The 288,358-nt window shown below is 40.7% G+C and overlaps 1 protein-coding gene, 1 long non-coding RNA gene and 1 pseudogene across 3 annotated transcripts; 2 read left to right on the top strand and 1 right to left on the bottom strand.

Moving 5' to 3' along the window:
• The first annotated feature begins 89,780 nt into the window (after positions 1 to 89,780).
• Positions 89,781 to 95,198, top strand: LOC133497942 (uncharacterized). 2 transcript variants are annotated; one of them, XR_009794151.1, is made up of 5 exons: positions 89,785 to 89,872; positions 91,231 to 91,262; positions 91,364 to 91,452; positions 91,870 to 91,932; positions 92,463 to 95,198. It is a non-coding gene; the product is annotated as an uncharacterized LOC133497942 (long non-coding RNA). The 2 variants fall into 2 exon arrangements; XR_009794150.1 differs by lacking the exon at positions 91,231 to 91,262 and having other exon boundaries at positions 89,781 to 89,872; positions 92,463 to 95,197.
• Positions 95,199 to 103,637: 8,439 nt separating this feature from the next.
• luzp2 (leucine zipper protein 2) lies at positions 103,638 to 274,791 on the bottom strand. The gene is made up of 12 exons (XM_061813989.1): positions 274,730 to 274,791; positions 195,785 to 195,902; positions 190,071 to 190,141; positions 185,772 to 185,853; positions 177,513 to 177,575; positions 157,676 to 157,738; positions 140,977 to 141,039; positions 128,888 to 128,962; positions 127,130 to 127,297; positions 117,344 to 117,448; positions 107,617 to 107,691; positions 103,638 to 103,972 (listed from the first exon to the last, which is right to left on the bottom strand). The coding sequence occupies exons 1-12, from the start codon at positions 274,789 to 274,791 to the stop codon at positions 103,859 to 103,861; spliced, it is 1,059 nt and encodes a 352-aa protein (XP_061669973.1). The 3' UTR covers positions 103,638 to 103,858.
• Positions 138,234 to 138,352, top strand: LOC133498714 (5S ribosomal RNA; annotated as a pseudogene).
• Positions 274,792 to 288,358: the final 13,567 nt, after the last annotated feature.

Genomic DNA, 288,358 nt, shown 5'->3' with positions numbered 1-288,358 from the left:
AAAGTATGATGCATTTCAACTACTCTGACAAATCTAACTTATCCCAAATGCTACCTGAGTAAATGTAATGGAGTAAATGTAACTCATTACTACCCCCCCTCTGCTTGGTTGCAACTCCAGGCCCATGGGCAACACATTAGTGACCCCTAGAATACACCCTCCAATACGCTTCAACGCTCCCCCCTGTCTCTCTCTCTTTCCCTCTCTGCCTCTCTGTCTGTAATGCCGCACACAATTTATATTGGTTTTTTTTTTACGTTGTTTTATGAGGTGACAGTGGTGGCATTGAGATGCGGATTTGGACACTTTAGCCTCCGCTAAAGGCCCACATCCAAAATGCACCGCACGCCACTGCAGTAAGGTAAGGCGGTTATTTTTTGCAAAACTTGATTTATAGGGACAGGCACTCAAGGCTCAACATGATCAGAAGTCACCAGCAGAGCCAAACGTTGAAGCTCCTATTACCTTGGTAGTGACAAACTGACGGTGGTAATTTCACTCAATTTTTTCACTTACATGAAGAAAGGAAACCAAAATATCCTAGCAATTGTAAATGGACTAAATAAAACCAATCTCTATTATTATAAATGTTTCTACACTACACGTAATTAATCCAGAGACAACAATGTCCACAACAATACCATTAATTAATGCAGCCCAATTGGGTGGACTGATAATTTTCTTACAAAAAGAAATTTGTTTATGGATGAGTGCAAATATATTCCAATGATATGGTCCATTGTTTGTCTAATTTAAGAACACTATGTTCAGGAGTAATCTATTGAGATTTTATGTGAGTGTATCAATACTAGCATACCACATGTGCATGCACAAGTAGTTTGATATGTTTGTCAAGCACATGAAAAACACCAAAGCTTCACACAAGTTTGACAATGAAGACATAGATTGGTTGTATATACTATAAAAGTAACCTATCTCAGTAGGGAGTTTTTATAGAGTGAGAAATTAGGCCAATTATCAAGTTAACTTTCATCACTAAATGTCGCTTTCAGCAGTTTAAACAGAATCATTGAATGCTTTGAGGGACTATTGCAGTACAGTATGTCAGTGATCTTTCCCCACTGCTGCTGCTGTCAGGTCACAAGGGTGGATGTGAAAGGTCAGCATCCTCCTGGCTGCCCAAAAAGATAAACAGCATGGTACAAAAGGTTTCCAAATACTGTAAACATGACCAGGAGGGAGATTTGCATCGACGGCCATTGAATACTGAAAACGCATTTAGTAAATCGGGGTGCAGCTTTGAGCAAACAACATTGGCAGAGATATTTTAGGGGCTGGGGATATTGTGGATAAAATGCTGCATGAAATGAAAGATATTCTGTACACCAACAAGAAAACAAAACTATATTGTAAGAATGCAAATATAAATCCAAATATAAAGGTATTCTGTAAATATTCCAACCATTCCAGGTTGTAGTTCTAGCACTGTAGTTTATTCATTTCTTTATTTACTTTGATTGTCAAATTCCAATTAGTGAAATGAACAGCTCTGCCACTGAGAAGAAGATAAATGCATGGATTCGCAAACGACTGCAAATTAATTGTCATTGGGTACACCAGTGTGACGAAGCTGGCTCTTTTTATTTAAAAACATGCATTTATCAAAGTCTTTAACAATCTGGTCATTTATGTGTGTGTTGTTAGCAAATGTCCCATTGACAGCCTCGATGCTCATGCGAAATCATATTTTTGGTGGGAAAAAGAAATATCGTAAAACATCTTTAATTAGTAAGTCAGTATGCTTGTCACTGGAGCTTGATTATGTTCAATATTACCTTCAAATTTCAATTCCGCAATACAGTTTGGAATTAGAACATTTTCCAAAAGTTTAAAAAACCTGAAGTCAAACTGTCAATAAAACGATTGATAAGGTGAAGCCACTCGCCAACCTAGACTGGTATTTGTTGTCACTACAAGTTAACTTTTTTTATGAATTGCAGTCCAAATATTTGGCAACCCGTTGAGGGTGTACCCCGCCTCTCACCCAAAGACAGTTAGGATAGATTCCAGCATGCCCGCAACACTTGTGAGGATGAGCGGTGCAAAAGATGGACGGATGGATGGATGGATGGAGTAGATAAATGGCATTTTTGTGCAATTATATAATTCTGATGTCTAATGCATTTTGAACTGGCAACATTCAAAAGGTTTTTAAAGTAATATTTGTTAATCCTAGTATTTTGTTATCCAGGTCATTGTTGTTCATGCTTACCGGCAAAGCTCCAGCTCAATCTTTGTCTGCACTGGAGGGGTGAAGCCAAAGATACTCCTAGTTCAGTGCTAATTCTCACTTTTACTTGTTCTATATGAATGAGTGAACACAGACTTTGGTTGTGGTTTTTCTCCACAAATCCAGCTTCACTAAAGTGTATTGTTGACTTGCAACTTAAATGCACATGTAACTACACTTAGGATGAGGTGGTGATCATGAATTCTCCTCTGACTGCATCTGAGTGGAGTCACTCATTCGTCAAGAATTGACAATAACAACAGAAAAAGTTGAAAACAAACAAAATAAAATACAATAAGGTATCATTAGAGAGGTTGAAATACTTGCGAAATTCAAACCTGCACGATTCTCTTCGTCAATCACTCCTTTAAAGGGAGACAAATCGACACACAGAACACATACACATCCATATTGGCTTCTTTTTTGTGACCAGCGTAAATCTGATGGGTTCAGCCATGTTTTGTCAATTTTGCAGATCAGCACAAGCCATCTTATTCAAAAGAGGGAAGTCGGCGCTGCTGTTGAAGTAAACAAACGAGGTCTATCGTGTTAAATCAAAGCTGCTCCTCACTATCCTTTTAAATGCATTGCACAAACAGTTTTGCATAGAGACATCTGTGTATGGAAGAGGACAATGCGTACTTTCAATAATCTGTTTGTCAATAGCAGTGTCACTGCTCTTGTCCGGTCCGGTGACATACAATGTCACAGGGTCCCCTTATTAAATACAGAATGAACTGGTGATAACCACTGGCAACTCTTCCAAATCTTTGCAGACCTCATGCAAATAGTTCAGAATTTAAAGAAGGTAAAAATAAAAACATAAAGAAATTGGGGAAATATGATCATAAACATTCAACAGCAACACTGAAAAGAGGGATGGGTACATGATAAAACCATAAAATCATTGAGACAACTGGAGCATCCCCAGCTCCGATTTAAAAAATATATTAGTAAGACGACTAATAATAGGTGCTCGGCGATTTTCTGGCGATCAGTTCAGGGTGAACCACGCCTCCTGCCCGACAATAGCTGGGCATCCCTGTGACACTTGTGAGGATAAGTGGTCTGGAAAAATGAATGACTGAATAATATTAATGTGATAATTGAATTGATTTCTACCATGATTCATAGGGATTGATTACAGCTGTTCACATATTTATGAAAGGAATATATCTGATGTCCGCAACAGATCTGTGGACCTCAGACTGTGTCAACTTGTGGTCTGAGGAAATTTCCTCAAATCCCATTTGACCAGCTTCGCCAAGATTTAGATGTGATTTCAGTAGTCATAAGTTGAGAACAACTTTTTGCCATTCACTTGTCACTCTGCCAGGGCACATGTCGAAGTACACATCTTTGAATCGGAACAACACTTGTGCTTGCAAGATAATCAGGGTAAGCCTGTATTTCCGTCTCACCGTCGATGCACCATCTGCGAAAATACAGCTCTTAATATTGAACACCAAAGTAACAATAGTTAAAATTTGAAAAGGCAATACTAAGCCTTAAAAATCTTCAAATGTCAACCAGCATCCTGAAATGGAGTGCATTCAACTTTTCAGTCCACCATAGTTTCAGTTTCAAGTTGCCTTCCAAGTTTTTTGAAAGTGCTGGGTTATTCCTGAATGAATTTGTGCAACACAACTCTTTGTGAAAAGCAGCATCTGGAGTGTCAGGAGATTAAAACAGAATAGAGGGCTAAAATCTTGATTTATATTAGTCTCCGTTCAATTCATAGCTCGAAATGAAAGCAGAACATTGCCCATCAGGTTAATTTGAGCAGATAGAGCCGCATAAATCCAGACAGATGCTTACACTGTGGTTCTAAACGTGCAATATTTACACCATTATTGCTTGGATTACCCTTATCTCAGATCTGCAGCAAGCCAACTGTAGACAACATTCTTGAATAAATTTAAAGACTGTTTACAGAGGATTACGCGAGAGATTCAACGAAAACAGGTGGTTTATAGATAATCAGCATGAAGTACAGAGTGGCTGGTGGTGAAGCTTTATTTGGGCTTTTGTGATGTGAAAAAGCTGAATGTTGTTTTAATATACAGTACATGGAAGAGGCACAAATGTATTTGCACTATTTAATTATTTGTAATAGGATGAGCTATTAGCTTTTCCCTTTGGAAATATGCAAATCATCCAAATGGTCTTAAAATACCCGTCTTAACCTGACTCCTATGACACTAGATATTTAAAATGTATTTACATGTACGGGACACATTTAAAGATTATTTATTCATGTGTGATTTCCTTGGGCGATACGGTGGTGCAGCTGGTAAAGCGTTGGCCTCACAGTTCTGAGGTCCCGGGTTCAATCTCGGACCTGCCTGTGTGGAGTTTCCGTGTTCTCCCGGTGCCTGCATGACTTTCCTCGAGGCACTTCGGTTTCCTCCCACATCTCCAAAACATGCAACATTAATTGGACACTCTAAATTGCCCCAAGGTATGATTGTGAGTGTGACTGTTGTCTGTGTCCATGTTCCCTGTGATTGGCTGGCAACCAGTTCAGGGTGTACCCTGCCTCCTGCCGTTGATAGTTGGGATAGGCTCCAGCACTCTCCGTGACCCTTGTGAGGATAAGCGGCAAAGAAAATGTATGGATGATTTCCTTGTTCAAATCTTGCAATTTCACAGTGTGCTAGTCAAGTTAAAACGCCAATGGCGAGTGAGTGGAGTTCATTAATTTTATTGTCATTTTACTATTTACCATGTATCAGAATTTAAAGTGCTCCATCACCAACTCTTTGGTCTTTGTGGTGTTCAAGAGCAGGTGGATATATTCACACCAGTCCACAATATCCTTAATGACCCTGCTGTACTCCAGATCCCCCCCCCCACCCCATACACAGCTGAAAATGGCGGCGGTGTCTGAGAACTTCTGCAGGTGATAGAAAGTAGAGTTCTAATGGAAGTCCATGGTACACATTGTGAATAAGAACAGTGAGCACACTGTGTCTTGTGGGGAACGCTGTACTGCAGACTACCATATTTGACAGAAAAACAACTTGTCGTCATGTATGGTCTTTCAGTTAGTTTGCCAATGGTCCATGGCACAGTCAGATATTTCCCGACATCTGCATACTCCTTCTCTGGCAGCAGAGACAGTCTGATTGTGTTGAAAGCACTGGAGATGTACAAAAACATGATCCTTTCAGTGCCACCAGAGAACTCCAGGTGACACAGGAATTCCTGTAGCGGGAAGATGATGACATTACCAACACCAACGCCAAGTTGATAAACAAACTGCAGCTGATTCCGAGGTGCTTACCTGTGAGCGCAGTTGGCTAAGGAAGGTCTTCATTCAGTGGGAGGTCAGAGCAAGAGGTCTGCAGTGTACCAGTTCACTAGGATTGGCTGTTTTGGGAACTAGCACTACACAGGAAGTCTTCCACAGGGTTGGGTCCCTTTCCAGACTGATGCTCAGGTCAAACATGTACTGGACAACCTAATTAAGATGGCTTGCACACTCCCTTTACAGTCTTGCTAAAGGCTTTTTACCAGGGATCGCCAACCACCGTGCCCCTGACCAGTACCGGTCCGTAGATCATTTTGAACCGGGCCTCAGAGAATGAATGATTAATGATTAAATTGTTTTTTCTTCCGGCTGTCTTATTTTGAAAGACAACCACTTCTGCCCTCACCTCATTTCCACACCTAACTCTTTGGCAGTCTTTTTCTTGCATCAGCAATCCAAGCTAGCCCTCGTAAAATGAACCAGAAACAGTTCATTTGGAGGGTTTCTTTAGAAAGAGTAATCAAGACAACGATGAGACAAAAGACGGGTCACAGGCTGCCTGCAAAAAGAAAGCTGCATTTAAAAGAAAGTACCAAGATTCCCATCTGTGTTACAGATTCATCGCAACAGGTGATTTACAAGCCCCATGCCCACTCTTTGTAATATGCGGTGACCAACGTGGTAATGAAGCCATGAAACCGTGAAAACTGCGCCAGCACATGGAGACATAACACCCAGCATTGAAAGAAAAGCCCTTAGAATATGTCAAATGAAGAAAATGGAAACATGAAGGACAGAAACACTTATTGAAGGCCACTCCTTGAACAAATATGTCCACGTTAAAAGCATCATTCCTGGTCACGGGTCACATTGTTAAAGCTAAGAAGCCCTCTAGTATTGGGGAAGAACTGATTTTGCCTGAAACAAGGCAACCAGTTCAGACTGTACCCTACCTCCAGCCTGATAGCTGGGATAGGCTTCAGTGCTCCTATGATCCTTGTGAGGATAAGTGGCTCAGATAATGGATAGAGAATGGGATCCCAAATAGGCAAAAAAAACCACACTTTTTCCATGCTTTTGCTTTTTGTCAAAACAATTTTGTTTGATAAAATTAAGAACTTGCCCTCACTGTTCCAAGATTTTGTACGTACAGTACACATGAAATATGTACATTTTATCTTAGAATTTTAAGCATCTACAGATACTGCATGATTAATTTCTGCAAGCTCTTAACTAATAAAATACAATAAAAATCTTAATTACAGACACAAGTACTGTGACGGTTCATAGTGCCTAATTTGCATCATGAAATAAAGTAAGTTCATTCAAGTATGTCAGTTTTGTGTCTTAGTGTTCGCTTACAACATTTTTTTAATGCCTTGTCCTTCTAGGAATGTTTTTGATGCAAACATAAAGGAATTAGAAAAAAAAAGATCTTTTGTGGTCAAGGTGGCACTTCAAAAGTGAAATACTACTTCTCAGCTCTGCTTCCCATTTCTACTTCACTGGTGTAGATGCACATACAAAACATTCCCCACATGTGCACTATAGATAAAAAATGGCACCTGCATGAATAGCATATTATAAATCTCTGGTTGTATTCTTCCATTCTCCTTTTCATGGTAAAACAGCCGTGACTTGAATTCCATATTTGACTCTCACATTTGAAGCTCAAAATCAAAATCTTATGATATTTGTCAGCTGTTTCAAGCAGCACATTTAACATTCAGTAAAGTAGATGTATGCACAACGTTTTATGCCATAAGGCTCTACTATTCTTCTACACATATTCAGAGTAAGTGTATATATTTGCTTTGCTTCTTAAAAATAATCCTGCATTCAGAGACATTTTATCTGATTTCCCCTTTTATTTCCTTGGCTTTTAGTCGTTTAGGATTTGGGTTCATGTGGTCAAATGTTACAAATTCAGTAGACCCTCATTATATACCAATTTAACAAAAAACACTGATCTTTTTCTTTGTAAAGTTAGAGTTTATAAAGGTTTATAGATTAACACCACACTGCAAAGGAGAATACTATTGAGAAGATTTACAGTACTTGATCCAAATGGGACGGATGGAGGTTGCTCACGTCAGCATCCTGTGAAAAGGTTCAATGACAAATATGGGAGAGTTTTGTATAGACTGAATCCATCAGGGAGAATGTTGAGCAAAAGTAATCAATGATCACACTCACCAAAACATTCCGATTACTTGGGTCTCTTGATTAGTTAAGGGAATTAGCTATTGATCTGCAAAGATTCACCAGCCAACTAGGCTGTCACATTGACTGCATTGGGGGAGTGGTTGGTTGAAGAATAGTGCAAGTGGAAATGAGGGTCTAAGATATCAGAAAAGCATTGTAAATATCAATAGAATGATATGATGATTTAACTTGTATGACATAGTTTTGTTTTTTTAAGTCATATTTCAGTTTAACAAGAGCACCACTTTAAGGATGCAGAAATCTGTCAGCTGCAAACATTTGTTGACTTCATTACAGGGCCCTCCGTTCACCATAATCTGAACAATTTAGAACTTCCATTACACGTGTTGAGATTTCCTGATTTAAAAAAAAAAAGTAGCTTGCAACTTACATAACTGTAGGTCATGTCTTTTCTCGGTCCTTTGGCCTACTTTTTTACTTGATTGTGCCTCATGACAGTCGTATCTTCACACCAGTTAGTGTGTCTTTTGGTTTTGTTATGGAAAAAAATACAAGCATACCTAGTCACAATTTTCCAACATATAATACACGTTTGTATTCATGTATCTTGTTTGGGAACAGGGGTTTCCATAAGAGTAGCTCCTCACTAAAGAAAGATTTTCAGACAAATTAAAACTGGGACTAGTCCCGTCAGCATCCTGACAATTCTTGAGGTAACCTTGAATCTGTCCTCCAGACTCACTCAGCTCAGGGCAGAAGCATCATTTATCATGCCCACCACTCATTTAATCTCTAAATCTGTTTTTGAATTCCTGCATGTTTGTGATCTGTTTCTCTTTGTGGTATGCAGTAGCAACATACAGCAGAGTCCAAAATGAATTTCCCTTTGAGGAGGTGCAAATCAGTAACCAAAAAAAAAAAAATCACACCGGGCATCCTGCAGCTATATAGCAATATGTGGACGATATATTTACCCCACTCACCAGATTTTTAAGATTCTTTAATACAAGTTAAATGAATAATGTCTGCCCTTAAGATATCAATGCTCATTTTTATCTATTTGCAGAAGCTAGACCAGAAGATCCAAAGTACTGTTGATCATGCTGTCATGCTCGGGGCCAGTGAAGGCGAGGAGGACTCATGTGGAGGTAAGCAAGGCAGGAATCTAAAAAACTATTTAATTTTCATGAAAAGACAAAAAACAAGTAACAAAATACTCAACATCACAAAGTATATCTTAAATTAACCGAAGATAGAAATTAGACAAGACGTGGTCCAAAGTGATAATGGCATGGGGATGGACAGACATGACTTCAAGAACGCAAGTGACCGACAAGGACTAAAAGAAAAGAGGGAGTTGAATACACTGATTGAGGAGACGAGAAACACCTCAACAAGACACGAGTGGGTGAAGGGAACTGAAAAGTCAACACAAGGGAGGAGGTTAACAGGAACAGGTGGACACAGCTAACAAAATGAGCACACCGGACATGGAACACAGGAAACAAACAAAACCAACCCAACTAAAACTGAGACCATGACATAAAATACATAGATAAAGAATACACAAGCTAGTGTGTAGCATCCGAGAGCTACTTAAAGGTCTAATCCAGAGGAAATGTATTTTATTTGTCTGTCATTCAAATGTAGCTAACATTTCATTAAAAAACATTTAAAAAATTCTCAACACAACAGAAATGAAATAAATTAGAGTCAAAGTCAGTCTCAAGATTTAGTTCGAAATGTCACTTAGATTCGGCAAGTTCCGGTACTCTGCGGAATGTGACGTCAAGTCACGACAACATTTAGCCAGAGAGTGAGAAAGCTAGCAAAGATGGTGGGGAAGTGTGTTGTATACGGCTGTTCTGCGTCAAACGCTGACGCACTCATCTTACATGAATGGCCGAAAGATGAACAGATAGGCAGGTTATGGACCTGGTGTGTGAAGACAAAGCAGCACATTGGACTGAAGTACAATACCGATACAGATATATATGTCAGCTAATATCCGTATCCATGTGATGTTTAGGAGGTGACAAATTTTGGACACTGTATAGTATATACTGTAAGTGAGTCTACTGTTGACGCTGAGGTCTTCCTGAAATTTGACTATGGCAGTGTGTGCTCTCAAGCGTTAGGTCCATTATTTAAAATATGCGCTATAACTTTAAACGCAGAACTATACTTAAGGCTTCGATTTTTGTTTTACGCAGACTCAGTCGCAAGTACAACAACAAGAAACGACTCACTGTTGTGTGCAAGCAGCATCTGACGTTTAAACGTGTTTGAATTAGATTATTTCGTCAACGAGGTGTACATAGATTTCTCGAGGTACCTACCAGTCTGTGTTTTGGGCGCGAAGTTCCACATCAACTTCGTCAGGTCTCACCGAATCCTGTCCTTGTGTTGCATTCGTCAACTCAGATTCGAACATATATGTTTGAATTACACCTGCATAGGAAGATTTTCGAACACGGGAAGAATAAAAAAATTCCTCCTCTTCAGTTCCTATCTCTTCCACAGAGCATTCCATAAAAACATTTTTCATCACTGCTGTCTATCTCCTCTAGATCCCATTCGAGCGTGTATGATTGTCTATATAGAAAGCCATTGTGTTTACTGGGGTTGTCTTGGCGTGACGTCACATAGAAGCAGTTTCAACAGAGCCTCGGTTTGAAACAGACATCAGAGGCATTCGGATTACAAAGAAAATGTGCACTTTGGCACAAATTTATTTTATTTCTGTTGTGTTGAGAATTTTAAAAATATTTTTTAATGAAAAATTAACTACGTTTGTGTGATATATAAATAACATAGGTCCTCTGGATTAGACCTTGAACATGGCACAAGGAAGTGCTTGAAGGCGATGATGAGGTACAACGTAAAACACACAGCAATATATGTGAGAAGTAGTCAGCGTAAAAAAGGCGCTGGTGGGAATCCTGGTCCCTGCAGCAGGTGTGCAAGAGGAAGAAAAAAAAAAAAAAACAGGCCCATGGCATTTTCACAGTAAAAAAAAAACAAAACATTCTCTTAACTGTACCCATTATTAGGTAATAAGTTAGCTACATCAACACGTAGCAATTACTTACTGTGTAGTTTTAGCAACATTAAATCAGACAATTAGTGTAAACTTGAGATGCCCTTGTGGTTTACATGAATTTTAATTGTACAAAGCTTAAAGTTGTGACTGATTGCAATGTATGAAATCTATGGTTTTAAAATGTTTTTTTTTTTTTCAGTGTTGCCATCGGACATTTAATTATGTGGCTATTTAGGTTTATACTCTGTTTTTACTCCAACCAGATTTTGACTGTATTTTTTAGATAATTAAATGGAAGAGGATGATCATTTGGTCATGAAAAATAGCTTCATCCAATTTAGATCTTGTCAAGTCCACTTCTCGAGAATGAGAACAAAATAATGTTAATTCCAGTTGGGTCTGCCCTTATTGTTAAGAGGCCAATCATATTTTCTATACAGTAAAATGGAAGAGGATGATCATTTATTCATAAAAAAATAGCTTCCTTCAAATTAGATCTCGTCACCCCACTTCTTGGGAATGAGAACAAAATATTGTTAGTTCCAGTTGGGTTTGCCCTAATTGATAAGAGACCAATCACTGTATCTGAGTGCCGTACTTGCAATCCACCGAGGTACACCTTCAGCACTCTTCCTTCAAATCACTTCAAAGTTGATGATTATGGGAAGTAGAGGAGTCTACTCCCTTGCTCTTGAACTAATCCGTGATGATCAGAAGTTGCAATGAACTCCACAAAGTCTGTACTGTCTTCTCATTTTGGATGAGTTCACCGCTTGAGAAAAATCGGTCCCCTCCACCAGAGCTTCATCTGAAAGTCATTGAGATGCTTCTCTTTATGAATTGCGCTGGGTTTAATCTGAGCCCAGAAAGAGGATTGGGCATTTGCGACATTCATTTTCTATTCAATAAAAAATAAAGAATCACATCCTGAAAGGTACATTCATGTTTTCCATGAGTCGCTTTCATAATCGAATATGAACATTCTGTACATTCTGTCATACTGAAAAACCTTTTCAACAAAATTTACTTTTTAAAAAAACAAAATTCGTCCTTCTTCTATTGTAGTGCTGATATTTACTTTGAATACCCCAAATAAGTGTGATGTGAAACCAGAATAAAAATAAGAAAAAAGATTAATCAATTCACACACAAAAAAAAAAGGCCTGCATTGGCAATTGATCTCTTCATATCATCTTTCATTGAGTTTAAGTTAATATTTTACAGGTCTCGTTTAGACCATCACTGATCTTGAGGGTATTTGTAAGTTACACAAAACTCCAATAAAATGGAGTGTGTTATATTGTGTGGTCTCACATCTAGATTTATAGTTATTTCTATTCAGTTTTCAAATACGCAGGCAATGATAGATGAGACTATTGTTTCCTCACAAAACGCACAATTTAGCTGCCACGATACAAGAGTGTGATCTTGTTATTGCATTAGAAATGTCAGACTTTCCTTGGACTTTTGCTTCCTTGTAGTCACATTAAAGAAACAATAACATTCCCTTCACTGACAAACTGTGATTTTTCAACTAAATAAAATACTCACATCACCTCAGTGTCCCACAGGGCAGGTTTTTGAGACAGTTTTCCATCATCTGTGAGCTCAAGCATATAAATTACACATTAGTCTGCTTGTAGACTAAGAGCATTGTATTAATTCAACATCTTTTTAGGTCTCTTCAGTTTTAACTTATATACTATTCATGACTGTAGCACTATTATTCCTATTGAACCGTGTGCCATATTGTTGTTTTCCCCAACAGGTTTCCCATAAATCAAAATTTGACCACTACTATAATGTTTGTCTTCTTTTAGAGTTGCTAATTGGCAACTAATGTTATGGTGGGCATTTTAGTATTCTTCTTCTTTTCCTTTTGCCTTGTCCCGTTGGGGTCACCAGAGCGAGTCATCTCCACTCCATGTGCAACTATCTTCTACATCTTCATTTCTAACACCAACTGCCCTCATGTCTTCCTTCACAACATCCATCAACCTTCTCTTTGGTCTTCCTGTCGCTTTTTTGCCTTGCATCTCCATCCTCAGCACCCTTTGACCAGTATACTCACTCACATGCCTCTAGACATGTCAAAACCGTTGAAGTCTGCTCTCTTGAACCTTGTCCTTGTCTCCAAAACATTCAACTTTGGCTGTCCCTCTAATTAGCTCATTTCTAGTCCTATCCAACCTGGTCACTCCGAGCGAGAACCTCAACATCTTCATTTCTGGCACCTCCAGTTTTGCTTCCTGTTGTCTCTTCAGTGCCACTGTCTCTAATCCGTACATCATGGCCGACCTCACCACTGTTTTATAAACTTTGCCATTCATCCTAGCAGAGACTCTTCTGTCACATAACACACCAGACACCTTCCGCCATCTGTTCCACTCCACTTGGACCCGTTTCTTCACTTCCTTACCACAGTCTCCATTGCTCTGTATTGTTGACCCCAAGTATTTGAAGTCCTCCACTTTCCCTATCTCTTTTCTCTGGAGCTTCACTCTTCCTCCTCCGCCCTTCTCATTCTTGCACATATATTCTTTTTTACTATGGCCAATCTTCATTCCTCTCCTTTCCAGTGCATACCTCCATCTTTCTAACCGTTCCTCCTCCTGTTCCCTGCTTTCACAATAAGTCTCTGAATTCTTTTAAATAACATTGTTCTGATGTTGCTAACCAATGATGACAAAACAAAACAAAACAAAACAAAGTACGTCTTACCATTAATGCGACTTCTTGTACTTTCATACGTCATGCAGATGTTGAGACTTCCATACATTCATTGTGACCGTAATTCAATTTGATTTGCCATTATGATGGTACGATGGTGAACAGTTCTTGCCGACAAAAGCATGTCTTTTATTCATTTGATTATCTTGTCTAATGCAAAGCTGTGAAAATGTTGATTGGCAACGTCGAGTACAAATGCTTTGGCATACTCCCCATCTGATCACAACAGAACCCTCCCTCTCCACACAGGCTGTCCATTCTGTACTACTCATATTTTTTTCTCTGAGTGACCTTTGTCAAAGGTTTCCACAATTATTGTTCTGTGCCTGTGGTTAGTTAATGACTCAGACTCTGCCTCATTCCCATCCAATAATCCATCCAAATATTCACCAGTATTTACAGCCACAGGTTCAAATCTGTATGGACATATTCCCCCGTCTTCCCGATCAACCGACGCTGCTATTTCTTCAGCAGATGAGGATAAATCTGAAGAATCAGCGCTGTCTGTGATTGTGTTTGCACAGAGGAGGCGCAGATGAGACGTGACTTCTTGTTTTTTAAGTCATGTGACTTGCCAAAATGATGGCGCCCATGAAAATTCGTAATTGCTGATAAAAACACCATTAATTGGTTTTGGACTAACCTAAAATCTTCAAGGTACAGTAAATATGACATGACCTATCGGATTAAGGCTTTTCATTGTTCAGCAGACTATTCCTTTAAAAAATGGGAACGAGCACAGTTTTCCTCCATTCTTCAGGCATCTTCTGGTCCGCTAGTAGTCTATTGAATAGGTTGGTCAAAAACTCCACAGCCACCTCTCCAAATTGCTCCTATACCTCCACAGGTATGTCATCAGGACCAACTGCCTTTCCATTTTTCATCCTCTTGAGTGCCTTTCTAACTTCCCCCTTACTAATCATTGCCACTTCCTGGCCTTTCCCGCTTGCCTCTTCTACTCTTCTTCTCATTTTCTTCATTCATCAACTTCTCCTCTACTGGCACCAGTCAACACATTTCCATCTCTATCCTTAATCACCCTTACCTGCTGCACTTCCTTCCCATCTCTATCCCTCTTTTGGGTCAACCTATAGAGATCTTTTTCCCCTTCTTTCGTGTCCAACCCAGTGTACATGTCGTTATATGCCTCTTGTTTAGCCTTCGCCACCTCTACATTTGCCCTATCTGGCATTTCAATGTATTCCTTTCACCTCTCCTCAGTCCTCTCAGTGTCCCACTTCTTATTTGCTAGCCTCTTTCCTTGTATGATTTGATGATATGATATGTTCCACCACCAAGTCTGCTTCTCCCACTTCCCACCAGAAGACACACCAAGTACTTTCCTGCCTGTCTCTCTGATCACCTTGGCTGAAGTAGTCCAGTCTTCCGGGAGCTCCTCCTGTCCATTGAGAACCTGTCCCACCTCTTTCTGAAAGGTTACACAACATTCTTCCTTTCTCTGCTTCCACCACATGATTCTCTGCTCTACCTTTGTCTTCTTAATCTTCATACCCACCACCAGTCATCCTACACACCACCACCCTATACTGTCGAGCTACACTCTCCCCTATCATTACCTTACAGTCAGTAATCTCCTTCAAATTGCATCGTCTGAACAAAATATAATCCACCTGTGTGCTTCGACCTCCACTCTTGTAGGTCACTCTGTGTTCCTGCCTCTTCTGAAAAAAAGTGTTCGGTACTCTCATTTCCATCCTTTTTGCAAAGTCCACCACCATCTGTCCCTCAAAGTTCCTTTCCTGGATGCCTTACTTATCCATCACTCGTTCATCACCAGCATCTCCATTACAATCTGCTACAATCACAACTCTCTCTGCTTGGGATGCTCATCTAGTTCATTCCAGAATTTCTCTTTCAACTTTAGGTCACATCCTACCTGTTGGGCATAGCCACTAATCACAGTATTCATAACACCCTCAATTTTGACTTCCAAGACATTCATAGACAGCTCTTCTTTTAAAATAACCCCTGCTCCATTTTTCCTCCCATCTACTCCATGGTAAAATAATTTATACCCTCCTCCTGAACTTGTAGCCTAACTACCTTTCCACCTGCTCTCTTGGATGCCCAAAATATTAACCTTTCTTCTCAACTTCATTTCAATCAACTCCTGAGCTTAGTATTACAGTCTGTTATTATATTATTTTAAAATACTGGGACTGCACTGGTAAATCTGCCATGACTCAAACAAAGCAGAGGCCTGTGGTACCACTTGAAGAAGTTGCAAAACTTTGGCGAGGATTTTCGAGAACAGCCAAGTTTACATCAAGGTGGTGACAAGGGCTGATTGGAGACAGGTTCCTAGATTGAGGAAGGTGTTGAAAACAAGAGGGAGAAGAGAGAGAGGGCAAGAGGGCACAAAGTTTCATCCAGGCTCCAACAATGGTACTGCAGGGCATTTCATGACATATATCCAACCATTTATCCATCCATCTAATTTCTTCCGTTTCATTCAAGATCAGGTCGCATGGCAGGAGGTTTAGCAGTGATGTTCAATATATTTTCTAAATTCATATTTTCATCCAGAGCCAACAGAGTTTCATTTTCCCAACTAATTAATTTGACTGAGAATAGAAATTAATGCAGAACATAAGGTCGATCAGTCTGATGACACTCATCAACGATACTGACACTGTCGATAGATTCTTTTTCAGTGAGTGAATGGCTCAAAATAGTTCTCAAAGATACTATTATTCATAATTAGAGATGCAGAAAATTAGAAATAATCATGTCTTGTAAATACATATTAGTTGTGAAACTACACAAATCTGACTAAACAATCCATTTTCTGCACCACTTATTCTCACAAGAGTCACAGGTTTGTAGCTATCTGCAGGCTAGAGGGGGAGTTAGTACACCTTGAAATATTTGCCAACTATCGTAGATCACATTCAAAGAAACATCTATAAACACTCATTCATACTACAGTCTTAAATTAACTGACTACACATGTTTTTAGGATGTGGGAAGAAACCCACTTAGACACAGGAAGCACATGCAAATTTCACACAGGCGAGGCCGAATCTGAGCCTTGGTCCTCACAGATGTGAGGCGGACATGGTCACCAGGTGTTCACCTACTCCCTGACTATATATAAATATATCTAAAAAAAAAAAAAAAAAAGCAGATGAGACGGATTACTCAGTATCTTTGAAATGGTGTTATTTTTTAGGTTTCATCTTTGGATAGGAGTGACAAGAGGAGACTGCCTTTGCATTTGAAGGTAAAATACTGCTGCTGGCTATGAGTGTGCGTTTACATCACATGCTTCCTTAATTCTTTCCCCTCAGGTATGTTACTAATGATTGGGCTTTTAGACTACAAGCCTAAAGTTAAAAATGACAGGGAAAAGGGAAAGCAGTTTAGAATACAGCTAGGCATATACTACAACTTTGATAAGACCATCGGCAGGCTAAACACATTCATGGAGACATGCCAGGGAATTAAATAGCTTGTGGCATTTCATACCCCAAATGGTTTTTACAACACAAAAGCAGCTGAGACGACCTTGAAACATGGAGGGATAGTTGCATTTTCATTTTCATCCCTTTTTTTCCTGATTCTGACATAAAGAATGCCTTTTTAACTTCAATAAAATATAGGATGACCACTATCTCTGACCTCTTTGATTCCAGGTCTCCAGCTAGTGCCTTTAAGCAGTTTGCATTTATCTGAAACAGAATCCTGCAGGAGCAAGTCATTTCAAAAACACATTGTCCTGATTTATTGAAATGTATTATGTTCCCTGTTTTTGTGGGAGAGGCAGCCCTAGTTGCAGTTTCCTTGGCTACTGAAACTTTGTCTTGTTATTTCTAGCTATGTGTGGTTCAATGCTTAAATCATTACACATTATGCTACTCTGCTGTGCTGAGCCAGGACTGCACCCAAAGCAGGAAATGCCTGAACCTGCTGTGGGATTAAAAGGAAGCTTTGCATATCTAAACAGTGTAGCTTCCAGACATTTGAGACTACAGAGCTTATAAATCAATACCAACATCAAATGTGACAACTACGTAGATTTTACAGCTTTGTCTGGAGTTTAACGTTTTCCAGTAACATTTCTCCTGCTTTACACCAATATAACATTACTTCCTGTGTTGACCCAAAAAATTAGTTGAATTTCAGTTTTTCTCTGAAAAGTTATCTGATGGAGATCCCCACTTCCTAGCCTAGCCTTTCCCCATACTTAACTGTGTGTGTGTGTGAAAGTACAAAAATTAGCATGGGAGTGGAAATATATTACTAGATTATTTTACTAGCGCTCCATTAAAACTAAACTGCCTGGAATTAATAAGGACCGGCAGACACTGACGCTTAGCTATAAGCTTTATTTAGGAAGTCACCTAAATTATGCGATTTTCAAGTGAAAGTCTTTCTTTAGTTCCATGGATTGCAGCTCAGACTTTTTCTGTTCCATTGTCAGCACATGTGGGATGATAAAATAATGTTATAGTCACTGGTATAACATTTTTATTTCTTGTGTCATTGAAAGTTATTTCTATGGAGGCAAATTCTGTATCATACATTAACAAGCAGCATTGGTTTGGTAAACCAAGGGTCGTGAGTTCGTATCTCACTGGGGCTTCTACTCCCCAAGAGGGGTTGCGTCAGGAAGGGGATCCGGCGTAAAAACTGTGCCAAACAAATTTGAGCGTTCATCTGAGATGTTAGGCTGTGGCGACCCCTAACGGGACAAGCCGAAAGAAACTTACTGACATTCACAAGTAGTAACTTGTTATGGACTATCACATACGGTATATTTATACAGCAGCTAGCCTTTCCACGCACACATTTTGTTGTATATGTTTGAAACAGGTCTGCTAACCAGACACCAAAACTGTATTGAGTTTTATTTACACTGTTTCAAATACAAGTAGGGATCTTGCAAAAATACCTGACATTCAAAATTGCAAATAAAATGTATGTTTTCTCAAGTTAAGGCATGCAACAGAAATGAGCGAAGAAATAATTGACACAAAATATGCACTTCAAACACTATTTACGTACATTTTTGGCGCCGCACAGCATGCTGGGAGTGCCTACAGGCTCCAAGTGACCCTACAATACGCAAGCATAAAACACTCTGTAGCCTGCATTCATGCAATTCAGAATATCTGTGCTTTTTCCAGGTCCAGAATTTCTGCTCCTTCAACTTTTCTGTCCCCCAGGTTTTAATGCATACCATACACATTTATAATGCGCTATATACCTGTATATGCTGATTTTCACAGGAGCTGTGGTGCAGGACAGACGGGGGACTGGGGATGGGGCAGTGAGGGCAGCAATGCTAGGCAACCTTCCTATCCACTTGCCGTGGGTCATAGGCTTACCCTCCACCTGGGATGGGGGCCGACTACTGTGGCAAGCTCTATTGGTTGAATCATGGCGTCTTGCTCTCTTGGGTGTAGAGCGGTATGCTGGGGTGGTGGTTCCAGGGGCCGGTGGTGGGACTCCCAAAAACACCATGGGTGAGTTTTGGGGCAGTTTGGTGGGGCTGGTGGTGAGCCTTGGATCGCTCAGTGTGGGTGGGCTACTGACGGCCTGGGCCACTCTTGGGTGGGACCCAGGGCCCTCTTGGTTGTGTGGGGTGAGGTTATCCGTCCCCATCGTTCTGGCACAGATATTCCAGGACACCGTGGATGTTTATGGTGGTGTTTACCATTATATTACAGCAAAAACAATGCTTTACCTTGCCTTGTTTGGTGTCATTTTTTAACAGCACAACCTCATGTAACTATAAATGTTTATGTTTACTTTTTCGATCATGTGGTCATATTTTGTTATTGTTTGAATATCACTTAATACAAAGTCGAAAATAAGAAAAATATATTTTAAATTGTGAAATACAAACACACGTTGAGTCACCCATTTTTAAAACATTCAATTATAACTAGTAATTATCGAAATCTTATGTCAAATTTTGGAAACTAAATTATATACAAGTATTTCCAGTAAAATGCAGAAAATTCCTCTGGGGCTTTTTAAAAACGAATAATGTTTGGCAGTTCTAGTCGACCACAATGCTGAGGGGCACATCATGGATTGACTTTTCCATGCTGTGTCGCTTCTGTGTTTTTCCACCTGGAGGCAGCTCTTGCATTTTAGTCTGTCTGTGGTGGCTTTTTTTGTCCACTTCATCATCAAAATTCTAACTCTCTGATTCAGACCACACTCACGCTGTCGCTATCACTGTACCTCAAAAAGACACCCACTCCCTCATTCCCACAATGGTTTGATTCGCTTTTGTGCTGTAGCAACTAGTTTGGATTGGTTGATGTGATTTTTTTCCCCCACAAGTAGAAACAGGTTATCACAAGCTTTCCTTTTTTCTAATTAAGTTTTTTTTTAATTTGGGTGGCACGGTGGAGCAACTGGTTAGAGTGTTGGCCTCACAGTTCTGAGGGCCGGGGTTCAAATCCCAGCTCCGCCTTTGTGGAGTTTGCATGTTCACCCTTTGCCTGTGTGGGTTGGGCCTGGATTCCTCCCACATCCCAAAGACATGCATTAATTGGAGACTCTAAATTGCCCCTCGGTGTGATTGTGAGTGTGACTGTTGTCTGTCTCCATGTCAAGTACCGTATGTAACAACGCACAAGGAATTTATCTCCGGCAGTCAGTACGACATTCATGTTGAGTATGGAGAAGAAGAACAAATAAACTAACAAGAACAAAGAACAAAAAATATTGATCAAAATGGAACTATTTCCTATAAGAGTTCCAGTTGTGCAAAGATGCAGTCTTCTAGCATTTAGAGCAGTTGAAGTCCATCAATCCCCCACATTATGTTCATCTTATAGAGCGTGTTCTTAGAGTGTGTGTGTTTGCGGTTTACCTTTATAGATCAGTCCAATGACAATTGTGCAAAGGGTGCAGTTTAAAGTGACGAATCATGTAATAGTCTATAGTATACTGTATATTACCAATACTACTGATTAGACCGGCAGGGTGTGAGGGTGTGTCACAACAACAGCCCTAAGACAGAAAATAGTAGGTTCGTTGATCAATGATGGGCCCTGCAATTGGCTGGCAACCAGTTTAATATGTGCCTTGCCTCCTGCCTCAAGATAGCTGACCCTTGTGAGGATAACCAGCTCAGAAAATGGATGGATATCTAACTTAAATGAGGTTATTATTATTATTTTTTTTACATGCAATCGCTTTCTGCTCATAGTAATCGTGGGATAAATGTGGCACAATTTTTTTCATCACAGATGTTTTGACTTGGCATATTTACACAATTTAAAAAAACAAATGGTATATAGGTACAACCTTTGTCAGAGTTTGGTCCGCATTGCCGGCAATAAGTCAGACTCATTTCCAGTGAGAGTTGGACTGCGCCAGGCTGCCTTTTGACGATTTTGTTCATGACTTTTATGGACACAATATCTAGGTGCAGCCGAGGTGTAGAGGGTGTCCGGTTTGGTGGCCTCAGCAATCCATCTCTGCTGTGGTTATGTTGGCTTCATCAAGCTTTGATCTCCAACTCTCACTGGAGCGGTTCGCAGCTGAGTGAGAAGTGAGTGGAATGAGACTCAGCACCTCCAAATCTGAGACCATGGTCCTCAGTCGAAAAAGGGTGGTGCGTCGTCTCTGAGTATGGGATGAGATCCTGCCCCTAGTGGAGAAGTTCAAGTATCTGTAGGACTTGTTCACGAGTGAGAGAACAATGGAGAGGGAGCTCGACAGGCGGATCGGTGCAGCGTCTGCCTGTGTTGCAGACTTTGTATCGGTTCATTGTGATGAAGAGGGAGCTAAGTCGAAAGGCAAACCTCTCAATTTACCAGTCGATCTACGTTGCTACCCTCATCTATGGTCATGAGCTGTGGGTCATGACCAAAAGAGCAACATCCGGGATGCAAGTGCCCGAAAAGAGTTTCCTCCGCAGGGTGTCCGGGCTCTCCCTTAGAGATAGAGTGAGAAGCTCAACCATCCGGTAGGGGCTCAGTGTCAAGCCGCTACTCCTCCGCATTGGGAGGAGCCAGATGAAGTGGCTGGGGCATCTGATTCGGATGCCTCCTGGACTCCTCCCTGGTGAGGTGTTCCGGGCTTATCCGATCGGAAAGAGACCCCGAGGATGACCCAGGACATGCTGAAGAGATTATGTCTCTTGGCAGGCTTGGGAACACCTCGGGATCCCTTTGGAAAACCAAGTTAAATGCTTGGGGAAAGGGAAGTCTGGGTATCCCTGCTAAAGCTCCTGCCCCCACGACCCGACCCGGAAAAGCAGTAGGAGATGGATGGATGATGGATGGATGGATAGCATATGAAAGGCACCATGGTGGAAAACTGGTTAGCATATCTGTCTCACAGTTTGGAGGACCTGAGTTCAAATCAAGCTCTGCCTGTGTGGCGTTCACAAAATCTCCCCTGTCCCTGCATGGGTTTTCTCCAGATACTCCGGTGTTCTCCCACATCCCCAATGGAAGGTTCACGTAAAACTCAAAATTGCCACAGGTATGAATGCGATGCAAATGTTTGTTTCATTATCCAGTGGTACTAATTATGAAATTTATCCGTGAAGCAAATTATTTCATAACCTGAATTTTTTGTAAGTAGAAGAGTATTTTACATGTAAATAGCCTAATCTGTTCCAAGCCCCATCTGACCCCACCAAAAATAAGCATTCAAAGTAGATAATGTAAAGAATAACAAAAAATGCTCATTTTCCGTTGGTGTGGGGTGACCATGCGAAGAGAAGATTGAATGACAAGCAAAAGGAATCATGGAAGACAGAGAAGAAAGAAAATATTTTGACAGCTGGGAGAAACCATACCCATAAATCTCCTTGTCTTCTTTTGAACTGACAGAGTCATCAAAATGTTGGATCCTCTGAACCCCGATAAACATTACTAGAATACAGACAAGACCCTCTGGTGGTTGAGCATTACTGCAAACCCGTGGACACACATTTGAAGTTTCTATATCTGAAGATAAATTTCTGGTTTAATAATTTAGACACTCTCCAGAAATATTCCCAATATTCCTGTCTCTTCTAACTTTCGTCTGTCTTCTAGTTTCCTGCCCTTCATGCTGATGCTTACCTAGGAACAGCTCTGATGAGCTGCCACCCTAGGCAATAAGAGCAGCGACTACTAAAAGTACCAGTTGTGCTTAAGCCTAGCGCGAATGCTCAATTTGCTTGCAGTTCTCTGAAAAAGGCAGGAAGAGGAATGGTTGTATTCTTCCACAGAAAGTTGGATGACGAGCTTCCCTTCTTGTTTGATTTCTCTGCATCATCTTCAAACAAACCTGCCTCATTTCCTCAAGATTTGTGTGGAGAATGACCTTCCACAAAGATGTACTGATCTACAGTAGTGAGTAGCACAATCAGTGTCAGAATGTAAAAAAATTGTTCCACAATAATTTTAGGTAAAATGACACCTTCCCACAAATCCCAACTTTCTTGTCTTGCGTTTGACATTGTCATTTCACGCTCATATTTTAATTTTCACCCCAGCAACACATTGTGTTCTATTTCCCCATTTTCCTTCTTTTTACTAATATTTCCCTGCCCTTTGTTCCGAATAGTTTCTCTGTAGATAAACATCCATCCATCCATTTTATGAGCTGCTTATCCTCACAAGGGTCCTAGGAGTGCTGTAGCCTATCGCAGCTTGCAATGGGGTACACCCTGAAATGGTTGCCAGCCAATCGCAGGGGCACATAAAGACAGACATCAGTCGTACTTACAATCACACCTCGTGGCGATTCAGCGTCTCCGATTAATGCATGTTTTTGGGATGTGGGAGGAAACTGGAGTACCCGGAGAAAACCCACGCGGGCATGGGGAGAACATGCAAACTCTACAAAGGCGGGGCCGGGATTTGAACCCCGGTCCGGAGAAATGTGAGGCCAACACTCTAACCATTAACTTCAGAAATAGTTTTAATGCCTCATCAACCTTTGCAGAATTACAATTAGGCCTTAAATGATATGCCAACCGGTGGAGCTTTAGGCAATGATGGGTTTTCCACAGAGTTCTTTAAACATTGCTGGCGTTAAACCTTGACTTGCCAGGATGCCAGTCAGGAGCAGGAGCAATTTGTAGCGTAGGAGGAGGCGTCCGCTATTCTTTCAGCCAGAATATAAGAAATGTTGACAACATTCCGTGATATTTCTGAATTTATACAAGAGAATCTTCCGGAAAATATTTTAACTAGTCGGGCTGTCACTCACTTTGAGACTTTTGGCTTGCACATTTCCGCATTATTATTAAAAGTCAGGCAAATATCCTTTGATTGGTACTTCACAAAACATTGAAAGTTATTGTTATGTTTGTTTTGAATTCATAGTTTGTAGAATTTATTAATTCTGGTGGAATTGAGTTGTGTGCGTACCTCTCCTCTGATGATGCCATGATGCCTTTCAGCTCGCCATACACTCAATGGAAAAGGTCAAATGAACATCATATTTTTTATTATTATTTACATTATGTACACTTTGAATGCTTATTTTGGCGTCGGGGGCTTGAAACAGATTAGTCTAGTTCCATGTAAAATGCTTTACGAAATGATTTATTCAACGGATTCATCACGTAAGTAGAGCTAACACTTTGTCTACTAAAAACAAAGTTTATCAGTGTGAACATTAAATATCTATATATATCCAAATTGTATGTGATCCAGGTCAGCAATTTGTTACGATGCATTCAGTTTCCATTCAAAAGCAAGAGGCATGTTATTGTAAGACACATTACAAGTTTCCTTATAATTTAGTCAACCCTTTTCAGTACTCTATCTTATTGTCTTTTTTAAGAATTAGATGTATGATTTGAATGTTGTTAGAAATGTGGGGGGTTGTTTATTTTTCTGTTGTTTCTACCATTCCCATTTGGCTTTTCTGTTTTTCGTTTCATGCCAGGTGGCGTGTGACCATGCAGAGAATACGGCAGTCAGGCAATGATTCATCAGTGATCCACACACTGTTTGTCTGCTGAACGAATGGCATGAGGCCAGGATATTTTGTTCCGTCCTTTCCTAGTTGAATGAACTTTCATTTTGGAACAATAAAGAAAATGTGTTTCTTACGGCAGCCCTGAGCTATGCTTTGTCTTCCTACACACACGGACCCATGCAAACACACACACATGCACACATACACACATGCACACACACACACACACAATTACACACGCAGACTGAGCGGGTTCATCCTTCACTCTCACATGTCTGCTCAGGTTCCCTCCTGCTTAGCCATCATTCAGAATCAGTCTGGGGGGTGGGAAGTTGGAATCAGCAGGGGTCATGGATCCCTCTCACATGCCCACTCAGGGTGCCTCTTGTTCGGAAGGAACAGTGCCCCATTCTGCACAGGTGCTCCCCCACGTAAAATTACGGGGCCTATAAATGTACACAGTGTATTGCCAACCCATTTGAACCGCAAGACAAGGTAAAGTACACCCCTTGACAGGGAAGGGATATGCATTTGCTTACTAGAGCAACCCTTCTTCTTTCGGTTTGTGCAGTCAGGGGTCGCCACAGCGTGTTATCTTTTTCCATCTAAGCCTATCTCATGCATCCTCCATTCTAACACCCATTGTCCTCATGTCCTCCCTCACAAAATCCATCAACCTTTTCTTTTGTCTTCCTCTCGCTCTTTTGCCTGGTAGCTCCAACATCAGCACCTTTCTACCAATATACTCACTCGCTTGTCTCTGAACATGTCCAAACCATCTAAGTCTGCTCTCTCTAACCTTGTCTTCAAAACATCCAACTTTGGCTGTCTTTCTAATGAGCTCATTTCTAATCCTATCCTACCTGTTCACACCAAGCGTGAACCTCAACATCTTCATTTATGCTACCTCCAGTTCTGCTTCCTGTTGTTTCTTCAGAGCCACTGTCTTTAATCCTCACTGCTGTTTTATAAACTTTGCCCTTCCACAATAATTTTAGGCAAAATGACAGCTTCCCACAAATCCCAACTTTCCTCTCTTGCGTTTGACATTGTCATTTCACGCTCATATTTTAATTTTCACCCCAGCAACACATTGTGTTCTATTATATTCTATACTTTCTACCAATATACTCACTTGCTTGTCTCTGAACATGTCCAAACCATCTAAGTCTGCTCTCTCTAACCTTATCTCCAAAACATCCGACTTTGGCTGTCCCTCTAATGAGCTCATTTCTAATCCTATCCAACCTGTTCACACCAAGCATGAACCTCAACATCTTCATTTATGCTACCTCCAGTTCTGCTTCCTGTTGTTTCTTCAGAGCCACTGTCTTTAATCCTCACTGCTCTTTTATAAACTTTGCCCTTCCACAATAATTTTAGGCAAAATGACAGCTTCCCACAAATCCCAACTTTCCTCTCTTGCATTTGACATTGTCATTTCACGCTCATATTTTAATTTTCACCCCAGCAACACATTGTGTTCTATTATATTCTATACTTTCTACCAATATACTCACTTGCTTGTCTCTGAACATGTCCAAACCATCTAAGTCTGCTCACTCTAACCTTGTCTCCAAAACATCCGACTTTGGCTGTCCCTCTAATGAGCTCATTTCTAATCCTATCCAACCTGTTCACACTAAGCGTGAACCTCAACATCTTCATTTGTGCTATCTCCAGTTCTGCTTCCTGTTGTTTCTTCAGATCCACCGTCTTTAATCCTCACTGCTGTTTTATAAACTTTGCCCTTCATCCTGTCGGATACTCTTCTGTCACATAGAACCCCAGACACCTTCCCCTAACTGTTCCAACCCGCTTGGACCCATATCTTCACTTCCTTACCACACTCACCATTGCTCTGTATTGTTGACCCCAAGTATTTGAAGTTGTCCACCCTCGCTATCTCTTCTCCCTGTAGCCTCACTCTTCCCCCTCCACCTTTCTCATTCATGCACATATATTCTGTTTTACTTCGGCTAATCTTCATTCCTCTCCTTTCCAGTCCGTACCTCCATCTTTCTAATTGTTCCACCGCCTGCTCCCTGCTTTCACTGCAGATCACAATATCATCTACGAACATCATGGTCCAAGGGGATTCCAGTCTAACCATGTTTGTCAGCCTATCCATTACTACTGCAAACAGGAAGGGGGTCAGCGCGGAACCCTGATGCAGTCCCACCTACTACTAGAACCTAGTAGAGCAACCCCAATGACCAAAATATTCATTACACCAATATCATACCTTTGGTGAAATTTCCTTTTATTTCATTGGTAATAACAACTGATTGGTGATAACACTTGGGTCATTCTCAACGGGCCTTGGGGGGCTGCTTCTCGGCTGAAACTGGGACTTCATACAGTTATCGAGACATCCAGACTGGAGACAGGACATCCAGCCGAGGAAGGATGAGCTTTCACAACACCCTGCCTCTCCTCCTAAAACCATGCGCTGACGTGGATCCATAATGCCGCCGCAATTCCAGCTTTGAGCTGGGACTTCCAGGTTCGGGCTGGCATTCCCAGGCCTGGAACTGGACCTGCATCGCCGCGACTGCCGTGGAGAAAGCAAAAGTGAGACTGTAAATAGGAGTCCAGCTTGCTAGAACGCACCTTTGTGATTGACGTATCAGGCACCACTGAATCAATCAATGAGACGGATGATAGGCTGACATTTTTTTTTTTTTTTTTTTTGCCATGCTGTCACACGATCGACCAAAACTGCCCAGTCAATCGTGATCAACACAGTGAGCACACCTGATGTCAAGGTTCTCTCTTTGAGTGAGCAGTTTGGATAGGATTAGAAATGAGCTCATTAGAGGGACAGCCAAAGTTGGATGTTTTGGAGACAAGGTTCGAGAGAGCAGACTTCGATGGTTTGGACATGTTCAGAGGCGTGTATATTGGTAGAAGGGTGCTGAGGATGAAGCTGCCAGGCAAAAGAGCGAGAGGAAGACCAAAGAGAATGTTGATGGATGTTATGAGGGAAGACATGAGGACAGTGGGAGTTAGAGAGGAAGATGCAGGAGATAGGTGCACATGGAAAAAGTTGAGGCGCTTTGGCGACCCCTAATGGGACAAGCCTAAAGGAAAAGAAGATGAATACCAAGGAATTAAAAAGCTGCCAATTAATTTTATAATGCTGGAAGAAGAGAAACATATATTTTTAAAAAGTTGTAAAGTTGTGAGAGCAGTACTTTCTCAAGATTATTATTTCATTTTAATCATGACAAGAACAAAGACCGAATGTTGTAATGGAAAGTTGTAATTATATGAAAATGAAGTTGTAGTTTACCAAGATTGTCATAATTTGATATTGAAGTTCAGGTTTCATGAGAGAAGATAAATATCAATATTTTAATGACAATTTAAAAAAAAGTAGCTTTAGTCGGATAATGCATTATTCTAAAAAATACTTTAATCCAGATAAAACACAACAATGTCCTCAAAAAAATCTTTTTTCTTAAATAAAATAGGTCTCTATTCTCAAAATAATATGCCTTTTTTTCTAAAATAAAAAGCAGGAATGTATTTCTGTAATAGGAAACCATTAGTTCTATTAAAAAGACAACTTCATTGATGCAGGGATGTATGCTTTATGTGCTGATATGTCACATATAATATCAGAGCTTTTAATTGGCCCAATACCAAGGTATGGAGGAGTAATAGGTGACTGTTTGTTTTATGAGACAATTCACCTCACCCCCATCCCATATACATATTTTTTCACGTTTTGAAATATTGAAATTAATTCAATATCAATTGCAAATTATTTTGTGAAGTCAAAAGCTACAGTTTCCGGACCCCCAGAACTTCTCAGACCTTAGTTTGACACCCCCTGAGTAAAAGAACTGTGTATACTCTCTATTTGGAGACCAAAATGAATTTGAATTGATGAAACATAGCTTCGTGAGTATATTTCTTTATTAAATGTATTTAGTAGAACTATTAGTTTCAAAGGCTGTGATTAAAATCATTTTCACTCATCAATACACTTTTTTAAAGCGTACTTTTAAAGTAATTTCTGTCCATCTGTAACCCTGCACTTATGCTCTTTGCTCCTCAACATCTGCTTCTTTCCAAGCCATTTCATTTTCTCATTATTCACTGAAGCTGTCAATAAATTGTCCAATACAATACATGAGAATTGGAATTTGAAATGCATGACTATCAAGTTACTTCAAATTGTTTCAGAGTAGGCGGCACAGTAGCTCAGCTGGAAAGCGTTGGCCTCAAAGTTTTGAGTGCCCGGGTTCAATCCTGGATTGGCCTGTGTGGAGTTTGCATGTTCTCGCGTGCCTGTGTGGGTTTCGTCCAGGCATTCCGATTTCCGCCCACATCCCCAAAACGTGCAACATTAATTGGACACTCTAAATTGCCCGTATGTGTGTTTGTGAGTGCAGCTGTTTGTGTCGACGTGCCCTGCAATGGGCTGGCAACCAGTTCAGGGTGTAACCCGCCTCCTGCCCGTTGACAACTGGGATAGGCTCCAGCACTCCCCACGACCCTTGTGAGGATAAATGGCTAAGAAAATGGATGGATGGATGTTTCAGGGTAATTCGCACTTGGTTTGTGAAAAGCAAGTAATGGTGAGTCCTTGGCTTCTACATATAGGACATGTTGCTCCACCCATGTGTCTGTTGCATTTTAGCCACCACACCTGGACCGTGCTGTCTCTTCTTGGATGTGACTGCTACCGTGCAGAGCAGCTGCACCGTTGCCTGCAGTGATCACAAAGACAGATGCTGCTGCTTTATTTCTGATCATGCCGGTCCAATCTTTTGTTGTCAATAATACCATGAATAATTGATTACATATTATTAATTATTGAATCAATTCACTTCATTATTCTGCTGGGGGACTTCAGTGCTAATTGGCCATCTGTGCGCAATCTGGACTGATTGTGTATAATGACCACCATGTTCAAGCATAAGGATGTCAATGTGTGCATTGGCTCTCGGTCACACAAAGCTGCAGTTCGATGATCGACTTTGTGATCTTGCCACAGTGTTGGCTGTTAGTGTGTTGGTACAATGGTAAAGGAGGATGCCAGTTTGACTTGGCAGACCTGAACGTATCTTGACGGTCTGCTGGTAATGTCTGGGGAATTCCCAAACCAAAAGCTTCAGTCAGGAACTCCTGGCAGTTTCAACTCTCTCATTCAGAAAAACCATGACCTCCTCCCAGAAGAGGCAACGGACAAGAAGTCCAAGTGAGCCATTTTCCTACATGTTTGAGAGATTTAGCTATGTTCCCAAGAAATTATCCATCCATCCATCAATTTTCTTACCCGCGTATCATCACAAGGGTCGAGGGAGTGCTGAAACCTATCACAGTTGTCACCGTGCACGAGGCAGGGTACTCCTTGAATTGGTTACCAGCCAATCACAGGGCATGTCTTTCTTTTTTTCCTCGATCATCAGAGTTAAGGTTCTCATGTAAATCTGCAGCCTAAATAGCTAGGAATAGAAATGATGCAGATGTCTTGCCCGACAGCAGGTTTTGGCTCAACTCATCTTGAATAGCCATTCAGACCCTCTGTGTTTGACATCTAATAAAACTTGACTTCAATTAGAATCCCATTAATGCCACATAATGGCGCTTTGCTGCACTCCTTGCTCCAAGCCCCATCACACATCCTCCATGAGGAATTACACCATACTGCACGGGTAAGGCCTTACCTATAGGGCAAACTCTATTAAAAAGTTTCAGCAGTAGATGGAAGAGCCACAAGGGGAGGCTCAACCCTTTGGCTGCACAATTACTTGCTATCTAACGGTATAATTAAAGACAGTCTAGTAGTCATTATGGCATTGACCTTCTTTACACCTCGTGACTCTTTACTTTGTCATTTTGGTTGAGGAGAACACATTAATCCAAGTTACACTCTTTATTATGTTTATCTGTAGCACAACTGGTCAGATAATCTCACATTATTACACAATTTCTTCAAAAGCCCTTTGTTTTTCAGTATCTGTCTCACACTCTGCCAATGAAATAAGATCTTGATGACAGCAATGCTCATATTTCATATAACAGTTTTTCATCTTCTAGCATCTTGACTATGACAAGACATTGTTGTGGCTTCTTTAATTCTCCAGTTGACTCATTTTTGTAGATGCCAGCAATGAGCATTAACCAGAGCAAATGAAAACAAACATAGCGCAAAATTCTGTCAAGATGATTTAAGACGTGTGAGACTTTCCTTGTGGTGCCATGAACTGGTTTCTTGCAACTCTCAAAGAAATTTATACATCTGTTTTCACAAGAATGCTTCACTGTGGCAAGTGTTGATGCAGAGCTGCATACACTGTCAGGGAATGCTACGACAGTGTCCCTTTGCCTCAGGTTGCTGAACCTGTGTTGAACCAACAACTGTGAGAATTAATATGTTTGCATGGAACCCTATGTATTTTACCTGGATACTATATGAAGTCAGAGAAGTAGCACTAACAAGATTCAACATTGCTATTTTGTCTTCTCATATTTTAAACAAAATGTTACTGACATAGGAAAGGCAAGAGAGGTTGATGGGTTCATCTTTGTGCAAAAGACCATGTTTATCTTAAAAATTGAGGTAGACAATATTGCGGAGAATACAGGAGCGCATTAAGTGAAAAAAATAACCTAAATATGTTATCTCTAATACTAAATAAGTATATCTCCCATTCCATTTATCCCCAATAGGGTTGTGGGCATATTGGAGCATATCCCAGCCATCTTTGGGCGCGATGTGGGGTACACCCTGAACTGGTTGCCAGTTAATCGCAGGGCACATAGAGACAAGCAGTCGCATTCAGAATCACACCTTAGGGCAATTTAGTCTTCAATTAACCTATCATGCATGTTCTTTGGCTGTAGGAGGAAACTGGAGTGCTGAGAGAAAACCCACACAGGTACCGGAATAACATGCAAACTCCATAAACGAGGGTGGGAATTTAACCCCAGTCCTCAGAACTGTGAGGCAAACGTGCTAACCACTTGTCCACTGTGCCACCTTCAAGCAATCAAAGTGTCTTAAAAGGGACAAATAGCTGGCTTGCACAAAACTTGTCTGTTCTTTAAATGTGTTTGTGAGTGAGCTGTTGTAGATGCTCACCCCACTATATCATTAAATTAGTGAATGGTGGCCATTCATTTGGGCGGCACGGTGGATCAGCTGGCATCACAGTTCTAAGGTCCCTGGTTCAATCCCGGACCCACCTGTGTGGAGTTTGCATGTTCTCCCCGTGCCTGCGTGGGTTTCCTCCAGGCACTCCGGTTTCCTCCCACATCCCAAAAAACATGCAACATCAACTGGACACTCTAAATTGCCCCTAGGTGTGATTGTGAGTGCAGCTGTTTGTCTCAATGCGCCCTGCGATTGGATGACAACCAGTTCAGGGTGCACCCCGCCTCCTGCCCTTTGACTGCTTTGATAGGCTTCAGGCTTCAGCACTCCCTACGACCCTCGTGAGGATAAGGGGTGAAGAAAATCGATGGATCGATGGATGGCCATTCATTTCCAGTCAGGGTATGGAGAGAGGAAACCTTACATGACAGCCAAAGGGTAAGCAGAACTACAGTTAGTTTTGTGGATCCATTATTTTACAACATTATCTTAGATATTTACCAAGTGAAGTTTTGGCACCCAGGCAGTGGACAAATTCTATTTGCTGATGTGTCTGATGACACCGACGAATGTCGGCAAAACTAAGATTTTGTGGTTTGATGCTGCCTCTTTGAAGGAAATTAAATTTATTCTCTCTTTGCGGGGCCTTGTATGTGCTTTACTTGTTTAGATTTGGAGCAGCCAGGAGTATGCGACAGGGCTCGCTTGCATGGGGCAGAACCATCCTCTTGAAGGGCATCATTTTGGCAGGACAAGATATATTGTGTGAAGTGTAATTTAAGTAATTCTTTATCCTTGGGGCATTTTGCCCATACCATGTCACAAATGTAATGCAGACAGATCTTCTGTTGTCGAAAATGCATCATGTCTTCTTTAAAAAAAATTAGGACAGGGGTGCCGAAAACTTTTTTGGCCCAAGATCTACTTTTCAAGCAGCCAACCTCTCGCAATATACCTATTTTTGGCGGCGTGAGAGACGCAACCACCTCCTGACAGTATAAAGAACTAGCAGTGAGCGAAAATTTTGGGCTGCCGACACATCTGAGCATCAATGTATATTGATGTACCTTGGATCACCACATGAGCCAATCTTAAACAGCAATATATAATTAACACATTTTTTTCTCATTACCTGCGTTTATTTTGTTGCTTTGGTATTGGAAGGGCAGACTGGCAGGTGAGGCTTACGAATTTCTAAAATGTCATTGTATAAAAATACTCCTGAAGTTTTCCGCTTCCTACTTTGTCCAGCTCCCTCATTTTTAAAGACTTAAGTAGAAGTTTAGCCTCCTAAATTGGAGGCCAACGCGCTGGCTGGCTAAAAAGTGCTGTTATAGCCACATGCGCTGTGATACATGTCAGAAAAGGCCAGATTAGTCAAAGAGACTGTCAATCAAGTGACAAGTTTCAGACTGAGGATGATAGCCCAGAGTCTATGTTTTAAACCCATAAGATATAACCACACTAACTTTGTGATTGTGACCAGTAGATCAGATCAGATCCAGATGAGATCCTTCCCCAAGTGGATGAGTTAAAGTATCTTGGGGTCTTGTTCACGAATGAGGGACGAATGGAGCGGGAGATCGACAGACGGATTGGTGCAGAGTCTGCAGTGATGTGGACTTTGTTTCGGTCTGTTGTGGTAAAGAGGGAGCTAAGTCGAAAGGCGAAGCTCTCAATTTACCAGTCGATCTACATTCCCACCCTCACCTATGGGCATGAGCTGTGGGTTGTGACCGAAAGAACAAGATCGGCCGAAATTAATTTAATTTAATTTAAATTTCCTCCGCAGGGTCTCTGGGCTCTCCCATAGAGAGAGGGTGACAAGCTCGGTCATCAGGGAGGGGCTCAGTGTCGAGCTGCTACTCCTCCGTATTGAGAGGGGCCAGATGAGGTGGCTGGGCCATCTGATTCGTATGCCTCCTGTACGCCTCTCTGGTGAGGTGTTCCGGGCATGTCACACTGGAAAAAGACCCCGAGGAAGACCCGGGACACATTGGATAGACTATGTCTCTCGGCTGGCTTGGGAACGCCTCGGGATCCCCCCTGAAGAGATTTTTCCTTTTTTTTTCCCCAAGTCATGCGGTCATGCAATCAACTAATACCACCTAGGACCAGTCGATCACGAGCGACGTATTGAGCAGCCCTGATTTAGGACAGGATACAGTAAAATCTGACATATCCATGAGAACAACCTATTGATGATAACGCTACCACACCTCATAGCCTCCTTTCCCACTTTGAAATGAGATTTGACTTAATTATCAGTATTTTATGATATATAATTATTTTAAAGGATCTCACAAGCAACAAAAGACAATAAAATCTCCCAAGGGAGTTTTACTGCATTGAAACAACTCAGGCATCAATACAATGAAAGTGCCACCCCCACAACTCATGAATAAATGATCCATATCTCTTGTTATTAGTTAGCTGCTTTGAGAAACGAACTGGTTGGAGTTCATTTAAGAATCACTTTCAAAAATCTGAGGTAATCATCAAATAGACTATTAAACCATGTGATAAATATTCCTACAAGTGTTTCTTGATTTAACATTATTAAGGGTTGTTCATCCAATATTGTGGCTATTAAAAAGGTGTATTTATTTTAATCCAAGCACTCCCCAAGATGGGTTGCAACAGGAAGCACATCCGGTGTAAAAACTGTGCCAAACAAAATATGAGCGTTCATCTGAGATTACACGCTGTGGCGACCCCTGAAGGGACAAACGACAGAATGTTTTATTTATTTTAATCCAAGCTAAATAAACTGGCCACAATATGTGAAACACTATGTAATGCAGTCCTCACTGGTGTCACGTGTGTTGGAGCCTATGCCAAATGACTTTGGATGCGATGCAGAGATCCTGGACTGGTTAGGCCAGTCAATTGACCCCTCCGTACAGGGCACTTAACCACGCCTCCTGAAGTGACGTCACGTCACGTGCGCTGACGTAAGACAAACAATTCGTAAAAAAAGGCAAATACAATACAATACATTGTTAACTGAGACAGACGCCATGCTTCTGATTTCATTCAAATCAACGATATATTATAGATTCTAAATACAATACATTCTGAACTGAGAGACCCCATGCTTCTGATTTCATTTAATCATTCACACGTAGCAATGTTATGCTAGCGGAGAACGTCTCATTCATTTATACGAGACGTGTATTAAAAATCAAATTTAGGGCATATCTTCGTGCAAACACAGTCTGGTTAAGCTTCGGCCGCGAGCCAGCAAGAAATCGATACATTTGTGCAGTCCGATCATCGCTAAATATCGCTCAACAAAGAATAAGTGTGGCAATCGTTCACACGTAGCAGTGTTATGCCAGCGGAGAACGTCTCATTCATTTATACGAGACGTGTATTAAAAATCAAATTTAGGGCATATCTTCGTGCAAACACAGTCTGGTTAAGCTTCTGGCCACGAGCCAGCAAGAAATCAATACGTTTGTGCAGTCCGATCATCGCTAAATATCGCTCAACAAAGAATAAGTGTGTCAATCGTTCACACGCAGCAGTGTTATGCTAGCGAAGAACTTCAAATTCATTTATACGAGACATGTATTGAAAATCAAATATAGGGCATACCTTCGTGCAAACACAGTCTGGTTAAGCTTCTATGTGTTCCGGTTGATATTAGATGGATTTAGTTGATGATGCGGTCTTCCACAAAGTTTGATCCATCGAAGGCATTTTTCGTACTGGGTCTTCGGTTTTGGAAAGGGTACGAATCGAACTCCACCAACTAGCCTTTCAGGATACCTGTCGTCACTATTACAAAGTCCGTGACTACACCTCTTAACCATATTTTTTGTTAAATAACCCAAATACGCGATAAAACGCTATCAAAGCCTATACTGGACCATTCAATGTTGTCTGAGAAAATGGCGGGAGCAAAAACGGGCTTTGGTTTATGCAGATCTCTGGCCTCTGATTGGTCAGTGACGCGGATTGCGCAATATCCACAGAGGGTTCAGTTGACAGGGCACATAATAAAACAACAAACATTGAAACAACCATGCAAACTCAGGATCAATTTTGAGTCTTTAATTAAACCTAAAATGTATGTTTTTGAAATGTCTGTCTCTGCGTCTGTGCGTCTGTTTGTGTGTGTGTCGGCGGGGGATGTTGTTGTGGGATTTGAGTACCTGGCGAAAAAACATCCAGGAAAACCAAAGCCCAGATTTGAACCTTAACCAATGTTCCACCTCCATATGGGTCATCTTCATATAATCAATAATGAATTTCAACTGAATTTCATTTAGAAAATTTGCCATGTGAATTATTGCTAAGAAAAAATGTTCTTGTGATATTTTTCACACTTTAAATGCATAAATCCCTGTATGAAATAAACTTCATAATTTGCATAATTTTTTAGACATTTTTTTCCTATTGCTAGATATCGCTTTTCAATGAAAAGTAAAACCAATGCATCTTATGTTTTTTTTTCCTTTCACATTTGATGTCACTCAAGCTGTCTTGAACATTCATACTGGAGGAAGTCGAATAAATAATAATAATAATAATAATTTTGCATTGAGACAATTGGAGAAATAGTTATTTTTCAGATATGTACTGTATGAAGACAAAGACAAAGAAGAGGAGGAAACCAGATCCAGCGTCAGAAGAAAAAGAGGAATGCACAGAGCCTACAACTGAGTGTAGGGACTTTGAATGTTGGGACTATGACAGGAAAAGCTCAGGAGTTGGTTGACATGATGATTGGGAGAAAGGTTGATATTCTGTGCATCCAAGAGAGCAGTTGGAAAGGTAGTAAGGCTAGAAGTTTGGGAACAGGGTTTAAATTATTCTACCACGGAGTAGATGGGAAGAGAAATGGAGTAGGGGTTATTTTAAAGGAAGAGCTGGCTAAGAATGTCTTGGAGGTGAAAAGAGTATCAGATCGAGTGATGAGACTAAAATTCGAAATTGAGGGTGTTATGTATAATGTGGTTAGCGGCTATGCACCACAGGTAGGATGTGACCTAGAGTTGAAAGAGAAATTCTGGAAGGAACTAGATGAAGTAGTTCTGAGCATCCCAGACAGCGAGAGAGTTGTGATTGGTGCAGATTGTAATGGACATATTGGTAAAGGAAACAGGGGCGATGAAGAAGTGATGGGTAAGTACGGCATCCAGGAAAGGAACTTTGAAGGGCAGATGGTGGTGGACTTTGCAAAAAGGATGGAGATGGCTGTAGTGAACACTTATTTCCAGAAGAGGGAGGAACATGTAGTGACCTACAAGAGCGGAGGTAGAACCACGCAGGTAGATTATATTTTGTGCAGACGATGTAATCTGAAGGAGGTTACTGACTGTAAAGTAGGGGTAGGGGAGAGTGTAGCTCGAGAGCATAGGATGGTAGTATGTAGGATGATTCCGGTGTTGGGTAGGAAGATTAAGAAGACAAAGGTAGAGCAGAGAACCATGTGGTGGAAGCTGAGAAAGGAAGAATGTTGTGCGGCCTTCCGGAAAGAGGTGAGACAGGCTCTCGATGGACAACCGAAGCTCCCGGAAGACTGGACGACGACAGCCAAGGTGATCAGAGAGACAGGCAGGAGAGTACTTGGTGTGTCATCTGGTAGGAAAGGGGAGAAGGAGACTTGGTGGTGGAACCCAAAATACAGGGAGTCATACAAGGAAAGAGATTAGCGAAGAAGATGTGGGATACTGCGAGGACTGAGGAGAGGCGAAAGGAGTACATCGAGATGCGACGTAGGGCAAAGGTAGAGGTGGCAAAGGCTAAACAAGAGGGATATGAACACCAGGTTGGACACGAAAGAAGGAGAAAAGGATCTCTACAGGTTGGCCAGAGAGAAATTGATAGAGACGGGAAGGATGTGCAGCAGGTTAGGGTGATTAAGGATAGAGATGGAAATGTGCCGGTAGTGTGCTAAATAGATGGAAAGAATACTTTGAGAAGTTGATGAATGAAGAAAATGAGAGAGAAGGAAGAGTTGAAGAGGCAAGAGTGAAGGACCAGGAAGTGGAAATGATTACTAAGGGGGAAGTCAGAAAGGCACTACAAAGGATGAAAAATGGAAAGGCAGTTGGTCCTGATGACATACCGGTAGAGGTATGGAAGCAATTTGGAGAGATGGCTGTGGAGTTTTTGACCAACTTACTCAACAGAATACTAGCGGGCGAAAAGATGCCTGAAGAATGGAGGAAAAGTGTTCTAGTTCCCATTTTTAAGAACAAAGGGGATGTTCAGAGCTGTGGGAACTATAGAGGAATAAAGTTGATGAGCCACACAATGAAGTTATGGGAAAGAGTAGTGGAGGCTAGACTCAGGACAGAAGTAAGTATCTGCGAGCAACAGTATGGTTTCATGCCTAGAAAGAGTACCACAGATGCATTATTTGCCTTGAGGTTGCTCGTGGAAAAGTACAGAGAAGGTCAGAAGGAGCTACATTGTGTCTTTGTGGATCTAGAGAAAGCCTATGACAGAGTACCAAGAGAGGAACTGTGGTACTGCATGCGTAAGTCTGGTGTGGCAGAGAAGTATGTTAAAATAGTACAGGACATGTATGATGGCAGCAGAACAATGGTGAGGTGTGCCTTGGGTGTGACAGAGGAATTTAAGGTGGAGGTGGGACTGCATCAGGGATCAGCTCTGAGCCCCTTCCTGTTTGCAGTGAATATGGATAGGCTGACAGATGAGGTTAGACTGGAATCCCCTTGGACCATGATGTTCGCAGATGATATTGTGATATGCAGTGAAAGCAGGGAGCATGCAGAGGGACAATTAGAAAGATGGAGACATGCACTGGAAAGGAGAGGAATGAAGATTAGCCAAAGTAAAACAGAATATATTTGCGTGAATGAGAAAAGTGGAGGGGGAAGAGTGAGGCTCCAGGGAGAAGAAATAGCGAGGGTGGACGACTTCAAATACTTGGGGTCAACAATACAGAGCAATGGAGAGTGTGGTCAGGAAGTGAAGAAACGGGTCCAAGCAGGTTGGAACAGCTGGCGAAAGGTGTCTGGTGTGTTATGTGACAGAAGAGTCTCTGCTAGGATGAAGGGCAAAGTTTACAAAACAGTGGTGAGGGTGGCCATGATGTACGGATTAGAGACGGTGGCACTGATAATGGAACACAAATACACCAATGAACTACTTGCTTTATTTTAAAATATACACAGAAGCCACCTCCAAATGCCCAATAGGAACCATTCCTGCGACAGAGGTTTGAGAGTTACTGACTATAACATGTACTTCCATTCAGGGTTCCTTTAACTGAAGATAAAATGTTCATTTTGGTATTTCACAAGCTCTGCAGAAATATTCCAATTGTATACCTTGATGTCAGTGTGTCATCACTACAAATGCAGAAGTTAGATTTTAAGAACAACTGGTCTTGATTTGACGCCCAATAGCAATGAACCACAAAATGTTGATTTCCCAATGCTAATGTTCAATGAATCATTTTATATCCTATATCCAAAGGTGGGTTTTTAGATTCATATGTCAATCCATTTTCTGAACCGCTTATCCTCACATGGGTTGCAGGAGTGGCGGAATCTATCCCAGCTATTATTAGGCAGGCGGTAACTGGTTGCCAGCCAATTGTAGGGCACATGGAGACAAAGAACAGTCGCACTTAAAATCACACCTAAGGGCAATCTAGAGTCTCCAATTAATGCATGTTGTGGCGATGTGGGAGGAAACCAAAGTGCCCAGAGAGAACTCACGGAGGCACTGGGAGAACATGCAAACCCCACACGGGCGGGGCTGGGATTTGAATGCCGGTCCTCAGAACTGTGATGCCAATGCTCTAACCAGTTGCTCCACTGTGCCATCTAGATTAATATATTATTTTAAACACATTTTATGGGTAGCGCTGTGGTCTTCTTCCAGTCACTGTGTACCTGAGACAAACCCCCAGGGTGTTTAAACCTTGCCTTCCGCCTCATCTAGGTCTTTTTTTACTCTCGTTTTTCACTTTTCTGTAGTGTCCTGCTTTTCTGTCATCCTGGCTACACAGCGTGGCTTCTTTCAACCCTCTTCCTTTTTTGTTGTCCTCCTGTGTCACCAAGCGTCACAAAGTGCATGAGTGCCAGCCTCAATCTGAATGGTGGGATCAATCGAAGAAGCCAGCCAGGTGGATTCGATCTCTTTTCCTAGCTGCAATCTCTCTGAAAAGCCTCAGGAAGCAACTGCCGGCATTCCGTACCAGTCACACACAGCTGAGAGCAGGAGCTTGGCCCACCACCAGTTCAGTTGCTAGGAAGGTTATCCCTGAAAACCACCGACCCCACGGTAGTGAATACCATGACAGGTGACAAATAAATGTACAATATTAGTGCCTGTAAATTTTGGGGAAATTGCCATCTTCACACAAAATACTTCACACTTTCTGAGGTCGAGCAACTTTTTGACTCTGAGACTGATAAATGGTTTTTCACAATTTTCCCTGCATTTTATGCATTGAAAAAGAGACATTGTGCCCTTTACGAGACCGATTTAGTTTGATTCTGAAGTTAAAAGTCTCTTGAATTTAACTAGATTGAACGCAGATTTTCACCTCTTTTGTTTGCTTGATCTCATCTATCTTTTATGGCAATTGGATGAATGTGGCCATCCTACAGTATGTAACATTGTGTTCAAAACACTATGTCCTAAAAAACAGCCCTTAGAGAGGCGAGCGTTAATTTGTCACTGTGGGTTAGAGTTTAGGGTATGACTCAAGAGACATATTGAAGGAACACGGAGTTGAAAGGTGTTGTCGAAATCAATGTTTTGTCCGGGATTTCAACCGTTACTGGATGACCATCTACAAACTATTAGCAACGTATCTCCAACTATGACAATGCATCAAATTAGCTTGTACAACTCATAAAAATATTTAATAAACATGTCCAAAGTAACTGCATGCACATATGCACATTTAATTATTGTCTTTGCAAGTTTCTTAATATATACATGAATGAGAAGTGGTCTTTTTGCTCTCTCTTACCTAAATGCATTTATCATATGAGTCCCAATACTTCTATGGTACACATCTTGAAACAAAACAGGACTTTCAAAAATAAGTGCTTGTATGTATAAATGGATTTAAATTTTCTGAAAGGCAAAACAATCCCAAAGGGCCGGATTCCACTCACCTAACATTTGATATCCCTGTTATATCGTGTCCACTTAAGATCTTGCACTGTCTCACATGTATGTTGCAGTTGATTGAGTCACAGTAAGTGAACTTGACATGGCAGCGAGTCGCAGCTGTGATTCGGTGTGGGAGGTGGGCCTGATCACTGGTGACCCTTCTCCTTATGTGTCACGCTACTTTAGAGTAGTGGTGGATGAATGTCTTGCCTTGTATGTTGCCGGCATATGTGTGATTACCAAAACATTGTCGCAGGGCTCCCTCCATAGGCTCCCAGTCAAGATACTCTTCTGATTGGAGATTCATGAGGATTTACTGATCATTTCCTTGCAAGTGAGAGTGACTTGGACTAGTTTTTCTTTGGCTGAACCATGTGTGCTGTTATCTGCACTTAGATAAGGTTCTCCATCGTGGCGTTAGCATTATGTGCCATCTTTTCTTGCACGTGGCAGCAAGAAGGCACATGAGGGTTGGCTGGACCAATGCTACTGGTGGCTGGTATCTTCTGCCTGGAGCTGTCTGCTCTTCAACGATATTTCACTATTCGGTAAGAATGCGAGTGAAAAATCAGCTGGTAAATCGGACAATTTCGCTCTCGTCTTTTCTTCCTGCGACGTCATTTTGCTAAATGTTTGTCTGAGGTTAGCAACAGTGGGGTGACGTAACTTCAGGAGGCGTGGTTAAGTGCTCTGTACGGAGGGGTCAATTGCTAGTCACCTTTGATAATGCACTCTCAAACTCGGGGTTCACTCATTTCGTTGGGCCAATCCATCCTCTTCAGCTCCTTGGCCTGCTTTGAGCAAGCTTCAGCTTCTGCCATCTTCAAGCCTGTAATGATTTCCTTGAGGGTTGTTGCCATCCTGCAATCTAAAGTGACTATCTTGAGTCCAACAGGAAATAGTCAGAGCACTCAAGCTTGATGGAGAAGAACAATAATTACTGGAGCAATCAATATCCAACAACTAACCATCAAATTGAGTTTCACACACAATGGAAATGGAGAAAAGGTGAATGAACAGACCACAAACCACTCAAAGTACAAACAAACTGATAGCAGAACAAGTAACAAGTACAGTGCCTTGTGAAAGTATTCGGCCCCCTTGAACTTTTCACCTTTTCACCACATTTCAGGCTTCAAACATAAAGATATGAAATTAACAGTTTTTGTCAAGAATCAATAACAAATGGGACACAATTGTGAAGTGGAATGAAATGTATTGGATATTTTATACTTTTTTTTTTACAAATAAAAACCTGAAAAGTGGGGCGTGCAATATTATTCGGACCCCTTGTATTAATACTTGGTGGCGCCACCTTTTGCTGGAATTACAGCTGCAATTTGCTTGGGGTTTGTCTCTATGAGTTTGAAAGACTGAAATTCTTGCCCATTCTTCCTCGCAAAAGAGCTTAAGCTCAGTGAGGTTGGATGGAGAGCGTTTGTGAACAGCAGGCTTCAGCTCTGCCCACAGATTCTCGATTGGATTCAGGTCTGGACTTTGACTTAGCCATTCTAACACCTGGATACGTTTATTTGTGAACCATTCCACTGTAGATTTGTCTTTGTGTTTTGGATCAATGTCTTGTTGAAAGATTACTCTCCGTCCCAGTCTCAGGTCTCCTGCAGACTCCTACAGGTTTTCTTCCAGAATGGTCCTGTATTTGGCCCCATTCATCTTCCCATCAATTTGAACATTCTTCCCTGTACCTGCTGAAGAAAAGCAAGCCCAAAACATGAGGCTGCCACCACCATGTTTGGCAGTGGGGATGGCGTGTTCAGGGTGATGAGCTGTGTTGCTTTTACGTCAAACATTGTTTTGCATTGTGGCCAAAAAGTTTGATTTTGGTTTCATCTTCCACATGTTTGGTATGTCTCCCAGGTGGCTTGTGGCAAACTTTAAATGATACTTTTTATGGATATCTTTGAGAAATGGCTTTCTTCACGCCAGTCTTCCATAAAGGTCAGATTTGTGCAGTGTACGACTGATTGTTGTCCTATGGACAGACTCTCCCACCTCAGCTGTAGATCTCTGCAATTCATCCAGAGTGATTATGGGCCTCTTGGCTGCATCTCTGATCAGTATTCTCCTTGTTCGAGGGGAAAGTTTAGAGGGATGGCCGGGTCTTGGTAGATTTGCAGTGGTCTGATACTCCTTCCATTTCAATATGATTGCTTGCGCATTGCTCCTTGACATGTTTAAAGCTTGGGAAATCATTTTGTGATCAAATCGGCCTTGAAACTTTTCCACAACATCAATCTTGGACCTGCCTGGTGTGTGCCTTGGTCTTCATGATGTTCCCCGCACTTTAAACAGAACCCAGAGACTATCAAAGAGCAGGTGCGTTTATACCGAGACTTGATGACACACAGGTGGATTCTATTTATCATCGTCAGTTTACATTGGATCATTAAAAGATCCTAACTGAACTTCTGGAGTGAGATTGCTGTACTGAAAGTAAAGGGGGTAAATATTATTCCAGGCCCATCTTTTCAGGTTTTTATTTGTTAAAAAAGTATAAAATATCCAGTAAATTTCGTTCCACTTCAAGATAAGGTTTGAAGCCTGACATGTGGCGAAAGGTTGAAAAGTTCAAGGGGGCGGAATACTTTCACAAGGGACTGTAGGTAAAATGAGAGGGAACAATAACGATAAATGTATTTTTTGGCAAACATTTTCAAAATGCTGCTGAGCATGCTGGGATGGCCAGCATCAACTCCCTCTGACACTACACTATTCTGCTTTGGTGGAGGTCTATTCCTTACTGAGTGGGTGTTTATATTCATGTTATCTATCACATCTATCACATGAAAGTTGAATATTTTTCTTGGTTGTTGAAAGGTACATGAGAGGTGTTCATCACAAGCAAAAAAAAAAAAAAGTTCTGTCCATAATATTTTTCAAAAATGTACTTTGTGTCACGTCCCATCGGAAACGAGAGTAGGACCCAAATGCAGGAACTCGGAAGACGCAAGGTAGTTCAAGAAGAGACACGTTTATTATATGCAGAGGTCGGGGATCGAGCAGGCAGTCCGGTGCAGCAGCGGTAGTTGGGACGACGGGCGAAGAGAACAGATGAGCGGACAGGCAGGAGTCGGTACATGGGAGAACAATCCACGCAGGCAGAAGTATCGAAGGAGTCAGGCTTACGGGGTTGGTCGGAGAACGGACGAAGGTCGGTACACACAGGTTCAATCAGGGATACGAGAGTGCTGGAACGGGACATAAAGGTCAACGAACTGGCGCCGACCAGTCGTTATCGGGGTCATATAAATATGGCGGATAATCAGCCCGCATGAGGCGCAGGTGTGCGCCTCCCAATCAGCGCAATCGCACTGGCACCCGCACAGCCCGGGCTGGAGCGGCAGGATCATGACAGTACCCCCCCTCAAAAGCACGGCTCCCAGACGTGCCTAAACGAAAGAAACAGACAATAATTAACACAAGCAGGGGTGGGCGGAAGGGGGGTCCGGAGGAGGGCACGCCCCCGCCCCCCGAACCCAGTCTGGTGGCAATCCAGGCCACCAAACGCAAGGCGTTTGGGTGGACAGGTCAGGAGGACGACCCGGACGCCAAGCACCAGGGTTCTCACGGGGCGATTCGGGCGGACGACCTCTGTGAGGAACCAAACAGCGAAGCAGGAACCAGAACGAGGCAGGCCACTGCTCCGGACGAGAACCTCCCACGCCGTCGTTGCAAGACGACCAGGGATTGGTCGCCAACGAGGCCAGGTCATGAAGCGGCTGGGAGCCATCTGGAGCGAATAGGATGATGGAGAGAAGGACCAGAGCAATGACCACCACCATTCCGTAGTCTCTCCAGCTCCAGGGTGGCTCCACAGAACTCCCCAGCTCCTCCTGGACAGGAACGTGAGGCGGCGGCGCCAGTACCGCCCCCTCCTGGACAGCAACGTGAGAAGGCGGCGCCAGTACCGCCCCCTCCTGGACAGCAACGTGAGAAGGCGGCGCCAGTACCGCACCCTCCTGGACAGCAACGTGAGAAGGAGTGTGGAGCGTCCGCGGGCCGGTCGCTGACAGAGCAGGAGTGTGGAGCGTCCGCGGGCTGGTCGCCACTGCCACTCCAGAGCATGGACGAGAAGCGGCTGTGGAGACGTCGCCACCTCCTGGACAGCAACGTGAGGCGGCATCGGGTCGGTCCCCACTGCCACGTGAGCTTGCAGTGCATCCGTTGAAACGGCAACGTGGGCGTGGCGCGGTGGCGAATCCGTTTCCAGGGCAACGTGAACCTGAGTAGGCGGGGAGTCAGTCGAAACTGACACGTGGGCGTGTCTCGGCAGCGTGTCAGTTCCAACTGCCGCGTGAGCTCTGCTCGGAACCGCCAAAACCTCGACGTGGGCATGGCGAGGAGGCGGGCCAGTCTTCACAGCTACGTGCACTTGGCGAGGTGGCGAGTCTGTTCCCACTGCGGCGTGCACTTGGCAAGAGGGCGGGTCGGTTTCCACGGCAACGCGAACCTGAGTCAGCAGTGAGTCCGTCGCCGTTGCGACGTCAGCGTAGCTCGGCTGGTTCGCCAATCCTTGTCGGACCTGGGCCGTGAGAGCCGCCAATTCGGCGCTCTGCCTCTCTATCTCTGCCCGCATTTCGCGGCGGAACGCCTCGTGATTTGGCGGCTCCTCCTCCCTCCTGGCTGGAAGCTTCGCCACCAGCTGCAGGTCTGCGGATTTCGCCGTTGCCGGCGAGGAGTGGGAGGACGGTGTCTTAGTTGCCGCGCAGCGGGAGGCACAAGGGAGCGCCCGGCCGGGGCGTCTCCTCTGGCCGCCACGCGGAGGTCCCTGGTAGATGGCCAAGCGGGTTCCCTCAAACGGATTGATGTATTTGTATCCACCGGGCGAAGAAGTTCGGGTGCTGGGAACGCGGGGAGGTGGAGCGAACTGACTAGGATGAAAAGCCGGGCAAAGAGATTCAAAATCCAAGTCATCGGAGTCGTACTCAGGCAGCCGGTCAAACAAATCGTGGTCCTCCTCATATTCCGAAAAGTCAGAGTCCAGAAGAATATCAGGAGCCGGACGGGTTGTGTTCGGGACGTATTCATACCTCGCTGGCGGAGTGTAAGACACGGAAGTGGAGGACGTCAGGGAGCCTACCCGGATTGGACAGGCTTGGTCCTCTGGCAGACGGTCTACCTTGCGTCGGTCCCGGCGACGCCGGGTCTTTCCTGCTGAGTCCTGTATTGGCCAGTTCGTTCTGTCACGTCCCATCGGAAACGAGAGTAGGACCCAAATGCAGGAACTCGGAAGACGCAAGGTAGTTCAAGAAGAGACACGTTTATTATATGCAGAGGTCGGGGATCGAGCAGGCAGTCCGGTCCAGCAGCGGTAGTTGTGACGATGGGCGAAGAGAGCAGGTGAGCGGACAGGCAGGAGTCGGTACACGGGAGAATAATCCACGCAGGCAGAAGTATCGAAGGAGTCAGGCTTACGGGGTTGGTCGGAGAACGGACGAAGGTCGGTACACACAGGTTCATTCAGGGATATGAGAATGCTGGAATGGGAGATAAAGCTCAACGAACTGGTGCCGACCAGTCGTTATCGGGGTCATATAAATATGGCGGATAATCAGCCCGCATGAGGCGCAGGTGTGCGCCTCCCAATCAGCGCAATCGCACTAGCACCCGCACAGCCCGGGCTGGAGCGGCAGGATCATGACACTTTGTACAATATGTTAACCTCACTGAGAGTACAGAACACCGTTGCGTTCATGGCAATGACAGTGTAAATACATGTTTTTCTGTTCCAACTTTCACTGCAGTCTATTGCATTACTGAAATGTGAACTTGGAGAATTTGGCATTGCGAGTTTATCCAATATGTACAGCACCACTTCATGAATCTTTAATATTATATATATATATATATATGTATATATATATATATATATATACATTGTATTATTATACTACCTAGGAACAGATTTGAAAAAAGCAGTGTATCATATATCTGTACTCTTCAACGCAATAAAAGCAAACATTTTCCATCCATCCATTTTTGTGAGCCACTTATCCTCACAAGGGTCGCTGGAGTGAAGCGGTCATTTGGGAGGAGGGAGACTACACCCGAACTGGTTGCCAGCCAATCGCAGGGCACATGGAGACAGACAACAGTCGCACTCACAATCAGGGCAATTTAGAGTTTCCAATATGGGCATGTTTGTAGGATGTGGGATGAAACCGTAGTGCCAGGAGAAAACTCACACAGGCATGGGGAATACAGTAAATTACACACAGCGGGAGGCTGGTATTCACTGGTACTCAGAACTGTGAGGCCAACAGTCTAATCAGTTTCTCCACCGTGCCACCAGAAAACATTTTTTTAAGTATAAATTACGCTGATGAACGTATTCAATCGCTTCCATATAGGTCGATCAAAGTGTGGATGAAGGACAACCCTATCAAGACTTTGTCATGGTTCGTTCCTTCTCCAGACCTGAACTGCAGTGAAAATCTCTGGAATGAGATTAATAGATCGATGGATGGTCACACCCATCAAGTAACCTCCTTAATTCTTGTGGCAGGAATTACATAAAATCACCTCAGCGCAACGTATGTATATTTTCTGTTATTTCTGAACACAAATTCAGAATTCACAAGTCCTTAATCTAAAACACTTGTAATGTGTCATTTAAATAACTATGTACTTTATTATTTTTTTTTACTGGATACCTTTTTTGGTATTTTATTTTATTTTCGGTTTCTTTAATTAAATGCTCTAAACAAGAATATTGGAGATTGGGACTATTGTCAGTAGGGTATAGAATGAAAAAAAGAAAACAACCTTTAAGTTGCAAAATCAGAGAAAAGGATAATTTTGCAACAGTGTCTTATTTTCTTCCAAACCTCACCACAATATAATGTATGTCATGTATTTTGACATTTTTTTGTCAGTATAATCCAGCTCTATAAATGCAGTGCTTTCCTCCTTGTGAAGAAAGAGTCAGAGTGCTGTCATCCATAGGGATTAAATTGAACATCGATTTTGTAATTTATGGACAGTAGTAAAGAATTTTGCCATTGATTTTGTAATTCATTAACAGCAGCAAACACTGTTTTCTCCTTTCTCACAGTTTCCATGGATGAATTACCAGGGGACTGTCATACTTGTTTCACAAGTTCTCACCAGAAGTTCCCTCCGAATGAAAGCGTGTTATTTAAATACATTCTATATGATCAATCTATATGAAATCCACCCACAAAATACAGTATGGCTGTTGTTGCTGCAATAGAAATGATATTTTATCATAATCTGTATGTAGATAGGGTCAAGGTTTATTGATGTTTTGGCAAATTCATTTGAAAAAGTAGATTCCCTCCAAAATGTCTCATGCTGCACTCTCATCAGGTTATTAGAGAGCAAATTCTTGTAAGAAGAGGGTTGTCTCGGTCGCCTTCATATGTCAGTGGGTTTCAATGTGTCTTCATCTGATTCAAAAAACATCGACAGGTTGAAATCAATGATCATGCAAATAATTCAGTGACTAGTGAGCTGAACTGGGACATTAGCTTCAGGTAATTGACCACCGACCCACTGTGTCGACTTCTGCAAGCAGGGCAAGGAGCTTTTGATCGAGAAGCTTGTCGGGATTCTCCCCAGCATTTTCACAGCACATTGCACAACATCAGCGCTGCCTCGGGTCATTATAGTGAAAGCGGTAGGCTGATGTAACTCTAAGGAGGACAGAGTTGAAGCAGATACAGGTCAGGTGAATATAATGACTTGACATGCACCAGAAACTGGAGCACTTTGCTGCTTGGCAACATCAACATCCATGTGGGTTATTACTGCACGAGTAGTACAAATGCTGTACAAATATCCAATATCCAATATATTTTCTAGTGTGCTTTTTCTTAACCGGGTCACAGATTATTTGGATCTGATCCCAACTGACTTTGGCCAAGATATCAAGACCGGATGTTGTAATTGTGAGGCTGTAACTACAATTTCATTTTCATCTCAATAGACCATCCATCCATTTTCTGTGCCACTTATCCTCATGAGGGTCACGAGCATGCCAGAGTCTGTCGAAGCTATTTATGAGTACGAAGCGGGTTACACCCTGAACTAGTCGCCAGCCAATCGCAGCAAAGAGTATGACTTGTTTTGTATTTTAACCAACCATGTAGCTGTGCCTTTAAAATGGCCTGTTTACTTTACTGCGATGAAACAATTTGAAATAGTGTACCATTGACAGGCTGCCAGCTCACAGAGTTGCAGTTTTAGAAGCAATGGATATTTGAACACAAATGAGGCTGCAAAACATGTACAGAGGTCATATAATTTATTTTTTATCTTCTACCAAAAATGACAAATGCTGCAGCCTCTTATTGAGGCACTGACAGCTGTAGAAGAAGCAAATGTCTCATTTGTGTCTGCATGAATGTACTGTATTATTTTACAATGAGATGGATAGCAGCATTCAAATCACGGTGCACAAACTTTTTTTTTAATCACCTATTCAATTCTGGGTGTTTATAAAGTGCAATATTATGCAATACTAGTATTCCATATTTCAAAACACAAATGCAAAAATGTTTGTTTTTGAGGGGGAGGCTGGAATGTATTATTATCAATTTCAGTCATTTAAAGATTATTTGCGATACAAGCTTTTTGAGTTATGGGGCTCGTGAGAGAAGGAATAAACTTACTGTATATCTCAAGGCATCACTGTCCAGTAACAGTCACGACTGGACCAGCTCAATGTTCACAGGTCTCCTGTCTTGCTTTTATACCTTTCAAGCAGTACTGGTATTTGTTTCTACTTTTCTCTAGGCATTCTGTCTGTACAATACTCAGGGAAGTTGTATTACAATTATGTCTCAACATTAGCAAGGAAATTGATTACTGGCAGCTTACATTTACAAGTTGGCTCAGAGTCATGCTGAAATAAATAGCAGTGAAAGAGTCAAATGTTTTGGCCTGAGAACAAGTGACTGCAAATAACGGACCATTAAATGTTCTCTGTTTGATTTGTATATAAAGAAAAAAACATAGACAAAGACCATAATACCAACTAAATACATCCATCCTTTTTCCCAGCTGTCATTGGGCAGGAGGCGGGGTACACCCTGAAATGGCTGCCAGACAATCTCAGGGCACATATAGACAGACATCAGGCACACTAACAATCACAGCTAAGTGCAATTTAGAGTCCCCAATTAATGCACTTTTTTTGGGATGGGGGTCATGTGGGAGGAAACCGGAGAGCTTGAAGAAAACCCACGCTTGCAAACTCCACACAGGCCAGGCCAGGATTTGAACCTCGGTCCTCAGAACAGTGAGGCCAACGCTCTAATCAGCTCCACCACCGTGCTGCTGAGTTGATACAGTAGATAAAAATAAATACATAGATAAATAAAGATGTATCAAAGCCAGAAGCCCTAAATCAAGTGCTGTAGTTTGAACAAATCACTTCGTCCGGACCATTAACAATGGCAGTTTTAGTACTGAGCTGATGAATACCGAAAATTTCAATCTCCGGCATTGAAAAAAATATTGTATAGTACAGTGTAAGTCTTGCCAATAAACGTTTACAGTCTTCTTCATCTTCATCTTTTTTATTTGGTAGTGTGCTTTTGTGCTGTGTGCAGAACTGTGTGCCCAGCATTGCTAATTTGAAAATACTTTACTATCTCAACATGTGAAATTGTACTTATCATTTCTTTTTGTCTTCATCTGTTATTCATTGCCATACCCAATTAGTTGCTGCTGAGAGAACACTCAAATGCAAATTTGAACTCAAAGGAGCAATATTGATGATTTCTTGCACAGGTATGAAATTTGATGTGATGTATATGTTAATTCAAAGGAATTCCATCAATTGTCTTCCTCTTATCCGGAGTCAGGGTGACGGGGAATCATCTATCAGTATGATCGGGCACATTTCTTGATGTATAATTCAAATGATGTGAAATGTGAAAATATTATACATGCCCATTTCTGTTATTGTGAGTCCCAGAGCCAGCTATGTCATATATTACTTCAGTAAAAACGTTTTTGTCAAATGTTAACTAGTGTATTATGGTAAAAACAATATGAAACTCTAAACACTCTCATGACCTTAATGACAAATGAAGACAAGCAATGATCATTATTACAGTACACACATCTGTTTTTTAATGTTAAATAACTTTTGTGGGGTAGGGGAATAATCATACCCTTAAGACTGGTTAACTCTTAACACAGTCCCATAGGAGTTGGCTGTGCAACACTTGTGCAACCACATCGTTTTAGTTTGGTTTTACTTCCACTCTCCAAATGTTTTCCATTGAATTTAATTGAATTATGGTGGTTATAGATCACAAAAATGGTGGATAATGATGTGAGATGATTTTATTAGAAATATTATTTTACAGTATATATTTTTAAACATTGTATTTGAATATGGAGTCACTGATGGGTTAGTGGTACACACACACCTGACTTTGGTGCGGACAGCGTGGGATTGATTCCTGCTCAGTAATGGTGTCTATCTACCCTGTGACTGGCTGGCGATCAGTTCAGAGTGTAGTCTGACTTTCGCTCAAAGCTAGCTGGGATAGGCTCCAAATCTCCCGTGACCCCAGTGAGGATAAATGGTTTGGATAATGGATGGATGTTTTTGAATACAGGTGAAGTAGTATATTTCATTGTATATTTCATTGGCAAATTCTTCTCCTTGTCATTTTTTTTGTGTGTGTAGTTAATGACTTGGAGATCATATACATATACAAATACAACACAAGCAGTTGCACTTCCATTTGTGAACTCCAGGAACATCTTGAACATTTTTCTAATCATTTTCCATAGAAGATTGAGGTGGTAATATCACATGAGCCACACCACAGGATAATTGTTGGAGACATCTGATAATCAGATATTTACTGACCTTAATCAAAAGAGGGAATTAGGCTCAAAATTGGTCCAATTAACAGTGGGCCTATGAGTGTATTGACCCTAAATCACATCCACAACTCCAGCCACGATTACCATAAAGGACGCAGAATGGTTTTCTCAGTTTTAATGGACTACACGTACTGTATCAGGTAGACACCTGTAAGTATAATCAAGTTGCCTCGCTCTTCACTGTGGCCTCAGGTGGTTCAGTAATCTTCTGAATACGTCCATTGAGAATTATATTGTGAAACACAGGACGTAATTGATACCCCAATGGTTTCACAGCTCATAACCATCTACAATTAGTGCTGCAGAAGCACCTGTTACAAAAAGATCAGAGGAAATGATAAAAACCCAGAGAGGGCGAAACATGTAGCCCGATACGAGTCCAGATGATCTGATTGCTCATTGTTTTCAAAGATGGAGTTCGAAGGCACAGCTGGGTTCAGTCATTAACGGATCCATTGTATGGGAATGATGACCCATCTGCTCTCAAACTGACAATTCAGTAGGATGTTCATTAAAGATGTAAGCACGCGCGGTGCGGTGCTAATGCTTAATGACTGCTATAAAAGGTATGAAACAGCAAATCATCATTGCTGAAAGGGGAAATATAAGCTCCCCTTTAAAGTGTTTTGACATGGATAAAGCACATGAAACTTGGACTAGTTTTCTATAAAGAGCTTGCCATTAATGGAAGTATCCACTTTCTACAATAAACTACTGTACTTATGTATTGATCGAAATTTAGAGTATATTAGGGTGTGTTCATACTAGCCCACGAGAAAGCAGAAATGTACACGATTATCATTTGTTAAAACCAAACCAGCTATGTCAAATGTTCATCCATTTTTTTTATCTTTAGCTGAAAATCACATTTTAGGACGTGAACAGTAGGTGGCCCACACTACACTACACTACACTACAGAACAGACACAACCCAGGTTTTGGGGTTATGTAAACTTGCGTTTTCATGACATACTTGGCAAATAAAGATTGTTTATCTTCAGCCCTTGTTCCAATCCTTCAAACAATTATCTTGAAGTCATTTCTTTAATTAAAGGCTCGAGCTTGATGTCACGCTGGCTCCATGTTCTCCATGTAGGCCTGTTCACAATTTAAAGACGAGAATGATTTTGGTGTGTGAATGTGATAGTTTGTTGCGCATTTGTCATACACCCCGTTGTTCTGTTGTGACACACTACTTTGTCTCAAGAGTGCTTTGTGTTCTGCCTCAAGGAAAATTTGAGTTCATGGAGAAAAGCAAATCATGTGTACTATTTCAGCTCGCTCTATTTCCTGCCATTACGTTCGCGATTCAGTAAAGTGCGTGCACCTCTTACTTTAGTGGATACATCAACGGTGAACCTGCTGTATATCCGAGGTCAGGGGTGTCAAACAAAGGGCCTAAGGGCCAGAATCAGCCCATCGGGTCCTCCAATCTGGCCCAAAGCTGTTGTTCTACTTGTCTGTAGTCATGGGCATTATGGCCTATATTTTTTATCACAATTTTTTTCCTGCCCTTAATGTCGGTATTCGATATGACTTGAAACTTACTCTATTAAAGTTTCGAAATGTATAAAACAATACCAGACCAAAATGAGTTGCAGCCATTCATTTTCTGTACTGGTTATTATCACTAGGGTCGAGGATGTGCTGGAGCTGAGCCCACCTACGGCCACGGGGGAGAGGCGGGCAATGTACACCCTGAACTGGTCGGCAGTCGATTGCAGAGTACCTTTAAACAAAGAATTATAAAAAATAAATTTTATTTAACACAGATAAACATCAAGGAGAAAAAAATAAAAACAATGCCTTTCCCTTTAGATATTGTAAATTTAATGATCTCACAATTAGTAATGAAAATAAAATGCTTGACAAACAATAAAAAAAAGAGAAACCCAAGGCAGAAAAATGAAATGCTGGAAGAAATTATTATGCCAATTGTGAGTGAAACTGTATTTATGGCTATGACTGCAGAGCAGCCAACCTATTGAAATTCATTTTAGAACAATTTGTTGAAATTTCCATATTTTAGAAATTATATAAAAAGTATTGTCGCAGGACAGTAATTCCAGTGTATTATGTGACCGGGCAAAATAATTTTGCATACTGTTCAATTGGGCAACATTATCATTACCCTACAGTTGTAATCCATATTTTATGGCTTCAATATTTATTTGAATGATTCCCTCCTAGATACCCAAAACATGCATGCTGGGTTAATTGAAGGCTCTACATTGCCTGTACGTGAAAATGTGAGTGTGAATTGTTGTTTATATGTGCCATGAAATCAGCTGTTAACCAGTTCAGAATGTCAGAATCAGAATCAGCTTTATTTGGCCAAGTATGTAAAAAAACCCAGCAGGTTTTCCAGCAGTTTGGGGCTGCCCTGGTACAACATTCAGAACAAAGAACAAGGAACAACATAGCAACAACAACAAAGAACAACAGACATTTCTGTTTATTGGAACTATTCCTTATAAGCTATACAAGATGTAATATCTTCTTCATTCAGAACAGGTAAGAGATAAGTGTGTCAATGTCCCACATTGTGTTAAACTTGTACGGAGTGCCTTTACCCGTTCGCAGTTCTCGACCAGTCCAATGACAATTGTGCAAAGAGAGCAGTTCAAAGTGATGAATCGTGCGGTCTACAAAATATTTTAAAAATATTATATATATATAAACACTTATTTTCCACACTATAAGGTGCACCTGCAATAAATGGCCCATTTTAAAACTGTTTTCATTCATAAGGCGCACCGCATTATAAGGTGCATAGAATGGACGCTACAGTAGAGGCTGGGCTGGGGTTATGCTATGCATCCATTAGATGGAGCTGCACTAAAGGCTCAATATTGATCATTGATAAGGCGCACTGGATTATAAAGCGCATCATCGCCTTTTGAGAAAATTAAAGACATATCCCAGCTGTCACTGGGCAGGAGGCAAGGTACACCCTGAACTGGTTGCCAGCCAATCGCAGGGCACATTGAGACAAACAGTCTCACTCATAATTACACCTACGGGCAATTTAGAGTGTCCAATTAATGTTGCATGTTTTTGGGATGTTGGAGGAAACCGGTGTGCCCGGAGAAGACCCACCCAGGCACGGGGAGAACATGCAAACTCCACACAGGCGGAGCCGGGATTGAACTCGGGACCTCAAAACTGTGAGGCGTAAGGCAGAAAAATAGTAGGTTTGCTGATCAAGAATTTAATGATTGGCTCCAGGACTCCCACAACCCTTGTGAGGATAAGTGGCTCAGAAAATGGATGGATGGATTAACGCGGCTGAGACATCTGGTGTGTGATTAACATGTGTCTAACGCTCGACTTAACGTGTGTCTAACGCACGAAAAGCGTGTCTAACGCACGAAAAGCATGTAACAGCGACCAAATAAGATACACCTAAAAACCATTAGCGTGTGCAAACGCGTCATTGGGGCGCGACGAGTGATTTGTCCACATAAGACGAGCGTGTTGAGCGTGTGACCAATGGGTGAATAACGACAAAAAAGCGTTTTGCTGGCGTGGAATTTTTTACAGTGGAACCGACACTAAAACGTTGGAAAGTTCATAGTCACTTCAGCTGTTGTTGTGAGTTAGAACAGTGAGCATCATGCCTCCGAGAAGAAAAAAAGTTAGGGCGCGGACTTCAGCAACAAGCGCTGCTAGTGAGAGAGGTAAGCCTCTTTCATCACGACCAATGAGTTTGGAGGAAAAACAACAGCAGGAGGAAGAGCACGTCTGTGAAGTCATGCACCATGTAACACCCCCTGGGGACCCTAAACACCTTGCAAACCCCAGTGAGGACGGTCCGACAAAGAGACAAAAGAAGCGGAGAAAGGATTGCAGGATCCTGGACAGGGCTGTTGAGGATAGTCAGGTGGAGTTTTTCCGCGAAAACGAACTGCTGCTTTCTGGATCTTCCATAGTAGGGGCTCTCTACTGTAGCTTAATATTAAATGGACCTTGCTTACAAAGCATCGGTTTATATACCCATATGCATAGAAGTTTGGGAAACGCTCGAATGACGCTCAAGGGCCACCAAACGACGTTCGTTTCACTTTGGTTACAAGCTGTGTGCGCTAGGGGATTGTTCAGTGGTTGTTGAAAGGTCACCAGTGAGTCGTTCACTGCAAAGCAAACGATTAAGTAACAACCAAGTAAAGCTAGAGTTACGACTGACTAACGATAGCCAAATGCGTGCAACGCTCGGCGAACCTTAGTAAAACGTTCCACGAACGTTTTGAACATTCTGCAGCGTTTAAAATTAAACGTTGATGAACGCTGGTCTCCGTGAGAACTTTTGTGCATGTTCAAAACTTTTTTTCCGGACCGGCGTTCTCCGCCGATTCCCAGCGAGCATTGACGTTCACTAGCGTTCAAACAACGCTCTTCTGGAGCTATCCCGGCGACCATGAGCGACTACCAACGTTTCCTCAAACGCTATAGAATGCTGAACAGAACGTCATTGTGTGACGGGGCCATTACAATGACTGATATGCTGCTCTTTTTATTTATCCTTTTGTGCATGCGCGATCTATTTTTAGATTTCATCATAGACCCCGCAGTGGGTGTTGCTGGGCCAATCTAATGTCATAATTAATGTCATTTCATTGCAATACACCAATCAGATGTCACAAGGCAGTCAGGTAGCGCACACAAAGCTTCCGTGGGCCAATCAAAGTGACTCACTTTAAGGAAAAATTAGCCACGCAAGTGGTTTCTTTACAGGCTTTGAAAACAACAGCTTTGTCATGCAGCTTTTAAACTCTGAGTCCCCAAAACACCTTGAGGTAAATTGGAGATGTTTTTTTGATAGGTTTGCAACTCGCAAGAAACATCAATATGCAGCGAAAGCACTTACGAAGAAATATGGCTTCAAGGGTGGCTTACAGGACTGCAGATAGAATAAATACGCCCACCAATACCAGTAGGGCTAAAAGCTCAAACTTTTAGGGTCTCTGTAAAGAACTTGGAGGTCACCTTGAAAAGCAAAAACAAATAATCCATCAGTACTTCACGAAAAAAGCCAAATCCACTGCATTCAAGTATAACACACACCAAATCGCAATTGTGTGAAAAGGCCGCTTTCGGAGAGCATTTGAAAGTACACTGGCCATAGATAGACCTGTGTGGAGAACAATTTTGGCCTGGGGCAACTGACAAAAGGGAGTAGACAGGGCAGCTTGTCAAAGTGGACTGGAGAGTGTTTAAAGAAAAGTTATACATATATTAAACAAGATAGCGCAGTATCTGAAACAGTTGTCAAGTGGTTAAAGATGGCAGAAGTAACAGACTGCTAAAAAAAAAATAAAAAAAAGACAGAACAGCACCAAAATACAAATCAGAGTGAAAGTGTCAATACTTTGAGAGTAGTAAGGAATTTTTGAGACCTATAAAAAAAAAAAAAAAAGGGAGAGACGGAGCCTATCCCAGTTAACGTCGGGCAAAAAGCAGACTACACCCTGAACTGGTCACCAGAGGCCCCGCAGCTCAGTGGTTAGAGCACTGGTTTGGTAAACCAGGGGTTGTTGGTTCATATCCCACTGGGGCCTCCCCTCCTTGAGAAGGGTTGCGTCAGGAAGGGCATCGGGAATGTCTACAGAATAGACAGCTTTCAGTACGAGAATAACATCTATCTCAGGGTGGACTTGTACATATATATGCGTTCATCTGAGATGACACACTGTGGCGACCCCGAAAGGGACAAGCCGAAAGAAACAAACACACACACACACCCAGAACTGGTCACCAATCAATCGCAAGGCAGATATCAACACCATCACTGAGCAGGAATCGATCCCACGCTGCCCACGCCAAAGTCAGGCATGTGTATCACAACACCATCAGTGACTTAGTTTAGTACAAAAAAAAAAAAAAAGAGAATGAAGTATGTCTTATGCCCATATTTAGTCATGACTACATAATTTCCTCATGTCCTCAGCTCTAGCCAGATGTCTCCTTGAGCACGTAGGCTAACCTTGATGAACTGCATACTGGACACTTTGTAGTAATCCATTGCCAGCTAGAACCAGTTGAGACAGTAACCCTTTGTCTAAGTGGAAACTCACGATCTCATACCACAGGTTTGATACCACCCATAGTCCGCTCTTCTGACAAGATAAAGGATGTGTGTTTTCTCTGTATCTTTGCACTTCTGATCTTCTTTCTCCAGCCATTGTCTGGAACTCATAAGTGCCCAGAATTTTCTGTAAGTAAATTCTTCGAAGAAACTGTTCATCATCTCCAGCCTTTATTTGGATAACCAACATTCTCACTGTCCGAAATTAAACAAACACACGGAGGAAAAAAGCGTCCTCCAACAAGAACAAAAGCCTTTTTTTGTCAAAAGCAAAATCCTAAAATCAATATGAAGACACACTCTCACATCTTATATGCATTCAGCTTCTGAACATGATTGACGTGTTTCATTTTGATGAAGACACATCTAAAGTTGTTAAAACTACAGAATAGACAGCTTTCAGTACGAGAATAACATCTATCTCAGGGTGGACTTGTATTTGGTATCTCTTTCAGGCACCTACAACGTGTTCACTTTTGCTCATATATATATATATAATATATATATATATATATTATATATATATATATATATCCATCCATCCATCCATCCATCCATCCATCCATCCATATTCTTCACTGCTTATCCTCATGAGGGTCATGGGGAGTGCTGGAGCCTTTCCCAGCTGTCAGCGGGGAGGAGGCGGGGTACACCCTGAACTGGTTGCCAGCCAATCGCAGGGCACGTCGAGACAAACAGCTGCACTCACAATTGACACTCACAAAGATTGTCCACTTAATGTTGCATGTTTTTGGAATGCGGGAGGAAACCGGAGTGAGGAAACCCACATAGGCACAGGGAGATACATGCAAACTCGACACAGGCGGGTTCGGGATTGAACCCGGGATCTCAGAACTGTGAGGCCAACGCTTTCCAGCTCAAGAACCGTGCCACCTATATATATGTGACAACAGTCACACTCACACTCAGAGCGAGAGAGAGAGAGAGGGAGAGAGAGAGACTCACTAACATCTGCCTGCAATTGGTGACAGTTCTCAAAATGACATATGGGCCAATCGACAACTATCACATTTCCACTTCCATCTCGCACAGATGACATGCTTCAACAGTATTACAAACACAGTGTTGGTTGGCACTAAATGTAGATTGAGGTTGGCAAATCTTCAAAATAAATGTAATTGGATCAGTCTCTGAATTGGAAGAAATGCTAAGCACTGTGACGTTAGTACTCTTTTGTATGACTCACAGTGCATTTAATAATGACAGGTAGATTAGTGCTGCTTGATACTGCCAACACAGTCCGCAACTCATGCTGGACATTGGAAGCCACAAATGATTTTCAGCTTTTATGGAACTAAATGTATTAAATCTCGCCTGATGGCTACATATTGGTAACAACCCTAGCAGTTCCGAAAAACAAACACACACCACATGATGGATATGATTTACAGTTCACTACAAGACTTGCAAAGTGAGCATCCATCTATCCATTATCTTAGCTACTTATCCTTACAAGGATTTTGGGAGTTCTGGAGCCTATCCCATCTATCTTGGGCAGAAGGTTGGGTTCACCCTGAACTCGTTACCATCCATTCGCAAGGCACATAGAAAAAAACAACCAGTTGCACTCGTAATAAAACCCAAGTTAGACAAGTTAGGAGTTTCTAATTATTGTATGTTTTTTGGGATGTGGGAGGAAACTGGACTACTGGAGAAAACCGAGGCAGACATCGGGAGAACCTACAAACGCCACACAGATGGGACCGGGATTTGAGCCCCGGTCCTCAAACTGTATGGCCAATGCTCTAACCAGTTGTGCTACTGTGCCACCAGATGGAACATCATAATGGCTTTTTAGCCTAGAAAGATGTTCTGTTAGCCATATGTCAACATGCTTTCAGGTCATTTTTCTTTAGGAAATTTTGAAATGAGGGGATGATTGAACCAATTTGGGGTTCAATCAAACTTTTCTGGAGAAAACATGCATCAAAAATCAAACCAAACTTAAGAAGTCAATGATCATCATGCATAAAGCAATATGTGAATTAATCTTATGAGACTTTAGCTTGGTGAATATTTTGTATGTTTTTTAAAAACATTTTATAACTTAAAGTATAATGGCTAATGATGACCATGGGAGGCACCAGAAATGCTTGCCAACCAATAGTAGTGCAGTACAGCAAAAAAAAAAAAAAATACTTTTTTGTATTTCACAACAAAACTATGTGGAGTATCAATTCCTAAACAGTACGTACTGATGAAACAAACAAGCTCAACATGTTCTGATGCCAACAGAACCCTACAAAAAAAAAAAAAACAAACACATGGTAATTGTGTAATTCTGCAAATTCCTTCATGTACTTTTTACTTCAAAGAAAAGGTTATGTTTTAAATTACTGTGAACTGCTCGATCTGTTCCATCATTATCAGACTTAAAATAATATAAAAGTATTTTAGCTAGGAGTAAAACAAAATTAGTTCATATTACAACAAACTTAACATAAAATCTCTCACAACTGTCTAAACCAGTGAGTGACTAAAATAAATAAAATAACCCTCTCGCCGGACACGCTGTGGAGTCCCGTCTCATTTATTCATTGACGGACACACACACTGAGCTTGTTGTCACAATACCCCTCACAACCGTAATGAACGCAAGCAAACAGCACACACAAATACTGTAATAAATGCAAGCAACACTCGCTATGCAAGATAGCAACTATGGTAATGAACTCTATTAAAGTGTGCACACGCACAAAAACAGAACATCAATATGCTTTCCTGCCTTCACGAGAGTCGCATGAAAGGAGGCAAAGAGCCGCATGCGGCTTGAGAGCTGCAGGTTGGCCACCCTGTTAATAGACTCACTCACATCTGACAACAGTAATACTGGAACTCCCACCCTAAATCTTAACTACAGGAAATTCTAATTTGAAAAAAAAATCTGACCTTAAAGCAGTGGCTACTAAATAAGTGTAAGAATGTGATGGTTATCTTTTTTGAATCAATGGGCGCACTCCATTTAAGTCGAATGCAACATTTGATATTTGTATTATTTATCAATCATCGTTTACATCTGTGTTGCCACTACCTGATGTTGACACTCATGTAGTGATCCATAATTAGTCTGTCTGAACATGCTAGTTTTTTTTATGTGTTCCGTCTGTGTAAACACAGCCAAATCAGGTATGATTCCCCTAAAATACACATATACACATATACATACTCGTGTAAATCTATCTTAATTCATTTCTGGCAGACATTATCGCTAACATGTTAAAAGTTACACAATTATGAATATATATTCACAATTACGACTATATATTCACAGTAGCCCCCTGCAAAAGTACACGTTATTAAAAAAAAAACCCAAGTCATTTTAAAATTTTGCCATGCATTGTTAAGGTCAGGTTAATTATCCTTATGTCACTTGACCTTTCAGATAGTACTTTGCTGGGGGATGTAAAGAGCAAATCATTTGATTGCAATGGAGCATTAAAGTGAGTGGAGTGTGGAAATCTGGGTGACAGCGAAATGCACCAGATGTTACATTTTGGACAATGAATATGCAAAGCGATTGACTCTGTTTGCAGTTGGCGCAGGTTCATTCTCTGCATTCAAATGGTCCCTTTCTTGTCAGAGCCACAACGACACAATCTCTGTCCAGTTAGCTATAAATAGTGAAGATAACAAGGAACCTTGAGAATTGTACTCTCTTGCGGCATTACTGACTTGAAGTGGGTTTGAACCAGTTATTCAGTCATATGACCGCTGCTCTAAAATTCCTCTTTGGGAAAATGGTATCCTTTACCCTCTAAATTATTGTAATGCGAAACACCTACCTGTCCTGGATAAAAAAAAAATAAATTCCCTGAGCTTGAGTTGATTATGACCGAGCCTCGTGCTTTGTCCACAGCAAACCTCTGATCATTAAAATATTATGCAGTGTCAATTTTTCGATGGGTAGTAATATTTTATTAACTGAAGCGATGATCTTGCTCATCCCAAGTGGGTTTAAAGGTCTATTTTCTGTATCTCTAAAATATATGCCTGTGTCATTAGCTCGTTGACTCCATCATTGCGACCTTAAAAATATCTGAGCACATTCAAGGTAAATGGCTGGCAGGTCCAAGACTTATTGCTACATCGCTTTTGAGGGGTTTTGCACAGCTTATCTTAATTCAATTAGGGACTCAGATTTGGTATTCCTAACTGAAGCAGTTACTTCTTGCTATTGTTCTTGCTTTTTGCAGACATGTTGTTTCATCCTTAACTAACTGCTTGAAGAAAACTCCAGTCAATGTCAGGTTGACTTTTATCAACGTAATACAAGATACAGAAACATATCTGTTATGTTCCCCTGTCAAACCGGTCCCAGTCGAGTATGCTACAGTTGATGTTCAATACTACACCCATCATTTCTTGCCGTGCTCAACTTTGAGCAAAGAGTTCCTAGAGTTTATGCTAACTTTTATGCGTGGAACAAATTTGGCATGCAAAACTTGATAACATGTCCTGGCTGATGTTTATAATAACATTTGATTGGAAGATTGGGTACTAAATGGTGTCAGTTTTGTTTAATAGCTCATAGTGCAAGGAAAAGCTTACTGTAATGGTTTGTTGTGGGGGAGATCTAGGGGGTGGCCTTAGGTGACCACCTTGGACTGAAACCTGGCCATCCCAACGGCTACCCTCATTGTCTGCATTTTTTGGTCAAATTTATTTCTTGTTCAGAATTCTGTTTCTCAAAGAGCTGCAAAACATCAAGGAAGCATTTCACCCACACACATACGCAGGGCAGGAGTTTTCATTTTCGGCCGGAACTAGTGACAACTTGACAAGGACCATGTATGTAGAACTCGAAACACCCACCGGTAGATGAGGTGCTGATTATAAGTAGTCCATCTTCATCATGTTGAACTTTGTCATTTATGGCTGGATATATCTAATAATGTTAAGACAGCATAGTCTACAGAGAAAAAAAAAGAATATTAATCAGATGGGCTTCGGAAACAGTACCATTAAGATCTTCGCTAAATGAAAAATTATTGCTGGTCTTTTCGAAATGACTATTTTCTATTATTATTATTATTATTTTCTATTTATTTACACATATGTGAAAGCCAGCATTCTGTGTACCCTCAATGAATATTCTTTGTCTCTTCCTTTGTTTGTCAGGAACAAACTATACACTGGATAAACATAGTTTAAAAAAAAAAATAAACGAACAAAATAAACCCATATTCCATTCCTCATCATTCCAGTACAGAACATGTATTCAGAACTCGCATGCATAAAAGCATAAAATCATCAAAGAACAGCATGTGATAGTATCATTAAAAAAATACGTAGTCAAATTTAACTCTAAAAGGTACATCAGGAAGGTGAGGAATCAGCACAGGACTACACGACAGGACTTGGTCAATGACCTGAAAAGAGCTGGGACCACCGTTTCCAAGGTGACTGTTGGTAATACACTAAGACGTCATGGTTTGAAATCATGCATGGCACTGAAGGTTCCCTGCTTAAACCAGCACATGTCAAGGCCCATCTTAAGTTTGCCAATGAACATTTGGATGATACAGAGGAGTCATGGGAGAAGGTTTCGTGGTCAGATGAGACCAAAATTGAACTTTTTGGTCATAATTCCACTAACTGTGTTTAGAGGAAGATGAATGATGAGTTCCATCCCAAGAACACCATTGCTATTGTGAAGAACGGGAGTAGTAGCATCATACTTTGGGGGTGTTTTTCTACACATGGAACAGGACAGCTGCACTGTTTTTGGGAACAACCTCAGGGCATTGAAGATGGGTCGTGGCTGGGTGTTTCAACATGACAATGACCCGAAGCACACAACCAGGAAAACCAATGTGTGGCTACGTAAGAAGAATATCAAGCTTCTGGCGTGGCCTTGCCAGCTTCCAGACCTAAACCCAATAGAAAATCTTTGGAGGGAGCTGAAACTCCCTGTTTCTCAACGACAGCCTAGAAACCTGTCTGATCTAGAGAGGATCCATGTGGAGGAATGGGCCAAAATCGCTCCTGCAGTGTGTGCAAAACAGGTGAACAACTACAGGAAATGTTTGACCTCTGTAATTTTAAACATAGGCTACTCTACCAAATATTAACAATGGTTTTCTCAGCTGTGCAAGTTCTCCCCGTGCCTGCGTGAATTTTCTCCGAGGACTCGTGTATCTTCACACATCCCAAAAACATGCAACATTAATTGGACACTTTAAATTGGCCCTAGGTGTGATTGTGAGGGTGACTGTTTGTCTCTATGTGCCCTGCGATTGGCTGGCAACCAGTTCAGGGTGTACCCCGCCTCCTGCCTGTTGACAGCTGAGATAGGCTCCAGCAGTCCCCACGACCCTTATGAGGATAACCGGCTAAGATAATGGATGGATAGATATATTTAGTGTCAGTTGGTACCCATTGTTAAAATCTAAACTCTTAGCATTCCTGTTTTTTCACCCCCAACATATACCGGTACATAATGGAAATTGGACCATTTTTGTGAGCCCCAGTAAACACAAACCCTTCTTATTCAATCTATTACTTATTTTGCATATAGCATGCATAAGAAATCAATGATCTACTTGTGAATCTAAATTGTCTGTACAGATGTGACTTTTTTTTTTATCGGCAGCGCCAGCATTATTCTCCATCGCCACTCGTTCACCCGTTCTACTTCATCCTTCCTTCCCATTGGTAGGGTGATGGGGGGTGACAAGGGCATTAAAGAACTACTCTGAACAAAAAATCTCTAGTATGAAAGGGAATGGAATATTAGAAACCATGTGGGGATCGGGATGCCGCAGCAGTCCCTCCCTTGAAGTTGTCATATAATTAGATAAAGGTAGATGCTCCGCTGTGAGTTCATCCCTGTTGCGATTTTCCTGGGACCTGTAGGTCAGTCCATAAATAGAATGGCAGAAGAAATGCTGGATGTTTCTTCTTTCATGTCAAGGTTACATCATGTCATCGCAATGAAGAAAAGAAAAAAAAAGTGGCGCAGGAATATTAAATGATTACAATCTAATGGCAAAAAGAGGGGAAACAAAGCAGGTATATTTTTTGTGTGAAGCTTGGTGCTGTGTATATAAAAGAAAACAAGCACTCAGAGCCCAGAGCTCCGCTACTGATAGAAAAGTGATAAAAACAACAACAACTGCTTACTCTGGAATCAGTCCAAAATGTAATGGTTTATCCTATTGGTCTTCACACAGACACTCAAAAAATACCTCCTTGGCGGAAGTAATAACTTCATTTGCATGGAGATCAACATTCAAAAATACAGTCAGAATGTTCTTGAAAAGGCCATGGAGCGGGGATGCATTTTGTGTTTAATATGTAAGAACAACAATTAATGAAATGCTCTCTGAAACTGAACATACACCTTCCTTTCCCCTCTTTGTGGGCAATTTACAGGAATACAATTCCTGCATTAATCCTTGTTTGCATGCTTAAACATAAATAATATACAGAGTCCAGTGCAGACCTCTGACACAGCCTCTGTGGGTAATCTATGAATGGATGAGGAAATTTATTGGCAGCTGAGGCTGGCTTCAAACCATGGAACCAGATTTTTCCTCACACTCGCAAGTGTTGTTGATATTCATGAAAAATATAAACCACAGTTTCAATTTTAAAATGCCTTACACCAGGGGATGCATTGTGGAGCCAGCTAGTCATTACGGGCCAGTTGGGGTGTGCTCTGGCTACACTTCTACTTTAAAAGGAAGTGTTTTTTTATTTTTATACTATAATTTATTTTGTATGAAATAAATCCTATAAAATTAATTTCATCAGAATACTGTGCTAATGATAGAATGCATTTCATGTTTGGAGGTATAATAAAGATATTTATAAAAGCAAAAGTGTGGGGGCTTGCCTACCCCAATTTTTTTTTGTCATCCTGTTTTCCCATAGATGTATTTTTACAGACCAGCATACAAACAAAAAACAACAACAACAATTAAATATACAACTCAGTACGTAACCATTACCATTACAGTACAAACTCAATTCCATTGAAGTTGCGACATGTTCAACATAAATAAAACCAGAATACAATGACTAGCAATGTTCATGTTCGACTTATCTTATTCTTCTTTTTCTTTTGACTTGTCCCGTTAGGGTAGGGGTCGCCACAGTGTGTGATCTTTTTTCATCTAAGCCTATCTCGTGCATCCTCCTTTCTAACACCCACTGTCCTCATGTACTCACTCACAACATCCATCAACCTTTTCTTTGGTCTTCCTCTCGCTCTTTTGCCTGGCAGCTCCATCCACAGCACCCTTCTACCAATATACTCAGTCGCTTGTCTCTGAACATGTCCAAACCATCTAAGTCTGCTCTCTCTAACCTTGTCTCCAAAGCATCTAACTTTGGCTGTCCCTCTAATGAGCTCATTTCTAATCCTATCCAATCTGTTCACACCAAGAGAGAACCTCAGCATCTTCATTTCTGCTACCTCCAGTTCTGCTTCCTGTTGTTTCTTCAGAGCCACCGTCTCTAATCCGTACATCATAGCCGGCCTCACCATGGTTTTATAAACTTTGCCCTTCATCCTGCCGGATACTCTTCTGTCACAGAGAACACCAGATACCTTCTGCCAACTGTTCCATCCCACTTGGACCCATTTCTTCACTTCCATACCACGCTCACCATTGCTCTGCATTGTTGACCCCAAGTATTTGAAATCATTCACCCGCGCTATCTCTTCTCCCTGGAATTTCACTCTTCCTCCTCCACCCCTCTCATTCACGCACATATATTGTGTTTTACTTCGGCCAATCTTCATTCCTCTCCTTTCCAGTGCGTACCTCCATCTTTCTAACTGTTCCTCCGCCCGTTCCCTGCTTTCACTGCAGATCACAATATCATCTACGAACATCATGGTCCAAAGCGAATCCAGTCTAACCTCGTCTATCAGCCTGTACATTACTACCACAAACAGGAAGCGGCTCAGTGTTGAACTCTGATGCAGTCCCACCTCCACCTTAAATTCTTCTGACACACCAACGGCCACCTCACCACTGTTCTGCTGCCCTCATACATGTCCTGTACTATTTTAACATATTTCTCTGCCATTCCTGACTTGCGCATGCAGTACCACAGTTCCTCTCTTGGTACTCTGTCATAGTCTCTCTCTAGGTCTAAAAAGACACAATGTTGCTCCTTCTGACATTCTCTGTACTATTCCACGAACATCCTCAATGCAAATAATGCATCTGTGGTACTCTTTCTTGGCTTTAAACCATAGTGTTGCTCGCAGATACTTACTTCTGTCCTGAGTCTAGCCTCCACTACTCTTTCCCATAACTTCATTGTTTGCCTCATCATCTTTGTTCCTCTATAGTTTCCAGAGTTCTGAACATTGCCTTTGTTCTTAAAAATGGGGACTAGCACAGTTTTCCTCCATTCTTCTGGCATCTTCTCTCCGGCTTGTATTCTATTGAATAAGTTGGTCAAAAACTCCACAGCCACCTACCCAAATTGCTTCCATACCTCCACTGGTATGTCATCGGGACCACTGTCTTTCATTTTTCATTCTGTTCAGTGCCTTTCTAACTTCTCCCTTACTAATCAAACCCACTTCTCGGTCATTCACTCATTCATTCATTAACTTCTTAAAGTACTCTTTCCTTCCTAACCCTAACCCTAACCCTAACCCTTCAAAATATTTCCATCGCTATCCTTAATCACCTTTACTTGCTGCACATCCTTCCCATCTCTATCCCTCTGTCTGGCTAATCTGGAGACCTCCTTTTCTCGTTCTTTCGTATGTAACCTGGAGTAATGTCGTCATGTGCCACCTCGACCTTTGCGCTACAACACATCTCAATGTATTCCTTAAGCCTCTCCTCAGGCCTCTCCACGTCCCACTTCTTTTTTGCTAATCTCTTACCTTGGATGACTTCTTGAGTTTTGTCTCCTTTTCCCCTTTCCTACCAGAAGACACCCCAAGTACTCTCCTGCCTGCCTCTCTGAATACCTTGGCAATACGATTCCAGTCTTCTGAGAGCTCTTCCTGTTCATCTAGAGCCTGTCTCACCTCTTTCCGGAAGGCCACACAACACAACTTCTTCCTTTCTCAACTTTCACCACCTGATTCTCCTCCACCTTTGTCTTCTTAATCTTCCTGCCCACCTTCAGAGTTATCCTACACACCACCATCCTATGCTGTTGAGCTACACTCTCCCCCACCACAACCTTACAATCACTAACCTCCTTCAGATTACACCGTCTGCACAAAATATCATCCACCTGCGTGCTTTTACCTCTGCTCTCGTAGGTCACTCTATGCTCCACTCTCTTCTGGAAATAATTGTTCACCAATGCCAATTCCATCCTTTTTGCGAAGTTCACCACCATCTGACCCTCAAAGTTCCTTTGCTGAATGCTGTACTTACCCATCACTTCTTCATCACGCCTGTTTCCTTCGCCAACATATCTATTTAAATCTGCACCAATCACAACTCTCTCCCTGTCTGGGATGCTCAGAACTACTTCATCTAGTTCCTTCCAGAATTTCTCTTTCAACTCGAGGCCACATCCTATCTGTGGGGCATAGGCGCTAATCACATGATACCCAATACCCTCAATTTAAAATTTCAGCATCATCGTGCGATCTGATACTCTTTTCACCTCCAAGACATTCTTTGCCAGCTCTTCTTTTAAAACAACCCATACTCCATTTCTCTTCCCGTCTCCTCCGTGGTAGAATAATTTAAACCCTGCACCTAAACTTCTACCCTTACTCCCTTTACACTTGCTCTCTTGGATGCACAATATATCAACCTTTCTCCTAATCATCATGTCAACTAACTCCTGAGCTTTTCCTGTCATAGTGCCAACATTTAAAGTCTCTACGCAAAGCTGTAGAGTTTGTGCATTCCTTTTCTTCTTCTTCCGACTCAGCCTAAATCATGTTCAACCTATACTGTATGTAATTGACTCCACGACAAAGACAAGCTATTTAATAGTTAAACTTGTAAACTTTATAGTTCATTTTGAAATTTATGACTTCAACATGTTCCAAAAAATCTGGGACAGGGTCATGTTAACCACTGTGGTACATGATCATCAACTTTTAACAACATTCAATAAACATTTGGTAAGTGACGACAATAATTGCTGAACAGGATCCTTTCAAAGCCTCCACATCCTGGCAACCACCTCTTCCAGTTTCTTCCATCAGGGAGTGCTACAGATCAATGAAAGTCAAAAGTAGCAGGCATTTGAACAGTTTTTCCCTCTGGCAATTCAGTCATTAAATTCTTGATCAGTGAACCTGCTATTTTTCTGCCTTGTGCCATGTTAGGACACTCACTCACATCCTGCTGGTCCAATATTTATATAGAAATTCATGTTTTGTAGACTGCACGATTCACCACTTTAAATTGCTCCCTTTGCACAATTGTCATTGTTAACACACGTATTTATATAGATTTTACATCTTGCACGTCTTCTAAGCAACAGTTCCTATAAACAGGAATGTCTCTTCTTCTTTGTTCTTGTTGCTGTGTTGTACCTTGTTCTTCATGTCGTACCGGGGAAGGACCAACTGCCGGAGAAAAATTCCTTGTGTGTATTTTACACACTTGGCTATTAAAGCTGATTCTGATCTTTGGCGGTGGAATTCTTTCCCATTCTTGATTGATGTACAGCTTCACCTGTTCAACAATCTGGGGTCTCCCTTGTCATATTTTATGCTTCATAATGCCCATCACATTTTCAATTGGAGATGGGTTTGGAGTGCAGGCAAGCCAATCGAGAACCCGCACTCTTCTATTACAAAGGCACACTGTTGTCACACATGGACAATGTAGTTGGGAATAGTCTTGCTGTAATGATCAGGGGCCTCCATGAAAAAGACGTTGTTTGGATGGCAGCATATGTTTTCCCAAAACCTTTATGTACTTTTCATGGTTAATGGTGCCTTCCCAGATGTGTAAGTTAGCCATTCCATTGGCACTAATGCCCCGTACAATCACAGATGCTGTTTTTTTTAACTGACACAACATCCACAATTTCCCAAAACAATTTGAAATGTGGACTTGTCAGTTTTTCCATTTTGCATCAGTCCATTTTAGACAAGTTCGGGCCCAATGTTTCTGGGTGTTGTTGATCAATGGCTTTTTCTTTGCATCGTAGCGTTTTGAGTTGCATTTATGTATCTAGTGCCAAATTGTATTTATTGACTTTAGTTTTTTGAAGTGGCGGCATGGTGGTGCTGCTGTAAAGCGTTGGCTTCACAGTTCTGAATACCTGAGTGCAATCCCGGCCCGACCTGTGTGGACTTTGCATGTTCTCCCAGTGCCTGCGCGGGTTTCCTCCTACATCCCTAAAAAATGCATAAAATGGAGACTTAAATTGCCCTAGGTGTGATTGTGAGTGTCACTGTTGTCTGTCTCTAGGTTTCCTGCGATTGGCTGGTAACCAGTTCAGGGTGTACCTGCCTGCTGATAGCTGCGATAGACTCCAGCACTCCTTGTGAGGATAAGCAGCTAAGAAAATGGGTGGCTGGTTTTCTGAAGTGTTCCTGAGCCCATGTGTTGATATTCTTTACACATTGTTGCTTGATTTTTTGATGCAGCGACACCTGAGGATCTGAAGGTCACGGGCATTCAATGTTAGTTTTTGACATGGTCGCTCACATGCATTGATATCTGACCAATTCAGAGAAGCTCCTTTTAAACCCAATCATGGCACTCACCTTTTCCCAATTACCCTTTTCACCTGTGGGATGTTCCAAACAGGTGTTTGATGAGCATTCCTCAACTTTTTTCTCCTTGTTTTCCACCTTTTGCAGCTTTTCTGCAAAAGGTGATGCAGCCATAAAATTCCAAGATTATTTGATCATAACAATAAAGTTCCAGTTTAAACATTAAATATCTTGTCTGTGTCGTGTATTCAATTACCAGTAACTGAAGGTTGAACATAATTTGAAATCATTGTTTTCTGTTTTGTATTTATGTTCAACACAATGTCCCAACATCATTGGAATAGCGTCTTTTAGCATAGCGTAGTTAGTTATAATTATAATTCCTAGGACCTCTGTGCTTGTTCTGTTCACCAAGCCTGTTCTGACCAGTGTGAATTTTCCTCTTTCAAAAAACTCCAAAGGGTTGGTTTTAAATGCTGGGAGTATGTTTTCAGCGGAATGGTTCTATGGAGGTGTAGTTGACCATCATAAACAAATGGTGAAAAAAAAGGTCTACTTGTGCCAATAAACTCCTGACAGCGCCTTTTTTAATCAACTAAATCAAATGTTTTATCTTGAGTCTCAATGTGGGGGCACAATGGTTGATGACTCCTGCTCTAGATCATTAAAATATGCAGCATAATTAAATATATCATTTGGTCATTTAGGTCAATTTGTTCATGCAAACCCACATACACGGTCGCTACTGTTGTTGCTATGTTCCTTGTTACGGAAAGGAAAGTAAAAATGGCTCCCGGAAATGACCAAATTGTGCTGAGGAAACCCCATGCCCAAACGTCCTAGCCAGTACCAGCCGCAGCGACAGCTTTGACTTGAAGAGCTCCAGCACAGTATAAAGGCAAACTACATGCAGTCGCCGCAAGCGGGAGTATAAAGAAGCCTTGATGCATGGGGTGACTGGGATAGCTAAAGAGCTGAAGAAAATAAAAAGAACAGGGCTTGTTCCCGTTGAAATTGCACTCTTGTACAAAACTATTAGTACGCGTGGTATATATTGCAACTGCATCCAAACCACAAGTGCAAGCTGTTGTTTGACTTTCCCTAAAGTCTTTGACACACACAAGAGGAAAGGTTTTAAGGAGAATACATTGAAGGACAGGTTTGACAGGGAATGTCCACATTTTAGGATTGCTCCACCCTGAGTGTATCTGACAGGAAGGTGCATAAATGACAGACTTCAGTCAATAGATGAATGTGAGCAGCCAGAAAAGTGCACTGCTGTGGGGCTTTTTAATCTTACACACACAGGAGCATATTGTCCTGTGTCTCTCAGATATCAAATCAATCAAAGTGTTGTATATTGTATTTATTTTATTGTTTTTTTTTTATATTTTATTTTGTCTTTAATTGTACTTGTATGATGGAATGCATTTAAGGAGGACAACAGTCCAAGGAAAACTTTCATTGACATTCAATGTATGCCTAAAAAGCACAAAATATACACAGTAATACAGAATATATTCTTCACTTGGGCACAGTTAATCACAACCTGATGTGCATAACACTTGGATATTTTCCAAACATAAAGTACAATGACTTGGGTACTTGGGTTTTCAACTTGAGCTTCTTGTTGAAGGTGCACAAAGTCTTTTTAGGTCTTAGGAGAGTCCAGAGCATTTTCTTGAATATAGAAAAAGCGGGAGACACCTTTTTTGTAGTATGTGAAGTGTTCGTTTGAGACGACAGAAAAACACAGAGTTGACAGTTGAATGACTGTGAGCTTGGTGTGGATTTGAACGGTTGCTTCAGTTTGTACAAAACTTTCTGCAACCTTATTTCTAGCAGGATGATACGGTGCAGATTCAATGTACTAAATACCATTTTTAATGAATGTTCCAAACTCCTCTGACACTAGCTGTGGGGCATTATCACTAAATAGTGGTTGAGGTTGACCAAATCAGCTGAAGATAGAACTGAACTCTTGAATGGTTCTCTCTGCTGAGCTCCTCTTCAAGACAGCTACTTCTGACCATTTATTACTAGCATCAACAACCACTGAAAATATCAGATTTTCTAATGGTGCTGCAAAATCGATGTGAACTCTTTGCCACGGTTCCTCGGGTCAACTTTACGGATTTACAGTAACATTTTGGAAGTCAGTGCTTTCTCCTCTATAGCTGCAACAGACATAACTCCAGGCTGTTTCTTTCATTCGCAACATTCCAGAGTGTTATGCATGAAGCTCAGCATGCACTTTCTCTCTAAGTGGTGATGGAATGTTGACACAATTGCCATATAAAAGGCATCCATTTTGAACTGAAAGTTCATCTTGTTGCACCAGATACGGCTTGAAAGTGGGTGTCATCTCTCCTCTCCAACCCCAAGTAATGATATCAACTACCTCGGACAAAACAGGGTCAGTCCGGGTATAATTCTTCATGTGAGCTGAGGTGACTGGAGCAGCTGTCAGGTCCTTGAAGTATAATTAATCAGCCTGCGAAAGACTCAGCGTGTGTGGCAGGACAGGGAAGTCTAGAGTCCATCAACATTTTGATGCTGGTCAGACTTTCTGTTCTTGACATATTGATGGGCAAACAACAGCTGAGCTCATCGCTGCATATGGCTGGCTGCGAGAGATGGAATGTCCCCTATGGGACCCAAAAAATAGAGGTACCTGGTCAATGATCTCCCAGTAGTGTGAATTTCCTGCCCAAAAAAAATAATGATGAAATGTCTTAACTCCATCCACTAGAGAAAATGCCTGGCGCTCAATATGAGTGTAATTACTTTCGTCCTTACTCAGTGTTCTCTATGCATAGGCGATTGGTCTCCATTCTCCAGATGAATAAAACAATAATAACAAAAATAAAAATAATAAAATCATAAATTGAAGCATCACATGCCCACTGTAGTGGCATTTTGGGTCAAATTGGGCAAGGGCCCTGAGTTGATGAGACCTGTTTTTACGTCCTTGAGTGCAGCATCACATTTGTCGGTCCATTTTCATTTCGTTGTTTTGTTGTGCAGAAAGAAAATGTAACGGTTTTTACCTGTTAGCCAGGTTGTGCATAAATCTTGCATAGTATGTCAACAATCCAAGGAAGGACCTCACCTGACCTATTTTTGGGAGATGGAGCTTCCTCAATAACTTTCACATTGGACAGTCCATTGTGGAAACCTTTGCTGTCAATCACGACCTAAGTATTCGACAAAAGGCAGCAAAAACGCACATTTGTCTCATCAGACCTTTAATCCATATTCTCCCAGACCTCATGTTACATCCAGATCCCATAAATGGGACTGCTTATATTGCCCTGTAATGAACAAGTCTTCCAGGTAACACTGCTGAAAGGCCACTTAGGATCTGATCCATCGCCTGTTGAAATAGTACTGGAGCAGAGGTAATCCCAAAGTGGAGCCTGTTGTACCAGTATACTCCTTTGTGAGTCACAATTGTAAGCAATTCCTGTGACTCCAGTTCCGCGTGCGTTTGAAGACATGCTTGCGATAAATTAATCTTGCTAAACTTTTCACCTCCAGCTAAGCATGAAAAGAGGTCATCAATGAAAGGTAATGTGTTCTTCTCAGCTTCGAGGACGAGATTTACCATAACGTTAAAATCACCCTCAAATTCTTGAAGTTCCACCCTTTTGCATCAGAGGGACGATGGTTGTGGCCCATTCACTAGTGCTAACAGGCTCCATAATCCTGCTCTTCCCTAATCTGTCCAATTATGTCTCGATTTTTGGTTTGAAGGCATATGGAATGTGTCAGGCTTTAAAGACTTTTTATGTCCTCCCTGGTTTTACATTCAACTTAATGATGTTTTTCATGCTGGCTAGCTTCTCATTGAAAACTTTCGAATGCTTCTTCAAAATTTCCTCCAAGGGGATTCTTCCTCCATCTCTTATCATAAACACTTCTTGCCAGTTTAGTTTGATCTTCTTCAGCCACCGACGACCGATTTGAGTGGTAAAATTCCCCAAAATGATGTACAGTGTTTGTCATAATCGACTGCCACATCCACAACTCCTTACAGTGGTATAGATTGACCAGTGTATGTCCTTATCTTCAACTTAGTCTTTTGGAGAGAAAGGTGCTGTAGTTTATTATAAACAACATTAGTTAGAATGGATACACGTGTGCCAGTGTCTGTCACGGACGAGACTCGGGGGTGGACCCAAATGCACGACTCAGGTGAGAGGTAAGCAGTGCGGAATAAGCCTTTATTCGTTCCAATATCGGTTACCAGGGGGTCAGTCCAAACAAGCAGCAAGATCAGTAACGGCAGGCTTACGGGGTAGGTCGGGAGACAGGCGTTGGTCGGTACACGTCAGGAGTACGGTAGTGTGGGAACGAGGCATGAGAGGCAACGATCTAGCAGAGTCTCTGTCGTCCCCCGGGTCCTATATGTACTGGATCTTAATCAAAGGTCATGAGGCGCAGGTGTGCACCTTCAGATTAGCTGGCCACGCCCAGCCCTGGTTGGAATCCAGGAGCATGACAGAACCCCCCCCTCAACGGCCGGCACTGGACGGCCCAGGAGCATCAGAGTGACCCGCGTGAAAGTCCCTGATGAGGGAGCGGTCCACGACGAAGCGGGAGGGGATCCAAGAGCGCTCCTCCGGGCCATATCCCTCCCAGTCCACCAGGTACTGGAACCCCCTTCCTCTGCGACGGGAAGACAGCAACCGGCGCACAGTGTACACCAACCCACCGTCGACCATGCGGGGGGGCGGGGGGGATTTGAGCGGAGGAGCCAGCGACGATGTGCGATTCGGGCGAAGTCTGCTGACGTGGAACGTCGGGTGCACCCTCATCGACCTGGGCAGTTTCAACGAGACGGCGACCGGGTTAATAACTTTGGAAACCGGGAACGGGCCAACAAACCTGGGAGCAAGTTTGCGGGATTCCGTCCGCAGCGGGAGATCTTTGGTGGAGAGCCACACTCGCTGTCCCACTCTGAGCTCAGGTGCGGTTCTCCTCTTGCGGTCTGCTGCGGCCTTGTAGGCGCTGCTCATGCGCAGCAGTGTCCTCCGAGCTGCTTCCCAGGTCCGTTTGCAGCGTCGCACCACGGCCAGGGCCGACGGAACTGTGGATTCTGTGACCAGTGGAGGGAACAGGGACGGAGGATACCCATGCACGACATGGAGTGGAGCCATACCTGTTGAAGCGGAGGGTAGAGAATTGTGGGCATACTCCACCCACTTGATGTGCTGGCTCCACGTGCTCTGGTCCCTGGATGCCAGACATCGAAGCCAGACATCTAATTCCTGGTTAATCCTCTCAGTCTGGCCGTTAGACTCTGGGTGATGACCCGATGTCCGACTTGCTGAAGCGCCGATGAGGTTGCAGAACTCCTTCCAGAAACGGGCGCTGAATTGCGGACCCCTGTCCGAAACGATGTCCTGGGGTAGGCCGTGGTAACGGACGACCTCGTCTAATACCAACTGGGCTGTCTGCTTGGCCGACGGGATCTTCGGAAGCAGCACGAAGTGGACCATTTTGGAAAAACGGTCCACTATGGACAGCACCACTGTGTTCCCTTGAGAAGGCGGCAGGCCGGTGACGAAGTCCAGCGCGATGTGTGACCACGGACGAAAGGGGATGGACAGGGGTTGCAACTCACCAACAGGCCGTAGGCGGGAAGTCTTATTGGCAGCACACACCGGGCAGGCGTTGACGAACTCCCTTACGTCCTTGCTGAGGTTAGGCCACCAGAACCTTTGTTCGACCACTGAACGTGTCTTCGCCATACCCGGGTGGCAGACCGTCTTGTTGGTATGGGCCCAGTTGATGACCTCTCCCCGCAGAGATGGGATGACGAACAAGCGGCCCGACGGACAATCCGCGGGTGACGGTGTCTCTCCCAGAGCCTCCTTCACCCGCGACTCGATCGCCCAGGTGAAACCGGCCACGAAGCACCCCGCTGGCAGGATAGTAGCAGCGTCTGAATCCGTGCGCCCTCCCTCGTGGAACCGCGAGAGTGCATCCGGCTTGCCGTTTTTGGAGCCTGGGCGGAAACACACCTTAAAGTGGAAGCGGGTGAAAAATAGGGCCCACCTGGCCTGACGGGCGTTCAACCTCTTCGCCGACTTCAGGTATTCAAGGTTCTTATGGTCCGTGAAGACAACGAACGGTACTTGCGAGCCCTCCAGCCAGTGCCGCCACTCCTCCAACGCGCTCTTGACCGCCAGCAGTTCCCTATCTCCCACGTCGTAGTTCCTCTCTGCCGGGGTAAACTTTCTAGACAGGAACGCGCACGGGTGGATCCTTCCATCCCTGGGACTCCTCTGCGACAAGACTGCTCCGATTCCTGAATTCGATGCATCCACCTCCACCACAAACTGGTTATCTGGGTCCGGAATAATGAGAACGGGCGCAGTAGTGAAACTTGCCTTGAGCCTGCTGAAGGCCTCCTGGCAGGTCCCGGACCAGTCGAAGAGGGTATGTGGCGAGGTGAGCGAATGCAGAGGAGCGGCCACGGAGCTGAAGTTCCTTATGAATTTCCTATAGAAATTGGCAAATCCCAGAAACCTCTGTAAGTCCCTCCTGTTGGTGGGGGTAGGCCACCGCAGCACCGCGTCGACCTTCCCGGGATCCATCCGTATCTCTCCCTCAGCCAGGACGAAGCCCAGGAAGGACACGGATGCCCGATGGAACTCCCACTTCTCCATATTGACGTATAATTGGTGCTGCTGCAGACGCCGGAGCACCTCTCTGACTTGTTGAATGTGAAAGGTTAGGTCTGCTGAAAAGATGAAAATATCATCCAGATAAACAAAGACAGATCTGTTCAGGAACTCCCGAAGCACGTCGTTGATGAAGTTCTGAAAGACGGCCGGAGCGTTAGTCAGTCCGAAGGGCATCACCAGATACTCATAGTGCCCTGTGGGGGTGTTGAATGCCGTCTTCCACTCATCCCCTTCCCGAATCCGCACCAGGTGGTAAGCGCTGCGCAGGTCGAGCTTGGTGAAGATCCGGGCTCCCTGGAGGAGTTCGAATGCTGTAGAGATAAGCGGCAAAGGGTACCTGTTCTTGACTGTGATGTCGTTCAGGCCTCGGTAGTCGATGCAGGGTCGCAGCGTGGAGTCCTTCTTCTTGACAAAAAAAAAACCCGCACCGGCTGGTGAGGATGAGGGGCGAATGAGTCCGGCTGCCAGTGAGTCCTCGATGTAGTCCCTCATGGCTTGATGCTCTGGGCCGGTTAAAGAGAACAGTTTCCCTCTGGGAGGAGAGGTGCCTGGCAGGAGTTCAATCGCGCAGTCGTATGACCGATGTGGCGGCAGAGACTTTGCTTTAGATTCAGAGAAGACCTCCCGTAGGTCATGGTAGCAGGAGGGCACTGCGGTCAGGTCCAGGGCGGTACTAGGTTCTGTTAGCCGAACCGGCGCAACTTGAATACCCCTGTCTCTCCGGACAGCGACACAGCGACTGAGACAGTCCTCTCCCCAAGTCTTGATCTGACCCGTGGCCCAATCTATGTGCGGATTATGTTCTTTTAGCCATGGGCTGCCCAAGATGATGTCGCTACTACGTGCGTCGAAGACATGAAAGCTAATACGCTCCGAGTGAGCGTCCGGAAAGCTCATACGTAGTGTCTGAGTGCGATGTGTAACCCGACAAAGGAACTTGCCGTTGGCGGCATAGGCGTGACGAAAACGTTGCGTGGGAAAGGTTGCTGCCCCCAGCTCCTCGACCACGCGGGGATTTATCAGATTTGCTTCTGACCCAGAATCAATGAAAGCCGTCACAGAGCATGAACGGGAGTCCGTTCCCAAGGTGAGGTGAAGAAGGGACCTCCCTGACCCCGTCGCGGTGTACCGCACACTCACCGGAGTAGCGATCCTGATGTCAGAATGCCCTGGTCGAGTCGGGCAACGGGCGATCAAGTGTCCCAAACGCCCGCAGTAAAAACAGCGTCCCTCTCGTCGCCGACGTAAGCGCTCCTCCGCTGAGCTGCCAAGCCCCTCCACTTGCATGGCTTCCAGTGAAGCTGACAACACGGGTGGCCGGGAAGCGGAAACAACCGGACTGCGACTCTCCCTCTCCTCCTCCCTCAGGCCCTCCATCTGTCTCTGCACGGTGAGGCGCTGGTCCACCTTGAGGGCCAATGCGATGAGGGATTTAAGCGAAGGCGGAAGATCCATGGCCACGAGGTGACCACGGATCTGTGGGGACAGTCCCTCGTAAAACGTGTCATGGAGGGCTTCCTCATTCCAGCGGCTCTCGGCAGCCCGAATCCGGAACTCGATGGCGTAGTCGGACACGCGGCGACGCCCCTGGCGAATTGTCATGAGTGACGACGCCGCCTGGCGTTTCGGAGCCGCATACTGGAACACCTGGGTGAGCGCGCAGACGAAGCTCGCCCATGAGCGGCAGGTCTCCGAGTTACGGCTCCACTCGGCGGTGGCCCATGCCTCCGCCCTCCCTGTCATGTGGGAAATGACGAAGGCGATCCGGTAGCGGTCCGTGGGAAAAGCGGGAGCTTGCAGCTCAAAGTGGAGATCGCACTGCGCCAGGAAGTGCTTGACGTTACCGGAGTCGCCTGAGAACCGCTCTGGTCGAGAGAGCGGAGTGATGGTGGCACGGGGAGGCACAAGAGCGGCCGCGCTAGCTTGGGAGGCTAGCCACGGTTGCAGCTGGGTGCAGAGCTCCTGGATCTGGTGAGTCATACCCTGGAGAGCAGCCTCTTGCTCACCCAGGCGTTTGCCCTGCACTTGCAGCGCACGGCGAATGGCTTCAGAGTCGGCTGGGTCCATGTTCTTGGCTAGATCGTTCTGTCACGGACGAGACTCGGGGGTGGACCCAAATGCACGACTCAGGTGAGAGGTAAGCAGTGCGGAATAAGCCTTTATTCGTTCCAATATCGTTTACCAGGGGGTCAGTCCAAACAAGCAGCAAGATCAGTAACGGCAGGCTTACGGGGTAGGTCGGGAGACAGGCGTTGGTCGGTACACGTCAGGAGTACGGTAGTGCGGGAACGAGGCATGAGAGGCAACGATCTAGCAGAGTCTCTGTCGTCCCCCGGGTCCTATATGTACTGGATCTTAATCAAAGGTCATGAGGCGCAGGTGTGCACCTTCAGATTAGCTGGCCACGCCCAGCCCTGGCTGGAATCCAGGAGCATGACAGTGTCCACCTTCATCCTGAATGGATGGTTCTCCAGTAATGGTGTGACCCATCCTCATTTTTGTCGCTCGTCATTTCAGCCAATTTGCTTCTGAGGGCAAGCTGCCTATAGGTTTGTGGTAAAGTAAGGGTGATTGTCCGACAAATATTTACAGCAATATTTACCGTAACCTTGACTATCGAGGTGTCGTAGACCTCTATTAGTGTGCAAATTATCCTGTCAGGTTTTAGAGACATCACGGCAGTGACGGGTTGAACTAATAGCATTACCATGCATTAGTAAACATTGCAAGTCAAGATAGATGAAACAGAACAGGACACTAGTGCTGTTACGGCCATGTTCATTCTGCAAGAAATACACTAGCACATGACGAAAGGTTGAACATTTAGATCATTTAAAAACTACTGTATTGTGCATATCTAAAACTTTTATTTTGTCTTGATTGAACGATCAAAGGAAAGTTGTCAATCTTTTTATTTCAATGGCAAAGGTTGAGCACTTTGACAATGTGGTGAATACATTCATTGATGTCCCTCCTTTGTTCTTTACTGTCTGCTTACAACCAAAGGCTGAGATAAAAGTGTATGGCACCAGGAATTAGTGTGGCATGCGAGGCCGCAGCTCTGCAAGAAACTTCTTCTTGTGAAACTGAGAAAGAAATCTGACAGGAAGTTAGAAGGAAAAAAAGAAGTTAAACTTGAAAACGAACACTGTCAAAGCAGTCTTTGTCTGACAGTTGTTTAAATATTCCCAGAAAGACAAAAAATAGTAGGTTAGCTGCCACTATTAGAAATCAGAAAAGAAAGGAAATATCCATCCATTCATCCATTCTCTTAGCTGCTTATGCTCACGAGGGTCGCAGGGAGTGCTGGAGCCTATCCCAGCTGTCAACGGGCAAGAGGCGGGGTACACCCTGAACTGGTTGGCAGCCAATCGCAGGGCACATCGAGACAAACAGCCGTACTCACAATCACACCTCGGAGCAATCTAGAGTGTCCAATTAATGTTTGCTTTACTGCAACTGCTGTGGAGAATGCAAGAGACAGACAGTAAATAGAAAGGCAGCTTGCTAGAACATGCCATTATGTACACATGTGCAGTGACACATGTCAAAAGAGGCCAGCATTCAGTCAAACGATGCTCATGATCGATGAATTGGTTACACCTGAACCAAGGTACAAAATGCATAATAGGCTGAGGGTTTTTTTTGGCATGCAGTCTCACGATCAACCAAAAGTGCCTCGGAGATCGACTGGTAGATTGCGATCGACGCATTAAGCACCCCAAATTTAGAGTCTCACCCAACCTATTATCCATGTTTTGGGGATATGGGAGGAAACCGGAGTATCTGGAGAAAACCCATGGAAGCACGGGGAAAATGTGTAAACTCCACACAAGCGGGGTTGGGATTTTAAACCCAGTCCTCATAACTGTGAGGCAGATTTCCATATGTATATTCAAACAAACATTTCATAGCAGTGGGATGAACTGCAGTCTGGTTCACTAAATGTCGAAGGAGCTGTTTTAAAGCAGGAGGTGTTCTATTAGTTTCCAGTAAGGCTTCACTGGAAGTTGTTCACAAGATTGATGATGCATGTGGGAATTATTCCCCTTCGATTGTGTAAAGGCAGAGGGTAAACTGAGGTGATGTTGCAGTGCTGGTGTTGTTGGGTTTAGAATGGATTTTATCTGCCAGCTTATGCACTTTTTATTGTATCTTGTATGTTTTAACATTTAATAGGCCGCTATCCACCATATACATTACGCCTTTCCATAGTCAGCCACACAATCTTAATTTCACTCATGTATTTAAATTGCTTTAAATTCAATTAACTTTGGCGAGTTTCCAGGTCGAATGATGAATATGGCTTGAGTTATCTGACATTTTTAAATTTTAAACATTTGTGTGATACAGCTGCAAATAAGTATTTGAACACCTGTCTATCAGCTTGAATTGTTGCGGACCTGTTAGTCCGCCTTAAAAAGTCCACCTCGACTCCATGTATTCTCCTAAATCATATGCACCTGTGTGAGGTCATTAGCTGAATAAAGACACCTGTCCACCCCATACAAACAGTAAGACTCAAACTTGTAAAATGGCCAAGACCAAAGAGCTGTCCAAAGACACCAGAGACAAAATTGTACAACTCCACATGGCTAGAAAGAGCGACGGAGAAATTGCAAAGCAGCTTGTTGAAAAAAGGTCCACTGTTGGAGCAATCATTAGAAAATGGAAGAAGCTAAACATGACGGTCAATCTCAAACGGAGTGGAGCCCCATGCAAGATATCACCTCATGGGGTTTCAATGATCCATACAAAGGTTTCCAAGGTGACTGTTGGTTATACACTAAGACGTCATGGTTTGAAGTCATGCATGGCACTGAAGGTTCCCTGCTTAAACCAGCACATGTCAAGGCCCATCTTAAGTTTGCCAATGAACATTTGGATGATACAGAGGAGTCATGGGAGAAAGTTTCGGGGTCAGATGAGACCAAAATTGAACTTTTTGGTCATAATTCCACTAACCGTGTTTGGAGGAAGATGAATGATGATTTCCATCCCAAGAACACCACCCCTACTGTGAAGCATGAGGGTGGTACCATCATGCTTTGGGGTGTTTTTTGAGACATGGGACAGGACGATTGCACTGTATTAAGGAAAGGGTGACTGCGGCCATGTGTTGTGAGATTATGGGGAACAAACTCTTTTCCTCAGTCAGAGCATTGAAGATGGGTCGTAGCTGGGTCTTTCAACATGACAATGACTCGAAGCACACAGCCAGGAAAACCAAGGAGTGGCTCCGTAAGAAGCATATCAAGGTTCTGCCGTGGCCTTGCCAGTCTCCAGACCTAAACCCAATAGAAAATCTTTGGAGGGAGCTGAAACTCCGTGTTTCTCAGTGACAGCCCAGAAACCTGTCTGATCTCGAGAAGATCTATGTGGAGGAGTGGGCCAAAATCCCTCTCGCAGTATGTGCAAACCTGGTGAACAACTACAGGAAACATTTGACCTCTCTAATTAAAAAACAAAGGTACTAAGTACCCAATATTAACATTGGTTTTCTGAGGTATTCAAATACTTATTTCCAGCTGTATCACAACTAAATTGTTAAAAAATCCTACATTGTGATTTATGGAATTTTATTTTTGGATTATCTCTCTCACAGTGGACATGCACCTACGATGAAAATTTCAGACCCCTACATGATTTCTAAGTGGGAGAACTTCCAATATAACAGGGTGTTTAAATACTAATTTTCTTCACTGCATATTGCACTGTATATGAGTCCTGGTTTTAACAGGTTTTACAATTCACGATATATGTTTTTATGATTTTTTTTTTTTTTAGAGTTCTAAAGGTTAATACAGATATATTTTAGTGTGGGAGGTTTTTTATTCGGGGACTGTCAACAATTCCATGATGGATAAGGTTTTCTAGTTATTAGTTGCGTTTGTATCATTTAATTCATTACTTTGTTTGCCACAAAGATCACCGTGCAAACTGTAGGCAAATAAATGACTCTTATGGGAAAGTGGTGCATTCCTAGAAAAGTGTGGTAGGGGCTGGTTCAAACTGCTGTCAGGCTGCAGCACTTTGAAAGGAGGCAGAAGATGGAGACTCCTTGTTTCCATGGAAACCAAGGGAATGTGCAAGTGAGAAGGGGGTGGTTCGATGAAGAAGCAAAATGTGAGATCACCACGCATATTATTTGACCACACATTATTCTTCCCTAAATAATTGGACTCTTTGCTACATCTCATACTTTTGTGGCAAATCCATCCATAATCTGAGCCGCTTATCCTCACAAAGGTCACGGGACTTTTGTGGAAAATCTCGGATGAATTTATGTCGGCCTGTATATCAACATGTGATCCATATTTTCCACAACACAGCAGGTTGTACTTGTAACACAGGCTACACCGGATATTAAAAGATTGGCATGTCGTCTTAAAAAAAAAAAAAAAACGAATCCCCTCCTTCACACCTCATTATTTCCCATTTCAAAAGAAGGCACTTTGATCTGTAAGACAAACCTCAGAAGAGTTAATAAGTGTGCATACGATGCATAATGTCTAAACTCACATCATTTCCCAAATCTCCACAGACTTAGTTAAAAAGAAACTTTATCTCTTCAGATATAAGCAACTGTGGGAAAAGAGAGCTAAATACAGTTGCTCAGGTTTTGATGCTATGTACATTCACCCATTATCTGAGCTGATTACCCTCACAAGAGTTGCGGGAGTGAGGGAGCCTATCCCAGCCATCATCAGGCAGGAAGCGGGATACACCCCAAACTGGTTGCCAGACAATCATGGGGCACATAGAGACAGAAAACAGTCACAGTCCCAATCACACTTAAGAGTAGTAATGGGAGAAAATGTACTGACGCTCCGAGGCTTGTGTCACGTAATGGGAGAGGCATTTCCACAATGTGTGTGATGAGGCATGCTTCATTTAAGCCAAACCCGGAAAAGATGACATGTGAAGCTTCGCTGGCTGGGTGGACCACGTGACTGATTCAGGAAGTATTCCAATGGTTTGGCAGGTATCACAAATACAGTACAGACTGCAAAAGAAAATGGTGATTGTCTGTTATCTCCCATTTTGTGGAGTTCGGGCTGTTGTTACACTAGTCTTGTGTGCAACTGGAATGGAGCCTTGTCCGTTGTTGCAATTGAACCTGCACAAAAAAGGAGAATTTCCCATGTTTGGGAACATTTTGATTTGATTCCTTCTAATAAGAAAGGCTTAAAAAGATAAATATCAATGTGCAAGTTGTTCAAATTGTTTGCTTCAGATTTTATTAACTCCCTTGGGTCAACTTTTCTACTTTTGCTCCTAGTGCTTTTCAGTTCAATATATTGTTGGGATTTTGATAAATTTTTTTCCTGGGTTTTTTTGTTTAGACTGATTTCTTTTTGTCCTTTTTCAGCCCCACTGTGACGAGACCTCTGTCGCTGCCACATACGGTCCTCTATTATTTTGATACTTTGTTCCTACTTTAGGGTCAGTGGCAGCTATTGGGTCAAATTCTTCCTCTAACAATACAGAACACACCGGGTCTGTTATGGACCCACTTCAATGAGCTGGCAGGTCTCAGAGCTCGCTGCTTGGTAGATTCAAACAAGTTTTCAAAGAAATTATCGAATCGGTTCGGAACCTTACTGACAATTGCCACAAGCCTGAATCATGGAGCTTTCTTTCCAATCACTCCTGCCATATCCAACCCAACCACCGCCAACCAAGCAGAGAACACATCACCTGCAGCTGCTGCTACCACTTCGATATGGGAACCATCAACCGCACAACCTGAGCACTACACTGGGAGGGAAGAGCTCGTAGCCAGTTCCGCCCAAATTGCTCTTTAGTTTTTGACAAACAATCCAGTGTTTTTTGTTCTCACTGTAAACTAGCCTATGCAATGAATTTGTTCAAAGCCAAACCAGGGAAGAGGGCTGACTCTCTCTGGGAGTCCAAGTCATTGGTTTTAAAATCTTTTGTCTGTTTCAACTCAAAGATGTGCAAAGTTTTTGAAGAACCTTCTTCTCAGACATGCTTCTGGCAAAGACTTGAAGGTTTTATGTCAGGGCTCACAGTCTGCTGCCGATTATTCAATTACTCACTCATACTGTGTGTATTCTGCTTCCCAGTTCTCATGATTCTCCTTTTGAACTGTCCTTGGTACTCCTAGAATATCAAGATCTAGATGACGCTTTTAGACACGGGCCCTTTCACTTCAAAATGACTGCCACAGATTTACCTCCCGCTACTGTCCAGCAGGGTAAAATCTTTCACAACCTGGGAGGGAGGCCACGGAAAAGTACAGCAGGGACTTATTGGAAGCTGGACTCATCAGACCCTCCTCCTGTCCTCTGGGGGCAGGCTTCCTTTTTGTGAAAGTAAGATGAGACTCTTAAATGGTGGATAGGCTTTATGGTGTTAAACAACATAATATAGTGTGTATTAGCATTTGGATAAAATTGTATTTATTTAATATGTCGAAGCAATGCTATCCTTGCTTCCAGTTTAGCGTGATTTCATGCTTAACAATATAAATCAAGCTATTTTATTTTGTAAAGGGCCATACATCACTTTTTTATGTATAGAATTAAGGGAAAGTGATGAGAAACCTTTTTGTCAGTCTCATGACTAAAGATTGCTACATTACGAGTTTTAGATGACAGATGTGCACTTAAACTATAAAAAAAATATACAAAGCACAACCAAGAGTGGCATTTTATAGAATATTTATGCCATCTACAAAAGATCTAGAGGGAAATACAAAGTGGTCTTACTCAAGAAAGACAATAACACTCGCATTATCTAAAATAATGTGTGTGTGTGGGGGGGTAGCACATGCTGTGGAGTGCTCAAGTGCCATTGAGTCCCTGCGACCCCCGTCCCCCAGGTATCTTGGTGGGGCTGCAGTGTGGGACATGTCCCCTCCGTCATGGTTGCTCCTTGATGGATTCATTCGGTTCTCAGCCTCAACAGACCAGGCACAGCAATTACAGAACAATTATCCACTATGAACACTAGGACCAGACACGCTTCATTAAAGGTAGAAAATCCACAAATTTATCAAGCATGTCACGGTGTAAAAATTTAAAGACAATTGTTATGCCACTTGACTCTCAATAAAGTTTATTGGGCTTTCCTATTTGCAGTACTTAGCACATTTAGCCTTGGAGATTCATTTATACATTGGATAGCAGTGTTACACATATCGCCAAAAGCAATAATCACAAATCACTTCAGTTTTACTTTAGAAAGAGGAACTAGACAGAAATGTCCACTCTTCCCTATGCTATTTTAATTATTCATTGAACCTTAGAATGCTCATGTTAAAGGTTTCTCCTCACTAGTGACAGAATATAAAATAAATTTCTATGGTGATGATATTTTTCTATACTTACAGAAACCCAAGGCAATCTTCACTCTCATTAAAAAGGATTCACAAATATCGGACTACTCTATTATCTGGACAAAATCAACATTACTCCCAATGACAGCAAACTCATGGACTCCTGCAGATGAAATCCCAGACTACCCTGTCCCCATTGGAAACATTGAGTATTTAGGTATTCATATATTGCCGAAACTTACTCTATTGAACACTACTTCTGGAAAAAATGTTCATCTTATTTAAGAGGCTGGAATAACTTGCCACAGAGTAGCCACAATAAAAATGAAAACCTTATCTTAAATAAATATTTAACAGCACAATTCAATGGTTTCAAACTGTATACTCAGCGATAATAAATAAACAAATATAATAATAATAAATACATATTTATGTATTTTTTTTAAATTAGTCTGTTTATCCACTCTTCAGAAAAGCAAATAGGAGGGAGGCTTAAATGCCCACAACTTTGAACACAATAATTTAGGTCATCAATTACAATACCTCATCAAATGGTTGCAGCACAATGAGGAGTTTGATTGTTGGCTGGAATTGGAATAAATAGGCTGCAACACTGGGACCCTTGTTCGGATAAGCGACTGAGAAAATGGATGCAAGTCAGCAACAACAAAAAACTTCCAAAACTCACATTTATTTCTGCAAGTTCTGCATGTTGGTGGTAACATTTAGAATGTACAAGATCTCAATTAGCTCCCAGTATGCTCGCCCTAATCTGTCATAAACCAGATATTGAAATTAACAATATACCCCTTCATTTTAGTACATGGGACCAACATGGGAGCAGCAGAGTGGACCACTGATTAGCACATCTGAGACACAATTCTAAGGACTGGGGTTCAAATTCCAGGCCCACCTGTTTGGAGTTTGCACTGTATCTCTGTGTACTCCGGTTTCCTTCCACATCCGAAAATTCTGAAGGTTAGGGTAATTGAACACTCTAATTTGGTCATAGGTTTGAATTTGAGTGCATGTGGTTGTTTGTTTCCACAAGAGTGCTCTGATTGGCTGGCGACCAGTTCAGGGTGTACCCTCTTCTCACCCGAAGATAACTTGGATAGGCTCCAAGTTGCCCACAACCCTAGTGAAGATAAGAGTAATGGAAGATGGAACATTAAATTGACCACCTATTACAACTATTTAAAGTAATCTTTTCAAACATGTGATGAAGTGTTCCAAGAATACGAAAGAACAGGTGGAAACTTTCTTCAATATAATAAATCAAAAGCAGCAATTAAAAGAAGTAAAAAAAAAAAAAAAACACTTCAAAACCCTCCTGAGCTGCCAGTTTGTCAAGCAAATAGTGATGCTTCTCTTGCAACATAAAATAAATCTCTGAAAGTGTGTCAATTAATTTCATGCACTAAATCAATGCACTTACTAATAACCAAATCGGAAGAAGACCTTCACCTGTCTGCTGACCGTCGCAACTAGATAATGCTATGTAACAATACGTTGACAAATTTACACAAATCAACAGTTTATCCAATATAAAGTGCTCCATATAACACACGTTACTCAGTACACTATGCCTAAAATTGGATTCTCTTCATCTAATAGATGCCCTCAATGCACCAAAAATACCCCAGACATGACATATAGGAATGCATAGCAATTGAATATTTCTGGACTCCGGTTACGCGAAAACTAGCGCATATTTTGAAGTTTAGGGTTCCACTTTTCCCTCGATTGTGCACACTTGGTGATTTAGGCATAATAAACCTCACCCAATAAATATTCACAATCATTAGTGGTCACGTTAGCTACCACAAAGAAAACAGTTCTATTGAACTGGAAAAACAGACAAGCTATTAACATCAATAAGTGGTTAAATCTCATCTTACAATATTCAGAACAAAAAAAAAATCAATTACATACAGTATGTACGTAGATAGCTGGTCACCTTTCCTCAACATGCCAAATCTAGACTCTTGATTCCTTTGCCTGGGCAGTGTGCCATCTCACAATCACAAGACTATATGTATGTATTTCTTTCGGCTTGTCGGGTGTCATCTCAGATGAACGTTCATTTTTATTTTTGGCACAGTTTTCATGTCGGATGCCCTTCCTGATGCAATCCCTCTGTATTTATCCGGGGAGAGAGCTGTAGCCTATCCCAGCTAACTGCGGGTGAAGGTAGACTACACCCAGAACTGTTCGCAAGCCAGTCGCAGGGCAGATATCAACACCATCACTGTGTGGGAATAGATCCCCCGCTGCCTGCACCAAAGGCAGATGTGTGTACCACTACACCATCAGTGACTCCGAGTCACAAGACTACTTTCCTAAAATAAAGTTTTGACTTTTGTATTCTTTGTTGTTCCTGTTTTATTATTATTATATAACTGTAATTTCTCAAAAATTATGCGCAAATTTTTCCCAAAATATTTCAAAAATGAAATATCTGAAGCAGTATTTTGGTTTGACATAGGGAGTCAGCGGTTTAGTGAATTTAGCTTGAATGTTTGTATTTTCCTTTGAGGTATTGGGAAAATGGCTGAAGGTTTCAGAAAATATGTTTTAGCCACTGAGAAAAGCCATACTTTGCTTCTGTCTCTCAGATTGTCTCTATCAATAGCGGAAATTTACCCTCCTCTTATGGTACGGGTTAAAATGACTCATTTTAAAGTCTGAAGAGCTAGGAAAAATAGTTAAAAGCATTTTTGTTCAGTATGAAACATCTCTTGCTTGCCTTAATTAGTGTACTCCACATAAAATGAAAAGAGTTCATCTCTCATATTTGCAACCATCCCCTGCATGTTTATATCACATCGATACTCTTTGGGTCTTTTTGACCCAGTAGTCAAACTGGAGATAAACGGGTATCAGAAATGTCAGACTCTTTCGTTCCTTGCAATTCTGAGACACATTTCAGCCTAATCTCTTTCTCTCTCACACACACGGATCTGTGCAGGTGTTATGACTTTTGACAGGAACCATTGATGTTCTCCACCCACATTCTGTGGACACTCAACAGGGGAGCACAAAACATAAAAAAAATCTCTGCATGGGAGTCCTACCAAATTTATACTCTGCCAGGGAGACCAACAGCAAAAAGATGATCATCTTTGATCGTGAGAGTGAAATGGAGGAGGATGTGTCTGAAGATGAAGCAAGGCAAAGCAGACCAAATTTATTTATATGGTGCACTTATAACTCAATGTGCTTTACATGATTAAAAGGATTTGAATACAAAGAAACAAAACAGTTCAAACATGGAAAAAAAAAGATAAAAATGACAACAAAATATGTATATTAAAAATTGAAAAGTAAAATTACAATTTAAACAGCGTACAGTGCAAGAAATATCATTAAAAGTGGAATTTAAAAACATTCACACTTAGGGCTGTATGACTGTATGACTAGAGTCTGTTGATCTCAGAGCTCTAATGGGTTTGTATTCCGAGAGCATTCTGGGTTCCTGCCCAGGCTGGGCGTAGCTAGCCAATTAGTCAGCGCACACCTGCACCTTGTCCCAGCAGATGCCTCCCAGTATATATTGGACCCGGGGGACGACTTGTCCTCCGCCAGATCGTCGTCCTTGATGCCTCGTTCCCGCACTCCTGTTTGCCTGAGTTCTGCTCTGCGTGTACCGACCCACGCCTCTCCTCTGACCACCCTCGTAAGCCTGCCGTACTATTACTTCTGATTTTTTTGGACTGTCTGCCTGATCCCAGACCTTGGACCGAATAAAGGTTTCCTCTGCACTGTCTGCTTGTCTCTTGAGTCGTGCATTTGGGTCCACCCTTGTGCCCCACTCATGACACTAAAGCTGATTGGAAGCCAGTATAAGGACTAAAATTTGAGTTATATGCTCTGACCTCCTTGGTCTGGTCAGAACCCAAGATGCAGCATTCTGAATGAGCTGCAGGTGTTTAATGCTCTATTTGGGGAGTCCAGTCGGAAGACCTATACAGTAGTAAAGTGTACTTGAGATAAAACAATGGATGAGCTTTTCCTGATCTGTTTAACGTATACAAGCCTTTACTCTAGATATGTTCTTCACATGGTAAAGGGCAGTTTTTATGATTGATTTGATATGACTGTTGAAAGTCAGGTTGGAATCTATCAGAACACCAAGGTTTCGGACTTGGTCTTTGCTTTTTAAAGATAGTGAGTCCAGGTATTTGCTAACAACAATCCTTTCCTTTATTGCCAAAAACAATCATTTTTGTTGTGGTTGAGTTGAAGAAAAAATGTTAGGCGATCCAGTTATTTATCTGGCACACCTCATTTGAACTGTCATCTGGAGCATATGCTACATGTCTTCTACATAGCTATGATAGTCAAAACAAAAGTTCTGGAAAATTTGACCCAAAGATAGGATAAACAGGCTGAACTGGAGGGGTCCAAGAACTGACCCTTGAGGGACTCCATAGGTCATTGCCATTTGTTAAGATTTGCCACTTCCAATGGTTATAAAGCAGCTCCTTTCCTCCAGGTAGTACCTTAACCCTTTAAGGACCATTTCATTTAGTCCTACCCACATTTCCAACCGGTTCAGCAGTATATTATGATACTGTATCAAAAGCCAGAGATCTGAGATCTAACAAGACCAAAATTGACACCTTTCGTGAATCAGTATTCAACCTTACATCATTTAGCACTTTGATGAGAACCGATTCTTTACTGTGATGAGTTCGGAAACCTGATTGTGATTTCTCAAAAAGTCCATTTAAATTCCAGCGTTTGTTGCGTTTATTACATACTACTTTATCAACAATCTTTGCCACTACAGGAAGATTTGAAATGGGTCTGTAGGTTGGTTACACGGAAACATCCAGTGCTGTTTTTTTTTTAGAAGAGGCTTAACACAAGGTACTTTAAGAGCTTTAGGAAACTTGCCAGACTGAAGTGAGCAACTGGTTATCTGATGCAAATTAGCTAGCACTGACTTCACAATAGTTTTGAACTTGTCAGAGGGTATTGAGTCGAGACAGCCCCTTGATGGTTCCAATTGCTGCACCATTTTCTCTCCAGGTTTTTGGTCAACCATATCAAATTCTGACAAGGTAATAGTTTTCCCTGGATGCCTTCAGATGTAGAATCTTAATGATTTTTCTGATTTGTGCTGACATTTGACCTGATGGATTGTATTTTTTCACTAAAATAGGCAAACTCATTGTGTTTATCGGCTGTTACAAGTTCTGGAGCTATTTGATTTGAGGGGGGTGTGAGCTTGTCAACCACAGCAAACAGAGTGTGAGTATAGTTGAGGTTCTTACTGATTATTTCAGAAAAGTGTTGCTGTCGCGCCTTGACTAACTGAGTTGGACTGTTATGTTCTTTGGAATTTTTTTCCACGTTATTGTCAACAATAATGTTTATGTCTCCTGTTATGATAAAATAATTGTACTCAGTACAAATAACTGACACCAGTTCTGAAAAATCCTCTATTTTCTATTGTATCTTTGAAATCTATAAATTATCAAAACGATAACCTTTGAGTCACCTTTAACTAAAAACCACAGATATTCAAAAGAGCTAAAATCACCCAGAATAATTTCTTTCCACTGAAATAATGACTTGAAAATAATAGCAATAGCACCACCTTTTTTCCCTGTTCACTTGTTCATAAAATTAAAATTTGCTGGTGTTGCCTCATTTCAAATATTACAGGTGGATTCTATTTATCATCATCAGTCAACATTGGATCATTCAGAGATCCTCACTGAACTTCTGGTGAGTTTGTTCCACTGAAAGTAAAAGGGCCGAAAAATATTGACTTTTCAGTTTTTTACTTGTTAAAAAGTGTAAAATATCCAATATATTTCGTTCCACTTCACAATTGTGTCCCACTGGTTGTTGATTCTTGACAAAAAATATTTGAAGCTTGAAATGTGGTGAAAGGTTGAAAAGTTCTGTTATATTGATACAATATTGCTTTCAATTTTAATTTCATTTTACTTTCACCTGTGCTTCCTATTATGCAACACAAGTGCATCCAATTGCAAAATGTGTTTTAGTTGGTGAAAATATGGTAGAAAGCTGTGACTAACTGGGTCAATAGTGCTTAGAGTTATCCCAAAAGAGGGATCAAGAAAGTTGTGGGCACTGAGGATTTGATTCAGATAATATGGTTTTGTGTTTTATCGATCGAGAAATACTATAAAAGCTAGTACATGTACTCCATTTCTTTTTAAACCAAAGATTGGATGTTTCACCAGACTAGAATATAAAAATTAACATGATAAATTGTTTATATGTGGCAGGTGATTGGCTGGCAACCAGTTTGAGGTGTATGCACCTCTCGCCCAGAGTCACTTGAGATAGCTTTCAGCTTGCCCATAACTCCAGAGAGGACAAGCGGTGCAGAAAACGGATGGATGGAAAATAAAAACAGGACAACATCTTTGGAAAACAACTGGAGGAGAAGCAAGAGTATTTCCAAACTCAATACGAACTTGGGCCTATGACAAGAATTCTGAGTCAAACACTATGACTTTAGTTCACCAAAAATAAACCAAGAAATTTGTGTAAGGGAAAATAAATCATAAAACGGTAACAACAACCAACTGAAGGGTAAGTTTAACAGAAGAACACAAAAGTCACACAGCAGCATTTAAACATTTCAAAACGTTCCGAATCCCAATAAAGCTTTGTCTCTCTTCCACAACAGAGTGGAACAGCAGAGCAAAATGTAATTTCATAGAGACCAAAGTGATAATAAATATTCAAATCATACAGAAAGCATTATTAATGCAACATTTTATCTTTTTAAAATACAATCAATACCCTCCATAGAAGAAAATCCTATTAGTTAATGCAGCACATTGTTTAGGCAAGATCTAACTAACAGGATGACAGTAAAGTGACAATGCAATGTTATTGTTCCAGAGTGTGTAAAAAGGTCCAATGTACATTCGCTTCAGTGACAGTACAGATATTCTTTTCTCAAGTGGGAGTCATTTATGATGTTGATGCAAGGCAATTGTTGTCAGAGCTTTGATGTATTCATTGAAGAAATTGTTCCAAAAACTTGCAGTGCAGATGTTGGTTTTGCAAAGGCTGGTGTCTGATTGGGGGCAAGGCGAGTATGTATGGGATGGGGGGGGCTGTTTACAATACGGTAGGCATGTATTGATGTCCTGGATTGGAGCTTGGGGGACTTCAATTATTCTTTTCAGCTGTTTACACTATGCAATGTATGGATTTGAAGCTGGTGGACAGGACTTTCTACAGCTCCTGTCCAGAGACGGTGCTGATGATAGTCGGGGGTGGTGGGTAGTGGGGGACCGGCTCTCTTCTTTCTCTGAAGGAAAAGAAGGCCCTTTTTCAGGATATGAACACCAAGAAAATCTTTTAAAAGGAAGCCTTCAAAGCTCCAATTTTTATCAGTGGAAGTCCATGCACCTGACACCTTTATAAAGTGTTTCTTTTCTGCTGAAAATATATATATTTTTTTACCTCTCAAATCTGCAAGGTCATTTTGTAGTAAACCAAAGCCTTAGTGAGTTACTATTTATAATTCTCGCTGTAATGGGCACAAGTTTGGGAAAAAAGATTGCTTCCCTTTCAATTGTTTGGTTATTGACGTTTTCTTTTTCATTTTTGCGCTTTTAATTTCAATATTCCGTGTCAGAGTAAAAAAAATGAAAATGTTGTCAGTTCAACCATGTAAGTTATCATTATGTGTCTGTCAACATCATATTGATTTAAAATACTCCTGATGCAGATGATGGATACTGCCCAGGCCAGACCACCAAGCAAAAACTGTTGGCTTGGGAGGAGTCAAGTTATTTGAAACTTTTGAATAGCCTTGAAGAGTTTTGATCAACTTTTTCACACCTCAAAAGAGGCAAGGAGTGCACCGTCCACACAATATATATTGTGGGTAAATGTCTTTTGGGTTTGACTGAGCATGTAGTTGAATACTTTGAGGATCTCCTCAAGCTTCCTGGCACAACGAGGGTGTGGTGCCCACAAGGAGTGGGGCAAAATATTTGTTGAGAGGTGAAAAAGTCACATTTTAAGTCAGAGTTGAATTGAAATAATTTATTTCCAGAAAAGGTTGTGCAACAAAATAAGAAGTTGATGTTTTTAGTGTTCTTATTTTTGTTTGAAATATTTCTGTTAGGGCTGCACGGTGAAGCAGCTGGAAAGTGTTGGCCTCATAGTTCTTAGGTCCCGGGTTCAATCCCCGTCTGTGTGGAGTTTGCATGTTCTCCCCATGCCTGTGTGGATTTTCTTTGGGCACTCCAGTTTCCTCCCACATCCCAAAAACATACATTAATTGGACACTCCAATTTGCCCCTAGGTCTGATTGTGAGTGGCTCTATGTACCCTGCAATTGGCTGGCAACAAGTTCAGTGTTTACTCCGCCTCCTGCCCGTTGACAGCTGGGACCCTTGTGAGGATAAGCTTAGAAAATGGATGGATATTTCTATTGGAAAAACAACGCATGATTTTAATTTGATAATTTTCTTCTTGCAACAACAATGGACATGGACATTTTCTTGAGCTCAGATTGTATGGAAGAAAAGGGTTCACGGTTTAGATACATAATATTCGATGAACAGATGAAAAAACCCAACAGGCCAAACAACAATCAAGGGAGAGCTATAAAATGTGATCAATATGGTTTCTCCACAGGCACATGCTAGATGAATTGAAGTTACTCAAATGCACAAGTGAAACAAAGATTCAACAATCTCATATATTTTTTTTAAAAGATGGAAAAAAAAAATGAACAATGTTGTTCCCGTTAAGCAAATGTCATGCAGCTAAACTGATGGTTTTTTTTGTGTTTGAATAAATATCCCATTGGAATGATGCACACATTGGGCAACTTTACTGTACTTGAGGTTTCTTTAGATAATGCTGCTGGCTTGACCAAAGCTGATTTAGTTGAAAATGGAGACACATGAAATCTCATTATTGCAGGAACAGAGAAACCACTTGTCAGTGGGTGCACATTTAACAGTCAAGGAGGGATTAAAGATGATAAAGGACTGCTCAATAACCCTCTCATTTGCACCCTGATATAGTCACACTTGCCGTTTTCCGCACTTTCTTCCTCCACTGAAATGTGGCAAACTTTGTAGCGCTCTAAAAGAATGTTAATATCCATTAGAGCATTTGGAGGGCTTCAAGAAACTACTTCTTCAAGAAAATGGAACCATGGATCCATCTCTTATCAGTTGGACTTGTGTGCGGTCATGGGGTTGGAAGCCTCAAACCTGTCCCAGCTGACTTTCAACAAGAAGTGGGTGCACCCTGGACAGTCAATTGTAAGGTGGACACTTACTTTTTTCCAATCATCACTTGATGGGGAGAGCGTTATTTTCATAGATGAACATCATACTCACATCAAACAAACAAGAAGTTTTTTTTTAGTTACACTATAGCACAAACATTTTTGATATAGAAAGAAATGCTGAGAATCTAACCCCTTCAAATCAATCTTGATAGTAGTCTGCTTGCTCAAAGATGTGTCAGAGTGTCACTATAAAGAATTTTTTCAAGCGCTTCATCTACATAAAGTCAGAAAGAGATTAAATAGAAGTAATGCAAAACCATCACTGCTTTTCAACCATTGAAATGTTGAATATGGTAAGATTAAAGTGTTGGCATGTATTTTAAAATAATTATTGCAGTAGGTTTAGGTGCATACAAACTGACTGGCTTCTCTGTAATCCTTACATGATCTGGGACTTGGAAACATTCTTTCAACTGGTTTACTATCGCATGCAAATTGAACAAAGTCTCACTATGCTACATACTTCAAACAATAAAAAACAAATGAAACATATTGCAGTACAATGTCATGAAAAATGTTTTCTTAACTTCTGTGATTTCACTGGTCTAACTTTCATTCAGCCTTTTTCAATATGACTTGTCCCAGTTTTACTCATTAAACTTCCATTTAAAGTTTATGTTCAATGCTTCATGTCCGCCTATGTACTTGGAGCCATTATTTGATTAACAATGCAAATGTCAGGTTACGGATAGTTTACCATAAAATTGCCACGAACAAATTCCCAAATTCAATACTTTAGCTGGTGTTCTGATGGTGAACCGATATTTATGACAGCTAAAATGACATTTTTTGCTAACTATAACTTGTTTGTATAAAATAAAGTTCCCACAGTGTTTTACTAACTAATAGCACACTACAGTGTCATCCAACGAAAGCTCAGCCATCAGCCCCGGGAAATCCAGGAGTGATAACACACATTTGGATCTTCCCGGTTGTCTGCTTCAATATCTGAGGTGTCAGATTTCCTAAGGTGAGAATTCCTCAGCCTTCATTGACACCTCTGTGCAAAAAGTACTCTGAGGTTTCCTGTCCAGCCATATAGTTTATGAGCTTAAGTTATAGTAGGTGGTCATGTGAAAATATATCAGATCATCCATCCATTCATCCATCAGGTCACATTCCTTTTTATAAACTGAACCTATAAACGGAGTGACTAATATATGAAATGTTTGCATGTCCTGTCCCTGCTGCGAAGGTTTTCTTCAGGCACTCTGGTTTCCTTCCACATCTCAAAAACAAACATTAATTGGAGATGCTAAATTGCCCCTAGGTGTAATTGTGAGTGTGACGGTTGTCTGTCTTTTTGTGCCCTGCGATTGACTGGCAACCTGTTAGGGGTTGATCTCTCCTCCTACACGATGACAGCTAGGATTGGCTCCAGTGCTCCTGGGACCATTGTGAGGATAAGCAGCTCAGAAAAGGGATGGATGGATGGACGTTTTGTCATACAGTATACGCAAAAATGGTTTCTGTGACCTGAAAGTAGAATATTATTAAAATATTTTTGGGAAAAATAATCTCTCTCTGGCCCATCTAATGCATCCATCCATTTTATTTGCCACTTATCCTCACGAGGGTCGCAGGGAGTGCTGGAGCATCTCCAGCTGTTAACGGGCAGGAAGTGGCGTACACCCTGAACTGGTTGCCCGCCATTCGCAGGGCACATTGAGACAAACAGCCAGACTCACAATCACATCTAGGGGGAATTTACAGTCGCCAATGAATGCATGTTTTTGGGATGTGGGAGGAAACCGGAGTGCCCAGAGAAAACCCATACAGGCACGGGGAGAACATACAAATGCCACACAGATTGGTCCGGGATTGAACTTGGGACCTCAGAACTGTGAGGCCAACGCTTTCCATCTGCTCCACCGTGCCCCCATTTAATGCCTCAAATTAAATTTTATTTATTACTTTAAAACACAGCAGGACAAGCATAGCCAGTGAGAGAGTGTATAGATAGGTGTGACCGATGGCCTGTCACACATTTGCAAACGTCCACTGTGCACACAATGGCTCACAGAGACACATCCAGTGTCTCACTAGTGGAGACTAGCTTCTTGGCTGGATTAATTAATTCTGGTTAGCTACAAAGGTCAAAAAGAAAGAATTGGTCATATAAAAAAGTTCCCTCTAAATTTTGACATGGCTGAGCAAACACGCTAAGCCCGTGTGCGCTCCCTTTGACCACTTTGACCAACATCAGGTGGATGCACTGTGGTCAGATCGGTGTTATCCATTGAAGTTACATGCATCATTAAAAGATTCAGATTACAGCATTTACATTACCATCAGAAAATTTTAATTTTATTTGTGTTTTTGCAAGCTTGCAATGAAAATGTCAACAAACAAAAAAATACATTGCTAACCACACCAAGCCAACTATGAACTGTAAATCTGAAATGTCACCTCAAACTTTGTTTCATTTATTTGTTTTTAACCCACAATGAAATCGTCTGTTTTTCTTGGTGTAAAACTGAATTATTGCTTGCAGAATATCTTTAGCAATGCATGTTGAAACCTGAGTGATGCTACCAAACAGTTTTAGGATTAATGTTATGAGCTTTTTGTGCACTTTATTGTCTGTGCTTTCATCCTCTATCAGGCTGTGCCCAAATGGAATTTTAACATTATACATCATCACATCCTGTACTTTCTACTTTGGCTTCAGACCAGACCTTTTTTACTCAAAAAAGAGAAAATCCCATCCAATTTCACCACTTTTTCTTCATTAATATTATTATTATTATTATTATTCATATACTTTTGCCATTATTATCGAGAGTAAACATAAGCAGCATGTCGAACTCGTCATTGCCCAGAATGTGTTTCTAACTAAAGCACCGGTGGCGGGCAGTGTTTGTAGTTATGAGTGTACCCCTTTAAGAGTGGGAGGTGGGCAGTGTCAAGTAAATAAGGAAGTAGAATCTGTGGCATGGTGTGGCAGAGGAGCAGCTTGTTAGAGGTAGCGTGCTGCCATGTTAAAAAAAAAAAAAAAAAGAAAAGAAAAAAGTCAGGCTGTGGTCCAGTGCGCTGGATCAGTTTTCATGTGCACCGAGTGTTCGCTACAAGTGCGCAATTGCGCAGGTGCCCAGTTTAGAGGGAACATTGGGTCAGATCTCTCTCTCAAGAGACTATCATGTCTGAGCTGAGATGTCAACATGGCTGAGCTTGGAAAACATAGGTCACTTTACCGTTCTTACTGATTTTCGGGTAAAGGCCGTCAAACACCGAGTGCCACAGGAGAATGGCTGTTAGGTAGTGTGCGCGGTTTCTCAACATTTTCCTTAGTGTTGGATAAAACTGCCACTGCTTTTTTTGCCATCATATACGATTTGAATTGTCGTTCCACATGGTGACAACATCTCATATTAAAGCCAATCAAAATGCGTGGGAGCTTTCACTTACACTTACACTGGAAATACATTTCTGTTTTTTTAAGAAAGCGAGACACCAAACCGCCATGGTGCCTCCCCAAGACTAATAATTGTATACAAAGCATTACATATTTTAACTTTTGAGGATATTATTTATATCTACCTTAACAAGCTGTAGTGTGAGATGGTTTATATTTTTAATTGTATGGTTTGAAAATCCATTCATCCATATATTTTTTAGCTGCTTATCCTCACAAGGGTCGTGGGAGTGCTGGAGCCTATCCCAGCTGTCAATGGGCAGGAGGCAGGGTACACCCTGAAGTGGTTGCCAACCAATCGCAGGGCACATAGAGAGAAACAACCACACTTACAATCATACCTAGGAGCAATTTAGAGTTTCCAATTAATTTAGCATCTTTTTGGGATGTGGGAGGAAACTGGAGTACCCGAAGAAAACCCATGCAGGCACGGGGAGAACATGCAAACTCCACACAGGCGGGTCTGGGATTGAATCTGGGACCTTAGAACAATGAAGCCAACACTTTACAGCTGCCCCACCGTGCCGAAAATCAGATTGGAAAAAATCTTTAGAGCAATAATAGTTATCTATAGTATATAAAATATTTCATTTAAAATCACATCTGGCTCCTGAAATCCATTCTGAATCAAAATGATTGCTGGTGTCTTGAAATAATAATTTTTTTTTTCAACAACACAAATTGAGGATTTGAAGCATGTGATTGAATTCAATTTCAAAGCCTGTTTTTGGTTTTAACAACCCATTTTGAATTATTGATCCAATCCATTTTCCATAATATACTCAGATGACTTTTGAACAACAAACGTAAGAATGACAACAAAGGAAAATGTCTTTGATTAATGTTTAATACATATGAAGTAATTGTGCTAATGGTGTATTTTTTTCTGCAAGAGTGATTGTCCCCAAAATGTGCTTTTTAACCAGAAGGCAAGTGTAGGAAATTGAAATTGCAAAAACAGAGCAATCAAGATGGACTGAAAAGACCTCAAGCAGGATCACAAAAACAGGCTGGTCAGCAAAAGATACTTGATGGATGGATCTGAATTTGCCTTGTCCCCTTTATCATTGGTGAAAAATGAAACGTAAAAGATAATAAAATAAATAAAAGAAAATTATAAAATACAAAAATAAATCCGTAAAATACATTTATGGTGAGGCGGCATGGTGACGCAGCTGTAGAGTGTTGGCCTGTGTATTGTGTAGTTAAGATTAGTATTCATAGTCAAACACTTGCCGCAGTTCAATCATTTAAAAGGTTTTCAGTTTTTCAACATAAAAAATAAAATAAGGCCCATGTACGAGAGTAGAGATGAATACTTAAGGTCAAAGTTTCAATTAATGCATTAATTTCATTATTATTATTAGTAATGTTTTTTTTTTTTTTTTTCTTGTTAGGATCTCTTCTCAGCCTTGCCCAAACTAAAGTTAAAGTAAAATAATTCAAGATCCCCCATTGGTCGTCACTCAGGAACACACCTTGTTTGGAAAAATGTTTTTGCTATTCATGTTTGTTATTATTAACGCACTTCTGGTGGGTTCTTTATCATTAGTTTACACGTAATGAAAAAAGTCACCATAGCAACATCTCGTATCTGTGTCAGACACCATCCAGCATCATGAAAAAAGTGTAACCGCTTTTTATTGACTCTAGCTTAATAACTGGAAATAATTTTAAAATACTTTTTTATTCATTTACTATATACAGAAACAAGGTTCTTTATTGCTCTGTTTTTCATCATATTTGCTGTAGCATTCAGCTACCGGGGGACAAGGTTTCATCAATACAGTCAAGACCACTAAATAAAAGAAGCTAACACAGCTTCTATAAACAATGAAAAACACTTGTTTTCAAATAAATTGCAGATAACATCTCACTGCCCTGTGAAATCTGACATAGATTTCATCTTCAAATAAGGGCATAGCTACTGCATGATTTGTTGTGTGCTTAACTGTGGCAAAACAAAGATGACATACAAATAACACTTCATTGCTTTGATTAAATCCCCCTAAGTGTTTGCAATCATCTTTTTGCTTTCCTGTCAAAAGGATAATGTTGAAAGGCAGGATCTTTACTTGGCTTTCCAAATCCTGGCCGGAGGGTCTTTTTTTTTTTTTTTTTTTTTTTTTTTAAGTAAGATAAAGCAACAAGTTGACCTAACCTGTGGGAGCAATTCCTTTCTGCACAAAAATAATGATGGCCTTTTATAAATGGTGCTCCTGTCATCTGACATTATAAAAACGGCATTCTTAGATCCTGTAGCCAGAACAAATGTCACACGGAGGGGTTGCTGGAACTTACAGTAAACTCGATGGGGTTGACTTCCCAATTACTTTCCAAGTGCAGACAAACTTCAGGGTTTTCTCTATTAAATGTGGGCTTGACAGTTGATGATAAATTAAAGTAAGTCAATTACAGTGATTTAAAATCCCCCCAAATAGTTGGATAATGCAATGAAAACAATAAAATATATACCAGCTCAGCAACTCCGAATATCCGCTGACTAAAATGCACGTGATATGGTGTTCATTCACTAATAAGTTCCATAGACACGCTATAGGCTTGAATTGCTAAGGCTAGAACAACTAATAATAACACAGGGTTTTATAAAATTTCAAATCACAGGTTCTTCCAGGTTTGTTGACACTATAAAGGTATCCCACTGCACTACCCATGAGTGCTCATATCCCACCTCCTGTCCTGTCCTGGCCTGTCCTGCCCTTTTCTGTCATCTCTCATCTTGTCCTATTAGTTAACTGTTGCATGTCCTCACTGGGTGCCCCCCTTCCACAAATAAGAACACGGTTTGACTTTGTAAAGTTCTGTGGAGTCATATATCGAGACTGTCCAACTCCTATTATGCTGTTTTTTGCACCTCCATTTCCCTTGTCTGTTTTGTCCCTCAGTCTGTCCCCTAACAACCCATTTTTGCCTGGCTGGATTTTCAATACAAAATCTGTTTTATTAAAAAAAATGGTAATAATAAAAAGAGGAAGTGTTTCAAACTCCCCTGTTAAATTGCAAAACTGTTCCCTTGCAAAAGGCATACAGATCCATCTTTGTATACAGCCTTGGACCTGAATTGATAAAAAAACAGATTTAAAAAAAAAAAAAAGCCATAGCAAGCATATTGCCTCCATTTATTTTCATTTCTTAATCCCTTGATGGTATTTGTTGGTTCACTCAAATGGAGTCAAAATATAAGCAAATCTTTTTGTTTGTTTCACTTTAGTGCTCTTCTTTTTTCTGAATATGACAATACTTCTACCAGTTTGGATGTCACCATGGGCTTTTTAAATGTATATAAAATTATTTCAAACAAAATGCATATAAAGTAACTCCCTTATTGGATAATAAGTTACAGACATTTCTTGAGCACACTGTAGTTTTGGTGCCGGTATATTAAGTTAGAAAAGTAGTAAACTGACTGATGGCTATTGTTTAGTGTTTCAGAAGGTGTGTGGCAACTTAAACTGTAATGAAAGTGTTCATGATTTTGTAAAATAGCTCTGAATCAGCTCTAATGAATATCTATAGAAATGTGCAAGATGTACTAATTAAACAGTAGGGCACACTTCCACACAGCAACATTTATCTGTTGATCACAAACATACTGGCCCATGTTTTATTTTTCCCACAAATAACCATTTATTCTTCACAAATTTACTGAAAATTACAGTTCTTTGAAAGTACACATAAAGGTCAAAGAACACGGATACATGTAGCTAGGAGTTACTACTCAGTGCATGGCACATTCTCAGGGAGACGACCCATTGTGAGTCTTTGGCTCGTTGCCTCTGGAGTGGTAAAGGCAGAAAGAGTGCAGAAAGATTAAATGGTGAACAGTTGGCCAGCCAACTTGAGCCTTTATATTCCAAAATATTGAGGAGTAAATTAACCTGCTACTATGAGTGACGAACAAACAAACGGTCTAAGTTGGGTAGTAGTTATAGAAGCAGTGTTTTTATATTTTTTTATATATTTTTTTGTATAAAGCCCTGTATGCACTGTACAATTTTGACCATCTCTGATAGAAGATCCAGTCTTGCAACAAAATATGGACTGCTACAAACACGAAGCAGTGTCTAAAATTTTGAAACAAAAAAATCATTACACGGGGTCTCTGATACCACAACAACTGACAGAAAACCAACCATGAAATGACTCGGATATCATTGTCAAAGCCACTATCGTCAACAATAAACACATATGTAAACTTGTAACACTGGCCCTATTTTCCTAATCCTCCTTTTATTTATTTTTTTTTCAACATCAGACACCACTATGCGAGCACAAGGTTTTGGCTCAATGTCATGTCTACAACCTGGGGTGGACTCTTACTGATAGATGCAATGACACTGCCTTCAGACCTTGGAAATCACATCACTCGTAGCTATGATTCAACGTATGTTCCATCGCACAGTGCGAACGTTTGGAAAATGAATGACTGAAGACTGCAAAAAAATCATACAGTGTACAACAGGCATCTGAAAATTCATATACTTATCACACTATAGTGTCCAGACCTTAGCAGTGAAAAGGGATTATTCTAGAAAGATTACACATTAGTAAGTAGTATCCTCACTCAAAATAAAATTCAAATAATAAACATCAAATGAACGATTGTGGAACAGGTCACCTGTGCCACTGCTATCTTTGAAATCAAATTGTAAAATGCATGCCACGCTGTTGTGTTGACATTTGCAGTGTCTTATGCTGATACTGTGTGTCTCCGTGTGTGTGCATGTGTCCATGTTTTGTTGCGTGTGCATGTCTGTGTGGTGGTTGTATGCACATGTGCTCATGTTTGGTTGTGTGTGTGTGTGTGTTTGTGTCCATGCACTTTGTTGCACAGGCGCATCAGATGTGTGTGCTCTTTGAAATATCGTTACAGGAATGCAGGAGATTTGGATTTTTCATGATACGCTGTCCGCTCAGTTGTGTTTCTTAGGCTTTATCTGTCTGTTGTTGCTTTGCACTTCGTCCTTGCTGTCATCTGGGTGCGTTTCAGTGCTTTCAGAGTTAGCAGGCTGCCCTTGGCTTCTTTGCTGTGAGGTTCAAAAGATAAGCATGAATAATAAATGAGATAGCCATAGTCATATTTCACTGCAGGCACACAGTACAGTGGTCTAAAGTTTGACTGAGAGGTATGGGTAATGTTCATTACTATCTTTATAATGTCAAGAATTGTTGTGTTCATGGACTAGATTATAAAGGATCTATTGAAAAAGAAATGGTCAAATTTTATTCATCAGTGCTTACTATACTTTTATGCACCCTGTAGAAATCTAGCTTCAAAACTAATATGGACTTTAACATGCTCACACTTTCACTGGTGTATTCAGTGTCTACAGTGAATCTTATTTAAGGCTAAATTACCCAGACCCAACAGGGTAAGAATCCATCAGTTTATTATTATTACCATGACTATCATTCAAGACAAAGAGCGAATGAAGAATGCACAATGCATGCTGTTAACAACCGTGTGAGATGAAAATGCCATCCCTTCTTTCAGGCACAGCAGTCTGCTCACTTGTGTGCATTCTAAAGCATCGTGGTGCCTCTTTCAAATTATTTCTTTGCACACCACTCACCAGAGCAAAGGGTGACTTCAAGCAGAATACAATAAAACGGATGCACAAAACTCAAAGCGTACTTCAGGTCAAAGGCCAAACAGGATGGACATTTTTTTTTTTAAACAGACTGAAATGAAACATTTTTTAAGTTAAAAAATGAACCATATAATTGCAAAATAAACCTACTCAAACGTTAAATAAATATCTACCTGTATCTACTATACACATCTATAAAAATATATGTTAAAAATGGGTTAAAAAAACAACTTCATCAAAAGTTAAAATAATTATAGATCAAATTTAATCAGAACTGGATGAGTGAAAAAATGTTACGGATGTTTGGGATAAAGATCTCTGTTGTTACGAGATACTCAGGATGACATATTCATCACAAACAGCTGCTCACACAAATAAATGCTACCAAAGTTACGCAGTGTTTCGTCTGCTGTAGATGAGCAGCAAAATTATTGCGGGTCGTTTATTGTTCGTCAGGCATCTGATTTGGAGTCTGTCATCTGCACTTCACATCGCCCCTTGATTGAAAATAGATTCTGGTGTGTTATGGAATCATAGGAAGAGGTATTTCCGAGCATGCTTTGCTGGAGTTGAAATTGTTTGCAAAGATACATGATGTATCTTTTTTTATCCAGAAAATAATTTCACTTTTTAAATGACTAAAATACAAATACAGTGATGTTTTTTCCCCATTATTACATTAGTCTCCTAATACCAAAGGATGTCAGAAATGTGATCAGATAAAGCCAACAAATAATAATTGTATTTTCATTGTGCTGCATTAGAAACAAATTCACTTTTACTACAGCATTTAAATTATGAATGGTTTTAACACAATTTTTAGAGTTTGTAGATGCGAGTGTCATCCAGAGATCAATTTTCAGTCCCGCTTATTCTTCCGAGTGTCACTGATAATATGGCGGTGCATATCCTCTGGGCGGGAGGTGTGGCACACTCAAAACCGATCTCCAGGGCACATGTAAACAACCATTCTTGCTTACATTCACACCTCCAGACAATTGAGAAACTTTGATTAACCCAATTTTTCAAATGTGGGAGGAAGCCGTAGAGCCCAGAGAAAAGCCAAGCAACCTCAAGGAAACATGCAAACTCCCCAGAGGAACTGTCAACTCGAACCACCAACCTCAGAACTGTAAGGCCACTTGACGACCTGCGAGTTTCACTAAAGTACAAATGAAGCAGCAGTGGTGTCACTGTTGTTTTAAAATTAGTTTTTCTGTTAAACGTTTTGATGTTCAAGGCATAATGCGTGAGAACCAGCTCATGTAATCAACCTGCTGGAAGTCCTTTGTAAATAGAAGAGGAAATATAATACTGAACAGGCCAGCTGCTGCACTGTTTTGGTGACTTCGAGCATACTACTTTGTTCCATAAAACATTTGCACTTCAGGGAAGGCAAATTTGAAGTTCTGACTGAACATGACAACACATAATGAAGGTCGCGCTGTCACAAGAATATTGGACGATGTAATGCAGACTCACCCGCAGAGACCTGGATGCAAATCACCACTAATCAAACACTTCGCTAGAAAATTAATGTTGGAGTGATGCTGTGCAGATGAAACAAACAAAAACAAGGAAGGGAAGTGCTGGAAAGTATCTACTGTAACATTGCAAAAAAAAAAAACAAAAAAAAACAATCCTGTCTAAAATTACACACTGTGACACCTTCTTTTGTATAATACTGAATACAGTACATTGGACCATATGCATCACAATCCATTAAGCATTTCCGGTGGAAAGGTAAGATCAAAGTCGATCTCACTGAAAAATAACCATTATCATTACATGTGTGATAACCCGGTGTTGTGGGATACTGTAATTATGTGCAATTATTTGGTGCTTTTAAATTTCGGAGGTCAAAATGGCATCAATAGTTTTTACTTTTCAAAGACCAGGAATTCCAATTGGATTTTGAATTACAACATGTTTGCAATATGTTGTTTACATCCAATTGGAAGTAAATTAGCCATGATTGCTGCTAGCATTGTGTCCATTTATCAGTAATGTAGGTCAAAATTATTTTTAAAAAAATGTCATCATCATGTATCATATACAATATAACTGTATTTGCTGATGAGGTCACAATACAAATGATTGAATTGATGACATTATTGAAATTAAATAGTAAAACAGTCACTGGATACTTTATGGTATATAAATATTCCCTATAAATATGTATTCTTCGTCAAAAAGTGGAATAGATCTGTTTGAAATGCATGAGTTCTCTGTTTGACAGGATTGCACGGAATTGAAATGAGATGTGCTGTTTTATTACACCATCTGCCAACTCCAGGCAGGTGTGACTCCATTCAGTGATATGATGCTAAAGAATGTAATAGCAGGTAGGATTAGCTAGCACATGTTTATTTTCCATAAATTCTTTGGAAATTAGTTTTTCAAATAACTCTTGCCAGCTACAAATCCAGTGCAGTTGGAACACAATTCATATGTGGACAGATCTAAATTTCAATGCTTTCTTGGTTAAGACATTATAAATTATAGGCTGCCTCACAGTTCTGAGGACTGGGGTTCAAAACCCAACACACTGTGGAGTTTGCATGTTCTTCCCATGCCTGTGTGGATTTTCTCCAAGTGCTCTGCTTTCGTAACACATCCCCCCACAAAATGGTTGTTTGTTTATACTGTATGTGCCCTGTGATTGCTGACATCCAGTTCAGGGTGTACTCTGCCACTCACGCAGGGTCAGCTCAGATGAGCAGGACTGACACTAATCAGCCCTGTGTTCGTCCAATTATTTTTTTCCACATACAACCTAATGGGTTTTTAATTTTTTTTTAAACAAAATGAACGTTTATAAACTGCACTTTGTATTAACTTAATTTATCTTTGAGAGGTATTAAAAATGTCATTTTTATCCAAAATATTTGCATGTGATAAAGAGCCTCAAAAATAAATGAGGGTAATACTTTATCACAGTAATTATATACAATAATGTGCTTTCATTTTTGCTCCACACTTACATTGTTTTGCTAGTATGAAATCTTTGTAACATTAAAAGTGTCACAAGTTACTCTTTATGTCATGCTTCATTTTGAGTATTTTGGCCTCAGTCTCACCTGATGTGGCTCTGGTTGTTTTTTTACTTCTGGCACTAATTCCTTTGTCTCATTCTGGAAGCAGTCACTCCCTGTCTATTAAGAGAGAAAGAGAAAAAATGTGAAAGTACAGACTGAGACCTTGAGTAAAAACCTCATCAAATATAATACAGTATTTCAAAAAATGTTCCATGGAATGACAATCATCAATCATGATTTTTCTCTAAATGACAAATGTGTGTGAAGATGTGCACTGGCTCAGTTCTCCCTTTGTGTTACTTCAATTTTGTCCATCTAAAGTGTATGGTGAACAAAAGACTGAATATTTGCATATATAATATATGAGCTAACAATACCTCAGTTTGTAACAACTTGGGGTTTGGGGTCGAATTTGAATTTGAATCCCACTATGGACAATTTTTTTTTTTTTTTAAATGGCAACTACACTCGTTGGAAAGATGCTAGTGGTTATTGTCGATCTGGCCTTTTGCAAGGCATAAGCCCAAGCAACTCCAGTTCGAGTTGTACAGCAGTCTTTGCTTACCTCTTTCACTGTGATTCACTCATTGTGTGTGATCTGTTTCTATGTGTGGTGTGCAATACAAAGTAAACATCGGAGTGGGAGGTGAAGTCCCCCTTGAGGAACACCTTTCAGTATATATGAAAAAAAGGTTGACTCATGCAGCTATTTGGTGGGATGTAATTATTTTTAGCTACTGAAAGCAGACATTTTCACCCTCTGTTCCTGTGTAGTGCCTGTCCGTGGAGCCAAAAGGACTCCACTACAGACGTTTTTCTTGTCCGAGGAGCAACATCTGACACTGGACTGTCCTGTTCTGCCCACCTCATCATCATCTATTCTGTGTCATGGTTTATGTCTGGCTCAGGAAACAAATAAAAATTGGCCTCTCACAATGGCACTATAGGGATCTTGTTTGATGTCTGTCCTGTGTCTGAGACGCACAAAAACTAGCAGGGAAGCATCAACTGATTTCAATCTGTAGCTGTAGACACATGTCTTAAAACATTGCCCTACATATGTGCATGGCTTAGTGGAGAGCTTCTACACACAGCGAATTAAAGGAGAAAACACCAAAAGCACTAGCCCGGTCTTGGTGCTAGTCAATTAGAGGCAGACAGCAATTTTTTTATGGACTCGATACTTTTTCATTCTTGTGATAAAGTTAATTGTTCTTAATCAGGATGTACCTGAATCAGTATGCAATAATATCATTTTATCAGTGGTATAGGAAAAAAAAAAAACATTGACACTATTGTTTATCATGATAGTTTTGGGGGAAATTCATCATTCGAAAAAAAAATTTCAGTCCACGCAGCCCAAAACACACAATACAACATGAGAGAGCAAGAGAAATGGATAACGCAAAAGTTTGGAACAAACAGTACAGTACAATGTAATGCAACCCTATGGGACCATTGGGGGAGCATATGCCAGTACAAACTGTAGGCGGCTATCAAACTTGGATAAATGCAAAGGGTTGCGTCAGGAAGGGGATCTGGCTTAAAATTTTGCCAAACTGATATAAACATTCATCCAAAGAATTCCGTACCAGATTGGTCGTGCTCTGGGTTAACAACGTCCGGCACTGGCACCGTTGACATAAAAGATGGCAGTGGAAATTCAGCTACTCTGGGTTGAAGACCAAAGGGAAGTGGAAAGCGAGTTATTTGGCAGGAAGAGAAAACGAAAGCACCAGTACCCTAGAACGTAATGTGGGGACTTTGAATGTTGGAACGTTGACAGGAAAATCTCGAGAGGTGGTTGACATGATGATGAGAAGAATGGTTGATATATTCTGTGTCCAGGAGAGCAAGTGGAAAGACAGTAGGATTTGAAGTTTAGGGGCGTGGTTCAAATTATTTTACCATGATGTAGTTGGGAAAAAAAACAGAGTAGGGGTTGTTTTCAAGGAAAAATTAGATAAACATATCTTGGAGATGAAAAGTGTATCATATCGCGTGATCAAGCTGAAATTTGAAATTGAGGGTGTTATGTACTCTGTAGTTAACGATTAATGGCTATGCCTCAAAAGTACAATGTAATCGAGAGGTGAATGAATTGTGAAAGAAGCTACTCAAAGTAGTTCTATCATCTTCTTCTTCTTTTCCTTTCGGCCTGTCCCGTTAGGGGTCGCCACAGCGTGTCATCTTTTGCCATCTTAGCCTATCTCCTGCATCTTCCTCTCTAACCCCAACTGCCCTCATGTCTTCCCTCACCACATCCATAAACCTTCTCTTTGGTCTTCCTCTCGCTCTTTTGCCTGGCAGCTCCATCCTCAGCACCCTTCCACCAATATAATCACTCTCTCGCCTCTGAACATGTCCAAACCATCGAAGTCTGCTCTCTCGAATCTTGTCTCCTAAACATCCAGCTTTGGCTGTCCCTCTAATGAGCTCATTTCTAATCCTATCCAACCTGGTCACACCGAGCGAGAACCTCAACATCTTCATTTCTGCCACCTCCAGTTCAGCTTCCTGTTGTTTCTTCAGTGCCACCGTCTCTAATCCGTACATCATGGCCGGCCTCACCACTGTTTTGTAAACTTTGCCCTTCATCCTGGCAGACACTCTTCTGTCACATAACACACCAGACACCTTTCGCCAGCTGTTCCAACCTGCTTGGACCCGTTTCTTCACTTCCTGACCACACTCTCCATTGCTCTGTATTGTTGACCCCAAGTATTTGAAGTCCTCCACCCTCGCTATCTCTTCTCCCTGTAGCCTCACTCTTCCCCCTCCACTTTTCTCATTCACGCACATATATTCTGTTTTACTTCGGCTAATCTTCATTCCTCTCCTTTCCAGTGCATGTCTCCATCTTTCTAATTGTTCCTCTGCATGCTCCCTGCTTTCACTGCATATCACAATATCATTTGCGAACATCATGGTCCAAGGGGATTCCAGTCTAACCTCATCTGTCAGCCTATCCATTACCACTGCAAACAGGAAGGGGCTCAGAGCTGATCCCTGATGCAGTCCCACCTCCACCTTAAATTCCTCTGTCACACCTAAGGCACACCTCACCATTGTTCTGCTGCCATCATACATGTCCTGTATGTACTATTTTAACATACTTCTCTGCCACACCAGACTTACGCATGCAGTACCACAGTTCCTCTCTTGGTACTCTGTCATAGGCTTTCTCTAGATCCACAAGACACAATGTAGCTCCTTCTGACCTTCTCTGTACTTTTCCACGAGCATCCTCAAGCCAAATAATGCATCTGTGGTACTCTTTCTAGGCATGAAACCATACTGTTGCTCGCAGATACTTACTTCTGTCCTGAGTCTAGCCTCCACTACTCTTTCCCATAACTTCATTGTGTGGCTCATCAACTTTATTCCTCTATAGTTCCCACAGCTCTGAACATCGCCTTTGTTCTTAAAAATGGGCACTATTAGACTTTTCCTCCATTCTTCAGGCATCTTTTCGCCCGCTAGTATTCTGTTGAATAAGTTGGTCAAAAACTCCACAGCCATCTCTCCAAATTGCTTCCATACCTCTACCGGTATGTCATCAGGACCAACTGCCTTTCCATTTTTCATCCTTTGTAGTGCCTTTCTGACTTCCCCCTTAGTAATCATTTCCACTTCCTGGTCCTTCACTCTTGCCTCTTCAACTCTTCCTTCTCTCTCATTTTCTTCATTCATCAACTTCTTAAAGTATTCTTTCCATCTATTTAGCACACTACTGGCACCAGTCAACACATTTACATCTCTATCCTTAATCACCCTAACCTGCTGCACATCCTTCCCATCTCTATCCCTCTGTCTGGCCAACCTGTAGAGATCCTTTTCTCCTTCTTTCGTGTCCAATCTGGTGTACATGTCTTCATATGCCTCTTGTTTAGCCTTTGCCACCTCTACCTTTGCCCTACGTCGCATCTCGATGTACTCCTTTCGCCTCTCCTCAGTCCTCGCAGTATCCCACATCTTCTTCGGTAATCTCTTTCCTTGTATGACTCCCTGTATTTTGGGGTTCCACCACCAAGTCTCCTTCTCCCCTTTCCTACCAGATGACACACCAAGTACTCTCCTGCCTGTCTCTCTGATCACCCTGGCTGTCGTCGTCCAGTCTTCCGGGAGCTTCGGTTGTCCATCGAGAGCCTGTCTCACCTCTTTCCGGAAGGCCGGACAACATTCTTCCTTTCTCAACTTCCACCACATGGTTCTCTGCTCTACCCTTGTCTTCTTAATCTTCCTACCCACCACCAGAATCATTCTACATACTACCATCCTATGCTGTCGAGCTACACTCTCCCCTACCACTACTTTACAGTCAGTAACCTCCTTCAGAATACATCGTCTGCACAAAATATAATCCACATGCGTGCTTCTACCTCCGCTCTTGTAGGTCACTATATGTTCCTCCCTCTTCTGGAAATAAGTGTTCACTACAGCCATCTCCATCCTTTTTGCAAAGTCCACCACCATCTGTCCCTCAAAGTTCCTTTCCTGGATGCTGTATTACCCATCACTTCTTCATCGCCCCTGTTTCCTTTACCAATATGTCCATTACAATCTGCACCAATCACAACTCTCTCGCTGTCTGGGATGCTCAGAACTATTTCATCTAGTACCTTCCAGAATTTCTCTTTCAACTCTTGGTCACATCCTACCTTTTGGGCATAGCCGCTAAACACATTATACATAACACCCTCAATTTCAAATTTTAGTCTCATCACTCGATCTGATACTCTTTTCACCTCCAAGACATTCTTAGCCAGCTCTTCCTTTAAAATAACCCCTACTCCATTTCTCTTCCCATCTACTCCGTGGTAGAATAATTTAAACCCTGCTCCCAAACTTCTAGCCTTACTACCTTTCCACCTGCTCTCTTGGATGCACAGAATATCAACCTTTCTCCTAATCATCATGTCAAGCAACTCCTGTGCTTTTCCTGTCATAGTCCCAACATTCAAAGTCCCTACACTCAGTTGTAGGCTCTGTGCATTCCTCTTTTTCTTCTGACGCTGGATCCGGTTTCCTCCTCTTCTTTGTCTTCGACCCACAGTAGCTGAATTTCCACCGACGCCCTGCAGGTTAGCAGTGCCGGGGGCGGGCGTTGTTAACCCGGGCCACGACCGATCCGGTATGGGATTCTTTAGATGAACGCTCATATTTGTTTGGCACAGTTTTTACGCTGGATGCCCTTCCTGACGCAACCCTCTGCATTTATCCGGGCTTGGGACCGGCCTACAGATTGCACTGGTTTGTGCCCCCATAGGGCTGCATTAAAGTAGTTCTATCATAGATGCTCATAATATTAAAGGAAACAGGGGTAATGAAGAAGTGATGAGTAAGTTTGACATCCAATAAGCCGACTAAACGTGGTAAATTTTGCAAAAAAAAATGCAAACAGCTGTAGTGATCACTTTCTTCCAGAAGAGGCAGGAACCTAGAGTGACCTATAAGAGCAGAAGCAGAAGCATGCAAGCAGATTAGACTGACTGATAGTTGAGAGGTGTATATGAATCACAATCAGAATCAGAATCAACATTAATGAACAAGTGTGTAGAACACACAAGGAATTTTTCTCCAGCAGTCAGCGCTGCCCAACAAGGAACAACAAAGCAACAACAACAAAGAACAAAAGACGTTTCTGTTCGTGGGAATTATTCTTTTTAAGACGTGCAAGATGTGAAATCTATATAGATAAGTGTGTTAACAATGTCAATTATGCAAAGGGAGCAGTAAGTTCATTCAAGTGATGAATCGAGCGGTCTGCAAAATAAACAAGTAAAATAAAATATAATATATATATATATATATATATATATATATATATATATTACTCATACTAATATTGATTGGACCAGCAGAGTGTGAGTGGGTGTCCTAACATGGCACAAATGTTAGTAGTCTGTAAGATGACTGCTAGTGAGGAAGAACATCGAGAAGACAAATGCAGAGTAGAGAACCACAAGAGGTGCGACTGGCTCTCAGTGGAGTCCACAAGACTGGATCATGACAGCTGAGAGAGACAGGCAAGAGAGTACTTGGTGTGTCTTCTGGTAGGAAAGGGGAGGAGTAGACTGGGTGGTAGAGCCTCAAAGTATAGGAAGTCATACAAAGAAACAGGTTAGCAAAGAACAAGTGGGACACTGAGAGGACCGAGGAGAGGAGAAAGGAATACATGTGAAGATGCTACAGAGGGCGATGTATGCCAGGTTGGACATTGAAGAAGGAGTAGAAGATCTCCAAAGGTTGGCCAGATAGAGCGGTAGCAATGGGAAGGATGCACTGAATAAAGAGGATGAAAAATGGAAAGTTTGCTCCTGATGACATACCTGTGGAGGTATGGAAGCATTTCGGTAGGAGAAGGAGGTGGCTATGACATTTTAGTCCAAGTTGTTCTAAAGAATTCTCGAGGACAAGAGGATGCCTGAAGAATGGATTAAGAGTGTGCTAAGGCCATTTTCCAAAGATAGGTTGATGTGCGGAGCTGTGGGAACAGGAGAGGACTAAAGTTGCTGAGCCAAGCAAAGTTGTAGGAATGCAGAGTGGAGCTAGACTCAGGACAGAAATTAGTATTTGCTAGCAACACTATGGGTGGAGTCAGCAGAACGATGAGGTGTGCTGTAGGTGTGACAGGAATTTAAGGTGGAGGTGGGACTGCATCAGTGATCAACCCTGAACCCTGTTTGGAGTGGTGCTGGGTAGGCTGGCAGATGATGCTGTACTGGAATGCCAGTGGACCATGATGTTCATTGATAACATTGTGATCTTCACTGAAAGCAAGTTGCAGGTGGACTAACAATTAGAAAGGGAGAGGCGTGCACTGGAAAGAAACTGAATTAAGATTTAAGATTTTGTCTGTAAGCAAGAGACTATATGTGCATGAATGAGAGAAGTGAAGGGGGAAGAGTGGGGATACAGGCAGGAAAGATAGCAAGGGTGGAGGACTGTAAATAATTGGTTTCAACAGTCCAGAGCAATAGTGAGTGTGGTAAAGAAGTGAAACAGGTCCAAGCAGGTTGGAACTCGTGACAGAACTCGTGAAAGAGAAAAATCTCAGCTAAGATGTAGGCCAAAGTTTATAAAACAGTGGTGATTACATGATGTATGGATTAGAAACAGAGGCAACGAAGAGACAGCAGGAAGCAGAGCTGGGGGTGGCAAAAAAAAGATGTTGAGTTTCTCTCTTGGAGTGAATAAACTGGACAGGATTAGAAATGACTTCATCTGAGGGACAGCCAAGGTTAGGTGTTTTGGAAACAACGTTAGAGAGAGCAGACTTTGATGGTTTGGAAACATCCAGAGGAGAGACCCTGTATTTTCTTTCTTTTTTTTTTTTTTTACTATGTTCATTAAATATGTTTGAAGGAGAGTGTAAACACTGAAAAAAAATAATACTGAATTGTTGAGAAATACCATTCCACTCTTTTTCACCATCTCAGTCACCCAGACGTTTGGAAATGGTAATTTTCTTTATGACACTCCACCATAGTCTCTGGATGCCAATGTCTGTCAATGTTTTTCTGTAATACCTCTTGATACCCACTTGTCAAAAATCCTTACAGTCTTCTTTAATCCTTTTGGTTTTTACAAGTCTAAAGATGTTATTGAGCAGCTCCCTCACACCTGGAGAGTAACAGTTATCTGAATGCTAGTTTGCCAGTGAGGCTGCATATTAAAGGGGAATCTGAATAGCGAATGTCAGTTATTTGTTCTATCTTCTTATTTGCACTAACTGCTTTCAGAATAGGACCATGTTTAGCTGCAAACCTTTTTTTTTTTTTTTTTTTACAAAATGAATCCTTCCAACAGAACCATTTGAAAATCTGAAAATTGTAGTTGGGGGTGAAACGCTTCTACGCTGTAAGTGTCAATTTACTAAATTATACCCTAATGCAAGTATTCCTTCCATCCATTCATTATCTCTAAGAGCTTATTCACTGGAGGGCGAAGAGAGCTAGAGCCAGCAGACACTCACCAAGAGAGGGCATCATACTCAGTACTTAACCACTGACCTTGAATTACTTTGGCTTACTTGATCAGTCTTTGCTGTTAAACTATAACATGTAAATACGGTCGCCCTTTATGAACAACAACAGAAACTACTGCTTCGATATTAGGTAGGGGCCACCTTGTACAGTGCCTATGAAATTAATTGGCCCACTTGAACTTTTCAAGCTTTAGTCACATTTCAGGCTTCAAACATAGAGATATAAAATTACATTTTTTTTTTGCATTACTACTTTGTAGTGCCACCTTTTGCTGCAATTACAGCTGCAAGTCGCTTGGTGTATGTCTTTATCAGTTTTACACATCGAGAGACTGAAATTCTTGCTCATTCTGCCTTGCAAAGCTCAGTGAGGTTAGATGGAGAGCGTTTGTGAACAGCAGTCTTAAACTCTGCCCAGAGATTCTTGATTGGATTCAGGTCTGGACTTTGACTTTAAAGTCAGACTTTAAACAGAACCCTGAGACGATCACAGAGCAGGTGCATTTGTCATGATCCTGGCGCTGCGCTGATTGGGAGGTGCACACCCGCGCCTTATGCGGGCTGATTACCCTGTGTATTTATATGACCCCGATGACAACTGGTCGGCGCCAGATCGTTGAGCTTCATGTCCCGTTCCAGCACTCTAGTATCCCTGATCGTCAACACGTGTGTACCGACCTTAGCCTGTTCTCCGACCGAACGCGTAAGCCGGACTCCCTTGACACTTCCGCCTTCCTTGATCGATCTCCTGTGTACCGACTCCTGCCTGCCCGCTTATCTGGTCTCTTCGCCCGACGTCCCAAATACCGCTGCTGCACCTGACTGCCTGCCCAATCCCGATAACGGAAAAATAATAAACGTTTCTCCCCGAACTACCTTGCATCTTCCGAGCCTTGCATTTGGGTCTTACTCCCGTTTCGATGGGTCGTGACAGCATTTATACGAAGACTTGATTACACATAGGTGGAGTAAAGGGGCCGAATAATATTGCAAGCCCCACTTTTCAATATTTCATTTGTTAAAAAAAGTATAAAATATCCAATAAATTTTGTTCCAATTCACGATTCTGTCCCACTAGTTGATTCTTGACAAAAAAAGTTTGAAGCCTGAAATTTGGCGAAAGGCTGAAGAGTTCCAGGAGGCCGAATACTTTCACAAGGCACTGTATGTGATTAATTCTATAACATTTTTATTCCGGACAGTCAATGGGCAAAAAAGATTGATACCCCAGAAGAGGTAATTTTGTAAATTCCTTATTATTGCTCCGTTTTGTAGATGCATTGCTCAGATGTTGCTGAATGCTTATTTTACATCAGGTACCTTGATGGGCACCTAAGGGTTCCTTGGGAAAATGTATGGATTACGGTTGTAGCACAGCATATTTACTAAATATATATATGAAAAAAATGGAATTCTGAAAATATACAGAAATATTTTACTGGAACTGATAGGCTTAATCGGCACCGATTCATCTCTAGAGGATGCCTGGATGAATAGGAGTTTTCAAAAGACAAAATATATATTTATATTGATATCCATTGCACATTATTGATAATCATACATACCTGTAAAGATCTATATATCAACTCATTGGAATTTAAAAATAAAACAAGATGTTATATTCTTCAAAACTTTATTCAGTTCTTTTAAAAGGTTTAGGGAAAGTTACAACAATAAAGACAAAATACAAAGCTTTAAAAGGAAGTGAGGTATTTGAATAAATGCTAGTGGATTCAGGCCCTTGTGTTGCTTGGAAGTTTAATTACTGTTAAGGCTCACCTCCTCCATCTGGCACTTTTTAACGCCACCACTTTCTCTCCTCATTACGGCGATGTTGATGGGGGGGTTGCTGGTTGTGACGATGCTCTGAACTTTAGCGATATCCTATTAGGAAAAAGAAAACATTTTCACTTGAGCTGGAAGAGAAAAATGCATAATTGGGTTTTTATCTCCAGTAGCGACTCTGAGGATGCCATGATGTAAACTCATCTGACTCATAATAGTTTTGTTTTACTTTCCCTGGTAGTTTAATTTATAAAATTCAATCAATTAAATGTATTTGTAAAGCACAAAAGCAAGAACAGTGGTGGTGTACAAGAGCCATCCAAGGGATTGCATTGAAGATAAGGGGGAAAAATAACAAAATCTACATTTTTTCTGAGCCTTGAATACATCCATCCATCCATGCATCCATTCATCCATTTTCTTAGCCACTTATCCTCACAAGGGTCGCGGTGAGTGCTGGAGCCTATCCCAGCTGTCAACGGGCAGGAGGCTGGGTACACCCTCAATTGGTTGCCAGCCAATCGTAGGGCACGTGGAGACAGACAACAGTCACACTCACAATCATACTTAGGGGAGATTTAGAGTGTCCAATTAATGTTGCATGTTTTTGGGATGTGAGATGAAACCAGAGTGCCCAGACAAAACCCATGCAGGCAGAGGGAGAACATGCAAACTCCACACAGGCGGGATCTGGGATTGAACCCGGGAATCTCAGAACTGTAAGGCCAATGCTTTCCAGCTGCCGCACCGTGCTGCCACCTTGAATACATTTAATTGAAAACACAAGAGCAAGCTACTATATAGAAGCTGATGCTGTTTTGTGTTTTTGTCTTTACACTCATGCCAAACCTAACCAGAGTGAAGATATATATATGTGTGTGTGTGTATATATATATATATATATATATATATATATAGTTGTTGTTGTTTTTTTTTTTAAAGGAAGAAGTAGAGTCTTGGACTAAAAGCTGTTTTAATTGTACTTTTTCTTTCAAATGTTGTGAATTTGAATGTTTTTAAACAGGCGGAACGATGGATCAGCTACTAAAGCATTGGCCTCACAGTTCTGAGGTCCCGGGTTCAATCCCAGTGTAGAGTTTGCATGTTCTCCCCGTGCCTGCGTGCGTTTTCTCTGAGCATTCCGGTTTCCTCCCACATTCCATAAACATGCAACATTAATTGGACACTGGAAATTAACCCTAGGTCTGATTGTTAGTGCGGCCGTTTGTCTCAATGTGCCTGGCGATTGGCTGGCAACCAGTTCAGGGTGTACCCCACCTCCTGCGTGTTGACAGCTGGGATAGGCTCCAGCATTCTCCGTGACCCTCGTGAAGATAAGTGGTGAAGAAAATGGATGTATGGATGGATGTTTTTTATCATGTAAAGCCCATTGCGTTACCTTATTTATGAAATGCACTATACAAATACATTTGCTTTGCTTTGCTTTTGCTTTAGAAAGGAAATCAATGTTGACATATATTTTTTTAAAGAGACTGCATATCCAAAGCAAAGTCTCAAGAAGCATATGCAACGTGCAGTGACACTGATCAAAACGTAAGCCAACTGCTCAGCGCTATTGTACTGTAGTTTACTTCACTGGGCCAAAATGTCTCTCGAGAGCATAAAGCAAAAAAAAAATGTTTGAATGCAACCAGTTTTAAAGTTCCTGTCAAACCTTTTTTCTTTTTGTGGGGGTGGAAGGTGGCAGTTCAGTTGAGAAGCCTTTTGGAAGAGTGGCAGTTTGGGGGAAGGGTAATGCATTTCATGCATTATTTCTCACCTCTTGACAGCCACCATCAGAATCAGTTCACAGGAGTAGAGCAATAGAGGAAGCAATAGGTTTAAAAATGCTGTTATTGTTCAAGTGTTCATAAGAAAAAATTGACTACTTGTCTTGGTTGTAAAAATTATACAAAAATATTTTCCTTGCTTTTTGATAACTCCTTGTTATATAAAGTTTTCTACTAGCATACTGAAACCAACTTTAGTGTGTTTCAACAGCCTACTCTATAGTATCTATTCATTAAGTGACACTTCCATAATTTGTATTCTTTTAAATACTGTAAACAACGGGCAAAAAATATAAATGCTAAAGCAAAACAAACTAAAAAAAACATTTGCATAAATTGTAGAAGACTCATTTCTTCTCCAAGCACAGTGTTCCAAACTCTGAAAACATCTTCCGTTACTTTGATAAAAATTGCATGCTATTGGACCACAAGCTGTAGCTCTCGGCCTAACACTCTTAAATATGAAACAACTTCCAATGCAATCTTGCTGATCTCTGCATCCTAACCTATTGAATCTTTCACCAGCGAGTGGAGCTTTGTGAACATTGGAGAGACCAAGTCCATGAGAACCCCTATTATTGGCATCCATGAAAGCTCAAGACTCATTATGGTAATTCAAACAATAAACAGAGAATGGTGTCAGTGAGTACTTGAACAAACTACCTTGCACTTATCCTCTTTGGATGTCAAATTCTAAAATGCACTCTTAAGTGTGCTTCTGAAAAATAAATATAATTTGGTGGGTAATTAGTATTCTCTTTATAAAGGATTTTTTTTAACAGTTTTAAAATAGTAGCAATGCACTACTTTCAATGTAATTTCAAAACAATGACTATCAATGTATTTGTGGAACACGTTATTCACAAACATGCCGCCTTGCTGACTGTCCATGTCACTAATGTCAAAAAACACTCAGTTGTTTTTGACCTCTCATGATCATCAGCGTCCTGTTCCTGAGTTCAGTTCAAAAGTCAGTACTATAATTGAAAGAAAAGGTACTGTAAGTGGTATTGAGTCTGAGGAAGGCAGAGCTGATAGATTGCTTTTTCTCTGGACTGGATCCTTATCAGTCAACTCCCAACACAAACGTTGATCTGCCTCCCTACTTGTGGGCAGGATTGAGAAGGACGGTAACGGAATCATAGCTTCAAGGTTGCAGCCATTCAAGAACTTCAATATATTCTCCTCCACCAACTGCTGCTGTTTTGGCTTATTTGGAATAAGTTTAGTATTGTTCTGTATTCTAAACAATTGTTTTGACTTATTTGTATATTATTTTTGCTTACATTGTTAGTGCACCCATATTGCTGTATTATCTCATTTACTGAGTGCTATCTCTGAATGAGTCTTGATCGTGACTTTCTGGTTCTGCCACAAATGCATGCAAGTTGTACAGTGTAGTAGAAAAACTGGACCTGTGATGAGTGATAACCTAGAATGGACACTTTCCTCTTGAGTCTGTCTTAATAGAGTGGACCTTAATATACTGTATGCATGTTTTTTTTTTTTATATACTGAACCATTTAGCTCGTAAAAGTCAATCCAGGATCCACATTATGTTAAATGTATAGTATAATCAGTCTTTAGCTTTTCCCTTTCCATGCTGTGTTTCTTGAATGCGGCATAGTCCTCATTGTATATATTCTTCAGGTGCCCGATCAAATCCGTTCGATTGACGCATTTCAATGATCATCCCCGAGAGGCACTTCAGTTTTGCACAGATTGCAAATTGCTTTCGTGTTGTCTGTCTCAGACACGGCAAAAAAGTCCCACACCACCAACATGTTTTTTTCCTAACAAGCTTTTAAAAAAACCTTTCAGGTATTTACAGTCCTATTTCTTAACACACATGACAAGTCTAAAAATAAAGTCGCGTTTGGATTCAAACATACACGACGGTTCCGTGAAGTAAATGTCTTTTCCAGAGCTGATCAATGAAATCATGGATCAGAATGCATCAGTCTAATGGAAACCACCTTTAGGTTTAAGGATTTCAGATTGATGAAAAATATAATAAAATATTTGGCTTCTTAAAAAATGTAGCACAGCATGTCTGCCAAATTGGGGGAACACGTGTGTTCTATTGTTCTTCTCTTAATATAGTTGTGGACCATTTTACTCTTCCGTGGACAGTGAGTGCAATTATGTGCTGTTCTGAACATGTAATTTTAGGACAATTTGGCAGGGATTTCATTGCGGTCTGGCACTTCTCCATATAAGCAGACTGAGTGGACAGATGGAGCACCCCAGTAATCTTTACGGCAAGGGCTGATTCAGATTTATCAGACAGCCAGTCAAAGTGTACAGTGCTTAAAGGAGATAATGGAGATAATAGAGCTAGAATCCTCCCCGAGATCTGGAGTGCAGCTATTTTTAATTTTAATGAAAATGTTACCGTAGTGCACAAATCCACATCTTATTCAGTGTGTTTTGTCCTTTTTTGTGTGAATAAGCGTGGCAAAAATGTATACCTTTGTATGGGATCATTCTGTTTGAAGTGTTTGAATGTGAGCACCGATGCTTCAGTTGCATACTATTGATTTCACAATGTCACTGACACTTTAGGAATGGTGAAACTGAGACACGATAAGGAAAAAAAAAAGGTTGGGGGGGCGGGGGGGGGGGGCACCATCTTCGTAGCGTGCCAAATCTCTCTGGCAGCATCTGAAGGGACACAGAGCAAATTGTGACTGCTTTGACGTGAGAAAAGCCTCTTAAAGACAGAATTGCTCACCAGAATCATGGCCGATAAGGCACAGTAGTGCTGTGGCCGTCGTGATGATTTCAAAGTGCCTGCAGTGGCTGCTTTTCAGAAATCATAACTAACCCAATGTCTGATTGGGGTTGACAGGGAACATACCCAAAAATTGTCATGTAATGTATGTGTTGTGCCATAATGCTGATTTCCTTTCATCGAACTAATATAATGATGTGAAATTCTCATAGATGGGGATCTATTGAGACTTTTGTACAATATCATCAAAGGGCTGCTTCAAACAAACACTTGAAATATTTCTGTGAATCTAGAATAATGATTATTGTTTAGTTATAATGGTTTGCTCAGTTTCCGGGCTCTGTAGAGATCGTTTGTGTCTTTTGAACCACAGAGTGATGAATGAGTTATAATTGTCCAACACACCCATATTACAGTCATTGTTATTGCACCAATATTTAGATTGAAATTTGCATCTATTTAAATTAATACGTGGAAGTGGAAGTGTTTTTTCAACAACTCCTTCATCTGTATTTTTCCTTTTGAGATTTGTATGTTTTTATATTTTCTAGTTTGGGACACAATTTTTTGTTACAAATTGTATTTTTAATCTTCAGACTTGATTGACTGCTGTCCAATTTTTTACGTCGGCATGACGCAGATCATTAATTAAGTACGCAGAGCGCTCTTGTCAGGGGTGCAGTCATTTCCCTGCCTTGCACTTGCCTGCTCATGGGAGCGGCTTCCCCATCTGTGCCTTGTTTGTGTTAATTTCGTGCATATAAACCTCGTGTCTCATTCTGTGAGTTGCCAGTGCATTGTACCTCATTGTAACGTTCCAGGGTTCCTGGCTCCTTCTCAATGACTCATAAGTTAGACCCTGCCATGTTTTGTGACCTTGCCATTTTGCCTCACAATTTGGATACTGTTGCTTTTTTGGACTGCCTACCTGTGTATAGACCTTTGCCTGAAATTAAACTTCTGTTCTTCAACTGCCCCTTGTTGTTGGAGTCGTGCATTTGGGTCCCTTGACGCCCTCTGATTCCACAGGTTCTACACGCATTTCCTTTCAGATTAGTATCCCAAAACTAACCGGAGTAACAAAGTTACATTTGAAAACTGGACATGAGCTGTAGCACATTGTCAGATATAAATATAAGATACCAGCGGTAAATATTTTACTTTTACTAGGAAATCATGTAAACCTCCTAACTCTTACACACATCGTTCATTTCATCCATTCTTCTTCTTTTACTGCCATCCACCCATTGTCTTAGTCGCTTATCCTCACAAGTGTCGCGGGGAGTAATGGAGCCTATCCCAGCTGTCAAGGGACACCCTGAACTGGTTGCCAGTCAATCACAGGGCACTTAGAGACAAACAGCCCATACTCACAATCCCACCTAGAGGCAACCAATAAATGGATGTTTTTTGGGATATGGGGGGAAACCGGAGTGCACTGTGAAAATCCACGCAGGCACGGGGAAAACACACAAACTCCACACAGAGGGGTCCGGGATTGAACCTCAGAACTGTGAGTCCAACGCTTTCCAGCTGAGCCACCATGCGAGTTAGTTATTGTCAAAAATAGCATATGCAGTAAACTGTCTGATAGAAATGAATAAATAAATGTTCAAAATCACAGCTGAGGCCAGGTAAAAAAAAAACAAAAACTTATTCCCTTAATATAGCACCATACTACAGTGTGTCAATCCAAAATTATTACATTTTATTGATAACACACTTCATATGTCAAAGAAATTTCAATGTGCGCGATTGAGCAATCACCCCTTGTGACTTGCTAATTTGATGGAAGGAGATGCAATCAGAAGAAATGCAGCCCTATGGGGGCACAAACCAGTGCAATCTGTAGGCCGGTCCCAAACCCGGATAAATGCAGAGGGTTGCGTCAGGAAGGGCATCCAGCATAAAAACTGTGCCAAACAAATATGAGCGTTCATCTAAAGAATCCCATACCGGATCGGTCGTGGCCCGGGTTAACAACGCCCGCCCCCGGCACTGCTAACCTGCAGGACTTCGGTGGAAATTCAGCTACTGTGGGTCGAAGACAAAGAAGAGGAGGAAACCGGATCCAGCGTCAGAAGAAAAAGAGGAATGCACAGAGCCTACAACTGAGTGTAGGGACTTTGAATGTTGGGACTATGACAGGAAAAGCACAGGAGTTGGTTGACATGATGATTAGGAGAAAGGTTGATATTCTGTGCATCCAAGAGAGCAGGTGGAAAGGTAGTAAGGCTAGAAGTTTGGGAGCAGGGTTTAAATTATTCTACCACGGAGTAGATGGGAAGAGAAATGGAGTAGGGGTTATTTTAAAGGAAGAGCTGGCTAAGAATGTCTTGGAGGTGAAAAGAGTATCAGATCGAGTGATGAGACTAAAATTTGAAATTGAGGGTGTTATGTATAATGTGGTTAGCGGCTATGCCCAAAAGGTAGGATGTGACCAAGAGTTGAAAGAGAAATTCTGGAAGGTACTAGATGAAATAGTTCTGAGCATCCCAGACAGCGAGAGAGTTGTGATTGGTGCAGATTGTAATGGACATATTGGTAAAGGAAACAGGGGCGATGAAGAAGTGATGGGTAATACAGCATCCAGGAAAGGAACTTTGAGGGACAGATGGTGGTGGACTTTGCAAAAAGGATGGAGATGGCTGTAGTGAACACTTATTTCCAGAAGAGGGAGGAACATATAGTGACCTACAAGAGCAGAGGTAGAAGCACGCAGGTGGATTATATTTTGTGCAGACGATGTATTCTGAAGGAGGTTACTGACTGTAAAGTAGTGGTAGGGGAGAGTGTAGCTCGACAGCATAGGATGGTAGTATGTAGAATGATTCTGGTGGTGGGTAGGAAGATTAAGAAGACAAAGGTAGAGCAGAGAACCATGTGGTGGAAGCTGAGAAAGGAAGAATGTTGTGCGGCCTTCCGGAAAGAGGTGAGACAGGCTCTCGATGGACAACCGAAGCTCCCGGAAGACTGGACGACGACAGCCAAGGTGATCAGAGAGACAGGCAGGAGAGTACTTGGTGTGTCATCTGGTAGGAAAGGGGAGAAGGAGACTTGGTGGTGGAACCCCAAAATACAGGGAGTCATACAAGGAAAGAGATTACCGAAGAAGATGTGGGATACTGCGAGGACTGAGGAGAGGCGAAAGGAGTACATCGAGATGCGACGTAGGGCAAAGGTAGAGGTGGCAAAGGCTAAACAAGAGGCATATGAAGACATGTACACCAGGTTGGACACGAAAGAAGGAGAAAAGGATCTCTACAGGTTGGCCAGACAGAGGGATAGAGATGGGAAGGATGTGCAGCAGGTTAGGGTGATTAAGGATAGAGATGTAAATGTGTTGACTGGTGCCAGTAGTGTGCTAAATAGATGGAAAGAATACTTTAAGAAGTTGATGAATGAAGAAAATGAGAGAGAAGGAAGAGTTGAAGAGGCAAGTGTGAAGGACCAGGAAGTGGCAATGATTTCTAAGGGGGAAGTCAGAAAGGCACTACAAAGGATGAAAAATGGAAAGGCAGTTGGTCCTGATGACATACCGGTAGAGGTATGGAAGCAATTTGGAGAGATGGCTGTGGAGTTTTTGACCAACTTATTCAACAGAATACTAGCGGGCGAAAAGATGCCTGAATGGAGAATGGAGAAAAAGTGTTCTAGTTCCCATTTTTAAGAACGAAGGGGATGTCCAGAGCTGTGGGAACTATAGAGGAATGAAGTTGATGAGCCACACAATGAAGTTATGGGAAAGTGTAGTGGAGGCTAGACTCAGGACAGAAGTAAGTATCTGCGATCATCAGTATGGTTTCATGCCTAGAAAGAGTACCACAGATGGATTATTTGCCTTGAGGATGCTAGTGGAGAAGTACAGAGAAGGTCAGAAGGAGCTACATTGTGTCTTTGTGGATCTAGAGAAAGCCTATGACAGAGTACCAAGAGAGGAACTGTGGTACTGCATGCGTAAGTCTGGTGTGGCAGAGAAGTATGTTAAAATAGTACATACAGGACATGTATGATGGCAGCAGAACAATGGTGAGGTGTGCCTTAGGTGTGACAGAGGAATTTAAGGTGGAGATGGGACTGCATCAAGGATCAGCTCTGAGCCCCTTCCTGTTTGCAGTGGTAATGGATAGGCTGACAGATGAGGTTAGACTGGAATCCCCTTGGACCATGATGTTTGCAGATGATATTGTGATATGCAGTGAAAGCAGGGAGCATGCAGAGGAACAATTAGAAAGATGGAGACATGCACTGGAAAGGAGAGGAATGAAGATTAGCCGAAGTGAAACAGAATATATGTGCGTGAATGAGAAAAGTGGAGGGGGAAGAGTGAGGCTACAGGGAGAAGAGATAGCGAGGGTGGACGACTTCAAATACTTGGGGTCAACAATACAGAGCAATGGAGAGTGTGGTCAGGAAGTGAAGAAACGGGTCCAAGCAGGTTGGAAAAGCTGGCGGAAGGTGTCTGGTGTGTTATGTGACAGAAGAGACACTGTTAGGATGAAGGGCAAAGTTTACAAAACAGTGGTGAGGCCAGCCATGATGTACGGATTAGAAACGGTGGCACTGAATAAACAACAGGAAGCAGAACTGGAGGTGGCAGAAATGAAGATGTTGAGGTTCTCGCTCGGAGTGACCAGGTTGGATAGGATTAGAAATGAGCTCATTAGAGGGACAGCCAAAGTTGGATGTTTTGGAGACACGATTCGAGAGAGCAGACTTCGATGGTTTGGAGATGTTCAGAGGCGATAGAATGAGTATATTGGTAGAAGGATGCTGAGGATGGACCTCCCAGGCAAAAGAGCGAGAGGAAGACCAAAGAGAAGGTTTATGGATGTGGTGAGGGAAGACATGAGGGCAGTTGGGGTTAGAGAGGAAGATGCAGGAGATAGGCTAAGATGGCAAAAGATGACACGCTGTGGCGACCCCTAACGGGACAAGCCGAAAGGAAAAGAAGAAGATGTGATCAGAAGACTGAAATTGAAAACAACAAGCTCTGACAGCCCTTTGATGTCCTTCCCAAAAAATGTCGGGCCATCAATTCACAGGGACGACAATAAAGTTTGCTCCTTGTTATATCTTTGCACACATTGGCCTTCTTCATGACACATACTGTGAGTTCAAGGACGGCTCGGAATCACTCCGCTCAGTAGCTCTGTGGTAAAATATTATTGGACCAAATTTGACAGCAAAAGAAAATGTTTCTTTTTGAAAAGCATTAAATCAGATGGCACAAAGAGAAATACAGTACTGAATTACCTTGGCATGGGGCTGCTGAAAGGTGACTCTGGAGCTGTTGATGAGTGATGAGTATCTGTACAAATGGGTGGGGGAAGCGGAAAATCTGTGACTGCTGCTGGGTTGGTTTTGCAGGACAGCTGAGAAGCAGATGTGAACGGTGTCCTTGAGCGCCTTCAGCTGAGACTCCTGCACCAAAAGAGATTACACGGAGATGACCATTTTTGACTTCCCTCATGTCTCTTGCCATGCATACACTTGATTTAATTGATTTTATCCTATGCCAAGCTCTAAATTGACTTTCAAACAGCTACAAAGCAATATGAATCAAGAATTGAAGTGTAATGATAACAAAGACTAAAAAAGAACTACTGTAATGTTTTTTAAAGAATGACAGCATTCCATTGTACTTGACAACTTTGTGTAGTATAAACATGCATCATAGATTTTAATAGTTACTTTTTGTGCTGAATGTAATGAGCTTTTTCTCTATCCCTTTCCTAAATAACACATTATATGTCTTCTTTCTACTCTACTACTCTACTCTCTGTACACCACCCCCCATATATCTCCATTATATGTGAAGTTATTAAAATAGATCTATATCAGCTAATGATTCTCCCTCTTTTTTTTAAACTTCCTGTTTAGAAGAGAAAATTCGTTGAGTGGAAAGTTGAATGACCTCTGTATGACTGGAGCTATTCAATATTTTGGAGTCAATTAGCAATTATCCAAATTTGATGAAATGACGATATGGACAGAAATTGATTTGGAATATTAAATACCTATGCCAATACAAAATATTTATGTACTGTATATGAATAGTGGGGGGTAATATTTCTGTCCCCTTGGGTCGCCCAAAATACATTGTACACAGTAGAATCTGTTATTTTGAACGTGTGAGACTTTTAAAGGCAGGCCTTGGCTTGGTGAGTGACATGTACTGGTATGTCAGTAAACAAGAGCATAATCGACCGTTGTAGTTTAGTCAGTCGGCACATTGACTCCCTGGGGAGCAGTTGCAGATGTGGTAACTAGTGTATGAATCTGCACTTATTGCATGCTTATTTTGTTGCTGTTTATTCATCAAACCGATTAAAAAACCACCAACGGCTATGCCTGTACTTGACCTTTTGTGGGCGCATTATCATACATTCTCACTAGTGGTGATAGACTATGACAAAATATCTAACAGTATTTATGCTTCCATGTGTTGGCGATCATTGACATGCTGTGGTGTAAGCCAGTTATGCTTTGCAGTTCCACATTATTATCTTTGTAAGTGTGAAATGACCCCAAAACATATCTCTACAAATAGTGGTGCATGAGTATGAAGTACCATTGGTCCCTGTGGAAAAATGATCACTCTGATACCTTTAGCCAGATGTTTTGCTTCATCTTTGTTGTAATCAAATTATTTCAGTTATTCCGTTATTAGTTGCAGTCCTACACATCAGCCCAAACTGAAGTTATCCAACCAGAATGGAGGTTAACTGACTGCAGAGCTAAAACCCATTATGTAGGACCCTTGTGTTTTCTTTGTGACTGTTAGAGCCAGTCAGTTGATGACGTAGTCTTTGGACTTTCCAGGGTTCATTTGGCCTGAAGTCCAATGGTGTCATTCCATAGACTTGAAAAAACTTTACTTTGACACCTGATGACATTTTATTAATAAATGTCTTGTCAGGATATCCAAAAGTAAGCACTGTGGATTTGAGGACAAGATTTATAATGATCTCAATTTGAAACAAGGAAGCCCTAATGACGAAAAGTACTTACCTTGTCAAGGGCAGTCTTCTCTAATTCTTCCTTGGCTATGGTTAACTTGTGTTCCAAGTCCATTAGCTGCTGCCCCTACAAAAATACATGACTTCTGAGTCAAATTAATTTTTCACCATTTTCTTCCCACAGCATAATCAAGACTCCTCCAAATATTAAAGGACTGCTAAAACTCTATATTTAGGTTTTGATTCCCTTTTAAAACACACTTTACAAAGTCGTGAAAAATGTATTTGCCCCCTTCTTACATTTTCAACGTGCAGTTTGATCAGTTTTAACCTTTAAAATCACTAAGCAAATGCAAATATCAGAAAAATATAGACCAAGTAAACAAAAAAATGCAGTTTTATAAATAATAAAAAAAAAAGCCTGGCTCTGTGCGAAAAAAATCATTACTCCTAAATCCAACAATTGCTTGGCCACCCTCAGAAGCAGAAACACAAATTTATTTAACTGGCAATGATTTTTTTCCACATTTCTGTGGAACTATTTTCCTTGCAGAATTGTTTGAGTGGACTGAATATTATTTGTGCAAGAATGGCTGGAGTTTTGACAAAGATACTCCAAAATGATTTTTTTTCCTAAACTATTCAGAAGATGACTTGCTGGTGTGCGTTGGACCATTGTCATGTTGTTGAACCCAAACATGCTTCAGCAAAACATCACAAATTGATGACCAAACATTCTAGTTAAGGATTTTATGGCAAAGATCAGAATTCCCACTTCCATCAATAACACCTCGTTGTTTAGCTCCTGATAGAGCAAAATAGCCAAGACCATCAAACCACCACCACCACGGTGTTTGACTGTTGGTTTCATGTTCTTTTTCTGAAATACTGTGTCCCATTTATGCCAGATGTAACGAGACACACAACTTCCAAAATGTTCCCTTTCAGAACCCAGATCCACTCATTCCCACCACCATTGACCTCCATCAATTTTACCTTAAAAATTAAAGAACAGGATATGAGATGGTTCTTCAAGCAACAAAAGATCAAGTCTCTTCCTCCTGATAGAAAATGTGTACTTATCAGCTCGCTCCAGTCTTCACTCAGGTCGTTAATTGAGTTCCATAACTGTGAGATGTACCATCCTGCTTCAAAAACTCCATCATCATCCCAGTCCCGAAGAAACCTGAATTTTCAAGACTGAATACTTCAGACCCATCATTCTAATATCTGTGGTCATGAAGTTCTTTTAATACCTAATTTTGGACACTATGAAGAGTGTCACAGAAACTCTGTCGGTGGATGATACGGTCAACATGGGGATGTAGTTTCTCCTGGAACACCTGGGACATGCTTGGATCTACACAGGGATCCTGTTTCTTCCTTCAATGGCTTCATCCCTGATGTTTTCTACAACTTCCTGACAGGCAGGACAAAGCAGGTGAGCCTGCTATGAAGAACGAGACAATTCAAGTGCAACGGACAATTAGGACTGCCAAGAGGATGATGGGTACACGCCCCCTACTCTGTTGAGGTAGTTCTACACAGCAGTCATTGTATCAATCCAGTGTTCTTCCATCAAAGTCTGGTTTGGTGCTGCAACAAAAAAGACAGTCCTACTGCAACAGACATTCTAAACTGCTTAAAAGATTATCTGTACCCCCTACCTTCCTTTGAGCACTTGGACACTGCCAGAACTAAGACAAGAGCATGCAAAATCCTCTTGGGCCCTCCACATCCTGGTCAGCGCCTCTTCCAGTTCTTTAACTCAAGTACCCACCACCGGTCAATGCAAACTAAAACAAGCAGACAGCTTCTTCCCTCTTGACATTAACTTATTAAACCGTTAACTTACAATTGCATTGCAACATGCTGCCAAAGATTTGTCTTGAGTTTGTTGTCACGGGCCAATTGCTTTAGCACTCATTGGAGTACTCTCGCCATGCTGCACTATTTTCATATCTGTTGTTGAGCAATATTGGCCACTCGTGCCTGAGTAGCGTCTGCACTGCAACATTCCAGAATTGACATTGTTCCAGACTATCACACTACTAATCACCTTAAACTGCATATATTTCTTGAAGTCCCACCACACTTTGTACAATGGTTATTGCACCGGACTATTGTTGTATCAGTCATTTTAAACTGCTCTAATGGCTAGATGACTGCATTTTTATTTGCACAATTGTCAATATTTTTCATTTTCATTTCCATTTTCTAAGCCACTTATCCTCAAATGAGTTGCAGGAGTCGCTGGAGCCTCTCCCAGCTAACATCGGGCGAAAGGCAGACTATACCCAGACTGTCGGCAGTCAGCTCCAGGGCATATATATATATATATATATATATATATATATATATATATATATATATAAAATGGCCAAGTCTGTAAAGACACACAAGGAATTTTTCTCCGGCAGTCGGTGCTGCCCTGGTACGACAATCAGAACAAAGAACAAGGAACAACAACATAGCAACAAGAACAAAGAACAAGAGACATTTCTGTTTACATGAATGACAGTAATCCCAGTCTTCATTATTTCCTGTGTTTGGTTCCTTGTCCTTTGTTTTGACATAATTCAGCTGTTGTTTTAAGACAGAGAAACCAAGCAACAGCATATTTTAATCCTGTCCAAGATGAATAGTGTCTCATTAACTGATCCGTAGCTCCTTGATGTACCTGTGTTTAAGCCACATACACCTGAGCTGTTCTTTTGACTTCTATGTCTTCATCATGCACCATTCCCGAGTCTGGATTTTTAGGCCATTGATCAGGAGCAGGGAGCAAAAAACTTGGTCCTGTAAACCAGGTTATGCGTCCACTCTTTGCCCTGTGGAGACATAGTCTGCAGGGTTAAGAGTGCAATTTACGTACCTCCACTGTGATATTTTAGAGTGCTCTAAAATTGTTGCAATTCTGTTGGCCACACAACTTTTGAATCTTGTGCTTTTGGTGTTCAAGTGCTTAAGCACAGCTGTGCTATCTGTCCGAAAAACAGAATCGTGAATTTCCAACTCCAGCTCGTTTTTCAAAAGCTTACCCATCTTAACAGCGACTGACCAGTTGTTTGGCAGATGAAGTAACTTGTTTTTCACAGGTAAACAAACACTTTAATGAACCATCTGAAAGCTTGGCGGGGAGCGAAATAATTTGGATGAACTGGTGATCGTCCTTCGTACACACAGTTGTTTGGAACAGCTTCCAAAGGAGCACACTTAACCTGTGAGGATTTGCAGGAAGCTGAAATAGAGATTGTAAAGTACTACTAAAACAATACTTTGCAGAGGATAATTTGGCAATTGAGAAGGATAGGAGAGTGATGAGAGGAAGTTTGTTGTACAAGTTGAGTCTAGTAGTGCAAAATGGACTCATGAGAGTGGGTGGAATGCTGAGCCGAGCTGCAACGCTCTTAGATTCAAAGCAACAAGCCATTTTGCGAAAGAGTTCACACATTACAGAACTTGTATTGAGACACATCCATGATATTGTGGCTCATGCTGGACGGAATCATATGTTGGCTAAACTATTCTGGATACCTGGGACTAATGGGGCCATCAGAAAATTATTGTCCAAATGCACTACTTGTAAACGGCTTAATGGAAAACCTGGAAAACAATTTATGGCAGATTTACCGAAATACAGGGTTTTACCTGATGATCCGCCGCTTACAAGAGTTGGAGTTGACTCTTTTGGCCCATTCATGATAAAAAGAGGAATAGATCAAATCAAGAGGTATGGTGTTATCTTTACATGCCTCGCAATATGAGCTGTGCAATTAGAGGTTGCATCTTCACTCGACACTGATTCTTGCTTGAATGCAGTCAGGAGTTTTATCGCCAGAAGAGGACAAGTCAAAGAAATGTATTCGGATAATGGGACTAACTTCAAGTCGGCTGACAATGAATTGAAGAAAGCAATCAAAGAATGGAACATCAGCAAGCTCGAAAAGCATTTGCAATAAAGGGACATTCAGTGGAATTTCAATCCTCCCGCAGGTTCAACCATGGAGGAAGTTGGGAGCGACTCATCCATTCAATTAGGAAGATTCTAAATGTAAGAGTGAGAAAACAGTTGTTGGAAGAGGAAGGTCTTCACAACTTGTTCTGTGAGGCTGAAGCTATAATAAATATAGCTCAACAATGCAGAGGCCTTGACACCTAATCATCTGATGTTGCTCAAGGTCAAGCCAGAGTTGCCGCCAGGAGTATTCTGTAAGGACGATCAGTATGTTAACCGCAGATGAAAGCAAGTCTGGCTGACGTCTTCTGGAAACGTTGGTGTAAAGAATACCTCACACAGCTTCAAGAATGTCAACAATGGTCGACGCCTGGAAGAAATCTTTGTGTTGGCAATATGGGGCTTGTTGTGGATGATACATCACCCAGAAATTCCTGGCCACTTATAAGAATTGTGGCAATTTACCCTGACAAGAACAGGTTTGTTCATCAAGTGAAAGTCAAGACTAAGACTAATGAGCTTTGTCGGCCTGTAACAAAGATATGTCTTCTTCAAGAGACTGAAAATAATTGTATATAGTTTAAAGCCAGTTTGTCTTTTTCTTGTCCACGGGGCTAAGAGATATTTTGAATATCTGAACTCTGATGTATATGTATATACTTATAGAGTTGTGTTTCGATTATTGTATCAAGAACAGTGATAGCAATTAATGTAAGAGCCTAAATATATTTTCTGGTCTTCAAATATTTCAGTCAAAATAATGAGTGTCTATTTTCTGTGAAATAATTTTAGCTAAGTTTTAAATATTTATGAGTATTCACAAATTGTTTATTATATGTATGGTGTGAATGATGAATATATTGCATTATGTGGTATTTAAAATGAGGATTTGAGGATTGCTATCTATCTATCTATCTATCTATCTATCTATCTATCTATCTATCTATCTATCTATCTATCTATCTATCTATCTATCTATCTATCTATCTATCTATCTATCTATCTATCTATCTATCTATCTATCTATCTATCTATCTATCTATCTAGGTCTCAAATGTATTCTTTGTCAATTGACTGTCTGTTGTTTTACTAGATCATGTCCAACTACCGGAGACAAATTAATTGTGTGTTTTTGATATACAATGATAAATCAAGGTGATTCTAATTCTAAACAAGAATGTAAAGTCATAAACAAGCAACCAGTGAATTAAGGGTTTGCGAACTTGGTGTTTTACCAGATACATGTATATAATACATGAAGAACATGTCTCTGAGAAATTCAATATTTTACTCTCCAATGTATTACAGTGCAATGTTTTAAATCAGACCACCAACAAGAACCATAATTATCATCAATGCTCAAGTTCAGTCCCTGAATTAAAAAACAATCACAAAGGGCATTTACTTTGTCAAAAAGCCAATCAACACAAGAGCCAATTGAATCCCATTATTATTTCCTTTCCCATTACAATGGAACAAATTGTGATAATAAGCATTCAGATGGTGCAGAACTAAAACTGACCTTGGTAGTCTACTTTGAATCATTATCTTTTATTAACTATCTTTTACTCGCTTTATGAAGCAAAATATTCACCATGGTCGAAATAGCTAAGGCCTGCAAAGCCAACAAATATTTGACACACTGTATTGATTTGAATGAGAGGCCCCATAGCTCAGTGGTTAGAGCAGTGGTTTGGTAAACCAGGGGTTGTGGGTTCGTATCCCACTGGGGCCTCCACTCCCTGAGAAGGGTTGCGTTAGGAAGGGCATCTGGTGTAAAAATTGTGCCAAACATATGTGCGTTCATCTGAGATGACACGCTGTCGTGACCCCGAAAGGGACCAGCTGAAAGAAACTTATTTACTTTTTATTGGTTTGAATGACCTATTACATAGCGTTATTTTGGTATTGAGTAAAAAAAAATCAATATTTTCAAAATTCATCTTATTATAATGCCAGTTTCAGCACACAAAATGTTAATCATCATGTTAATGAAGACAATTATGTTTCCGACTCACCGGTTCAACTAAAATGGTTAAAATAGGCCTGATGTGAGTCATACCATGACAGACGAGGGCAGGGGTCAACTCTCAAAAATGGATTTATTTTTGTCTGAGGTTCAGTGTGGAATAATGAATTGTAAAAAATATTGCCACGGCAAATGAAAAGAATTCATATTCCCTGATACTACACGAATGTCGTTTGAGCAATGCAGATGGTGACTACAAAAAAAACCAACAACAACAAAAAACATGTTCAATTGCCGTATTTCAAAGAAGTCTGTGACATTTTATATTTTTGTTGTCAGAAAAGTGACAGACTACATTTAAATACGATACTGCAGAAGGGAACATACACAATATTTTTACATATGATCACAGCAGATAATACAACGCAAAATGTTGCTCAGTATGTCAGATGAAACGGTGCAAGCACGATCTGCTAAATAATGAGTCCAGTTTGGATTGTCTAACAAGCACACAAATTTCCAGCCTCCTCTCAGTATTACTTCTAAAGGGCAACAGAAGAACATGTGCGCGTACGCTTGCATGTGACAGTGTTGCATTATAGAGAGCCGTTACAGCAATTGCTTTGTGCATCATCAGCAGATAGCCCTCTGAGAAATGCAGGTACATGGTGACTGACCCAGAAATGCTGACTTTCAGGGTTAGTGACTCAAAGCTCCATATTTTTGTGTCTGTCCATTATGGAGGTGTGGGGTCACCAGGTACAAGCCATTTTGCTAGATGAGGCATACGACTACATCAAGCCACCGGTTTTCTTTTACATTTGAAAGCCAGTGAATAAATAGCCTCAGGGTGAAGTTGAATGGGGACTTCCAGAGTAACGGCTCTTCATTTTTTTTGCACTGCTCGGATGGGCAGTTCCTCTTAGGGCTTTTATATAATAATACAGTGAACAAGTGAAGACGAACCTGCCTGTGTGTTGTGTTTATTGTTTAGCACTGCGGTGACTGTGGTAGAGCTACCAAAGCAGGTTAGCTAATAATGTCAAATATTGTCATTTATTGTCAGCGTTCTTTCATTTCAGTCAGTGAGAAACACTGAAGGCATGTTCAGAGGCTACAAGTGAACTCAAGTTTAATGCTAGTATTGGCCAACAACAAAACCAAAGCGTTTGAATTTGGAGTGAGCGATGTTGCTGAGATGCAAACAAGAGGTTGAATTATGTCCTAATTTTTTTTCTTCTGTGACGCTATGATAGATCTCAACATGCCGTAGCCTGCCAGATTCTGCTTGTCTCTAGTTGTTCTCCAAGTAAAAGAATTCATGAAACATTTTCATCAAATGTCCTAATCTTTAATTATACTGTACAGTAGGTATTATATCAAAATATTTTCCCCTTATTGTCAAACAATTAGTGGCACGATGGAGCAGCTGGAAAGCGTTGGCCTCACAGTTCTGAGGACCAGAGTTCAACACCTGCCTGTGTGGAGTTTGCATGTTCTCCCTTTTCCGGCGTGGGTTTTCTCCGGGCACTCCGGTTTCCTCCCACATCCCAAAAACATGCATTAATTGGAGACTCTAAATTGTCCCGAGGTATGATCATGAGTGTGACTGTGTACCCCGCCTCCTGCCTGTTGATAGCTCGGTTGGCTCCAGCACTCCCGCCACCCCTGTGAGGATAAGCGGCTAAGAAAATGGATGGATGAATGCATGGATGGATGGATGGATGTATTCAAGGCTCAGACAAAATATAGATTTTGTTATTTCTCCCCCTTATCTTCAATGCAATCCCTTTAATGGTTCTTGTACATCACCTGTTCTTGCTTTTGTGTTTTACAAATACATTTAAGTGATTGAATTTTATAAATTAAATTACCAGAGAAAATAAAACAAAACTGTTATGAGACAGATGCGTTTACATCACGGCATCCTAACAATTCAATTTTCTTGTTCCCACCATTCAGTGTGTGCCTAGGTATGGTAATGAGCGTTCATAATATGTGAAGTTTTTGCCAGTATTGTGCGGCAGTTGTAATTTTTGTCTGCAGTCACCACATAAAATGCATTTTGCTGTAATTCAACAGCTGCAACAGCAAATTCAATTTCCTTGCGGTCAAGGTGCCTTGACTGACATATCCCATGTGAGCCTGATGACATTTCCGATCCTGAGTGACTCTTCCCTGGGTTCTCATCTCATGTGCTACGTCGTCCCCTGCTAGGCTTTCAATCATTGCATACAGGGAATACAAATAAGATTTAAAAGCATGCTAGGAAAATACATGGCTTCCCCCCAAATAATACAAGAAAACATTTATATATCAGGTCTGTCATATTTTCAGTCTATTCTGTTTAAGGTGCCTTGAACATATGGATGACACTGAGTGATGAGTTTGTTTTGGATAAGTGACAATGTGAAGCAATTTGGAATCAACAATTTAAAAAAGGTGACACAACCCACAGCAGTTAATACTGCACAGCCATCATTCAAGGTTAAAAATAGAAATACGAGACGGGACATTCAGTCAGAAAAATGGGGAAGGCTTCAGTTTTTGTGCAATCTATCTATACATTTAGCGCTTTTCCTCAGCACAATGGACTAGCGGCAGCCTTTCCCGTTAAGTTAGGGTGTGAGGCAGCATCAGCCCTGGAGTTATCATTAGTCATTCGCAGGGCACGTTTTTGAGTCCTCTTCATTTATTTATAAGAAGCCCTGGAGAAAGAAATATGTTTTGCTATACGTATACACATGTGCTCACAAAATGACAGAATTATTTTTATGTGTACTATTTAACAAAAACACTAGTTAGTGTAATCAACTCCATTGCAGCCTGGTCATATTTAAAGGAGGACATCCCCATCCATATCTGGTTCCTTCTCAAGGTTGCTTGTTTTCTCCCTAAATGGCGTTTTTAGTTTATCCCTGCCCGATTGGAGGCTTTAGATCAGGGGATGTCGTCAGTCTTTTTCATGTATGGGCCTCTGAAGCCCTTTGAGACTCTTCTGATTAAGGGCTATACACATAAACGTGACTATTTTATTTATTACACTACAGACACTTTCCAAACATTTTGACTTTTATTCAAAAAGTTAAACATCCATGAATTATAGATTCAGCGCCCAAATTTTAAACTTCAACTATTTATTAGTTTATTTTACATAAAACCGACAAAATCAGGAATGAAAATTTTAAAAAAAGAATACCGTGATGAAAGAATTTACTTCAGTAAAGTATAATAGAGTGAAACACTTTCTTTGGTGGCTTAGTTAGCAGTTAGACTCAAATTTTCTATTTTTTTCCTTTAGTTCAACTGCTAAATAAGCCACATGAGGCCCAAAGACAGTATCGTGACATAATGACTACTCTTGTGATAAAGGTCTGACTTTCAATAGGATGTGTTACACCGATAGGAGTCACTGATGGATTAGTGGTACACACGCCTGAGTTTGGTGCGGTCAGCGTGGGATTGATTCAGGCTTACGGCCACGCTACCCTGAGAATGCCCGATCTCATCCGATCTCGGAAGCTAAGGGGGTTTGGCCCTCGTTAGTACTTGGATGGGAGACCGCCTGGAAATACCAGGTGCTGTAAGCTTCTCTCCCTGGCTAAAATGCAGAGGGGTTGCATCAGGAAGGGCATCCGGCATAAAACTGTGCCAAACAAATATGCGTTCATCTAAGATCACACGCTGTGCTGACCCCTAATGGGACAGGCCGAAAGGAAAAGAAGAAGAACCATGGGATTGATTCCCACTCAGTGATGGTGTTGATATCTGCCCTGCAACCAGTCCAGGGTGTAGTCCGCCTTTTGCCCGAAGCTGGCTGGGTTAGACTCCGGCTCTCCCATGACCCTTGTGAGGATAAGCGGCTTGGATAATGGATGGATGGATATTACACCAATGTTGGGACAGTGTTTTATCCTTTAGTTCTAAAAATAAAATCTGTTGAACCTTTTTTATATAACTTACATATATTTTTCCAATGAAAGATGATCGATTTTGCAAAATGAATGCTCGCGTAACTCTTTTTTGGGGCGCAAAAACTGAGCAGTTTAGTCAGAAGGAAAAATTGCGAGTATCGAGGAATGACCTGATTTTCACCCGTTTGCTAATCCAACCATCCATCTATTTTCTTAGCCGCTTATCCTCACAAGGGTCGCTCGCGGGGAGTGTTGTAGCCTAGCTCAGCTGTCAACAGGCAGGAGGCGGGGTACACCCTGAATCGGTTGCAAGCCAATTGTGGGCACATCGAGACAAACAGCCGCACTCACAATCAAACCGAGGGGCAATTTAGAGTGACCAATTAATGTTGCATGTTTTTGCGACGTGGGAGGAAACCGGAGTGCCCAGAAAAAAAAAACATGCAGGGGAGAACATGCAAACTCCACACAGGTGGGTCTTTGGCTTGAACCCAGGACCTCAGACCTTTGAGGCCAACACTTTCCAGCTGCTTCACCGTGCCGGCCCCTTTGCTAATACATACCAAAATATGGTGATTCCTCAAATCTAACACTACAAATTGGAATATAATGTTACTTAAAGCTCAAGTGTCGTCAAATGGATAATTTTTGGTATATTATTAATGAAAAACCCAAAGCCAATATGGTCCCATGTGTTTTTTCACCACAAAACATGATTTTGACATATACAGCTTTTTGTAACTCCCGCCATGAAAATCCTCTCAGGGATTTGTTGTCGAGAAGAAGCAGGAAGTGACGTAAAGGACAGCGGCGCCCTCTCATGGACTCGTTTGTTTCCATTAGTTTTACCTCCAGGAAGGTAGCTCGTTGTTCCTTCGTGTTAGCCAAAATTCCGGCTCGTTGCATTGCTCGACATTGCTTGAACACTCGGGAGAATGGAATTACCCTTCATAAGAGCGTCGTGGGTTCCAAATAACAGGTAGGTGTGTATACAGCTACTAAGAAAAAAATTGTTTGGGGCGGACCACGTAATCGTCTCTCTCATAACGTAACAAAAGATCCGTGTATGAAATGTGTCGCCCAGCCGACAATGTCTCACTCAGCCTGCAACATAGCTCGGCTCCACCCCCTCCTTATATAGCACGGCGGACTGAAACTCAGCCACACCGGCTGAGGTGCCGCGTTTGGCAGTCACATCTTCCGCGAAGGCTGCGAGTCGGGCTTTGCGACGGGGGCGGCTCTGAAGAACCCAGCCGAGAATGCGTTACTCAGTCACGTGCGAGCATGAAGCGTGCCCGCTTGACTGTGAACACAAAGCGGCACCGCTCGGCTCCGCCATAAGCCACACTGGCCGGCTGCGATGAGCCGCGATAGCTCATCTGCGCCGCGGAAGTGGATGGGACGGGATGCGGTTTGGCCATGATGGCATATCATCTGAATATGGCTCGAAACAACAGTGTAATATTGCCCTGAGGGCTCAAAACAATAGTGTAATAGTGCCCCGGTAACTTCACTCGGTTGTGTGGTGCTGTCCTTTTCGAAAACAGTTTCTGTGTCAGAAGGGGCGTTGAAAAAATCCGAATATCTCTGTTGTTTGGCTTCCATAGTAGGAGGCACTGCGCGTTTTCAACGGCGGAAGTGACGATGACGTCAAGGACAGATGACGCGACTAATATGGCGACCACTTGGATGTCGAAGGACACTCAATCGCGCAACTTTGTGCATGGATGACGCGCTCTCCGCTCACTTTTTTTCCCCGTATAGACATTGAAGTGAATACTGTTATATGTATTTTTCATTACAATATCTATTTTAGAATGTTTATAGGGATGTCACCCACACTTTAAAGTGCATTTAGTATATTCTGGCAAGAGAATCAACGCTAATTTTATAGAATTTTGTGTCAATCGCTTGACTTCCTCATATTATTTTTAGCAATTTTGTAGGAACCCCATTATTACATTCAGCAATATGCACTTCCTGTTGAATGTATGTCATAATAATTCGTGGTGTTTTGCATCTTAAAGACCAACTCATGAGTACTTATCAACATACAAGCCACAAGTGAGAAGGATGGCAAGGATATTACAGGGATTAACAAGGGACAACAAGATAAAGACTGAGGTCTGGTCAATGGACTGTGCAATTGACTGCCTTGCTAGGAAGGATTTTGTAATTGGTAACTAAATTAATTGCAGTATCACCTGCGATGGAACTATTGTTCCATGGTGGTCTGAAATGCTTCTTTAGCTCTGCTGTGGAGCTGCTTTAAAGCGAACCACCCTTCAGTGTGAGCTTACCTTAAAAATTAAATCCTTTTTCCCATACCGCAATTCTTTCAGTTGAGCCTGGATTTTTTTGGACTGCAAGAGAAAGATAAGAAAATAAGTATTAGCTCATTCAAATTGTAAAATTGGTTTTAGATCACGTAGAAGGATTCTGACAGCTGCAGCAGAGGGCTCCTTTGTGAGTGTTCCCAGGGCAAAATTTCCAGCTACAATAGCAGCCTCACTGTGAGAAGGAAAATATCAAAACTCCCCTTCAGTGAAGTGCAAAGACAAACCAAACAGTGTTGCAGCCACGTGCTGGCTTCATGCCCACTGTCAAATTATCACCCTCACCACACATATAGTGCTGCCACCACCTCAGGTATGAAGGTTCCTTGGTGACAACCATCTGTTGCCTGTAAGCAAAACTCAAATGCCAACCTGGTATTTGCTGCCACATCTAACACAGAGACTGGCTGTGCTGCTGTAGCTGAATGTTCGCCGCTGCTTGTGTACCATGACCAGTCCATCATAAAAGCTGTTCATGACATGAGAAAACAACATGGGGCTGAGCAAAGACCCCAGGGGCTTTGTCCTAGTCATCGTTTAGGATAAAATATTTTCACAAGATGTTGTTAGGTGAATAAATTTACAAGACTGTTTTTCCTTCTCATTTTCTTGCACACCAGAAAAGGACTCCATATCTTGAGCCGCACACTGTACAGTAAAATGGACCATCACGGAAAATTTCAGTTGGGACTTTGTTCCACTCAAAGGAGTCATCTAAAAATACACTGCGACACAAAAACTACAACCCTGTATAAGGTTTTGATCCACCACATCTGATAAACTGCAGCGTATTATTTATAATTGACAAAAAATATGCATACAGGCACAAACACAAGAGAAGAACTGAGAATAAAAGAGAGTATGGATATTTTTAAAAGGATGCTGCAATTGTACCACTCACCGACTGCACCAGTGCCTTTCGGCGACAGAGACTCTGTGCTTTGTTTTTTTTTTAGTCACAGGTGAACACACACACACGTACATAGAGCAAGCATCAAGGTAATGTGGGCTTCCGTAACACCCAGGCAATGTCAGGCAGACTGCCACAATTCCACAATGCCAGGGCACATCAAATAAAGTAAAGGGAATTCCCAACCAAGTATTAAGGATTAACCCATCATTTAGAAAGTACTATATTTTGTATGATTTAATCTGAACCAGACTTCTTTTTTCCCACAAAAAAGAGAAGTAAATGGTGGTATCTTTATATTATTCAATTTTTTTTGGATTCTGTGGATTTTATCAGTTGGAAGACAAACTTGTATTGAAATAAACAAATAAACAGTCTACTTCAATGTGTTTAAATTGTGAGCCATGACTCTATGATGCATTCAAGTTTAATTCTTTAAGTGGAATTATAGAAATAGAGAAACTTTTCGATGATATTAAACATTTTGGGAAAGTACAGTAATACAAGAAAGAGAAATTCATAGAACTTGGTTGTGTAGACATACTGAACATAAACAATGTGATGCCATTGCAAAAAAAGGCAAAAAAAAGAAAGAGTAAAATGAAATATTGCTTCCTGTATATCCATCCATCCATTTTCTTTGCTGCTTATCCTCACGAGGGTCACAGGGAGTGTTGGAACCTATTCCAGCTGTCAATGGGCAGGAGCCAGGTTACACCCTGAACTGGTTGGCAGAATTCTGACCCTCAAAGACCTGTTAGTCCACCATCAAAAGTCCACCTCCACTCCATGTATCATCATGAATCAGATGCACCTGCACGAGTTCGTTATCTGCATAAAGACACCTGTCCACCCCATACAATCAGTAAGACTCAAACTTCTAACATGGCCAAGACCAGAGAGCTGCCCAAAGACACCAGAAACAAAACTGTATAACTCCAAACGGCTGGAAAGGGCTACGGAGAAATTGCCAAGCAGTTTGGTGAAAAAAGGTCCACTGTTGGCACAATCAATAGAAAATGGAAGAAGCTAAACATGACGATCAATCTCAATCTCAATCAGAGTGGGGTACCATGCATGATATCACCTCGTGGGGTCTCACTGATCCTTAGAAAGGTGAGGAATCAGTCCAGGACTACACAACAAGACTAGGACAATGACCTGAAAAGAGCTGGGACAACCGTTTCCAAGGTGAGTGTTGGTAATACACTAAGATGTCATGGTTTGAAATCATGCATGGCACTGAAGGTTCTCCTGCTTAAACCAGCACATGTCAAGTTTTCTAAAAGACATGCCTCCTGGGCCTTTGTGTCCACCATGTTGAGTATGGGGCATTGACTTGTTCATGGTTCAATCTATTGTCTAGTGTATGTATATGTATCTGTGTGTGTGTGTGTGAGGAATACAAAACACAAGTCTCTGGTATTAGTTTTGGTATAGTCAGGTTTTTTTTTTCTTTCAAGCCATTCAATCTTTGGAAATGGATTTTGAACTAGGAAACACAAAATCCTCACGTTTCATGAAAGTGACCGGCCTATAATGAGTACTGTATATCAACAATGTCACCATGGTAAGTCATGATATAATGTGAAACTTTAAAACCTTTTCAAGCTTTTCAAAAAATTATTTACAATAATATTGTGCTGTACTGGTTGTTTTAGGGAACGATCACAAATAAATCATTTTGTACTGTACAGTCATATAGGTGCATTTGGGCTAAAAAAAAAAAAAAAAAAAAAAGAAAGTTCCCAATGCTCTAACAATCAACAATATTGGAAGGGCTTTGTCCCTAACATTCTGTTATATTGAGGTTCCACTGTACAGTGTGTTAGTAATAACTCTTGTTTTGCTTTTACTTTTTTCATGTCTCCAAAGCATCCATAAGAAGTATGTCCTTTCTTAGTGGACATATGGCTTCTGAAATGCCAGGTCAATGTTAATTAAGCACAAAGAATAAAAATTGACTTTCATAGTCCCCACAATTAATTTAATTAATTGTTTTGCACTGGCCCGGGTGAAGGAAAGATGTTAATTAATAAAATGATTTAATCTGAAGCTATTATAAAATGCTACAAGTATACATTACCTTAAGAGGCAGCAAGCCGCAGTGGCAAGATAACTTGACAAAGGACTGCAAATATTTATATCTTTAAATATGCTGCACTTGCCAAAACATAGTCCTATAATTTACTCAATAAATCCTTCCAAGCACCTCTTCTGCGCAAGAGAACTATAGGGTCAAGTCCACCTTGATTGTCTGATTAGCAATATTGTATGATGTTGGAGTACAATGTATTTAGACAACCTACACTTTCCAATACATATAATCAAATCTTAAAACAGAATATTTTCTCAAAAATCTACACTCTACATTACAATATATCTGATTGACAAAGATGAATTGGAGTATAATTTGATATATGCATTAGATATGTTGCATCTGAGGAGGTCAAGATAAGGATTTTAATAGTTGAATTCCTGGAATAATATAACAGTACTTCTCAGTCACCATCATCAACACAACTCGAATAAAATCCATTACAGAACATTAATATGACTTTGGAAAGATAATGGTGATCAAAGAGAGATGGAAATTTAACTATGTTAAATATTCTTGCGGTCATAGTTTACAACAGAGGTCTAATCACATGACTTGGATTCGAGTAAGACGAGTCATAAATTTGATGACTTTAGACTTGATAGTACAATATATTAAAAGGCTTGGATTTGAACACCCACAATGAAAAGACTTGCAACTTTGACCAAACCAAAAAGAAACTAATAACTTGCTGTATTTGATTATATTCTTTTTTTTTTTTTTTTTTTTTTTTTAATGACAGTTAACATCATGTTGGGCACACTGGTTGAGGAGTTGACCAAGAGGTCATTTTTTCACACACCACATAAAGAAAAAAAAAACCAGCAACATACAACAACATAAATCACCAGTAAATGTGACTGCCAAACTAGGTTGACATTTCAAGAATCACTGTTAACATACACAGAAACACAGTGAAGTTAAAGTAACAATAAGAATTTTATTTACAGCGTTCCCCTTTTTAATTGGGGGGGGGGGTTATGTTAAAAAAATACACGCTAAAATCCATGGAGCAGGTTTTTTCTTCATCTTTTGAATGTTAATTGTGTTGTATTTTTTTTCATTCATTCAGCCATTTTCCGAGCTGCTTATCCTCACAAGCGTCACAGGTGTGCTGGAGCCTATCTCAGCTGGCATCGGGCAGGAGGCAGGGTACACCCTGAACTGTTTGCTAGCCAGTCGCAAGCCACATGAAGACAGACAACAGCCGCGCAAAAATCACATTTCGGGGCAATTTAGAGTGTCCAATTAATGCTTGTTTTTGGGAAGTGGGAGGAATCTGGAGTGTCAGGAGAAAACCAACCCGGGGGTGGGTAAAATGACATGAAAGGACTCAAAATCCAACGTGTAGGACTTGCGACTTGACTATAGATTTGCCTGTCTTGACTTGGGACTTGAGGGCAGAGGCTTGAGACCTGTGATTTGCAGAAGTATGACTTGGTCCCACCTCTGGTTTAAAGTTCTGTAAAACTGCACTACTGTCTATACAGTATGATATTGAGAGCTGTTGTTATAAATGACCGTTTTCCTCTGACTAAATAAATTTCTTGAATTATTAGCATAATCTGTATTTCATTCACCACGCCTGACTCATGTCCTTGTGCTGGTCAATTGATCCTGACAATTGTTCAGCACTGTACCTAAATAACTCTCAGTACTACCATTTGTTGTAGTGACTATTATGCAAGCTCATTTTTAAAAAGTTATATTTTTCATCAAAATTTGTAATGATTAGGCTTTCTCAGCATACTGCGTGTCTGCCTAAAACTCAGCAGGAGCGCAATAGCATCCTAAAACTGCTCGACCGCCCACTGGCTTCAAACAGATTACTCTTTTTAAAGTAGTATATGTGCTGTACTTGCTTGAGCCTGTCAGATGAGGGAGGATGGCCATAATCCACCAAGTAGAAGTACATTTTATTTTGATCAATCCAGTTATTTCAGGTCTCTGAATTATTCAATCCAGTTTACAATGACAGATATGCTCTTGTGGTCATAACTAATTTTATTGTGGGGTACATTATAGAAACTGGATGCTTCCCACATCTCTCCAAACAATAAATTATCAATGGTGCCAAACACGTCCTGAAATATATTAATCAAATGAAAAAATGCCCCCTCATACATGTCCTGAACTATTCTAACACATTTCACACCAGACTTTGCCATGCAGTACCACAGTTCCTCTCTTGGTACTCTGTCAAAGGCTTTCTCTAGGTTTACAAAGACACAATGTAGCTCCTTCTGACCTATGTATTTTTTCTATTAACATTATCAAGGCAAAAACAATACACCTGTGGTCCTCTTTATAGGCATGAGACCATACTGTTGCTCGCAAATACTTACTTTTGTCCTGAGTCTAGCCTCCACTCCTCTTTCCTATAACTTCATTGTGGCCCATCATCTTTATTCCTCTATAGTTCCCACTGCAATGCACATCAGCTTTCTTCTTAAAAACTGACACTTTTCCTCCATTCTTCAGGCATCTTCTCAACCGTAAGTATTCTGATAAACAAGTTGGAGAAAAACTCCAAAGCCACCTCTCCAAAATGCTTCCATTTATCCACACCTACGTCATCACGATCAACTCCTTTCATTTTTCTTCCTCATGAGTGACAATACTTTCTCCTTACTAATCATTGCTACTTCCTGGTCCTTCACACTTGCCTCTTCTACTCTTCCTTTTCTCTCATTTTCTTTATTCATCAACTTGTCACATTATTCTTTCCATCGATTTATCACAGTATTGGCACCTGTCAACACATTTCAATCTCTATCCTTAATCACCCTGACCTGCTGTACATCCTTCTGTCTGGCCAAGAGATAATTTTCTTCATCTTTAATGTGCAACTTGGTGTACATGTCCTCATATGCCTTTTGTTTCGCCTTCGCTATCTCTACCTTTGCATCTCAATGTATTCCTTTCACGTCTCCTCAGTCCTCTGTGTCCCACTTCTTAGCTAATCTCTTTCCTTGTATGACTTCCTGTACTTTGGGGTTCCACCACCAAGTCTCCTCCCCTTTCCTACCAGAAGGCCCCCCAAGTACTCTCCTGCCTGTCTCTCTGATAACCTTGGCTGTAGTAGTCCAGTCTTCCAGGAGCTCATCCTGTCAATCGAAAGCCTGTCTCATCTCTTTCCGAAAGACCGCAGAACATTCTTCCTTTGTCAGGTTCCACCACTTGGTTCTCTGCTTGACCTTTGTCTTCTTAATCTTCCTCGCCACCACCAGAGTCATCCCACACACCACCATCATATGCTGTCGAGCTACACTCTCCTCTACCACTACCTTACAGTCAGTAACCTCCTTCAGATTACATCATTTGAGCAAAATGTCATTTACCTGTGCTCATGTAGGTAACCCTATGGTCCTATCTCTTCTGGGGAAAAAAGTGTGCTTCCCCATAACTTCGTCATTATCTCTGTTTCCTTCACCAACATGTCAATTACAAATCTGGACCAATCACCTCTCTCTCTGTCTCTCTGTCTCTCTCTGTCTCTCTCTCTGTCTCTCTGTCTCTGTCTGTCTGTCTCTGTCTGTCTGTCTGGGATGCTCAGAAATACTTCATCTAGTTGCCTTGAGAATTCCTCTTTCATCTCTTGGTCACACCCTTCCTTAAATCTTATCTCAGCTAAACAAAAGTTTAGACAAAATGGTAAAATCTATGATTGAGGTAAATTGAACTACAAAAAGACAATGTTCACAAAGGTGCTAGAGACTGAGCATATAGCTACTGCACACTTTCTCTTCAATATAACTTTGTAACAGTATATTGTTGTTGCTGTGACTTTGGGTTTGTCCAATCACAGGTCAGTGCAGTAAGTCACTCAAATGATTTGTTTACCACAATCTATATATTGGTTAGGGTTACTTGACTTTACATTCGAGTAAGAGAAATTTCGCTTTATTTGGCCAGTGGCACCTTTCTTTCTATCATTTATCCAGACTACACTGGAGTTTGTATCTCAGTACCTTAATTAGGATATTTTTACTATCAGCGGGATAATCAAATTCAGATAGCATTTCAGGCACATATCTGCCCAACTCCTCCCCACATTCACAGTAGGATCCATAAATGTATGGTGTTGTAAGAAAAATTCAGTTCATGAGATTTCGCTGATGCAAGACTTTTCAAATACAAATCACCTCAAGGTAACATATTTCACAAAGAAGAAACAATCAATTGATCCATGCTCATACCGATATGAAATGCAACCCTTCAAATGGCAGGTGTAATGCCTGTTATCCTTCCCTTTTCCTCAAAATTCTGTATGACTCAGACTCTTATTTTTTTCAGTGTCAGATGCCTCCCTTGAGGATTTCGCCAAATGTTTCCAAAAGGTTAGATGATATTTTTGTAATGAACCAAAAGCTGTCAATTCACAGTTAGCTAACTCTGCTTTTTTTCCTCAACTATAAGTGAAGTCCTGGATTATTGTTGAAGAAGCATGTCGTGTAAAAGACTTGTATGCCACAAATCAAAGTTTAGGGCATCAAACTGAAATGTACTTTACCAATGCTTGGGTGCTTTACACTAATTCCTTCCAAATGAAGAATGCATTGGTCTTTATTATGAATACTTAAGCCGATTTGCTTGTACAAATGTTAACAAATGCTGCACTGAGTTAACGTGATTCAGTGGGAATCAGACTTTTAATTTCCTCAAAAGAGGAAATAGGGTAAACTGCAGAAAAATAAGATTGAAAATATTCTCATTAGCAATAGTTTAAACAACTTAGACAACATTAGACATCTATGATAATATATAAATGCCAGCTGTTAGTTTCAGTCTGAGTCATATTTTGTTCCCATTTGCCATGCCACATAATAATTTTCAATGGCTCATTCAAGTGTTTTTGAAATGTGAGGCACCATAATGTAGAATTATGTTTACTCAGTTGAAGTGATTAAATCCAAAGTCACAGTTTGTAGAGGCACATGTTCTGCCTCTCATTTCAAACCCCCCCTTTGCAAAGTTGTTTCACAGCAGGACTATTGACTACATGCTTTATTGTTGCAAATTTTTTTAATGAGTCTAATCTCATTACAGTAGCTCAATTACTACACTTTTAGAAAGTTATGTTAGTTTTAATAACTGATATAAATTTGTCCTTAGATTAAACTTGGTAACACTCATCGATGTCCACTTGAAGCTCAGCATAGACCAGAATATGTCAGAAGCTATTTTGAAAATACATTCCTAAAAACACAACCACTATATTTTTAAAAATTTGTTTGGTTGTTTACAACTGGAGATATTGGGCCAAATACTGATTAATAAAAGACATTTAATCGACTCAAAATACCATATTAACATGTAACTACTGCAATCTACATTGTACATGCATATAAAGCAGTTTACTGACAAAGCCTCCAAATGTTGGCCTACTGCATGTTACAAAGGAAGCTGGTGCTTGAAAAGTTTATCTAAGACCCTTTAAAAAAAAAATGCAGCCTCATTTCGGCTCTCGGCCATGACTTCAAAGAGGTGATTTAAGATTTCATCAAAAGCTTTGTTTTTTAAAACGTAGCTAAAGCTCTATGGGGAAATCTTTCTTGCTTAAAGTGCAGATTATAACATTCTAGCACAAACAATTTCTTAAGGGCTTGTATATACTGTAGGTTGAACTTTTGGAGTCCATAAATTTAGCCCAAAATAACAACATGCAAGTATCACTGTTTTTATGTAATTATATTTTGATCACTTAGATCATTTCAACATTGAACAGCTGGATGTTTATAGCATTACAATGTGCAGTTTTAAAAGACAGCGATTGGATGACCATCAGTCAAGCCTGCAGTTCACATCGTGTCCATTGTCTGGTGCAATAAGATGCAGTGTCACGAACATGAGACATGGGAGAGGACCCAAAAGCAGGACTTTGAGGCAGAGGCATTTCGAGGATGGTTTTATTCCAGGTAGAAGTCATGCACAGGACAGTCCAACAAAGGCAAAGGCACAAAAAGGTGTGACGAAAGGCAAGGTCCAAAAAATATGAAAAAGTTGTTGTTCTAAATACTAGGCAAAAACAAGACTTAACTAGACTTGGCTGTGGTGGCACAGGAACACTAGCCGTGACGAGAGAAATACATAGCAAGAAGCTTGTATACTCATGCAGACTAATGCAATCTCATACAACAAACCGGCAACTACTAATACAACACACAAGGCTTAAAGCCCGGGTGTCATCCCTATAAACATTCTAAAATAGACATTGGAATGAAAAATACATATAACATTATTCACTTCAATGTCTATTCGAAAAAATAAATGTGAGCAGAGAGCGCGTCATCCATGCGCAAAGTTGCAGAAGTGTCATTCTACGATATCCAAGAGGTCCCCATATTAGCTGCGTCCTCCGTCAGTGACGTCACCTGGACATTCACAAATGAAAACACGTGGTACATCCTAACTATGGGAGACGAACACGTCCCTTCTGACACGGAAGCTCTTTTCGAAAAGGAGAACACAACACAAAATTACCGGGCCAATATTACACAATGGTTTCAAGCCCTCAGGGCAATATTACACTATTGTTTCGAGCCATATTCAGATGATATGCCATCGCGGCCAAACCGCATCCCGTCCTATTCACTTCCGCGGCGGAGCTGAGCGGTGGGTATGTTCAAAGCCGCCGCAGTACATATTGAACAGAGTCGCATTACTGCCTACCTGTTATTTGGAACCCACAAAGTTCTCGTCCTCTGCACCCGTGGAATCCATTTTTCACATCGAACCGGATCTCTTTCAAACTTATGAAGGCTAAATCCATTCTCCCGAGGGTTCAAGCAATGTCCAGCAATGCAATGAGCCGGCATTTTGGCTAACATGAAGGAACAACGAGCTACCTTCCCAGAGGTAAAACTAATGGAAACAAACTAGTCCACTAGGGGGCACCTCTGTCCTGTACGTCACTTCCTGCTTCTTCACGAAAACAAATCCCTCGATAGGATTTTCATGGTGGGAGTTACAAAAGGTTGTATACGTCAAAATCATGTTTTGTGGTGGGGGAAAAAAACATGTTGGCTGTGGGTTTTTCATTAATATACCAAAGATCATCCATTTCATGACACTTGACCTTTAAATACATGGCATAATTAGAGCCAGTGAGGAGGTGTGCACATGGCAGTGGCCTGGCAATGCCCCTGACATCCAGCTGACCAGCATCACTCAGCCATTAAAACAATGAAAGCTATGCAGTAATTAGGTATGAAATAAACTTAACTTCTGACGCTGCAGCTCTCTTTATCGATGTATTTTATTTTTGCTGACCTTGTCAGACCTGTATTTGCCTTTACCTTTTACTCTGTGCCACACTTTTTGCCCCTGTAATGGTGATTTATTATTTTTTTTGTTTTTATTTTTTTAAAGTTCATTTTTATCCGTTTTATGTCTGAGACATTGTCATTGTTGTGTTACTGCCCTTTCATTTTATTAATGGTTTAAATCATGTGTGCGTGTGTGTTTGTGAGCAGCCAACCCACTCTAACCAAATCTAAATCAAGCATAAACAACGTTATCTAACCTTACACAAATGAGTAAAAGGAGCCATAGCAAATGGATGTATGGACAGAGGGATGGATTTCAAGCACATCACTTCAAACTCCTTGTTTTCAAGAACTCTGTTGGCTTAGAAAGCAGTTAACAGAATGGTTTGAACAGACAGTGAACCACTGGCCATGACCACAGCTCGGTCATAGATATTAAGATGTGAGATAGTAGAGAAGAAAAACTCCAGCAATCTCTTAAAAAAAATCACGTGAGGGGAATTTTAATTTGTTGATACTGCAACGAAAGCCCAAAGTGAGAGTAGTGTCGAAAAGAAACAAAATATTAGTGTTGCTTGAATACAATATTTGCACAGTTAGTCAAAGTCAGGTCCCAAAGTTTTTTCAGTTGAAGTGTACCAGGAGTCTGAAGTCATTCCAAAGCTGACGTACTATAACTATCCCTACCCCACCATATTTTGACCTAACGTTCTCAAAAGACAGAGTTTGTTAAATCTTTTGTAAAAAAAATGTGCTTCTCAGTAGAAACAAGAATATAAATCATGTTTCCTGGCTCGAGAATCATTGGCTCTGGACTGAATGACAAACTGGAAGCTCAAATTATGGCCTTATAATCTTTGTTGTCTTTCCAGCTTTTTCTCCCGGGCCTTCGCCAGATCTTCAAGTTTACAAATGTGATTAAGACTTGGAAAAGCTACATGTTTCAGATATCCTTGACTTGAGGGTTTGGAGCAGAAAAGAGGCTAATGGGTATTTTGAGCAGCGTATTTGGACAAGACCAGAAAATAGGCTAATAGGTGTTTCTACCACTGTATTTGCACTTGCTTATAACAGAGGTTTCCTGTATTGTTAAATAAATCGTCCTTAAACACAATTACATTCATCGTTATATTACTGTATTAAATTTCGACATGACTAGAAATGCTTGGAATCACAATACATGTACATTAAATCGAAACAATCGTTCCTTTTTATAAAAGGGGTTACACAGAGTAGGCCCTATTAGTATCACCAAGACACTGTCCATCCATCCATTTTCTCCATCGCTTCTACTCTCTAGGGTCGCAGGTATGTTGGTGTCTATCCCAGGTGACTTCAGGCAGGATGCCTGGTACACCTTAAACTGGTTGCCAGCCAAAACAAGACATAAATCATGTATTTTTGCCATGCTTGAGGAGGAGACAGAACCACTTGCAGCAATGGCAAAAGTGCTCACCTTCATTAATTTACATTGTCTTCTGTTCTTATGCATGATTTTGAAGAACTTACAAATTACTTACACTATCAAACCAGAAGTAAGGCTGGGATTTTTTTCTACTGCATTATTCCACTGCACTTGTGTTCTTATTTGGGTTGGAACAGTTGACTTTGGTACTCCACATCAATGTTTTAAGTTTGAAGTCATCTTGTCAGTAAGCTGTGTATTTGGCATCTAGTCTTCCAACTGGCCCATTTACATAGGACTTTTGACTCACCCGTAGGCTGCCATCTCAGGACTATGAGTTGCCAAAAAAGGCAATTCTCCAAAAGCCTGCACAGAGTTGTTTGTGAATGAGAATCCTAGTTAACATTTGCTGTTTCCTTCAAATCGCTGCGGGTTAGAAAAAAAAAAGAAATGACACCAATATGCCCACGGGACTGGCAGTGAGCAACGGGGTTAGCGATGCAAAGTAAAACTCAATCTTCATTGCTAGAATGTGTCCAATAATGCATGGACAGAAATCATACGCCAATTAAAACTCAATTTAGCATAGAAGTGTTCAAGGTACAACAGACATCAACATAACTGTTGTGTTGCTTCACGACACATTGGGCATGTTTTGTCAATTGTCACAGTAGAGTGTATTGTCAAGGTTTGTGGTATTTTCAAAAAGAGGACTACCATGTGGAAGCAAACACTAAATTAACAAAGTCCTTCCATTTTCAGAGCTGCTCACGAAGGTCGCGGGGTGCTGGAGCCAATCCCTGCTGTCACCGGGCAGGAGGCAAGGTACACCCTGAACTTGTTGCCTGCCAGTTGCAGAACAAAGTTCAAAAACTAGATCTCAAACTAACAACTAAATATGGGGAAACACCCCTTGCAAACATGACTCGTCAACGTTAAACGGATCTTCAAACAAAAAAAGACCAACAAAGCATCGGGCCCAGACCTTGTGTCCCCATACAGCCTCAAAATCTGTGCAGACACACTTGCTCCTCTTTTCATGAAGATCTCCAACAGGTCTCTAGAACTGTGTGAAGTATCAACCTGTTTCAAACGTTCCATTATACTGGTCCCCAAAAAAGCAGCAGTCTCCGGTCTTAATGACTACAAGCCTGTTCCCTTGACATCTGTGGTCATGAAGTCCTTTGAATGCCTTGGTCTGGACCACCTCAAGAGCGTTACAGGTCCCCAGCTGGACCCACTGCACTTTGCCTATTGAACTAACAGGTCTGCAAATGATGGTGTCAACATGGGCTTGCACTTCATCATTGAAGATCTCGACATCGAGGGTAGCTATGGGAGTCTCCTATTTGTGGACTTCAGCTTTGCGTTTAACACCACCATCCCTGAACTCCTCTCCTCCAAACATCTCCAGCTTAGTGTCTCACCTGCCTTCTCCCAGTGGATCTACACCTTCCTGACAAGCAGGGCACAGCAAGTAAGGCTTGGGAACACCACCTCATCAACGTAGACTATCACCACCCCAAGGTTGTGTCCTCTCCCCTCTGCTCTTCTCGCTCTACACAGACAACTGCACCTCGTAGCATCCAACTGTCAAACTCCTGAAGTTTGCAGATAACACCATGGTCTTCGGCCTCATCAAAAACGACAACCAGTCTGCATATCGATAGGAAATGGCGAGACTCGAGCTTTGGTGTGGTCAACACAACCTGGCGTTGAACACTCTTAAGATTGTAAAGATGATTATGGACTTCAGGAGGCATCCTTCCCCACAGCTGCCCCTGACCCTGTCCAACTGTCTTGTCAACTGTCAAGACCTTCAAGTTCTTGGGAATTACAGTCACAGAGGACCGGAAGTGGGAGACAAACATCAAGTCCATCCTCAAAGCCCAGCAAAGGATGTACTTCTTGCGGCTTCTGAGGAAGCACAGCCTGTCACAAGAGCTGCTGAGACAGTTCTACACAGCGGTCATCCAATCAGTACTATGTACCTCCATCACAGCCTGGTTTGGGGCCGCCACAAAAAAAGGACAAACTCTGACTTCAACGGACAATCAAAACCGCTGAAGGGATTGTTGGCACCTCTCTACCCACTATTGAAGACATGCACGCAACGCGAACTAGGTCCAGAGCAGGGCAGATCCTTACGGACCCTCCAGGTTCTGGCCACCAGCTCTTCCAGCTTGTCGTACCAGGGCAGCACCAACTGCTGAAGAAAAATTCCTTGTGGGTTTTTACACACTTGGCCAATAAAGCTGATTCTGTTTCTGACATGAAGAAACCATCAAATTAGACATAGGCAGACTGAGAAGACAGTCAGTGACACACCTGGACAAGCCACAAGTGGCAGGAGAGAGCTGATTGTTTGACACAACTGAGTTGTGACCCAGTAAAACTTGACCAAACATGAGAAAAAGTCATTCTAATCAAAAACACACATCAATTGTACACTATAAGCGTGTGGAAATATTTGACCAAAAGTCCAAATGGTAGGACAGTTACTTACAAAATGTGGGCGTCAATGTCAAAGTAAAGTAGTGAAACAGAAATAAAGATCGGATATGTTAATATGTACATTGAAAAAAAATGGCCAGCATTAATGTCTCATCTTAACACATACAATGCTGATCCACTACCATACGTGTATAAATTGCTACTTTTAGGAGTAGAATAATCTCATTAAAAGATTGCCACAGGGAGTCACTGGACTTCTGAAAATAGTAGAAATTGTTACACTAGAATATGTAGAGTACAGTAGGACAGTTTAATCGATGCGACTTAGTTGGTGACTACTGGAGTTGTATAAATGATTTAGAGATGCTTTATTATTCATTTTTCAAACCGCTTTTCCTCACTTGGCTTGCGGGTGTGCTGGCGTCTATCTTAGCTGAATTTAGGTAAGAGGCACAGTACACCCTGAAATGGTCATATCCCAATTGGAGGGCACACAAACAATCAAAAACATCAAAAGCCTTTAATGTCATTTTATGACTGTCAAACAAATAGCCATTTGCCCACTAACATTCACATTTATGGCCAATTTAGTCTTGAATTAAGCTACCACACATGTTTTTATGTTGGAGGAAACCGGAATACCTGCAGAAAACCCACACTGGCATGGACAAAAGATGCAAACTCCACACAGGTGAGGCCTGATTTTAACCCGGGCCCCCACAACTGTTCGGCCGATCTTGAAACCAGATCTCCACCATGACACCCGATTTTATTTAAATTAATTTTGGGTGCATAAGTGTAAACACATTTGTGAAGTAATTTCAATTTTGTGTATACTTACTGTATCCACAAAATTCTGATCTTGATAAACTTGTAAAACTGGTGTAATTGATAAACATTCATCTTCCTTTATATCGCTTCATCTTATTCTTTTCCTTTTTGTTTGTCCCGTTAGTGGTCACCACAATGCATCATCTTTTTCCGTCACTTGCATCTTTCTCTCTAACATTAACTGCCCTCATGTCTTCCCCCACAACTTCCATTACCCTTCTCTTTTGTCTTACTCTCACTTTTTTGCCTCGAAGCGCCAACCTCAACACCCTTCTACCAATCTACTCATTCTCTCACCTCTGGACATGTCCAACCCACCGGAATCTGCTCTTTTGAACCTTGTCTCCAAAATATCTAACTTTGGCTGTGCCGCTAATGAGCTAATTTCTAATCCTATCAAACTGCTCACATCTTCAGCTCTAATTCTTAAATCATGGCTGGCCTCAGCACTGTTTTACAAACTTTACCCTTTATCCTACCAGGGACTCTTCAGTCACATAACACACCAGACTCATAATGAGCAACCCTGGAGATGACAGGATCCATCCTCTCCCGAGAAAAGCGATCCACCTGAGACAGAGCAGGCAAAGCATCATGGCCCGGTGTCTGCAGGGTTGCCAATTGATCAGTCATGAACATAACATGCTGTCTCAGGGCACAAGCACAGTCCGTAAGGGATGACAGGAGGGACAAGACGTCATCACACGTCAAAGAACCCTCGACGGTATCTGTGAAAGGTCAGCCATCCAATGATTGGGGCAGGAAAGTCAAACGAAATCTCTTTAACCCAAAAGAGTATGGGGCTCATTTGGCGACGCATTGTTGTTCACACGTATCACAAACCCACACACTACGTGGGTTTTCTCCAGACACTCTGGTTTCCTCCCACATCCCAAAAACATGCAACATTGAATTTGACACTGTAAATTTCCACCAGGTGTGATTGTGAGTGCACGCTGTCGGCCAGAAAATACGGTAAGTAATTTAACTCCCAAAAATTCGAATACATTATGAAAAAAAAAAAAAAGTATTCGGGACTGCACACAATGAACTGCAAATGGACAAGGGAATACTGCATACCCTGAGCTCAAACACCTACAAACAAATAACAGTTTGGTCTACCAAATCTTGCACAGTACCCACAATATATCATCTTGTACAATCAAAATGCCATGTTTAAAATTTAATTGAGTACCTTCATTTTGTTAACAGGTAAGGCAATTGAGAACAGTTTCTTATTTACAATGTTTATAACAGGATGCAATTTAGGGTTCATTTTCCTTCCCAAGGACACTTTGACAACTGACAGTCAGAGCTTGGATTTGAACACCTTGGTATGAAGCAATGGTCAGTGGACGACCTGCTCCATCAGCTGAGACACAACCCCCCGAAATTGAAGATTCTATTGTATCTGCTGTACTTCATGATGCCAGACATCAGACAAGGCTTGATGAACATTGTTACAAACTTATTATAAAAGAGTAAGCACTGTCACAAGCAAAATGACAACAACAAAGTGAAATTATTCATCCATTAACCTTCAAAATACAGAAACTGTGCTCTGTGGGAAATCTACCTGACAAAACATAGTTGGATCCACATGACACGAACTGAATGTGCTTCAATTACAATTACATTCCAGCATAGCAGTTTGCATGTTTTGTGTTTCTTTGTGATTCAGTTGCACATGTACTTACCTCTTCAGCATGAGCGTCACAAAGCTTGTTTCCTGACAATAGTTTATTCTTCAAGCTCTTGTTCTGGAAAAGGATGAGAGAGGAGATGATGACATTGGTGTCTGGTGGTTTATGTTCCTTTACATGTTTTGTTATTTTACGATTCAATGGACCTTGCTTTCTCAGGGTGCGCTCAAACTCCAAAAGTGAGTGCTTGAATGCCTCTCAATGTCAGAATAGATTTTAGGAGCATTTGGAGTGCCCTCTTCCCTGATGCAAGAGCTTATGTGTGGGTTACAAAAGGAGCTTAAATAATGCTCCAAAATGTCAGAGAAAAATAAAACATGGAGACTCTGTAAATGAGTACATGAGTTGTGAAAAAAATAATGCATTGAAACTGTAATTTTCTAAATTACTGAAGTCACAATGGGTTAAGCAGTTGAAAAACTGTTCTAAGGGCTTTTCTCCGATATAGCGACCCTTAAAAGGTATGGGAGATTAAAACAATGGCAATAGTTCCAATATTTGTTTCTACCAAGTCACAATATAAAAAGAAAAAATCGAACTGCAGACATTGCAACATAAGATTAAAAAGCACACCTTCACAGGACAGTTTTGACCCACACACCTCTGTTTATATATTTTTATTATGACCAGCAATTTAGGCTATTGAGCTGGCATGAAATTGGCCTGTTTGTGCCATTGCAGCATCTCAAGTCCCCATAAATAAAGCTACAGTGTTAATGTTGTGAGTCAAGATGAGTCAATACTAACATTTATTTGTGTTATGAGATTTTGTGAAATAGAAAAAAAGAAAAAAAATTGATCATTTTAATATGTGACAGTGATTGCTAAATAACTGCACAAAACTCTGAATGAACAATATCACCACTGCTTATCAAACACAATAGATGTTCCAAAATAGAAATGAAAAAGCACCCAAGTGATTACAAGTTAAGATACACCAACTGGCCTCGCCATTTTGACCACTTGCACTGATCTAATGAGATTTAATAAAAGACCTGTCCAAAAAAACCTTTACAAAAATTATATTGTGTACTTTTAATTGAGTTCATTGTGTCAGGAAGTGTTTGCATTTAAATTAACTAAATTTGGTGTGCTTTTTTTCCTGCTTCTTGGGAAGGGGAAGCATTTGGGGGAAAGAAAATCATTGCCCATCAGCAGCATGTTTCCGGAGGCCACAGCAGCCCTGAAATTGTGTGACTTTGGCCATTTTTTCCTCCATATTCAAATCATGCTTAGTTTTGTCAGGATGTATTAGGGTATCAAAGATGGGCCATGTGAGGAAGGCATACTCGCGTTCGCTTCGTAATCTGCAACAGTTGCAATTAGGTTCCCTCCTGGGCTGTCACTTTTGATTGGCTCCCTAACGTTAGGAATACAACCGTGGGTACGAAAACTATTCAGAGTCCCTTGCAGTTTTTACTATTATCTTCCAGCCATTTGCTAAAATCATTTACTGTAAAGTCGTTTTCGTTTCCTCATTAATGTACACACAGCAGCCGACACTGACATCAGGAAAAAAACAGAATTGGTGAATTTTTGCAGATTTATTAAAAAAAAAAAAATATCACAGCCATAAGTTGGACCCTTAACTGAGTATTTGATTTAGTAGAAGCACCCTTTAGTGTAAAACAAAAAAAAAGTGTATATATATCCATCCATTTTCTTATCCAGCACTCTCCCCCGCAACTCTTGTGAAGATCCATCCATCCATTTTCTTAGGCGCTTATCCTCACGAGGATTGCATGAGTGCTGGAGCCTATCCCAGCTGTTAACAAGCAGGAGGCAGGCTACATGCTGAACTGTTTGCCAGCCAATCGCAGGGCACATCGAGACAAACGGCTGCACTCACAATCACACCTAGGGGCAATTGAGAGTGTCCAATTAATGTTGCATGTTTTTGGGATGTGGAAGGAAACCTGAGTGCCCGGAGAAAACGCACGCAGGTACAGGGAACACATGGAAACTTCACACAGGGAGGGCTGGGATTGAACCCTGGTCCTCAGAACTGTGAGGCCAACGCTTTACAGCTATGCCACCATGCCGCCTCCGTTTACAAGTCACTAACTTAATTTGAAACATTACTATGTAAGGCAAATTATGGTCATTCCAGATACCTGACAGTGCCTCTGCTCCCGAAAACATGTCTTATCATCTAAACTGTGTTCAATAAACCCTAACATACCATGGATTTATGAAACTCAAGCACTTGTTCAGGCTTTTTAAAGCTTCCTACACATAGGTGCATTTGTGGAAGGTTTGCACATTTCACTTAAAAATAAAATGGACAGTTTTCCTTTATATTTAAAATGCATATACTGCAGCCAAAGGTGATTGAGGAAATGAGCTGGCATTGCAACAGTCTTGTGATCCAGTGAGGCAAAACTGGCCAAGTATCAATTCTAGACAGTTGCACCTCATCTCGCGCCTACAGAGGGAGCACCATATGAGGACATGTACAACTGGCAGCTGTCACAAAATGTGATGTAGTTAAGCCCCTGGACATCCTTTGAGTGAAAATGAGATCCTCAAGAGCCTGTCTGTCACAGCGCATTATGCAAAACGCAATACTCTGAGCTGCATATGTCTAAACGTGTTAGTCCCGGAGCACTGTAAATCTGTGGACCTGGAAGTAATTTACATGTTGTTCTTTCCACCTAAGCCAATACAATGGTGCACTACATGTGTAGGTCCTACCACTAATTTTGTCTCTCAGCCATAAGGAAACCTAGATTGCTTCCAGATATAACACATAATCCTTAAACTCTTTTATTTTTCTCATTTTCTTTTTCATAAAGATTTCAGCTTGAGGGGAAGCAATCTTGAAAAAAATATCGCAAACAGGAACATTTCAAATATCATCCCACCTCCATATGCACTGCTAACTAAGATGTAGCTGTGAAAAGAAAACATTGGTCACCCGACACAGGTTCATGCAAGTATATACAGTGTTTCTCGGATCAGAAGTCATTTGTCAAGAGGGGAAGGCGTGATGATGGACCTTCCTGATTGGAAGCTAATCAGCCAGTAGTAGTCTGAATTGGAAGCTAATCGTAAATGGGACGTAGAGGTGGGCAGATGGAGTTTCCCAATCGGATGCTAATTATTTGTCATGATCCTGCAGCTTCAACACGAGCTGTGCGGGTGCCCGTGCGGCTGCGCTAATTGGGAGGCACACACCTGTGCCTCATGCGGGCTGATCATCCCCCGTATATATAGGACCCGGTGACGACTGGTCCTCCGCCAGTTCGTTGAACTTCATGCCCCGTTCCAGCACTCTCGTATTCCTGACTGAACCTGTGTGTACCGACCTCCGTCCGTTCTCCGACCAACCCTGTAAGCCTGACTCCTTGACACTTCTGCCTGCGTTGATTGTTTCCCCGTGTACCGACTCCTGCCTGTCCGCTCACCTGTTCTCGTCGCTCGACGTCCCAAATACCGCTGCTGCACCGGACTGCCTGCTCGATCCCCGACCTCTGCATACAATAAACGTGTCTCTTCTTGAACTACCTTGCGTCTTCCGAGTTCCTGCATTTGGGTCCAACCTCTCGTTCCGATGGGACGTGACAGAACGAACTGGCCATCACAGGACCCAGCAGGAAAGACCCGGCGTCACCGGAACCGACGCAAGGTAGACCGTCTGCCCGAGGACCAAGCCTGTCCAATCCGGGTAAGCTCCCTGACGTCCTCCACTTCCGTGTCTTACGCTCCGCCAGCGAGGTATGAATATGTCCCGAACACGACCCGTCCGGCTCCTCATATTCTTCTGGACTCTGACTTTTCGGAATATGAGGAGGACCACGATTTGTTTGACGGGCTGCCTGAGTAAGACTCCGATTATTCTGACTATGAATCTGCTCATCCGATCTTTCATCCCAGTCAGTTTGTTTCACCTCCCCGCGTTTCCAGCACCCGAGCGACTTCGCCCGGTAGATCCAAGTACACCAATCGGCACAAGGGAACCCGATTGGCCATCTATCCGGGACCTCCGCGGGGCGGCCAGAGGAGACGCCCCGGCCGGGCGCTCCTTGGTGTCTCTCGCTGCGCGGCAACGAAGACACAGTCCTCCCACTCCTCGCCGGCAACGGCAAGACCGGCAGACCCGCAGCTCGTGGCGAAGCTTCCAGCCCAGAGGGAGGAGGAGCCGCCAAACCACGAGGCGTTCTGTTGCGAAATGCGGACGCAGATAGAGATGCAGAGCGCGGAATTGGCGCTCTCACGGCCCAGGTCCGGCAACGATTGGCGAACCAGCTGAGCTTCGCTGATGTCGCAACGGCGACGGACTCGCTGCTGACTCAGGATCACGTTGCCGTGGAAACCGACCCGCCCCCTTGCCAAGTGCACGCCACAGCGGGAACAGACTCGCCACCTCAAGTGCACGTCGCAGTGTTGGCGGTTCCGAGCAGAGCTCACGCGTCAGTCGGAACTGACCCGCTCCCGAGACACGCCCACGTGTCAATTTCGACTGACTCTCCGCCTACTCAGGTTCACGTTGCCTTGGAAACGGATTCGCCACCGCGCCACGCCCACGTTGCTGTTTCAACGGATGCACTGCAAGCTCACGTGGCAGTGGGGACCGACCCGATGCCGCCTCACGCTGCTGTCCAGGAGGTGGCGATGTCTCCACAGCCGCTTCTCGTCCGTGCTCTGGAGTGCCAGTGGCGACCGGCCCGCGGACGCTCCACATTCCTGCTCTGTCGGCGACCGGCCCGCGGCCGCTCCCCGTTCCTGCTCTGTCGGCGACGGGCACGCCCTCACGTTCCTGTCCAGTAGGTGGCGACAGTTCCCCAGCCGCCTCACGCTCCCGTCCAGGAGGAGGTGGAGGTGGAGTTGGTGATGCTGCTGCCGCCTTCTCTCGTTCCTGTCCAGGAGGCGGTGGCGACGGGGTCGCTGCCTTCTCTCGTTCCTGTCCAGGCGGCGACGGGGTTGCTGCCTTCTCTCGTTCCTGTCCAGGAGGGGGCGGCGACGGGGTCGCTGCCTTGTCACGTTCCTGTCCAGGAGGGGGTGGTACTGGCGCCGCCTTCTCATGTTGCTGTCCATCAAACAAATTTGGGATGAAGTACAACTGGGGTTGTTCTCAGAGAACCATATCATCATTTCAGTTTAGACCTTATAGATAGATAGATAGATAGATAGAACTAACATTCATAGACAACTTATCATTTGTGTGTATAATAAAATTTAGTAAAAGTTGTCTTTGTGGATTATATACAGGAGTGACCTCCTCGTTTGATAGTGTGTGATTATTACTAGAAGCTGTGATGATTCCTCTTCATTTCTGGCAGACATACAATATATTGTATGCTAGTTTTAGCAATAAAGTTGAACACTCCAGAAGCGGTACAGAAAATAGATAGATTGAATTCCAGTATAAAAATTCTTTATAAAGTCCAACCGATTAGACAATAAGGGTATGTAAATAAAATGTGCATATCATATGCAAATAAAAAACAGAAAGCCATTTGTCCTTTCTGTGCACAAAAACACTTTGGCAGTGGAATTGCACATTTACTACAATTAGCTCTCTGGCATGCTGAGCTAATACGTCTTCATATTAGTATGAGATATTGTGCCACAACTTTTTCGTTCAGCATTGAGGTTTCACTACCACCTCAGATTTCATCACAGACAAGCTCTGCCAGAAATATTGTACTTTTTGGTCAATATAACTCACTCTTCATCCTGCAAGGTTTCGTGAAATACAACCTGAGGAATTTAAAAAAAAAAAAAAGCTTCAGAGCTTCTCTCAGTGTAAAAAAAAAAAAAACAAATACTAAAATTTTTATGCATGTCATACCACTCATGTTTGCCTTACCCAATAGTCTATTGTTCATTACAGAAACAAATGTCATCAACATCCCATGTTTTTCCTTTTACTGACATCTATAAAGACATCGGCAGTAGATTGTTTATTGCCAAGAAATGATACAGACTATAAGTTTCACTGAGACCAAACAATCAACACATACAACCTCCAAAATGAAAACAAGGAAGTGGATCTCACCTAAAGCTTGCATATTAGCTTCCATTTCCTGTTAGGTTTGTTTTCATTGGTACGTTTTGTAGGAATAATTGTGATCATAATTATCATACATTTGCTTCCAATAAAGAAATGCTTTGCTCTGCCCTAGATAATGTAGCAGCCTCCTAGCAGGAGATAGCAAGAACAAAAACATCTAATCATCAGAACTGTTAGAACTGCTGCCTGTTAAATAAATGATGACCACACATGTATTCAGCAATCTTCCACACATGCACACGCACATGAACAAACATTTACACCTTGTTTCAAACTGTTTTGCTTTTTGTCTCCTTTTTGTAACATCCATGTAAATAAGGGGCGTCTCAAAACTAAATAAATAGAGGTGCCGAGGAGAGGATAATCAGAGAGTGCAGTGGTGAATTGTACGAGACAGTTCCTCTCCTCTCTCCTCGCGAGACTTGAACTGGTGTCTTTGCTTCCTTTTTTGTCCTGTTTAATGAATGTCTGATTGGTGAACCTGACAAATTTTAAAAAAGGGAGCGCTGATTATGAATGCTGAACCACATGACTCTTCTGGCCCAGTTTTGCCTTTTTTTTTGTTCATTTTAACTTCTTGAAACGATGGATTGTCTTGCAAGTTGTACGCACCTTCCTGTTGAAGAGTAAGTGTAATTTGACAACCCAACCATGACAAATTACATAATCAGTGAAGTGCAAATCATATGTAAATGCATGTAACCATGAAATTGTACTGCACTTGGGTCAACTACAACCAATACTTAAGTAGACCTTACCTTCCTATTTAACACTTCCTGTTAAACTTTTCAACTTCGCCCCACCCTTTGTATAACAAATCGGCCCTACTGTCTTGTATTTATGTATACAGTCAATTAGGCTGTATATAATCGGTCTTCTGTGACTATCAAGACAATTATACGTCATATCGCTCCTCATTCCATTTCACTTGAAGATCTATTTTCACCAATGCACTTTCCCCTAAATATGTGCCAGGAATCATAGTTGTGAAATTACTTCTGACAGAGTCTTGATGGCACTGAGAGCCTCTTTTTGTTCATACTGTGGCTATTCAGTTATTGAATAATATGCCAGCTGAGTCGTGGGAACGCTATTAATTCTTCATGCTGTTAATATTCTGCAGCTAAGTGTTTTGTGTGAATTAGTTGGAAAAGAATCAACATTTTGTCATACACGTTTTTGTTTTTTTTCACGCCAAAAAGATCATTTCCTGCTGTCTTACTATTCAAGTATGAAACTTTAATGGTATCTGTTGTTTTATCTGTTTTACAAAGAATGGTGAGACATTAGCTTAAACATTTTGTCTCACCATGGAAACAGACTGATCACAATGTGACACTTTTCTCAATTTAACCATGATGAAATAAAACAAAGTCACTGGGTGATTTTAGACTAAAAGAAATAGTTGCGAGGTTAGGAGTGTGTGGCAAGGCTGTCCATTACAATTCTCTTTGTAAGACTAATGAAACCCAGCAGAGTCCAAGTTTGTATTTCAGTCATTCACCTTCAGTATTTGCTCAAAGCCAAAAAAACAAACATTTTCAGATTCAATTGCATCTGCAAAACTACCTCATACGATGAAACAATCTGCATTCATTCAAGCTGACAGGGCACATTTAGACTCATCTTGATCTTCAAAAATAGCCTTTCCGTCGTGATTTATATTTGCCAGAGGATATTTCTATGATAGTAGATGTTTGATCAATGACTATGATCTGTATTACGTTAAAAATATACAGAAGTACATAATTTTAATGCATTATGAATTCACTGATAAATCCCAGTCTTATAATTTGTGTCTAAAGTGTATTTTTGTGATTAAACCACAGATGGGTATCATTTGATGCTGAAGTGGAGAAATCCAACAACAAAACTTGCTGTGGAACATTGCAAAAATGTAATGTCCACTTCAAAGAGCTTCAGTTCATGTTAGTGTATGAAGCAATCTGGTTAAAATTTTCATCATTTTCATCAATTGTCCCTGCAGTTATGCTGGATTGAGCATTTGTCATCCAGTACGCATGAAAAATTTGTAGAAAAATATGTAATGTATGTATAAACAAGATTGTCTGGGAACCAGTTCAGGGAGTACCCTGTCTCCTGCCCGATAACAGATGGGATAGGCGCCAGCACGCAACCCTCGTTAGTATAAGTGGCTCAGAAGATGGATGGATGGATGGATGGATGGATGGATGGATGGATGGATGGAATGATGGATGGATACATACACTTTAATGTGTGTCACTCAGTGGCTTGTGTTGTAATAGGGAGATTTCACTGCAATAGTTTAACATCGTTACTGTTTGACTTTTTGAACAGAATACATTTTTGCTAAGTGACACGCTAAGAGATTCTATGCATGCAGCCAGTTTAAATGTCAGGTCATCACAGATGTCAGAGATGTTCTGCTGAGCACAAACGATCTTTTCTGGATGTGATGACATTGGCCCAGAAACCTTGGAAGGGCATTTTCTAAGTGATCCAGATCTGGGACAGAAAAAAAAGCAAATGTCAGCAATTAGGCAATCATATGATGATGGACCATCTGCCAGTACAGTGAAAACACCGTAGCTTGCTGAATCTAAGCACTGCGGATGCATGATGGCAAAGTTATATTCCGAACTAAAATATATTATACAAGAAATGTAATCCGATAAAGCAGAATCAGTGCTGTTTGCATACATGCTACTGCTGCTACTGTTTGCAAGCATGCTGTAAAACATCAATCTATTGATTTTACGAGCCGCTTATCCTCACAAGGGTCACCCGAGTGCTGGAACCTATGCCAGCTACAGTATCTTTGGGCAGGAGGCGGGCTCCACACTGAACTGCTTGACAGCCAATTGCAGGGCACATATAAACAAACAACCATTCATGTACACCTACACACCTATGGGCCATTTAGTCTGCAATCAACCTACTATGCATATGTTGGGGCTGTGGGAGGAAAGCAGAATACCTGGAGAAAACTCATGGAGGCACGGAGAGACCATGCAAACTCAACACAAACAGGACTGGGGATTAAAACCTGTTCCTCAGAACTGTGAAGCAAACTCTCTAATGAGTCGTTCAACGCACCACCATTGCTGCCAAAACAGGGAAAGATTTTTTTCTGTATTTTCTACCAAATAATAGATATTGCTATTTTATTTTAGATTATTCCGTAAACCTAAAAAAAAGTGCCTACATATATTGCAGCAAGTTCAAAGGTGCATATTGTGTTATATCAAAATACAGTGGACCACCAATTTGCGGTCCAGTTCAATCCCCCAATTGCAAAAATCAGTGAATAATTAACACCCATTATAGTTGAAATTTAAAAAAAACATGTTTTTCTTAACCCTAGGAATTCTTGGAGGAATTCTTGAATCAGATGGTAAACACTCTCAGTGAGTTTTCCACAAAATCGGTAGTTGATTGAACCTTCTCCAGGTTGTTTAAGAGTAAAGGAGTACCTAATTGGCCATTACCAAGGCAAATCATGGCCCTCTTTATTGGCCATTTAGTCACTTAAACAGATCTATTGCGCTATAGAACCCACATGTAACGGGCACTCTTTGTGTAAATTACTGATTGGATGACTCTCTAATGAGTAATGCACTGGATACTGATGTTAATTGATGTATTTATTTATAAGAGTGATCAATAGCAGGTGTTCCTTTAAATTACGAAACTTGAAAACTATTCACCAGAAACAGTTGTTTTAAATTTGCCGACCAGCAGTGCATCTGAAGGCAAACATAGAGACTACACGCTATATTTAAATGTGTACGGTAAAAATGTGTTCTCTCTAACCTTTGAATTTACATTTTTCATCTTCATACAAAGAATTTGAGATCATACAGACAACCAAAATCCGAGTAATGCCAATGCCTCATGGTCACTGCTTAAAGTTGACTGTTTTCAAATTACAAAATTTCGATGTATATTTATAAACAGAGTGTACAAAAGTATAGTGTGCTCGGTTAGTATATGACAAAAACCTTCCTCATCTTTTGACAACTAAATTGAGTTAATCACAAAACAGCCTCTTGTAATTCCTCCAACGAAAATAATGGAGAACTCAGTAAGGTCAAAACTTTGAAGACATCGGCGCCAGTTCTCCTCGAAAGTACCGCAAAGCATGCTGGGAGGAGGTAAATAGTGTTTAACGCGTATGTTTTATGACAGTTATTTTGTGAGTCATTATTTTAATTTATTATATGCTAGTTATGCTACTCTGTTTGCTGCGGTGTGATAATTTTAGTTTCGATGTGACACTGTCAGTGTGCACAAGAATAAGTGTAATGGCCTGCCCACACAGGCAGTGTGTGGGGCAATGTAATCTTCTTCTGCTTACAAATATGAAATGCAGTTGTTCCTCACAGGCACCATCATATTATAGCTTCATTATACGCTAAAAAACGTGCTGGCATGCATGCTATCAGTGTAATCAGTGTCTATAAGTGTATTTTGTTGGACCAGTCACACAACAACACTTGCAAATGTTGGAATGAGCATAAGGTGCACCACATCTAATGTGGCAACTCGTCTAGTTAGAAAGTTATTTACAAGAGTGAAAATGCGGCAAATTTAAACAAAACAAAAAAACAACTTGGAGACCAAAATCCGCAAAGATGCGGAGTTGCAAAAGGACAAGGGCAAACTGTACAGGAAAAAGTTCCTTTGATAAAAAATGGGATCTTTAGCATAATAGTATGCGTGAACATTTATGTCCATCCATCCATTTTCTTTTTCACTCACAAGGGTCGCGGGAGTGCTGGAGCCTACCCAGCTGTCAGCGGGCAGGTGGTGGGGTACACCTTGAACTGGTTGCCAGGCAATCACAGGGCACATTGAGACAAAGAGCTGCACTCATAAACACACCTAGGGGCAATTTAGAACCGGAGTGCCCGGAGAAAACCCACTCAGGCACGGGGACAACTCATGCAAACTCCACTCAGGAAAGGAACGGGATTGAACCCGGGTCCTCAGAACTATGAGGCCAACGCTTTCCAACTGCGTCACCGTGCTGCCTTAGCATTTATGTATTCGCGTATATTAGATTAGAGTAAACAGCACTCACTGCTGTTGGCATATTGTGCCTGGATCAGATTATAAAATATTACTCCCTTCATTGGCCCGATTTGCTGTTGTGGCTGAGTTCCCAAATGAGGTACCACAAAAACTCTTTACAGTATGACATAATCCACAACCTACAATTTGACCCTACGGCACTAAAATTAAAAGTCTAGCACTGGGATGTTTAACTAAACTTTTGAAAGGTCCCGATTGAGAACATTTTATTGCAGCAAAGTTCCAGAAGATCTTCTAGTGTCTATTTATTGTGATACAGATTTAAGTAGCCAGGCTATTTGTTGTATATACATCTGCTTGTAATCAATATATCAGTCACATTTGAAAATCTATTTGCATTTCTTATCAAGAAACACAGAACTAAACAAATATGAATGACTACAATATGATGTGTACAGTTTAGCTCACAAGTTCACATACAATGGCATAATTTGTGTAATATTACTCTTTTGAATAACTGAACTAGGCCAATCCCCTATTTTCTTTATGGTTATTTTTTTTTATGATTGTGCATTTTTGAAATGTTTTTCTGTTTAATTTGAATCCCATTTGAAATAAAATGAAATGTGTTTTGCAGAATTTTTCATGTTATCTTCCAAGAATTGTACACATCTTACAATTTCTGCATGAGTAATCAAACATATGAACAGAACAAATGTTCTCTCATTTACTTAATAAAAATAGAGATCCATTGAAAGTAGGAACAAGAGAAAGTTATACATTTTCAAATAATGCGCTTAATGTTTGAGTTTACCTTCTTCTCTTTGGGATATTGACAAAACAGTTGTCTATGTTTTCTTAGATAGTTTCGTTTAAATTCATCTTTTTTTGATAACTGACCCATTTTAGATTTAATGTTCATTCAAAACGTTTCTGTTTTGAGTCAAAATAACTTTCACTTACGGTGTAGGCATTTTTAATAAGTGCTCCCAGTGGATACTTCCCATTGAGAGGGACAAATAAAAATGACTCTCTATTCCATTTGAGTGGAATTTGTTCCAAATGTTCGATTCCTTTATCGATCATTTCTGATCTTTCTACTCAATTTCCACAGCAAGTCTCTTTCCCTCTCCTGTGTTACACTTAACCTTGCCTCTGTCTGGTTTCTGTGCAGTCACTGCTTACAGCCTGAGATGCAGATGAGATGAGCTGAATCGGGTGGCTGAACTCGCATGTGATTGTTGATATTGTTCCTCCATCCATCCATTTACCAGGCCACTTATCCTCACAAGGGTCACAGGAGTGCTGGAGCCTACCCGAGTCCATCACTACCTTAAAGGTCTACCGACATCAAACAAACAAACATTTTAAAATACATATTGTTATGAAAACTACATATAATAGTATTCACTTCAATGTCTACATGAAAAAATAAATATGAGAGTAAAGCATGTCATCCATGTGTAAAGTTGCGGAAGTCTCACTCGACATCCCAGTGACAGTCATATTGCCTGGAATGTCATTAGCAGATGTCACACTGGGACATTCGTCATTGAAAACACGTAGTGGCACCTGCTATGGGAGAGGAATAACAGAGATTTTATGACTTTTCTGACGTCCCTTCTGACACGGAAGCTATTTTCAAAGAAGAGAACAGCTCACAATCGAGTGAAGTGACCGGGGCCATATAAACCTATCGTTTCAAGCCATATTTAGATGATATACAGATCACTTCTAACTAACAACAGACTCCCCGACAGACGGATGAGGAACCCAATGAAATACTCAAAATGACAGGTCTATAAATGTTCAATTTCCCAACTCTTTTACAAGTCTTGAGTATGTAGCGTACTCAGGAGGACCCATGCCGGGCGAAGTAAATATATGAGGGGTACCCAGACACTGGTGGGGGCGGGGGGGCTCCTTTCACCTCCCTGCCAGCAGTGTGACAAAACGGGCCAGACAGCCTCCTGGCCCGACCAACTTCCGCGTCGGGTGAAATGGAGAGCTAACTGCAGCAACTGGTGATATGACGCGGCTCTTTTGTATGACGCGGCTCTTTTGTTACATTCTGAGACCCCAACGGAGCTTTTTATTATTGCTGCTTTCGGAGAAGTTGTTCGAGTTTGGTGACTATACATCTCGTTGCGTAGTTAGCTTGTGTTACACGCTACTAAACTGTATTTGTACTTCTATTTTATTGTTTGGTGTTGCATTGTATTGTGTGTGTGAATAAATTGTCTTAAACACAATACAAGTGCTTTGTTACTTGTTGCCAGTTTAACCAAGGGGATTTATTCTAAATTCACACATAACGTTTGCTATAAACTGAGAAACAAATTAGTTCCCTCTATTACTTTTTTAATAGCTCTATACACACATATGTGTCGTTTAGAAACTACAAAGCTCTCGTCCTTTGCACCTGTGCAATCCATTTTTCAAGACGAACTGGGTGTTTTGGAAAAGTGTAAAGATTGAATCCATCCTACCAGTGTTCGAGCAAAATCCAGCAATAAGACGAGCCGGCATTTTGGCTAACACGATGAAAAAAAAAGACATTTTTCACCAGCACAATAGGTGTAAACCAATAAAAAAAAACTCGTCCCCACTACTGTAATAAACATCACTTCCTGTTTTTTCTCCAACACAAATGCCTCCAGAGGATTTTTATGACGGGAGATGCAAAAATCCATACACGACAACATCATGACGCGGTGAAAAACGGATGGGTCCATTCCGGCTGCCTTTTTTTTTTTCTTAAAAACATACTAAAAATCATGCTTTAAGTGGCGGTAGATCTTTAAAGCCTGTAATACTGTACCATTTAAATACAATATTTTCACAAGGTGCATTGTATTAAATGGCACAGTCTCAGTTGAAGGTATAATTTCTGTAGTTAACATGTACGCAAGGCACACTGTCTTATTGGGCACCCAAACCAAAATCATTGCACCACAATAAACAGAACACCACAACCAGCAAACAACAAAATAACCTGAATGATGAGGGGAGAAATAATTGACAGAAAACATACACTTCAAACACTATTTATATACGTTTAGCACCGCAAAGCATGCTGAGAGCAACTGCAGCCTCCAAGAGACTCTACAATACGCTACAGTATCTTAAAACAAACGTTAGCTTGCATGCACGCTATTTCAAAAGGCAGCGTGGACAAAACGGGGTCAGTTGTACTTTATTGAAGTATTTAACGATGTATGTACTCACATTATTTTTAATTAATGCTCATCCAAATCTCCATCAAAGTCCTTATCTTCTGTATCTGAAATGAACAATTCTCCATCAAACATGCCAGGTTCCCTCTCATCATTGTCAGAGTCAGTCTCGTTGTCCCGCGGCTCCTCAGAAATGGCTTTTCCAGAAGCTCAAACAAGAGCAGAAGTAGATACATTAGCCCAATCAACCACAATCCATTCACGAATTGTGGCGAAACTCATCCGGCACTGCCTCCCAGTCTTAATAAAGCTGTGCTCGCCATCTGTCATCCATCGCTCCCACTCTGAACGCCCTGTTCACACCAATGTGTAGTGATTGAAGTTTTATCAATTCGTTCCGTTTTATCAATAGTCGTTTTCCTTCTCCCTTCACTTGCAAACCATGGATTTGTTGAGCTTGAATTCTTTCACGGCTGGTCGATTCCCATGTTCCTTTGCACAACTGATAGTTTGCTGTCCTTAGCCAAATATCAGCACTATATACCTGCTGGGGTGGGAGGTGCCTTGAGCATCCTCTTCCACACCTAAACTTCCCCCTTTAACGTCTGCATTCTATCCTCACTCATGTCTGCCTTTCCTCTATATAAAGAGTGTGTTGGCAGGAAATGCTAACCAGTCAGTTAGGTGGCGTGCGCATCAAAGTTACACAACACCATTTACAGATTTTGGAACTCAGTGGACACATTAGGTGGACCGCATTATGTGGTGTTTAGTCTATGTGGAGAAATGTTAAAGATTTTTAAATTTGCCTTATGGTTGCACCCAAAGTGTCTTGAATCCTGGCTTTCTTTTATTTATTTTTTTTGGGGGGGGGCGGCTACGGTGTGGGTCCATATAGAACTGTTTCTGGGTCTGGACTATGGAGCCTGGGCACTGAACAAACAATTCATTGTGCATTCCTATGCGGCAGGACAAGTACGGGTAGGCTCAGCCAAGGCCAAAGATCCATCTCAACATGGTCAGGTTTGGTGTGAAGAGACTTCAGATTCAGATCCTTTGAGTACATAATAGACATGGAACATTTGTGATATTGATATCATTCTGCTGTCTGAATTTACATTTTTTAATTAACTCACTGAAACGTTGCATGACTGTTATAACTTCCAAACACAAGACTGAAGCAATACTCACTGACAAATAGCAAACCACTACACCCTCCTTCCTCCCCTTGGTTACATCAGAAAGAAAACTGGGTCAATTTTATGACAGCTGCAAAACTGACTCTTTAAACTAGCTTCTAACCTCTGCCTGACGGGTATTTAATTGAGGCTATACTGTTGGACTCCACAAAGATTGACACAAAATCTTTATATTTCATCATAGGTTCCAGATTTGGTCTTTGGATTGTTAGCCTTAACACACACTGCACACTGTGGTAGAATTTCTGTATGGTGGCACTCACTACATTATTAAGTAGTATTAGGATCATGAAAAAGTTTTTTTAGTTTTTTTTTAACCAATATGAAGTAATCCAAGGCAGCTATAAGAACATAGATATATTAGTGTTTACAAAGCACTTTGAAATGTTAAAGACTGCTTCAAACGGCCACTTGAGTTGGAAGCAAAAAACAACCCCACAAATCTTCTGGATTTGTTAGAAAGTATTTGTGTCCATTAAAAAGAATTGATTGATGATTGTTTGTTAGTCAGTATATCTACAATGTACCTCAGATAGGTATAAATTCCGTAAGAATAAGAATGAAAATAAGTATTTCGCAGCCAAAAGCACACACAGCCAAGGTGGTTCTTATGCATCTATCCTTTTGCGCTGGAAAAATAAAGTGTCCTATTTTTTGCAGTCCCCTTTTTTAAATGTATCTCTATCCATCCATCCATCCATTTTTCTTAGCCGCTTATCCTCACAAGGGTCACAGAGAGTGCAGGAGCCTATCCCAGCTGTCATCGGCCAGGAGGTGGGGTAGACCCTGAACTGGTTGCCAGCCAATCTCAGGGCACTAAAATAAACAAAAACATATATATTAAAAACTCCTCCTTGAGCCATCACCTTATCGCGGTGGAGGGTTTGTGTGTCCCGATTATCCTAGGAGTTAGGTTGTCTGGGCCTTCATGCCCCATGGCAAAAAGGTCCTAGGTGAGGGACCAGACAAAGTTTGACTCCAAAACCCCAATGACGAATAGAAAAATTGGATCTTGGTGTCCCTTGCCCAGACGCGGGTCACCGGGGCCCCCCTCTGGAGCCAGGCCTGGAGGTAGGGCTCCAAGGCGAGTGCCTGGTGGCTGGGCCTGCATTCATGGGGCTCAGCCGGACATGGCCCGAAAGGGTAACATGGGTCCCCCTCCCCATGGGCTCACAACCTGTGAGAGGGGCCATAGGGGTCGGGTGCAAATGTGAACTGGGCGGTGGCCAAAGGTTGCGGACCTTGGCGAGCCAATCCCCGGCCACAGGAACTAGCTCTAGGGACATGGAATGTCACCTCTTTGGCAGGGAAGGAGCCGGATTTGGTGCATGAGGTCGAGAAGTTCCTACTAGATATAGTCGGACTCACCTTTACGCACTGCTTGGGGTCTCATACCACTCATCTTGAGAGGGGTTGGACTCTGTTCCACTTTGAAGTTGCCCACAGTGAGAGACGCGGAGCCATTGAGGGTATTCTCATTGGCCCCCGGCTCAGGGCCTGCACATTGGGGTTCACCCCGATGAATGAGAGGGTAACGTGCCTCCGCCTTCAGGTAGGGGGACGGGTCTTGACTGTTGTTTGTGCTTATGCACCAAACAGCAGTTCAGAGTATTCACCCTTTTTGAAATCCTTAGAGGGAGTGCTAGAGAGTGCTTCCACTGGGTACTCCATCATTCTGCTGGGGGAGTTCAATGCTCACGTGGGCAATGACAGTGAGACCTGGAAGGTCGTGATTTGGAAGAATGCCGCCCCCCCACCCCAATCTGTGTTTTGTTATTGGACTTCTGTGCTCATCACGGATTGTCCATAACGAACACCATGTTCAGGCATAGGGGTGTCCACATGTGCACCTGGCACCAAGACACAATAGGCCGCAGTTCGATGATCAACTGGCATTGGACTTGCTACCGCACATCTTTGACACTCTGGTGAAGAGAGGGGTGGACCTCTCAACTGATCACCACCTGGTGGTGAGTTGTCTCCGATTGTGGGTGAAGATACCGGTCCGACGTTGCAGGCCCAAACATATTGTGAGGGTCTTCTGGGAATGGCGGGCAGATTCCACTGTCAGAAGGAATTTCAACTCTCACCTCAGAAAGAACTTTGCTCACCTTCCAGGGGGGATGGGGGACATTGAGTCCCAGTGGACGATGTTCCGCGCCTCCATTGCTGAGGCGGCCGACCAGAGCTGTGACCGTAAGGTGGTTCAGTGGCTCTCATGCCGGCAACCCCAGGACATGTTGGTGGACACCAATAGTGAGGGATGCTGTCAAAGTGAAGAAGGAGTCCTATCGGGCATTTGTACCCTGTGGGACTCTCGAGGTAGCTGATAGGTACTGGCTAATCAAGCGGAAAGCAGCTTCAGTGGTCACTGAGGCAAAAACCATCCGGCGCCTCAGGAGGGGGGAAGCAGTGCACCATCAACACTGTGTATAGTGGGGATGAGGGACTGCTAACCTCGACTCGGGATGTTGTAAGTCGGTGGGGAGAATACTTTGAAGACCTCACTTCCACCAACACACTTTCCCATGAGGAAGCTGAGTCTGGGTTCTCTGAGGCGGGCTCTTATATCTCTGGGGTTGTGGTCACCAAGGTGGCTAAAAAGCTCCTTGGTGGCAGGCCCCCAGGGGTGGATGAGATTCGCCCAGAGTTCCTAAAGGTTCTGGATGTTGTGGGGCTGTCCTAGTTGACACCCCTCTGAAACATCGCATGGACATCGGGGACAGTGCCTCTGGATTGGCAGACTGGGGTGGTGGTTCCCCTTTTCAAGAAGGGGGACCGGAAGGTGTGTTCCAACTACGGGGAGATCAGACTCTTCAACCTCTCTGGTAAGGCTTATTCAGGGGTGCTGGAGAGGAGGGTCCATCGGGAAGTCGAATCTCAAATCCAGGAGGAGCAATGTGGTTTTCATCCTGGCCGACGATAGTGGACCAGCTCTACACCCTAGGCAGCATCCTCAGGGTGGATGGGAGTTTGCCCAACCAGTCTACATGTGTTTTGTGGACTTGGGGAAGGTGTTCAACAGTGTCCATCGGGGAGTCTTGTGGGGGGTTCTTTGGGAGTATGTGGTACCGAGCCCCCTGATATGGGCTGTTCGGTCCTTTTACGACCGCTGTCAGAGTTTGGTCCACATTGCCGGGAATAAGTCGAACTCGTGTCCGGTGAGAGTTGGATTCCGCCAAGGCTATCCGTTCTCACCGATTTTGTTCACAACTTTTATGGACAGAATTTCTAGGTGGAGCTGAGGCATAGACGGTGTCTGGTTTGATGGCCTCAGCATCGCATCTCTGCTCTTTGCAGATTATCTTGTTCTGTTGGCTTCATCAAGTTCGCAGGCAAGTGTGAAGCAGCTGGGATGAGAATCAGCACCTTCAAATCAGAGACCATGGTCCTCAGTCAGAAAAGGGCGGCGTGCCCTCTCCGGGCCGGGGATGAGATCCTTCCCCAAGTGGAGGGGTTCAAGTATCTTGGGGTCATGTTCATAACTGACGGAAGAATGGAGCGGGAGATCGACAGTGGGATCGGTGCAGCATCTGCAGTGATGCAGACTTTGTATTGGTCTGTTGTGGTGAAGAGGGAGCTAAGTTGAAAGGCGAAGCTCTCAATTTACAAGTCGATCTACGTTCCTACCCTCCCCTATGGGCACGAGCTGTGGGTCCTGACCGCAAGAACAGGATCCTGGATACAAGCGGCTGAAATGAGTTTCCTCTGGACGGTGTCTGGGCTCTCCCTTATAGACAGGGTGAGAAGCTCGGTCATCTGGGAGGGACTCAGTGTCGAACTGTTGCTCCTCCGCATTCAGCGGAGCCAGATGAGGTGGCTGGGGCATCTGATCCGGATGCCTCACTGACGCCTCCCAGGTGAGGTGTTTCGGGCATGTCCCATTGGAAAGAGAGCCTGGGGATGACCCAGGACACGCTGGAGAGACTATGTCTCTCGGCTGGCTTGGGAACGCCTCAGGATCCCTCCGGAAGAGCTGGAAGATGTGGCCGGGGAAAAGAAAGTCTGGGTATCCCTGCTGAAGCTACTTCCCGACGACCCGACCCAGAGAAGCAGTAGAAAATGGATGGATGGATGGATGTATATTAAAAATACCTCCACTGTCATCAATTTTACCCAAAGAATTTGGAAATGTGAATTGTCTTGCACAACACCCTTTTCCTTCCAAAAACCATTTGGACAGACGCGCGTTTTTATAGCCACTGTAGCCTCCCTTCACATCCCCTTTTAAAGATTAATTACTGTGTCGATTGTCTTAAGAGAAATAAATACATATATTAACTATTTCTGCTTTGTGGAATAAATAATTTTGGCATTGGTTACCCATTTTCTTTTGGCTTGAACAACTGCCCCAAAAAATGTTTGTGACATGTGCCTTGTTGTTAGTGTTCAAACAAGCCTTGAATGATTCTTAGATGACTCACCTCTTGCTGTAAATCCTTGATGATTTTGGTTTTCTTTTCCATCTCCGCTTTAATCAGTTTAACCTGAAGACAGAACAAAATTCAGTCATGATGAATGTTCTATGAGTTTCCCTTATACTGTATGTCAGTCTGTGTGTTTCATAAATGATATTATGGTACCAATCTAGAAATAATGTCTACCATACTTTGTATTCTACCCAGAATTCATATGTGGAACCCGGTAAACATCAGTACAGTAGTTACATTTTTCACTTTTTTTAATGTCACCCTGGGTAGACTAAGTGGAATGAACACTGATGTTCAAGTATTGAGAGAGAAAATGAGAGGGAGAGGGAGAGAGGATCTTCTATTTTTCAGGTTGATTTGAGAGTCCTTCAAAGAGGTCATCGAGATAGACCAGCTGACAAAGGGGCAAGTAATCATGGTATAGGTGACCTCATACCAGGAATGCACCTTGGGGAACTGTAAACTAAGGCGTGCCAGTTGATTCACATCCAAGAGTATGGAAAGATAACATTGAGGTTTATCTTTGAGCCTCCTGGTCTTTGTCAGAGCCAAAAGGAAAGGAACACAAACTCCCAGTTTCTTTGCAGACTGTAAATCTGAATGAGAGACTTTTATAATTTATCTTATCGTCAGAAGAGGTGACCCTTCCTTGTTAGAGATTTTTAAAAACAGGCTGACAAACAAATACAACGATTAATCTTACAGGGCAAGTGGATTTAATACATTTTACAAATATGCATTTGTGTAATGGATAGTATCTCCTCTCAAAAAGATACCAGACCAATCAGCAGTGACCAACTATGTTCTACTTTAAATGTGTTGAAAGTGAGAATCAGGATATACTGTATAGAGACGCCACAATAAAGAACAATTAATTTCTCCATGCCTTTTCCTGGTTAACTTCAACAAGTGATACTGGCATTTTTTTCAAGATATAAAGGTGCACTTAACTTTCCTGACTTGTTAATCTGAATGGCCTTCTACTTTTTTTAAAAAATCAGAATACATGGAAAAAAGAAATGTAAAAATTAACCAACAGGTGTACTGTACCAGCTTTTGTTTAGAGTTATTTGTTGTTCTTCTCATTGCTCTCTGTACATGTTGCTTAGTGATGTTCAACCTCGTCTTCATTTGGGAACCCTTGATTCGCCAATGAATCATAACAGGTATCCATGGTAACATTTCTGAATAAAGAATTGCATTAATTTGCTGCTAATGTAGATGAACATTCTATCCTACTGCATAGTCTCATTCAAAAAGTATGAGCATTTTCTTTCTCTTGAAAATGAAAGCATGAGCATTAATACAACTATATAATATATTTTCTTTCCTCTACATCAATAAGTAAATAATTACATCAATACATAAAAGGGATGGTAAGCCAACAATGACAAGCGTTATAAGAAAACATGCAAGCTCGTATTGTCAGACACTTCAAGTCTCACGATAGTTCGGAGACTTCTTAAGTATTATACTGTTTTATAACCCAAAGGTTTCTAACAAATATTTAAAACATTTAAAACAGCATGTATTCCGAACAATTTTGTCAGACATGTTAAGATCCTGGTGTTAAACTCAAGGCCTTGAGCCAGATGTGGCTCATCACGTCATATGCAGCAGGCGAAAGCACATCATCTGCGTCAACTTCCTTTATTCTCGCTGAAATCTGGATCAAATTTAAAATAGTCTCGTGCAATGAATAATAACATTGAGATGTTGCAAGCATTCTTTTTACAGTTTTTACAGTCATTAGAAAACTAGTTCAACAAACAATTATCCTTTCCTTCTAATTTCAAAATTTGTTAATAATTAATACGTTTATATATAACATATAACCAACCACATGAGGCACTTAAAAATTGTAAGGTTTCACAGTTAATGGTAAATCACAACTACAATGTGATCTATGACAAAAATGAGTTTGGCACCCCTTGAATTAAGGTATTGCAAATGTGCCATGAAGAAGAAGTTGTGCGCACATATCACAAGGCTCTCTCAGAATTTATTATTTTTATTACTATTGATTGGTATTACTTCATTGACAAATCGTCGCATTTTGAAGTTTGACTTTAATCCAAAGCAACCAAGAGACCTAAAGTGCTTTTGCAGTAGATGGGAAGGATTGTACTAAATCAGCTTACTGTCACAAGATACTGTATATTGGGATCAGGTGCAACAGTATAGCGTCTGAATGGTTAACGTATTTGTTGAGAAAGTAGGCTGGGAAGATTCATTTCCAAGAGAATCTAGGCTATTGGAAGAAACAGCCTTACTCTGTTTGTCTCTAATGGATCATGCCACCCTCTGGAAACCAAAAAAAGAGAAAAGCCCAGCCACAGATTGCCTAACACTCAGGGATGTCAATGCTAGGTGATGTTCCACGGGGGAGCACAAAGACACGGAAGTTCTGATGGACTAAAAGTACATAGGAAGTCACTCCGGAGACAAGAATGAGTATTTCACTGGTAAGGGCTGTCGGCATACATCTTATAGGTTTACTGTGTGCTCCAAAATGTCAAGGTCAGAAGAAAGTCTTGAACAAACAGATGTAGGTTATCAGAAACAATTTCTAGGTTTTTCACAGTCAAATTAGGAGTAACAGGTTATATTTATTATACTGTAATTACATTATGATCGTCAGTCTTGATTAGCCATTTTCCTGCAAGTTAGCAAGAATGGTAGCTACAGTAGATGTAAGTGGAAAGTAATATCTTCATCGTTGAATGTCATTATTACTATTTAGTATGAAAAGGATATGATGAAATCTAGTGAGGGAGCATTAGTAGTTAGTGGAACTCACAAGCTACACCTTAAGATACATCTTGACTCAGGGATGAATTTAAGTGAAATCCCATTTTCAAGTGATGTGTTTTAAAATGACATTCATTCACATTTTGCAATTAAAACATATTAAACTCTTCTGTAAAAGCTTTCTATGAAGTTTAGGGTCGTGGTTTGTGGTTATGGAAATATTTTACATTTTTTACCAAAAGTGCATTTGTGAGGCTACATACTGGTGGAGGCGGAAACAAGGAGGCCCAGTCCCCAGTCTAATTCATTCAAAAGTTTTCAGACAAGTGCCTGCTGCTTGATGATATCTGGGGATAGGTTCCAGCATTCCTGTAATCCTTATGAGGATGAGCACGTCTGAAAATGGATGGATGGATACCACTTAAAATCATATTTCAGTAAAGGTAGGTGTGCGAATATATGAGAGAGAGAGAGAGAGAAAACCATGATCTTTGTCTTGTTGTTTCTCTGCGGAGCGTGGGTGGTGGTTTGTGCCCCTTATTTCCCTCTCTCTTCAATACTAATCACCTTCTCGCCTGTGCACCTGGTTCCAATTAGTACTCATCAAAGTTGAACTGAATAAAGCCTCCCAGTTCTAGTGTCCAGTGCCTTTCTATTCACCCCCCCCCCTTCCAACCCTCCCGGTGGATGGGTTCTTCTTTGCTGAAAAGAAAGATACTACTCTCTGCCCCTGCATTAACCTTGGTGGCCTCAACGATATCACAGACAAAAACAAAGCTCCACTGTCCCTCAGTGACACTTCTTTTGCATCCCCTCTGCAATGCTCAGATCCTCAACAAGTTGGACATGTGCAACCCATATAATCTCATTCGCATTACGAGGGGGACACATGGAAAACAGCCTTCACTACTCCCCGAGGACACCCCTTTGGATTAACCAATGGCCGAAAAGTTTTTTAAATGTTCAACGATGTCCTTCTCGATATACTAAACTAGTTTATCTTTGTCGACCTAGAAGACATCATCTTCTTGCCCCACTCACTGGAAGAACATCGACATGTCCAACAAGTGTTTCACTGCCTACTTGAGAACCATATATTTTTCAAACCTGAAAAGTGTGAATTCCATCTCTGATTGCTGAAGGACAACTACAATCACACCGAGTTAAAATCCAGGCTTTAAAGTGGCCAATTCTCTCCACTTGCAAGGAGCTGAAAAAGTGCCTGGCTTTTGTGAACTTCTGCTGTGGAGTCATTTGGAATTACAGCAAAGTGGCCGTTCCACTCAGGAGGCTCACCTCTTTCTTTCAGTTTGTGGTGGGGATTCACATCTCAGACACAAGAGCAGGAGCTGTGCTTTACCACCAAGACCCCAAGACACAGAAATTTCACTCTTTTGCTTTCCTTTCCTGTTGCCTATTGCCAAGGCTGACTTTTGTCACCAATTATTTCATAACTTTTATGAACAGAATGTCTAGACGCAGCCTATGTATAGAGGGAGTCCAGTTTGGTCAGTATTCCATCTCTGTTTTTTGAAGATGATATGTTTCTGTTGGCTTTAAAGACATAATCTCCAAGTCTCACTGGAGCCGTTCCAGCCGAGTGTGAAGTGGCCTGGATGAGAATCAGCACCTCCAGATCCGACGGTCCCTATCCAGGCCGGGGATGAGGTCCTGCCACAATTGGAGGAGTTCAAGTATCTTGTGGTCGTAATCATGAGTGAGGGAAATATGGAGTGGGAGATTAACAGACAGATTGGTACTGCGTCTGCAGTTATGCGGATTTTGTATCAGTCCATTGTGGTGAAGAAGGAGCTAATTTGAAAAGTGAAGCTCTCTATTTACTGGCCAATCTACGTTCCTACCCTTACCTATGGTCACGAGCTGTGCGTCATGACCGAAAGGACAAAATCTTGGAGACAAGCGGACAAAATGAGTTTCCTCTAAAGAGTGTTCTCACTAGATAGTTCAGTCATCCGTCAAATGTTGGGTCTGATCTTGAGCAAATGCAGGAAGCATCTTAACTAGGCCAAGGAGAATAAGGACTGGACTATTGGCCAGTGATTAAGGTCCCCTTTTCTGATGAAGACCCACAAGCAGCAGGCATCAAGTAAATCTGGGCTTCCGTAATTGTCAGGGAATGCCACAGGCTGATTGCTTCAATGCCACGGCACAATGAGGCAGTGATTAAAGCAAAGGGAATCGCAACCAAGTATTGAGGAGTAACACCTCACTTTGAAAATACCATGTTTTGATTGATTTAATGTGACCCTAATTTTGTTTTGTCCTCCCAAAACTGAGAAGTAAATAGGAATTTCTTCACAGTATTCTGTGGGTTTTATAAGCTGGAAGGCCAAATTACGAAAAAAAGAAAAAAAAAAAAAAGAAAAAACTTAAAATGATTTATATTGTGGGCCTTGAATCTATAATCTATTCAAGTTTAATTTTTTGAATGGTTCTATCATATTCTAATTTTTGGAAAGTGTCTGTGTACACACACACACACCAAACTTTCAGCTATTAGGGCAACAAAAGCTTGTCAATGTAGTAATACCCTTAAAAATACTTCTTTTACAACCTTCCAACTTCAGTGCCAATTGCAGGTGAGGAACGTTTGTCCTTTCCTTTGGCTGTGGACCACGGATACAAATATTATTCCAGTTATGTCTTTTCTCATTGTTCAAGTGAATTTGAAATGAATTGATTGATGTGTTCCTCATTGTGATTAAATCTATGCTTGTTAATGATTTACACAGCCTAGAAAACATGAAGTAAATGATACATACCAAATAATCAGAAACTGATCATAATCTGTTCATTTAATAAGTTTTGAAAGATTGGGTATAAAAACTACAAGAGGGAGGCTCAAGCTAAAATAGTCAATATTTTGTGCTTCCCAAAAAAGTTAAATTTGAAACTAAAAAGCTCATATTTATTTATTAATTTGCACAAAACCGTAACTTATTTTTCACAAGAAAAATAATCGGCCTGATGAGACATTATGGGAGGCTTTTTTCCAAAACAGATCACATGGTTTCATTAAAATTTTCTCACACAAAGTAGTTGCAAAAATGTGGACCATGAATTCTGTTTAACTATGTTACTGCATTTGCAACATTTCCGTTCGTTCTTAGTACCTTCTTAATCTATTATTCATAGATATTACACTCATCTAATCGGCCTAATCGGGATTGGACAATAATTCGCTTTTTGTCATGTCGGGCTCATTGACTTTAATGTCATTCACCAATCCGATCACTTATGTCATTGATCGGCTCAGATAATAGATCGATATTTACTCCATGTTGCCGCCCTGTATGGTATATTAGAATCCAAAAGTTAGTTTATTTTTAGCAATTGTCGCATGTCTTTTGAATGCAGCCCTATGGGGGCACAAACCAGTGCAATCTGTAGGCCGGTCCGAAAATGGCAAAAGATGACACGCTGTGGCGACCCCTAACGGGACAAGCCGAAAGAAAAAGAAGATGGAGCTAAGGCACATGTTTTACAATCGAAAAACCTCTTCCGGCACATCAACAAACAAAATTATCATAAAAAGTTGGTACATTAATTACTGGATGTACTCCTTCCCATCTACTGACAAATCATTTCTTCTGTCTGTCATTATGCCTCACTGGCATAAATATATGAACAAACATGAATTATCCATCCATTCATTTTCTTAGCCGCTTATTCTCACAAGGGTCACGAGAGTGGTGGAGCCTATCCCAGCTGTCAACGGGCAGGAGGTGAGGTACACCCTTAACTGGTTTCCAGCCAATCGCAGGTCACATGGAAACAGACAACCGTCACACTCACAATCACACCAAGGGGCAATTTCGAGTGTCCAATTAATGTTGCACGTTTCTGGGATGTGGGAGGAAACAGGAGTGCCTGGAGAAAACCCACACAGGCACAGAGAGAAGATTCAAACTCCACACAGGGCTTGAACCCAGGTCCTGAGAGCTTTGAGGCCAACACTTTACAGCTGTTCCTCCGTGCCACCCTAAATCCTGATCCTTAAAGGTCAAGTGTTATCCCTATAAACATTCTAAAATCGATACCGTAATCAAAAATACATATAGCATTATTCACTTCGATGTCTATATGAAATTAATATGAGCGGAGAGTGCGTCATCCATGCGCAAAGTTGCGGAAGTGTCAATCGACGACATCCAAGTAATCGCCATATTGGCTGCATCCCAAGTCCCTCACGTCACTCCGCTATTCGCCATTGAAAACACGCGTTGGACCCTACTATGGGAGACGAACATGCCCCTTCTGACATGGAAGCTCTTTTCGAAAAGTAGAACACCACACAACCGAGTGAAGTTTCCGGGTCAATATTAACCTATTGTTTTGAACCATATTTAGATGATAAGCAGTCACGGCCAAACTGCCTCACCCTCCGATCCATTTCCGCGGCGGAGATGAGCCATTGTGGCCCAGCGCCGCGACGAGCCACCCTGGCCGACAAGGCCACCAGCCGGGGTGGCTCATCACAGCCGGCCGGGGTAGCTCATTTTTGGTGCCGAGGTGGCTTATCATGGTGCCGAGGTGGGCTGCTTTACGCCGTTGTTCGTAGCCGCCGCCATCCGCGATCAACAACACCGCTGAGTCGGGGCGCTTTACGGCGTTGTCGTCACGCATGGCTGAGTGCAGCATTGTCGACAGCATTGTTCAGAGCCGCCGCCGTCCGCGAGTCCGATGCGCAGCCTTCACTGAAGCTGTGACCGGTGGACACGGCACCTCGGCCAGGGTGGCTCATTTTCAGCACTGAGGTGGCTTATCATGGAGCCAAGCCGAGCTGCTTTACGGCGTTGTCGTCGCATGCGGCTGAGTGTGCCATTGTCGGGAGCGTTGTCCAGAGCCGCTGCCGTCCGCAAGCCGACGCGGCAGCCTTCGCTGGCAAGGTGACGCAGCAGCCTTGACCGGCGAGCCCGACGCCATCCGACGCACACATTGACACATTTAGCACGCCTGTCATATGTACGCGGATCTTTTGTCATGTTATGAGAGACCAATTACGTGGTCTGCCCCATTATTTTTTTTAGTAGCAAGCAATGTCCAGCAATGCAACGAGCCGGCATTTTGGCTAACAGGAAGGAACAACGAGCTACCTTCCCGGAGGTAAAACGAATAGAAACAAACGAGTCCACTTGAGGGCGGTCCTGCCATGTACGTCACTTCCGGCTTCTTCTCGAAAACAAATCCCTCGAGAGGATTTTCATGGCGGGAGTTCCAAAAAGTTGAATATGTCAAAATCATGTTTTGTGGTGAAAAAACGCATGGGTCCATGTCGGTTGCCGTTTTTTCATTAATATACTAAAACTCATGCATTTCCCGACAGTGGTCCTTTAAAAGCCTCATTTTAATATATATATTTATTTATATATATGTAATACAAGTGTTGAGTGAAGGGAGCTGACAAAAGGAGATCCTGGCTAATGAGCCAGACATGTTGGGAACGATCGGATGTTAACGGTCAGGTCAGGTTTGACTTACTGTAGCCTGCTGCTTCTCGGCTCTCTCGTTTGCCTCATCCAGCTGCTTCTGCAAGGAAACCTGGAGGGTTCTCATCTCGTCTCTGTCAATTGTGAAGCAAATGAGGAACAGTTAGCGCAACTTCCACAATTTTCCTTGGAGACTTAGCCTAACAGTGAATGGCTATATTGTACTTGGAAAAGCGATGCTTGACAAAATGTTAGCCCATACTGTTTTATGTAAAGCAAGTGAAAGAATGTGGACCTTATTGTTGTGCTTTAATACTACAAGCAAATGTGATGTGTTTTACATGAATGTTAGTCATAATTACTGTAGAGCTGCAAGGCAGCTGGTAAACATAAATAATAAATACATGTTTTGATCTTACATTTTGCAAATCAAAGATTTGTCACGTATATTATCTATTTGTGATTTCCATTTTAGAACATCAACATTGGTAGTCTCCATTTTAAGGATGAATAATGCAAATGTTAGGGTTCACACATGGGACTTGGTAAACGAAAAGTTGTTAAGTCAGTCTTTGTTTATACATTTTTTATTAAATTACTGCATTTCCTTGCTACAAATCAGAACCTCTGTTTTACCATCTATTTTCCTAATGGCTTCAAATTCAAGTCCCACATTACATCCATTTTGGGGCTTGTTCTTCCCAAATCATTGTAAAAAAAATCGATCACAGGAACCTTGACAAATATAAATGGAATAAAAGCCATTTGACTTGAGGTCTATATGGAGACAGCGATGACAAAGTATGAAGTATTCATTGTGTTTCATAATGCACCCCTCTTTGAGCATTTGTAACGCTCTACAGACTCCATTCATGGTGTTCATTAGACTTAACATGAATACTAATGACTAAATCAATGGTTCTTCACATTGTTGAAACCACTGAACCCCATGAGCTTCATACGCACATTCACTGAACCCCGTCAGTTGGAAAAATAAAATATGGTTAATTTCAATTTCATAATAGGTATACATTTTATTTGTGCACAAAATGAACTTTGCATCAGTTGCACACAAAATCACTGGTTTAAAAGAACAAAACCACAACACACACACATACACAAAACAATTTCTTTCATTGAAATCGTATTGGAAATGAATGTAAATTTTGCTGTTGCAACTCTCATATCATTTTCATAGTTTGCTCCTTTGTTTGTATATCCATTTTGTCAGTCTGATGCGGATGTTCACTTGTCCGGAACAGTAATGCATTCTAACTTGTACATTAAGAGCGTGGCAATGACATTGAAATCAGCACAAACAATGTATTTGTTTCTAAGGACATTTGTACCTTTACATGACAAGTATAGTCAGCCAGTGGCAGAGTTAAGCACCGGTGTTTTGAAAGCATAATGCTTCCTGCCATTTTTGTATTAAAAGAATCCCTCAGCTTAACAGCCCTCAGCACTTTTACATGCCAGTAGTCTTGTGTTTTGGCAATGCCAAAATCCTTGAAAACAATTTCCTCTTCAGCGACCAGCCACCCACGACTGCTTCGGCATTTCATTATTATTCTAATCTCCCATGTCCCTTGCTTGGAAACACTTCTACCTACAAAATCAAAAAGTACACCCACAGACAAGAAAGGGCACAGTGCATGTGAGGCTGAGAGAGAGGTAAGGAGCAGTGACGATATGACAAAAAAGACAAAGTAGAAGTATTGTAGCTGAATGAGTCCATTCATCCATCCTTCCATCCATTTTCTTAGCCGCTTATCCTGACAAGGGTGGCTGGAGTGCTGGAGCATATCCCAACTGTCATCGGGCAAGAAGTGGGGTACACCCTGAACTGGTTGCCATCCAATCACAGGGCACACAGAAACAAGCAAGCACTCACAATCACACCTAGGGACAATTTAGAGTCTCCAAGTAATGCATGCTTTTGGGATGCAGGAGGCAACTGGAGTAGCCGGAGAAAACCTATGCAGGCACGGGGAGATCATGCAAACTCGACACAGGATTTGAACCGCGGTCCTCAGAACTGTGAGGCCAATGCTTTAACTAGTTGCTCCACTGTGCCATCTGAACGAGTTCAATGGACGTAAATTGATGAACTCGTTCAAATTTTGGAGGAACGTGAACTAACCTTCATTCATTTTTGACTAATGAACGTTCGTCAGAATGCTTTCTTTCTGGTGTCGGTGAAAAGTTTTCGAAGGCAAGTTAATATTCATTCAAGAGTGCCAGGTTTTATTAGGGACTTCTAGGACAAAACCCATCTTAATAGACTCCATATACGCCTTCAAGTGTCAGAGGAAAAATGCTCTATTTGACAACGGATTCAGTGCTGGGACCTTTAAGTTTGACATGCACAAGGTGTGTTCATGGACACTATGAATGGGAAAGAATGTGTACTTGGCTAGAAAAATTATGCGTGTCGGAATACTTTTTTTATGCAATCATAACATAGAATTTATTTTTGTAATATTAGACTAGAAATATTGAAATCATTTTTTAATATAGTCAGCCAGAGCTGATAGGAATAAAAGTCATCAATGTCCTATCATCATCGTTCCTGTCATACAGTTTTAGGTGTTTTTGTTTGCATATTATGGACAGAAGTCCTCTTTACGTTTTAATTCCTCATGAAAAATAAACTTCCAAATGTTTTTCCTCATGTTTTTGAGATTGTAGGATGAACGCTGGAGCTGGCTAGTAGTGTGGACTTAATGCGTGGCAACAATATATAAATGAAATGCAAGTATTTTGAGGGTGATAGCCTGTCAGCAACATATATTGGGAAGAAAATGAATATGAATTACTGCATTTTTGGAACACTGAACAACATTTTTAATTACGAACTAGTGACTCAATTTTGTTGCGGGCCAAATTGTACTTATGACTTCCCTCATCGGACCATGATGACTGAAACCATAAAAATCTTTAATCACCTCATATTTACACATCAATTTTCTGAACTAGTTTTGGAATCAGAAATCAAAGATAAAAGTTTGTCAACAATTGTTCATGTTTGGTAACACAAAAATGCTTGCAAAATATCTATTTTATCATTTAAATTTTGACAATTTGAAATTTTTGTGCAGATTTTATCAAGAATCACAGAATTTGACACATAAGTTGCTTTTGCGTGCCAGATAACATCATGTAGTGGGCCAGATCTGGCCCCCGGGCCTTGAGTTAGACACCTGTGAGCTAGTAAATGTTTGTGTTGGTGAGCTCAACTATGAAGTAGTTCATGTAGGAAATAAACTTCCCAACAATGCACATAGGTTCATAAAAGGCTAAACCATCTGTTTTTTCTTTTTTCTTGAATTAAATCTCAAAGCAACCCGTTACAGTAATCCATTAGTATACAGTAAAAACAGAGAATTGGTGGATGAAGTAGTTGAAGAGTTGTCAAAAATAACGACTTTATGATTAATCACATCTGCTGTGACGATGGAATGAGCTAATGATTCCACTTGGTACATGTGGGACTACACAAAAAATGTGGTTCAGTGTTCAGTAAGGAACACCCTGCCAAGGTGCTGGTCTATGGTTCTTAGCTCCATCACGTGAGGGCAGCGATGCGCCAGTGATAGGCTATTGATTGGCTATCAAGATACTGGGTGTAAGAGGCTGGACTTTAATCAGTCTGACATTTCAGAGAGCAAGGAGGCCACAGATGACTCCTAATGATTAACATTCTCATTACACACAACATTAATCAGACAATCTTAACTGGAGGAGCACTTTACATAAACAGTTTTCTAGCTCACTTCCAAGAAGATATACTGCCAACCTCGGAAGGGTTCTTTTTCGAGCATGGGCCTCATATTTCACAAACAGTGCACTTGAATTCTGCTGTTTATAAAACAATAGGACAGGACAACCCTGATGTTAATCATTAATGGGATTGGTTGTGAAGGGATTAATTCATCCATCTGTCTTCCCAGCTGCTTATCCTCACCAGGGTTGCGGGAGTGCTGGAATCAATCCCAGCTGTCAACGGGCAGGAGGCAGGGTATACCCTGAACTGGTTGGCAGCCAATAGCAGGACACATGGACTCAGACAACAGTCGCACTCACACTTACGGGCAATTCAGTCTCCAATATATGCAGTTTTTGGGATGTGGGGAGAAAGTGCCCAGAGAAATCCCACCAAGGCACGGGGAGAACATGGAAACTCCACACAGGCAGGGCCGGGATTTGAACCCCAGTCTTCAGAACTGTGAGGCCCATTATTTCGTAAATTTAAACTAATTTACTGAATACATTACATGTTTTCAACCTTGAATTTGAACATAAGAACAGTAATGCTGGTGACCTTAAGTGTTTGATGATGAGTCTTTACCTCTGTTTGTGGCTGAGGTCCAAAATCCTTTGTACGTCCTTCTTGCCCACTGAGTCACCGTTTTTCAATGACTAAAAGTGAGAAAGACACGAAGAAATTTTTGCATATTACACAATGACCGAGAGAGAGAGAGTGTAAAGGAAAACTGACACTCTTTATTTAAGCGAGTTTGCTTCATTTAGAAAATAAATTTTAAAGCAAAATGTGGTGGTTATAGAGTATCATCCTTGACTACTTAGTAGTGGCAAAAACGGATGCGTCTTAAAATAACTGAGATGAATACCATTAACAGAATTATGCTACAGATGTTTAAATGTTATGGGTGCCCCAGAAAAGATATGTAGCCTCCAACGTTCTGGCTCCGATGTCTGAAAGAATCCTAACAAGGGGTGGAGGGAGAAACGCTGATTGCTTTTCACTGGTGCCTGTAAGCACCTGCCTGATGGGTAATTCTGGATTAGTCAGGTCTCTGATTGCTCAACAGTCCCTTGAAGCTATTTTTTGTTTGCTATGAATTGGACAGAAAGTCCCCTAGTAATAGGGTTGTGTCCTCCAAAATGATATAGCTCCTTTTAAAACATGCTTAAAGGTAAATTGTGTGGCAATTAACATTGCATTTCCATAAACTCAATTTCCACTGGTCATATGGGGGATGTTTTCCCCTTTTTCACAGTCCCCAACGGGCCCTTTTTTACATTTATGTTCAGGAATGATGCAGGCACTGTTGACAAATGAATATTAAAACAGTCAAACCTCCTTTGAGCTATGCAACTGAAAGGGGGAACTCATTTTGACTTAAAGCAAAACCTCTCAAATATTTGTTGTGCAATTTGGAATCTGACCCATATTTTCTTAAAATGATGACTTCCACAAAACTTTTGAGTTTAAACTACCATCACGGAAGATCTCACATGAGACTACAGTGAACTTATGTGAAGAGCAATTAATAAACATCCATCCCTCCATTTTCTATCACGCATGTCCTCCCTTGAAGGGCAGCTAACCTGTAACCTTTCATAGGTGATTTATGGCAGCAGGTTGTAGAAGCTGCTTACCGATCGATTGCAGAGTCCATTTAGACAACTATTCCCACCTATGGGCAATTTAGAATCTTAAAAGTGCATATTTTCAAAATCCTGGAAGAAACAGGAGTAGGTGGATAAAAGTCACTAAAGCATCGAGTAAACATGCAAACTCAAAAGCCGCAGCCAAGATTCCAACCTAACCCTCGTAACTTTGAGGCAGATGTGTGGAGCATTTTTTCCACTTTGCTGCCCCTCAGCGTGTATCAAAGGATTAATAACGTGTTAATTTGACTTTTTCTCTTTTGGAACACATTTTGGAGAAGCAGCGTGTAGTCAGGTGAGTCATATTGAAAGAATAAGACTTTGGTGATCCTAAATGTAAATTTGATTTCAGAGGGTCTACTGAAAAAAAAAATCTATTAATTTACATGATATTCTTTTGGATTGAAGCTGTATGCACTTAGGACCTTTTTTTAAAAAAATACTCTGAAATTACACACAAATGAAAAGCTTTTCACAACAAATTTCACTGTGTTGATGACTCACATTGGATGCACATCCAAAAAGTTAGCTGCAGCAAGGAACCTGGGCAGTGCTGACATGTCCACACACGGACACCCACCAAAGCGTGTAATATATGCAGTAAAATGTCAGCTGCAACCTCTGGCTAGTTAGTCTATGTGTGTTGTGCAAGCACGATGCAAGCAAGGCTGTATGACCCAAAAAGTTCATCTGTTTACCAGCTGGTTCAAGTCCAGATGCTAATTTGACAGATAGCAATGAATGAATAATGGACTGATTAAGTACTAGTCAAGGATATTGTCTTACAAAAGCCAAATTGAAAAGTATCTTCACAAATTAAGGCAGGAAAAGCAAACCTGATATAACAAATTGTTTACTACTTCACAGCAGTTTTTTTCCTTGAATTCTCCTAGGATGGAAACAGTTTGGAAAAGGGCAACCTCACACCTGTCAACTTCATTATGGGTCAGTCAACAAATAAAAGATTTAAGTACAATTCAACAGATAGCTAGAGTAGTCTTAACTGTCTTGTCACCACCCTCTGTCAAATTGTTTTGGGCCTTAAAAATTTGACATGAGTGTTGTGCAACTCTGGGGAGTGTAGTAGCACTGGAGCGCAAACACAAAACTAACATTCATTCATGTTCTACACTGCTTATCCTCACGAGGGTCGTGGGCATGCTGGAGCCTATCTCAGCTAAAAGAGGCAAGGTACACCGCGAACTGGTTGCCTGGCAATCTCAGGGCACATATATAAACAAACAATAGTCTGCACCAATTTTCACACCTTAGGGGAATTTAGAGTCTTCAATTAAGCGACCATGCATGTTTTTGGGTTGTGGGAGGGAATTGGAGTACCAGGAGAAAACTCGAGCAGGCACAGGGAAAGCATGCTAACGCCACAAAGGCGATTTGGATTTGCAAAAATCTACATTGCAAAAAACCCATCTATAGAAGGACCAGTAAAAAAAAAACAATCGTAAAATATATTCCTTCCTTACATTTTGAGTAGGTTAGAGTCCTTTTCACTAAATGATTTAATTCTAATCGCACTAAACTAATTACTGCTTATCATAAAGTAAGACCAATTTTTTTTATTTCGTCCAGTCTGGTTTTAGGAATAATATTCAACATGACAATGACCTGAAGCACACAGCGAGGAAAACCAAGGGATGGCTCCGTAAGAATCTAGTTTCTGGCGTGGCCTGATGAGTCTCCACACCAAAACCCAATAGAAAATCTTTGGAGGGAGCTGAAACTCCGTGTTTCTCAGCGACATCCCAGAAACTTGTCTGATCTGGAGAAGATCTGTGTGGAGGAGTGGGCCAAAATCCGTCCTGCAGTTTGTGCAAACCTGGTGAACAACTACAGGAAACAAAGGGTACTTGCAATATAGAAGGGTGTTCAATTACGTATTTTCTTCACTGTGTAGTATAGTATAGTATAGTATAGTATAGTATAGTATAGTATAGTATAGTATATTTAACCTCATGGAACCTAAAACGTCAGGCTTACTTCTGTAACTAATTCTAACATGAAACTAAATCATATTCTGTTTTAAAATGGCGAGGATGAAGACACCACACTAGGAGCGTCATTGTCAGAAGTAAATCCCCCGATCAAGCAAAGTTTAATTATTGAGGTCCTGACCCAAAATTTGAAAGCAACTCATACAAACAGCGACTCTTCTAAATGAGAATGGTGTTTTGTTTTGCTTTGCTGTTTAGATTAGGTTTTTCTGTCAAATATTATTTTTCCCAAACACAATCTCTGCCCTGTCCATCATGCTGGCACAGGGCCCAGGAAGAAATGACTGTAGTTGCCTGGAATGAAAAGAAATTCAAACATGCTCAGGGGGATGATGATAGCCACACATAGGGCATCACTGAACAACACACACAGGCACACACACACACACACACACACACACACACACACACACACACACACACACACATACACACACACACACACACACCCACACACACATATACGCAGACTCCCTTACACACACATGTACAGATGTGGACGCATAAGACTTACTGCTACCCTCACATGTATACGCACATGGGTACAAACACGTCTTCTTTTTTTTTATTATTACCAATTTACCGAGAATTACACTTGCTCAAAATCCACAGGGGAAACCAGCAGCATGACAGTTGATTTGAATGGAAACACTGAATGGGGCTACGTTTTTAAAGTCTGTTCTTTCCTTTGGCAAAAAAAGATTACAATGTGCATTAAGGTAATTTTCCTTTGTGCCTGAGTGTTTTAGTGCATATGCTGATATGCCGATTTTCATAATTTTTTGGTTTGTTTTTTTGTTTTCTTAACTGAGAAGCGCCATACAAGAGATATATTGATGCGCAAAAGAATGATGTACTAAAATGTTTTATTGAAATATCTATGACACTTAAATTTCACTTTCTTTTCACGCCTCATTTAAATACACTGAACTGCAGTGTTTAAAGTAGTGTATGGAAAGGAATAGGAAGCCCATGGCTTTGGGGCACAGTTAATGTCTTGCAGTCATAAATATTATACATTTTGTTTGGCAATTTTCCAAGGACTTAATGGAATTTGATTTTTTAAAAACAAATCTTGCATTGTGAACAAATGTCTAACACAATCAGGGTGATTGTGTTATTGTTGGTGGACAGGAATTCTACCATCTTCAATCCTTCATTCCTTGTGAGTAACCATGTCTATGTAATGCCCATGCAGCTCAATAGATTCCCTCATCCACCCACTGAACTGCATCTTTGAGTAATAATCATGTATAGTATAGTATTTTAGGCATATTATATGTAAACACGACTTCAAGTCATGTTAAAAAAAGCTTGTATGATTTTCAAAATGGATATTAAAGCCCAAGTGTCATCCCTATAAACTTTCTAAAATAGATATTGTAATGAAAAATACATATAACATTATTCACTTCAATGTCTATACGAAAAAATAAATGTGAGTGCAGGGCGCGTCATCCATGCGCAAAGTTGCAGAAGTGTCATTCTATGATATCCAAGTGGTTGCCATATTGGCTGCATCCTCCGTCCGTGACGTCACCCGGACATCCGCCAATGAAAACAAGTGGTGCACCCTTACTATGGGAGACAAACGCGCCCCTTCTGACACGGAACCTCTTTTCGAAAAGTAGAACACCACACAACCGAGTGAAGTTACTGGGGCAATATTACACTATTGTTTCGAGCCCTCGGGGTAATATTGCACTATTGTTCCGAGCCATATTCAGATCATATGAGATCAAGGCCAAACCGCATCCCCGTCTGATCCACTTCCGCAGCGGAAATGAGCCATCGCGGCTCATCGCAGCCGGCCACTGTGGCTTATGACAGAGCTGAGCCATCCTGCTTTAAGGGGGTGTTCCTAGACGCCGCAGTACGCGATGAACAACACAGTCGAGCCGGGGCGATTTACTGTGCGCACGTGGCTGAGTGAGGCATTCTCGGCTGGGTTCTTCAGAGCCGCCCCGGTCCACAAAGCCCGACCCGCAGCCTTCGCAGAAGCCGTGACCACCGAACGCGATGCCTCAGCCGGTGTTTTACTGCATTCCTCCGTGCACGCGGCTGAGCGAGGCATTCTCAGCTGGGTTCTTCAGATTTGCCACCGTCCGCGCAGCAGCCCGACGCACACATCGACATATTTTGTACGTGGATCTTTTGTTACGTTATGAGAGACCGATTACATGGTCTGCCCCAAATTATTATTATTTTTTTAAGTAGATGTATACACACCTACCTGTTATTTGGAACCCACAAATCTCTCGTCCTCTGCACCCGTGCAATAATTTTTTCGCAGCGAACTGGGTCTCTTGCAAACCTATGAAGGCGAAATCCATTCTCCCGAGTGTTCAAGCTATGTCCAGCAATGCAATGATCCAGCATTTTGGCTAACACGAAGGAACAATGAGCTACCTTCCCAGAGGTAAAACTAATGGAAACAAACGAGTCCACTTGGGGGCGCCACTGTCATTTATGTCAATTACTGCTTCTTCTCGAAAACAAATCCCTCGTGAGGATTTTCATGGCGGGAGTTACAAAAAGCTGTATACGTCAAAATCATCTTTTTTTTTTATTACCGTTTTTCAACAATTCAAACTCAACATAGCATTGAACTTTTAGAAACAAACAGATAATGTCCAACCTGAATGTTGCCTTTTATGCTGTCCAGCTCTTTGGACGTCTTGGAGAGCTGGTGCAAGATGCTGCTTCTTTCAGTGAAGACTTCCTTAAGCTTCTTTTCCAGTCCATCATAGCCTTGTCTTTAAAGAGAAGAAATACATTTTACTTTTAAGACTGCTGGGAAAGGCTCCGCATGTCACTGACCCTAGTTTGGAAAAGTGCAATGGAAAATGGAAGGATATATGGATTTCTGCGACTGACTGAGATTCAGTCTTTATTGTCACCTACGGCAGAAGACTAAAATGAGTATTATCAGAGACAAAGTGTACAGCAACAGGGAAAAAAAGATCTCCTAAGCACAGTTCCCTAGAACAGAAAACAAATGAAAAAGAAATTACTGTACGGTACCGCCCATTGCTTTCAACCAATCTTTTAAGTGAAGCCTGTTTTAGAGAGATATGTCTCTTGCCCCTCCTGTTCTATTTAATATTGGACTGGGTCCATTTTAAAGGGAGTCAGGGAGGAGCATGAGATGAGGGGTGGGGCTGGGGGGTGAGGTAGTGGGTCTCCATGTCCCATACTGTTTGTCTCTGTAAAACTGAGCTTAAACTGAATAACAGAGAGGTTTTTCCAACTTAGTCATGGACACCCACTGAGATACCAGCAGTACTAACTGATGCTATGGACACATTCAACTGTAAGGTACTTAAATTGCTGTATATGGGCAAACTAATACAAGAGTTATGACTGTACGAGCATACTTGCACCAGCACATTTGAATTATTTCGTAGACACACATGCTCTGCAATAAAATGGTTAAAATACACATCTTACTGCCAGATTGCATGTTACTAAAACTATCCATCCATCCATCGGTCTTCTAAACCACTTATCCTCACAAGGATCGCAGGAGGGTTTGAGCCTATCGCAGCTGTCATCGGCCGTAGGCAGGGTCCACCCTGAACTGGTTGCCAGCCAATCGCAGGGCACATGGAGCCAGATAACAGTCACACTCACAATAACACCCAGGGGCAATTTAGAGTGTCTAATTAATGCATGTTTTGGGATTGTTGGAAGAAACTGGAGTGCCCGGAGCAAACCCATGCTGGCACCGAGGAGAACAAGCAAACTCCAGACTGCGGGAGGTCGGAATTTGAACCCCGGTCCTCAGAACTGTGAGCCCAAAGCTTTACATCTGCACCACCATTCCAGCGAGATGTACCTATATTGAAAAAAAAATTAAATAGTTCACTCTGAGTGTGTGTAGTCTGCAGTGCATCACTCGTACACGAGTTTCACTTTTTGAATTGAACTTCCAAAATACATTAAGGATTTGACATTCAACTATGGAGACCCATTTTTATTATTTCTTTGGCTATTACCATCCACGTCAATCAACACATTGTCAAAAAGGCATTTTTTTTTTATTTTTCTCATGCTGGAGTTGCCAAAGTGGTTAAGTTTAATCCTTTGTCCCAAAGTGGAGATCAGCGAACACGTACAATAAAAACTCAATACTAGTATATTTCACCTCCAATATTCAAGTCCTGGGACTTATTGGGCTAATCTGGGACTTTGGGTGTCATATTTCTCGGCATACCATGTTTAACTGTATTGGTATGACAATGAGATTCCTTGAATCCCTTGGCCACCTCATAAGGTAGAAGAGGGAGGGTTCTAAGAGACTGTCAGGCCATCCAGAAAATTGTAATGCAGCCGTGTTGAAACCGTCTTAGTCCAGGAGGAAACACACGTCCATTTGAGCAATAGCCCCAAAGCCACATTTATTCGGCAACATCCACAATTGATTTATGGCATCTAGTTCTGGCTAGACGAATCTTGCCCTACGTCATCTGTAACAAGGCTTGCGATTGGGCGACCAACGTGTTATATCTTACAGGACTTGAAAATAGCATCAGATGGAAATGTAAAAGCATGTTCACATCATGGGGTTGAAAATGCGAAAATTCTGCCTACCATTATTCATGACTCAATCATTTCATGACTTTTTTCAATTGTGTGTAAAAATAAATAAATAAATAATATAATTATTACAATGTATTCCTTTGTTAACAGATGGATGACTGCTGGAAGTCCACCATGGCATCTCCAAATCCAACAGACCCCTTTGTAGACAAAGGTGGAAATTATGTAACGACTAAGACAATATCTTGAAAAGACGTGTGGGAAGACAAGAAAATGGCCTTAAATCAGAGGCATCAAAATCATGAAATAGTTCAATTCAGACATATGCAGTCTATAAGAAGACCCAGGCTGTCTTCAGAAACTCATCAGACTCTAAAGGCTGAGGAGGAGGCTCCTTTTATTAGATCCTATTATTCAGGACAAATATGTCTGAACTTTCCAACTCAGAGGAAGTGTAGAGTAGTTAGGGTTAACCCTGCAGTGCGAAATATAATTTCAGAGAATAAAAGCAATGCCACTGAATAGAACCATCACCATTCAAGCGATGTCTCAATAAAGAAGCCAAGAAGCCAAGGCAGTGGCACGGAGTCTCAGAAAGAGAACGGCGGGGGCTTAGGTCTTCTGGTGACAAGGGCTAGCCTCTAAACATGATTAAAGTGTTAACACAGTAAAAAATACATTCAGCTTTATTGGACAGGCAGAACACAAATTTGCAAATGCTGCTACGCTCTCCCATATTTCTTATATTGTAGCATATGCTGAACCATATTTCTGCCACATCACTGCCAATTTCCATTTGCAAGGCCTGGAGCAGCTACTGAATTCTTCAAGTTCATGATAAATGTCCAAGAGCACTCTTGAATAACTTAAACGGAAACCCATAATGTTAATTGCATGATCAAATTATGGAATTTTAAAAAGGATGTCATCCCTATCAAGAAAATGTTGACACGCATAAAGTGGACTGATGACTACACTAAACCAAAGTGTTGGCTGCGTGATTCTTTAACTATAATCTTATTTTTAAAAATGAGTGAAATTGTTCTGTAACAATACTGTACTTGTGATTATTGTAACCCCAAAAAAATCTAATCACCACTCCTGCTGTGTTTTTCTTTGATCTGCTTTTGCACCTATATTGACTTGTATGTCACCAAAGAATGAACAATCTATTCAGTCCGATGACAATGTGCTGCATGAAGCAATCAACATTACTGTCTTGAGGATTGGGGAGCAGTGAAATGGAAAAACAAAACAAAACAAAAAAAACATTAGCTGAAAGGAGTGCAATATCCCTGAGTATCTTCAAAGTGTGGGGATAGTGTTCAATGTATTCATATTGTCACATTTGCCTGATGGTAATGTTGTTCTGAAATCATCGACATCAGTCTTAACACTAAAAAAAGATAATTTGCGTAATCTGTCTAAAACACACACACACACACACACACACACACACACACACACACATATATATACACACAGTACATATATATTGTATTCTGTACCCCTTTTCATCCAATCTTCTATTTGCCATATATCCATTCATTTTCTGTACTGCTTATCCCCACAAGGTTCTCAGGCATGCTGGAGCCTTTCCAATTTCAGATGAATTGTCCCAATATGAGGGAGTTCCAATTCATGTCAGGGAATTGATACTGTATGTCTAAAAACAGAGCATGACCACAGAAACATTACAGAGAGCAACCGATATTAAGTATATGTATATTGGGTTTATTCTAGATTAAATAAATGGTGCTGAATAAAAGTGCACAGTGCAGTGAAAAAAAAAAGCAAAATACATGAAAAAATATTCCCCAAAACATGTTAGAGACACACTGGAAACGTGGTTATCACATCTGCCTCACATTTCTGAGCACGCGGGTTCAAATCCGGCCTGGCTTCTGTAGATTTGGAATTTGTCATGCTCCTGGCATCCTCCCCAGGCTGGGTGTGGTCAGCCAATTAGTCGACACACACCTCCACCCTGTTTCAGCTGATTACACCCAGTACTTATAGGACACGGGGGACAACTAGTCCTCCGCCAGATCGTTGATTCCCATGCCTCGATCCCGCACTCCCGTATACCTGACCTACCGTGTACCGACCCTCGCCTGTTTCCTGACCATCCTAGTAAGCCTGCCTCTTCTGATACTGCTGCTTTTCCTGACTGACTCGCTGATCATTGACCACGGACCGAATAAAGGCTTTCTGTACACTACCTACTTGCCTCTGGAGTCGTGCATTTGGGTCCACCCTCGAGCCTCATTCGTGACTGAATTTACATGTTCTTCCTGTGGGTGTGTAAATGTGACTGTGAAATATTGTGCTCTGCGAGTGGCTGGTGTCCAGTTCAGGGTATACTCTGCCTCTCCCCCAAAGGTAGCTGGGATAGGTGGCAGCACATCAATGACCCTGGTGAGGATCAGGAGTATGGAAAAGCAATGGATGGGATTTTTTCTTCTTCAAAATCAAGAGTTTACATCCAATTAATTAGCATCTAGTAGCATTGCCTTTCAACTGTATGACTTGAGTTAAATGTGAATAAACTTCTCTAAATAGTTGGGAAGAATTTTGGCCTTCCCATTCTTCTCAATGGAAGTGGTTTAACTGAGCCAAGTTTCCAGGCCTCCTTGCTGGCACATGCCATTTCAGCTCTTACTATAAAATTTCAATACGATTGAACCCAAGCTTTAACTTGATGGCTGATATCTTGAGATGTTGCTTCCACTATTTGCACATCATTTTCTTTCCTCATTATCGCATCTATTTTTTTTTTTTGAAGTGCACATGCACCTCCTGCAGGAAAATAAACACTATAGCATGATTCTGCCACTCCTAGATTTCACAGTTAGGATGCTGTTGTTAGTCTTGCAATTTCCACGCTTTTTCCTCCAAACATAATGTTGCTCATTATGGTCAAACAGCTCAATCTCAGTTTCATCAGATCACAGAAAATGTCTCCGAAATGAAGGCATTTTTCCCTGTGATTTGGAAATTGTAATGTCTTTTTTTTTTAATACTGGATTCTTCCTGGCAGAGCAGCCATTCAACCCATGTCAGTGCAGTAGTCTGACTGACTTCAGCCAGCATCTTCCAAGGTTTTTTTTTGGTTTTGCCTTGAATATACTGTACATGTATACACATTTCGGACCAAAGCAGATTAATCTCGGGGATCCTTGGGCAGAATAATGGCTGGACATTCCCAAGGGGTTTATACTTGACTATAATTGTTTGAACAGATAAACATGGCATCTTCATGATTTTGATTTTCCTAGTTGACCCAAAACAGGTAAGGTTTAGTCTAAATTCATGTCTGAAGTGACAGAAAAAGCCCATGTGCCTTTTTCAAACATGTACTATATCAGGGGTGTTAAACTCATTTTTATTGTGAGCCACATTGTAGCTACCATTTCTGTCAGAGGGCCATTATGACTGTGAAACCATAATTTTTTTTAATTGATATCATATTTACACATTCAATTTATAAACTAATTTTGGAATTAGAAATTAAGGGTAATGGGTTTTTCAACTATTGTTCATTTGGTAACACAAAAATGTTTGCAATGTCTCAATGTCATCATTTATTATGTGACAATTTGAAATCGTGGCACAGATTTTAACAAAAATCGTGGAAATGATAAACATGATTTACCTTCGTGGGCCACATAAAATCATGTGGCAGGACGAATCTGGCCCCCAGGCCTTGAGTTTGACACCTATGTACTAAATGTAAACTCCTTGTGTCAATGTTAGATTCAGAACTTTTATGTTATCAAGCAGTTATTAAACAATGGACCTGTGACAATTTAAATTAAAAAGGTAAATTATGTTGTGGATCATTATTATAATGTAGGATTTTATTACATTATGCATTTCTTCTTAGAAATCCATTATAATGTCCCACAATAGACCTTCAAGTTCCTGAGAATTACAGTCTCTCAGGACCTGAAGTGGGAGACCAACATCAATTCCAGTGGCAAAAAGGCCTCATCAGAGGGTTTACGTCCTACTGCTTCTGAGGAAGCATGGACTGACACGGGAGCTGTTGAGGCAGTTCTACAAAGCAGTCACCGAATCGTCTGGTTTGATACTGCTACAAAGCAGGACAACGCTCCAACTCCATTGGACTATCAGAACTGCTGGAAAGATCATCGGTATCCCCCTACCCACCCTTGAGGATTTAGGCGCTGCCACCATTAAGACAAGATCATCCAAAAGAAGCAGACATTCCAACAGTTTCTTCCATCTTGTTTTATATTGCTCGAGGACTCTGCATCATTATGACAACTGTAATTATGTCATCATTACCACATTCATGGTGATCTTTTTTTGCCAAGTGACTCTCTGTAGTGTATTATTCTGTCTCAAAAGTATTTTTTGTGAAAATGGCTATTGTCATATTATGGTGCCTCCAACTACCGGGGACAAATTTGTTGTGTTTTTGAAATACTTGGCAAATAAAGAGGATGCTTATTCTGATAACATATTAAGTTATGTTATAGTCATTATGCTATAAGTTTTTATATTATGCTGTAGGTTATGGAGTTGTATTACATTATTGGCTGGCTAATGTGTGAGCCTATTACAGTTTGAAAAGGCCAGAATTTACATTATAGGCTGTTATTACATTACGGACTTCTTCACCCCCTAAAGCATGCATGTGAAAAAAATATATTTTTTCATTTCATTTCATTCTGCCACACCAGTGAGGTGCCTGGATTATTTCGCCAAAGGAGAAATGATCATTAATAGATCAGCGCACAAACAAAACTGTTGCATTTATATTTGTATTCGGTATATAGAGTATATACAAAGTATGCACTGTTATTTAAAATGTACATTTAATTACTTGTCAATGTTTTATAATTTTAGAGGTATTGGCCTGAACGTGCTTCATTGTAACTGTGTAATATATGAACATTAGCGCTTGAAATAAAGGTTGCGAAATCTAGAGACTTTAATATTATTATGCTTTTATACTACTGATGTGTTTGCCACCAATTACATTTTAGATATGAAAAGTATCATGACATTTTTCCTTTTTTTAACTTTATGTTGATTTTAATGGCTTGCTGTTGAGCACAACCACCTACCTCAACAGTCAGAGATCGTATGTGGGCTCCATCCTTCATGTGTTCGCATGTTCCCTTACTCCAGGGGTCGGGAACCTTTTCAACTGAGAGAGCCATAAAGGCCAAATATTTGAAAATGTTATTTCAAAAGTACAGGTGTATTTGTGCATTTATGTAAGACCAATACTTACAGTACAATAAGTCTTATAATTCTTTGTTACGCTGTTGCTCACCAATGATGACAAAAGTACTGTACCATTAATGCGACAGCTAGTGCTGCACGGTTTTGCTGATGTCTTTGCAGTTCATACATCGTCAGATTAAACTTCTCGCAGGTGTTGAGACTTCCATCCGTTCATCTTGAACATAATTAAATTTGATTTGCCATCATGCGGGTACGATGGTGAACAGTTCTTGCCGACAGAGGCATGTCTTTTATTTGTTTAATTATCTTGTCTTTACGCGAAGTTAGCAAAATGTTTATTGGCAAGATCGATGACGAATGCTTTGGCATACTTCCCATCTGTGAATTTAAACCAAAAGCAGAACCCTCCCTCCGCACAAAGGATGTCCATTCTTGTTGAAAACTTTGGTACTCCTCATATTTTTTTCTTTGACAGACCTTTCTCAAAAGCGTTTCGATAATGAGTTGTTCTGACACGATCGACATTAGACCCTTCTGAGCCTGTGGACATCGACTACTATGCAAAAACTATGGCAACCCCACTAGGACAAACCTCCACTGCACAACAGTTATTACATGTACAGTATGTCGTTATGTGGGCTCCGCGAGCCATATGCAATGACTAAAAGAATCCCGGTATGGCTTGCAAGTCATAGGTTCCCGACCCCTGCCTTATTCCCTTTGACCAAAACTATGGAACAATCTGCCAGCAAATCTATAACCATAAACAAAAACTGATTCAAAAATATCAGCTCTTAATCACTTTTCAACATTTAAAAATCACACACATTCGCGTGTGGTACTGCATACAATCACTAAATGGGAACCAACACAAACAATACGCAACATTTTCCACCAGAAATTACATCCAAGTGCTTGCGGTAGATATAATATAAAATGACACAAATTCCCAGAATGAACACAATCATGAAAAGTGGGATTTTTTACAGATACTAAATTGAAAGTTGTCACGACACTCAAGTTGCAACAATAGCTTAATAGTTTAGCTGTATTAGCACTGTGATGCTCACGTAATGCACAGTGAGAATAATACATTCACAAATCTACAAACCTGAATTCATTTTTTTCCTTTCACATTGATTTTTACTGATGTAAAACAAAGTCTTTCAGCAAGTGTTGACTTCACATACTGCACATGTTCCCTCGTGTGTCATGACTGGGCCAAATAATTTTCAGTGACATATATGAGCCCGCCGCTTTTGATGTACCTCACCTCTCATATCTTACAAGACAGACGTTATTATGAGGCTCAGTTGTCTTTACACCACTGAATGCAAGACACTGCTCTGACTTATTCTCTTCCCTTATGGCATCACCCTCAATACCGTGACCCCAATTTGGGCACTCATATCACCATAATTGATGCCTTTTAAAAGCCTCTCAGAAATCCCACTGCCAGCCTGCTTCAAATGTGGTGTGTAATTCCACCCACTGTGCTTCTTCAAGGTTGTAGCACACTGCCATCCATTTCTTTCGTTAAAATGAGGTATTTTTCCCCCCAAATGAGCACACTCAATGCTGTTTGTAACTGTTGGAAATAGATTTAATCCCTTTTCTGTGCAAAACTCTCACATTCTTACTCAGAGAGGTTTGTTAAAACACTTAATTTAGCTGTCAAGACAACCCCCCCCTCTCAAAAAAAAACAAAAAACAATAGTCTAATCCAGCGGTATCATCAATATCCTTGGGACATGAAGACTATGACATTTACTGCTATAGCTAGATTTAACTTCTGGCTTATACAGTATGAGCAGAGCAACGTTAACAGTAAAAATAAGATTTTTGGAAGCTAATTTAAAAAATTTGTTTGATCATGTCTATAAATTATATGCAGACTTGCACCACTATATTATTAAATCCTGATGTATAAACAAGGAAATATATTTGGGTGTCTGGTGTGCCTGGTCATCCATCAAGTGTGCACCCTTTAAAAAACATACCTTTAGGTTGTGTGCACTTCCATTTAATTAGCCTCACTGTAATAAAACAGAGGGGGTAATTAACATCAATGACATGATCAGCTCGGCTAGCCCAACTTTAACCCTGTAAAATTCAAATTTAGAAATACATAAATCACCTCTTAGATGTTGTTGTAAGAGCCCAGAGAAAGAGAAATTACTTTCTAGAGGTTTTATATTTTAGTACATCTTTAGTGATATGTAATATTGGGTCAGTACGGTGGAGCAACTGGACGGAACGTTAGCCACACAGTTCTGAGGACTGGGGTTCTAATCCCAGCCCCACCTGTGTGGCATTTGCACGTTCTCCTCGTGCCTGTGTGCGTTTTTTTCCGGGCACCCCAGCTTCCTCCCACATCTGCAAAACATGCATTAATTGGAGACTCGAAAATGCCTCTAGGTGTGATTGTGAGTGCGAATGGTTGTCCGTTTCTATGTGCCCTGCGATTGGCTGGCAACCGGTTCAGGGTCTACCCCACCTTCTGCCCAACGATAGCTTGGATAGGCTCCAGCACTCACGCGACCCTTGTGAGGATAAGCAGCTCAGAAAGTGGATGGATGGATGTAACATTGCAATGTTGAGCCCTACTGGGAGCAGAAGTTTTGTTTATACTCACACTTTGAACAAATACACAAAACAACTCATATTTTGCAGGGTTGAGAATATACACATTACTACCTACTTAACTAACTACCTATTAATAATTACAAATCAGTAAATTTGTAATAATTTATTAATGAAAAATATAATTCTAGATTAAAAAATATAAGATAAGCTGTATGTGGAAAACTTGGATTTGACAAATTTCCTTCTGAGCATTCAGAGTGGCTCAGTCTTCAGCTATGTTTATTTTCCATGATTGACCCAAAAGCTGGCTCTTTCCTCTACAAATGATGTTGGTCTATCCTGTGTTGCAGCGTCTTCTGTTCGTCTTCAACAGGAAATAGGTGATGATGTCATTGCGCCAATCAAGTGGGGTCTCTGAAAATGATCCTTTGCCTGGGACCCCATGCGATGGATTTGGATCACCCCCTGGTCTCTTCTGAGAACTCAAGGGGGTCCTTGATTTCTGAACTCCTATCTAGTCAAGATAGTCGCTCTCTTTTTGATTTGTTGAGCGCCGTTTTCACCAGGATGATAGAGAATGGCAGGTTTGCCTGACACTGTCTCCTGTTCATCTCCTTTGAAATATAATAGCACAGGAAAAAAAACAGTGAATTCCACCATCAAGGAGTTTGACACAGGTGAAATAGTTTTCTTCTGTAGATCTTGTAGTTGTGACCATCTGGAAATGTGGAGCGATGCTTCATCACGACATCAGGTCAGATTTGTCTTGGGTGCCATCATAAAACCAGGTCACAGAGCATGCCAGAGTATTCAATTCTTACTCCAGGCACTTGCATTGTAACCATCCTTGTCCCATATGGTACATGCCAATAAGTTTTTCACTGGTGTATCTGGTGGACACTCATTTTGACATGACTATGCTAACATTAACCAATTATTGTCTTAATTAAAGAGATGCTACAATTCAATCAAATTATATACAGTACATTGCTTTTTTTAACGAAAATAAAAGGGTTTCTGGACTTCTTTTACCACATCCATCATCATCATTATCATGATCATCAATACTGAGCTGTCTGTGCCTTAGGGAGCGGAATAAACAACTTTTCAGCTTGCATCAAAGTGTTATGCACAGAGTCAATGATTGTCATGCACTTCGAGTATAAGTACAACTTATTGTAGCTCCTTCTTGTTCATTTTATACCTAGACCATTCACAAATCGAAAATAATACATAACTAGAGGTAAGTTATCTAAAAAAAAAATGGGATTTAACCTGAAATGTTCGTAAACTGCTTTCACTGTACTGATGCTGAGTTTTCTGTCATTTAAGACAAAAATATCTAAAAAAAAAAAAACAATAGTGGTATTATTTTTTATTATTTGGCACACAGCAATCCCACAGTTTCAAAGTCTATCTGTGATCATTTAATAAACTGTAACTGGTTACAACCAAGTGGTAGAAAATTCAACTTGTATCCTCTGCAAAAGGGGATACTAAACCAACACCAGAGAGATCAGATTGCATTTTGAAATGTGCAATGTGGAGCTCATTGGACAAACAATGACGTAGTAAGTAAGTAAGTTTCTTTCGGCTTGTCCCTTTCGGGGTCGCCACAGCGTGTCATTTTAGATGAACGCACATATATGTTTGGCACAATTTTTACGCTGGATGCACTTCCTGTTGCAACCCTTCTCAGGCAGTGGGATACGAACCCACAACCCCTGGTTTACCAAACCAGTGCTCTAACCACTGAGCTACGAGGCCTCCACGCACAAACAACGACCTTAGCGCATTCAAATGCGGAGGCACTCAGAAGCATGCCAACTAACTGTATTTGTCACAGATTGCTAACTCGTCCTAACTTTAGGAGCTTGCACAGCAATGTGAGAAAAGACTTTTTTCCACAGTCCATGACACACAAAGCACAGTTGAACGAGCTTGCTTTTGAAAAGGTTCTCACGCACAAATTCCAATCTGAGTCGAAAGATGCAGAGGACGTTCAGGGCAGAGAGGCACCGCCTTGTGTCATATTGACACCCTACACTCAAAGTTGTTTTGATGTGTGCAAGAATTTGTGTGTGCTCATGTGTGTCCAAGTGTGTTGGCAATGCATGTTAAGCCTTTAAACTGCAACTGCATTGGGGCTTTTTTCAGTTTTAGAGATGCTTCCGTTTAGGGGCGCACAATATATGGTTTGAGCATTGTCATTACCTTGTACAGGTGTACAATAGTCACAATGAAGAGTCCAGCACAATGTTTGTCTATTGATATGTAGCCAAGCAGCTGTAAATATTGACATAAAGAGGGACTTGGTAGGACACGTTAATAAGATAAGCACCAATGCTATGGTAAATTATAACATATCAAACAACACAGAGCTGCCCGGAGTATTATGTATTTTTTATTTTATTTTTTTATGACAACTACTAATGTGGATACATGAGATTATATCTCTTGAGAAAATGATATACAAAGACCTGTCAAAACAGATTACACTTGGGGAAGCATTATCGAAGGTGAAATGTCATGAGCAAGGCTTGGCCACTGCCAAGAGGGCGTGGCCAGGCGACTGCTCTGGGCGGTGACACCTGTCACCGGTCACAGCTGTTTCACATTTGGATTGTAATTAGGCAGGCATTTGAGTTGGAGTTTTGTCACTGGCATTTGCCAGTTCGTTGTCTTGCGTTAATTAGTTGCATTCACTGCCTGTGGGACTCTCCGCTTCTACGCGTAAGTTAGAGTAACCCTAGTTACAGCGATTCTGTGCCTTTTTGTTTGATCATCTCCTGTTGAGTTAATTAGTTGGCTTCAGAGTCATCGAACCCTTGCTGTATGTCTTTTGGATCCCCCCTAGCCTAGCGTTTCTGTGCCTCTGCCTTGTCGGACTGCTAGACCATATATTACCCAGTTTCCGGAATTAACCACATTGAACATTATGCCTCTGCCTCGAAGTCCTGCATTTGGGTCCGCCCCCGTACCGGAGGTTCGTGACAGATAAGATTGTAAAATAACATGATTAAAAACAAATGAATAGTGTTAGGAATGTGCTAATGTTTCTACAAATAAATTATTTTAGGTATACTCTTACTAGAAAGGGAAAAAGATGAATATGTGCCGGTTTTCACATGTTACAATTATGTTATCCTGTGCTTTTTAACATCACAATATATACCACAGGGTTGAATAAAATCCCATCATTTTTTTTTTCTCCAATACTGTGCAGCCTTATTGCTGGCCTCACTCCTTATAAATTTGTTTTGTGGATCTTGATTAAATTATGAGGCTTGGTAGCTGGTCATGTTTGCTGGTGGGTTAACGTGAGGATTACTGCATCAGTGCTTTGTAAATACAGTAGGCTATATGATAATAAAAATTAAGACTGTAGGTTAATAATAACTGTGTGCACCCACCATTAATTTTATGTCTGCCCCTTAAGAATGAGGTCTGGCAATGGGTCGGAGTGCAACCGCAAGAATTAAGGCAATTGGGCCACTATCGGTGCTGGTTTTAAGTGTTTGTGGGGGGGCTGTTGTGGCTCTGTGCAATGTAAATGAGTGTTGTTCACTGCACAGTTTAACATATTAATAGTGTTAAGTTCTGAAAAGTGGCACTGATTTGAAGAAGGGCAGGGAGGCAGGATGGGGTTTTTGTTTACGACTGTGTCCATGCCTCACATGGACAAGGTGAATGGCTGGATCTGGAAGGTAAAATGGTTTCATTGTCTTTAAGTAAAGGCCACTCATTTGTTTTCCACAGCCTGAATCCTTGCTCATGCTGTACACACAGAAGCAGATGTTGTATTTTGCAAGGCTGAAATGCAGAGTTAGATGATAAACATAAATGTTTAGCTATTATTTCATTTTTTTTTCAATAGTACAATGACTATGTCTCCTTGCATTTTCATAATAAATGCTAATTTCAAGGCTTGATTTTTTTGTCCCTTAGTGAAGCAGTTTTGATAATCATTTTGTCATTTTAATAGCAGCTTTCTAATTTGAGGATAATTTTGTTGGAGCATAACTGCACAGAGACCCAAACAAGGATTTTATGGAACAATAAAATATGACACCCGCGACCCTAGTGAGGATAAGCGGCTCAGAAAATGGATGGACAGATATAGTGTGACAATTTAATGGGGTAGTTGAAGATCAGGGTGCGAATGAATATTTTATTACTGGAGGACCCTACTGAAAATGTTATGAAATAATTGAGTATTTGGAACAAACTATGTTGTCACCTGGTCAGGTTCATAGAAACTGAACTCCATCGTAAAGCTGAAATGTTTTCAGGTAAACAAATTCATCAGGCCAATTTTATATCCAGTATGTGATTGACAACACAAATGCACCTTATTAAGAATCAACTGTGAAACTGTTTTATTTTTCAAGTTACAAAAGAGTAACCTTGTATTAAGGTATGAGTTACATTTACTGTCTGAGTCTGTGGCCACTGAATTGGAACGCACTACTAATACTGTTAAAGGTGTTTTAGCCTCAAGAAACACAAGCAGTTGCTATTGTTGCCCCTACTTGGTAAATGCAATTGTAAACCAATCATCAAGTATGTAGATAGATGTCTCTAAGTTACATCAAGGACAGTCTGCGAGGTCTCACAGGGATGACACAAGGAGAGCAGTTAAGCCATCTGGAGTGAAAGGAGGAGGAAAAGTGAGGTAGAGAATTTCAAACCAAATGACAGATGTGGCTTTATTGCAGGTTTTATGCCTCACTGGTACACCACTGTGAGAAAGTCTGAAGGAGAAACCCACAGGCAGCTGGATTCATTTGGGGTAGGTGGAAGATTAGATTTCAATTTATTGTTCCATTGAAAGGAAGTGTGTGGTAACAAATTTTGCAACCAGCATCATGTCCTGTGCTGATATACTGAAGGAAGTGCCGCGATAGAGACGTCTGCTTCTCTTAAACTCACCCACTGGCCAAAGTTTGGACTGGCATGATGAAATGCAAATAAAAATCCAACATGTGGCCTGAAGGAAATAAGACTATTTCTGTCACAGTAGGTATAAGAAGATGGTTGAACAGAAAGAGATGACTGATGAGTGAGAATTGGAGTGCTTTGAAATTGCCAAAGACGCTCATGTTTGAGTTCTGTGAACTCTTTTTAGATTTAATGGACTATGACAGAAAGCCAGATTTATGAAAATCGGAAATCTCTGGATCCCGCCTAATGTATACATTGAATTACAATAATCTGAAAGATCCAACACAATTAAGTTCTGAATTTTATAAGATACTGTAGGCTTTATGAATTTTGCATCTTGGATGTTAATGTGGAGGCATAAACTTTGAGGAACTAACAAACACTTCAATTCCGTCATAGTTTTCTTGTTCGCTGCTGTCCCCTGTAATTTTCTGTTGATGAAAACTATTAACAACTGTAAGCAATAGTTTATTACTCATTGAGAAAAGGGGTGGATTAAAATCCAAGGTACACATTTGTAAGATGAAGCCGTGTACAAAAGTCTACTAGAAAGACAAGACTGCGCCATCTAAGGGAAATCAGAGTTTAATCACTGGAGCCTCTTTTTAACCAAATCAAAGATTCATTTGCCCCCCCCCCCATTTAGACATACTTTCAGTTACTCTGTGGACTTTTATTAAAATCTCGTATGTAGATTAGGATTTTCCTGAACAATATTTTTCAAAATCTTATCGTGTGCTGCATATCTTCCACTATATCGGCAACAAATCTTATTAAATGTTCAGGTCATAAGATGAGCAAAGCACCAGGGATTCAAGCGGATATTTGTTTGGGTTTGTTTGTTTTTCTTTTTACTCTTTTTGTTGCTGCTTTCTCGTGAAGAATTCTTCGGGAACAAACTAGTCCACAGACGTTCTCCGAGACACAGATAATGTCCACACTGATGTTGTGGTTATCCTTAACAAGAAATTTACCCTGGCTTCACATGTTTAGCTCATTTACTTTACATCCACATTAAAAAAAACACAACATAAAGCCATATCTGTTTGACATACCCTTAAAGGGTACCCATTTATTAAAATCGAACACAAATGCACTATTATAATTGTTCAGAACTACGACATAAAAACAATACAACAGTTAATGATCATTAAACCAAGCAGATATGAAAGGAGACTTACTGTACCAGGTGTGCCACGAAAGCATTTTTCAGATCCAAACTATCAAGGTTTCTTTCGCCCTTCAAAGTAATCACAGTGTGCACTTCTACAGCATTCTTCGCCAAGCCTCCAGTGCAGATATGTTCTTCTTGGCCAGGAATTGTCAGATGCCCGGGGGCATTGCGAGGAGGCCGTTGTTATGGTGAAAGAGCCACAAGTTGCCCTGCTCCAAATCTCCCGCCTTGTTGCTCACTGGATGCAGGAATTGGCACAGACGTACTGATTACTTGTTTTGCCCACATTGAAGGGGGATAACTCAGTGTGTCGTTTGGCTTTGAAATGCATCTTTTGTGACACCATTTTCTACAATCTTTTTTTTACATACATCTTTTTGTATGCATTTTTTCTCAATTCAAAGCTCAATGACATCCTGTTTGTTTTTGTCAAAATACACGAACAATCAAGAATTTAAGATTACTTTACACCTGTGGCGTCAAATTCATTTTCATCACAGACCACATTGTAGATATGGTTTCTGTCAAGGAGCCATTATGACTGTAAAACCATAAAAAATCTTAAATTGACCCATGATATTCACACATTAAATTTATGAACTACTTTTGGAATCAGAAATCGAGGATCATGGGTTTTCCACTATTCATGTTTGGTAGCACAAAAATTAACATTTATGATATGACAATTTGAAATTTATGCGCAGATTTGAACAAAAATCATGGAAGTTGATACACATGATTTGCCTTTGCGGGCCACATAAAATCATGTGGTGGGTCATATCCGGCTAACTCTTGAGTTTGACACCTGAACTTTACACCCTCGGTTTTGACTCAGGCTAAAATAAGGCCATTTTGAGTGGATGGGTCAGTCTTCCTGTTCACTCTACAGTGGAAACAATGGATATGGCTTTTGTTTCTATGACATATTGGTGGCAAAACCCCCTGGTGGCTAAGAGCCCAGAGTCTAAAACCAGTGAGTGCAAAATTTGGACCTCACGATTCCCCATTGATGCACCATTTGTGGAGATTGCATTTTTGTCACTAAGCTGTAAAATGAAACCCTATAGTAAGTACGCAGAGGCCACATTTTCAGACACAAATCTTGCACCCCATCATGTCAACAACTTCACAGAACATTTGAAGAGTTTGTTTTCAAAACGAGACGTAGGCATTTTTTTCAGATTTACGAAACTCGCGCAAAAATTATCCAGCTCCGAATGGATAATTTTGGCGCGAGTTTCGTAAATCTAAAAAAAATGCCTATGTCTCGTTTTGAAAACAAACTCTTCATTTGTTCGTGTTGCTTATCAGAAGCGATGTCATAGTCTGTGTTTTAGTTTCAATTATTTTTGTTGTGTTTCATGTCTTGTGTGGTCATTACATTAATCTACATCCGCTCGCTACTTTCCTTCTTCAAAAATTGTGTGCACTGTCTATTTGTAGACTTTCACTGCTGTGATGGTTAATGGTGGTTGGTGTATGTGGACACCCATGAGTTTGAAATGGATCTGTAACATGCCGGATATATAAGGGACTGTATTATTTTGCAACAAGATTTATTTTTATTTGTTTCATTTAAACAATAGTTTACTGAGTAAAAGACCAATTAGAACAGAACATCTCCTTTGCTCTGGTGAGCTGGCCAAGAAGCCAACAAGGGAGTGCTGGATGGAACCTTCCTGAAATAACAATATTCTAAAACCATCTGCACTTAAACTGTAAAAGATTCCCAGTTCAAAATATCAAATTCAAAATTATTTTTCTTTAATGAATCAGGGGGAATGGATGACAAATAAACACCCAGGAATTTACCATCCTACCACTACTCTGAATAAAAGAACTATTCAAGTATGGGCCCAGACTTAATTAAAACAATGATGTCTTCCTAAAATGTCATCTGTGGAGTAATTAAAACCTAACTGGAAACTGAAAGAAAGTTACTTTGTGTGTAAATGTAAGGACTCATGTCTCCTGACTTCTGCTTTCATTTTACGTTCAAACAATAATCACTTTAAAATCAAATAATTATGAGTCTTGAGGTTTTAGTTTTCAGCAGTGTAGATGTACTCTGACATTCTGTAACAAAAGAACCAAACTGAAGGTTTCATTTAGCTAAAGTACCAAAACATTCAAATGGGAAAAATATATACCCCATTTATTAAGGAAGCGCATATCTATCCCTGTGTCTGGTGTCAACATCCTCTACAGCCTTATTTAGATTTAATCGCCTGAAATGTGTGTAGATCACTATGTTTCGGTTCAGCGTCACAAGGAAGCCCTCATTCATTCCTTTGAAACTTGAATGAATGACTCTGAGTTGCATATTTCTGGATTGCTCAGTCTCAGGGGTGTCTTGTGTCTTGTCTCACATAAACAATAGTTTGTGGCAAAGAGCCTTAATGAGCTTGCTTCTTGAAAAGGCAGCTGTGTTTGTTTCACAGACAGTAGGCAGGATGAACTCTGTGTTCTGTAATCACTACATGAATGACCTTTATGTAGAAATAAAATGGTCATGTAATATTAATGCCTCTTCAATTAGCCGATATTTACCCCACATTGTGGCCATCATTGCACTGTATTTTACTCAAGCAGTTTTCTTCGTGTGCAGGTCAGCTCCGCAAATGTCAGGAAGATCCTGATACAGTATGTTGAATGAGGAGGAATACATTAGAAAATATATATTTTTTTGCACTTCGGTAATGAGTGTGTTCTATTCTGTTAATTTTAACATCATATGGAATTTGCTCCGGTGAAGACAAAGAAAAGGTCATCTTGCTCGTGTCTCCGTGTCTCTTTCGCTCTGATACCATAGTACATACAGTATTACAAAACAAAACAAAGTCAAGTTTGTTTGTATCGCCCCTAATGACAATGGCAGTCTGAAAGAGCTTCGCAGACTCACAGTTGAAAATGATAGACAACTTTCCCTAATCTAAAGTGCTCAACAGACCAAGGAAAAACTCAAAAGCCTGAGACATGAAATGTTAGTTCGTCCCAGTTGCATCAAAAAAAAAAAAAAAAAAGCTAATTGTCAATTAGTTTTTTACAACAACAAAAATAGTTTCACACTTCCTTGCATCCTCCGCTAGACCGGGTTTATTTGGGCTGTTGGCTTGAGTGTATTTTTTTTTATGAAGTATTCACTCATTTTCTCCCAAAGTGCGTGTCCTATCTTGTCGATTAAGGAATAAAGTTTTTTTCCATGACTAAAAGCAACCTACATGCAGTTTTTTGGTGTATTCTTTGGATTCTTCAAACAACACAGTTCTGAATTAGATAATACAATTTTGTGAAACAGTGGTTCTAATTAACTGGAGGCTCACAATGAAGATCTAAGACAGATAAATGTCTTTGTACTGCTGCACAGAATTCATAAAGACGCACTTGGGATTCAAGGATTTGGCCATTCTTGGCTTAAGGCCCCTCCAGATGTCATCATGCTAAATTGACTGAATTATAGAGCAGCATTCCACCTTCAAGGTACTGAAGGCCCCTTTTACAAGGTAGTCCAATTCACTCATTTCCAAATGATGATGGAAGATGCTGCCGTGGAAGGAAACTAAGCAGATCGCTCACACACTCATGATACTTTGGTCAAAAGAAGACAATTTCTAGCATAGTATCACTCTTCTCGCCTTTGCAATAAAAGCTTTAACTGTCTTTTGAAATGTTTCACATTTCATTTATAGTAGGACAACACTGATGTGGATCAATATCGTGATAATTGAGGCGTTTTAGTTTAGTGTATATGAAACGGAAAGGTATTATTTGATGAGTTTCCCCTGCTATTTTGCTCATGACCATTTCCACTTGATCTAGTATTCTTCTCCTCCTCCTCTCCTCTGCAGGTGAATAGACTTCTGCATTCACTCGCTACTCTTCCCAACTGTTCTTTTTTGTAAAATTGGTGTTATGTTCCTTTGTTAAGTCCTTGTTAGTTGTTGGTCAGATTTTGTATGGCTTTTACTTCTCCTTTGGTCACAAGTTTCTGCCTTGTTTCTTTCCCAGTGGCTAACCCCCTTGCCTGGACATCTGTCCTCATTCATTCCAAAAGTGAGATAGGATTGATATCAGAGCATACTTAAATATCAGTGGTCTTGTTCATTTCCGGATTGATTTAATGACATAAATAAAGACGAAGCGAGGAGGAGTAAGAGTGCTAAAATTAAATCCAAGAATGAATGCTCTAATAATCAAGTGAATTAGGGCTGGGGGTCGGGGAATAAAATGACAAACAACATGGCTAAATCGACTTCAAGATGATTGTGGACTTTAGAAGGCAACTCTCACCACAGCTGCCCCTGACGCTGTCTCTTGTTCTTTGTTCTTGGTCCTTTGTTGTTCTTCGTTCTGAATGTCGTACCAGTGCAGCACCGTCTGCTGGAGAAAAATTCCTTGGGTGTTTTTTTACACATTTGGCAAAATAAAACTGATTCTGATTCTGAGGTCCAGTCATAATTTCTGAATTTCTGCCGACAAGATCCACCGTGATTCATACGGCACTATTAGATGTGTCATGTTCATCTAACATAATGTATGAGTTATCTGAATAGTAAATAGCTTTTTTTTTAACCTAAAATGGAACTAAAGTCATAGCAGTAGTGATTACTATATATTACATTCACTACCAATATATGCAGTTTAAGCATAGAAGTCCATGACTCAGAAATTAGAATAAACTGCATGTTAGTATTAAATAAATTTGCAAAAAAAGAGATTTGGTGAGGGCACGGCAGTGATTACTCGAGTACTCGGTGAATGATATTTTAAATAATTGATTCTAAAACAATTTTATCATGATAGCTCTAAATTATAGGTATCACACAATATTTAATTATTTCACCAGTTAATTATTTCTATGTTAATTTATTTTTTCCAATGTATTTATTTCAGTATTTCTTTTTAAGTCAATATTTTTTTGTTTTTATATTTATTTGCTGTAATTATATGTCTTTATTTAAATATGTATGTCATTATTTTGATGTTTAATTATTTGATTATTTATTGATGCAATTTTTGTTGCTCTTGTCCCTTGGACATCATGCAAAATTTCTCTTTCCCATCAAACTCCGGTGGCGGGGACAGGGCACGACTGGTGCCGATCCCGCCCCATCGACCCGTTTGTTCTTGCATGATATGATATGTTGTTGAATGTTGTTTCCATGTTAGTCACAGATGTTTCATGTATGTAAATAACAGACACTTATCACATGGCTTGAAGAGCGAATGATTTAATGAACTGCATTATTTGTAGCAATTGTGTACTGCACAATTTTTTTTGGGGGGTGGGGCGTAAATGGCTATAGTTTCCACAGAAACGGGCTTTTTTGGGAATAGCACGACAAAACAATAGAGAAAAGAAAATAGGGAAACTCAAATGGATAGTTCCGTCCGATTTTCTTTGACTTTTACAAAAACAAACGGCGCGAAGGGAACACGATATTCCCAACACAATCTGGACTTCAAATGTGTTGGACTTTTACTACACTGCACGGTGATGAAGTACTTATTGTGTAATAGTATCAAAGTAAAACCCTCTTGGGAGACTGAGAGGCTTACAGACAGCACACACAAAAAAAGAAACAAAAAAAAGTTGCCTCAGCCAAGAGGCTTATTAGAGGTCCCCTCTGATGATTGAAAAGACAGACAGGACAAGACTAAAGGGGGCATTAAGGTCAAATGGACCTTGATTCAGGCCAGTAAACATAAACAGGCTGTGTTCATTCAATCTTTCTAAAGGAGAAAAAAATTATTTCAGTCGACCACATACTTTATCCCAGATGCAATCATAAAGATAAAAGAAGGAAAAAAGGCTAAAATGCAACAAGCAATTTTGCAATCAAGATGATACAAGAACTTCTCAGTTGTATTACCGAAACTAGTGACTCCCAACCAGTGTTGAGACAAAAAACTAATAATAATTGTGCAGTTAGACGAGATCAGGGGTACTGTGGGAAGCAATCAAGTGTCACTTCATTTGTCAGAAATTTGTTATTTATTTACTACACTATATATTTGGTTATCTGTCTCTGCCAGCAACATATAATAGCAGGTACTGAAGAACAATGAAATCAATTTCCATGTGAGGGCAGAAGATACAATGAACCTTTGTATGCGCAAGTGGCCGTTCATAAAAATCAAGGCTTCCTCTGAACACATCAGCTCTGTGTTCAATTAAAGTATGACCGTTTTTGAGGAAATGGAGACAAGATCATTAATATGTCATACTTGGTGTGACATTTTTCTGTCATGTTATACCATGAAAATATTCTATTGTAAAATGGCTCTTAAAGGTTGGGAAATACTGATGAAACCATGCATAGGTGGCCTTTCTAATTGGGACATCTTGGATTCTTAATTTAGGTAGTAATTGTGGCACACTAAAGAACAAAATACATTTCTGGTCTGCAGAGCATTTGAATTGCCAAAAATGAATTATGTCAAATTATAAGAATATCTTATAAAAGATAACGTTCACAAAAAGTCAGAATTTAAAATTAAATGAAATGAACATGGGTTAAGAAACTTCAGCCTATGTGACTTAGAGGGAATATGGTGGCTTTTGATATGTTTTACAGAAAAAAATACACATTTCATTGATAATTAATTAGTAGCAAACATGCAGTTAACTCATTAAGATGATCCTCTATAATATCAACACTCTTGTCGAGTGACTTGTCTATCGGAAATGATGAACCGAGACTTCTGAGTTAATTGTAGAAAACAAGAACAAGGCTATGAAACGGATACACAGAAATAAATTGCACTTTACTTAATCAATGTTTTTAAGAGGTGACAAAGCGAGCTTGTCAGCAACATTTTCCATTACAACACTTTTCAGACAGACAGTAAGTTTGAAATGGATGGGAAATTAATAGTCGCAAGCAGGACCTCAAGTTCAATATATTTTGTGAGATTTCTGTAGTATTAACCTTGCAAGCATGGATTGTTTTTCTTTTTTCTTTTTTTTGGAGGGAGGAGCAGGGGGAGGTTTGAGGCACATTCAACAAAAATAGCATTTGTCAAAATATGCATTATCTTTTTCAGAATAATTTTAAATGCTGACTTGTTATGGGTGCTGTCTCTAAAGTGGCACATAACACGTTCGATTTTGTAACAAGGCGCTGCTGGTGCACAAATTAATAATAATGCCTACAAGAATAAGTTATTTACAAAACTTTTAAAATATTTACTTTGCATTGATACACCAACAATGCTTTATCTTGATTTTTTACTTTATGCGGACTACGTATAATTGGTCCCAGCCTCGCCTGTGTAGAGTTTGCATGTTTTCCCTGTGCCTGTGTGGGTTTTCTCCGGGCACTCCGGTTTCCTCCCACATCCCAAAAACATGCATTAATTGAACACGCTCAACTGCACCTTGGTGTGAACGTGAGTGCAAACGGTTGTTTGTTTATATATGCGCTGTGATTGGCTTGCAACAACCCCCTCCCGCCCCATTCCTGCTCAAAGATAGTTGGGATAATCTCCAGCACTTCCACGACTCATGTGAGGATAAGCAGTTCAGACAATGGACGGGTATCTATGGTGTTTATACATATATGTGTGGGAGTGTGTATTTGAGTGTAATTATTTGTTATATAGTTGAGTTGTTTTAAATTTGCAAAAAGCTGTCAAAAAATTTTCACACCAGTTTTTCGGACATTGTTTGATCCTAGATGTGACAAATCCTTTGGATTATTTCCAATGTGAAGCACTTTGCAAATGGCACCCCAAAGCCTTGCAGCACAATTTCCTTCCGCCTTCATTCTGACATAAGAGCAATACTTTATCTGTTTGAATAAAACCATCCAACCATCTCTCACAGTCCTGTTTGGGACCTGGTCTCTCAAGCATCTGTTCCTACTTTTTAATGTGCTGTTGGTGCATTTGGCGAGAGTGTATATTCAAACACAAACGAGCAATGAAAAGACATCCATCTCATTATATTGTACTGCAAGCTCTGTATATTTTTTCACTTGAATGAAGCCGCATGCAAGTTTAGTGAGACTGCTTATCCAAAGAATGTACTGCTTAATTTTTGGGGTTGGGGAAATCCTTTTACTCCTGGGTGTAGAACTGTTTGAAACACTTTCATTGTTTGTCAAATCTCCTACAACATCCCTAATAATCTATCTATATCACTTCAAAGGAAAAATAATCTTGAGCTCCTACAGTGAAGAAAATAAGTATTTGAACACCCTGCTATCTTGCAAGTTCTCCCACTTAGAAATCATGGCGGGGTCTGAAATTTTCATCGTAGGTGCATGAAAAATCCAGTAATCACAAGGTATGATATTTTTAATGATTTATTTGTGTGATACAGCTGCAAATAAGTATTTCAAACCAATGTAGCCTTTGTTTGCAATTACAGAGGTCAAACATTTCCTGCAGTTGTTCACCAGGTTTGCACAGACTGCAGGAGGGATTTTGGCCCACTCCTCCACACAGATCTTCTCTAGATCAAACAGGTTTCTGGCTGTTGCTGAGAAACACGGAGTTTCAGCTCCCTCCAAAGATTTTCTATTGGGTTTAGGTCTGGAGACTGGCTAGGCCACGCCAGAACCTTGACAGGCATCTTACAGAGCCACTCCGTGGTTTTCCTGGCTGTTTGCTTCGGGTCATTGTCATGTTGAAAGACCCAGCCACGACCCATCTTCAATGCTCTGACTGAGGGAAAGAAGTTGTTCTCAAAATCTCACAATACATGGCCATGGTCATCCTCTCCTTAACACAGTGCAGTCGTCCTGTCCCATGTGCAGAAAAACACCCCCATAGCATGATGCTACCACCTCCATGCTTCACAGTAGGGATGGTGTTCTTGGGATGCAACTCATCATTCGTCTTCCTCCAAACACGGTTAGTGGAATTATGACCACAAAGTTCCATTTTGGTCTCATCTGACCACGAAACTTGCTCCCATGACTCCTCTGTATCATCCAAATGGTTAATGGCAAACGTAAGACGGGCCTTGACATGTGCCAGTTTAAGCAGGGGAACCTTCCGTGCCATGCATGATTTCAAACCATGACGTCTTAGTGTATTATCAACAGTCACCTTGGAAACGGTGGTCCCAGCTCTTTTCAGGTCATTGACCAAGTCCTGTTGTGTAGTCCTGATTCCTCACCTTTCTAAGGATCATTGAGACCCCACGAGGTGATATCATGCATGGGGCTCCACTCAGATTGAGATTGACCGTTGTGTTTAGCTTCTTCCATTTTCTCATGATTGCTCCAACAGTGGACCTTTTTTCACCAAGCTGCTTGGCAATTTCTCTGTAGACCTTTCCAGCCGTGTGAAGTTGTACAAATTTGTCTCTGATGTCTTTGGAACCTGTGGCTATAATTAATGTTGAATATTCGGATGGTTCTTCGGGCGGAGTGACGCGGAGTCTGACTACTCGGAGGCCTGTGCATGACATAAGTGCGTAAACAAAGGCCCTCGGAAACTCCGAGCCGGGAGCCACGTATGGTTCTTCGGACGGAAATCACGTGGAGTCTGAAGAGCAAACTCCGGTGGCAGGATTTTTCTTTTTAAATTGTCTCTTTCACAGTCAAATGTCAGCAATTTAGTATTAATTTTTTATGGGAACTGTGTTGTTTTGTTGACAATTCTGAGAATAGTACCTGCCAACTGGCAGAAATATGACTTATCCACTACAAAAAAAGTAAATAAAACCCCCCCATAAGCTTAACTGTAATCATTTTTATATAATGTACTCCACACAAGTTACAGTTACATCAACGTGAACCAATAACTGCAACGTGTTAAAACAGCAACTTAGTGCAGAATTGACATAACACAGTACAGTAAGTACCTAAACATAAACAAGCACACTATTCCAAGTGCCCTTCTCTAAAGACTCTTAATTGACAGATTGCGATCAATGGAAGCCGAGTGTGCTCTATGAAAGCAACTGTGTGGGTGTGCGTTTCTGAGTGTGTGTACAAAAACGTATAAATAAGTGGCGGTTTGATATTGGGGGCATACAAATGCATACACCATTGCTCCCCCCCATCGTCATTTTGATGTGAAGAGCAAGTAAAGGTGACACAATTCTGCAACAGTTTTTTTTTTTTTTTTATAGGAATTGGGAAAACTGTTGGTGATTGAAGGGGGGAGAAGTGCTTACTTACGTGACATCAAGCCTGCAACATTTTAAACCACGTCACAGTCCAGACTACAATGAAGTTGAAAGTTTTCACTTTATTCTAATTATTATTTAAAGCTCTAACAACATCCCTATATACATTTTAAAATAGATATTATGAAAACTACGTATAATATTATTTAGTTCAATGTCTATACGAAAAAAAATGAGGGGAGAGCGCGTCATTCATGCGCAAAGTTGAGGAAGTTTCATTCGACATCCCAGTGGCAGCTATTTTGTTTGCAACGTCATTTACAGATGTCACATTGGGACAGTTGCCATAGAAACATGCTGAGCCACCTGCTATGGCAGATGAACAAGAGAGATTTTCGGATTTTTCTGATGCCCCTTGTGAGACTGAAGCTCTTTTTTGAAGAAGAGAGGATAGTATCTCAGAAGCAAGTGAAGTGACAGGGGCCATATTACCTTATTGTTTTGAGCCATATTGGACAATATACGGATCACCCCCTCCATGATTTCTAAGTTGGGGAACTTGCAATATGGCAGGGTGTTCAAATACTTATTTTCTTCACTGAAAATCATGAGGATTGCATATTTTAAAGGTCAGTGATTTTAACATCATCTGATTTTTTAATTGCATTAAAAACATCTTGTTATAGACATACATTATGGAAAAATTGAAAAAAAAATTGTCACATGATTTTCTGGGATATATTTCACTATATACTGTACATCCTATGTAAACTATAAACTGTGATATTCTTAATCACATTTTTTTATGTTTACCAAAATCCAAAGTCCTTCACAAAATTTGGGGAAACAAAAGATATTTTTGCAGTAGCTTGAGCATATTAGCCCCTAACTGGTTTGTTAATTATTATTATTATTTTTTTTGGCAAATCTCTTTTCAATTGAAGTAAACAGCATGCTGTTCAGTTCATTTGAAAGTATTACTACCAGTGTATCTATTTATTATTTACATGGAGGTCGGGTAACAGAGTATCTCACTGATATGTTTTAGATTTGCAAAGGAATCCATTCCTTTCTTGCTCGAGACAATTGTGTTCCCTTAATAGTCCCTTAACGCCTCTTCTTCCTATCCTTTTGGCTTGTCCCGTTAGGGTTTGCCAGAGCGTGTCATCATCCTATGTGTACGTGAACATACTAAACTGTAAATGAATATTTTTACATGAGGTTTACAACTGAACACGCAGAAAAAAAGACAAATTCCAATATATTTCAGGAAAAAAGATATAATGAAATCCTAATGTAAAAACTGTTTTCTCTTTTCACTCACAAACAGTCCCCCTGAACATATTTTGTCATCTGCTTCTTTCATTTTCTGAGCCGCTTAACATCACAATCATCAATCACATTGTGTGAGCGCTGGAGCCAAATCCAGCTGTCATTGGGACGGAAGCGGAATACGCCCTGAACTGGTTGGCAGCCAATCGCAGGGCACAAATAAACAAACAACTGCAGTCACATTATTCCACGATCACATTATCTGGAATACCGTTCTTTGTTTAGTAGTGGCACATAGACCATATTCTTGCAAAAGAATAAAAAAATAAAAGGAACATTGAATTGTATGTTTACTTCCCCTTCAAATTTGTCATGAGTGTCAGAGTGTGTGTATGTATGTGTGCACCCCACTTGACGCCAGCATAGAAATACTTAAAATTCCCATTCGAGGAAAATACAGTGTCGCTGATGAATTTCAAACTTCATTTGAGGAAAAAACAAGCACTGAAAGAACATGCAAACTCCATCATTAGTGAAACAGTCTGTCAGGCAACATCAGAAACAATGAGCAGAACGCACACGCTGGTGGGAACACTGAGAATCGGTTATTAAAGTGTCATATTCCTTTTGAGAAGCAGACAATTCCCCACTACACAGAGAAGTAATAAATGTGCGGTATGTTTGATGACCCCCACATTTCCTTTTAAAACGCTCAAATGAAGGAAGGACTGCTTGCTGCCTGTTTGATACAATTTATTCCCAGACAAGCCTTTAATGGTGTCTCATCTGTGACTTTCGATTTGAACAGGGCTAGTCAGCCATTAATGAGTTGCTCATATTTCCTTTATTTAATGCCTAGCAACCAGAGAATAATAATCAGCAAAGGTGTGGCTTTAACAACTTGCTGTAGTGAAATCAAAGTTTAATCTATCACGCAAATGAATGATGTTCAATTTTAAATGAACATCTAGTAGGAATAGAGCATTTGAAAGCCAATAAATGTTTTTAAATAAAGTAAATGCAGAGGTAAATTCTAAGCCCTCTGACTATTGCTGACAAGTAACCCTCCTTGTGTCGCTGCATATGATTTGCATAATATAGGCGTGCTATTTGAATATGTCATGTTTAATATTTGGCACAATGTGTGCAGCTCCAGTCACTTTCCCCAAAGGATCTGAATGTCCTGCTAAAAGCTAAAGTGGAGACTCAACCATTCCACTTCAGATATTGGCTGAGCCAGCAACAACTCTGATACGGTTCTCTCACTGCTAGTGAGCCAAGACTATTAACATTTGGATAAATTCTGTTGGGAGACTGAAGAGCACAAGATCTTAAGCTTGTGATGAAGTGAGACAGATAATGGCTAAAACTCACACTACTGCAGCTGCAAGAATGCCTCATTTGTCACTTTAGAGTGGGCATGCTTCTTTCAGCGTGGCTCTTGCTGGAAGCTCTTTATCGTGTTTCTATTTCTTCACGAATAGAGAGGGGGAAGACTTGGATTAGACCATAAACTTTCCTCCTCCTCTCAGCTCAGACGTCTCTCTCTATGTGTGTCAAAGTCTGGATGATTCAGTTCTTGTTTCTTTCCGGGCACATTTATGACCTCTAAGATTAACGATAAACCAATGTTATGATCTTTGGTCTTTCTATAATCTTTGCTTCACAGCTACATGGATTAACATTAACGGGAATCTTTAGTTGGGCTGCGTGCATGTTAGCCTTAATGCACTGATAAATTAATGCCAAAAAAGAGGTGTGGAGAATTGCTTATCTTTAAAGCGATGATTATGAATGAATAAAATAGCACATATTGGCATATTCTCCTGATGAGAGAACAAAAGAATCAAACCGATTGGATGTCATTTCCAGGAGATTCTCCCCTACTGGTATCAACAAATCTGTCATCAGTGGAAGCTCTGCTGTCAACCATTTGTTTTTCACTTCATTTTTCTGAGAGCTACTGTCGTAAACACACAGACACACAAATGAGCTTTGGGGGTGAAAAATAATTAACTTATTTATTCCAGACTTAAAAACAGATACAGCCAAGGTTTGTAGTCTAAAACAGAATTCAGATGTTTATTTGTGTGCATGTGCGTGTGCAGTAAACTAAATATAGTTCAGCCACATCATTAAAGAGGCACTACAAATAATTATTTGTGAGATTTGGAATTCAGTTTCCCATTTACAGTACTTCTAAATATAGCGGTGGTTCATAATGAATGAAAATTAACCTTTTATATATAGTTCAAAGTAAGCAAATATCTCACATTCATCATCCAGTATGTTTATATTCAAACTACCTTGTATTACAAGATAGATACCGTTCAGAATTATCTTCATGTCACCTTGATACAGTACCCACCACCAAATTAGACCCTTTTGGAAAAATGAAGGACTCTGTGGCCAAAAATAACTGCCAATCCTATTTTCCAACATTACTGAGCATCACTTATAGCGATGATAGCGTAATGGTACAAGCTGCAGCTTTTCACTTGGATGTCACAGGTTGTTATTGATATTATTATTTATGTATTCACGTATTTCTCCTTATGGGTGCCAAGGGGGGGGGGCTGTTGTCAAAAGATTACAGATGGAGGACCCCATCAATGGGTAGGATTTTAAAGGAACCTGCAAAATGGCGCTCCTTCCACCATGAATTGCAGCTGAAAAAATGTCTGACAGACTGAAAGTCAAGAGTCAACAGAGAGACAGTCAACAGATTGGTGACTCATGGGCCAACAGCTTCAAGCTGCTCATCATAGACCAAAACAGATTGGAGAAGAGAGCATGATGGGTCAAGAAGCATCAACAAGTTAAGAGTTTAATGTATTCATTGGGAAAGAGATGATGTTGTAAAAGACACTATGGGATATTAGACATCAGTAAAATGCGTTGTTAAATGTGTCATGACTATTGAATGTGATGTATAAAACAAGATGCACATATTACAAACCAAATGATTTCCAGTTGCCATGGCAATGATTCTCGCTCTTCTCGTTAAATTGTTAAGACCACATGATGACATATTGCTGCTTTAAATTCAAATGATCTTTAATTAAAAAGATGGAAATAATTTATATGTACACTTCCTTTCATTACTAGACAAGAGCACAAAGTATGATTGATGATTGATGTATGAACCTAACGTGCGCAATAAACTAAAGGACAAGATATTTTCCATCTTGTGGAACTCTAACAATTTTCTTCTTTTGTGCTGAATCTATCAACTTTCCGTCAAACATTATGCTATCACCTTACAGTGTCCACATTTTGGAAGAGAGCCTCAAAACACCATTCATGATTAATCCTGAAATTGCGCTGCTGAGCTCCTCACTGTGGCCTACGGAAAAACAAATAGTTGTTCACCTTCCAAACCCATAGATCCAGTCTATCAGACTATATTCATACTGAGAAATGAAAGTTCATTTGCTTCCATGGAAAAAAGAAAAGCATTTTATTTTACATGAAGCCTTTAGTGATATATGTAACAATGAACTCTCAACATCTTACCGGAAACTGTTCAAGCTTTCTGTGAAGAGGATGGAATGGAGATCAAGTTAATTCAGATGTCAATGTCTTTTTAAATGAGGAAGTTTGCAATTTTATTTACTTTTTGGCACATTTGTTAAAGCAGTCATTCGAACATGCAGGTCGCACGTGATAAATATGATCTGTGAAAAAAAAATCTGCCTTCTCTGGCATCTTTTTCTCTTATTAATTTGATAAACTAGAAACTACTGCATCCGTGGAAAAACAGCCAAGATGTACAGTGTGTCAATTATTAGTTGTCATGCACTCATGAGCAAAGTTGGGCTAACACATCATGGGCACATCACAGCCTCATGCTCATCTGTTGCCTTGTTCCCCAAGGCAAGCACTTTAGTTGAATGGAGTGTTACTATAACAATGAATGTTGTTGGTTTGAAGGTTTATTTTTTTATTTATTTGCAAGGACGCGGAGTGTGCCAGGGCTAGTTTTCCCATGATTGCACAACAACTGATTGGCATGTCGCAAATCATACATTCTGTCTCTCATTTGAGTTCCTCCCTCGGGCATGGTGGTTTCATGGATATCAAATCACAGGTAGAAGGTGGAGCCAGTGGGGGCAGATGATATGTTACTATTTACCATCTACTCTCTCTATAGCCCAAAAGTAAATTGCTGAGAAAATACTTGGATTTACAGTTCTCACAACATCAACTCCAAGGTTGTTTCATAATGAATGTCTGCACACAGAGTCCTATTGTTTCAGCTAATATGCTCAAGCTACTGCATGCATATATTCCGAACTAGAACTTGTAAATGCTGATGGACAGTCTCCTTCGGGTCAAAGGTATCCATTTGCTGATAAAATTTGCATTACTTTACATGAAGTCTACAAACCGCTTCACAAATGACAAGGCACCATTAAATGTATCTGAGTAATAAATACTGTAGTTTCAAGCACATTACTACTAAGGAGCTAACATACCTAGATCAGACAAACCTCAGTAGTTAATCCAGCACATTACTACACAACATGTAATTAGAATTTCTCAGTGTGAAATAATTTAAGAGAGATACTGATGAACCTTTGGCTACTTGCTCAAATATGAAGTGACCCATGTGAGTGGGCCTCTTTGAGGTGCTCTGTTGGATCCAGGTCATATGTAACACACATGCCCATCCATGTGGTTGACCTAGTTTAATTTAAGCACACTGTGCCTTTTCAGAAAGAAAATACTTAGGTGGTTATTTCAACTATGAATTTATATTAGTGTTGGCTTTAAACCAAGAGTTCTCATAAGATAGAACCTAAAAGAACCTAAACCTAACCCTAAATGACAGAACACCACTATTAGGCTATTAGTGAAAGAGCGTGGATGTATTCATGTTTGTGCCTCTGTTTGTTATTTAGCAAGATACTTTCTGGTTAACTTAGAACGGAAATACAGTACAGTGGAGCTGTCCTTAACCCAAGTTAAATTTTTCCATTTACTGTGACTCAAATGGTAAAATGTGAATAATAATTGCTCACTCTAAGTCTTTATCAAGATCCACACAACAACAAATATGCTTTCATTGCATCTTGCTCCCGTTGTGTCTCAATGCTCCTTGTGAAATGAATATCAATCCTAAGTAAGGACTCCTTAATTAGTTACAATTTCAAAATGGTCTTTTGATGCTGTTACTTAGTGATAATGGAATGAATAACATCAAGAGATTAAAGAAGTTGTGCTTGTTTTTCTTTTTTATTTTCCTTTATGACCTGTGCTGAGGTCTCAACTGTGTATGTACTGACAAAAGTATTATGTATATATTGAGATTGTCTTGATAAATGTAGTTTGAGCTCTGACAGGAAAAAAAATGATTTCATCCGTTGAAATGCTTTGATACTTAAATCGTGACTGTCTATTCAAATATTATTGCCCCTGCTGACTGACAACAGTAGACTCCTTAAAATTATTTTTTGTCTAAAATATTAGGGCTTGATTCATAAACTAATCCAAAACAGCTCCAAAATCTAAGGATATTCAAATAAGTTTGCAAATAAAAAAATGTTGAATGAGTTAACGAGTCTTTCTCATGTTAGCTCTCCGGAAATTTGATCTTTTAGAGAAAACCAGAACATAAAAGCTCACAGCTCTTAGCTCAAAACCCTGCTATACTCTAGCATTTCAGACAGAGTTTATATTTTGTCATGTACTGTATATATATATATATATATATTTAACTCAGATTAATATTTTTAGAAAAAACAACTTTTGGGACTTTTAAGACTAAAGCAATACCATATTCTTATCTCAATCTAAACCTTATATTGTTCGGATTGATGTAAGAACAGAGGAGTATTGTTTTAGTGCTATACTATTTACTGGTTTATATTTGCATTTGAAAAAACAAAAAAAACTTCCTGCAAATTTGGCTGTGTATAGAAACAAATTGCGTGTTGTAGACGTTTTTAACAACTTGAAGTAATGTTTGTGTCATGACCAGCACCCTGAATCTCCTTTGCAGAGTGTGTTCCTCTTTTTTCGTTCTCTCTCCAGACATCATCATCACCTTTATTTAAGCCTGGCCGTACCAGTGTTCAACCGCCAGAGTACTCAAGCACTTCTGTGGAAAAAAAATTGGTTCCTCATGTACGTACTTCTCCTCCTTTGTTCTCCTCCACCTCCTATGCCCTTCTGTGTCTCCTGCTACACCACCTGCCCCAACCTCCCAGCCTAGCCTCCCTCACCTGTTCTCACTCCTGATCTCCAGCGGACTGCTCCTACAGACCACATCACGCCTTGGAATTCTAGACCTCACGTTATCCCCAATGAAACTCTTGCCAAATGCTTCCCCCATCTAAGTTTGCTTTTTGGCCGATCATAATCATATAATAATTATCGTGACTCATTGTCTATTCAGCAATGCTATTTTGGACCTTCTGAATGATCAGCAGGGGTGTTCAATATGTCGGTCGAAAAAGATGTCAGCCAATGTTCCATCTCAACTGCACGCAGCTAGTCTGTGTTGTGCGCAGAAAAAAAAATCCAATGTAAATTGAAAGTATAACATACAACTATTCGGTTTGTGGTATTTTGCAATGTGATTCAATGAGTGTGGGAAGACTGGTTGTTACATCCAATGGAACAATTCACATATGTACTGTAAAAAATGAAAATGAAGAATCCACTGGTTTCTTTTAGGCAGCACACTGAACTTTCTCTAACAATGAAGCTGCTCCGCCACACTCTCTTTTTCCTTATTTACTTTACAACCCGGTCTTAAAGACGTTCACTCATAATTACAAATGTTACAGTAGTTACGCAGCCCATCAATGTGTTTTATAATGACAGCGTCCACCACCGCTGCTTTAGTTAGCAACACAGTCTGGGCAACATAGAGCAAAGATGACTTTACTTTCAATATTAATGGAGAAAGTTAAAAAAGAAATGCTGTTGTTTTAAGATGCAATGACTGTCGAAGTATGTGAATAATCGAAGAAAAAAAGTTAAGCTCAACGACATTTTCTCTTTTCTGAGTGGGAAAGGTCTGGTCTGAAGCCAAAGTAGAAAGTGCAGGATGAGATGGTGTGTACGTTGAAAATTTCACCTTGGCACAGCCTGATCCAGGATGAAAGCACAGACAATATAGTGCACAAAAAGCAAATTCTGAATATTAAATATAGGAGTCAACCTTCACTTAACCTTAAAATGGTTTGGGAGGATCATCACCCTCCACCTACCCAGCCTACCCCTGTCGTCGGGAGCTCACGAGAGGCTGGCTGCTTGAAAAGTAGATCTTGGGGTAAAAAAGTCTGGGCACCCCTGATCTAAGGGATATGTTGGAGCCAGTCACAAGAAGGACTCGTGCTGGTGTGACGGTCTGAACACAGTGTTACTTGAGATGGGGACATATAGTATATACCTCTATATACAATGCTTATGCACTTGAAGCTAGTTAAACCAAACAGAGAATAACTGTTATCCCAGAAATTAGTAGCGTGATTGTTTTTTATTTTTTTCTGTTACTCAATTATCTCTGTTTGGTTGTTCCACACTAACACTTACAATTCCACCACTTGAAACTTAATTTTGCGCTTGAGATGCAAGCACAAATTTTCCATCAATGCTACTAAAAGTGTTAAATACTGCTTTAACCGCCCACCACTTTTACATCTGTTGCCAAAAGCGCATGCAATCTCCGAGGGTTAGTGAACACGGAATTTACCGCCCACTATTTTAGGATCTTAGTAAATAAGGCCCTGTGTCCCAATTGTTCTTTTAACCATTATTGTGACAGGAGACAGCTGGTTTCTCTCAAGAGGATGTGAAATATATGTTAAAATTACACCTCCAAGCTGTAAACATATTTCACTAGCTATATTCTCAAGCTGCATTCAAGTTGAAACCTAGTCTCAATGTTTGAATGTAACATCTCAGAGGCAAATGCGGCTCATTGGAGCCCACCAAAGAACAGATTTTTCCCAAGTCCTGAGCAGATCAGCTAAGGGATTGCCTCACAGAAAGTCTTGGCAAGACTTGAAACAGAGACAAACCAAGGTGAGAAGTCGTTGGAGGGTATGTAATTTTATCTGCAAAGATGAAGATAAATACAGGTGAGAAGGGAAGTCAGTCAGTTAGGACAAATATTATAAAGGGTAATCCCATGTGCATAGGTCTGACTTGGTTCAGATGCAACACACCCTCTCATCTTTCTGCACTTAGCATCATACCTGGGGTTTTGTTTAATATTGGATTTCTCAATTAGCAGTCGTAGAGTTTGTGGTCTAGTTTCCAAGACGCTTATTAGATTGGGAATAGTGTTGCAGATTCATAGTCTAATGGATTTGTCAGTCTTTGTTCTGAACAGTTGAAAAGTGAGAAGGCTGACAAAATAAGAAATATTTAAAAAAAGGAAAAACATCCAGTAGCTGGAAATGTAGTTGATGCATGCCATTAGACCTCATGTTTCGTGGATCCATACATATGCAGTTTTTCAAAGTTGCTCTCACATTGGCATTATATTGACCGATAAGAGTAAGATGGACGTACGCTATTTGGTATTTTTATTTCTTGCTTCAAAAAACTCACATTTGAGTAAAGCAGAATCATACTGTTTTTCAAGATTGGTTGGATCACACTTGGTGCCACCACTGAATTGTTGATTGTGTCTACAAGGAGCAGAATGTTAATTCCACCTCATTTTGCTCCTTTGGGAATCGCTAATTTACTGTCAATCATTCTTCTGTTTTACAAAAATAAAGCAAACAAAATATGGTATGCCTGTATGGAAGAATTCAGAAATGAATTAATGAACTGCGAAAACAAGGCTGAAAACTGATTTTTTTTTTCCACACTGCCTATTGCTAGGCGGTTGAGAGGTAATATATTTTACTACACTTAAATCTTAATAACCCAGCAAAATAATTCAAAGAGGTATACAGTATTATATTCAGTATTATATTAAGTTTTATTGAAACTTTTTATAAAGTAAATTCTTCACCTCACTTGTCAGAAAATCTGTGATTGGTATTTGACCAAGTTTATTCTTGATCTTATCTGTTGTGGTGTAAGTAAACTGTCATTTTATTGATTTGTATTTGAAATAACAGCTTTGTTTGTAAAAAGCGTAGTTTCATGCTAACGAAGCACTGAATCTGTATGCTTCAAACAAACAACTTCTTTGTAACACAAACAAATAAATAAATAGATAAATACAAAAATAAAACATGACATATTGCTAAGCTCTGTGGTTGGCTCATGCTATTTCCCTAGTTGTGACATGAGCCTCTGGGTACCGGTACTTTCTTTGACCAATTTATCATAAGAGGTGACACGCATGAGTCATGATGTGTAAATAGCGCCATTTAAAGGCAAACATTCTTCCAAAATTCACATAATCTACACATCTATCCTAAGGTCTGCTCATGTTTGGATATGCTGATATTGGAGAATGCCTTCAGTGAGGTATCACTAAAATTCCTACCTCAAGAACATTGTATAAGTGGTGCTATCACGAAAGCTAAATGCCAAAGAAATCAATACCATCACAGAATATGATCCCAAGACAAAAGATGCAATATGGGGTGATATTAGCACTAAAAGGATGACATTGGTATGGCATGGTGGCGCAGCTGTAGTGTTGACCTCACAGTTCTGAGGACCGGAGTTTAAATCCCAGCCCTGCCTGTGTGGAGTTTGCATATTCTTCCTCCCCGTGCCTGCGTGGGTTTTCTCTAGGCATTCCGGTTTCCTCCCACATCCCAAAAACACGCAACATTAAATGGATACTTTAAATTGCCCGTAGGTGGGATTGTGAGTGCGACTCTTGTCTGTTTCCATGTGCCCTGCAATTGCCTGGCAACCAGTTAAGTGTGTACCCGCCTTCTGCCCGATGACAGCTGGGATGGGCTGCAGCAGTCCCGTGACCCTCGTGAGGATAAGTGGCTCAGAAAATGGATGGATGGTTGGAAGTGACATTGGAGCAATCTGTTAACTCAGCAAGTGCTTTGAGATCATGCCATGATCTAACTGCAGCATTTGCACGCTTGTGCTTTTCCTGTCTTTTTTTTAAGTTTGATTTACATAAAATGTGTTCTATTGAACAAACAATAAGTAATAAAATTTTTCTATACTAGCTGATGTGATGGGCTTTGACTCTGCAAACGTTTTGATCACCCCCCTATTTCTCTTATAAAGGTTGAATGCACTAATCAAATTTGTTTTAAAAAATGAATGTGCATTTAAAAAATATGTACATGTATTATTTATTATATATATATTAATTCAATACATATATTAAATATAGATTAAAACATATTTTATATTATTTTATTATTTTGACAAAATGATTCTAAACTACAAGTGTAGGACTTGGGACTCGACTGTTTTGACTTGGGACTTGCAAAGCACTGACTTGGTCCCAACCCAAGGATGTACACTTGACAAATGAGGCCCCAGGTAGGTTACTTTGAAGTGATAAAACTGTGTACTTAGTAATTTAGGTTTGAAACATGCTGTAGATCTTTTGTGAAATTAGACTTGCAAGTTTTTCGACACTTCAGATGTGGGAGTTGAATGGAAAATCTTGTTCTTGCTGTCTAATGACCTATTAAATCACCAAAACCCTTGAATTTGAATCTAAAAATGTTGCTTATTTCAAAATATTACACGTTATTCAATGTTGTTTAGTAAGTATAAATTTGATTATTTTAAAAAGCTACTGAATTTGAATGTTTATGCTCCAACTAGTACACCACAAACTAAATGGAAATGTAGAAAACATTCATTCTTGAAAAGACTCCAAAAATAAACATTAAAAAAAACATTTATGGCACAGTTGAACTTAAGTTTGTATGAGTTAAGTCATAATTTGACCTTTACAGCACCTGCTGAACCAATAATAAAGGAATCAAATAAAGGGATGTTAGTCTTCGTTGAGGCGGCACGGTGGATAGGCTGGTGGAGCGTTGGCCTCACAGTTCTGTTCCTGAGTTCAATCCCGGACCCGCCTGTGTGGAGTTTGCATGTTCTCCCCGTGCCTGCTTGGGTTTCCTCCGAACACTCCGGTTTCCTCCCACATTCTAAAAACATGCAACGTTAATTGGACACTCTAAATTGCGCTTAGGCGTGATTTTGAATGCAGCTGTTTGTCTCTATGTGCTCTGCGATTGCCTGTCAATCAGTTCAGGGTGTACCCCGCCTCCTGCCTGTTGACAAATGGGATAGGCTCCAGCACTCCCCGTGACCCTCGGAGGACAAACGGTGAGGAAATGAATGGATGGATATTCTTCGTTGTAAAGTAGCAAAGTAAGTTAAATACTACAACCAAATATTGAAGCCAGACAGGCAACATTGACATTTAGATTTTTTTCTTTGGACTAATTTCAATCGTTGATAAATACATGGTAGAAAACCTGGTTAGATTGGCTGACTCACAGCTCTGAGGACACGGGTTCAAATCTGGCCTCGCTAGTGTCAAGTTTTATGTTCTCAAGACTCTTAATTGGCTGTATGTGTGAATGTGTGTGTGAATGGTTCATTTGTGCCCTGCGACTGGCTAGCAATCAGTTTAGGGTGTACCCTGCTTCTCGCCCAAAACTATCTGGGATAGGTGCCAGCATGCCCACAACCCCAGTGAGGATAAGCACCTCAAAAAATGGGTGAATGAATGATTTATACATCAAGGTTTACATTAACTGCTCTGCATTTCATGAACATTCAAAGTCACTAATCATTTTTTTTCATGCACTTAACCTTCCAGTTTGCTCTCCAAGCTATTTAGCTCACTAATCCACTTTTGAAATGTAATCTGTATGCAGAATTTACCATATGTGCACCCTGCAGAGCTGCATGCACACACAAATAAGATTAAAATGCCCATGTTAAAAATATTTAGGTATTATAAATGCATTGGATGCAAGGTTGCATTAATCAAATGGACTGTGCATGTAGCAAGGACACTCAATAGTGCCGAGCATGTCATAAACAACAGTCAAGTATCTGCCCTGGAATATGTGTTGCGTCCATGTAAACTAACATAAGATGTCAAAAACACCTGTGGCATAATGGCCATATATAAAATTTATTGAGGGAAAAAAAAGTTTGATTTATTGAACATTAAATTATACAGCACCAATCAGTATGATACAAGCATAAATTCAATTACTTGGTTTGAAGAAGAGCCACTATTTAACTCAGAGAAGAATATGATTTTATTAGACAAAAGACAATTTTGCTGTTAATAAGCAAAGTTCTGAATTTGATATATTCACATTTCAATAAAGAGATTGAAAAGGTTAGGCGCTGACTATATTCAATATATTTTAATCAATCTTAACTAATATTAATGTGTTGGGGGTGGATTTAATATAGAAATGTTCTACTAACACACTTGCTCATTAATGAAGCTATTGGTTTTAGGATTTTGAGAGATTTCATGATGTGATTAGATTAAATGAAAGAAGTCAACTTTCTGGTGCAGAGAAACTGAGTAAGTAATGAGTTTCTAATTTCATACCTTGGTATCCATTTCTAATTTAAATGGAAGGATGGTGACTTTGTTGAAATCTAAATTCCTTTATGCAAATTAATAATTCAGAGTTGATGAGTAGCTTGCTGAGGCAATTAATTCTTGCCCCAAAAACCCACTGGAAAAGCAGAGTGAAGCCTGCAGAAGTACACTATGAAATAAACTGTACACTAAGCAGTTGTGTAAAAAATCTGTTAAAGTCAAAAGCCAGGAGGAGTCCTCAAACCAGCTTTCGAAAGTAGATAGCAGTGAAGCTTTACTGAACTATTTCTATTGTCCATGTCAGATTGATTTGAGGGATTGCAAAGAGGCTGTTCCACATCTGTAATCCAGTTCTTTGCTAAGTGTTTAAGGTGCAGTATGTAATGGATTCAGACTTGGTGTTCATCGCTGGCAGCTCTGCGGTACATATTAACACACCACTAGAATGGGCATGCTCTCCAGATGTGAGGATGAGCTCATTCAAGCCTTTGCCTTCTCGGACAGTCAGCTTTCAAGGTTCCAATTTTCCCATATCTAAATAGAGGGGGCACGGTGGCGCAGCTGGTAAAGTGTTGGCCTCACAGTTCTGAGGTCCCAGGTTCAATCCTGGACCCGCCTGTCTGGAGTTTCATGTTCTCCCCGTGCCTGAGTGGGTTTCCTCCAGACACTCTAGTTTCCTCCCACATTGCAACAACGTGCAACATTAATTGGACACTCTAAATTGCCCCTAGGTGTGTGCGACTGTTGGTCTCGATGTGCCCCGTGATTGGCTGGCAACCACTTCAGGGTGTATCCCGCCTCCTGTCTGTTGACAGCTGGGATAGACTCCAGCACTCCCCCCAACCCTTGTGAGGATAAGAAGAAGGATGGATGGATAAATAGATCCAGGAGCTTGTTAGTTGAAATTTGAATCACTTTTAGGTCCTCACTTCTTTCTCAAGAGTTTACTAAAGTACCCCCACCATCAAGCGTCTCCGCTGCTGCATCTCTCCAATGAGCAGGTTTCTTTTATTGAATCTATTAATCTTAACTAGGATGAAGCTGGTGATCACATTTCATTTGAGTCATGGCAAATGCTCTATTAAATGCATAGAAATAAGGAGTACTGTATATTATCAAGGCTTTCAAACATCAATTCAAGCTCAAACACTAAAATTTAAGGTAACATTACCACCTCACCACAACTTTCATATCACACATCTCAGGTTTCATTCTCAAATTGGATTCCCACATTTTAAGGATAGAAACATTCAAATGTTTCAGATGTACAAGATAACAAAAATGTCGACTGTCATAACAATTACCAGAGAGGTTGTGAGCCATTCATTAATTTTCTGTGCCGCTTCTCCTTACTAGGGTCGCAGGGGTGCTGGAGCCAATCCCAGTTTACTTGGGGCAAGAGGTGAATGCAGTCTTAACAGATTGCCAGCCAATCGCAGAGCACGTATAAACAAACGACTGTAGTCACATCAACACCGACGGGGAATTTGGTCTTCGATTTACTATGTATGTTTTTCGGGTTGTGAGAAGAAACCAGAGTACCTCGAGAAAACCCACACAAGCACTAACCATTTAAAAATGGAAAATTTGGCCCGTGATGGCTCAATTTTGCAGTGGGCCCAAAGAAGAACAGAATACTTTCAAGTATGTTAGTTTCGGCTTGTTAACTTGGTGATACTGACTTCAATGTACAGAAGAAAGAGTGCTTAAAAACAAAGGGCTATTTTTGTAAGATGGCAAGAAGAAAACATTATTTATAAGCTTTGATTTTCTCACTGCTAAAAAGATGGGGTGGTGGGGGTGGATTGCATGTGTTGAGCATGATGTAAGAAAACACTTGGTGGATAGTAAGGGCTTCTTCAGTGTTGTACTAATTTTACTCCATACTTAGCAAGGAACTGAACAAAATGATTTTTTTTTCAGAGTAATTTGCTTAACATCAGCCTGTAAAAGTCCATTATGATTTAATTAGTCTGGGATGCTATCCAGTTTTAGAATGCCATATTCATTTTCCAGAATGGAACCATGTAATTGGGCATAGATTGACTTTGGAGAAAATCCCATTTTCCAGCACTTCTTTTCTATCACATTAATACAGCCTGGTCATTTAACTACCACGACAAGATGTATCATGTTCAATGTACAATCTATATTGTTCGTCTCGTTCAATTTGATTAGAACTGGTCCCAAAGGAAATGTAGCCTTAATCAATCTAATTGTGTCCTATTTGTGTTTACAAACCCATACTGTCAAATAGATTATGTTTATGGTTTATAATGTTGTAACGATTCATTCATTACACTATGCCGATGTATCACTTTACGTTGCTATAATGCAAGTGGATAGATCTTAGCTCAGCAAGTAAACCTTCCAGACATAAATATATCAATTTCAATTGCTTCGAAAGGTAATCAATGTTTTGTACAGATTCTGGGAAATAACACACTGGATTTAAGTATGGCAGGCTTGATCTAGAGGTGCGTGTGTCAGATGATTCTGATTCCATGTACAGGTATGTGCTGTATTTCCAAGAAAAGCTTGTAACAGCTTGGAATTCCTCTTACTTTGCCTGCTTTCTCAGTTAGCACACGGCACTTTGCACTTTCAGGGCTGCATTCTTCTTTATCTCTTTTCTTCTTTGCTTCATTTTTATTAACCCAAGGGTACATTCAAAAAATGCCATCTGACACTTTCACTGCATTCTGAACGTAGTGTTCCGAGAGGTAGGGCGCACTCAAATTTCCAAGAATTTAAGAACGGGTGTGTTGGGCATTGGCAGGGAAATGTCAGTGTATCATTCATTTTTGTTTTTTAAGCCATTCAGAAGTTGACTTGTTGGTGTGTTTTGGACTATTATCCTGCTGGAAAACCCAAGTGTCCTTCATTTTGAGGTCACAAACTGATGGCTGAACGTTCTCCTTCAGGATTTTCTGTTTAAGAGGAGAATTCATAGTTTCATCAGTCAGAGCAAATTCTCCAGGCCCTCAAGGGACAAAGCAGCCCAAGACCATCACATTACAATCGCTATGTTTCACTGTTGTTTGTGTTGTTGTTTTTCAGAAACTCTGTGCTACATTTATGCCAGGTATAATGAGACAAAATAAAAAAAAACTTTCAAAATGCTTTCATCTTGTTAGTCCATATAGTATTCTCTCCAGAGTCTTGGGAATCATTTAGATATATATTTTTTTTTTTGCTAAATTAAGATAATCCTTATATATTTTTTTGGACAGCAATGATGTTTCCCTTGGAATTCTGCCACAGATGCCATTTTTGCCTAGTCTCTTCTTTAGCACTCATTTAAAAGTACAACTCTTTCGTTTATGTTTTTGCAAGTTTATTCATCTTTCTTCACTGTTGGCCTCAGGAAACTTTAGTGGAATTTATTGTGTGTGTGCATGTTCGTATGTATGTTTTCTCTCAGCTGTCAAAGTTTGCCACCTCCTCTATCTCCCACGATGCCCTTTGCTTGTCACTCACCCTTCTCTTTGCATATTCGCCCAACGCCAATGATAAATGAACACTTTTTTAAAATTATTATTCTTTACATTATGTACATTAAATGCTTATTTTTGGCAGGCGGCGTGGTCAGGGGCTTGGAATGAATTATGCTATTCACATGTAAAATGAACTTCTACTTATGAAAAATTCAGGTTACAAACGACTTGGATTAATTTTCCAAGTAGAGGTACCACTATATTATGATTTGAAAGTGGAATACATAAAATGTTAAGTTATTAGGAGAATAATTATTGCATAGACATCCCATTATGGAAAACATTTTTCATGATGTGATGGGCCACACTGTAGTAAATGGTGTCACATTTTGGTGACACCCATAGGAGAAAACAACACAACTATGAAAATTGTTTGTGTAAAATTCAGTGATTCCAGACAGCTGGAAATGATGGTGTATTTTTTTTTTTATTTTATTTGTATTTGGTCCTTTATCCTTTGCAGTCATTGGGGACACGACAAGGTTGCTCCCATTACATAATTTGTCTGCATAATGCAAGCTCCTGTTAAGAATTATATGCCAACACCAACAGTCTCTCAAGGGAGGGTTAGATGAGCACAGGGTGGGGTACAATTAACCCTGTTTTCCAATTAAGACAAAACAATCCGCTGAGAATCCATACTCGGACAGATGATTTTCCAATCTACTCCAAAAGTATTGGGAAAGAAGGTCGATTCTTTGTTTGGATCCTGAAGATATTTGGGTTTCAGTTCAAAAGATGAATATGAGACAAGAGTTCATAATTCCCTTTTTCATTTTGTGATCTTTAAATCTAGATATGTGAAACAACTCAGGACAGAGCACGTTTATTTTAAGCCACCCACTTTACAAGTAAGCAAAGTATTGAAACAGGCATGATTAAATGAACTTAAAGTGAATTCCATTTAACTCAGCATTAAACGATGTATGAATTGCCCTTCATCGCAATAACTGCATCAAGCCTGCCACCCAATGATTTCGACTGACTGTTGCATTCTTCATTTGAAATGCTGTTCGAGGCTTTTCCTCCAGCTTCTTTCAGTTCTTGTTTGTTTCTTGGGGAGGGGGGGGAGGGGGTCACCCGTTACCCTACTCTCCAGGAGGTAAAATACATGCTCTATTTGTTTAAGCCCTTGACTTGGCCAGTCTATGATCTTCCACCTTTTCTCCATGAGAAAGTTCTTTGTTGTGTGGGAAGTGTGTTTCTCCTGATTAATTTGGATGGATTTTTCTGTTTTCTGTTTGGATTTTTGGGGGGCTATGTTGTCCCAATGCAGCAATTGAACAGATGTGAACAATTATACTGAAACTCGAAAATTTGCACCACGAAAAGTAAGAGTCCTATTGAGGATTGTTTCGCTCAGTTCCACTTAATAGAACATATTATGATATGACTGATCAGGAGGACACAGTGTTTAATTCACGATCACATCTCTACTGCATACAGTTCTAAGAAATAGTATTTTCTTTTCAAAGCATTGTGCAAATCACATAGAAAAGACTCAAAAGAAATATAAACAAAAAACTCAGATACACTTCCTTTTCTCATATTTCACTAATGATTTGACTTACAAGGTTAATGCTGACACTGAGTAGTTAGGGTACTAGTACTCTGATGCACAAATATCTATCATCCATTTTTAATGAAACTTTTTCTCATTATGATCGTGGTTGGTACGGAGACGATAACATTAGTCGAGAGAGTACACCGATGGACTGGCTCCAGGAATTTGCAGAGCACTTCCATACAACCAATTTACAGTGAATAATTCAAAACCTTCAATCAACCTAACATACAGGGTTTCTTTTAATGTGTTAACCAGCCACAGAGAATCTCTAGAAAACCCAAGCAAACATGTTTCGTTCACAGAATATCAAAACTCTGAGGGAACCAAGCTAATCACTCATCCAACATTGTGCCATGTTTAAATATCCACCCAGCCATTCACTTTACGGCTTATTTTGAGTAGGGTTGCGGGCAGTGTTGCCAAGTTAACTTGAAAAGGAATTTAGTTACTTTACGGATTAAAAACTGCTACATTTATGGTTCCTTGATTTCAAAGTAACCATCCAACCATTTTCTTAACCGTTTATACGCACAAGGGTCGCGGGAGTGCTGGAGCCTATCCCAGCTGTCAACAGGCAGGAGGCGGGGTACACCCTGGACTGGTTGCCAGCCAATCGCAGGGCACATAGAGACAAACAGCCGCACTCACAATCAGACCAAGGGGCAATTTAGAGTGGAGAATTAATGTCACATGTTTTTGGGATATGGGAGGAAACCAGAGTGCCCGGAGAAAACCCACGCAGGCACGGGGAAAACATGCAAACTGCACACAGCAGGGCTGGGATTGAATCCTAGTCCTCAGAACTGTGAGACAAACAGTTTCCAGCAGCGCCATCGTGCCGCCCAAAAGTAACTAAATTTTAAAAAAGTAACTAAGTTACTTTCCACAGCTACCAAGTAGCAGGACTATAACGTATCCACAGTACAAAAAAACATTAGCATAACCATACCGATTACTGGTTAATGTATGCCACACAAGTTAGAGAATGTTGTCATCAAAATTAAGCAATGACTAAAATATTAGTGCAATTGAAGGCACATTAAATCAGATACTTACTGCAGATTTGAGACGACAACATAGTTTTGTTCTCAAAGTGTCGTTACTGTTCATTTGGTTTCAGTGTTTCAGTTACCTTGGTGAATTTTGGTGGGCGGATCCAGCTGAGAGGCACCCACTAGCTATTACAGTCTGTAGGGTTTGAATTCCAGCAGCAGAAGAAAAGAGTTGTCAGATTATTTGCTCCTGAACACTGCCATTGCTTAGTTTGTATTCCTAGTATTCTGAATCTTGAGTTCCCTGCCCACAGTTCAGTACTTGTATTATTTTTTATTATTGTTTTCCAAGCAGTTTTGCTCACATTCTTGTGTAGGATTTATTGCTGTCACATACTCCTTTACACTGCTACTCTGTCCTCCAGCGCAACTTAGTTTATCTCACAGCATCTTTATTCATCATTGATTTTGGTTTTACTTTCACACTATTTGTAGCCACGTTTATCGTCCGGCCTTTGTCTATCCAAGTACTACATTCATTCATTCTTTACTTGTCGTCTGCCTTCGGGTCCATTTCCATTTACCGCTCTCCGATGACATAATAATCTGTCGAAATGGATCCCGCTGACTCACGTCCATCAGGTAATGTCAAGCCAAAGTCAACTCTTTGGACTACATGATCAGTCATTGCGCCAACGTATGGAGAGAATGACTGTGTTGGCATCCAGAATTGGAGCTCTTAATTCACGCATCGATCATGTGAGCAGTTACAAGGAGGCGGGGCCTACCGGCGTAGCCTTATTCCCGGATGTCGTTGCTCCCTGCCATTAGGAACTTAGTATCCCTCATCCGTCACACTTCACAGTTGAACTCGGCTTGTGCGGTCAATTTATTCATCAGTGTGAATTAATGTTTGATCAGAAACCCCACACGTACGTGAATGACGGCGCTAAGGTCGCGTATATAATGAGCCTCCTCTCTGACGGGAGGGCTGCCCGGGCTTTGGGAGGAAGCAATGTATTACTTATGTCCTTACCTGATTTCCTTGCTGAGCTTAGAAATTTTTTTGATTACCCAGTAAGGGGCAACGAGGCAGGCAGCCATTTGCTAGGCTACAAACTATAACTTCATTCTCAGATTTCTCTTTCTCTGTCCGCATTTTGACTGCCGAGAGCAGATTTGACCAGGTCCTGCTGTGTGGTATCGTTCATTGGTCCTTGAATTCCATGATCAAAGATAAACTCGTGGTCCATGATGAAACCTCAGGTTTGGAGGAATTAATAAGGCTGGCCATCCATTCGGACAATTTACTACTTAGTCATATTACTTACTTGTTTGGACAATCTTAGTACAAGAGTGGAGGGAAGAGTTTCATCTACATCTTGGTGACACCTCCACGGCAGATCAGACGAGATTGCTGCTATTCTTTGCTGCCACTCGTGCTTGCCGTGGGTAACGTCAGAGTATATGTTCACAGCAATTGTATGTATCATTATTTCATTTGACAACTTTTGCTGGAATTGGAATTTAAAATGCAATCATTTCAATCAATATGGGTAAGAGTTTTTCCTATAGACCAGGGCTGTTAATCTGGCCTGCGAGATGATTTTGTAAAGTTTAAAACGATGGCATGGACATGGACACAAAAATGCGCTGGAATGTTCAATTAAAGCAACTGTTGTTATTGCATCCACTTGATGGCGCAATAGCAACTGTGTTCAGCAAGCAAACCGTTTATACCGGGGCAGAGTAAGTATGTCAAGCGCAGAGTCTGGATCAGCTGCATTGTCTACTGCCCGCGCTATTTATTACGGCTTCTATGGTACTTTTAATATGTGCTTTAGCACCTTCATTGCCCCAATATGTCTGTCAAAAAAAAAAAAAAAGGTGGGCGCAGAGTACAGCATGTTCCAGCAAAAATGGTTATCCACCCATTTTTTCATGGAAGTGAATAAGAAAGATGTGCGCGTATGTTTGGTCTGTTCACAGCATGATGCAGTGCTGAAAGATTATCACCTTCGTTGCTACTATTTGAGTCTTCATGTTGACAAATATGACAACTTTCACGGACAGTGAAGAAGAAAGAATGTGAATAAACTGTTGGCGGGTTTGAAGAAAGAGCTGTCTGTCTTTACTCATGGCAGAGACATTAGTGATGCTACTCCGAAGGCTAGCTAACTTCTTTCAAATGAAATCATAGTGGCTTCTAAACCTAATCTAATGAGGCTGAATTTGTAAAAACATGCATGATGAGGACAGCGGAGATTGTGTGTCCTTAAAGGTGCCAGGCTTTTGCATTTATGGGATTGGCTGGACGAGAAGCACAATTCCAGACGGGATTTCTGATACAGTGGATTTGGACAGCTGAAATACAGCATAAAGTGAATCATTTATTGCATTTTCAGTTGGAATTGATGAAAGCACGGACATTACAAATGTTGCACAACTGGGCATTTTAATCTGCGGAGTTGATGCCACATTGATCGTTACCGGCGAGTTTGTGGAGAGAGTACCAATGACGACAGCATCTGATAATTTCATCGCACTCGTTGTAGCGCTGGTCCCACACTGTCTTGCCTGGCTACAGATGGTGCTCCTTCAATGATAGTGAAAAAAGCGGGTGCTGTGAGAAAGTTCAGGGAGAAAGTGAAATCTGCAAATGGAGGATGTGATTTTTTAACTTTTCTCTGGATTTTGCACCAGGAAGGCTTTAAGGTGCAAGTCATTAAAGATGGAAAACGGCATGATGGTGGTCATCAAAACTGTTAATTTAATCCAATCCAAAGGAAGTTTGACTCTCTTCTCAGAGAGAAAGACCACACGTATGGCGTGCCATACCTAATAAGGTAAGGAGGTTAAGCCAAGGTGCTGTGCTTAGGCGTTTCTTTGATTTATGAACAGAAATTGGACGGTACATGGAAGAAAAGGGCAAACCAGTGTTGGAATTTCATTATGCAGAATGGATGCAGGAATTTGTATTTATGGTGGATGTAACAAAGCACCTGAATAACTTGAAGAAACAGATGCTCGGGTGCAACAAAGTTGTTATGCAGCATGAAAAAATATGCTCTTCTTGCACTTGTTTAGGGAACAGGACTATGTTTTATTTCTATATAGAATTCTGCCTGAGAAATGACACCTTGATATGGTTCTGTGTTCTGTAATATAATTATGTGAATAACTGAGGAAATGTGTGTTCTTTTTCCTCAGAAAAAAAAACAAATCTTAATCTTTTATGATTAATAGTGATGTCATTCTTGTACTATTTTGGACTGTATTAAAACAAAGAAAACAATCATAATTTTTTTGTTTTCCAAGTTATGAAGTGTATAACTTGGTACATATAGGCCACCATTTACCGGTCCTCCCCTCTTGGTAATAGATTTTCCTCCATGTGGCCCCTGAGCAAGAATGAGTTTGACACCCCTGGTCTCGCCCATCCATTATAACGAATAAAACAAATCCTGACAATGTCACTTTCTGGACAAGTTTGTCATTACGCAATTCCAACAATTTCCACCATACTAATCCAGTCACTCTCAGGTGGATTTCAGCTCCAAACACTAAAGCTAATTAAAGTGTGAGGATTTAGGTAAAACTGTGTCCCCATTTCACACATACTTAATCAAGCATTATTATCAAGGGAAGATGGAGTGTAAGATGAACCCAAGTTTTTACAGGCATTTGAATGTAACTCTCCAAACCAAAAATCTAAATCAGCTGAGATACTTGGGCTGTTAATGTTTAATCATTTTTAAATCAAGTTAAATTTGATGTCTTCAGTCATTTCATGTTAACTGCTTGGGAGAATCTTTTCTGGTCCACAAGGGCATCACTAGCTTATCCATGATGATGTGGCCATTGCAACCACAAGGGTATGGACAGAAAATTTGCAGCTAGCTGTTGGAGTTAAGATAGTCTGCATCCTGACTACTCTCGAGATGCCCTTGAGCAAGTCATTGAACTCCCTCCCACATGCAGCTTGGGGAAGCAGCACCATTTGCATGCCTGTGAATGTGTGATCTGCTTCTCTGTCAACCTTTCTCCTTGAGGGATTACAATTAGGACAATAAATATCAATTTTGAACAGAATTTTGGAGACTCAAAGAAAGATCCGTTGGTGGTAATGCTTAAGAGCAGCTTTGTCCACCATCAATAATTGTTTAAGAGCTGAATGTTCAGCTCTGATGGAGGAATGTGTGAACACCTGAACACAACAGTAATAGTGATACTCTAATTATAAATTATATTCAATATTCACACTTCTGAGAACATGTTTCAGTCTCGAGGCTTCCCTGGCTGTCCAGAGTCTGTACCAGGGAAATGTTTAAATTGCATTTTTCATCTTGCAAAAAGTCCTGGAAAATTAGACTCATCGAATACAAAATCAAGATTCTTCCTTTTTACACTCAGTTCTTGAATTCTTTTTGGGTTTTGGTCAGGCATTTCCATCCCGTCAATGCATTCCGAAAGAAAAACACATTTTTGTGCTATTTTTGTGTTTGGTAAATGTGAAGTATGATCTGCTTTCAATCATATTTGAGATGCTCATTTGTGACCTTTATTCGACCCAGAGGCTTTTAAAATCGCTGATGAGAGGCTGCCGTATTTAAAATGCCAAAGCAATAAGGAACATTTCCAATATGTTCATGGGTAGTCTCTAAGTATTAAAGGGATTTTACACACTGATTAAGTCAACAAGTCTTAGTTTTACAGTAGCTCCCAACAAAGACCAAATACCAAAGTTGAAATTTTTCCAGCAGATGTTAACTTTTAGATAATCAAGTGTTAAGAATCATAATTTCTCACATAGATACTTTCCATATATATAGTAATTTCTTAGGACAATAAAAATTATTGACATATTCCCCTGAAACAGGATTCATTCAGTCAACTTTAAAGTTCCTCATCATAGCAAGACAACTATTCAACGTTCAAATCTCATTATCCATCCGTCTATTTTCCGTACTGCTTATCTTCACCGGTGTCATGGGCATGCTAGATCCTATGCCAGCTGATTCTGAGCAAGAGGGTGGGGTACACCCTGAATTGGTTGCCAACTCACAAGGCATGGATAAACTCACACACTCAGATTGACAATTACAGGCAATTTAAAGTCTTCATTTAAACCACCATGCATGTGTTGGGGATCTGGGAGGAAATCAAAGTGCCTGGTGAAACGTCATGCAGGCACGGAGAAAATATGCAGTCTCAACTCAGGCGAGTTCTCAGAACTGTACACCTGAGGCGGGTGTACTAACCGGTCACTCACCATGCTGACAAACTCTTATGTGAATACAAATAATTGAAGGTGCATTTAAATCAATACAAGTGGACACAGGGGTCACGTTCATGAACTCATTTAAAGGCAATGTCCTCTTTTTTATTATTTTATCAAATGAATATGATGATGCACAGAGTCCAAATCGTTTGGAGGGGCCAATATTCACGGTCACCGTTTGTCTCCGCTGTCTTCCATTATGTTGTTGTCAAAGCTAACTGTCTTTTACCACATTGATATGTATGACTCACTCCCATACTTCAATCAATAGCACCCTGAGGATCGGCTACTGCTTTAGAATGTAAATGTACTCAAGTAAATGAAGTTCAGCTCAAAAATGTGCAGGATTAAGTTACATGCAAGAATCTATCCTCCAAAAACAAACTAGGTGGAATTCAAAACCCGAAGTCCCACATTGAAAAGTCTCTGTGTTGTTATACATGGGATAAAAGGCATCCCTTGGAAGACACACAGTCCTTGGACCATATGTTCTTGCTGAGAGAACATTGAAGGAATGTGCACACCCCCTGTAGGTAAATACTCATCAGAAGACAGTTTTGGCTACTGTGGTTCTACATTGCTCCATCCATTTACTGGCAGAATCACACATTTGGCCAACAATCTCATTACTGATTCACATTTTTTTTTTATATGGTCCCTTGTTGGCTCAATAAAGTTCTATGGCATCTCTACATAGAGTACATGTGTGTATTTTTAGGTATGTAGTGCATGAAGGAGTCCTATTTGGACACTTGAGAAATCTTTGTTGTAATGGTCATAAAAAATAAAGATGGTAGAGTGAAAATATTAGTGATTTTTATTTTTCGACCCAAACATCTTTCTGCATTAGATCGGTATTTGCATGTCATATGTGGTGGGGTTGAGCGCTTGAACACTGGCTTGAGCATTGGGCTCATAGTTCTGAGGACCGGGGTTCAAATCCCACCCCCACCTTTGTGGCTCCGTGGGTTTTCTCCAGCCATTCCTGTTTTCTCCCACATGGATGGATGGATATTTAACTTTATTCTCAGATCGAATGGAAAGGAATAACTTTTTTCTTGAGTAATAAATTGGAACATAGCCCTCATAAAAAATCAATTATAAGAAATTCCATACTCTCCTACACAGAATATTGGATCGTTCAATGAACTTTAATACACAAGCCACACCGGCAATGCTTTTTTAATGCTTGAAAGATGATTCAATGATAGCAATTCAATAACATTTTGCCAAGTCTCTGTTTTAAAAAAGTTAGCTCATGCAGGCGTGGAGGAAAATGTGATCAAACTATCTGCATGGAGAAAATGTAAACACCATCAACTGACCCTTTCACTTTACCAGCACAGGCTTTTGGCCATTATGGGAGCGTCCTTTAAGAATGATGTGATTATTTTGTCAGATGAGACCCAGCAGCTACTTTCAGACAGTGCACACCATGACTCAAATGCATCGTAATTCAGGACCGGTGTTGCTCTTTGTGTCTGGAACTTGGCATTTGATACTGTGAAATTCTCTTGTCCTCAAGTGTTGGACAATATCCTGTTCAATTAAAAAGCCGAAAAGTCTTCATCCAAAAGGGACCTTGGATTGAAACAGCATCAATAATGTGTGTAATGTATGCATGAAATAATTTTGATATAACTTTCACCTGTACCAACATTTTTTTTTCTGCCTTATACCCTTATTTTCATAATGAACATAATATCAAACGGGCCTCTATGGCTGGATTTACTCTCCAAGTGTCCAATTGTAATTCAATTTTTACTGACTTGTACATTGGAAATTGCACGTCTGTTATGACATGACTCAATGTGCATGTGCAGAAGCGCAAATTTCCTTTAAATAACCGCAAGCATCAATAAATAATATGAATATTAAACATTGCATACAGTTTAATTTAACCCCCTGTGAACTGAGGGTAACCTGGAAAACTTCACTTACCACCACGGTCAATTATTTTGCTCAGTTAAAGTGTATGGAATGTCCTCAGTGCACCTTTTTGCCAATGTTATACATTTTTTATGCAGAATTTGAATCAGAATTCCGTTATGAACAAATCATTTTTATTTTTCGATTATCGGCAAAAAATTATCGCAAGTTGCTGGAAAACGAAGCTGAAACAGTCGGGTAGGAAGTATGAGATTTTGTCTGCAGTACGATGTGCATCACTAATTTGCATGTACTAGGCTCATTTATTATCGCACCAAACTACACAGAAGATGATAAAGTAGTCCACAGTCTAAGTTGGTATATTTTCGCAAATAAGGATTTTAATGAACGAAATCCATTTAAAATGTTACCACGTTAATTTGAGAGCAATAGCTGGTGATATCTTGCTTCACCATAAATATAATTACAAGTGGTAAGCTGATGCCATAAACAGACAGTACCAGTCGCACAAGAGCAGGTCCACCTGTAGTGAGATAGGGACTCCGCCCCCGAAATGAGTCGTTTTTCAGACATGGGAAACTAGGTCAAAGTTCGGAGACTTTAATTCATAAACACATATATTTTTTGGTAAAAACATTGAAACAGTTATGTATTTTATGGTACAGTTGAACATATATTTTTATCTAGATAAGATCATTTGCGTTTGAAATTCCCACCTCTCATGCATCATATTTAGATCACTTTAAATGTCCATGCTTTTGCTGTAGTTCAGATTTACAAAGTCTTTTCTGTGGGATTTCAACAATTCTGTGACTGACGTGATATACATTATTCGGTAATGCAAGTGACAATGCAAGATGCAATTTGTATTGATCACTGCTGAGAACATCAGACTTCATCAGCAACCTATTAAACTGAAAGGGTGGCTGTTTTTCTATTGTTTGCAATAAAAAAAAAATATTCAAAGTGTTGTTTGCATATTTTTATCCCATCTAAGCAGATGTACTTTAGAACAGTTCAATACAAATCACTGACTTGGCAAGTTAGATAGTTTGTGTGTAGTGTTGTGTCATTTGATGCAGTTGCACTATATTTTTTCTATTGACTGATGCAGATGTAAAATCTCATCTGCGGGCATCCTGTTTTCGAGTTTTGTTCAATAGTTAATATGCTTTATATTGAAGTAACTGCCATGTTTTTTTCTGGACAATGAAAAAAAATGAAAAATTATGTCAGATGAAACAACATCATCCGTGCAACGCTTCTGCACCAGCCGCTATCCACATTTCATTTATTCATTTCATTTCTTTTTTTTTTGCATACATGTGATTTACACACCATTTTTACCGTTTCTGTTTCCGTTTGATTAGAATTAGGATTTACCTTTTTCTTCTCTATGATGAAGTCCATAGAAATTGTGTGCACATGCACATCTCACTAAGTTGTTTTCAACAGCTATTCACCTTCTTCGGGAATATTCATATGCATATGAATATGCAAGTTACTATTTTAGTCATTTGAATAAAAATGAACATTAAATGACAAATTGTATTTCAGTGTTGTTTTGAAACTTAAGGTGTGGTAGCTTGTCATTTAATAACTATTGTATAGCGCATATGCTGTAGACAAGCATTACATATAAAGGGTAAGCAACAAAACCTATACTTACAGTATTTCTTCTAGTACTGATGTACATGATCTTAATGTGGCTGATCATTTGAAAAGTCATATTGTAGTTAAAAATAGGAAATCAAATCCACCTCTAAAAACTTTACTTTAGAGGTACCTGCGTGCATGTCTACTTTTATTGTCATGGGAACTGGAGCACCGTCAGACATCCCATCTCTGTAATGGAAAATGCCAATTAGTGGAATTGTGCCAGGAAATAAGAGTGTATCAACATGGCGTCAGAGAAGTGAGACTGGTTCAGGATCCTGGGGGAAAAGTACATCCCATGTTTAGATGAATGTGGAGCCACTGTATGTCTCTGAATGTCATTTATTAGACATCTTTATGGAACCTTTTTTTTTGTTCCTACTTATTTAAATGATCTTTGTCACATTGCAGATAACGTAGGTTATTTTATCGAAGTCACTTGTTTGAAGGTGTCTCCAGCTTAGAAGAATGAAACATTCCCTGTTGACGAGTTTATAGCAGGATGTTTTCTAAGATTAAAAGCACTAGGTAATTTATCCCTCTGGAAGGACAACTCATCTATTTTCTATTAAAAAAAAAATGCTCCGATTTAATTAGATCAGTGTACCCATGTATTCAACCCCAAGTTAATTCAAACTGGTTGAAGGGGATCTAAACATACCATCACAGAACATTCGAAAGTCTGGAATTCATATCACCTTTCATTAATTGTATGTGATGGATTAAAAGACCCTTTTACTGAACTTCTTGCATCTCATTGCCACAATCCACACACACAACTGACATACACTAAATAACTTACACTGCATTCACAGACACCGACATTTGAAGCACAATCGAAAATGTGCAACCCACACATTACGGTATTAGGAGAAATGAGTAATTGGTGATAAAATTGGATTATTTTTCTAACATGACAGAAATTACACTGAAAATAACAAAATCAACCAATAAATGGTTCAAAAGCACTTCACACATTTCCCATAACATTGTGCACAGTGAATCAACCTATGTTGTAACAACAATTAAAAGCAAGCTTTTACTGAGTCCAATTTTGCACTGAACAAACTGGGTCCATTTTAAGATGACCTTGAATAATCATGATCAACTACAGCTGTACTAGAACTGCAACAACATAAATTTTGGATGAACTGTCAAAAAAATAGCTTCATGCCATCACCGGCACCCTTAACATCTGTCAAAAAAATCTTAGGATCAATTATATGTACTAATGCCCACTCATTATTTAATTATTCAAGTATGTGTGTGTGTGGGAGAGTTGTCATGAGAGGTCATCAGGGTAGAAGTCACAATATAGAATATAGTCATTTAAATATGAGGGCTTGATCATCATCCAAACTCAGGGTAAAGTCACAAAGATACTGTAAGGTCCAGAACATGTTTCATTGTATTGGCAGGTATTTGAAATGGTACTGTTGGAAAAGCATATATTGTCCAAAACACAGACACTTTCAGAGAAACATGTCCAAACAGTTGTTGGAAAGATGTTTGTCTTTTTCCTGATTCCTGATGAAGTGGTGTGTAGCAAGGCACAGTGACAGAAGGGTTCAATGACCTTTAACATTGGGGGCCCTAATGTTTTAAGCAGCATTAACCCGATACAGTTGGCGGTACAATGGTGCGGTTCAGTTGTTGGCAGTTTCACACCCCACTGAATGCAAGAGTAGGTTGCTTCTGTCACTGTCGGAGTGGACATAGTCAATTGGATTCACTCCCAATCAAGATGGCTCCTCTCACGCCCTTTAAATGTGGGGCAATGAGAGTCTCCACTGAGACATCAAGAAGCCATTTCTTGCACTGTTTAGGGAAATATCTTTTACATACAGTATTTAGGAACAAACATGTTTGTGGTTTACAGAGACTAATTATTAGAGTTACTATATTTGGTGATAAAATGTAAACATTTCTTCTGAACTGACTCATCAGGCCATTAATATTTTCAATGTTTTCATTCATGTTCAGGAAGACCGTATTTTTATAGTTAATAGTTTTGGCGGCGTGGATTTATGAAGCTTTTTTTGTTCTGGAGCTGTAGCTGAAAAGAATAAACATGTGATCGAAAACAGTAAAGTTGCAACAGCAGAGACAAAAATGAAATTAGAAATAGGCTACAACTTGGCAGTTGTGTCGTCATTTTGTTTCACGTGACTCTGATTGCACTTTGTAGATAATTCCAAATATAATATTCTCCAATGATTAAATAAGGACAATGTAATTAAGTGCAGGAAAAAGTTGTTGATTAGTCACAAATATTGCTGGTTATTAACAAATCGGAATTTAACAATGACTTTACTTGCCTCGATGTGTCTTGGTTTCTTGGCTACTCTACCACTTGGGTGAGACTTTTCAATTAAGTCTTCTAAGTAATTCTATTTTCCAATCCTAAGTAATCCGCAGCTTTTTTAACTTGTTTGGACATGGCATTAATTCACCTATACAGTTGCACTAACACATATATTAACATCCCACCCCTATTTCAATAACACACACGAGCAACAGTGAGATCAACTTGCTTAAAAGCTTTGTATATAAAGGGTATTTATGGGGAAAGGGAACTCAACACATTTCTAAGAGCATAAAATCTCTGCTAATCCGTTTAGGTTTCAAGTCATATTTTATTATTAGTTCTATCCATTTAAGTAATGGGATTCTGCTTGCCACACAGCCTAGTGCTATATTCGGAAGAACCTGTTGTTAACTCGGGCTCAGAGGTGTTGGATAAATTAGTTGCATAACAAATTATGTAAGCTTGGACAGACTCATGGGATCTACACTCTGTGATATGGGATACCCCAAAACATGTAGCTTTGGAGCTGCAGAATGTTCACAGGTGGGATGTATTTGGGTGGTTAAAAAAAAAAGACAGAGAATATCAGGATATTTAATATTAGCAAAGAATCAGATTGATAGATGGGTGACTACAGTTTGTACTTTTCATCTAGTGAAAGGCTTGAAAAAAAATATTTAAATGCAATGCGTTTTCAATGCAACCCCTGACCATCTTCATGTCTCTTTAATCAAGTCAATCGCAGGGCATTGAATCGATCGCCACTAGACTGTTCTAGTTATCTTTAGGACTCCTTGGCACAGATGTTACAGCAACTAGTGAGGCTGATCAGTCGCAGCTACTTTAGAAACCTGGGAGACCAAAATACTATTGCTGGTGCTTTCAGCATAATGATACCTCAGAGACTCTCCTGACAAGGTCATAGCAAATTCACCCAGAAGTTGCTAATATAGGTTTGCACACATTACATACTGCATAATATATAAATACATTTATATACAGAGCGTGTGTGTATGTTTTCAAATACGGACATGAAAAGTTAATATTTATTGTTTGAAAGCTAAACAGAGAGAGCGAGATGAGTTTCTGCTTGTACTTATCAATTATAATTTAGTCCATCCTGGCGCAGTACTTTCTTAATGGGCCCTAAATACATCGTACTAATCAACAATTAAAGGACAAATTTTAATAGAGACAATGAAAAAAATATTTTTCAGTTTCAGTTGATTAAAGTAGCCCGTATAATATATATATATATATTTTTGGTGGTTTTTGTACTCTCTGAGATGAAAATGTCTCCATGATACATACACTCGCTGCGCTGGGTTAGATCGAACCATCGTGACATGGCTACCATGTCAATGCCCCGCATTTAACATGGCCGACACGAAGGCACGTGAGGCAGATTTTTTTTGGAATAGGCTCCATTTTTTGTCTCTGACCCTGGATTACATCATTCCCATTCTCAAACAGATTTAAGTGAAAATGGAAGCTATTTTTGGACACATTGTTCAATCCCGATGGTATGTTGAGGTCTGTTTTATCGAGGTTCCACTTTACTCTAAATTGTTTATTGGTGTTAATCTGAGTGTGAATGCTGTGTTTTTTTAAACAATGCCTTTTGATTCTTTGACCTGTCCGAAGTGTACTCTGCCTCTAGCCCCAAAATCAACTCGCTCCAGCTCACCTGAACTCTAATGAGGACAAATTGATAAATGGATGGATTTTTGATTGAATTCTGTATTGTACAACCTGTGGTTGTCACTACAGATTCCACTATAGTCACTTGATTAGAATATTACAAAAAACTACCTAAATTATTTTTTATCAATCCATCCATCCATTTTCTGAGCCCCTTATCCTCACAAGGATCGCAGGAGTTTTGGAGTCCATCTTTGGTCAGCAGGCAGGGTATACCCTGAACTGGTTGCCTACCACTTGCAGGCACATAGAAACAAAAAAAAACATTTGGACTCGCAGTCACAACTAAGTGCAATTTAGAGTGCTGCCCATATTTAATTTTCTTTTGCAAATATTCTCGCTCAATTTGAGCAATTTTTAGTTCATAGGGATCTTTTTTTTCCAAGCAAGACATAAGCCTAATCCTCAGATCAATTGAGGAATCAAACCAGATGTGAGAAGTGTTTCAGTTTCAACTGAAAGTAGTTTCTCTATAGCTCAGATTTTCACTTATCACATGTGACTCAGGAACATAACTCCTGTAATGAATGGGGGTGAAGAAAAATGTTATTTCTGGAAAAAAAATGCAAATAAACGCATAAATTAACCTAAAAATGCTGCAATTGACTAGTGACCAGTTCAGGGTGTATTTCTAGTGCAAAGATAGCAGGGATAGGCTCCAGCATGGCCTTGACCTTACTGAGGATAAGTGAAGCTAAATGAATGCATAATCTTAAAATGTATTTAATTACAAATGACGGTCTCCCTTTAATAATCCCATATCCCAATCTGCACTGGAAAGAATAAATGATCAGGCAGCATATGGGAAAATGCAGTATATTAATAAGATAAAGTTCAAAATGTGGTATATTAAACAGCTAAAGTCCAATGGTACATTGACCTGTGATGTGATAACCTGTAGTTTGACAGACTACAAACCTGCCCACCCCCAGGACCTGTTATTCTGTGTGTTTTCTCCCATCCAAGTAAAACCAGGTCTGACCATGCTTAGGTTCTGAGCTCAGGCACTCTCAGGGTAGTTCCCAGGGCTTTTTGTTAGTTATATTTCATAAAATTTAAAGGTGGTTGGACACTGACTCTTTAAAACATTTATACTACTTTGTAAATAATGAATAAAACACTAATATATAAAATAAAATTGTTTATGTATGTGTGTGCACGCACAGAGGCATTCATGTTTGTGTGTGACAGGATCCACGAGAATACATTAAAATGCAAGGCTTGATTTCCTGAAGAAGTTCTACTCGTCATACAAATACTTAACTGCTATTGTAACTAGGTTCCTCAAAGGCACTGTATCAAACATGAACATTAATACTAAAATGTTAGCGAAAGCGGGAAAAAAATTAAAACTGTTACCATAAAAATCAGTTTCCTGCTCAGTGGTCACAACATTCACGACCTTGGGGAATACTGCCTTCTATACCATTTTACCGTTCCCCCCAATTTTTTGTATGGTATCAAGATTACAAAGGCTCCCAAGATTTAGGACATTTAGGTTTATACACTCACGTCTATTTGCATACATCTGTTCCTGCGGCACATAAATAAGATCATGTGTAATGCTGTTTTCCTGTTTCCTTGCATGTAATGACAGACACACATCTTAATGGATTTAGAGAGGAAATGCTCCGTTGGCTGTCCTAAACAATATCCTGGAAATCGGTAATCCTAAAACCACAACCTTATTCTCCAGGGAATTTTATATAGCTCATTCAATCGCCGTTATTACAAATACCTGTCATGAAATGCTCATTTGAAAACATGCAACCCGGGATTTTTGTATACCTTATTTAACACTTGAGATATGATGCAAGTTAAACAGTAATACATTGGTAATTTAAATACAAATTCATGCTTTCGGATCCGTGTGAAATGAAAACCTCCACACGTATCCTTTGATTTAACAACCATTGAAGGGATGCGATGTGAACACAAAATGGAAGATTTGAGAAACATTTGAATGCTTCTCAGCTGAAGCATTGTTATGGGGAGAAAAGTGATGACAAGTCCAAGTACCCATGACTGACAAGGAGCCCAAGTATTTTCCATTTTTCAGCATTGGAATGGTGAATGTTTTTCCCTGGTGGCAACCCTTCTTCTCAAATCCACACAGTGTTCAATAGAACAACAGTAAAAAATCAAAGCAAAGCGCAGAGAATACAAGAACAACATAGCCTATACTATATGTTCAGACACAACCTCCACATTGCCATACTGATTGAAGACAAAGAGCATTTTAAAATCTACTGCTAGTGTTTGTGTAATCTACAGTCAGGATGTAATTACACCCTCGGTGAGAAAATATCTTGTATGTATAAGGGCTCAGACTGTATGATGACTTGCATGCATGTAACATGAGAAGCTTTGTGCAAATAAAATGTGATTTATAAATCATCTGTGGAGTCTGTATTTCTAAAGCTTTCTTGTTTTTATTTTTGGGAGATGCATGCTGAAGCATTTGAGGTGGGACAATGTTTTAGAGCCAAATTGATATTCACTGTAGACTGCTACCGTCCTGTCATTTTGTCAACACCATCAGTGTGTGGAGCTCAGCCAAGCAAGACATCTGACAGAGGACAACCAGAGTGACAGACTTTGGCAACATAACACTCTTTAGCTTCCCCCTTTGAACCTAGCAGTGAGGTTCAATGCACATAACGTACATACACAATCACAAAACCAGGGTTGCGTTCTGTGTAGTACTTTTTCTTCACACTCTGGTCGAAAATACAGAATAAAAGTAGGGACAGAGAAATTGATCAGAGATGCAATCAGCAAGGTGACCTGCATGAGTGGGTTTCCATTTGTTGCCAAATGACACTCGAGATTGATTGGCAAGTGTGAAAAAAAATTAAAATAATAATCCGAAAAGTGTTATTCCCAGAACACTATCCCCAGATCAGTAATCTCTCAGTGATCTGCCTGCATTGGTGCTTTCACTGTTTTATTTTTTTTACAAAGATACTGGACATTTCACCAATCTATAAACAGTAGTATGGTAAATATTTAATTTAATGTCCAGTAATACCGCGTCTGACCATAATTGTCATTCGTTTAGTTATCATCTTAAAGGGCTTCTGTCAGGAAATGGATGATTTTTAGTATGGTATTAATGAAAACACGTCAGCCAATCTGTGCCCATGTGTTTTTTCACCACAAAACATGATTTTGACGTATACAACTTTTTGTAACTCCCGCCATGCAAATCCTCTCGGGGGATTTGTTTTCGAGAAGAAGCAGGAAGTGACGTAAAGGACAGCAGCGCCCCCAAGTGGACTCGTTTGTTTCCTTTAGTTTTAACTACGGGAAGGTAGCTCGTTGTTCCTTCGTGTTAGCCAAAATGCCGGCTCATTGCATTGCTCGACATTGCTTGAACACTCGTGAGAATGGATTTAGCCTTCATAAGTTTGCAAGAGACCCTGTTCGTTGTGAAAAATGGATTGCACGGGTGCAGAGGACGAGAGTTTCGTGGGTTCCAAATAACAGGTAGGTGTGTATACAGCTACTAAAAAAAAAATAGTTTGGGGCGGACCACGTAATCGGTCTCTCATAACATAACAAAAGATCCGCGTACGAAATATGTCGATGTGCGCGTTGGACGACGTTGGGCTGCTGAGCAAACGGCGGTGAATCTTAAGAACCCAGCCAAGAATGCCTCACTCAGCCGCGTGTGTGCAGTAATGCGCCCCGGCTTGACGGCATTCATCGAGTACTGCGGCGTCTATGAACACCCCCCTAAAGCAGGACGGCTCGGCTCCATTATATGCCACCACGGCGCTGAAAATCAGCCACACCGGCCTAGGCACCATGTTCGGTGGTCACAGCTTCTGCGAAGGCTGCGCGTCGGGCTTTGCGGACGGGGGCGGCTCTGAAGAACCCAGTCGAGAATTCCTCACTCAGCCGCGTGCGCGCAGTAAAGCGCCCCGGCTCGATTGTGTTGTTCATCGCTACTGTGGTGTCTATGAACAACCCCTAAAGCAGCACCGCTCAGCTCTGTCATATGCAACACCGGTCGGCTGCGATGAGCCGCGATGGCTGATCTCCCCCGCGAAAGTGGATCGGTCGGGGATGAGGTTTGGCCGTGATCGCATATCATCTGAATATGGCTAAACACAATAGTGTAATATTGCCCTACTACTTCACTCGGTTGTGTGGTGTTCTCCTTTTCGAAAAGAGCTTCCGTGTCAGAAGGGACGCGTTTGTCTCCCATAGTTAGGGTGCACCACGTGTTTTCATTTGCAAATGTCCAGGTGGCGTCACGGACGGAGGACCACTTGGATATCGTAGAATGACACTCCTGCAACTTTGCGCATGGATGACGCGCTCTCCGCTCACATTTATTTTTTCATATAGACATTGAAATGAATAATGTTATATGTATTTTTCATTACAATATCTATTTTAGAATGTTTATAAGGATGACATTTGGGCTTTAAATCTGTGCATATACTCTATTTGCTCTTTGACCAAAGTTTTTGACTTGTAGTGCCACTGAACCCTGAAGCAAAGCAATCGATAACTTGAAAAACAAACATCTCGGAGGTAAAGAGCTTTATTCCAAATGGAAAATTCTCTCGTTGTACATACAGTGCACACCAGGCAATGTATTTGTCAAGTGTCTTGGTAAAATACTGAATAAACACACCGATATGGGACTATGGAAACTCGGGGCTGTCATCAAAGATGGATCCTGACACTAGAATGTGCTCAGGAAATAATATGATAAAAACAACTGAAACCAACCAGATGATTTCAAGGAGGTGTGCTAGTGACTGATAACAGATTCCAATTTATGTAGCTTTCATAAAAAAAAAAACCATGCTGTTTTTTCTGAAAAATGTTACATAAGAGAGAGGCTGCACACTATTGCTCATCAGGGGTTACCAAACTACCAAAGAGCGGTTTAAAAAAAAGAGAGAGAGAACATGAAAAAACAAATTTGGAAACATTGTGTGATAACTTTACAATGAAACTCTCAATTTGTATTACTTTTGAATACTCATTTACCTTTATTATTCATATCAACTACTCAAGCAGGGGTGGCCAATCTGCAGCTCTTGAGCCGCATGCGGCTCTTTGTGTCATGATCCACCTCACGTTCCCGTCCAAGAGGTGGTGACAGCACCACCACCGCCTCACGTTCCCATCCAGGAGGTGGCAATGGCGCCGCCGCCGCCACCTCACGTTTCCATCCAGGAGGTGGCGATGGTTCCCTACCCGGCGGTGAGGGTTCCCCAGCTGCCTCACATTCCTGTCCAGGGGTACTGGCGGCGACCAGCCCGCGGCCATTCCACGCTCCTGCTTCGTCGGCGACCGGCACCCGGCCGCCCCCCCTTCCTGCTTCGTCGGCGACTGGCACACAGTCGTTCCATGCCCCTGTCTCAACGGCAACAGAGGATGGCGACGGCTCATTGGCATCCTCACGTTCCTGTCCAGCAGACGGCGACGGAACCACAGTCGTCTTCGTTTCAGTCCCGGCGGTGACCGGTCCGTCTGATGGGCCACCTCGGAACTCGAAAGGCCTCGGGATGGCTGTGATGGTGATTGTTGCGGTCATGGCTTTGGTCCTTCTCTCTGTCATCCTCTTCGCCCTGATGGTTCCCAGCCGTTTCATGACATGGCCTCGTGGCTGAGCCTCGTTGGTGACCAGTCCACGGCTGCCTCCTGGCCAAGCCTCGGGGGCAACCAATCCCTAGTTGTCTCGCAACCATGGCGTGGGAGGTCCGCGTCCGGAGCAGTTGCACCCAAATCGCCCCGTGGGGATCCTGGTGCTTGGCGTCCGGGTCATCCTCCTGACCTGTCCCCCCAGACGCCTCGGGTTTGGTGGCCTGGATGGAATAATAAACGTTTTTCCCGAATTACCTCTGCATCTCCTGACTCCTGTATTTGGGTCCTCCCTCCGTTTCGATGGGTCGTGACACTTTGCCTCCTTTTATGCGGCTCTCGTGAAGGCACAAAAGCATCTAAAGGTTCTGTTTTCTATATGTGCATATGTGCATGCTTTGCTTGTGTTTATTACAGTTCTTACGAGCATTGTGACAATGAGCTCAGTGTGTGGGCGTGTTCGTCAATGGCTGAGTGAGACGGGAATGCTCAGGCATGTTAAGCGGGAGGGTAAGAAGGACAAAAAAACGTACAGGGAAAAGTAGCTTTATTGTTCCCACCACACAACTCAGCTGTGCAACGAGAGAAGGGAGTTAACCCCAACGAGAATGACCTTGGCCCCGGAGAAGACATCTCCCCTACGTCTCTCAACCGTGGTCATGTGACTGAACCAGGAAAGGATAACGGTATTTTTGCAAGCGCATTGAATGAAAATAGCAGGATGTTTCCCAGTCAGAACTTTAAAGAAAATAATTTGATAGATTTGCTCTCAAAATGGGAGGGAAAAATGTGAAGTTAAATGAAAATATGTGGATGAACACAGGATGCTTTTACCAGAGTGGGAAAGCCCTTTTTTTGTTGTTGAGCGCAACTGCAACCCACTGTGTTTTGTGTCAGACATCTATCGCACATTTCACAGCTTCAAATCTTCACTTCAGCTCACTCCACATCAATCTGGAATTTCCAAAAGGGACTGAACTTTGCAGTCACAAGTTAGTCACTTTGAAAAATAAATAAGACAGAAAAGCAGATGCAGTTTTTTTTTTTTTTTAAATGAAGCTTTCCAGAGACAAATGCTTGCATCATTTCAAGTGGCTTGAAACATTAGAAGGGCCCAAAAGTCATGCATTGGAGGGTAATTTATTGAAAAAATGCCTCAGTAATGTCGCTGAAATCTTGTGTCCTGAAAATAATAATCTTAAATAAATGGTATCAGATCTTCAACTGTCGCGCCACAACATTGAACAGAGAATATCGGACATTTGCATGGCTACTGATTCACAGTTGCACTCAGACCTCCAATCATGTGAGTATTTTAGTGCTGCATTCAATGGGAATTGTGCCATAGAAGACAAGACTTGGTTGAACTGGTAGTTTGCCTGTGTAAGAGAGGACACAATTATATATATTTTTTAATTACTGGCCTGTTGTATTAATACCTGTAGGAGTCGATTTTTCTTACTATCATGTTGTTGTGTGACAAAGGTATGTGTGTGAGGAGGGAATGATGTTCATGTATATGATGTGGCTCTTTGGCTCTTTCACGTGTATAAGGTGGCTCTTTGCCATAACACGGTTAAAAAATGTGTGACTGTACCTCCTCTGTACTAAAGCGAGCGCTGTATCAGTTTGTATGTGGAGCAAAGTATTAATTAAACAGGTGAGCTATTCTCATTTTGTTGACTTATCCCCATGACTCAGGCACAGGCACTCATTTTATCGTCGCCCTCAACCCATAAACCTTAATTTCTCAATATTCACACCATGATTGAACCTGCATTTGCTCAGTTTACTGCAGTGCACCAAACGATTATCTAAATAACAGAACAGTAAAAAAAATTAATAATAATAATCAGGAACTAACTGAAATGTTTAACAAGACAGACATCTTAGATTTGACAGAAAATGTTTCTCACTGGAATTATGATACAGAGCTAGATTTCCCATTGGGAAATCTCAACACATTAATCCATTTTATTTAATTCACATTACCTGGTCATTGTAAAATGATTACAGTAACCAATTTAGCAGAAATTGAATAATTAATACGACTGAATCAGTTCACATTCATTTCAATTTCCAATTTAGAACTGAACATCTAGAATATTAATAGTCAAGAACCATTTGTTTTTTGTTAGAGGTAAATATGTGGCATTCATCTGGTAAGATTCTGTAACTTCTTTGAAATAAGATATGAATGAACACATACTGTAGTATTACAGTTGACGATTGGGAAATTGAATGAAACATCATCAGAAATGCAGTAGAGCAAAAACCAGAGAAGAGATGAATGCTGCAGCAAAATAAATAATGAAAGGGATGAACCACTGAGGTCTGTCTTCATTTTCCTTGATACAAGCATTTTGTGTATACCCTTATAATTTATAAGCCTTTTTTGTTCATGCCAAGAGAAACATCTTCTTCTGAATTCGTCATCATTTTGTAGATAATTCCCGTGAGCTCCTATGTTTCGTTGATTGGAAACAATGTGTGGGTTTAGAGACAGAAGAAAGGAAAAAACCTGCCAAATGGGTATAGCCGATGGCAACACCAGGATCACATAAGTGGGAGAAAATCTCAAAAAGTTGAAGATGGTGAGAAAATGTGATACTGTAACTCCAGCTCAATTACTCAAGTATTGTGCCACACTGTTATAAAGAAGGTCTTTAATAGAAAATAATCTAATCCCTCAAAGGCAATGCCTGTTGAACATGCTGCTGGAAAACAAGTTGTCTGATTCATGCTGTTCACTTGATAAAAAAGGTGAGAATCATTGCAGCTGGAAGGCAAGACAAAAAAAGATGTTATAGCAAAATAAGAATGTAAGCTATCAATGCAATCAATATTTGGAAACTGTGTTGTGCAGTAATTCCCGTGGCACCCCATTGTGATCAGCATGGGCACTGTGAGAAATTATCCCATTTCACTTAATTTGTCTCAATAAAATATGTAAATCTGTTTTTGTCCAACTATCTTCCCTAATGATTTTAAGTGACAGGCAAAATAATTAAAAGCTTTCCATTCAAAGCCAGGATTATTTATCTGTTGCCATTCATAGAATAAATTGTGGCTTCCTGTGAACTTTGTGTTCAATTGCAGATTTTACAAAGAGTAAAGCAATTTTTGAGTGAACTGAGGGAAGATCCTTATTATTTAATTACTGGATTCATATATGATGCGACATTTGTATTTGGTGCTCTGTAGTGAGGTTCGTCTCATGTACTCTAATTAAATATATACACATTATACTAACTGTATTGTATGTACGGGGAAGTCAACTCACACGCTAACCATTACCAGAAAAACATACTAATAGAACCAGATCATACACATGCAGGTGTGCGAGGGGAGGAACATAATGAAAGAAAGGTCAGAAGAGTGCTGCATCATTTGAGGTGGGGTGGTGGAGATTATCCCTTGTTCAAGGACACTCCAATAGAAACCATACAAACATTTCTCATGCAACTCGTTGCCATTTCTTTTTTTTTCTTTTTTTTTTTTTTGAGCTCAAGACTCAGTCTATTACATTCCACCTAATTAGCACTCGTGTAGCGTGTAAAGGCTTTCCCAAAATTCCAGTTTTGTCAATGTATTTTCTTGTAGAACACAACATAAACACACTATTTAATGAAATACCTTAAATTTACACATGTTAGTGTTAGGCCTGTCAGAAAATAAATAAATAAATAAGATGATACATTTCCCCAAAACTCTCACGCTAAAGGATAATTTTGTAATGCCTCCGAAAGCCGCACCTTTCTCATTCTATATGATTTGTTATGTTTGATTTTTATTATTGTTGTTATCATAATTTCCTTTCTTGTTTCTCTCTCTTGATATGGATCCCCTGTGTCTGAAATAAAGGATTGCAAAATTAGTCTGGTTTACATCGACTACTCTATTGTGATTATAATCAGTTTAAAATCCCAAATGCAGTGTAAATGCTCCAAGACATCAGTCAGAATAAACAGGCCAAATCGGAATGAAATTTAATTTGATTTTACAGGGATGGACTATTCCTTTTGCCAAAGCGATGAGAAATAAGTTTTGGTTATGTGAACCGTAATCCACAATAAAGCCCGGAAAAGCTCTCTGGACATGCTTGGTCTCGACATGAATCCATAGTGACGTCATCGCTTACGCATGGCATATGCGTAAAATCTGGAGGCTCCCGACAGAGATCTTGTTTTCATCAGGCATGACTAATTGATTTAATCCCAGCCATTATTAACCACCCCCCCTCTCAGTACCAGCCATTTTAGAAGATTTTGACTGATTTAAATAACTGTACAAAAACAGTCCCAACTACACTGCCAAATAAACCTTGATAAATGGTGTGACATTCAGGACAAAGTGCACATCGCACAGCTATACTGATTAAATGTAGAGCACATCATGGCCACACCTGATCCGGCCAGATCCCGTCAAGTCAAAACAACTGACTAGAGATGAATGACAAAATAAGTCTTCATGTAAACCTGGCTACTACTGTGTGTTTGATCCACTAAAAATGAGCCTCTCACCTGTCAATCAAATATTGGTGGATTTTTGCTGTGGTCAGTTGCGGGCTGAATAACATTTGCCTCTGAAGTTATGCTTGCAAAAAAACAGCTAACACGCCTGCGTTTGTGTTGAGGGCAAACACAAAAATTAAAAGTGAAGCTCTGATGTTTTAAATGACATCGCCGTGGTATAGCAAGCTGTTTAAATTACCTTAAATCGTTAGGTCACAGGCTCGCGAACATTACAAAGAACTAAGTTTCCATTTTGTGAGTCTATACGCTGGTTGTTCACACATGTATTTCAATCAAAAACTGTCCCAAAAAAATTGAAGCTGGAATGAGGCATATAGAGAATAAAGCGTATAGATGTGGAATGAATGGAAATCATATTTCTATTCTATATTTCATTACCTTGAATTTGAAATGTTCCCATGGAGTAATGAATATGTAAACCAATTAGATGTAACTCACTTGCTAAAATGAATATTTAAATGAACTATAAAAATAAAAAGCCACCAACCTTGTCAAATTTAATTTTGTGATCAATTGATATCAGTTTCAGATGCAGCGGAATCATATGAAGCAATCAAGATGAAACTTTGACACAAATCTTATGCCATGACCAACATTCACATTGAAGAACTCTGAAAAGCCCTGAGCGTCACATTTATATGCATTGATCAGATGTGACAAGATCCAAAAACCACTCAAGTGTGCTGCTTTAGTGCCACAACAAACTCACTTCAAGCTGGAGAGCAACAATACGCTGAAAACAACCAAGTTATTTTACATTCACTGCCCTTATGACAAGGGATGGCGCTGAGCTTTCGTTTATTGTGGTTGTACATCTTGCACTACAGTGCAAAACAAAGAGCCAAGCCCTCCAGTAATGACTAATTTCTGAGAACACAAGCATCGATGTTTAGAGGGACAGAGCAATTAAGTCTCTGGCAATTACAACAGCAATTTTGACAGCACAACACTGTATGTAGTGACAGCTCGAAAGCAGTACAAGCAAGCTCAGGTTGAAGCTGCAATAAAGATCAACATCAAAGTTCCTCATAATGCCTTGAAAGAATTGTATGTGGGAAGAGAAGTTGGCACCACCATGGGCAGGAACATTGTGTGTGAACAGAAAAAGGAAAGGAAATTACTTGATGTGCAAACCTGTGGGATGATCTGAAGATTCTTAATTGATCCGCAAAAGAAGACCCATACAAAAAAGACTACACAAATATGTTACTATTGGAATCCAGTAATTACAGTTGAAATCTATCGTACACTACTCATTCTGCACCAAATGGAGGAGACAAATTAGTTTAAATAGTCTAGAGGCCAAATGACAAAAATGCATGATTTTGTTTTTCTTTTCCAGAATAACAATCTTTTTTTATAGCATCCATCCATCAACTTTTCACTACTTATCAGAGGTCAGATTACGGGGGCAGCAGCCTCAGCCCAGACTTTCCTCTCCCCAGCCACTTTCTCCAGCTCCGCGGCAATCCTGAGGCGTTCCCAGGGCAGCAAGTCCGACATACCATAGGTCTTCTCCCAGTGGGAAGCGTCAACGACGGCATCCAGAAGGCAATAAGATGCCCACGCCACCTCATTTGAATCCTCTCAAATGCTGAATAGCAGAAGCTTTACACTGAGGCCCTCCCGGATGACCGAGCTTCTCACCTTATATCTAAGGGAGATATATACATCTACTTCAAGTCCACAAAACACATATAGACTGGATGAGTGAAGACCCATGCAGCCTTGACTACCCTGCCGAGTGTGTAGAGCTTGTCCACTGTTCCACAGTCAGGACAAAAACCACAATGCTCCTCCTGAATCTGAGACTGTACACTCAGATAATGTCAAGAGATTCACACTGGGGTAATAGAGTTCTTTTTTTTTTTTTTTTTACATATAATGAATGTTTAAAAAACATTTAATAATTTGTCATGAGCATTTGTGTTGGATACAGCAGAATGATGAGGCAGATGGCCACCCCGCTGGAGACTGGATTTACTGGTACTTTTTTTATGGTGGGTGGGGGCGGGGCCTGGGGGGAGCACCCATTCCCTGCTCTCAAGTTCTGAATTACTGAATTATAATAAACAGTTTGGGTGACCTTATTTTATTTTTTTTACTGACACGAGATATAAGAGGTAGCCAAAGTCATGGGTAAAATTAGCATAGTACATTTTAAGAATTATTGTTCATCAGAACAAAGTACACAAAATATTCAAGAGCATTTGGTCTAAGATGTGAGATGTAGTTGAGGTAAAAGGTCAGACTATAAGCAAATGTTTCATTATTTAAAAAAAAAGATAATCGGATAATCAGTATTATCACATCAAATATGTACAGAGCATGGTTCGAAACAGTGTAGTAGACTGAACGTTTCTCAAATATAAATTCAAGCAACTCTTCAAGCTGCATGACTAGTGGTTATTTTACGTACCACATTTGAAAGAGCCTTGAGACTTTCAGAGCCCACCACACTACTCCCATTAGGCCCTACCAATGGTTTGATTTCCTTTACTTTACACTTTGATGTGAGCTTTGCTGTAGTCTTCTCCAAACTTGAGTGGAGAATATCTCTTTGTTCCAATGTCCAGAGTCAAGTTTGAAAAAGAGCAGAAGAGGACGTTCAATCAAATTTTTGTCATGGTAACAAAAATCAGGCTACAAGCATTAGCTGAGATGTTTCTCGCCTTATTGCCTAAGTGTAGAAAACGTTTCACTTTATATAATTGTGCCCCACTAAAGTCTCTGGATCAGGAATGATATGAGACTTGTTTGTTGTCTTGTGTTCCCTGTGTGTGTACATAACACACAAAACCTTCGCTTCCTTGTTTTTCACCGAACACCGACCACCAGAATTTAGGGATACTAATATGACCAACAAAAACAAGATGGAATTGTCCATCAAATACTTACCAATTTACAGTGTACAATACATGGAAGGTGAAGAATGTCAAAGTGGACCCTGCTTGCTGGAAAATATTAGCACTTATATTGCTACTCAGTGCTGTTTATGTTTTGGTTTAAATAAAAAAAAACATATCCTAACATTCATCCTTTCTGAAACTAACCCAACTAGCTATTCCACTTTGTAAGTAGCATCAGCATTAGAATATTTCTACGTTCCAAGATAATAATGTCTTAATCGATTAAATACAAATTTGCATAAAGATGGCACTTCGAATAAAGTAACAAATTAGACCATTTGTAACCCACTTAAGCCTCACTCAAAGGGGTAATGGTGGGGTTACATGGTGAGTTCTGCACTGCTCGCTAAAACGATATTTCTCCAAAGCACTCTGCCACCGATATTGTTCAACAGTGGTTAAGGATGCAACGATATGATCTCCACTTACCGGACCTCCTGATTCTCCTCATATCTTTGCAAACCCTTTTGAGGAAATCAGTGTATACATTCATATTGTCTCTCAATCAATCAGTCAATGTGCTTTTATTTCCATCCATCCATTTTCCATACCGCTTATCCTCACTACGGTCGTGGGCACGCTGGAGCCTACCCTAACTGACTGTGGGCAAGAGGCAAGGTACAAACTGTATTGGTCACCAGCTAATCACAGGACTCATTCAGCAGAAGGGGTTTCACTTCTGGTCTGATGGTGTAGTGTTACACTTGGGTGACTTTGGAGCAGGCAGCGTAGGCTCAGTGCCCACTGAAATGTTACTGGGAATGTCTGTGCCCTGGGACTGACTAGCGACCAGTTCAGGGTCTAATCCGTCTTTTGCTCAAAGTCTCCTGTGAAAGGCTCCAGGGCCCTATGACCATACCCAGGATAAGCGGTTGTTGACAGTGGATGAATGGATTTACTTGCATAGCTTTCTCAGCCAGGGTACACAGAGGCAAGAAGCATTGTTCTACATAATTTATGTTGTAGAAGAAACAAATAACAGTAACATTAGAAGTAAAAAGTGGTGGGAGAAAAAAGCTTTCTGTGGTATGTATGAAAAATTGTGCAGTGATGATCAGTTGGAATGGCATAATTTCCTTTGTGTGTCTGTCTGACATTATTGCTCTCACCCCATTCTTTCTCTGCTATTTGAGGCAGAAATGCCCTCAGCCGCAATTTGCACAGAAAAGACCATAGCTAGCATAACTGCATACCTTAGTCTTTTTATTAGGATTTGTACACAAAATCTGCCACGTATTAAGTGTTATGGCCACACGTGAAAAAAAAATCAATATTTTTACGTGTTTTTTTAAGAGGAATTGGATATTATAGTCAGAGGTTGTACTCATTTTTTGTTGAGAAGTCTCTTCAAGTGGTTTTATTTCATGTAAAAAAGACCACTTGATTTATCAGATACTTGTCTGTACTCAATAAGCAATCCCAGACTCTCTCTTGCCCTTCTATGAGACATCTAAAACAATTTGGATATAGAGGAGCCCGTGCCAGGTAGAGCAGCTTCTTCTAAGAAGAGCCTGCTGATGCAAGAGGCATCAAAGATGGTGTCAAGAAAATGTGTCAAAATGTTTTAAAAGACACACTGAAAGAGAATATTTGAAAGTGGGAAAAAAGGTGGGACTCTTGTATCCTTACAGATGTGTGGGCATTGAGAAAAGCATAGTACAGAAGTACATTCTTTGCCTTACAATGTTGACCTAGAGGGGGACAGGCATATCTCTCACGGGGCCGGTGTCAATGCAGCTTTGTATTGTGCCTAAGTACCAATTGATTTCTGCAATGACACACAACTGTGCACAATCATTCTGCGGTTGGAGTTTCACACTCAATTCATTAAATTCAAACCCTTTTGATCACGCTCTCACTGGAACTGGAGTTGGCATCACTGGTCAAATACTCACATAAACTGGCAAGTAGACATTTTTAATTAACATCCATGCTATTGTGAAGATATTAGCATTCATGTGGAAGTCAATTTTAGATTTTAGGGCAATCACACATATGAATGCATTTATTATACAAGGCAATTGTATCAGGTCAGACATAGATTGTTGGACTTGTACTTAACATACAAAATGGTTTCACACACATACCACTGATGTGATGGCTGTGAATCTACGTAACAAAGACGGGCAGAGATCTCCAGAGACTCGACAGCACAGGTCACAATTCATTTTCCTCTCGTCCGCCTTACATTCAGTAATGTTCAATGTTACAGTACAATGCCGCAGGAGAACAGAATATGAGCCCACAGAATAACAACAAAATTGGAATTCAAAAAGGACCATGCGACCATAACACAATCTCACTAGAATGTTTTAAAAATGCAAAGAACGTTCAGATGAAAATTTGTGAAAATTGTAATTGGATCCTGGCAACAATTGTTCAATGATTGGTGACATGACATAGCTTAATTTTATTGTTGTTAATTTTGCGCTCGTTCTGAAAAACTAATTACCATATTAGATGAAGATGAAAAGTCAACAGACATCAAATATGTCACCAATTGCAGTAGGGTGCCGATAATGCAGCACATGAGAAATAAAGTTGTTCTGGATCAATTGTACTGTTGTTTCTTAGTTCAATGGGGACTTTTTTCTGTTACTTGCAACCTCAACAGAAATAGAGGACACCAAGCTCTCTCTTTGGAGCCTTCTTGATGAAGTAGTTTGGCTCCTTACTGTCACCAAGAAGCTATTAAAATACACATCACAGAGACGTTCAAATTACATGCTCAGGTGATTATATACTCTGTACCAAAACCCTTGTCTTATTCGCAGCCCATCTAATCCTCTATCATTGACACATCCTAAAAAAAAATGTGTTCAATTGGGAAAGCAAGTAACCTCCAATTCTGCCAAAAATAAATCCACAGGATTGGCACTAGGTCATGAACCCTACCAACACACTTGTGTCTTGGTAGCCACAACATTACATGTGTTTATGTGGCTAAACCTTTAGCCTCATTTAGCCAGTTCTCATCACTGCAAAGGCAATAAGCTTTAACGGTGCGGGCCCAATTAAAACGACCTCGTCATCAATCAGGAGTAGCGCTGACCAATGTGGGAAAATACCTTTAATTGCAAGGGTGGGTTTTTTTTTGTTTCTTTTTTTTTAAACAAATATTGCCATTGTGATTTATCATGTGACTTATTGGGAGGAAGTTTGGTATCGTCAGCATTACTCACTAAACACAAGAAATAAATTATTCTTCATTGTGTACAACCCACCATTGGATATCGCCAACAAATTAAAGTGGGACTGTCATCCCTATAAACTTTCTAAAATAGATATTGTATTGAAAAATACATATAACAGTATTCACTTCAATGTCTATACGAAAATAAAAAAGTAAGCGGAGAGTGCGTCATCCATGCACAAAGTTGCGCAATTGAGTGTCCCTCGACATCCAAGTGGTCGCCATACTAGTTGCGTCCTCTGTTCTTGACGTCATCGTGACTTCCGCCGTTGAAAACGCGCAGTGCCTGGTACTATGGAAGCCGAACAACAGAGATATTCGTATTTTTCCGACGCCCCTTCTGACACTGAACGTCTTTTCGAAAAGGACAACACAACACAACCGAGTGAAGTTACCGGGGCAATATTACACTATTGTTTCGAGTCCTCAGGGCAATATTACACTATTGTTTTGAGCCATATTCCGATGATATGCGATCATGTCCAAACCGCATCCCCGTCCGATCCACTTCCGCGTTGGAGATGAGCCATCGCAGCTCGTCACAGCTGGCCGGTGTGCCTTATTACAGAGCTAAGCGGTGCTGCTTTAGGGGGGTGCTCACAGACGCCGCAGTACTGAGCAACACAGTCAAGCCGGGTGCTTTATGCGCGCACGCAACTGAGTAACGCATTCTCGGCTGGGTTCTTCAGAGCCGCCCCCGTCACAAAGCCCGACGCGCAGCCTTCGCAGAAGCTATGACCGCCGAACACGGTGCCTCAGCCGGTGCCTCAGCCGGTGTGGCTGATTTTCAAAGCCGCCGCAGTACGCGATGAACACTATCGAGACAAGGCTGAGTGAGACATTGTTGGCTGGGTGACGCGAACATCGACACATTTGATGTGCGGATCTTTTGTTACGTTATAAGAGAGACCGATTACATGGTCCGCACCAAACTATTATTTTTTTTAGTAGCTGTATGGCCACATCAACACATTTCATACGCAGATCCTTTGCTACGTTATGAGAGAGACCGATTACGTGGTCCGCCCCAAACTATTTTTTTTTTAGTAGCTGTATACACACCTACCTGTTATTTGGAACCCACGAAACTCTCGTCCTCTGCACCCGTGCAATCCATTTTTCACAACGAACAGGGTCTCTTTCAAATTTATGAGGGTAATCCCATTCTCCCGAGTGTTCAAGCAATGTCCAGCAATGCAATGAGCCGGCATTTTGCCTAACACGAAGGAACAATGAGCTACCTTCTCGGAGGTAAAACTAATGGAAACAAACAAGTCCACGAGGGGGCACCGCTGTCCTTTACGTCACTTCCTGCTTCTTCTCGAAAACAAATCCCTGAGAGGATTTTCATGGCGGGAGTTACAAAAAGATGTATACGTCAAAATCATGTTTTGTGGTGAAATAACACATGGGCACAGATTGGCTGTGGGTTTTTGATTAATAATATACCATACCAATACTAACCATACTAACCTAATATACCATATATTCATGATATTACCTGCAAGAGTTAGCTTGAACTGTGTGCTCACCAACACAATTTCCTCCACAGCACCTCAATCTCCCATTATCAACCATAAAAATCACCTAAAAGGTTCAAGAGCAATTTTGAAAAAAAACATACGCTCTGAAACACACTTTAATGTCAATCTAGCCATCATTTTTTTTAGCTGCTTATCCTCTCAAACCCTGGTCCTCAAAGTGGTGAGCACAATGCTTTAACCAATTGCGCTAGCATGTCGCCCACTTGAAAATATAGAAATTATTTAGTTACAAATAATTGTCATTTACAAAATCACAATTAAAGTATCACAAAGATGTGAGAAAGACGTGATGTAATGTATACCATGTCATTTATGTGAGGTAAACATGACTAACTAAAAATTTGCTTATTGCTATATGGGAGCATTCTCCTTGTCATCACATAATGGTCTTGTGGTGTCTCGGATGGCAGAAAGTCTGTGCAAGTCAGTAGCCGCCCACCAGTTACCGGGTTATTCACGTGTTTATTAATACTTTGTAAATGCTGTGTAGTGCCGTGTTGCATTATTGGCTGTAAATACAGATTGTCAATGAATGATTCTCTCTACTGGGCTTTTATGGCATCCCAAAGATGCATGAAGCTCATTGGAAGGTGACTGTAAGTGCAGCAACATTACATCCCACAAATGGAATGATCCAGACCTACTGTTTTTGCTTTTGGCACTTTATACAGTGATGGTAAGAGAGTTAACTTTGTAGTAACTTGTTTTGCAATATAATATAACAACATTAGTTATAGTGATCATATTTCATTAAACTGTATTTTGGACAAACCAAAAAAACATAAATCTCACATTAGGTACTAGCATGCATCTCACTATTATGTTGTTTATGCCTCTGACACTTTTAGTGATATTTTAAGATGGCCTTCTATCATACATATTACAACTAGATGAGTCTTAAAATGTGTAGTATATACACATCACCTATGGGGATTTTTCATTCGGAACATTTTTCAGTCAGAAATTGAATGATTGACACTTCTATTCATCAAGAGACTTGAAAACTTCTAGAAGTCTTTGTTGTTGGCTGATATTAAAAATATTGTCGATCAAATATATCCCCTTTGTCGGGTCATGTGCACAGATTTGGGACAGGTTTCTAATTAACTGTGTATTTAAGGCAAATTCTGGTTGCCATTGCACAGTAGAAAACTCTTTAGCACATTTGTGTCACATTTCTGAGGACCAGGGTTCTAAAGCTGGGCATCTCAGGGTGGAGTTTGCATGTTCTCCCCATGCCTGCATGGGTTTTCTCCAGTTACTTTCCTCACGAATCCCCAAAACATGTGTGGTAGGTTGATTCAAGACTATAAATTGCTCATAGGTGTGAATGTGAGTGTGAACGGTTGTTTGTTTATATGTGTCCTATGATTGAACGGCAGCATGGTCAAGGTGAATGCCACCTCTCGCCTGAAGATAGCTGGGATAGGCTCCACCAGTCCCGCGGCCCTTGTGAGGATAAGCGGTACATAAATTGGATGGATGGATAGATGATTGTGCTACAGTAGTTTTTCTGCATAGCTTTCTGGGCATTTGATAGCCCAAACTTGCGACGTTTCTTAGCCAAAATTATATGACGGTGAATGAGATTCCTACCAACCAACATTAATGCACATGCACCAAAATGACATCACAATCACATTTAGTGAATGCTCCAATTGCTTGGGTGAAATAAATAGTTCACCTCGCTGGTATTGTACCATGTTGGACATGGGTAATAACTTTGACTCCATTAAAGGGGAAAAAAAGATGTTGATACCATTTTCAGACATCGGTATTGGCTTCGTTATCATTAACAAAAATCTTATCGTTCTGTTCAGGTATGTGTCATTTACCCACCTAAGAAAATCTGAAATCAGAGTTGAAATGTTTTAGGCACTCAGGAGATTTTTTTTGGATTTGTTTTTTTTTAACTATATAGTGCGATAATTTCTGCATGAGTCTCGAAGGTATCGTCAAAGCCTTGAATATCCCCTCATGGCTCTTAAGACAGCACTATCAGGAACTGAATGGGAAAAAAATCCTTTTCAACGATTTAGCGTATCATCAAAACTCTCTCAAACATGCATCTCTCTGTCATTCTTCTTTCCTATGAATATTCTACCTGCTCAATGCACAGGACATCTCAAAGACATGCACTCACAGGCACGTTCTTTGCTTTCAAACTACAGCAGCCGTCAGCTTCTCCTTTCTTTTCAACCGATATCAACTTACTCTCTTAAACCAGCATGGATCAAAAGTCCCAAAAAGCACCGCGATCACCCCATTACCACTGCGACAGGCATCGTATTCAGGGAATTGTACACACAATGGGACAAGTGTCTCTTCGGCAATCTAGAACTGAGGAAGATAATAACCCACTTAAACAGATCGTCCGTTCCTTACTTCATTTAAGTGCTTGAGTTTTCTGAAGCAACATGCTAAGTACACTGAGTCCCTGACAGGACCATTTTCAGCTCTTGTATTTGACAGGGCACTACAGAGCATTAATTGACTAATCTGATGTTGTATACGTTCGTACAGCCCTCCTTTTGTTTGTTTCAGAGTGTGTGAAACTGGATAAATGAAAACATCTTCCATGCAGTGCCTACCTGGCGTTGAGACTCAAAACTGGACAGAAAAGCAGCATGCAAAAAGCCTGGATGGATTTCATCGCTGAATCACACGCCCGTTCGTTCTCCTGTCTCAGATGCTTGTAGCCTTTCCCCTGTGTCTCTCCACTCACTCTCTTGTTCTCTTCCCACTGGCTGCTTGGGATTTTAGTGCACCCTGACACACACGACCACGCACCCACACTCTCTCACACACATGCGGAGAGGTAGACAGATGCAACACAGTGGCTCAGCGAGAAGGAGGAGTGCGGGGGTATATGATTTTAAATAACACAGGGACACACACAGACCGAGTTGCTAATGAAACATTGCGGGTGGGGCTTGAAATCAAGAGAGCAAGATGTGGGGGAGATATTATGATGTCAGCACCCGCCGAGCTTCTGCTATTGGCGAGAGGCATCATTGCCATTGTGTGGCTGCTGGTTGCTCCTCCAGCACTCTGGTACCCCATTCAGTCCACACTGTCTGCTTACCTGCTGCAATGTGTGAGGGGCACGCTACAGCATACATAAATGGCCAGAGTGGCCATCAGGAAGTGGGCTACATTGAAATTGACAGTTCTGAGAAACGGGACTCGCAGATTAAGTGAGTGTAATCGTCCGTGACAATGCAAGGCTTTCCATTTCATAAAAGTGAAAATATGATGATGCAAAGCAAAGTGACGCAACGGTGCCAAAGTAGTAAAAAGTCAAAGTAATTAAAACAAGAGCACTCTGAGAGCACAGACCTCTGCCACAGCTTAAACATTAGTCTTGAAATATTTAAATATTGTTCCCTTTGTAATTAGAGAAAAGTCTGAATCTGGTCCAAAGGTTACCTTCTTTTAATAAGGAATAACACTACATTGTCAAAATATGACTCATGACCAAGAACAACATCTGGCAATGGACAGACTTGAACGGACAAGACTGCTGAAGCTGATTGGCGCTACACACGACGACGTGCAACAGGATTAAGAAGAACACGTTACAACGTCATCTGCAAAGATTGCAGCAAGTTGCAATTTTCTGTTATGTAATATTACCTCAATAGTATAAGGTTGCTGTGTCATTTAATACATCTCTTTTAACTCATCACTCATTTTAGATCATCTATCAACACAAGACAAACATACTGTAACTGTGTTAGATGTCTTACTAGTTGAATTTTAAGTTGTTAAAACATGTATAAGTAGTATATATGAACACTGGCATGGCACAGCAACTGGTTAGAGCATTGGCCTCACAGTTCTGAGGACTGGGGTTCCAATCCTGGCCCTGCCTGTGTGGAGTCCGCATGTTCCTGGGTTTTCTCCGGGCACTCCGGTTACCTCCCACATCCCCAAAAACAAGCATTAATTAGAGACTCTAAATTGCCCCTTGGTGTGATTGTTAGTGTGAATGGTTGTTTGTTTCTCTGTAACCTGTGATTGGCTGGATCCAGTTTAGGGTGTACCCTGCCTCCTGCCCGATAATAGCTGGGATTGGCTTCAGCACTGCAGCAATCCCTATGAGGATAAGGGGCTCAGAAAATGGATGGTATATATGACCATGACATATGACAATGTTAAAAAATACTCCACACAGGCGGGACCGGGATTGAACCCGCGTCCTCAGAACTGTGAGGCCAACGTTTTAGAGCTGAGTCACTGTGCCTCCAGACCGCCGCATGACTTCCATTTTACTTAATTTTAAGTTAACAAATGATTTCTAACGATAGTCAGAAGCTGAACCCTTAAAAATGACCTCATGGCAACTTAGTCTATGTTGTTATTTCGCCCTTTATAAATAAAACAAGAAATTTGATTGCTCTTCTATATTGTATTCTCAAATCCATCCATCCATTTTTACACAATAAACTGGTCAACCTACTATGCATCCATCCATTCATCCATCCATTTCCAACACCACTTATCCTGGTTAGGGTCACGAGAGCCTATCCCAGTTGACTTTGGGTAAAAGGCTGACTACATCCTGAACTGGTAAAGAGTGAGTCACAGGACGCACATTGTCACTGAGTGGGAACTGAAACCACACTGCCTGCACAAAAGTCAGGTAAGTTTACCACTACATCATCAGTGACTCAACCATGGGTATTTTTGAAATATGGGAATAAACTTCAGTACCTACAGAAAAGTTACGCAGGCACAGCGTGCATGCAACCTCCACACAGAGGAGGCCAGATTTGATCCCGAGTCCTCGGAACTGTGAGGCAAACGTGTTTAAAAGTCGCCCTTTATTCCACCCTGTATCCTCTACTGTATAATATTTTGTTAGCATCTGAAGATACAAACAGAAGACCAGTCCGCCTCCAACAGTAATAAAAGCCTGCCTGGTATGTGAATTACGAAAGGAATATTTTATTCTCAAAGTGAAATACACCTTGAAGAATATTGTGTTGTGAGGATTCCATACCTAACCTATAATCTGAATCTGTTCCTGGATTGTATTTTAAAGGAAATATTGCCTTTAGGAGAGTTGGCCAGGACAAATCACAAAATGTTCAGAATTGAGGATTCAAGCAGACAGGAACTCAAACCATGTAATACATGCAGAATATGAAACCGCCCACAAGAAAGGTGAATGTCGTGTTCCCTGTACAGTATACCATAGGCATGATAAATCATTTCCATTACAGATTTAATAGAATTTCCTTGTCTGTTGTGTCCTCATAGGAGGCTACTGTCCATAATGAAAGATTTCCACCAATTTATCTGGTTTAATTAGAAGTTCATGCATGGAAACCCGTGGTGACTGGCTGTAATGAGTAGGTCGGACCACAGTATGCCTCAGATTATTGTGGTGAGTGTCCTCAATGGACCCTATGAATCTGCCTCAATATAAGACACATACTTGCTATTTCCAAAGTGCTATCTGAGGCAACCTCTTGAGTATCGTAAAGAATAATTATTGCGGATAACCATGAATTGCTGATATCAAGTGTGATTACATTTTGTGAAATCCCCAAAGCTAAGCCTGTGTGACACATCAATTGATTTGTTTATTTTCTGCACTACTTCATTTGAATTCATGTCATGACTAGGTGCTATATTTTAGTCATAAGTATTGTGGGCATCACAGTGGAACAAGTGGTTGGAGCATTGGCCTCACAGTTCAGAGAACCAGGGTTCAAATCCCTGCCTGCCTGTGTGGGGTTTGCATGTTCTCCCCGTGCCTGCGTGGGTTTTCTCCAGGCACTCTGGTTTCCTCCCTGCCTTAATTAGAGGCTCTAAATTGCCCCTACAAGTGACTCATCAGTCCATCCATCCAGTCTGTGTTTTGCAGCCTACCACAGGTCAATAACACTGCGCATGCAGCATAAACAAATTGACATATTAACCATTCATTGTATTTATACCAGTTGAACACAATGTACAGTGTTCAATTAACCTAACGTGAAAGTTGTTCAAATTTGGGAGAAAGCCAGCATACCCAGAGAAAAGCCATGTAAAGATGGAGAGAACATCCATCCATCCAACCGGAGTTCCCAGAGAAAACCTATGCAGGTACAGGGAAATCATCGAAACTCCTCACAGACAGGACCAGGATTTGAACTCAGGTCCTCATAACTGTGAGGTCAAAGCTCTACAGCTGTGCCACCATTCCACCATAGAGAGAAAAAAAACTCTGTAGATAAAGGCCAGAAAGGGGATTTGGACACCCTTTGGTAAGTCAAGTCAAGTTTATTTGTATACGCCTTAATTACAAGAATCCAAAAGGGCTTCGCAGCCCAATAGTGAGAAATGATTGCCAACATCCTCTAATCTAAACACACATCTGGAGAAGGAAAAATGCAACTTTGAGAGCCGCAGACTACATACTGTACCATAACATGTCCCCTATTAAAAAAAAAAAAAAAAAAAACATTGAATGACTGAATCATGTCTCAATATTTCAATAAAATGTGCAAGGTGTGTTTTGGATCTTTTGCTGACAAGGTTCGAGAGAGCAGACTTCGATGGTTTGGACATGTTCAGAGGCGAGAGAGTGAGTATATTGGTGGTAGACTGCTGAGGATGGAGCTGCCAGGCAAAAGGGCGAGAGGAAGACCAAAGAGAAGATTTATGGATGTGATGAGGGAAGACATTAGGGCAGTTGGGGTTAGAGAGGAAGATGCAGGAGATAGGCTAAGATGGCAAAAGATGACACGCTGTGGCGACCCCTAATGGGACAAGCCGACAGGAAAAGAAGAAGAAGTGCAAGGTGTGTTTTCAGCAAAATACAAGCTCTTTCAGCAGGTGACCTAACGAAAAGGATGCCACCAACCCCCCAGGACTCAGGAATGTTCCCACCCAAGTCAAAGTGCCGCAACCACACACAATGCTCACCAAGCAAGCCCCACCACCCCCACTGACCCACCACCCTGGAGGGCATGGGAGCCGCAACCACCGACAGGACCCAAACCAGGAGCCAGCACCCACCCAAAATCACTGTTCATTTAAGTCCCTCCCCTGCCTGCGTGGTGTTGCCTGACGCTGGCTTCTCATTCGTCATTCTCCAAAATGAGGCTGATAAATTGCAAATCACACGGCAACAAGTTCATTAAATCCCGCCCCACCTCCTCGCTGGCTGCTCATGGTCATTCACTGCAGATTAACAAGTGACAGAATGCTTCAACAGGTTTGTTTAACTCCCGGGTGACTGGCTCGCCTTACAGCGGAAAGCAGTGGCCAAGCAAAAAGAACGGATGACTTCATAAACTGATTTGGTTCAGTTCATTCACTCAAAGTTTCACTCTTCTGAATAAATCGTTTGCGAAAGAACCAACACTACTGTCGACTTGGAACGTCAGGACCATGTGCCCTGGCCGTTCTGAGCATCTGCAACAAGTTGATGATGCAAGATAAAAAGAAAAGAACCATGAACTCAAGAGGTTAATATTGATGTCTTGGCACTGCTGGCAGAGAGATTCTCATCAAGTAGCACTAGAAAAGAACAGGACAGCACATTTTTAAGTGCACCAAAAGGATCGCGATTAGCATCAAATACACCGTGTTAGTCTCAGAGCGAAAAACTCTGCTGTCTTGATACATTTTTGGAAAGATAGAATGCCTGCTTATTAAAATAAGTAAAGAGGGTTGTGTGAAATCTAGACAGGTGTACCCTGGAGGAGGAACAGAAAAGATTGTGCATATTCGCAAGTATAAGCCATTTATCTGGACTTGTTTCTGAAAGTTGTAAAATTTTTTGTTTGCCTTATAAGGAGTATAATGTCTGGCATATTTCACCACACCAGCAACTTCGAGTATAAGATTAAGAGCACCGCTTTGTTTTGATGATCTGTCTGCAACGCGTTGTTACTTCTTGCCAGTAAATGACAGATCTTAGTCTTGGTCTTCTAAAACTCCGTTGGCTTTTCTTCAAATACATGAACACACAATTGGTTGGCACAAATACCTTTAACAAATGTTGTTTTTTTTCCACAGCTTTAACAGTCTTCACTCAAAACATTGTAAGATGGAATCATCTTTTCTTTAATCATATCTTTTCTTTTTATCAGCGCTTCAGGGCCATGCATATAATAATTATTACTATCATATTAGTATACATTCACAAGGTAACTTTTAAACGTTTTCACACATCAGACAGTTAATGAGACCAAACACACAAAGAGAAATGTCACTGGGATGTGATGAGCAAACAATGACTCTTTTACTGATCTGGGGGATACAGTAAATCCCCTTCAACTAGTTGCAGAGAAAACCGAACCAGTAGATGGTTGTCCAGGCTTAAAGAGGCCCAAAGGAGATATAGTTCTCTAGTTTCCAGTTTATTTTAACTTAGGTTTTGTTTTTGTTTTTTTGCTATTTTGGCTAGTGGTTCATTACAATATCAGTGCTGAATTGTTGACATGTAGCTTTATTGCTATTGCTGTCATTCTCCTGGCTTCCAGCCCGGGCTGGGCGTGGCCAGCCAATCAGTAGACACACAACTGTGCCTCATGAACTCTATTGACACCCAGTTTATATAGGACCCTGGGGACGACTGGTCCTTCGCCAGATCGTTGCGGCTCATGCCCCGTTCCTGCACTCCCGTATCTCCAATCGTGAATCCGTGTGTAGCGACCTCCGCCTGTTCTCCGACCAACCCCGTAAGCCTGACTCCTTTGACACTCCTGCCTTCATTGATCGATCTCCCTTGTATCGACTCCTGCCTGCTCGCGGACCTGCGCTCTACGCCTGACGTCCTGACTACCGCTGCTACACCTGACTGCCTGCCTGATCCCCAACCTTGGAACAATAAACGTTTTTCCTGCATTACCTCTGCGTCTCCCAAGCCCTGCATTTGGGTCCTCCTTCCGTATCGATGGGTCATGACAATTGCTTTTTAATTGAATTTTCCATACTCGTGTGTGGGGCTACAACACAGCCCCATGATCTCAGAGGGTTGAGGCATGTTCTGTACTTTCAAGAGTGAGTTCCCCCCTCCACTATATAAGGACAAAGTGACATCATTTCATTTGGCTATGCTGCTCTGTTGTCCTTTAGCTATGCAAAGCTTCCATAACAAGGTCCCTTTATCGCTCCAGAGTCCAGCTAGCAAGCTAACGATGGTTACACCGTGAAAATGTGTCTTTATTGGAAGATTTTTTTTCAAACCCTGAAAAAATGAGGAAATGAAAAAAAATCAATGAGTTTCTCTTTTAAAGACACACGCAGATGACGATCTGAACATCAACACTACCACACAACTCTGCAGCACGCATCTGCCAATAGATTGTTATGTCACCTTTCACCACTTGATATGATTGAATGGGGCTTCCTCCTACTGTCCTGCCATCGTCAGGTGCTGTTTTTGGCTGTGACATTTTGTCACTAACAATGAGGGTACTATGAGTTGACTTCCATGCTTATTTTTATGATTATAGTCCACAATAACCATTCAGTTTTGAAGCTGAGCCTCCAAACATGATTTTACATCGTTTAAGCTATCACCCCCTCAGTATGTTGGATTTCTTTTGGCGCATCCATTAGCCACGCACACATCATCTGAGAGCTTAAAGGCGGCCCTTGTTATACCAGTTTTGAAACTCTCATGCTTGGGGATTTTTTTTAAATACTTCAAATTTGGTAGTATATTAAAATTACTCTTCCCTGTGGTGTGTCAAATTTGCATGCCATTTTTGGGCCTGCTTAATGTCACTTTAAACCTTTTGTTAAATTGATGTGATTCCGCGAAGGAGTTGCAAAGCACAGACGCTACCTGAAGTGTTGTTATACCCAAATTACTGAAGTCCTTTAGCACTTTCAAAGTTCTTGAACGCTGCAACAAAGAGGGAGACTGAAAAGTGTAAAGATTGCTCAATTAATAGTTTATTGAAATGCATAAATCAATTGACATTCAATTTGAACAAAAGTGGACCAAATTGCAATGTTAAGTAAACAATATATATATGAATAATCAGTATTCAGTCATGTAGTGAGTGGATATAAATGTGTGGATGTTGTCAAGTGCAAAAATATTCTCAGGATCAAATGATGGGAGTGGAGGCTTGTTGTGCGCAGTCCTGTTGCCAGGCGTGTACAGGTAAGAAGAAAAGTCGGTACTGAAAGTACCCCGAATCAGATTTTAATGTAGACTCTTGGGTGCCACCGATGTCCCAAATCTTCCAAATCAAGACAGCCTCCAAGGGGATCTCTGGGATGAAGTCAGGGCCATGCCCGTGAATGCCTCATTGACACTCAGGTTGGACTAAAACAAATATGTCTCATTGGAAAGTGTGCATAACAAATAAGATTTTAATCCACATTCATATGAGGCCTGATCCAATCTGAGAATAGACAATTTCATGCTTTTTTTTTTTCTGTTCACACAGATTGTGCCACAATTTGTGATTAAAAAAATCCGAATCAACCATTAGAAATTTTAAATTGGCATACTGCCTACGAACAGTGATTTCTTTGCATGAGTCCCAAATTACAAATCAGGTAATAAACATAGGAATTCGTGAGAATCCTTAGATTTTCATTTCCTCTGCTGAGTGATATTCTATGAAAATTATTTTTTCCAAGCAGCTTGTGAAATGTTTTAATTTGAAACTTGGACATTTCATTTGAAGAGATACTGTAAGTATGTCAGGTTTATTTTCACATTGATTTATGTTTTTGTGTGGACCTGTTAATTATTTCATTTTGAGGACTACTGTAATGAAAAGCAAAGCAAAGCAAATTTATTTGAATCGCACATTTCATACACGAGGTAACTCAATGTGCTTTACATGATTAAAGGGATTTGAAAACAAAGAGATAAAACATAAAACGGGATAAAAACAATAAAAATGACAAACAATTAAACAACAATTAAAACCACATACAGTGCCATTAATATGATCAAAAAGTGGATGTATTCTAAAATGCATGAGAAAAAAGAAGAGTTTTTTACCTGGATTTAAAAACATTCACACTTGGGGCTGGCCTCACCTCTATTGGCAACTTATTCCATTTGTGTGCAGCATAATAGCTAAATGCTGCTTCCCCATGTTTGCTTTGGACTCTGTTGGATTAAAAATTGGATGATATGTTGTTACGGTCAAAATCATCATCCACTCTGTGACGTTGTCTCACTCATGACAATAGACTCGAGACACTAATTGCCCAGTAGTACACCACTAAACACTGCTGCCGTTATATTATGCATAAAGGATTGAGCAGATAAATCTCTTTGAGGGTGGGTAATGTCAGCGGACCACAAAGGGCCGGCTTGTGGGACTACATGGTGCCAGCTGCGATATGGCTTTGCAACGTGGTGGTCCACTTTTGCCAATCTCGTCCCGTGGGTCAGCGTTTGCTGGGATGGAGGCCAGCACAAAAAACTAACCGCCTCCCGCTCATTCGATTGTGATGTGGAGCTCAGAACGGCATAGGCGCTACGGCGTAATCTTGGAAGGAACTCGGGGCGCCAAATTGTAATGCTGCAGCATCTCTCCCAACACGGCCCACGATGTTATAATGAGACAAGACCAGAAGGATATATGTAGAGTCATTTCAATATCATAATATCATTGTATTGTGAATATGGTTACATTCCTATCAGTTACTTTTGTAAGTATGGATTTCATTCTTTATTTGTTTGCATGTCATCAAACATATTTTCCTATTTACCTTTATTCATGATCCTGTATTTTGTTGGTGATTCTGGATTTTCTTAGCCTTTTGGTCTGCTGACACTCAGTATTCTTCCATTCCCTGGCCAAGATGGATGGTTGGAGGCTACGACGCACACCTGCCTGGCATCATTGTTAGTTAAAATTCTTGAGTGCCAGATAAATGGGAGCTGGTTCCCAGAATCCTGTTGTCCATTTGCATTAGGCTGTTGTTTTTTCGTGTGTCGCTTCACTTCACACTTAAATATTTCTGGTTTTCCTGAGCCCTAATGTAATTTTTGTTTTGTGTAGATTAGATTTTTCTTATTTTGTTCTGTTCAGTTATCTGGATTTCACTAGGGTATTTAGGGTTCTTCCTTATACTAATGTTATTACTCAATATTAAATTTTTTTTGTTTCTGCTTTTCAACACCTTGTATTGAAACTCTGGTTTGTCTTTTTGCTCCTTTCTTTTATCGGCAACTAGCTTCCATCACACTCTAATCCACCTCTGGGTGTGTTTTATTTATTTTTAACTCACCTGAGCCTTTTGCTACATAGATTTCCTTTTTTGAATTATCTATTCCCAGGTTGCCTGAGCACCCTTGGTTGAATAAAGAAGGTTAGCAGAGTTTGTTACATGCTTGGTTTACTTTTACGTTTGTAAACACACACTTGTTTGGCCAAGAAGCTCTATTTTTTCCCACATCTATCCAAATAATGTTGTGCCAGGAGCTTTGTGTCTGACAATAATTACAAGAGTAGCAACACTTTTGCCTATTCTTAAGTAACTATGATGCACCTAATTTTAGAAACAACAGATTCATGCCCAAATACATTTCCTTTTTAAATTGCAAGACCGAAATTAGCAAAGACATATCAATTGGGGATTTAACAATCTGTTCAGCAAGGTATAAGGAGCTAACTTTTCCACTTGAACACAGCCAAGGTCAGGAATATTGAATGACAGTTGCCCAAGTAAATCTGGAATTTTTATTCCTTGGAACTGGGCAAAATATTGGCCTGTCAGCAGTGTTGACAACTCCACTGAGAATTGTTTGTTTTGGAGCTGCTATTCATTCCTCCTCTGTTTCCCATCATGAATATGTATAAAACAAGATAAGATGCCAAGCAGTGAAATGTCCTTAGCCTATTATGCAAAATGTTTACACAGGGGTGGAATGAAAAGGGACATTCTGTTGCATATATCTCTATTTGGACGACCATGTGTCATTCAACAATTTAGTTGTTGAACATACACATGATAATACTAACGAGAGGTCTGGCTGTAATGCACCAGTTTTACGCAGTTCTGTGTCAATTGATTCACTGCTGTGTACACAGTACATGCAAGAGTAAAGGAATGTGTTTTCTCAGAATAGAACATTACATCGGGAAAATTTTAGTTTAGTTGTAATTTACTTTTAGTTAAAAAAAATTAATATGATAGTGGTGTATTGGCACATTGTGTGAACTGTGAGCGTTTATTTGACACAACAAATGCACTTTCTACACATTTGTTCCAACTCCCTTTGTGTTCATGGTGAGATTGTCACCATCACTCTAAAAGCAGGAAGGAGGGGGGGATCACAAATCTTATTGGACCATTTTTTCAGCATAATGTGCAATGCTCATTTTCCAAATTCAAACGCTACCTGCTAAATTGACAATATAAATAATTTTATATTAATAAGGCAAACAAGTCTAGGTTCACCTATCATTTGGAACAAAACTAGGCATAACCCAGTAGCTGATAACTACTTCAATTTAACCCAATGTTGGAATTACAGTAAGAGTTGCAGAATGTGCCAATGTGGTCATAGGCCAACCCAGAAATGTTGCAAAACACCCACAATCAGAGGCAAGATGCCAAGAATCCCACATTTAAAAGACAGTGAACTGGCTGGACACCTACACTGCCAATAAGGCCACAGCACAACAGCTTACCTTTAAGCAACAGAATTTAAGGAATTTTGATCATTAAAAAAAAAAAATCCAAAGAAACCTTTAATGCTATGTTTACACTATGCTCCTGGTGGTGCTTTTTCAGGCCACCACTGACAAAAATGCATGGTACTCAGTAGTGTTTTAACGATTCATTCATTGACTCTATTGATTTAGATTCATAGAGTCCAGCTGGATCAATCTGTGTTTGATCAGTGAGACTTCCATATGTAATTATATCAATTTATATCATTTTGGAAGCTAATCAATCCATACTGCAAAATATTGCACTGGATTTAAGCATGGCAGGCATGGCACTATTCCTAAAAGGTTTTTCCCATTAAAACTTCACAATGCTTTGATTCTCGCAATTACCAACTATTAAGTGTTTAGGATAGGGATTGTCAAACTTTATTTCCATCTTGGGACTCCCAAGATATTTTTCCAAGGACACTCCTCATACAGTAATTCTAACACCAATTGTATATCTATGTATTTTCTACAGGGAAAAATAATGGCCATACAATAAAATTATTGCTGAAATAATATAAAGAACATGTTGCTGTTTTCCTCCATGTTTTATTGAAAAGCAATACAATCTCTCGATCCTCATTTATTAAGCACTCTCATAGTCCATTAGAAAATACATACAGTGCAGTAGGCTATACATTCAGACATTTAAAAAAAAGTACATTAGGTTATTAGGCTAACAACCAGTAATGATTAGATGCGTGCAAATTTCCCCTGCTCGTGAACGAGCCTCAACTGTGACAGCCACAGCTTTATCCCATCCGGTTAACCCCATGGGAGGTTAAAGAAGGAGAAAATTGGGTGCACTTTCTCAGTTTTGTTGCACAACACGTCGGCATCTTGGCTTAGCTTGAACAAATGGTCGGTAATGCTAAGCACCAGAGATGTCAGGGGCGGAGTCAAGGATGTTTCTTTTGGGTTTGGCTGTGAAAGCTGGCACACATCCCGATTTCGGATGTGAAGTGTATTCAACCACAGCGTCGTCAGTAAACAATTAAAAATTACACAATACAACAATGTTAAAGAATAATAAAAAAAATATGTTATGTATGGTTTAGTTGGCCTGGGATGATTTTCCCTGAACCCTTGAATGATGAAGGTTAGAGCAAAGTCAGAAACATAAAGAGAAGTTATCTAAACAACGAGAGAAGATGTGTGAGCAGGGGATGAGCAGGAGAAAAGCAGCAGTAAACAAGGACAGAGACAGCCCGCGAGCAGGAGATGAAACAGATCAGACAAAGATGAGTGAGTGAGTGAGTGAGTGAGTGAGTGAGTGAGTGAGTGAGTGAGTGAGTGAGTGAGTGAGTGAGTGAGTGAGTGAGTGAGTGAGTGAGAGACAGAGAAAATTAATGATGCAGAAGAGAAAAGTGGATCATTCATGTTTTACACAAACAATAAATAGGCAGTCAAAGTCTAACTAATCTAACCTGTGGACCAGAATGCTGACAGACTGTTAGGTGTTATTCCCCTTCAGTCTATCGTAAGAGAAGTCATTTGAACTTTACTATAGCTGAAGCAGCTGCTCCTGCAATACTTTAATTTATTTTTCCCCAAATTCTCCCATTTTCAGTTGGACTATTTTTTCAAAAACTCACAGGAGCTTTTTCTACTGACTCAGATTTGAATGGGACTTACAAGGCATATATGCAGTTGTCTACATCAGCATAGTTCATTGTTCAAGGAAATATTTGCTTTTGTTTAAACTATTTAAAACAGATATGTTGTCATGACCCCTAACTGAACCATGTAGCATAAGAAGATAAGGGAACTTATTCCATTGCACTCAAGAATTCAAATGTTTTTTTTTTTAATCTTCAACAGATAATGTGGTTGATATGGATGATTTTTTTTTTTGAGCTTTAACTACAAACAAACAAAAACCTACAGCAAGGTTGCATTTAGCCATTATGGCCAGTGCCTCTGGAATAGCCTGCCAGAGGGAAATCAGGAATGACATCAAATGCTTTTTATAAACACTAGTCAAATACTCTCATATGCATGAATGTCTTGTGTCTTGAAAAGTCTTGTTCTAATAAACACTACCTAACAGTCTCATAAACACTGGTCAAATGCATTTACATGAGCATGTACTGATGCTTACATGTCAGTCACATGTCACTGGCATCCACTCACACGTTCATGTCATTCACGTTCACACACATATCACTGGAATTCATGTGTTCATATCAATCATGCTCATGCACACACTGATTATGCTCACACACAAATAGTGTATATATTAATTTAATTCTGTAAGTAAATTCTAAAAATTAAACTTATAGTGATGGACTGCGTGCACTCATACAAGTATTTCAGATTGGAAATGTATTTTATGTATAATTTGCATGATTTTAGCACATACCAAATCAAAAAAATTATCATATCGAAAATATAAAATATATCAAAACAAATCATTCAAGAAATAAAGTGATTTTTAATGTAGAAATTAGTCTGTAATTTCCCTTCTGAAAAGTACTTCAGTGTTAAATCAATCTAAGCAAATCAAAGCAAACCATATTTATTTGTATGGCGCATTTCATACGTGAGGTAACTCAATGTGCTTTGCATGATTAA

This window comes from Syngnathoides biaculeatus, chromosome 3 (genome assembly GCF_019802595.1).
Source record: "Syngnathoides biaculeatus isolate LvHL_M chromosome 3, ASM1980259v1, whole genome shotgun sequence".
Classification (NCBI taxonomy): domain Eukaryota; kingdom Metazoa; phylum Chordata; class Actinopteri; order Syngnathiformes; family Syngnathidae; genus Syngnathoides; species Syngnathoides biaculeatus.
Note: the sequence above shows the minus strand (reverse complement) of the source record. Positions and strands in the feature narration are given on the sequence as shown.

Bases quoted from the DNA above. Each gene is read 5' to 3' on its own strand.
- luzp2 (XM_061813989.1), bottom strand. From the start codon at position 274,791: ATGAAATCCATCCAGGCTTTTTGCATGCTGCTTTTCTGTCCAGTTTTG. The intron at 190,142-195,784 runs GTTGGACATTAT...TCTCACTTTTAG, and splicing joins GCATAAAAGGCAACATTCAG to TCATTGAAAAACGGTGACTC. The intron at 107,692-117,343 runs GTGAGCCTTAAC...CTCTCTTAATAG, and splicing joins AAAAGTGCCAGATGGAGGAG to ACAGGGAGTGACTGCTTCCA.